The sequence below is a fragment of the Thalassophryne amazonica genome, chromosome 1 (assembly GCF_902500255.1).
Source record: "Thalassophryne amazonica chromosome 1, fThaAma1.1, whole genome shotgun sequence".
Taxonomy (NCBI): domain Eukaryota; kingdom Metazoa; phylum Chordata; class Actinopteri; order Batrachoidiformes; family Batrachoididae; genus Thalassophryne; species Thalassophryne amazonica.
In genome coordinates this window covers 169103187-169391544 of record NC_047103.1, presented here as the reverse complement: position 1 = coordinate 169391544, position 288358 = coordinate 169103187, and the positions used below count along the sequence as shown (strand labels likewise).

At 41.4% G+C, this 288358-nt stretch overlaps 1 protein-coding gene and 1 long non-coding RNA gene across 6 annotated transcripts; one reads left to right on the top strand and one right to left on the bottom strand.

Annotated features, from left to right (window-relative positions):
* Nucleotides 1-55627: 55627 nt before the first annotated feature.
* On the bottom strand, nucleotides 55628-257833 carry zeb2b (zinc finger E-box binding homeobox 2b). Of its 4 annotated transcripts, none has more exons than XM_034179059.1 (10): nucleotides 257290-257833; nucleotides 256281-256418; nucleotides 101459-101710; nucleotides 91076-91144; nucleotides 81910-82098; nucleotides 78476-78690; nucleotides 71611-71719; nucleotides 68011-70013; nucleotides 60646-60826; nucleotides 55628-57683 (listed from the first exon to the last, which is right to left on the bottom strand). In XM_034179059.1, exons 2-10 carry the CDS (start codon nucleotides 256351-256353, stop codon nucleotides 57118-57120), a joined length of 3657 nt encoding a protein of 1218 aa, XP_034034950.1. In that variant the 5' UTR covers nucleotides 256354-256418; nucleotides 257290-257833; the 3' UTR covers nucleotides 55628-57117. The 4 variants fall into 4 exon arrangements, with proteins under 4 accessions (XP_034034950.1, XP_034034935.1, XP_034034940.1 ...); XM_034179044.1 differs by lacking the exon at nucleotides 257290-257833 and adding an exon at nucleotides 256511-256695; XM_034179049.1 differs by lacking the exon at nucleotides 257290-257833 and adding an exon at nucleotides 256511-256695 and having other exon boundaries at nucleotides 101465-101710.
* On the top strand, nucleotides 60744-61528 carry LOC117517934. Of its 2 annotated transcripts, none has more exons than XR_004562884.1 (3): nucleotides 60744-61061; nucleotides 61167-61199; nucleotides 61237-61528. It is a non-coding gene; the product is annotated as an uncharacterized LOC117517934 (long non-coding RNA). The 2 variants fall into 2 exon arrangements; XR_004562883.1 differs by having other exon boundaries at nucleotides 60744-61088.
* Nucleotides 257834-288358: the final 30525 nt, after the last annotated feature.

The window sequence follows — 288358 nt, the reverse complement described above, 5'->3', positions numbered from 1 at the left end:
TGTCTACAGTCAATCGTTGGGGGTCAAGATCAGCGGGATTAAAGGTCAATATTGATGTTGTGACTGACTTGCACCACACTTGGCACATGTGGCAGTGAGTTCTGGAATTGCCCAGGAAAGGTCAAACTCTCATAGGTCAGTTACTGGGGTCAAAGTCATGTCTGTCTATGTGCTTGTTGGCCTACACCTCCTACATCCTTCTGCTGATTTCTGACAAATTTGGTATGTCAATGTTTAAAAAATAAATTTTGACAAAGTTATTTTGATAAAAAGTCAAGGAATCTGATTTTCAATCTAATTTGGACCAAATGTGGCCCACCCTCAGATGGATTCCAGAACTGTCCAGGCAAGATCAGCCTGAGGTCATGGAGTCAAATCAGCTTTCCAGTCTTCATACCCACTGGTATTATTACACAGGTTTAAGACATAAAGCTGTAAACATACAACAGAGATGTTAGGTCCAGTGCTAAATTCTGTAGCACGTTTGCATTTGAGTGCCCTCTTTCTTCTTTTTCAAGTTGAAATATTTCACACTTTACACGTTGGCGGTGGAATGCACCGCAGTGTGCGCCTTTTTAATTTAGAAAATGTGCGACTCTAGTTTGCTAAATGGCACTTTTATTGTTTCAAAAGCAATTTTTCAATCGACTAATAGAAACCGTTTCACTGAAACAAAACCGAATGAAATGAGATGAAAGAGGATTGGTTTCTGTTGGCGCCACTGAAAGTCCTGCGTGTTGAGTTTTGCAGATAAGAGCTGGAGAAACAGAGCATCATGGGAGAGAGGCGGATTGGTCTTAAGAAGAACTAAGTAGAGTTTGTTATTTCACCGCCTTTGACTAAGGTCATACCAAATTAACAGGCGACTGACTGAATAAAAATAGCATACCATTAATTCTTTTTTTCTCCTCTCTGCTCATAAATCTTAAAGGTTGACCTGATTTTTAACGTTAAACTATGTGAAGAAATTAAAAGCATAGAAGCAGGGGAAGGGGGGGGGATGGTGAGATATAAGCAGCGCAGACTAATTTTAACCGTGTAGTCGGCTCAGGTTTCATGTGGGACGTACAGACCTAAAAATACTTTAGTGAGAAAAACCTTTTAAAACCTCAAAACAACTGAAAACAATTACATTGTCGCAGACATTGAAACTTTGTGGTCAAGCAATGCTGAGAATTGTAATCAATTGTCAGGTGATAAAAAAAAAAAAAACAAAGTGCGGTGTGTGTGTGTGTGTGTGTGTGGCGGGGGGGGGGGGGGGGGGGATGAGCCATTTAATTGCCACCACATTTGTTAACAAGCTTAGCGCCATGCACCGCACTCGGCATTCAAATAGATTCTAATTATTTCTGCTTCTTAAGACTGTCAACTCTCGCGTTGGCTGATGATAAAACGCAACTCTTTCAAACTTAATCATTACAAGTACATTCAACAAGCATAAATGGCTCAGAGGTTAGAGCGGCATTAACTCTGGTGTCCGTTTGCTTGAATGGGCCGGCATCCGCAAAAGCAGATTACATCCTCAAATCAAACCCCAACTGATGATCGCGTTCCTAAACAGTCAATTATGGAATGTTTACTGTCACGTTGTTTCTGTTCACTTGATAACACGCTAGGCTGACTTTAGATTGACAAGGATTTATGGGAAAGCAGTGAACAGAGTAAAAGCCAATCACGTAAACAGCAATTACAAGTCCGCCGAGGAGAATAAAAGTGGCTGAATCGAGACTTTTCTAAAAGCAGACGGGGGGGGGGGGAGAAGAAGAGATACCGGATGTTTAATGAGGAGAAAGGATGATGGGCAGTACACGCATCAAAATATGCAAATCAGCCATCTCTGAAACTGTGTGGGGTTCACTTGTGTGCAGCTGAGGATGTGGATGCAGCCCGCTGCTGCTAAATGATGATGATGATGATGATATTTCAGAAGGATCTGCAGACAGAGACAAACTTATGTCGCAGAAACAGTTGCTCAAATCTGGCCATCAGAGGGTCGCTATAGTCATGATCCCACAATTATGACACATTTACACTGTTTAAAGGATGATGAGATGAAGAAGAACCAGCATGATCGCCTTAAAGCAAAAACATGAGTTTAATAGTAAATTTAGACATTTAAATGAGCCACAATGTGATTCACATTGAGACGAAAAGAGTAACTACAGAGATGCACCCTGAAGAGGGGCAGATGCACGACTGCATGCCCAGTATTACATCTGGTGGAGTGCCCAGCCCTCCATATATTTCAATATAATGTCTGATTTCATCACAAATACCTGTTTATTGCCAGATCAGGTCCCCCTTTTGCACAGTTCTCGTACTGCAAACTCTTCAACTGGCATCATCGTCATGCAACTTCTAACGATTAAAAAATAAATACATAAAATAAAAAAGCATGTATTGCATTGGTAAAGTAATATATTTTTTAAATTCCCCACTCAAAACAAACATTATTGTGGGTCATTCTGTATATTTACAGAACTCGGGACCAGCACACACCAATGACATCGTCAGAGGTAAGACGCAGAAGCAACAAGAAAAACTTGTCATTTTTTGCTTTTTATAATGTGTTGGGAATCACAAAATTAATTAATTTTTTAATCAACTTTAACAAGAGTCATCAGGAGATGACCTATCCCCCGGTCCCCACAAATCAGTAATCCCAAGTGTCAGGGGATCACCCAAGTACACGCTTAAGCTAAATATGAATGAAATTGGTCAACTAGTTCTTGAGATATCACACTAACAAGTGAAAATGGACAGACAGACAGACAGACATGCTGATTGCAATATAGCCCCATATTTCACACCACGAGGATTACAAAATGTATTGCACTTCAACAATTTTCATTAAAAAAAAACCTAAGTGCACGGATGTTTGTGCTGATACTGTATTTCGATACTTCTTGCAGTATTGAAAATACTTGCACAGAGTGACGTGAGGCCAGCTGCAGAGGATCCATTACTGCTAAAAAGTAATAAAACATGTTTTATTCACTACAAGTGTTAATTTGCTTACTTAATTATTTACAGCGCATCTGGAAAGTATTCACAGCCCCTCACGTTTTCCATATTTTGTTATGTTACAGCCTCATTCCAAAATGGAGTAAATTCTTCTTCTTTTTTTCTACTCACAGGGGAGGTGATGGTTTAGTGGTTAAGCGTTGGGCTCAAGACCAAAGGATCCTCGGTTAAATCCCAGCCTGACCGGAAAAGCACTAACAGCCCTTGGGCAAGGTCCTTAACCCCCTAGTTGCTCCAGGTGTGTAGTGAGTACCTTGTATGGCAGCAGCCTCACATCGGAGTGAATGTGGGGCATTATTGTAAAGCGCTTTGAGCATCTGATGCAGATAGAAAAGCACTATATAAATGTAGTCCATTTACCATTTACCACCCTATAATGACAACACATTTTTTTTTTTTTTTTGCAAATTTATTAAAAATAAAAAACTACGAAATCACGTGTACGTAAGTATTCACAGCCTTTGCTCAGTACTTTGTTGATGCTCCTTTGACAGCAGTTACAGCCTCAAGTCTTCTTGAATATGATGCCACCAGCTTGGTGCACCTATCTTTGGGCAGTTTGGTCCATTCCTCTTTGCAGCACCTCTCAAACTCCATCAGGTTGGATGGGAAGTGTCGGCGCACAGACATTTTCAGATCTCTCCAGAGATGTTCGATCGGATTCAGGTCTGGGCTCTGGCTGGACCACTCAAGGACATTCACAGAGTCTAGCCGAGTGTGGGATGGATGAGTGTTGCCAAGTTTCTGTAAAGACTAGTTCACAGCAGTCTCTGGTTGAGGCCGCTTGCAGCCTCAATTCGTCGATTTTATGACAGAGGGAGCTTCACTGTCGAGGGAGATGCTGGGAAGCGGTGATCTGCGTGGCCACTTCCATAGCTTGGCTAGCCTGCCGGCCCTGCAACCCCACTTTTGCTTGCGCTCCCTACACCTCCCTTCTGGTTGGGATGGTGAGCCACAGGATGTTGTATGAACACGAAGACTTCCACTGTAAAACTTCTCTTGTATGAAACTCCAATTTTTAAAACATCATGTCGACTGTAAGTGGTGTTAGCTTGACAGAAAGTGGTAAACAAAGCACTGAAAGTGCGAGCACAGATCCACTGCGTCCAAGCGTGCCGCCATCTTACTGCTTTGGAAAACTAATATTTACTTGTACATTTATATTAGAGCCCGACCGATACGGATTTTTTGAGGCCGATGCCGATAATGATATTTGAATGAAAAAATGCTGATAATTGATAAATCGGCTGATTTGCCGACAGTCGATAAATCAGCTGATATTATTATTTTTTTAATGAATAAAATGTTCTTTTTTAGACCCTTAACAAAAAAGGTATGAGCTAAAAGCTGAAGCTTTGTCCTCATATTGATTAACTTTATAACAGAGAAGAATTTTCAAGTTCAAAAAATGCAAAAATGCAACTGGAGCAGTTAGGGGGCTATTCAAACGGGCCAACTAGTAAGATATCACTCCTGAAAACGATCTTTGCCATATCACGTGAGGTAAATCTGCCCTACGATTGGATTTTGGAAAACCATGTGACGGAGAACCAATTCCGATTGGACACTCACATTGCGCATGTCACCACACATCTTCTATGAGGAGTACCAAGATGGTCAACGGTGAATCGAAAGTCCGCGGGGTTAACTTTTCATCAAAAAAAAAAAAGTAAGTTTCTATCTCATATCATTAAAAAGTTATTTACAATTTAGTAAAGCTTGGTCCCAGCCGTTGTATACGACGGAGTCAGCCCCAGAGGGTTAATGGCAAATGGCAGTAATTCCGAGAACCCTTCCGGACGACCAGTGAATCTGAATGTTTCAACCTCTTAGCAGTAAACAAAAGTTTTTCATGCTAGAAATAAGGTCTACACAACGTGGGCTTAATAAAAAGCGTGACTGACGCAATGAAGCACATTTGACACATTACTACATAAACTGAGTTAATCCTACGGAGGTGAACTGAAACGGGAAAAATGTGGGGTGAATGTAATCGCAAAGTTATTACAGATAACATCCTTATAAACTTACTTGTATGCTTTTGTCAGCTGATCAGTGCAGTGTGACGGCGAACTACGGGGGCCGGTGATGAACACTTAAGCAGGGATGTAAGCAGCTCTCAGTTGAATGGAGTCAGAGCTCCATCTACTGGACAACCGGTGCAAGGACATTTTACATTGCAGACACCAAATTATTTCAGTAACTGTTCTGTTCATGAGAAATTATCGGCATTCTATCAGCAAAATTTTGGCCGATAGTGAGCACTTTGAAAAGGGCTTATATCGGCCGATAATATCGGCCGGGCTCTAATTTATATGGTGGTGTGGATCAGCCTTCTGATGTCTTATTTATTTTCAAACCCATTCAGGAAATGTCTTGTTTGGCTCAGTGCAGCTTACTGGTGCTCTTCACAACAGCACTAAAAATAGTCAGTAGTCTACCTTTGTGCTACCGTAAGCGAGCGTGCATTGGTCACATATGGCAGATGCTCAACATATAAATTCATCTCAATTTTAGCAGTGCGTGTTTTTCTGTCAAGTGACACATGAGAACGTGTATGTCCACACATGGACATATTTCTTTTAAACAAGGTGACAAAGGATGTAAAACCTGACCAGCATCAAATGTCAAAGGTCACAAACACTGCATCTGTCAGCTGACTCCGCTCTAAGTAAATAAGGTGGAATTTAGACGCCAGCTTTGAAGCAGCTGTATTTGCGATAATTAGAACAGTGGATCATGTTGAGAGCAGAAACAAAAAGCTACGGTGACTTCCATTAACAAGAGACACATCTCATCACTCTCAACATGGCAGGCCAACCTAGCAGCCTTTGAAGTCCCGTCCGCTCGTTTAAACTTAACCCAGTCTCCACTCATCTCTTGCTCAAACTCGGCCTTTAATGTGGCGAGCCAGCCAGCCCCCTCACACCGTCCCAACAATCACGTCACTGGACGTCTTCAGAATCGGGATTATTTGCATTTCCTGGTCCGTTTGAGCTTCAATCACACAAAAGAGACCAAGGAAAAAAAAAGAAGAAGACGGGGAGGAAAAAACCCACCCCGAAAGTAATTCGGTGCCTCGGAACTCAAACCAGATGAATCTTCTCAATTTTTACCTTTCTGCTTGCCAAGGAAACATCAAGTACATCCTGTACGCTTCAGTGGAAACGGGCTTTCTGAAGAGCAGAGGGAACAAAGATGTTTCAGCCCCCCCGCCTGCATACATCCCCGCCCGCTTGATCCTGGTGTGTATAATCTTCGAGATGGAAGCATTGAAAGCGATACAACACAAACATGCATGCACATCATCTTCAAATCTCTTCAGGGATCTACCGCAAACTCTTTTCTCCCAGGATGAAAGCGATGCAACACAGGTGGAAGCAAAATCAAGACAACCTCAGTTAAAGGCCATTTGATGCCTCCCTGTCTGCACGAGCGCCAACAGCTACAGGTCTTTTCCACATCATAGCGGCTGGATATCAAATGGGGGCAGCGTCACGTTTAATGTACTAAAAAACACAGATATCCACAAAGACGAGGATGAGTTTCAGTCACAGAACTAACCCACTCATTTTCTGACATCTTTGTCAGTTCACTGTCTTGCTCTTAGGGGAACTCAATTAGTTCAATTAGTAGAACTCAGTTCACTCAAATATTTGCAGAATATTGTTCAAAGAAAGCTCATTTTGTTGTTTTTTTGTTGTTGTTGTTTTTTTGCCTCTCAGTCGTCTTTGTGGCAGCCTGGTGACCAAGTGGCCACCAGGCTGCCACAGATCCAGATAACTCCTTCAGAGTTATCCTGGGTGTCCTGGTGGCTTCTTCTTGCCCATTCACTCAGCTGTTGAGACCTGCCTCCACCAGACAGATTTATCATGTACTATCATAGTGTTTATATTCCTACGATAGATGTCAGTGAAGTGCAAGATGTATTCAGTGAACTTGGGAATGTGTTCATGTATTCATCCCCTTATGTGTCTGACAAAAACTGTCCTGAAAAATGATGATGTAGTTGTGTTAAATTTAAAAAAGTATGTATACTTATGTGCACCATTGTTTTGGATTTAAATATACATATATACATACATATATATATATATATACATATATATGTGTGTGTGTTCTCCACTCAGATTGCAATAGCCAATCACAGATTAGCCTTTCTGTCCATCATTTACCTGTATTTTGGCATTCCTGGCACCAGAAAGTTATGTTGGATCCAAAAGGATCCAAAAAGGCTAGGACCAAAAGTTATATTGGGTTGGTTCCCACTGACCAATAGCGTTAGAGCTTACTGCCAACAGCTAGCCAATCAGAGCACGGAATACGAAGGTCAGGAACTAGCTGACAGACGCTGGTTGAAAAAATGGCAACAAACATGTCAACAACAGCAGAAAATCATCTGCCAGCGAGGTTTGCTGAGTTCACAGAGGAGGAACTGGTGGAAATATTGAACTCCAAGGATGCCAAAAACACTAAGAAGGTAGACAAGCACGCTACTGACGTTTTAGAAGCATTCATATGCTGTTCACAACAAAATAAATTGATCTAATTTACTTGACTCTTTGTTGTTTGCGTAATTTGGGAGGGGGGTGGAGAACATAACAATTGATGGATGGCAAGTCGTCCAACATAGAGAAATATTGGATTCAGAAAAATGATGTTGGATAAGCTATGTTAGACTCCTTACCATCCATTATTTGTATAATTATATATATATATATATATATATATATATATATATATATATATATATAAAAAAGGATTATTAACTGACCTCTGTTTTTCGCACCTCGTACTAACACCTCGGTCTGATATTTCCCTGTACAGACGGAGCAAACGAGGTTAAAAATGAATTTATATGGCTATTTTGTATAAACATGCAAACTTCAAATATGCTGCTGACTGTGTTGGGCTTGTTGACTTTCTTCACCTCCATGAAGAACTTGCTGACAGATGATCCAGTCATTAGCTGGTGACCATGACCGACTGTCATGGTAACCGGCCCAGATATGAGAAAATATCCAACCGCTAATCAGCCAATCAGAGCGCGTGTCGCATTGCAGCCATATAACAAATATACATTTTCATCATGTTGTAGATATTTGTTTTCCCTATGAGTTTGAAGGGCATGATTTTAGGAATTTTACACACACAATTTTTCACACACACACGAACAAACCTTGTTTTTCTATGCAGATGACTTGAAACACTCCTGTGTGCACCCAATATACAATGTGCTCTACAATTTCATTACTTTTTTCCTCATTCAATTAATTTGTGCACTGTGCCAAGTTAAGCACACACAGAGCACATTAAATTGAGAGCGACACCGAGTGACAAACACTATTGACTTTATGTGGATAATAATCATGGTGACACTTACTGAGCATGAAATACATTTTGTTTTGCTCAGAAGAAAGATCATGTGAGCAGTATCACTTGCACACTGAGCAAACATCAGGTACGACCTATTGGCCATGTGGAGCCTTTCTCTGGGTATGACCCAGTGCACGGGTGTCTCATGTTGAGGAGCCCAGCACTGACCCATAAGGTCAAGGAGACGCATAGGTTCACCTGGCTGCAGCAGTTAAATTGACACCTTTGAGAAGGGGATATGGACCAGCTGAATTGCCTGGGTGGTTGCCATCCAGAACCCGTGGTAGGTACATGGTGTAAATACAGCAACACACAGCACCAGTACACCCAAACCTCACTTGATTTGTGTAGAAATATGAGTACAGATGCAGGATGTCAAAATTATTTCATTATTTAACTCATGCACGTGAAATAATCAAATCAATTCAAACTGTGGGAATGGACATACAATAGCAATTCTATTATTTTCCGCTCTATGGTCGCTCTGGGGCTTGGTGGGTGTAGAAAACATCACATGCACACCACGGAAGTCAGATTCTTTCACATCTCATATTTTTTTTTCCTGTTTGTTTTTTGTCTGCTCCCATTCGGGGTCTCAACAATGGATACGTGTGCATCTCCACCTCACAGAACATCTTTATGGAAGTCGAAATAGGCGGATTTGAACTTCTTGTTGGAAAGTAAGTGTACAAACCGTCACCATGCTACAACAACATAAATAAAGTCACGTGTAGTAAGAAAAATAAACTTTCCACATGTTGTAAATAACTACTGATTTTAATCTTATATTTTAAAAGGCACTCGTACTGTGTTTTAAATATCATGTTTGAGAGTATCAGTGGACCTGTCTCCTGGCACATGTTTATTTCCATATTTGCATTTTCATAATTTGCTTAACGGCAGCAGGAATTTCTCCAGAATGCACACAGACACTCACACAATCACTCTGACCCACAAAGCCAACGTGCAAATGAGAAACAGAGATTAATGTGTTGTGTTTAAAGCGAACCTTTTCTGTAAGTCAAGCGTGCTGCTGGCTTATTTCTAATTTAAAACGGGAGCTATAGAAGCCCTTGACATCCTCGTTCTTATTAAAGACATTTCAGGACACGGTGTAGCCAGGAGGCACAGTTCAAACATATATATGATTCAGTGTCATTTGCAAAGGAAGTCTGGGTTTTAGACAGTTAATTCTGTCTTTTGTGACAAACGACAGATGTAATCTGCAGTCCGAGCTTTTTCTTAAACTTTTTATTGTAACTCATCTTGAGTGACCCAGAAATAAATTACCAGTCTAATTTATTCATTATGTCTAGTTAAATACAAACCCAACTGGTATTCCTCAAACTGACAGGTGAAGAGTTTGTTTGTTTATTTATATGATTATAAATGGCATAATTTTATTTCCTGGAATTATATTGACTTGGTAGCGCACGTTTCTTTCGGCTGCTCCCATTTTATCGATCCTCGGGCTGAGTTTGTAATGTACTCTGGATTAATCACTTTAAGGCGTTCAAGAGTCCTTGACGACATCTACCAGACCAGAAAATGTCAACAACCGATAGAGGTAATCCCCATTAACTAGCACCTTAATGCCAAACTGCACCAGCATGATTGTTTATTACAATATTACTACGTTCGGCAAAGGGTGTCAAAATCTAACTCCTCATCTCTGTCGTGACACCTGGTTAACGGATCAAGTAGGGGACTGCATGTTTGGGTGAAATACAGCAGAGAACCTTGTGTGCACTGTGGCTGCAACAGAAGCCATGAAGGCCCAACATGAACCCTGAACAAAACGTCCTCAACGGCAGCTCAGACAGAGGAGGTGAAGGATTGTCATTCAATGTCTGAAGACGGATGAAGGCTGCAGATCGGGATTTCCCAGACATGTTTCCCATCAGACCAGGCTAAGAATCTGTCAAGGACTGTCTGACACTGTGCAACGACATCCAACATTAAACAAACCCAAGCACAGGCATCTCTAGACTGACCCTGGATGTAGGTTTTCCACAATCATCTACGTTCAGCAAAATGGTACTGTTTTGTTGTTTGGGAGCCCCTGTTGCTTATACACTGTTGTGTTTCTGTTACCTCCCAGGGAACATGGATTTTCTCAATTTATTTTCATTTATATAGCGCCAAATCACAATCGAGTTGCCTCAAGGCGCTTCACACAAGTAAGGTCTAACTTTACTAACCCCCAGGGCAACAGTGGTAAGGAAAAACTCCCTCTGAGGAAGAAACCTCAAGCAGACCAGACTCAAAGGGGTAACCCTCTGCTTGGGCCATGATACAAACATAAATTACAGAACAACTCACAGAAAACAGTTCACAAAATGAATATACAGGAGCTGAGTCAGAAGAAGCATCATAGGCACAGGGTGGTGGAGCCTCACCACCCACAAGGACAGATATAGGAGTCACACACACAACATTTTAGGTGGCAGGGTCATGGCCACGGTCATGTCTGGTTCCAAAAACTGGAACTGTGAACACCTTGCAACCCCCAGGAGGAGGAGAAGCTGGATAATGTGGCTGGGGGAAAGATGTCTGAACTACCTTAATACAACCATGATCCAGTCCCTGTAAACTGGTTGAAGCCAGACTAATAATTTGGTGAAAATGGCAAGTCTGACTTTACTTACTAGGATAAATATATAGATATTTTAAAATAATTTTCAAGGACATTTATCTGTGCCACATCCCACTCATGAGTTCCTCGTCACTTCTTCACAATAAAGCATTTCATGGTAGGGCTGCAACAAACGATTATTTGGATCATCGATGAATCTGATGGGGTTTTGACACGATTAATCGATTAATCGGATTAGCGTTGAATTTTTTAAAAATGTGTCAGGGAAACAATTTTTCTCTCCATCACTTTATTTAACAACAAAGAAATAAAGAATAAAACAGTTTATAATAAAGAACAAAAATAATTATTTCAAATGACATTGCTTTATCAAACTGCTGAGTTGCCATAAAACAACACTGAAACATATGTTATAAAATATATGGTGAAAAAGAGGTATTTTTGTTGTTGCAAATGAGCAATTAGCATAACCAGTTAACCATAAAACCTAAATCAAAAACTCTAGCCTGACTCATTATATGTGCAACATTCTCTGTATAACTTGTAAACTATGTGGTCATTTCACAATGACACATGTGACTCATGTGTCTTTCTCTAAAATTGTATTGTAGCATTATTAGTTATTATTACTATTATTGTTGTTGCTATTATTATTAATATATAAATAAAAATAAATTAAAAATTATAATTTGTAATACATCTGACTCTTTTACGACAACAAACACTGAGCCATTAATTATTATACAGAAAACAAATGCACAAACAAGCTGAAATGCCAGCAGCTTAATGCTAACTTTAACACTGAAAACGCCGTAGACATGCTAACGTGTTAGCATTGGCGTTAGCATAAAATACATCTATCAACTGTTTCAGAAGACTATAACAGGTCAGTTTAATATAAAAAAAAGGTCAATATTCCTCACAGACATATGCTCTTTAGGGTTTTAGTGGAGAAAAATTAAAATAAAGCAAAACAAAACAAATGAAACCAATGAAGCAGCAGCTTGAAGCACCACTTCATTCGTTCAAGATTCAAAGCACAGCTCGGTTGATTATACGGAAGAAATGAAACATTTGCAGTTAAAGTTATTTAGCAACTAATCGATGACTAAATCAGTTGACAACTATTTTAAAAATCGATTTTAATCAATTAACTCAGTTGTTTCAGCTCTATTTCATTGTGATGATATTGGGAGACCTTTACTCTGAAACAATAATGTCCAAATGGGCCACAGTCCAAACATTGGCTGGTAAAACCAACTATTTTGAGGAATTAGGATGAAATTTGATTTGCCACGCTCTAAAACCCAAGCATTCAAAGGTGAGCTGTAGAAGCTGCAGGGGTTCCTCGATACCAGCTGCCACCGGACAGAGGTGGGACAGAGGTTATGTGGTTGTCTTGCCAGTTTGTGTACAGAATCACTGAAAAATATACAAGACTGGTTTTGGCAAATCTTTTGTTTCGCAATAGGCAAACAATCCAGATTGGATTCAAAGACCTTTATCTTTTTGTAACACTGTGATATTTATTCCTTTAATTTCAATAATTACGCATGACACACACATCCTGGTGATAACCAAATGTGTTAATGTCATCTGCAGAGAGGTCCAAAAAATTGCAAAATCTCAAACCTGGAACATGAAGAACTGGTGTCAAAATCTGGAAACTCCACCTACCTGGCAGCCTGAGTGGTTTAAAGCAAACACTTTATAAATGTTCTGCAGCTTTTATTAGTCCCCGGTCTGGAACACATAGCCAGTGTGTTTATTTGAAGTGAACGGGTGTGGCAAAAGCTTGGTAATTCAGACCAGATGCAAGCCACAAACACACTGGATCTCTTCCCTGACAACATGGGCCAGAAAAGAAAAAAAAAAAAGACCGACCCGGAGCGTAACACAACAAGAAAATCAAAAATACAAACAGAACGAGTGATGGGCGCACAAAAGACAACTGAATCAAGCATGGCCCTTCTACTGGAGAGGGTTTCCTGTAAACAAGTGGCCGTGCTAAAACAATACAGCTGGATTTCTTCTCGGTAAGCAACGATAATCATCGCTCACTGTTTACCACAGCGGAGACAGGTTCCAGCCCCAAACAGCCTCAGGTTCACCAATAACCCAAACTAAGCCGGACTGACTGAGTCTATCTCTGTGGTGATGCATTTGTATGCTCTGATTTGGCACCACACACTCTGCTACTGTCCAAACACATCAGCAATGATGGGACTTCTCCTTCAAAGAAAAGAAAGTGTGTACTTTTTTACTTCTGCAAAGGACGTCCTGTGATAAATGTGTCCGATAACAGGATTTGTTTAATAAAAAAAAAAAAAAAGTAAATCTTAATGAAACTTGGTGGAATGGACAAACATCAGAAAAACGCATTTACTAAATTTCATTTGTATATACTAGTGAGACTGCGATATAACAGCATCAGTTCAAATGTTTTTCAGATCTCCACCAAACTTGACAAAATAAAATAGTCGAAGCAGCAAAATCCATTGAATTTGCTGTTGATCAGCTGCTGATTATTTTTAATAGGATTTGTTCCCAGTTGCTTGCGGCTCAGTCTGGCTTCACACCCAAGACAACAATCCAACCTGCGCCTACTTAAGGAACAGAAGAGTGAATATCAGCGGTGGTTCTTTGCAGATTCTGCTGATTTTCTCTAAGCACTTGGTTCTGTTGTCCAGGCTGTTCTGTGGGACGTCCTGAGAATTTGTGGGAGATCTTCAGCAGCCTCTGCCCAGATACTGGGAACACAGTGCAGAGCAGGAACAAAGTGTCTAACTTCTTCCAAGTGAATACTGGCATTCGTCAGCGAAGGTCCAAGTCTTTATGTTACTGTAGTTTCATGGGTTACTACATGGCTGTGTGTGAGAATTCAATACTGACCAGTAACCTAAGGCGGCGATGAGTATGTTCTTGGTATTAGGTCTCATTTGAAAATCCTTGTGCACAGCTGGAATGGCACTGTGTCAAAGAAACGGTTATGAAGAAAGACTCGGATGAGCAGCATCACTTGCACTCTAACTGAGAACAAGAGAATATCAGTGTTTCAACAGATAGATCATTACTTTGGAGAGGTGGGGATGAACCTGTTGTCTGCCCGGGTAGTTGCCATCCAGGACTAAAAATGGTTCGACAGTGTGGTGACACACACCATCAGTGTACGCTCCCAGACCTGACCTATTGATCAGGATCTGGATGCTGATTCTGGCTCATTACCTGATCAGTTTTCAACATTCAATTAATTTCTCCAAAATAAACAAACAACTAGATTTGCAAGCAAATAGTAAAGGTCCAAGCACCCCTGTGCCGCTGCAGGTCCAGGTCTGTGCCAACAGGGACGTAAGACTCTCAAGATCTACTGAATTTTGGAGCATGTTAGAGCTCTGAAATTCATAAATATGCGTATATGTGTTGCAGTGCAATCTATCTAAATTTAGCACTGTGGACCTAACAGAGGCTCTCCATACACCTTCCAAATTTCATGTCTACCGATTAACCTGTTAATGAGAAAACGCATCATAAACTAAATAGCTGTGCACATGGTCCAACTCAAAGTAAAGAACTTGTCAACAGAGCAAAATATATAAAATTGATACTGATGCAGAGAACATTTTGACACCAATCTGGCCTCTCTGTCTGATTGCAACAATATAAGGCTTTCCTATGTGTGACTGAAATTTCACGTTATTAGAAGTTGTTTTTTCAAACTTTATTATTCATAGCACCACCTAGCAGTGGTTAAGGGACATTGTCTGGATATGGGTAGGTTGTTCTGTGCTCTACCAAAATCCTAAAAGGGAATGTTTAGACACTAATCTGGCCTATCTGCATCAAAAATCCAGTGACGAGTTTGCACCGGCTTTACATATTTCACAAATTGCGAAAAACCTATCTTGGCACAAAGAGGCGTGGCCTATACCATTGTAAAGAACCTAATCCATTGATCACGATATATAGGATATAAAAATAAGCGATGTGTGACTGACAGATCAGAATTTGTTAGAAGTTTGTTTTTTCAGAGCGGTTTTATTATGTATAGCGCCACCTAGCATTTTTTACTGGCCATTTTTTACATAAACACAATACAGACAGTTTGTACTGTGCTCTACACAACAGAAACAGTATTCTGGTTGAAGCTGGCAAATATGGCAGCATTTGGTCCATCCAATAAAAAAAAAAAAAAGTACATTTTGAGTTGTTTCGGCTGTTCTAAAATGAATTAAAAAATATTAAATAATTATTTTTAAGAGGTGATTATCATCATCTTTGCAGCACCTTGTAGGACTCTCAAGGAAAAGCCGCATGAAATTTTGAGCAATTTTACCTTTGAAATTCAAAGAAAACATGCTTTACAGTGACATCTAGTGGCGCAGTTCCACCAAATTTGGCACTGCAACTCTAACAGAGGCCATGCATATACCTGACTGAGTTCATGTTGTTTGGTGATCTCATTAATGAAGTAAAGAGCATCATACATGGTCAAACTCAAGGCCATGAAAACCGCAAATAGAGCAACAAATTTTAACGTTTCCAATCCAATTATTGAGATTCGCGAACCAGAGAACATTTTCTATGTCAAAAATCCAGAGATGTGTTTGTTTAGGCCAAATTTGCATATTTCGCAATATTGCGAAAAGGTTTTCCAAAAGCAAACAGGTGTGGCCTACACAGTTAGAATAGGTATCAACTTTTCCTGTGGTTGACCCCAGGGTTCAAAAGTTATTAGTGTTAACACGTTTTTTATTATTTATAGCACCACCTAACATTTTTCACCAGCCATTTTTTGTATACAGCGAGCTTTTTCTGACGTCTACCAACCCTGTAAATTTTACATTTCAACTTCACCTGGTTTAGGTTGTCCAAACACATTTTTTGCCGAAAAAAAAAAAAAAAACAGAAAAAAGCTAAACAAAAACAACAGGGACCTTTGACGAGCTTCACTGGTGCTTCAACCCTTAAAAAAAACCAGTGTCAGTCCATGTGGGCATGTAACCCTGTGCACCGCTGGAAAAGTAGTGCACCAGACCCTCTACAGACTCACCATGTTTGGTGAGCCCACTTGGAGGTGACAACGTGTTGTTTATTTGGGCTGAACCTGACCGAGTTCTACAGTTGTAGACCCGACCATCAGGCACTCACCTGTGAGCTCCCCCTGCAGGCCTGGCACCAGGAGAAGGCTCTGGTGTCCCTAGCTGGGCAAGTTGAGTCCATCCCATTTTGTGTCTGTTATAGAGGGTCAAATGAATCACCCTTTGTCTGTCTCTTCACCTGGTACAAATTTGCCAAATGTGGCCTTACCAGGAGCTACTGCTCCAGACAACAGTTCCCAGGATCACACAAACCCCTCCATCAGGATAAGGTGGCAATCCAGGGAAGGGCGATCCATGCTACTTCACATCAAAAGGAGCCAGCTGAGGTGGTTCAGGCACCTGAGGAGGAGAGGATGCCACCTGGTCATCTCCCTAGGGAGGTCTTCCAGGCACATCCAACTGGGAGAAGGCCGCGGGGAAGACTCAAGGCAAACTGGAGGGATTATATTACCCAGCTGTCTTAGGAACACCTCAGGATCCCCCAGGAAGAGTTACAGGACTTGGACAAGGATAGGGAAGTATGGGGTGAGCTGCTTGGTGTACTGCCACTGCGACCTAGACCCAGATAGGCGGCAGACAATGAATAAATGAATGAACGAAAAATAATTCAGTCAGTTTACCTTAATGGCTGACAAAAATCAGGATCCTAATCTTGCGACAGTGGAAAAAAGTTGCACTGTAAGCAACAAGGTTATAACATGCAATCATTTTGCGGATGCCAATGGGAAAAAAGTCCAGATTGTTTGGTCTTTGTAGACTAAAGTGTTCTCTGTGTTCTTCTAGACAGAATATTTTTGCCATAATTTACCTCCTTTCCATGACGATATTTTAATGTATTTTAAATATCCTTAATAGCTGAGATCCTGGAACACTATTTCCCCAGCAAGGCTAACCCAACCATTCCAAAGCTAATCATGTCTCTTTATGGAAAAAGAGCTTATCATATGCAAAGTGCTCAACATCAGTGTCTTCATATTCTCGTTTGAGAAATTCATTGCGCGGTGAATTCCCCGGGGAATGCTGCAGCCAAGTTTCTGCTTAGCCAAAAGTTTTCCTTTTTTTAAAAAAAATTCTCTCACTTTAATTCAACTTGGCATGTTATTTCTCTGAAATACCGTTGGGCTCGGGGGAGAAACATAGACGTGGTCTCACTTGTTAGTGCGGGTTTTAGTGCTGAATAAGGATCAGACAATGGCTGAGGGGAGAGGGGCTGCAGTCTAGCGAGGTATTGACACAGGAGATATTGCCTGAACAAAGTGGATCCGTGAGAAAAAGGGAGCGAGCAAGCGAGTGAGCGAGAGTGAAAGAAGAAAAAAGAAAGATTATCTTAATTATCATTCAGAAGCTGCTTAGTGCAGCACCTGTGCATGAATAATGTCATTTATAGGCACATTGAGATGTGCATAATTCCCCCTTAAATCATACACATTAGCGGAATAACAAGGGATGAACAAGTCGGCCTCTCGCAGGCTCGACTCAGAGCGAGGGTGTTTGTCAGCCCTCACCTCCCCAATAACACTCTTTATTCAGAGTCACTTAAAGCTCCGCGTTCGAGCTGGGAGGTTACATATCCTCACTCATATTACTGAGCTGCACTTCATTTGTGCAACTTCGAAATAAAGGAGGTTTTAGAGCGCAGTGTGACGCCCCTGCAGAAGATCTGCACAGTCGTGACAGAGTTTATTTACACATCGCCTTGATGATCAAACAGATGAAGATAGTCTTTGCCCATCTTGTACCACCAACTCTTAAATAGAAATACTGCAACCATCAAGTTAGAGAGAGAGCTGCAAACTGTTTAATCAACCGATTTTCTAATTCAAGTAATGCTGTGAATCTAGAAAGTTTTCACAGCGCTTCACTTTTTCCACATTTTATTTTACAGCCTCATTCCAAAATAGAATCAATTCATTTCCCCCCCAAACTTCTACTCAACACCCCATAATGACAACATGAAAATGTTTTTTTTTTGTTTGTTTTTTTTTTTGCAAATTTATTAAAAACTAAGAAATCACATGTACATACATTGTATGCAAACGTTTGGGCACCCCTGATAATTTTCATGATTTTCCTTTATAAATCATTGGTTGTCTGGATGAGAAATTTACAGACAATTTCTTTGACTTCATGTTTGGTTTGTGCTCTGACTGTCAACTGTGGGACCTTATATGTAGACAGGTGTGCGTCTTTCCAAATCATGTCCAATCAACTGAATTTAGACAAAGTCTTAAGCTGTAGAAACATCTCAAGGATGGTCAGTGGAAACAGGAGGCACCCGAGTTCAATTTTGATCATTATGGCAAAGGCTGTGAATACTTATGTGATTTCTTAGTTTTATTTTTAATAAATCTGCAAATATATACACTGTGTATATACACATACATACATACATATATATATATATATATATATATATATATATATATACACACACACACAGTAGTGTTTAGAATAATAGTAGTGCTATGTGACTAAAAAGATTAATTCAGGTTTTACCAGTAGATTCAGTAGATTCTCACGAATCCAACAGGGCCAAGCATTCATGATATGCACACTCTTAAGGCTATGAAATTGGGCTATTAGTAAATAAAAAGTAGAAAAGGGGGTGTTTCATTCTGTGTCATTGATGTAGACCCTGGAGTAACATAGCAAGGTTCATTTTCGCGTGCTCCTCAGTTATACAGAAATAGGTACCATCATCTCAGACTAAACTATTAACAGGCTAAGTAGCCACAACTCTTCTATGAAGTTATACGGTGGTTACCAGACAGATACTTGCACTACTGCCACCATCTGGATTGGAGTGTGAAATGTCCATCCATTCCACTGTTCTTGCATTACGCTGAAATGGCTTGACTGTTTCGTTCTGTGTTGTCTATCTAGACACTGGGGTAACATGGGTGGAAGGGTAAATTTTGTGTATATGGCATTCGGTACTATCATCGCAGCTTAAAGTATTAGCAGGCTAACTAGCCACAACTCTTCTGTGAAGTTTTATGGGGGTTGGCAGAGAGACAGCTGCATTACTGCCATCATCTGGGCAGGAGTGTTAATAAACACTGAATCAGAACAGTATTTTTCACAGTGAACAGGCTGTTCGGCCTGGACCATGAGCATTTAAAAATCTTTGTCAAGAGCCACAAATACACATTCTTTTTTGCAGGAACAGAGTTCATAAAGTAAAAGACAAAAATTAAATAAAATTTCTCCCTTCATTGTTCTTCTTTTCTGTTTTTTTTTCTTAAATAGACAAAGTGTACAAAATCATCACTCCACAGCAAATGTTATAACGCAAGTAGAATTTCAAGTAGAATGTGTGTTCAGGAAATAAAATACAAAAAATAAAAATTTCTCCCCTTCATGCACAACTTTTCTGAATACAGCAGGAGAGAAATTGAAACTAAGCATCAATCTCATTACACCAGTATGGATCAATGCCGATACAAACATTGGTATCAATATTAGAATTGATCCTCCCACCACTACTGGTGATACTGATGCAGAAATAGCTGCGTCAAAATATATCACTTTTACGTCGCTGCAAAAAACATCAGTGTCCAATGTGATTGTGAAATAGTAAAACTCTTCGATCAGTCCCTATCACAACGATAAGCAGCAGGTAAAACACAAAACAAGAATTATAATTCCAATCCAGGATATACGATTTCAGCATTCAAAGTATTCACCTAGCAAAGCTCCTGCACGTAGGGCGGGTAGTTTGCTAGCATATTAAATTGCATTTTGTACCATTTTGCCCATACATATAATTATAAACGAGTGTAAAACCACTGATTTTACAACTCCAAACATTTTAAACCAGTTTAACCCAGTTATTTTATTAACAGTTTTTTGATGAATAAACTACTTAAAATATATTGTAAACTGATTCAACCCAGATATTTTATTGTTACTAATTTTAAACCAATGAATAAAAGACTTCAAACATGTTTTAAACCGATTCAACCCAGATTTTGATTGTTAACTAATTTTAAACCAATGAATAATCAACAGTAAATGTGTGTTAAACCAGTTCAACCCAGATATTTTATTGTTAACTAATTTTAACCGAATGGACAAACTGCTTTGAACGTGGTTCAAACTGGTTTTTGTAGACTGGTTTTAAACTAATGGTTAAACTACATCAAACATGTTTTAAACCAGTTGAACACAGATATTGTATTGGTAACTAATTAATAAACAACATCAAATGTGTTTTAAACCAGTTCAACTGAGATATTTTATTGGTAACTCATTTTAAACCAGGAATAAACAACATCAAATCTAGAAGACTCTACTTCTAGATATCGTGTGCTGTTGAATGTAACCGCTGTGAAACAACCATTAAATAATGTGTTACTGATGTAATTCACCGGCTTTCTTACGGTCACGGCTCCCTCTCTTCATTCACTTCCTACCGCACTCCACCGCAGCTCACACAACAGCACCGCGGTGAAGTCCAGAGCTTTTATACAGAACAGAGGAACAATAAATCAAATCAAATCAACTTTATTTATACAGCGCCAAATCACAACAAACAGCTGCCCCAAGGCGCTTTATATTGTAAGGCAAGGCCATACAATAATTACGGAAAAACCCCAACTGTCAAAACGACCCCCTGTGAGCAAGCACTTGGAGACAGTGGGAAGGAAAAACTCCCTTTTAACAGGAAGAAACCTCCAGCAGAACCAGGCTCAGGGAAGGGCAGTCTTCTGCTGGGACTGGTTGGGGCTGAGGGAGAGAACCAGGAAAAAGACATGCTGTGGAGGGGAGCAGAGATCAGTCACTAATGATTAAATGCAGAGTGGTGCATACAGAGCAAAAAGAGAAAGAAACACTCAGTGCATCATGGGAACCCCCCAGCAGTCTAAGTCTATAGCAGCATAACTAAGGGATGGTTCAGGGTCACCTGATCCAGCCCTAACTATAAGCTTTAGCAAAAAGGAAAGTTTTAAGCCTAATCTTAAAAGTAGAGAGGGTGTCTGTCTCCCTGATCTGAATTGGGAGCTGGTTCCACAGGAGAGGAGCCTGAAAGCTGAAGGCTCTGCCTCCCATTCTACTCTTACAAACCCTAGGAACTACAAGTAAGCCTGTAGTCTGAGAGCAAAGCGCTCTATTGGGGTGATATGGTACTACGAGGTCCCTAAGATAAGATGGGACCTGATTATTCAAAACCTTATAAGTAAGAAGAAGAATTTTAAATTCTATTCTAGAATTAACAGGAAGCCAATGAAGAGAGGCCAATATGGGTGAGATATGCTCTCTCCTTCTAGTCCCTGTTAGCACTCTAGCTGCAGCATTTTGAATTAACTGAAGGCTTTTCAGGGAACTTTTAGGACAACCTGATAATAATGAATTACAATAGTCCACCCTAGAGGAAATAAATGCATGAATTAGTTTTTCAGCATCACTCTGAGACAAGACCTTTCTAATTTTAGAGATATTGCGCAAATGCAAAAAAGCAGTCCTACATATTTGTTTAATATGCGCATTGAATGACATATCCTGATCAAAAATGACTCCAAGATTTCTCACAGTATTACTAGAGGTCAGGGTAATGCCATCCAGAGTAAGGATCTGGTTAGACACCATGTTTCTAAGATTTGTGGGGCCAAGTACAATAACTTCAGTTTTATCTGAGTTTAAAAGCAGGAAATTAGAGGTCATCCATGTCTTTATGTCTGTAAGACAATCCTGCAGTTTAGCTAATTGGTGTGTCCTCTGGCTTCATGGATAGATAAAGCTGGGTATCATCTGCGTAACAATGGAAATTTAAGCAATGCTGTCTAATAATACTGCCTAAGGGAAACATGTATAAAGTGAATAAAATTGGTCCTAGCACAGAACCTTGTGGAACTCCATAATTAACCTTAGTCTGAAGAAGATTCCCCATTTACATGAACAAATTGTAATCTATTAGATAAATATGATTCAAACCACTGCAGTGCAGTGCCTTTAATACCTATGGCATGCTCTAATCTCTGTAATAAAATTTTATGGTCAACAGTATCAAAAGCAGCACTGAGGTCTAACAGAACAAGCACAGAGATGAGTCCACTGTCTGAGGCCATAAGAAGATCATTTGTAACCTTCACTAATGCTGTTTCTGTACTATGATGGATTCTAAAACCTGACTGAAACTCTTCAAATAGACCATTCCTCTGCAGATGATCAGTTAGCTGTTTTACAACTACCCTTTCAAGAATTTTTGAGAGAAAAGGAAGGTTGGAGATTGGCCTATAATTAGCTAAGATAGCTGGGTCAAGTGATGGCTTTTTAAGTAATGGTTTAATTACTGCCACCTTAGAAGCCTGTGGTACATAGCCAACCAATAAAGATAGATTGATCATATTTAAGATCGAAGCATTAATTAATGGTAGGGCTTCCTTGAGCAGCCTGGTAGGAATGGGGTCTAATAGACATGTTGACGGTTTGGAGGAAGTAACTAATGAAAATAACTCAGACAGAACAATCGGAGAGAAAGAGTCTAACCAAATACCGGCATCACTGAAAGCAGCCAAAGATAACGATATGTCTTTGGGATGGTTATGAGTAATTTTTTCTCTAATAGCTAGAATTTTATTAGCAAAGAAAGTCATGAAGTCATTACTAGTTAAAGGAATACTCAGCTCAATAGAGCTCTGACTCTGTCAGCCTGGCTACAGTGCTGAAAAGAAACCTGGGGTTGTTCTTATTTTCTTCAATTAGTGATGAGTAGTAAGATGTCCTAGCTTTACGGAGGGCTTTTTTATAGAGCAACAGACTCTTTTTCCAGGCTAAGTGAAGATCTTCTAAATTAGTGAGACGCCATTTCCTCTCCAACGTACGGGTTATCTGCTTTAAGCTGCGAGTTTGTGAGTTATACCACGGAGTCAGGCACTTCTGATTTAAGGCTCTCTTTTTCAGAGGAGCTACAGCATCCAAAGTTGTTTTCAATGAGGATGTAAAACTATTGACGAGATACTAGATCTCACTCACAGAGTTTAGGTAGCTACTCTGCACTGTGTTGGTATATGGCATTAGAGAACATAAGGACGGAATCATATCCTTAAACCTAGTTACAGCGCTTTCTGAAAGACTTCTAGTGTAATGAAACTTATTCCCCACTGCTGGGTAGTCCATCAGAGTAAATGTAAATGTTATTAAGAAATGATCAGACAGAAGGGAGTTTTCAGGGAATACTGTTAAGTCTTCAATTTCCATACCATAAGTCAGAACAAGATCTAAGATATGATTAAAGTGGTGGGTGGACTCATTTACATTTTGAGCAATGCCAATTGAGTCTAATAATAGATTAAATGCAGTGGTGAGGCTGTCATTCTCAGCATCTGTGTGGATGTTAAAATCGCCCACTATAATTATCTTATCTGAGCTAAGCACTAAGTCAGACAAAAGGTCTGAAAATTCACAGAGAAACTCACAGTAACGACCAGGTGGACGATAGATAATAACAAATAAAACTGGTTTTTGGGACTTCCAATTTGGATGGACAAGACTAAGAGTCAAGCTTTCAAATGAATTAAAGCTCTGTCTGGGTTTTGAATTAATTAATAAGCTGGAATGGAAGATTGCTGCTAATCCTCCGCCTCGGCCCGTGCTACGAGTGTTCTGGCAGTTAGTGTGACTCGGGGGTGTTGACTCATTTAAACTAACATATTCATCCTGCTGTAACCAGGTTTCTGTAAGGCAGAATAAATCAATATGTTGATCAATTATTATATCATTTACTAACAGGGACTTAGAAGAGAGAGAGCTAATGTTTAATAGACCACATTTAACTGTTTTAGTCTGTGGTGCAGTTGAAGGTGCTATATTATTTTTTTCTTTTTGAATTTTTATGCTTAAATATATTTTTGCTGGTTATTGGTGGTCTGGGAGCAGGCACCGTCTCTACGGGGATGGGGTAATGAGGGGATAGCAGGGGGAGAGAAGCTGCAGAGAGGTGTGTAAGACTACAACTCTGCTTCCTGGTCCCAACCCTGGATAGTCACGGTTTGGAGGATTTAAGAAAATTGGCCAGATTTCTAGAAATGAGAGCTGCTCCATCCAAATTGGGATGGATGGCGTCTCTCCTAACAAGACCAGGTTTTCCCCAGAAGCTTTGCCAATTATCTATGAAGCCCACCTCATTTTTTTGGACACCACTCAAACAGCCAACAATTCAAGGAGAACATGCGGCTAAACATGTCACTCCCGGTCCGACTGGGGAGGGGCCCAGTGAAAACTACAGAGTCTGACATTGTTTTTGCAAAGTTACACACTGATTCAATGTTAATTTTAGTGACCTCCGATTGGCGTAACCGGGTGTCATTGCTGCTGACGTGAATTACAATCTTACCAAATTTACACTTAGCCACCAGTTTCAAATTTCCTTCAATGTCGCCTGCTCTGGCCCCCGGAAGACAATTGACTATGGTTGCTGGTGTCGCCAACTTCACATTTCTCAAAACATAGTCGCCAATAACCAGAGTTTGATCCTCGGCGGGTGTGTCGCCAAGTGGGGAAAAACGGTTAGAAATGTGAACGGGTTGGCGGTGTACACGGGGCTTCTGTTTAGGGCTACGCTTCCTCCTCATAGTCACCCAGTCGGCCTGCTTTCCCGGCTGCTCGGGATCTGCTGGAAGGGAACTAACAGCGGCTAAGCTACCTTGGTCCACACCGACTACAGGGGCCTGGCTAGCTGTAGAATTTTCCATGGTGCGGAGCCGAGTCTCCAATTCGCCCAGCCTGGCCCCCAAAGCTACGAATAAGCTACACTTATTACAAGTACATTACTGCTAAAGGAGGCCGAGGAATAACTAAACATTTCACACCCAGAGCAGAAAAGTGTGGGAGAGACAGGAGAAGCCGCCATGCTAAACCGGCTAAGAGCTAGTAGCTGCGCTAAGCTAGCGGATTCCTAAAAACACACAAAGTGAATAATGTGTAAATAATTTAGAGGTGATACAGCAGACGGAGTGCTTTAGTTAAGGCACGTGAAGATTACACTGTGAAACAAATCGTTATCTAGATCAATCTAACTGCGCAGATTAAACAGCTAACAGATACAGAAAAACACTGCTGTGCTCCGGAACAGGAAGTGATACAATACTGCAGTGAGAGCCAACCACCAGTAGAGGCAAGCAAGAGCCTATGAAGCCAATAAAGTAGCTCTATTTCGTTCAGCCTGAGGATCTTCACGCTACATTTCATATAAGCCAACAGAGCATGAATCAGCTAGCTGTCTGCAAGTTTCATTCATCTAAAATCACCAGAAAAACACAAATTCATTGCAACCCGAATAAAAGGAGAAATGGCACTTTTAACAACCTGGACCTCATTTCTGGTATAAAAATACAGTCATTTTCTCACTGATATAACTTTGGTGTCATTAGGAGTCTGTAGTTTGGATGACGTGAAGATTTTTGTTCTTCTGCTAAGATGGATTAGAACTGTTTGTGGTATACAGCGCCAACTACTGTACAAAAGGGACCTAGCACTCAATATGTGTCACCAATTTCAAAATGCAGCTGGCTTTTTTCAACCAGACATGCGATGCCGTGACATGTCAATCATCTGGGGTGGCACATGGGGTGTCAATCAGTTTTCAGTGGGTCCAGTGCCAACCCAACCTCCTCTCTAGCTCCGCCCATGGTATGTGTACTCGTACTACTGTAAATGAATACACTGCAGTAGCAGTACCAGGTGTAATGTGGGATAAGAAATTGTACCATAAGTTACACTGAAGCAGTACTACTCACAATAAGAGTTTAGTTTCTGTGTACACTGATCCACCATCTGATTAAAAAAAAAAAAAAGTATTCACATGATAATGATTCACAGTGCAACAAGTAACATTTATTCTCCAAGGTCCTATTGTCCAAGAGTTCCCTCACTGTCCTGAGGAAGAAGAATTTGTCATAAAAAAGGGGTTGTAAAAAAATTCCTCAGACTTCAGAACAACATGGACAACAAGGTCCACAATCAAGACCTGGAAAGTATTGGTCACTGAGCTGAGAGTCAGTGTTGCCGTTGAAGTCCGTACAGTAGAGATGTAGATGAGCACGATGCTGTCATCACTGAGAAATGTCAAATATTCCACCCCGCTACAGACTCCTCAGCAACCCACGCAGTCAAAAGTTCACAACAACAACAGAGGGCATTGTGGGTTCTCTCAAACCAGACTGGGTCTTCTTGTTAGAGCCAAGCAATGGCAGGAGAGGCGCGGAGTGAGATTAATGTACAAGTGTCTTCTCTGCCGGGGTCAAACACAGAGTGCTCGTGGTTATTCTGGGTGTGGGCCACAGTGGGTGGTTTTCCAAGATTCGTATATCAAATGTAAAGTCGATGCATGAATTCTTACATGGCTTTGTCATTCAAAAGAAAAAAAAGGAACTCCAAGCTGGTTCAGGAGCATCACGCCTCACTGTCACATAAATAAAGTCATTACCTCTTTATTTTCAGAAGAAAACTCAGAAACAAATCTGCTGAAGGTCAATATGTGCATCAGCATGCGTTTAAGTAAGCAAGTAAAGTTTATTTGTGTAGCACCTTTCAAGATAAAATCACAAAGTGTTTTACAGTGAAAAATAAAATAGAAACACAGAAATTAAAAACAGCAGTAATAAAAAACTAGTTAAAAGCCTCTACAAGTGGGTCTTGAGCTTCTCTTTAAAAGTTCCAACAGAGTCCACCGAACATAGGTGCAGTGGCAGTGCAGACCACAGTTTGGGAGCCACAACCTCAAACTCACACAATCTCCTTTGGTCTTCAGCCTTGATGGAGGTACAACCAACAGGTTCTGGTCCAAGGACCTCAGAAGTCTGCTCATTACATAAGGGTGCAAGAGTTCACGGATGTAGAGGCATTTGACCAGCATTGACTCTCAGAGAGAGAGCCAATGGAGCCAATGGAGAGCCAATGCAAAGAGGACAGAATGGGTGTTACATGAGACCTCTTAGAGGACCTTGTAAGAAGCCTTGCAGCCGCACTCTGGACTGTTTGCATGTGATCCGGAGAAGACTTAGTGAGGCTAGGGAGCATCGAATTACAATAATCAAGATGTGATGAAATAAAAGCATGGATGATCATTTCCAGCTCAGCTTGAGACACAATGCTTCTAAGATGGGCGATGTTCCATAAATGGAAGAAACAAGATTGCACAAGACGGGTAACCTGTCAAAATTGAGAGCCTGATCAAATGTAACACCCAGATTTCTGACTGCTGAGTGAACAGCAGAGGACAGAAAGCTAAGGTTCACTGAGGGAACAAACTCCTCAGGAGCACAAACAAGAACTTCAGTTTTTGCTGTAAGAAATGACAGTTAGTAGCCGTCCAGTTTATTTTTTTATGAAATTAACACAGTTTTGAAGGACAGGTACCTTAGGAACATTTTGTGGACTAAAGGAGATGTACAGCTATAGGTCATCTGCGTAACAATATGATACATCATCAAAAGAACGCAAGATGTGTCCAAATGGGGGCTAATACAATGCATAGAAAATAGGTTCCAGAATGGAACCTTGGTGCATGCCGCACAACAGAATGGCAGAGGAAGACATATATTTAGCTGCAGCAACTGAGAAACTTCTGTTAGAGAGACAGGATAAAAAAAAAAACAATCTAGGGCTGATCCAGAGATGCCAATCCATGTCTCTCAATTAAAACACCATGATCAACAGTGTCAAAAGCAGCAGATAGATCCAAAGGTACGAGCAAATATTCACCTGCATTGCTGCGCACTAAAATATCATTTGTTTCGGTAGAGTGCAAGTGACGGAACCCAGACTGAAATTTGTCAAGAAAATTGTGTTAAGCTAAACCCTTGTTTAGCTGTTTGGCTCAGATGTGTTGTGGGTAAGGGAAGCACTTTTCCTAAAATCTGTGTGTCTCGTTTTGTTTTTGTTTTTCTTTGGAGCGGGGGGGATTGCCAAAAAAATGTAAGAGTCTTACCCAAACAGTTAATGAAAGACCTGAGAGAGGCCAATCCATAGTTGGGAGTCCAGGAGGGACTCGGAGTAGAGCCGCTACTTCTTCGCATCGAAAGGACCGAGCTGAGGTGGTTCGGGCACCTGGTGAAAATGCCCCCTGGTCGTCTCCCTAGGAAGGTGTGCCAGGCACGTCCAACCAGGAGGAGACCCTGGGGAAGACCTACGACATGCTGGAGAGATTATATTTGCCAGCTAGCTTGGGGACTCCTTGGGATTCTCCAGAAAGAGTTAACAGGACTTGGCAGAGGACAGGGAAGTGTGGGATGAGCTGCTTGCTCTGCTGCCACTGCGACACAGACAAGCGGTTGAAAATGAATGAAATGAATGGATCCATACTTGCTGCCTGCACATAAATGGATTTGTCAGAGCACAGTGGCATAACTTTGTGATTTTTTTTTTTGTGATGTCAGCATGATGTCACTCATACCGCATCTTGATAAATGATTACATGATCGATATGAGCTTTAGGTCACTTCTCTCTTCCTACTGATTGCAGAGATATCCTGCATGCATGAGTATCTGAGCACCAGTTATGTGCACACCTAGTCATGTGCATCATTTACTTTTGGAATGCACTACAATCTGAGCACCAGTTATGTGCACACCTGGTCATGTCCAAGGACACAAGCAGGTTGCCTGCAGCACAAACCTGGAATTCAACCCCGGACTGAACCAGGAACCTTCTAGAATTAAAGTGTATGAACCACTCGTACCACATCAGCCCTAGTTCAGATCACCACCACATGTATTTTGGACACAATTCAGTCGAAGCAGCAACACTGCTTGTGAATGGGTGATGGTGTATATTTGTTTGTTAATGTGAAGCAGCCAACTGGAGCACTCCAGCCGACAGAAATAAATCTGCTCTTTGATCTCATTTCACCCCCCCACCCCCCCTCCAAAAAAAAAAACAAAAAAAAGATTTTCACTATCCTGAGCGGAAAAAGTAATATAACTCACATTCTGATCATGACTCTTAATACCTCTGAGTATTCTGGTAATATTTGATAATTGCGTTGGAGTGACCTTAGGACAAATGCCATTATGAGTTTAAAGGATGACAACTAATCTGAAAGCTGTAATTCCCTCTGAACATTGTCGACGCCCAGCTAGGCTCCGATCACATGTTTGAACTCAAGTTTTATTTATCCGTCACTATTTGATATCTTTAAGATACCATGTAACAAATGAATTATTCATGTCAATTAGCTTTTCATCTTCTGAAGATACAAACTTGTGTGATCCCTTTAACAACTATTCATTTCATGCTAAAACAGAGCTCTCCCTGGAAGCCCCCTGATATCGCCCGAGGACATGTCTTTTAAATAAAAGCATCGGAGCTTTGCATACCTACAATTTGCATATTAAAGGCACATAGAGACAGTTGATAGAAGAATTGAGTGAAGCAATCTAATCAACGCCCGACTGACTAGAATCCCAAAATCTTTAAGATTCGGCCTTCAGAGACATGGGGAAATTGGTGCATTCTGGATCATCAACAGAGTTTAATGGATTCCTCCTCTTATAGCGATTAATATTTTCAGCAGGTTTCAATAACACAGGGTCCATTAGTTTTCGAGTAATCCTGGCATGTGACAGACGAGCAGGGGCAAAAGAAAAACCCTTTTTTTGTTCTGGAAAATACATACTTCCGAAAACTGAGCAATTACAATTCTGCATTAGCTATATTACTGTTGTAGCTCCATCCGCTTTACTAAAGAGGCTACAGTGGGGAAAATAAGTATTTGACCCCCTGTCAGTTTTGCAGGTTTTCCCACCTACAAAGAATGGAGATGTCTGTAATATATAGAGACACTTCAACTGTGAGAGACAGAATCAAAAAAAAAAAAAAAAAATCTACTAAATCACCTTGTGTGATTTTTAAATAATTAATTTTCATTTTATTGCATAAAATAAGTATTTGACCCCCTAGAAAAACAGAGCTTAACAATTGGTACAGAAACATTTTTCTGCCATTACAGAGGTCAGACGTTTCCTGTAGTTTTTGACCAAGTTTTCACACACTGCAACAGGGATTTTGGTCCACTCCTCATACAGATCTTCTCCAGATCTTTCAGGTTTGGAGTTTCAGCTCCCTCCAAAGATTTTCTATTGAGTTCAGGTCTGGAGACTGGCCAGGCCACTCCAGGACATTGAAATGCTTCTTACGGAGCCCCTCCTTAGTTGCCCTGGCTGTGTGTTTGGGGTCATTGTCATGCTGGAAGACCCAGCCATGACCCATCTTCAATGCTCTTACTGAGGGAAGGAGGTTGTTTGCCAAAATCTCGCAATACATGACCCCATCCATCCTCCCTTCAATACGGTGCAGTCGTCCTGTCCCTTTGCAGAAGAGCACCCCCAGAGTATGAGGTTTCCACCCCCATGCTTCACGGTTGGGATGGTTTTCTTGGGGTTGTTCTCATCCTCTAAACATGGTAAGTGGAGTTGATTCCAAAAAGCTCTATTCTGGTCTCATCTGACCACATGACCTTCTCCCATGCCTCCTCTGGATCATCCAGATGGTCACTGGTGAACTTCAAACGGGCCTAGACATGTGCTGGCTTGAGCAGGGGGACCTTGCTGCCCTGCAGGATTTTAAACCATGACATCATCATGTGTGACTAATGTAATCTTGACTAATTTGACTGTGACTGTGGTCCCAGCTCTCTTCAGGTCATTGACCAGGTCCTCCTGTGTAGTTCTGAGCTTTCTCTGAATCATCCTTACCCCAAAAATTGAGATCTTGCATGGAATCCCAGACCGAGGGAGACTGACAGTCATCTTGTGTTTCTTCCACTTTCTAATAAATATTCATAACAGTTGTTGTCTTCTACCAAGCTGCTTGCCTGTTGTCCTGTAGTCCATCCCAGCCTTGTCCAGGTCTACAGTTTTGTCCCTGGTGTCCTTAGACAGCTCTTTGGTCTTGGCTATGGTGGACAGGCTGGAGTGTGATTGACTGAGTGTGTGAACAGGTGTCTTTTATACAGGTAACAAGTTCAAACAGGTGCAATTAATACAGGTAAAGAGTGCAGAATAAGAGGGCTTCTTAAAGAAAAATTAGGTCTGTGAGAGACAGAATTCTTTCTGGTTGGTAGGTGTTCAAATACTTATTTTATGCAATAAAATGCAAATTAATTATTTAAAAATCATACAATGTGATTTTCTGGATTTTTGTTTTTTTAGATTGTCTCTCATAGTTGAAGTGTACCTAAGATAAAAATTACAGACCTCTACATTCTTTGTAGGTGGGAAAACCTGCAAAACTGACACGGGATCAAATACTTATTTTCCCTACTGTAGATCAACATCCAGAGCTTCCAAATATAAAGGCCCCCTCAGTGCCCCTGTAATATTTTATTCTACAACCCCAATTTCAATGAAGTTGGGACGTTGTGTAAAATGTAAATGAAAACAATACAATGATTTGCAAATCCTCTTCAACCTATATTCAATTGAATACACCACAAATACAAGATATTTAATGTTCAAACTGATAGACTTTTTTGTTTTTGTGCAAATATTTGCTCATTTTGAAATGGATGCCTGCAACATGTTTCAAAAATGTTGGGACAGGGCAACAAAAGACTGGGAAAGTTGAATGCTCAAAGAACACCTAATTGGAAACAGGTGAGTGTCATGATTGGGTATAAAAGGAGCATCCCCAAAAGGCTCAGCCGTTCACAAGCAAAGATGGGGTGAGGATCACCACTTTGTGAACAACTGCGTGAAAAAAATAGTCCAACAGTTTAATAACAATATTTCTCAACGTTCAATTGCAAGGAATTTAGGGATTCCATCATCTACAGTCCATAATATAATCATAATCATAAGAGAACTTTCTACATGTAAGTGGCAAGACTGAAAACCAGCACTGAATGGCTGTGACCTTCGATCCCTCAGGGGGCAATGCATTAAAAACCAACATCATTGTGTAAAGGATCATCATCACTACATCTACAAGTGCAAGTTAAAACTCTACCATGCAAAGTGAAAGCCAAACATCAACAACATCCAGAAACGCCGCCACCTTCTCTGGGCCCGAGCTCATTTGAAATGGACAGACGCAAAGTGGAAAAGTGTGCTGTGGTCTGATGAGTCCACATTTCAAATTGTTTTTGGAAATCATGGACGTCGTGTCCTTCAGACAAAAGAGGAAAAAGACCCAGATTTTTACCAGCGCAAAGTTCAAAAGCCAGCATCTGTGATGGTATGGAGGTGTGTTAGTGCCATGGCATAGACAACTTACACATCTGTGATGGCACCATCAATGCTGAAAGGTACATCAAGGTTTTGGAGCAACACATGCTGCCATCCAAGCAACGTCTTTTTCAGGGACGTCCCTGCTTATTTCAGCAAGACAATGCCAAGACACAAGAACTAAGGTTGTCAGCTACAAATATTAAGCATTTTGTTATTCATTTAACATTGATATTTAGATAAATGCAGCATAAATTGTTCTGTGTAGCTGATTAATTTCATAATTTTTTTTTAACAGGTGGGCTTAAATGGTACATCCCATCAAAATGCAAGCAAATTACAGCAAGCACATGTTAATATTCATTGACAAAAACTTTATATTTCTGAATGTGTGCACAGGAGTAACTGCTGTAATGTTTGATGCAAACTATATTTAGGCTCCATGCATAGTTTTGTAAGCATATCTTATATTTTGAAAGGAAAGCATAGTCTTTAAGGATTCCTCACAGCGGAACCATTTAAGCCCTGTGTGCTCCATTTAAGACCACCTCAAGTATTTTAATAGAGAATTCCCTCTAGTACAAGTTAAATACATTTTTCTGTTCAAAAGTGTTTAAAAGTAACAGTTCACTGTGTGACTTTAAATTACTCATCTACTTTACTAGATAGATAGAGAGACAGACAAAAATGTAAATTTTAATATGCAAATATAAATGTAATTTTTTTTAAAAGACATGTTCACTGTTATCTAATAAATATATTGCTGTTTATGTTTAACTGCTTGAAGTGCCTGAAATGAAACTAAATTAACCAATTCATTGTTTTGTGTGCTGCACTGTCATGTATTTCATTTGTTTAGATGATGATCTTGTTTATTTTATCAATAAATGAAATAAATAAAATTTTATCAATAAATGATGTTATGGACTTATTTAGAACACACATGGACTTAAATGGTACCATGGTACCATTTAAGCCAATTCCAGACGTTTGACTTTTTCCCTAAAATTTCTTACTCACTTAGTCACTATGTCAATATATAGGAAAAATAGAAAAACTTTGGTGGACTTAAGGGTGGGCTTAAGGGCTATACTTACCCTACACCCAACAGAGTCATTCCCTAATTATATTGCAGCCTTTAGCTCTGTGCTTCAGAAAACACACAGCATGGTGTGAAAATCTTGCAATCGCAATTTAGCTTCTGCATAGGTGATTACATCACGCATGAACGTAACAGTTTGCCAGTTAAGATACGGGCTAGCATACGTGCCAACGTCAACAGTGTACAAGATGAACCACTGTTAATGGTGAAAAGCGTAACTTCAGTTTAGAAAAAAATGCAACAACAAGACAACATGGATGCGGGAAGCTAATTATCTTAAAGTCAGACATTCAAGTCAAAACAATCTAATCTTAGATTAGCGCCTGTAGCGCTAATCTAAATCACTGAATCTTGTTACCTCATGCATTCGCAGAGCCTGAGCCCTACTGGCAGCTCACCACAACGTGCAGAGCCAACAACTGGTAGCCACGACACACCGTTCTGACTAACAATGAATGAATGAATTGGTTTTTTCAGGACACAGATGAACAACAACAAAGACAATAACAAAACTGATAAAAAGAAAAAAACAAAACCTGTTACAGCAAGGTATTCAGTTAAAATTAGACTCATTTAAGTGTTGATGCTTCAATACTTGAAAAAGTCTTGCAGGAAACTGCTTCAACAAAAGCATATTTACTTAAAAACTAACTAAACTAAGAGACTATTGACATCTACTGGTCAAATTTAATACAGCATACTTACTGTGATATTGCAAGATGGAGGATTAAAAAAAAGCACAATTACTGTGGACATGTAAAAGCAAAATCAGATGAACAAGACAGTTAACTAGAACAACTCCAAATCAGCTATAGCACTTAATTCAATTGATCTCAATTCATCTTGTGTTATATGTTTTTACTGTATGTATTAGTAAATAATTCAAAAAGATACACAACCCCACAAATATCCTTTATAACTCTGTTCACACAGGCCCTTAAAAGTGGAATAAAGCAAAAACAAATAGCTTTCGAACACTCAGAAATGGGGAGAGCTGACATCAACTGACTACAGATCTGAGTGCAATAGATCCAGATCATCCCAGTTCAGATCCTCACCTGAATCTAGGGATGGGTATTGATAAGATTTTATCGATATCGATTCCCTTATCGATACCTCTGCTTATCGATCCGATTCCTTATCGATTCCCTTATCGATACCTCTGCTTATCGATCCGATTCCTTATCGATTCCCTTATCGATACCTCTTGTGAATTTTGTACTAAAAGTAGGCTTTACAGGTTTTCTATGTATTTCATTGAGTCTTAATGTAAATAAATATGAAATTGGTCACTGTACACTTGATCTCTGGACATAATAAAAAATAAACAAAACCTTGTTTCGCTTTGAAGTTATTAATTCAGACTGAATTCTATCGTTCTAACTTGACTCGTCAGAGCCGCGCAACATTTGGAGCTGTGTGAACAGAACGGAGGACGATTCTCGTTTCTTTCTCGCAACAAGACAGGAGTCCCAGTTAGTAACTTTAATCCGCACAAACGTGACTCACAATTTCACATATTCAGGGATGAAAGTGGTGAAAAATAAAAAAAGCTGAAACCCAAAATTACCCCCCAACACCACCTGCACGAAAATGTTTGAATTCTAGAAGCTCTGAAATGCAATCTGGGACTATTCCAGACAATAAACTGGAGTGAGTGCAGCATCCATTTAGTGAGAAAAACACCCAACTTTGCTTATTCAAATTCATTCCAGTAGTATTCTGCTCTTACAAGGATGAAGCAGTTTTCTAGTTTGGCAGATAGTTCTGGAGGAAATCACTGAAGAAATTAACACATTGAAAATATGGTTTGACCGAAACAAACTGTCATTAAACTTATGAGGTCTGTCCAAAAAGTTTCGGACCTTTTTATTTTTTTCAAAAACTATATGGATTTGAATCACGTGTGATTGCATCAGCCAAGCTTGAACCTTCGTGCGCATGCGTGAGTTTTTTCACGCCTGAAACAACCAGATAATTTCCAACGTGAAGGCTTTGTTGATCCGGGACGTCGTCTGACTTTCACAAAAAGGCAGAAGGCGTGGATAATAGCACTTTTTCAGCACATTCTACTGTTACAGGAGTTTTTTTCATGGAAAAAGAAGCGGAGGATTGCGCCACCATGCCGCGGGACAAAACCACCTCCGTGTTGGTCTCACAGGACGGCTTTCAGACGGCTTCTGGTTGCTTTTCAGTCGTGTGAATATCCGAGAAATTGAGCATGAGTTGGACATGCCCAAACATGTCCTGTGGGGCTTCATCACGGCGTTGCTTTGCGCCACGCGGCTCCGCCGCGACGTGCGGAATTCCTCCGCTCCTCTTTCCATGACAAAAACTCCTGTAACAGTGAAATGTGCCATTCATTTCTAAACTGGACGCTGTCTTGATCCGGTACGTCGTCTGACTAGCACAGGAATTGCGGAAGACGCGGACATCAGCACTTTTTCGGCACACTAAGACAGACTTGCGGAGGAATGCCGCGCGTCCGGACGGAGCCGCATGGCGCAAAGCAACGCTGTGATGAAGCCTCACAGGACATGTTCTGGCATGTCCAGCTCATGCTCAATTTCTCGGATATTCACACGACTGAAAAGCAACCGGAAGCCGTCTGAAAGCCGTCCTGTGAGACCAACACGGAGGTGGTTTTGTCCTGCGCCATGAGCGGCACGGTGGGGCAATCCTCCGCTTCTTTTTCCATGAAAAAAACTCCTGTAACAGTAGAATGTGCCGAAAAAGTGCTGATGTCCTCGCCTTCTGCCTTTTTGTGAAAGTCAGACGATGTCCCGGATCAACAAAGCCTTCACGTTGGAAATTATCTGGTTGTTTCAGCGGGGTTTCAGCCTGTCAATCGGCGCTCGGAGCGCGGCGCACTCTCAGACGCTGTGGGCGGTCTTTAAACCGTCTGGAGCACTCCTTAATCTGTGTAATCCCCATAAAATCGTCCCTGAAAGCCATATTAATTTTTCGAATGGTTACCACCTGGAGGTCTCACAGTTTCTGGAAAAAATTGATGCAGCAAAGCTCCAAATTGTCCAGACATTTATTCGCAATAAAAATCCAACGAGAGGGGTGGACCACTGCTCACCCAAAGCCTGCTCACAGGCAAATGACGCAACCGACAGCCGTGAAAAAACTCACGCATGCGCACGAAGGTTCAAGCTTGGCTGATGCAATCACACGTGATTTAAATCCATATGGTTTTTGCAAAAAAGAAAAAGGTCGGATACTTTTTGGACAGACCTCGTAAATAAGACAGGGATGAAATGGAGGTGTAAGAGTCACTAGGTGTTCACAGGAAACATTTATTTCTGTATGTATTTATTTATGTATGTTCATTGTTAGTTGCTTTTATATTTTCTATTGTGTTTCTATTCAGGTTCTTTGTCTCTTTCTCTAAAATTGTATATTAGATTATTAATATATAAACAAAAATAAATTTAAGAAATATTACAATTTGAAAACGTTGATTGATGATGCTTTGCAAGATTGTATTGTAAAAAAAGGGGCAGAATATATAAGACTTGTTCTTCCAAACTGCTCCTTTTCGTTCAGTGGTTTGTAATGTTTTGTTAATTTTGCTTTTCTGTTTTTCTTTTAAATGAATGAAATAAATCCTCAATAAAATAAAAAAAAACAAATGCACCCGAACATGATGACAGCTGCAACTGCTTAATGCTAACTTTTAACATTGAAAATGCCCATAGACATGCTAACGCGTTAGCATTGCTCCCGTTTTTAAGTTATAAAATACATCTATCAACTGTTTCAGAAGACCATAACAGGTCGGTTTAACATAGAAAAGGTAAATAATACTCAGACGTATGCTCTTTAGGGTATTTTAGCGGGGGAAAATTAAGCGAAAGAAAGAAAGAATAAACAAAGCAATAGATCGAAGTATTGCTTCAATCTGCGAACCACTGCTTCGATTGGTTCAAGGTTCAAAGCAAAGCCGCGCTGTAGAAAAGTTGATTACGGACCCGCTGCAGGGTCTGTAATCAATGTAGAGAAATGATCATTTTCCTGACATACACCCCACAAAGCAACGGCCACTCTGAAGGACCGATAACAGAATCGTTAAGCACAAAGCTTACTGATGTTGGTGGATCGAATCATTTCTTAAAGATACCCGAAAGGAACCGGTTCTCGATACCTATCCCTAACTGAATCTGCATGAAATTTCTCTCCTTGATATACATAATAGTCAAAAAATGTGTACTGTATTTTGCAGAGTATACTTGGATAAATAAATAATGCACTTGCAATGATGCAAGTTTTCAAATGTTTAATTGAGTTGCACATTCACTTTAAATATGAATGTTCAGTGGCTTAAAGAATTTGTTCACTCGCTTTTTATGCCTCGTATATAAACTTTAATTAGCTTGTTAGCTGTGCGCCTTAACACTGTGTGCCTTAACACTGTGTGCCTTAACACTGTGTGCCTTAACACTGTGTGCCTTACAAATAAATAATGCAGTAACTAAATTGATTTTGCTTCTTGTTGCATGAAGTGGTCAATGTGATTTATACTCTGGTGCAACTTATATACCTTTTTTCTCTCTTAAAGAGGCATTTTTGGGCAGGTGTGACTTCTAGAAAGTAGTATGCGTGCCTGACACACAAAGACCATGAATATATGCTCTGAGAAACTGATTGCAATAACACAACTGACTTTGTGAATTAAGGTGTTCTTTTGAAAGTTGTTCTTATTAAGATTGGTCATTTCAACAGAAACCACCAGAAAATAAGTGAATAAGTGATCACATAATGTTCTTAGAGAAGCCAAAAAACACACACACACACACACACACACACACACAAATTAGGCCAAAAGGCATATTTTTAGGCAGAAATGATCCAAACCCTGAATAACTCGCAGTCGGCCATGTTTGTGCAGTGCAGAGCAGTAAACTTCTCAGTCATGTCACTCTGGTCCGTTTGCCCCATGGCAACCAGCGTCCTGCATCAGCTCGGTCAGGACAACAGCAGCTAACGGGTCACATCACAGAGCCGTGTCACTAGCATATCCAGTCGCTTTGGAGCTGACCCACTTCACCCGGTCCAACCACCACCACTGCCATCATCACTATCCCCGGCACAGCTGATAGGCCCTGACACCATGACCACACAGCTCATTAAAACCTTCAGAAGTGATCAGCGGCGGCTCCTTCAGCAGACTGATGCTCGCCGAGATCACACAAATGAGGAACTGATCATCAGAAAACTTCCCAGGTCAGTCGCTGACAAACTTCTCCTTGCAATGTTTGGGTTGTGAATGCCAGCAACACTTTCGTTTGTGGAGGCTATGATTCATGTCTCCGAGTTCTTGCGGAATTTAAATGAGCAAGAAGTTGTCCTGAGAAGTCAAGAAATAAAGTTTGGGAATATTTTGACAGAAGCTGGGCTGAACACCTCGAACCACTCCATCTCATTGTCACGTCTCATGTGACATGTTGGCTCGGCGTCCTGGCTGTGTGGCATGAGTGCAGTCTGAGTGCCACGCCGACTTCCTCAGCACACATGGTGGTAGTGAGCCGGGCAGTGCCACCACCGGCGTCATCGATGCCGTCGCCGCCCTTCGTGGTTCCATTTAGAGCATGTTTCCTGGAAGAGCCCACCTCACTTTACCCCGGGGACAAATGTGAAGCATTAGTCAGACCGGCGTTGGTACAAACACAACAGTTGCACTGTTAGCATGCCGGCTGGGCCCCGCTGATAGCTAGGGCCACTGCCAAGGTGGGTCCATATACACCCACACAAACACGCGCGCCACAATCTCCACCAAGCTGCTTCAGAGCACACGGGCACCGAGTGAGGATGTGCACGAGGAGGCTAAGCACATGTCCAACCCAACACGGACATCATTATTTATGATCACATTTGAGTTTTCTAACTATACCCTGAATTAGTTCTGCATACTTATTTCCCATTAAGTGAGAAGAAAAGAAAACGTAGAGAAGAAGAGATAAATAAACCAGGTCACAAACCGTGCTCAAGTCTCAACTGGTGGGGGGGTGGGGGGCAGGGCAGGGGGCTGTTCACAGAAATGTAAATAACTTGGAAACAACTGAGACACTAGAGGAATATTAATCAGACAACTTTTATTTATTTTAATTTGAACTTTTAAAAGTACTGGATCCTCATTCAGTCCAAAATCTAAACTTTCTTTGATCTGAGAGTGACTGTACCCCTCCAACCAATGTCAGGTGAACTGTTCATACAGTCAACAACAGCAGCAAGGACGCCTCTATGTAATAAATGTCAAATGATTCATAACTGCATCATCTCTGTCTTTCTTATGAACAAAGAACAAAACTTTCACTGACTGCTATTGCATTGAATTTCTTACTTTGGGAACCATAATTTTAATATTGTATATTTGTTTACAATTGTTCATAACCAGGCACACACACAGTACTTACCAAGCTTGTCTTAATTAAGAGGCAATACATTTTTGAATAATTTCACGAGTGCGAAATATCTAACCAGAGAAAGTTTTGTAAAAACTAAAGTCCCACATACATCTGTTTATCCAGATCTATTACAAAATGTAGATATTTCATGAGTAATACAATATTTTTTCCAAAGTTCTGTGTCAATCTGTGATGTTAAATAGGGGTGAAACCATGCATCGTGAATCGTGACAGTTGTATCATGAAGTCTGTATCAAATTGTTTTTTAATTATTATCTTGATACATGAAAAGTCAACTACTTTCAAAAGAATCAAATGATGTATAAATATACAACTGGGAAACTGTTCTAGATTAATATGACCCCAATGAACAACTTGGGACATGTGCCAAGAACTCGTGTGGGAATGTTTTAAAGATTATCAGGGAACATTTAAAACAGAAAGTTTAAGTTACTAAATATGTGATGATTCTGGGCTGTATGTAGGTCGTTTGGCCTAACGTTTGAGTGGTTTTCTCTTAAAATATCAAAATTTGAAATTTTTCACTCTTCTATGACCCTTCTGAACATATCATATTGAATACCTTGGAAAATCTGTAGCTGCTGCAGTTTAGAAAATACAGCTGCATTTGAATTAACACTTGGGACATGAAAGGGCGGTCATTTTTGGGCTGTTCGTCCCAGATCGAGATTTCGGCACATATCCCAAGTTGTTCATTAGGGTCATATTAGTCTAGAACAATTGGGTTATCATCTCCTAAATGATGTGCATACATGTCTAAGCTAGGTCCCAGACATTACAATTTATAGTGCAAAATAATTTATTTCTTAAAACATTCACCACAGATTACTTTCTGCATAATTACTGGAAACAGTGATGTAGTTATACATTATGATACGTATTAAATGGTGACATGCATCGAGGCGTGGAGCTTAATTAATTTATTTCAATTATATAGCACCAAATCACAACAAAGTTGCCCCAAGGCGCTTCACACAAGTAAGGTCTAACCTTACCAGCCCCCAGAGCTGGTGTATCGTGATATGCATCCAGAAGTGGAGCTGGTGGATTGTTAAAAGTTTTGTTAAAAAGGTTTTTAAGTTGTAGAACATCCAGTTACAATGAGAAGCTGGCTGTCATTTTTTAATTATTTCAGTCAAAACCCAATGAACACAAATGGGAGAAATGCTTCTTGATGGGAAAACCTAAAATAAACACTGAAGGAAATGTAAAGATTATGTTTGAAATACTATAATCAGTGTTCCTTCCACTTATTTACTGCTTCCTAAAGCCCATCTTTCATTTTTATTTGAAAAAGCACAGGGAGAAAAATTATATATTTTCCATCTCTGTGTTTTGAAAGGCTTCAGAAGGTGATTTGGATCTCCGGCGTCACATATCGGAGGCAATCAGAAGCAGGTTTTGTCAGAGGAAAAGAGAAAAACTGAAAACACCCACACAAGTTCACATGGCTCTCCCCTTCCCCCTGCCTTCCTGTGCAAATTTGGACATGATTACAAGTGAGAAAAGCCAAGGGGGGTCTGGCTTCACCGCGAAGATAGATGATACCAGGAGTGCTTGTGCATGCATAGTTTTGCATGTGTGCACTTTAGCCCCACACACTGAACACAGTCTCAGCAACATGAAATTCCAAGTCCATTTAATATGCACAGTTGCACAAATGGCGTGACTCGGAAAGCCTCCAGAAGTCTTTTTCGAGGTGAAAAAGCTCCTGTAAGTACTTTAACAATGGCATTCTGCTGGTTTAACATACCGGTTACAAACGAATAATACTTTCTTGTGAGGCTTTGATGTGAAGAAAGGAGGAAAAAACTAAATTTTGAACAGATTAAGGCTTGTTCAAAGCATCACGTCAGAATGATGGGAGTTACTTTTTTCCTTCCCCTGCACCTTTTAAGTCGTCGGCGTGCAGAATCATTACACTTCAAAAGTGCTTGCCGTCAAAAAGACAATCATTAAATGAAATCCCAGGCAAGAAATACACCTAATTACAGGCAGACAAACGAACACAAGTCTCATGTTTAAAAAAGAAAAATAAAATACACGTCGTCAACCGTTTTGGGGATTAATACGTTCAACAGACAACCACTTTTCACTTTTACACATCAAGCCTTCACAGGAGTGAAGGAGGCGAACATAAATCCTCAGGAGGACAAGAGGTCGGGAAACCGGAGCGGTACGGCGGACTCATCTGCTCATGTTTTGATGAATGTGCTAGTGGACACAAAACCCATCTTATTAATACAAACTGGTTTTTAATTGACCTTTTAAAGTTAAATATGGGTGTGGGAGTCTTACACGCTGCACTCTTACACACACACAGGGAGTGTTTTTGTACAAAAGCACAGGTCACCTTACTTCATTTGTTCAATTTTCTTTTTAAGCTACAAGCAAAATACATTTGGTATGTGCATAAAATAGACATCTATTTTGGCCCCACCTAGCTGGCAGCATAGCGACCACGTCTCTTGTTGCTGTAAGTAAGAAGATGAATGGCAACTGGTCACTTTGTCTTGGGCTCTTGTAGCTAATGTGAACAAAGGGTGATGGGGTCCCAGCCATGCTTGACAGCATTGTCTACAATGCTGTCGGAGTGTAACGGAGGCCAGCAGGAGTCTGTGTGTGTGTGGTAGCTAATGGCCTCATTCCCCCAACAGCCAAAGGATACTCTGACCACTCAGGCCAGAGCGCTGGTTTTAGTCGACTGGTCAGAGCACCCGCCTCCCATGCAAGGCATCGTGAGTTTGTGCCCCGAGCAGAGTGAGTGGGAAAGTCAATCGTAACACAACGCAGAAGCAGAGAGAGTACTAGCTACTACAGGAGTGTCCCCTGCAAGACAAACTACGTAATACGTGACATAATGTCCAACAGTCAAAGTGTTTTTCGGCATTGTTTATTCTGTAAAATAAGTTTACATATCAGAAAAAAATAACGCAGATACCGATACATTCATGAAAGGTTCATATCAGCCAATACTATCAGTCAGCCAATACATCAGTTGAGCTTTAGCTACAATATCAATCACAGCAATTGCTGCACCAGACTCATGCAAACTTGGATAATCATGAATTTATTAGGAAGTCAGTGACCCGGTGTCACCAACCAAACGGTACCCCCTAAAAATCGGTCCGCCTTGCCTTCAATGCGCATGCATCATTAGCCCCGGTTCACCGATTATTACCTTGTTTCTGCTTCAAACTGCCTCCAGTCAACATCTATCTCAGTGACAGATATCTGAAGCTTTTGTAAAACAATCATTTCCACATAAATTCAGCCATTATTTCATCATAAAAGACAGAGGAAGCGATCAGAGTGCAGCAGCCAGAGGAGTTGCTGCTGCTGCGTTCGCTGCGCCTCCATCATTTCAAAGCGTCAGTAGCAACTCACTGATTATTGCCCTGTTTCTGTGTAAAACTGACTTTAGAATGATTTAAGAGGTTTTACCTTGTCATCTGATGGTTAATAATCACATTATTCCCTTTGATCGCTTTGAGTGTAGAGAGTCAGACTCAGACCAGCTGGTGTGATCCCAAATGACGCATGCGCAGTGGGGGCATGGCGGACCAATTTTTATGGGGGGACCGTTCAGTCTGTGACACCAGGATTGTCACGCTCAAGCAGCACAGGTTAATCAGAACTTTATACCCCCCATCAGAGTTTGAGGATTTCACAAAGCAAGAATGACATGGAAAGTAATGAGGGAAAGTTCTGAGCTACAAATGGTCTCCAATTCAAGGACTTTCTGTGAATATAATTCTATTCAAAAACAAGCTGCCTTTAGAAACAAGGAGGCATGACTGAGATAAAAATAAACCCTGCTCAATTCTACTGTACCTGGAAATTCAGACTTGGGAACAAAAACATTTGGCTACTCAATCAACTGGTGACAGACACTGGGTCCGAGCTTACAGCTTAAAAACAAAACAAAAAAAGTTTAGAACCAGTCCGTTTTTGTTAGCATAAGGACTAGCACACATCTTTATTAAATGTTAAGCCAATCAAAGTAGATTTTTATTTCATAAATGTAATGAATTAGGTGTTAACCGCTAAAGTCCTACAAAGTTCCTTTGAACCATCGCTCCTGTTCATTTTTCTGAAATATATTAGGCAATTTAATTACCGTTAAGAGCATTAAGGAGCAACATTAAGTATAATTTGCAGTTCATGAACTGTTTTTAAAAATTACTCTTAACATAATTAACTTCCATCATTAAGGCTTAATCCCTGCAGGCAACTCCTTTAAGAAATCACATATATGTAATGCTGCATTCGCTCCCTTTCAACAGGAAGGTTGAACTGCAAAGGTTCGACTCCTCTGTGGAGTAATTATCAATTTCCAGTAAGAGAGCACAAAACAGTGCTGAGTCCATTCACACCCAGGAGTCTCTCCCTGTGAATAATCTTCAACCAAACAGCTCCTCACCACCCACCCCACCCAAAAAAAAAAAAAAAACATGGCAAACACAATCATATTTGAAAACTCAGGGAAAAGCACCATAATTAAGGAGGGCAAAGGGCAGGAAATCATGGATATTTTATGACTGCATTAACCCTGCTTGAATCGCTCTGTCTGTTCATTCTCTGCTGAAGTATCCCGCTTAATTAGAGCAGATATTTCCTTGTCAAAAATAGTGGGGGCCAACATCTAATTAAATCAAGAGGACACTAGCATATTAGCAACGGCAACGCCCAGGCAGCCATCCACCATCAGCCATGATGCCTTCATAAAAAATGCATGTGGCTCCCAGAGAAAAAGAAAGCCTCGCTCTAATTTACAAAAAAAAAAAAGAATGAGAGAGAGCAGTTCACTCAGCCACTGTCGGTCTCAGCGGGACGAGCCTCGCACCTTGACGTGTAAGTGATGGTTTGCTTAACGTCTCCTCCGATGAGGTTAAGGACGTGTCACTTTGTCTTTGGCCAGGCTTTAATCAGGCTCCAGCCGGCCCTCTGGCATGAGGCAAAGCCTGGCTGCCTCATAACTGACCGCTGATTTAGAATGATATGATTACACCTACACCGGCATGCTGCGCGGCGGTGCGAATTAGCGTCACCCCCACCCTCGGAAAACGTGTAATGAGCGATGTTCCCTGTGCCCAGCTGGGGCCCCGCGGTCTCGGCCATGATCCGGCATCCTAATCAGCCGTCAGCCAAAAATCCGCTGTTGCTGGGCGCATTAGAATCTGTGTTTGTGCATATCAAAAGATTTCCACAAACACATAATCACTTACCCCCTCAGAGGGAGCGCGGACAGACGCTGGCTGGACACGCTGACGGCGATCTGCTCCTCTCGTTATTTGAGGAAATCGTTGCCTTTACGTGACATCCTTCCTGTCAAACACAGTGAAAACATGTAAATCACTGATGATTTGTAAAATGCAAATTAACTTCATGTTTATTTTAGCAGCATTTTCCGTCCTGATATGTATACAAGTGTTACCACTGCACACACAATTACCACTATATCACCACAATACCTGAAAGCTAGCAGGTGTGATGTTCTGTACTTTTACAAAAGATGTACTGCAGTTACTTAGTTAGTTAGTTAGCCAGATAAGTTAAAAGACCTTTGGAAATTTAGTAGCCAATGTGACTTTGGCCAAAAATCCATGTCACTGTACATTTTAAACATCTGGGCATATCAACATTTTCTAATTTTTTCAGGTTTTTACTCCTGTGCTGCTGCTGCATGTCAGCGGAGTCAGCGTTCACATACACTTTCATATCTGTTCTCCTTTTGTTTGCCACTAGAGGCAGCACCACAAATGGTATGAGAAAGCACAACACAGGAAAAATCCAGAAGAAGAAAAGAGGCGCAAAGCAACTTATTTCAATGTGTTGAATTTCATCAGCATTTCTTGTTGTTTTTCGTAAATGTCAAACACGTTCATTTTACGGTATTTCCTTGTCATACAGCAGAGATGATGGGGTTCATGTTACGGATTTTTTTTATTTTTTTTATCGTTTTTTGCAATGCCAGTGCCACACACCAATACTTTTAAAACGTGTGGGAATCTAAATGATGCTTGAACAGATTGACTACTTTACAATTTTTTTTTTTTTTTATTATTCCTAAGGTCAATTTGAATGTTAAATTTAACAATATACTTACTCTTTAAATGTATAGACAGAAATAAAGTTACAACAAAATTACACACAAACTTCACATAATAAAAATCTAAAATACTGGCAGCTAACAGCGAAACCACAGCAGTGAAACCTCTCAGTGACAGAATTCATTTTTGGCCTGTGACCTTAACATCAAGGTCAAGGTCATCCATTTTTGACCTTGCCCAAGATTCTGACCTGGTACTCCTTTCCTGTAGGTCTGGCGATCCTCGGACGCTAAACTTGGCGTTGCCCAAAGCCGCGGACACCTACTACCTTACAGGCTGAAGGAAAATAAAACCTAAACCAATTACAACAAATTTATACAAAGTACATTTTCTGTTGAAAAGGAAAAACCACATGTAAGCAAAGATTAGATCACGTACATTTTAACATTTGAAGCCAAAATATTTTGAGTTTATTTGGCCGAAAAACAGTGAAAAGCCACTTTATACAAATAAAGGATACAAAGTAGAGCCTAATAACTCACCTCCAAACCCGACTGATTTCTTTGTTTAATTTGACAGAATGTTCCAGAAGTTCCTTAATTATCGGCATCATGACTTCTACATTTATACTCAACACAATTTCAGAATCTTTCCTCTCTTTGTAAATAATGTGTGCTTTAAAAAAACACAAAGTTGACACAATCGTCTGAAGAAAAAAAAAGACTGAGTCACTTTCAAACCATCAGAACGTTGTAGAAACTGCATGCTAACACTGTTAGCATGAAGGCAAACCTGAGAGAAGCACCTGGCGTGATTGACAGTTGACAGACAAATCACCACCTTGTACTACAAAAGGGGCGGGACTCCAGTGGCCGTTGCCATGGCAGTTACACGGTGCATTTACTGGCCGCAGGAATTGTCATGTTTTTTACGTTTTTTAACATTTTGGTCAGCTGCAGGCTCCACCTCATGAGCACTAACTGGAACAGCCGGGTTTAGAACATGAATGGATGGATTTTGGTTTTGCTTCTGGTACCTCAAGACCTACAGGATCCAGATACCTCATCCATAGACCTGCTGTTGGATCCAGATGCTGCAGGATCCAAAGACCTGGGGCCTCGTGTACAAGGCTGCATATGCACAAAAATGTGGCATACGTTCTTCTCCATGCTAACATTCAGATGTATCAAAAGTGAAATGACCATGGAAATGTGCGTGCACCACGCCAAGTTCATGACTGGCGTATGCACGTTTCTACAGCTATTACACTGCCGACACAAAATCGTTAATAGCAATGTTGCCACAATTACTTTGAAAAAGTAATCCAATTACTGATTACTGATTACTCCTTGAAAAAGTAACTTAGTTACTTCACTGATTATTCAATTGGAAAAGTAACTAAGTTAGATTACTAGTTACTTTTTTAGTTACTTTCCCCAGCTGCCGACAACAACCCTCTGCCATCTCAACATGACAATGATACTTGTTTTGCCAAAACTCACTTTATAGTCACCCTTTCTTGACTTCAATGAAAATAAATACTTGTTTTATAAAAAGTAAAATAAAGACCTCTTTCTTGACCTCATATTTAACTGTTGACAGCACTGTAACAGTAAAACTTGCAATTTCTAACCTACATTGTTTATAAATGTAACTATTAAATTCTTTCTAACATTTTTCTAACATTTAAATTCTCTCTAAACATTTTACTTGTTGAAATTATTATTATTATAAGCAGTATTAGTAGTTGTAGTAAAAAACGGCTTCAAAACTGGACCTTTAATCTAGGGGTGTTGTGGGGGAGGGGGGCACATCCTGGCCCCACGCCCCCATTCCATCTGGATTCGCCCCTGCTTTGGCGTTTGAGCACAAAGAATGGATAACATTTATTTATGCAGAAAACATGACCAGATTTACAGGTAAGAAAGTTTTATTGTGTTTTCACATCATGTGGTCCTCAGAAAGAGAGTTTAGGTGCATTTGAGTGGAAAATAGTGTTAGTTGTTGACGCGTCGCGGAGGATCAGCTGTTTTTAACGAGCAGATACAGAGCGGCTCAGCTCAGAAACCTAAATAAAGGAGGAAAAAAGCATAAAAATGTCTTTGTAAAGCTCAGTGCAGGTGTGCTGTTGTCACTGTGCTTTAAGAGGTGAGGACGAGTCGTAGCTGCTGCAGAAAACCGTGAATGAAAAACTCACAGCTCACTTAAAGTGGGCAGTTCAGTCGAACCCCGACCCCCTGCCCACAGACCAAGTTTAATGCTGCTATCGACCCACAATGCAAAAATAATAGTAATGCACAGTGACTTGGAGAAGTAACTTTAATCTGATTACTGATTTGGAAAGATTACTTGTTACTAAAAAAAAGTGGTCAGATTAGAGTAACGCGTTACTATTACCGGCATCACTGGTTAGTAGTGTGTAAACAAGACGTCATCAGAGTGATGTGCATACCAGAGACACGCCTATGAACAATTAACACACCCACGTGTTTGCAGTTATATGGGTGGATTAGCAAGGTTGGGTTAGATTACTTTGAAATGTAATCCAAAAGTAATCAGATTACAAGTAATCCAAATGTATGTACATACATACATGTAATCCACATGTATTCTTTCAAAGTAATCCTACCCAACTTTGTGGATAAGTGATGAGGAAAATAACATTAACAATGGCTGCGTTAGCGTTGTTAGAGAACCTTACCAGTGGTGCAATCTGAGGCGAGTGTGTATTCAGGAAACGCGAGGATTTACTTAAAATGATGATAATTGGCTCATAAGTCAATTTCGATTACCAAGGTCACTGTTGCTAGAGTTGTGCGCAGAACTGCCGCTGGCCCGGAGTGCACAGGTGCTGACTACGCTGCGATTCCTGGCAACAAGGGCATTCCAGCGGGAGCTGGCCGATTGGTCAGGAGTGTGCCAGTCAACTCTGAGCTGAACCATGCCAGCTTTGTGGGATGCAACCATCCGAAAGTCATCCAGGTGCATCACATTCTAACATTAAAGCTCAATTTGCAGCGAGAGCCGGTTTCCTTAATGTAATTGGAGCACATATATTGCTATAAAGGCTCCATCACATGATGAATTTGTTTTTGTGAATAGGAAACATTTTCATTCCATCAATGGTCAAATCATATGTGATGCGCAAATGCATTGGGTCGGGTTGGGAACAGGCTGGAGGCTGGCATGGTGCACGATGGGTAGCTGCTTAGTGAGTAAAAGTTTGTTTGGGTAGTTCTTCTTCTTCTTCTAATTATTTTTGTAACTTAAGTGTGTGTATGCGCTGCTCTGAGCCCACAGCGTTAACGGCTTCACACACACGCTCCCACTCACCTTTTCCGTTTCATCTTTATTGTGTTTGACAGGGTACCAAATAAACTATCCCTGCATGTCTCCACTTCGTTTCCAGCATCTGTAGCTCATACTCGGTTTCCAGGTTCCTGCTGTGATATGACTTTCGTCCCTCTTGTCTTCAATGGATGGATTACTGAGACTCTTTGGAAGACTACTAAAGTCCTGGAGGGTACAAATGAACAAAGTTTGGTTTTCTATAGCTTAATCCACTTTGGTCTCCAGTGCTCCATGCTGAAGATGCTGTTGCCTGGCTTTGGATTGTTATAGTTTATATTGTGGTAACTTTATCTTCTTATTTCAAAAAGATCATGTCAGAGTAAATTTTTGAGGTCCAGACATGAATCCTGCAGTTCAGCAGCTCTCCTTAACACTGAGATAACTTGATTTTGTCAAAAACCAGAGCCCACATCTTAAATATTCAAGACCAAACAACAGAGTGTCACAAATCCACAACCACTCCATTCATTCATGCACACACAAATATTTGAGAACGATGTAAAGTGTTTAACTGCTACTTTTTCTTCCAGATCAACAAAATGTTCCCATAAATGTTCCATGTAGCTTCAGAAAAAATACAGATTAAACTTCAGCGTGTCATAAAAACACCTCAGACTGAGTACAGATCTGAGGATCAAACACGCCTGTGTGACTTTTACCTTCTTACCTTCTGTTAACGGCCATTCATTTGTTTCATGTTCTGGGAATTTTAGATTCCTGTGTTGAAACATGGCTCATAAATAAATTCAAAGCCGCTTCTTTCAAACATCCAGTGGCTGATTTTTGGAACAAACTCTTGCAGATTTTTCATGTTTCTGTGTAATATTTATGCAAGGCGAAGTGTTAAATGGTGAGCAGGGACGAAAAGGAAGAAAAGAGTTGAGAAGTGGAGCAGGAACGTTTCTTTTCCTCTGTAGCACCGCTGGCACGGCCTGGCACCACCTGCTCCAGGCTTCTTTTCTGCTGCAGCCAGAATGAACAGCTGGCTGCTCTTCTGACGCCCTGATTGGCTAATCCCTGCTGGTCACTTGTACTTTTCCTCCCTGCATGTCATTGAACTTCATCTCTCCAACTGCCAGGTCCAAGCGGCTCTCTGCTTCTCTCTCTCTCTCTCTCTCTCTCTCTCTCTCTCTCTCTCTCTCTCTCTCTCTCTCTCTCTCTCTCTCTCTCTCTCTCTCTCAGCCTTCATGTGCCACACGAACCGTCCGGGTGGCATATGGGGAAATGTAAATAATTTAATGAGGTCAAAAGTGTGACCTCACATCCACTTTTTCATCATCCAAGCTTCGGCCTTTCAGCAGACTCGACCCAAGAACATTTGCTGTCTCCCCTTCACCATATTGAACTCTGACTGGAATTTTTGAAACGCTGTCTGCAGACCAGCTCATGAAGGGATCCACATCACTGAAGTTACTCTTAAAGCAGGATTACACTGTTAACAAAAGCAATCCGAGATTTCTGACGTCAGCCAATCTAAAACTTAATGGAGTCTTCATGGTGTAATATGTATCTGTGGTGCCAATTTGGTGAGAATCTGTGAAGTAGTTTTGACGTAATCCTTCAAAGTCTATATAAAGTGAAATCTTGATCCAGAATCCAGATCTGGATCACCTCCAAAATTTAATGCAGTCTTCTATGACCTAATATCAGTCTGGGGTGAAAATTTTGTCCAAATCCGTGCAGTAGTTTTGACGTAATCCTGCTAACAGTCAGACAGACAAATAAATAAACACTGATGATTTTATTTTGTCCTTGGCAGACGTAAAAATCAGTTTGTGAAAGAAATGCAACCATTTCTGAACCTTTTTCAATAATACATCAACACGTCTCAGTTAAGAGTAAAAAAACCAGCGCCGTCATTTTTCAGACTATTTGTACCAAACAGGTCGCCACCATATTTCTTGTCCTTCACCATGTTTGTCTTGAAAGTCCTTGGCAGTACTGTCTGTGTTCAGGAAGGCAGGAAGAGTTCTGGCAATCTAACCTTTGACCCCAGTGACCTTGAACTCAGTGATTCACCTTTGGCAAATTTGATGTTGTCTGGTCAGCTCCAGAATCTACCTCTATAAGTGTGACTACTTTGGTTATTAAAAATAATCAAAGGGTGGGGGGGACTTAAATTTTGTCCTTTCACTGCAGTGATTGACCTTTGATATATTTGACCTTGCCTGGGCAATTCCAGAACACATCTCCATATGTATATCACGTTTGGTGGACATGGGAGAGAACAATCTAAGATCCCCTTCGCACATAGTGCGAAGGTTGGTCGAAGTGCGCACAAAGCAGGAATTGTTATCAAAATGTGTAGAATTGTCCCTGCCTCCAACACCTTGTGGTTAATGCGCTTGGTTTCGGTACAGAAGGTTCCGGGTTCAAATCTCACCCCTGCCACATTTCTCCATGTAATGTGGAGTTGTGTCAGGAAGGGCATCCAGTATAAAACCTGTGCCAATTCAACATGCAGATCCACCTTGGATTTGCTGTGGCGACCCTGAGTGCAAACAAGGGAGCAGCCGAAGGGACTTACTAGTGGCTGAAAGACAGAGTGTGCGCTGTGCGAACCCATCGCACCCTCTCACAGCAGGTGTCGGCCAAATTCCAGGTGACACGCACAAACATCACTTAGAAAATGTGTAGCCAGTCGCGCTGTTGGCACGACTAGCAACAGACTGCAGACAATCACTGTCGTACTCGCAGTGAAATTTGTCTAAGTTCCCCATGAGTGTGGCTTTGCAAACACACACTGACATGTGGGTGTGTGCGCTCCACTGACAGGAGCTGTGGCTTCCTCAGAAGCAGCTGTGGTGATCTGTCGTTCTGGACATTCCAGCTGGACAACACCTTCTGTGTTTGGACAGACATGGACTAACAACTGTCCACTGTGAGGCGCGTGTGTCTGATTGCTGTACTTATGTGGACATAAATAAAAACATATATTGCCGTGGCGACAAGCTATAGCGAGCGAACACGCACATGGAACGGTTGAAACCTGTTAGGTTGAAACGGACCATCAGATCAGATCAAGCAGGGGGTGATCTGACCGTCACATCACCCACGTGAGCTCTGTTCCACATGATGCGGTGTCTGTGCTGTGGTGCGCTGTCCCCAAGACATGCGTCTGGCAGACCATGCACACGGGGCAACTGGACGCATCGGACCAGTAGATGTGGACATGATCAGAGCACACTGCTTCTCATTCATGTCATTTCATGACTGTATGTCAGTGACCATGAGTCATCACCAGAGGAACAGACAGATCATATTTGTATTGATCGCTTGATAAATGCGGTGTTTTTATATGGTGTGTGATTTTATTTTATTTTTTTGTCATACTTTCATGTCCTTCCTGATATGAGGCAGAATCCTGCAGCTTTCAAAGGACAGCTTCACAGCTCTTAGTGGCAAGGTTTCTGACTGATAATCAGAGCTTTTGGAAGGCGTGGGTTCGAGTCCTGTAGGATGTTTTTTTTTATTCCACAAAAGCGACGTGATGTGGTCCCACAGGTACCGGCTGGTTTTTATATTTTATTTATGACACATAAGTGGTGCAATGTGGCGCGCCTCGCACTGTTCCTGCTCAAAGAACAGCGTCGGGTGGGCAAATTCTCGCACCGGGATCGTGCACGCTTGCCCGTCGGCGCAACGTTTTGTGGTGCGCTAATTCGAACTGTTTTGTGCTGTTTTGCCGTATTTGACCAAACTTTGCACTATGTGTGAAGGGGTGCTAAAGTTTGACCTTTTCCACTGTGGCCTTGACCTTAACCAAAAAATTAACACTCTAAAGTCAACTTTGGGGTTGACCATCAGCCACATATTAAGTGTGCTGAAAATCAACCAAAGCACCTGAGTTACCCTAATGATTGCCGACCTTTGACATATTTGACCTCACTTGGGCAATTCCAGAACTCAACTCCATATGTGTGCCAAGTGCGAAAACCTTTTTTTTTTTTTAAACCTTTGATTGCAAAGATTCCCATTTGGAATCAGTCCTGTACAGACCCAGAGGCTTGATGACGTCAGCACTTGTCTCCGGATTCTGTCGCGTGAAGCAAGTGAGACTCCAACTGGACAGGACGCCACCATACCTCTCCAGCCAAGACAGGTCCCCTTAAACAGCTGGATGGACTGAGACACTGCAGATTAAAGTGTCTGGTCCAAGGACACAGACAGGTAGCATGAGCGGGATTCGAACCCAGGTCTGCATATCCACTCAATCTGACCCCAGTGATTGACCTTTGGCACATTAAAGTCACCTGGGCAACCTCAGAACCCATCTCCATGTGTGTGCAGATGGGCAGAGTGAAACTCAAAATTCTGTCCTTTGACCCCGATGACCTTGACCTCTGCCAAAACAATCCCTTTGAGGGAAACCTTCACCCAGGTGCCACATTTGATGGAAGTTGAGCCATTGACCTGGGAGGAGTCGGTTTCTGCAGCGTAACTTCACTCAACATCGAAACTTCAGACTCTGAACCAAACCTCAGGCTGCCGCCGCTGCTCCTCATCTTCTGTCACGTCACTCTGTTTCAGGATTTTCCTGGTTATGTCTGTTTTTCCGCGGTGTAACGCCCCGTTTCTTTACACACATTCAGGTTTTGTGCAAGACTGGTGTGTAAACAAGGTTGTCATGACAACCAGCCGGTGCCACAGCATTTTATTGCAGGTAGAAGTCTGACAGAGGAGGTTCTCAGTGGCAGCTGAGGAGCCCAAAGCCAAATGTACGTTGAGGTTCAGAGTCTGACGTGAATCATCGGCGCTCAGCTGTCCAAAGTGCACCGTCTGGCCAGTGCATATGGGTGCATGACACGTGTATGAATGACTGCAACGCCATGATTTTGGTGGAGGTTTTATATTTTTCCTTTCCTGCCTCATAAATGTTCGGTCACCCTCCCAACACAGTTTTACACCAGAACATGTTAACATCATGAAACAGATTAAACCCACGAAGAAGAATTCGCATCCAGCAAAGGAACTTTGAGCATTACAGGAACTTTCATCACTTCCATCTTGACCTTTTGTCCTTCCTCCTCGTAGCCCATCAGGTTTAGCGGGTGATAAAAGAGATGAATGAATTAAAGGTGGACTGATGAGTTTCTGCCTAATTGTCCGTGGAGGTTCACGCCACATTATCACATAAGGCTGTCTCTTTAATCCGTGGAACCATCAACAGCAACAGGTTAGTAACTAATTAGAGCCAAAGCAGAATGATCCACCAGCGTGCCGATCAATAGGAAAATCAGAAAATGCAAAGCGCGTCCTCCTGATGCGTGACATCGCTCAACCTTTACTTGCTTTCATCTCGAGTCTTTGATGTAGTTTTTAATCTGCGTCAGGTGGTGGCGAGTCCAGGGCATCACCTGTTTCAACGCGAGGTGTAAGAGAAGAGGAACATCTTGAAGTTTGCCAAGTTCCTGTGGTCGTACAACTCCTCCCACAAAAAAGACTGATCAGGGCAACATCTGTTTGTTTAGAAACAAAGGCAATCTCGAGGAGACAGGCGCCTAAACACATCCAGACTGGTCTTAGTTCGGGTTGGTTGGGACTAGGCATGGGGGTGGGGGGAAGACCTGGATTTTAGCCTCATGCTCTTGGAAAATACCTCAGACTGATTTGAAAACTTGGAGCCATGCAAATACAGATTTGGACCCAGATTCCGTGTAAGGTGCCTTGAGACGGCCTTTGCTGTGATTTGGCGCATTATAAGCTAATTAAATTGAAATTAAATTGAATTGAAATTGAGATTCTTGAATTGACACATCGGGGCTATATTGGCTGACATTTTGGTCCCTGACTAATTTGATTATTTTACACAAGATGAACAAGGAATCAGCGGATACCAACTGCAGTACCTGAGAAGCTGAATGAGGAATGGGAGTGTTTGGGAGGATCCTGGTTCAAGACTGATCCAGCTTTAGCCTACACAGCTAACCACAGCAGCTACGTTCTCTCGCCTGCAAAAGTGCCTCGACACGTTTGATCTCCGGGTCATAAACAAACCACAACACGTCCACTTTCCACTGCATCATCACTTTTTCTTTGCATTTTCACTTTGCGTGTAATTTGCCCAAAAACCCATTGAAAATGCCATGTTTTTGTCCCCAGAAGTAAATAAATGACATCATATGTGTCATATTTTACCCCTTTAGCGCCCGCCCCCAAACGAGACTGCACTGCCCTATTAATGGTAGAAATAATAAAGATGAGAACTGATGCCTGGAAATATAAACAGGATGCTTAGACACAGATTAATATATTTACGACCACACGGGCGGATTGTTCGTGTTTGCGCTGGAAAAATAAAAGCGGATTAAATTTTGGTTTTTCAAAAAGAAAAAAAAAACCCAATCAGCAGCAGGTCAAAGGTCACCTCACTTTGATAATAACAGCAGCAGAATGTTTGGATGAATAAACATGAAGCACTGAAGGTTTTGGTACTCTGTAATTTGGCTACTTTTATTCGAGCAGGATCATTTTCCAGAGAAATTACAAATTCAATAATACTTTTACAAAGACATTTCAGGAAAGATTCTTCTTCAGTCAGGATATCATACATAGTATTCAACAGTCCCTCTTCAATTTTTTTCAGCTTAAAAAAAAAAAAAAAAACAAGATGAAGAAAGTGGAATTTTTTTTCAGTTGAAAATACAGTGTTTTCACAATTGTATAAAAGTTCCCAAATTTGGAATTTTCCAGTAACTGGAAAATAAAAGGAAATGAAATAAGATTAAACTTTCACAATGATTCAAAACACAATAAATGCTCTCTTTCCGTAAAATTTGCCCCATGATCGACAACATGTTTCTTTTTTACTAAAATATATCTATATACTGAAGAACTATAATACTGTACACAACAGTATGAAATAAATAAAATTAGGAAATATAAAATGGGCCACATAAATAATGATTCTTCAACCAACAAATGAAATTTGTTTTCTCTTTTAAAAAAAAGGGAAAAAAGAAAAAAAAAAGATGGTTTGGTGTAATACTGACAGAGTTAGAAAAAAAACTGAGAAAACATTGCACAACATAATGTAAACTAAAGAAACTGCTGCCGAGAGTCTTTAATACTGACAACGAGTGCTTCAAAGAACAATGGTGAACCATTTCATAGAATACTGAAGCTGGTGAACAAAAGTCCTTTAACACGATACTGGGGTGGCACTTGCAGAAAACACACAGGTTAAAAGGTTTGCATATAAGGCTTCTTCTTTTTCTTTTTTTTTTATCTCTTATCAAAAAACATTTCCTTCATTTTCCTCCAGACATTAAAGTGGATTTTCACTTCAAATGTGGTCCTGTACAGGTTGTTGGAGGAGCTCATTCATACAGCCACCGGTTTAAATTCCTTCATGTGGAGTTGATTGGAGAGGCCTATAACAAGAGTGGCGGTGGGCAGCGGTGGCCCAACGAAAAAGACAACACAGTAGGTAGGAAGGTGGAGCGCGCACACATGCACGCACGCACACACACACACGCACACACACACACACACACACACACATCACTGCTCTGGTTCCAACACTCTATAAATATATACATAGGCAATACTTTTTATTATTTTTCTTCATGATTACAGAAGCGGAGTGCAATTTGTACAAGTCACTAGTTGTGCTATAAATACTATGGAACACGGGGGGGTTTTATTGGAGGAGGTTAGCACCACACACATTTTTAGGCCGTAGTCCTGTACATCTTCTCGTTATTGTTAGGTTTGCATAATGCAGCTTATTTCACAAACCCCCTTCAGATTGATTTTTGTTGGGTAGACATTAACATCATCTGTCAAAAAAAGCTTCCCGGAAGCTTCAGGCACGTGCACATACAGCTTAAAAACGCGGCAGTGCATTTTTAAGCAGGTAAAAATACTGTTTTTTGTTGTTTGTTTTTTAAAGTGGGAAGCTTTTCAGCATCGTCCGCCATTACATGCCATCCTCCAGCACATCCTCATGATCCGATTTGGTTTCCGTTTTTCCATCCAGCGAGCTATCGTCCATCGAGTGCTCCCCGTTCTCCTCCTCATCCCTCAACGTATCCGGGTCCGTGTCCATGCTCTTGCTCTCCTCCTCCTCTTCCTCAAACATCTCGTCCCTCCGTCTGATCTTTGTGTACGCTTCATCCACTTCCTTCCGTCCTTCTCTGATCCCTCCGTTCACGGCCTCGTGCCTCAGGATGGGCTCCGGCAGCTCCGGGTAACCCTGAGGCGTTATGCCCTGCAAGTACGCCCGGCTCATCAGCAGCTCTGTGGGCTCCAGGTGTCCCTTCTCGCGGGCCTCCCTCTCGGCGGCCTCCCGCTCCTCGGCCTCCCGTTTGCAGTAGGAATAGCGGTGGTTCATGTGCTGCGAGTAGGAGCCCGAGTGGGAGAAGCGCTTGCCGCACTTGTCGCACTGGTACGGTTTCTCCCCTGAGTGCAGCCTGGAGTGCTCAATGAGATGGTGTTTGTGTTTGAAGGCCTTCTTGCAGATCTGGCACTGGTGCGGCCTCTTGCCTGCGGAGACACCAAACACAAAAAAGAAGGAGGACGTGAGTCGACTGCCGCGCTCAGTCCGCTGCTACAACAAATTACACAAAGTCAGAAGAAAGCAAACGTAGAGGAAAAACTCTGATGAGTTGGATGGCATGAAGTCAAATGACATCACTGGGCTTTAAATCCAACTGTGAGCAAATGTGCTCGCATTCACCAGTCCACATTATGGAAATTCCCTCCTGCGGTTTAAACACGGACACGCACAGCGACTTATTTTGGACCTGATGAATGCAATGTAAATAAAGTGGTGCAAAGCAAACAAACAGTCAACAAATCTGAGATGGGATGGTGGAGGGCGGCGCCGGGGTGTTACCCTGCTTATCTCTCAAAACAAGTCTTCTTCATGGCAACGCCTGTCGGTGCTTTAGACGCCTCCTGACTACCAAACCTGACGGGACGCATCGGATGCCCAGAATTCCAAGGTGGCCGCGCAGGCAGATCAAGATCATTTAACAAGGCGTAGGCCGTAAACTGTGGGCCAAAAGTTAGAATTTCTTCCCTGACTTAAATTCACCTTCAATTTCCCATTTCTAATATTTCAAACTGCAGCGTCGGATTGTTTCAGCTGCACTCAGCTCCACCGTTTAGCTAAAAGTGGCGCACGGCGTTTTCCAACATGAAAGAGATGCAGGGTTTCCCTTGAAAAAGAGCTCAGTGCGGCGCTGCGACGCCACGCCCCCCTTTCATGTCCGAGCAGATAACGGGCACGCTGCGTGAAGCACTGAGCGCTCTCTTGCAGATAGCGGATAAAATAAGTGATGCAACCTCGTGAAAGAGGATCTGTGTCGAACTATAATGAAAGACTTTGTTATCGGCGCTCAGAAGCTTCTGAGAGCTGCGCTGCTGATGGAATCTATCACCAATAATGGAGCCGATAACGGCATTAAGGCTTTCTGTATCAAGGTGAACTGATGTCTTTTAGACATATAAGAGGACAGCTGTGGGAAATGAAGTGTGCTTTCATTTCATTTCAAAGATGAAGCCTTGAGCTGCATTTCCATTGACCTGCCAATTCTAATATTTTGTTTATAATTAATCACTGTTCATCAAATGTCTGAAAATAACATCCATCACTTTGTCCTGGAGCTGAAACACACATTATCCAATCAGCCAAAATCATTTAACCTCATATGGAGCCATTTTGAATCAATTCTGAAGTAGTTTTCCACTGGTTTAAAAACACCTCTTTATTATATCCTTGAAAAACTGGTTTATGACAATTTGAGGCACATTTTAAATGTGTTTATTTTTGGTAGACATTTGTTTTAAATCAGGCAAAAGCGGTTTATCTCTAGTTTATTGTGTTCAAAATGCAGCTGGTCTCTGGTCTAATATATACAAACATCTCAAAAACAGACTAAAGCAGGAAAAGTGAAACTGGTGGAACTTTAAAACAGGTTAAATGCACTTTAAAATAGTTTTTCGTTGGTTTAAAAACACTTATTTGTTATATCAATGGAAAAAGTGGTTTAAGTTCATTTTAAGGCAATTTAAAGGAAATTTTTAAAAAAAATAATTTATTTGGTAGACATTTGTTTTAAATCAGACAAAACTCAGTTTCTCTCAAACTAAGCTTGTTTAAAATGTAATTACTCAGCAGCTAATATCTGGTTTAAGACACAAACATCTCTAAAACACAATATAGCAGTTTTAAGTAGTTTTACATCCAGTTTTAAAACAAATTTTAGTACAGCAAAGATAAACTGGTTTAAGTTTTACTGCAGTTTGAAAGAATTTAAGACATTTTAAATGCGTTTATCCTTGGTAGAAAAAAAAAATCTGTCAAAACATGTTTATCTCTAGTATAAGTGGTTTAAACCTCACTTAGACCAATTCAAAAACAGCCTATATCTGGTTTAAATCTTCTTACAAACATCTGTTTTAGAGGATTTAAATAGCTGGGTGTAACTGGTATAAAAACACTGTAATCAGTGTTAAAGTTTAAAGGTGATTTTTATACAATTTAAATCAATTTTCTACTTTTCCATTGGTTACAATCTATTTCTACCAGTTACACACAGATTTTTTTTAATCTGTTTAAAATATTTTATCATTGTTATTAAAGAACCATTAAGCCATTAAGTTCAAATATTACAACAAAGCAGATTACCTGTGGTATTCAACCAATTCAAATCCATCAAACTAATTCATTTAAAAAACATTTTCAAATCTAGTACAAGTCAAACTTTGTTAAATGATTGTCAAAGAAGTTACATTTTTCTGTCGATAGAATAACTGTTTGACATTTTCATTGCACTTTGAAATTTTGTAGTTTACAAACCTTAAAAGTAATTTTAAAAAGCATCAAATGTGACTAAAAGCAAACCATCTGAAAAATCTGCACATTATTAAATATTTCAGCTTCATGTTTTGCAGACTTTATAAGTGCCAAAAAAATGTCTGAATCTTTGTCAATACAAATGAAACCATGTGGTTGTTCAAATATTCCAAATAAAAATTCACAACAACATATCAGATAATCAGAGCAATTAAGACCCAGTCATTATTACAAACATGCAGAAAAAATTAAAAATCACTTAAAAGCTTCATTTGGTCAGTTGTGTTCTCAGCTCGAAACGGATCTGATGAATATCAACAAAGCAAAAGTCCATCATCATGCTGCAAAATGTTATTTCAATCATTTTCCACATCTGCTTCTCTTCATTATTTATTTACTGTGTGGAGCAGCGACGGAAAACAAGCACAAACATGCAGAAACAAGAATCGTGCTGCGTCACTTCCTGTCAATGAAGAAACACGTTAGATTCGGTTTACAGAAATAGCTAGAAGGGAACAAAGAAGGAAAGGATGAGGAAAAGGTGGAAAAAGGGGGTAACAAGAAATCTGGATACTGATTTGGCAACACAAACATTTCAACATAAAAAGCATGGGGTTTAAAGTAAGGGTCTAGAACAGTATATACCTGTGTGTTCATATTTGTGTCTGAGAAGGGAACTGCTCTTCTGGAATGTTTTGTCGCACAAGTCACACGCGTACATACCACTTTCAGTCTTCTTAATCTTCTTCCGCGACAGACAGGAATCGGGGTCTGTCATGTCGTCCAACCCTGACATGTAATCTGGTGTACCGTCGAGCAGCTCCCCCTATGGGTGCAAAACACAAAACACACAAACACGAAATAAGAACGAGAAAAACAAGTGTGATTCCTGACAGCTGAGATACTTCAGACTCTGCAGAGAGACGGAACAAAATCTTGTAGAAAATTAACAATTATGAAGGGTTAAAGAAAGAATGAAAGAAAAGTATGACAAAACTGGAGACTGAGTTATGGAAGAGGAAAAGAGGGACTGAGTTATGGAAGAGGAAAAGAGGGATTATGTTATGGAAGAGGAAAAGAGGGATTATGTTATGGAGGTGGAAAGATATAAAAGAGGAAAAGTGGAATGGAAAAAAAACTGCTATGGAGTACTGAGAGGTACTGAGTTATGGAAGAGGAAAAGATGGATTGAGCTGTGGGTGAAGAAAAAGGGGATCAACCTAAAAAACAGGAAAGGACAGACTGAGATATGGAAGAGGAAAAGAGGGATTGAGCTACGGAAGATGAAAACAGGTACTGAGTTATGGAACAGGAAAAGATGGATTGAGCTGTGGATGGAGAAAATAGGGATTGACCTGAGAAACAGGCAAAGACATTGAGATACAGAAGAGGAAAAGAGGGAATGTGATAAGGAATAGGAAAAGATGTATGGAAGAGGATAAGAGGGACTGAACTATGGAAGAGGAAAAGAGGGACTGAGTTATGGAAGAGGAAAGGATGCATTGAACTATGGAAGATGAAAAGATGGATTGAGTTATGGAAGAGGAAAAGCGTGATTGAGATAGTGATAAAGTGGGAGGAGCGGGATGAATTGATCCAAGAAGGAAAGGAGAAATTGAGATTGTAACGAGGAAATGAGGTATTGAGCTATGAAGGATGAAAGGAAGGAGGTGAGGGATTGTTATATTGACCTTGGTGGAAAAGGACAAATCGAGCTAGTGAGGAGGAAAAGAGGGACTGTGGTGCAGATGAAGGGGGGCAGGAAGACATCAAAGGAGGGAGAAAGAGAGGAAAGAGTTCTGGAAAATAGGGAGGAAAGCTGTAGGGAGAAATGAAGGAATGAGGGAAAAGGCACCTTGACACTTGCACGAACTTGATCCCTGCACTGCCGTGCAATTCGTCGTGCCAATGCGTCCTGCTTGATGGCATGCTTTGTCCAATTTGACGCTATGTTATATAAAATAATCATTTCGTAGCTGATGATGCTTTTGCTCTCAGAACTTGGCTGATGAAACCATCTCTCATCGCTCCCAGAATCACAGAGAAATTATTTTTCTATATGATTAGGTTGTCTTGTGCACATCGTGTGGCGGAGAACGGATTTGGAATCTTGTCTCAATGGATTGGAAAAACAGTTGTATTTTCATTCCTTCTTATGAGCTGGATAATGTGAAGTTATCCAGTGTGTAAAGTTATGTTTATCATGGACCTCGCCAATAATCGTTCAGATGCCCTGCGCGCAACGACACGCAACGACACGCGGTGTTTTCGAACAGGTTGTGCAATGTTCATGACTAGTTCACAAAATTAATGCGTGCCAAAAGTTTTGAACATTTCAAAATTTTCTTTGCACACCGGCACACAGCCGTGCATAGTTTATGAAGAGTTTACTCAATAGCACACCAGAGTGTGTGCCAGCGCAGGGTTCAAATTCAAAAGTGGGTTCAAAAAGGGTTCAAAGTGCAAAATCCCAGATTTCCCCTTAAAGGTCACAAAAGAATATCTGAATTAATGTGACATTAAGTTGTCCATAAGGACTGGAACACATCTGTAAGTTGAGTTTTGATCTTATTTTTGCCAAAAGTTAACTTCTCAAATGAATAAACAGTCGAGACCTTGCTACACCTTTCAGCATCATTTGTCACTATCCAGTTGGTGAAGTGAGCATTTTAGGGATTCTGTACACTTCCTACTTCAAACCCAAATTCAGTTCAAAAAATGCATTTGAAAATGTCAGAAATGCATGATTTTTTTGGCAGGCAGATTGTTGCACTCCCAGTATTAATGTATAAAATTTTGATTTTGAGAGTTTTAATGTTCTTGAGTTTTACGTTTTGCCATATTGATGGACGGATGGAAGAACAACAGTTGTGGGGTTATGGTTAGAGTTAGGGGAAGGGGAAGGGGTAGGAATAGCAAAAAAAAAAAAAAAAAAAGTGTCACAAAAATGTGACTCATTTCTTGACGGAAGCACAAAAAAAAAAAAAAAAGCATGAGACTGGGCTGAATCTAAAAAATACCAAAAAGAAAACAGAAAAATAACATGCAAAATTTTAAATGAATGAACTGATGTTGAATATCAAATTACAACATTCTTTCTTCACTCACAACATAAATTCCAAACAATAATTTTCTTCTCCAAGTTTTCATGTATTTTTAACAGCGAAGCTTCAGTTGTGGAGCGATATTACCCATCATGCTCGGCCCTTTGTGGTCTGATCTCAGGCCCATCCCTTTGAAACCAGCCTTTATAATGAAGATTCTTCTTAAACAATATGAGAACGTTAGAGGCGTTGTGATAGAGTGATGAGAATCAGAAGGTGCACGTTAATGATATTGAGCTTTGTTTAATGAAGACGTGAGAGATAATGTGTGGCCGGCGTGTTTTAAGAAGGGACCGCTATCACTCCGCTATCAATTTGACTAAACGCCTGTAGCTGTATTTTTAAAATCTAATTTAATAACTTAGAATAGGAAACATTATTAATACTTTTTTCATCAAAATGGTTCCTTCTATGTTAAACAGCCTTCAGCCTTCAGTGCTAATGAACATGGAGTCTGTGCATTATTAATACACATGTAGCGGCTCATTATAGCTTCAAAACGCAGCAAAGTTTCACAGAAATGCATTGCTCGGGGCTTCACCTTTGTCATTTAAAAAAAAAAAAAGCCTGAGCACCCAAACGTAATCAGAGAACGCCTGAGATCAGGACCAGATGACCCAGTCCAGAAAAATTAAAGTTGAATTTAACAATTACAGCTGATTCTTTAAAGAGCAATTTTAGAATTGTGCAAATCAAAGTTATCAAAAGATGCTGAAGGGTGAAAAAAGGATTCAAAACAGTGACGTAAACTGTGAGCGGACACAAAAACAGGAATCCACATGTGCAAACCTGCTGCGGTCACAACAGAGACTAATGAGGCAAAATATTATCCACATGGTGCACAAACAACCCCAGATCAGAAAGACTATGGAAAAGGCCAAAAACAGTGATTCTTACATTTGCTTTGACTTTTATTATGTCCACCAAGGATGTAATAAAATCACTGGCATGCGTTTATTTATTAGTATTTATTTATTTATCTGTCTGTTAGCAGGATTACCTCAAAACTACTTCACGGATCCTCATCAGATTTGCACCACAGATAGATATTAGGTCATGGAAGACCAGATTGTTCTTGTTTTCATTGCAGACAGTATGAACACAAGATATTTCATGTTTTGTTTCTGATCAACTTCATTTCATTTGTAAATTTTCATCCATTCCTGCTTTTCAGACGTGCAACACATTCCAAAATAAGTTGGGACACTCCAGCATTTACCACTTTGTAATGTTGCCATTCCTTCTCACAAACACTTCAAAGGTTTTTTTTTTTTTTAAATCATTGAGGATACCAAGAGATGAAATCTTCCAGATGTCATTTTGTTCCATTCTACCTGCAAACACGTCTTAAGGGGTGCAGCTGTACTTGATGTTGCATTTTTTGTTTCAAAATTCCCCACGTATTCACTGTTGAGGAGAGGTCAGGACTGCAGGCAGACCAGTCCACCTCCCGTAGCCTCTTCTTCAGCAGCCATACCTTTGTAATGTGTGCAAAATGTGGTTTTGTATTGTCTTGTTGAAAAGATGCCATCTTCAAGGCACATGCAGAAATGTGGCAGGGGTGGGGTTTGAACCAGGAACCTTCCGCAATGAAACCAAGCGCACTAATCACTTGGCCATCACCCCCGCCATTCTAAAATCTCAGTGTACTTTTCTGGATTAATGCTGCCATCACACAAAGGTAAAGGCACTGACACAACCCTGGCTTTTGGACTTGTTGCTGACACCAGTCTGATTGGTCCTGATTGGTACAGAGCACACACTTTCCATTTCTTTTAATAATACTGATTACACATATCCACTGTGTGATGCCTCTAAGGCCAGAGAAGTTAACACCACTTCAGGATAAAACTAACACAAGTCTTCTTTTATGCACAGTCAATTTTTAATGGGCATTTCTGCCTATAACTCTGTATTGTAGTGCTTGCCCATGTGGTTATATCAATTATTGATGAATGACGGTTCATGATGCAGTGCCGTCTGAGGGGTCTGAGATCACGGGTGTGAAGCTCAGGTTTGTGCCCTTGCCTTTATGCACTTCCTCCAGTTTGTTTGAATTGTTTAATGATATTTTGCACTGTACATAGATAAATATGCAAATCATTTCTCTCTTTGATGAACATATTTCAATCATTTTCTCACACATTTGATCCTCTGCCCATCTTTAATCCTCAAAGGCTGAACCTTTCGTGGATACTGCTTTTGTACCAAATCATGATGACAATCACCTGTTTGCAATCACACCATTATTTGTTTTATTTATTTGTTTATTCATTACATCATAACAAGCCCTAAATTGGATCCATTCTGAATTTGCTTTTTGCAATGTGTTACAGGCCTGAAATACAGGAATGGACGAAATGAAACTGACCTCACAAAACATAAAATAGGAGAACCATTTCTTCAAGTTTGTCCTGATCCGGTTGCGCCAGATTATTGTGCTTGGCAGAAGCGCTGAGAACTTTACCTTTTTTTGCTTGGACATTTTGTGGGCCATAAAATATCGTGAGTTCATACTGTCTTCAGTGAAATAGAAATAAAGTAAATGCAAGGTTCTTTGCAGTTTTTTTCCCCATTTTTCATACTGTCCCTTGTCTAGACTTTTTATGATTTGGGTTTGTAGAACTGAAGGGAGTAGTACCTTTGTGATATCCATGTGGAGCTAGTTATTCTGAATATTTCTTGTTAGAATTGGTTTACATGGAAATGTTATACCCGTAGGTTCCTTTAAATTTTGGGGTGGTCTCTCCTAAATATGTTTTTTTAACAGTGGATTTTTAAAACAATGGTTGCTGGTGGAACATTTTGGGTTTTGGCAGATTTATGGACTGAGGTTCCTTCATGTACAGTAGTGTTCAGAATAATAGTAGTGCTATGTGACTAAAAAGATTAATCCAGGTTTTGAGTATATTTCTTATTGTTACATGGCAAACAAGGTACCAGTAGATTCAGTAGATTCTCACAAATCCAACAAGACCAAGCATTCATGATATGCACACTCTTAAGGCTATGAAACTGGGCTATTAGTAAAAAAAGTAGAAAAGGGGGTGTTCACAATAATAGTAGCATCTGCTGTTGACGCTACAAACTCAAAACTATTATGTTGAAACTGCTTTTTTATCAATCCTGTGAATCACTAAACTAGTATTTAGTTGTATAACCACAGTTTTTCATGATTTCTTCACATCTGTGAGGCATTAATTTTGTTGGTTTGGAACCAAGATTTTGCTGGTTTACTAGTGTGCTTGGAGTCATTGTCTTGTTGAAACACCCATTTCAAGGGCATGTCCTCTTCGGCATAAGGCAACATGACCTCTTCAAGTATTCTGACATATCCAAACTGATCCATGATACCTGGTATGTGATATATAGGCCCAACACCATAGTAGGAGAAACATGCCCATATCATGATGCTTGCACCACCATGCTTCACTGTCTTCACTGTGAACTGTGGCTTGAATTCAGAGTTTGGGGGTCATCTCACAAGCTGTCTGCGGCCCTTGGACCCAAAAAGAACAATTTTACTCTCATCAGCCCACAAAATATTCCTCCATTTCTCTTTAGGCCAGTTGATGTGTTCTTTGGCAAATTATAACCTCTTCTGCATGTCTTTTATTTAACAGAGGGACTTTGGTTAAGGTGGTCTAGTGGTTAAGGTGTTGGGCTTGAGTCCAGAAGATCATGGGTTCAAATCCCCGCCTGACTGGAAAATCACTCAGGGCAATTGGGCAAGGCCTTTAATCACCTATTGCTCCCGGTGTGTAGTGAGCGCCTTGTATGGCAGCACCCTGACATCGGGGTGAAAGTGAGGCATAATTGTAAAGCGCTTTGAGCGTCTGATGCAGATGGAAAAGCGCTATATAAATTCAGTCCATTTACCATTTACTTTGCGGGGGATTCTTGCAAATAAATTAGCTTCACACAGGCATCTTTTAACTGTCACAGCACTTACAGGTAACTCCAGACTGTCTTTGATCATCCTGGAGCTGATCAATGGGTGAGCCTTTGCCATTCTGGTTATTCTTCTATCCATTTTGATGGTTGTTTTCCGTTTTCTTCCACGCGTCTCTGTTTTTTTTTTTTTTTGTCCATTTTAAAGCACTGGAGATCATTGTAGATGAACAGCCTATAATTTTTTGCACCTGTTTTTAATCAAACTACGCTGTTCTTCTGAACAATGTCTTGAACGTCCCATTTTCCTCAGGAAAAGCATGTTCAACAGGTGCTGGCTTCATCCTTAAACAGGGGACATCTGATTCACACCTGTTTGTTCCACAAAATTGACAAACTCACTGACTGAATGCCACACTACTATTATTGTGAACACCCCCTTTTCTACTTTTTTTTTGTTTTACTAATAGCCCAATTTCATAGCCTTAAGAGTGTGCATATCATGAATGCTTGGTCTTGTTGGATTTGTGAGAATCTACTGAATCTACTGGTACCTTGTTTCCCATGTAACAATAAGAAATATACTCAAAACCTGGATTAATCTTTTTAGTCACATAGCACTACTATTATTCTGAACACTACTGTATGTATAGTTTTATGAGACTCACACGGGGAACGTCAGACCCACACATGACATCAGTCCATCTGTCGCGAGCTCGTTGTCAGTAAGTTTTTAATAGACCTCCTTCTTATTTGTGATGATACGATCTCGTTGCCATAATATTTTGAAAGTGTGCCGTGTGAGATCTGAATCAGATTCGATTCATCATGTTCTTTTTTAAATTGCACTGTTTCTGCTGATTAATGTGCCACCTCGGGGTCATGTCACTGAGGTTTTATCGCTCCTTTTCCACTTGAGTCTACTTCAGGTGACTTTTTAATTAGTACAGAAATGAGTTCAGATCATTTTGTCAGTGAGCTCGGGGCTTCACAAAACCACAGGTGGCTTATTTACCTGGAAACCTGGTTTCCGCTGGTACTTTCTCCTCTGCTGCATCTCGGCAAACGTAGCTGCCCCTGCTGCGTAAGTGTAGGCCATGTGCGGTAGGAAGCCCATTTGGTCCATGCCTGGGTAGGGCCTAAGGCCTGGTATGCTGGCCTGCATCGGGGGCATAAATGTGGCTGGTGGAAAAGCGCTCTGAGGTGGAAGTGACGTGTACAAGGGCTTGGCAGCAAATGGGTTAATGCCAAAAATAGGGCTAGTGCTTTTTTCAAGGCTTCCATTGTTGGTGGAAGCTGAGAAATCCTTCTTGAGATAGGCCAAATTTAAAGGCTCTTCGAAGTGCTCGCGTGGAGAGGGTACACTATTATGGTCAACAGTGATGCTGTTGATTTTGGGTCTGCTTTTGACAGTCAGTGCATGTTTGGGTTCCTTCATGAGTCTGGGCAGCGACAGGTCCAGCGGCTCAGCCTGCAAGTCTTCTGACGTTAAGCTGTTTGGAGTGTAGGAGCTGCTGTGCGAGTTTTTGGAAGATGTTGAGGATAGATTTAAGGGCGAAGGAGTGTTACTGCGAGAGTGGTCCAATTTCTCGCCCATGGATTTGGCGCCGCTGCCACTAAACTGATGGTTTTTCAAATGTCTGAGTGCAGTGTCACAGTTGTTCACGTTGTTTTGGAGCTCCGCTATGGAGGGTGACGTGATGCGGTCAACAGGTTTGATAAGAGACACAGGTGACCTAGCTGCCATAGAGTCTTTTGGTGGGGTGTGGTGGTTATTTGTTCCGATCACCATGTCTGTGTTGTTCCTGTGCTCTAGGGGTGGGGTTCTAGTGCTGCCGTACTGGTACATTTTCCGCTGCTCAAACCACTCCCTGACAAATTCCTGAGGAAGGCCAACTGCTATGGAAATCTTGAGCAGCTCCTCTGAGTTAGGCTCCATGTTCATGGCGAAATAGGCCTTCAGCACGGACATGTGGTCCCTGTAGGGGTTTAGAGGAGCAGAGAGTCCCTTTTCGGACAACATGGAGGAGGTCAAGTGGGCAGTCTTTTCCATGAACATCCCTGGTTTGGTGGGTATCAGGTTCTCACTGGGCTGCAGTACGGCTTTGATCTCCTCATTCATTTTACAAAGGTAACGCTCGTGCTGATGCAAAGGGATGGGTCCGGGAAAGGTCTCTTTGCAGTATTGGCAAGCGTATGGTGTAAACATATTTTCCTGCACCTTCTCATCCACTCCTCCTTCAAGCATGTGGTTGGACTTCTCTCGTTTGATATTGCTAATCTGTCTCTTTGAATCTGTCGTCAAGCTCTGGAGGCAGGCTTTGGCTTCATTCACTTTTTCTAACGTGTAATCGATAATACTTTTGGTGGCGCCATTGTGGCTGACAAGTGGAAGACCAACCTGAGGGCCCCCAGGGGATGTCAACACTTGTTTCTGTTCTTCAACCTGAGAGCCCAGCTCCTTCATGTAGGCCTTGAGCTTGGAGAGCTCCTCTGGCTTGCAGTCCATTTTCTGCCTGCATACCGTGTTGTCCACAATCTGGAGGACCTTCTGCACCTCGCTCAGGTTGTTCGCCAGGGACCCTGGATAGCCCAGGAGCTGCGATTCAAGTCCTCCCATCCCCAGGTGTTGCAAGGGACTCTGGGCTGTGGAGTTGTGGTGTACCCCAAGCGGGCTGTTCCCGTTCATGAATGCTCCCGGAGTGCTGAAGCCGTGCGACGCCATCATCAGCTTGTAGTCATTGAAGTCGAGTGGCTCAGTCTTGATGTTCAGGTGGTTGTTGTGGTCGGGGAGACCTAGCGGCTTACCATTCTCCAACTTCTGCCGCAACTGCGTGATGGCGGTGTTGGTGGGCGACAAGGATGCCGAGGTCGGGGAGGAACCTGTTTTCATGTGGCTGCGCATCCTGCCGTTGACGGCGATCAGGCCGATGCACTTTTTGCTGCTGATATGCGAGCTGTAGGAGCCTGAGTGGGAAAATCGCTTCTTGCAGTTCGGACACTCATATGGTTTTTCACCTGAAAGACATAAAATTTGTCTGAGATGGCTGATGTGATTAAAAAAAAAAATCTGATTATCAATACAATAATTATTAGAAACATAAAATCAATATGAATTGTTTCAAAATTTAATTTATTCCTGTATTATCTTAAGAATGACAGAAATATTTGGAAATAAAGATGATTTTGTTTTTTCTTCTAGCATCTATTAAACCACTGCAGTAATGAAAATGTTGAAAGACTACAAAATAAATAGTTTGGGCCTTTGACAGAAGTATTAAATCTGATTAATGTTTGGATCACTGCATATACTAACTTTGGTTAGTATATATGTAAAACAAAAGCTTAACTGCATGTTACATTTACAACACAAATCCATCGATGTATTGAAAAAGTCAAAATATTCACAGTCATCTTGGATAATACAGAGGAAAGTTTAAGTTACACAAGTTCTACTCATCACACGACAATGTTCCTGCAAAAACTATAAAAAATAATTTTCCTTCAGAAATTGAAATCCACAAATGGATCTAAAAATTTTAAAATATTCATGGCAGTGTTTAACATCTGGTGGACAATACGGCTGAAAAATTGTGTTCTGTGTAAACTTTGAGCAATTTGCTGAAAACCAAAATGTGCCATTAACACATTTTTTTTAAAAGGCCAAGATCAAAGATCAAAACAACCCAAAAATTAAATGAAAAATGATCAAATCACCAGTTTAACATCCAGCGAATTGAATGCAGAACAAATGTAAATTAACTTTACATAACATTTTTTATCTTTTTTTTTCTTAGATGAATTTTTCAACTGGCACTTTTTTAAAACGAGCTGGAAGGTTGTGTGACTTATATCCATGTGCGACTTATATACCAAAAATATGTGTTTGTTATTCATAATAATAACCATAGTAACAATTTATGCCGGACTTTCACAGAAATCAAAGCACTGAACAAACTAAACTCCAATAATAAATAAATAAAAGGAAATAACAAGCAGAACACTACTACGAGGTGCAAAAATCCCAAATTAATGAGGTGATAATAATAATGACAAAAAGATGCGACTTATACTCCAGTGTGACCCGATATATGGGTTTTTGCTCTTCAAGGGGCTTTTTTACAGGTGCAACATATACAATAGAAAATATGGTCATATAAATTAATAAAAAACAGTAGTTTCTTAATATCTGGCCAGGAAGAGTACAACAGGACCATGTGACCCAGTGGGTTCACCACATTTCATAAAACTGACTCCTCCAATGGCACCACATCTCTCAATTTTACAACATCCTAGTTCCATCATGTTATTTGCTTTAACACCCAAAATTTGATGTTTATTATCCCAAATTGGTCATTTCTCATCAAGGTTTAATGAAAACAAATGAATTTATTTGTGTTTAACAACCCAAATAAACAGAAAACAGAACCTCCAAATAATAATCAGCCTGTTTCTGAGTGATCACTGTGGACCGCCCTTCAGAAATAAGTTATCATATTGGTTTATAGTTCCTATCATGCTGCCGTCATCGTTGATTGTGAATGAAACGGTCTATTAGCAGTAGGGAGCGAATTCTTGTGTTTTTGCTTCCGGCAGCATTCCTCTGGCGACTCACCGCTGTGAATCCGGAGGTGTTCCTTCAGATGGTGCTTGTATTTGAAGGCTTTTCCGCACTCGGTGCATTTGAATTTGCGGTTGCCGGCCGCTTGGTTGAGCAGTTGGTGCTGCAAAAAACACAAAGAGAGGCTCACATTGAAAAAAAAAAAACTAAAACAAAGACATCACAGAGGTGAAAGTTCAGAAAATAATCACAATCAGTTGGTGTGATAACAAGCAACAAGCCAAATGGGTCGCGTTGCCAAAGGAGCATTTTGGTTTTCTTGTCCCCACCTCCATCGGTTGACAACAATGACAACAGATGATCAGACACCTTATAATTTCCTGCCTCCTGAGCCAAAGGAGGCGTGTCTTCAGAATTTGGCAGCACAGAAAAACAGAAGAAATGAAAACAAAATTTTGAGAACATTTCCTTTCATTAGAACCTGGAATCTGATCAACTTTTCATTCATTTCAGCTGAATAGGCCCAAAAGATATTCAGGATCATCTGCTGTGCACCTGCATGGAAATTTTTTCGCAGAAATGTCTTAATTGGAGCTTTGGAAAGAAACACAACCGTGTCTTTAATAACCTGAGGATGAGGAGCGGAGCGGAGAGCGACTCCCAGGTTTGATGTTCAAAAGTAAACATCGGTTGCCATCCATCAAATTTGCAATTCAAACAGTTTCTCTGAGAAAAAGAGCAAAAAATAACAAAAAACCCCGGCCGTGTAAACCTGGCTCATCAGTCATCAGACAGTTAATTGTGAAAAACGTGGGAGGCGAGGACATTAAACGGAGAGTAAATAAAACGGAAAAAGACATTTCAGTAGCTCCCTCCTCCCACGTCAGCCTCGACAAATGCCGGGGTGTGTGCTGACGCTCCCCGCATTCCTGGGGAGACAGATGGTGACGCACAGGACACTGGGAGGAATTGTTCAAACAGCCCCAACCTTCAAAGATCAAGCAGAGAGAGTAGGGGGCCTCGCCAAGCGGCGGGGAGGGACCCCACCACTTGTATGTTGCTGAGTTGCATAAACAAACAGCAACAGCTGCTTCGGTGCCTGCCCCCCCAACCCCACCCCCCAGGAACCCTGCCCGGTAAAGTTTAGCCCCACCACTGCTACTAATAAGACACAATCGCTCTTTGCTGCTAATTGTGAATGGCATCAGCAAAACGCTCTAACTCGCCTTCATAGCTCGCTGTTGGTGGGAACGCCGGCGCTGCTGTTTGTGGGCGGGGGCCTGAGTGGATGTTTGCATATGTATAAACTCTAATTAGTCATATTTTGGCTAATTGCTTCAGAGGAGGAGGAGCATTAGGTCATGTAAACATACAGTACAAGCAGGCGCTACCTTTCCACGTGTTATTTCTTTATGTTAATCTGACATCACGCCAAGTGATGGGGGGGGGGGGGGTATATTTAAGATAAGACAGTATTTAAAATTCACATCTACAAACACTGGTTTCTTACAGTCACTGAGAAAGTGAACCAGAGGTGTCAAGAGAGATTGATTTATTCGCTGTATCAAACAGCTGATTTTGGGATTTTTTGGATAAATGTTCTGGAATAAAAATGAATTTATACAATGAGATAGTGAATGTAATGAGTGGAGTCAGTCTTTCTCATAACATGACCACAAACACAAGGAAGAAACCAAAGTTTTTGTTTAGTTTTTAAGACAAAAGTGAAAAACAAAGGTCTTAAAATATTTGTAAAACTAAAATAATAAATATCACTGATGAATTCAAATTCACACACACACACACACACACACACACACACACACACACACACACACACACACACACACACACACACACACACACACACACACACACAGACAGACACACATAACCAGGTCTTTAAGAAGTAAAATAATAAATCATCATCGTCATGCAGCTGGACTTCCACTAAATTATATTTTTTGTTGATTAATCTGTTAATTATTCATATTGTGTGGAAGCTGTTTTTTTGTGCTGGGAGTGTGTGCAGGAGACAACAGATAAATATGGAACAATATGAGGGTGGAAAACTCCCACGATTAACTCAGAATGATGAGCTATAAAGTAAAAATTTCTACTTCTGAAATCATAGTTATGAGGCAGGAATGATTCCACTCAGAATTCCATTCAGAATAAAGTTTTTCTTACAGATTGATGTGACACTTCTCACTGCAGCCTTTAAAAAGTCAAAAAGAGTTAAATTTAGTCAAAGTAACAGAAGGAGAAGAAATCCTCATGTATCAGGAGCTGACAGTCAAAGTTTGGGGTTTATAATGATAAATGATTTAAAGTCAGACCTGACTCTCGTGAGGAGCCTGGGGGCCACTTACATTCTGATTTTATTGGTATATAAATAAATTGAATTGAATCAAACGACAAACATGTGGACATGTTTTTACGTCAACATCTCAGTCCGCCTGACAGTGTAGAACAAAAATAAGGTAAAAAGAAACATGTTTCCTGCCAAACTAAAAATAGGTTCTTGTGCAGTTAAAAAGAAAAATGTCCCATAATTTTAGAAAAACCCTTCAAAGTACTTGAATTGTGTTGGAAAGAGGAATTTTGACTTAATTTAACAAATAACAATTTAAACAAAATTTTTTTCTTATACATCCACGTCATCAATAATCTGCAGTAGTAATTCATTTTCTGATTATTGTTTGTTTGGACATAAACTAGGTGAGGAAGGGCAAGAAATGAGCACCACCAACAGGAACAGTCTTAACAGGAGCGCCAAAGGTCTGATTAACCACCTCAAAAATCCACTGAAAAATCCAGATTGAGCAGCCGCCGCCGCAGCAGCCGCAGCAGGATTGTAATTCGAGGATCGGGATGGTGCATCACTGGACCTGCCCATCTGCTCACGTTTACACCCAGCTGGTAGATCAGGTGAAAGTGCCGGCTGCTGACATCTGATCAGATCAGCCCCAGTCTGAGCCTGTCATCCTCACTTCAGAGAGCACAACACAACGCCCAACAGCCGGAGCACCGCAGAGCAGCGTGCTGGTTTCCCCTGCACCAGGCAGGTATTCCTGTTCAGGAATCAGGTTTGTGTCCGTGTGAGGGAGCGACAGCGGTTATCTCTTCTTTTTACCTCAATCTCAAACACATTTTCACTTCAGTTTGTTCATAGCAGCAAATCAGAACATAAGTCATCTCAGGGTGCAAAAATTTGAACTTTACCCAGCCCACGAGCAAGCACAAGGAGTCTTAGAAGTTTAAAAAAAAAGTATATTCAAGCTGGCTTAAAATTTGAAATTGTCTGAACTTATAAAGATACGTTGGGGTGACGTTTGAAATGATGATCCGGTCTTTTTCATGTCACAGTCACCAATGACTGAGCTGTGGACGTATTGTGCATCCAGAAAGTTTTCACAGCGCTTCACTTTTCCCACATTTTGTTATGTTACAGCATCATTCCAAAATGGATGAAATTCATTTTTTTGAAACTTTTTTTCACTTGTGGTTTGAGGTTGTGTGAAGCCATTTATTGTCAACAACTGTGTTTAGTATTTGTAAATTAAAATGACAACAGAAATGACCCAAATGACCCCGTTCAAACGTTTAGTGGTACAGAGGAGGATTTTCTAAGAAAAAAAGATCTGAAAATTTAGCTACAAATTGCCAGAAGGTACATCTGAGATGCAAATCTAGATTTGATCTGTTTTGGTGAAAGAAAATCCTTCTCTGCTCGACTCCACTATGAAGCTCAGAGCAGTGATACAAAATGCCAAACTTGCACTGTGCACAATTTCTCCAATCACAGCCACAGAAACCTGTAACTTCTTCTGGGTTGTCTGGTTGTCTTGGTGGCTTTCCTCACTTGTCTCCTTGCACAGTAACTCGACCACAAACCACCAAAAAAGACTCCAAGCTGTCACTGATGTTAAAGGGGGCAACACACGGTATGAAGAACAGGGGGATGGAAACGTCTGATCACAACTGTATAAGATGCCACAATTGACAGTCAGAGCACAAACCAAGCATGAAGTCAAAGGTATTGTCTGTAGACCTCTGAGACAGGATTGTCTCAAGGCACAAATCTGGGGAAGGGTACAGAAACATTTCTGCTGCTTTGAAGGTTCCACTGAGCACAGTGGCCTCCATCATCTGTAAATAGAAGAAGTTCAGATCCACCAGGACTCTTCCTAGAGCTGGCCGCCCGTCTAAACTAAGCGATTGGGGGAGAAGGATCTTAGTCAGGAAGGTGACCAAGAACCTGATGGTCACTCTGTCAGAGCTCCAGCATTCCTCTGTGGAGAGAGGAGAACCTTCCAGAAGGACAACCATCTCTGCAGCAATCCACCAATCAGGCCTGTATGGTACAGTGTCCAGATGGAAGCCACTCCTAGTAAAAGGCACATGGCAGCCCACCTGGAGTTTGACAAAAGGCACCTGAAGGACTCTCAGACCAGGAGAAACAAAATGCTCTGGTCTGATGAGACAAAGATTGAACTCTTTGGCATCATGTTTGGAGGAAACCAGGCACCATCCCTACAGTGAAGCATGGTGGTGGCAGCATCATGCTGTGGGGATGTTTTGTGGCAGCAGGAACTGGGAGACTAGTCAGGATTGAGGGAAAGATGAATGCAGCAATGTACAGAGACATCCTGGATGAAAACCTGCTCCAGAGCGCTCTTGACCTCAAACTGGGGTGGTGGTTCATCTTTCAGCAGGACAATGACCCTAAGCACACAGCCAAGATATCAAAGGAGTGGCTTCAGGACAACTCTGTGAATGTCCTTGAGTGGCCCAGCCAGAGCCCAGACCTGAATCTGATTGAACATCTCTGGAGAGATCTGAAAATGTCTGTGCACCGACGCCCCACATCCAACCTGATGGAGCTTGAGAGGTGCTGCAAAGAGGAATGGACCAAACTTTCCAAAGATACGTGCACCAAGCTTGTGGCATCATATTCAAGAAGACTTGAGGCTGTGATTGCTGCCAAAGGTGCATCAACAAAGTATTTAGCAAAGGCTTCGAATACTTACATTACATACACCTTAGTTTTTTATTTTTAATAAATTTGCAAAAAATAAAAAAAACCTTTTTTGATGTCGTCATTATGGGGTGTTGTGAGTAGAATTTTGAAGGAACAAAAATTATTTAATTCCATTTCGGAATAAGGCTGTAACAAAATGAGGAAAAAGTGAAGCTCTGTGAATACTTTCTGGATGCACTGTATGCTGTCACGTATTTCAGAATTGAAAAAACTGAGGACTTTGTAGTTGTCACCATGGTGTCAACGACAACAAAGACAAGTTTTATTACCAACATGCAATATTGTTCAGGTTTTGTGCTTATTTGTGAACCCATCTGTGTGCACAAACAGCACACCTCTGTAACAAGAAAGTTTGTGGTTTCACAGTCTGAGTTGTTGCGGTTTGGATTACAGAGGCACAAAATTACCATTTTTAAAAAAAAAATTGGTTTGTGGTACATGCCTTTATTTATGAAATATTTGTTGCTTAGCATGAACGCAAATATCAATCAGTCATGACTATGAGATGAAAACCACAAACACAAACCTTTTATTATTTTATTTTATTATTATTATTATTATTTTTTACAGTGTACTAAAAAGTGAAAATTCTAATAAGCACAAAAGTTGTGAAAAATGTTAAACCTATTCAGGAACAGATTATATATATATATATATATATTTTTTTTTTTTTTTTTTTTTTTTCAACAACACCAACCTTGTCATATGGGGTTTTTGGACCCTGTTACACGTATGTTCTCCACAGAGTTCCCTTCAAGTTAAATTTCTTGAACTTTGCAAAATACAAACCAATGCATGGATTTTGATTGAAGCTTGAGGTCAGAAATGAAGTCAATTCCTATGAGTCCAGAACCACATTTTTTTTGACACTTTTGAACGTGTTTACCTTTAAATTCCCATTTTAAGCTACATTTTTTTCTATTAAACAAAAAAAATATAAAGAAACAAGGACATACTGAGCCCTTCACATGTTTCATGTATTTGGTCTGGATCAAGATCTGGCATATGTGGAGTGCACCGAGTGCTCCTTTACTTTAAGACACTGGGAGAAAAGTTTGTGGTTTTCACCTTAAATGACAAAACTGGATTTTTTTTTTTATTATTATCATCATCAAAAATTTCATTAAAAAAAAAACAGTTCTTCTATTCTAATCGTTCTTTAAAGCACAAACAATGACTCCATCGACTTTGAAATTTACTGCTACAATTTCACTTCAAGGAGAAGTTATAATTATCCCCCAATGTGCAAAAACTCCAAAAGCGTGCATTTTTTTTTTTGCCACAATCTATCTCCCCCCACATCTCAAAGTTGCAGCTGACAGCGAGTTAAACAGCCGTGACTGCTGGATGTGTTTTCACCTCGCAGGACTTTAAGGTGATTCATGCTAACTGCCAGCAGATTCACATTATATCTCAGACGTACAGGATATAACTCGCTGGAGAAAAACGCGAGTATACACAGATGTTTATGCAGTGCATGAAATTAGAAGTAGGGGGAAGGCGAGGTTTGATGGAGTGCTGCGACTGCAGGCGGCTCCAGAGGAACATTAAAGGCCAAGAGTGAAGTGAAGTTAAGGAGCTGATAAAAATTTCCAAATTGGAAATTAACACAATCATTCGATCGTGAACACGAGACTGGAAAATCATATCAGGGAGGGCCATCAAAAAACCATTTAGGGCCTCAATTAAAGTTATTACCATTAAAGGATCTGCATCTTCAAAATGCCATGAAAAATTAATAATGATTGCCAATCAGAAAAAATGATCTCTCTTCTCACAGGGATCAGAGCACATTAGAGATGGAATGAAAGAGTCGCTGGAGAGGAGGAGGAGGAGGGAAGAAGAAGAAGAAGAAACGGTAGCAGTCCTCCTCACCTGATCTCTCGCTGGCTTGTGTGTGGCCATGTGGCGCTCGAGCTGAGTGCGGTAAGCAAACATGTAGTTGCACAGCGGGCAGGCGAAGTTCTCCTCGTTCTTCTCATGGCGGTACTTGATGTGCTCCTTCAGCGATGTCAAACGCTTGTAGCCCCGGTCGCAGTAGGGGCAGGTCAACAGTTGGGCGAAGGCATCTGGCGTTCCAGGTGGCAGGTCTGCACAGGAGAGAGCAGGAGGAGGAGGAGGAGAAGGAGGAGGAGGAAGGGAAGGGAAAGCGGGCCAAAAGGTCAGTAAATCAATGGCAGCTAATGGGCGGACTGCCCAGAGTGGTATGGGAGTTATCTCTGCAATCTGCTCCACATGAGAGCCTGGCATCCGCCGCACTACGACCTCCTCCTCCTCCTCCCTGCTCCTCAGCTCCACAGTCACTCTTCTGTCTCCGTGTGTCCAACACATTTAAATCACAAACTTTATACAGCTGAAAAACTGCAATAATTTTCATCTACGTATCAATCTCTGGGCCATCTACCATAAAAACAAAACACTGACAATATTTGTCTTGTTCAGATGTTTGTTACCGCGGCCAAGGAGGTCAGGTCTTCTGTCTGTTTGACTTGTAACAGGATTACACAAAAACTACTGAACTGATTTTTGTGAAACTTGGCAGGAGGGTGGGGTGTGGACCAAAGGGGAAACCATTCATTTTTGGAGTGGATCCAATTAAGGGGGCAGAATCAGGATTTGTTGGGATTTCAGTTTCTGTAACATGGCCAGATAGGGCTTCTTTTTTTTTTTGACATATTCATAAATTTGTCAAGAAATGCACAAATCTTTCAGAACATTCTACTGACGTTTTTACATACAGTACATGCTCGAACCTATTCTCTTGCACATTTCTTTAAAGTTGGACCAAAATCTTGAATTAACCCCTCTATTTGGATCCCATCAAAATGTATTTTTGTGTATCTCTGAAATTATTGCTGATTTGTTTGCAGTTTGTTTAACATTAGTCATTTTTCAACATTTTTTTTGTGAATTTCTCAAGAGGTGATACACAGATCTTTCTGAAAAAGAATATGAATCTGTGGTGTGCTAAAGTCTAAGAACAGGTGAGATTTGGTGCAGATCTAGATTACAATCCAGATTTTGTGGATCTTAATCCAAAAATGGAATATAATAAACTTTTGTACATATAACTTCTATTACGCGATTGCTTTTGTGTATGCAGAAAACACTGCTTCCGTGTTTTGCCTCACACTTTTCCGAGGAAATGAAACAATTCTGTTAAAATCGTCTGCTGAAGAAGTCGACGTCATTTTCGCAGGTTTCGTGTTGTGGAGGAGGATCAGGAGGAGGCTTCTGCTCAGAGACCCGCCAGTCTGGATTACTGCGTATGATACCCGCTCGTCCACTTTCACCTACTCTTAGAAAAGAACACCACCAGGCTGCACCGCTTAAATTCTACCAGTTGTGTTTAGTGGATCACAAATTATAAAATATTTTTCAAACTTTCCCAAATGTTGACCACGTTCCACGACCCTACTTTTACCACCGGTTATGGTACACCCGTTTTCCAAATGGGTATTCGTCTTTTTCCACACCAACAGCGGACACAATCGGACATAAAAAATCTGCACTGGGCGACGTCCCCCAATCAGTAAAACATTGTGTTGTAGATTTAATATCGTATGCTGTTTTCTGTTTTTGACTAACATGTTGTGAATGTCCTCAAACTGCTTCATTACATCTGAGATATGAATCATGTCTCCATTCTAAATTTTTTTTTTGGAGGTGTGCGATTGGATTTCCAGCCCGGCACAGCTGTTGCTGAAGGCTGTAGGTAAACACTGAGGCATCCGCTGAATCTGTGGGACCAACAGCTGCCCCATCGTGTCAGCCGGAGGAGCTGCTGTTCACTTCTTTTTTTTAATGCCATTACTCATACGCAGAGGTTAGCCGAGCATGGAGGCCATTTTTCTGCCACACTCGGCGGGAGAAGGTCAAAATATTTACCGAAGCAAACCAAGAGGACCTTCAGAACCGTCACATTTTGGCTGCAGGATCCAGCAGCCAGCGTCAGTCATTTCAGATGAATATCTGTGTTGATATGATCTGTGCCTTGATGCTCAGATAGGCTAAATATTTAGATGAATGAAACCTGGTGCTGTTCTGCATGTTGATGAATGTAGCATTAATGCTAAAGGCTAGCCGCCTCACATAACTTCAATCCTGAACTGTTTCAGCAACAGATCAACAGACCGAGCACTCAGTTATAAGACGACCCTCAGTTCAAGTGATTTTTAACATATTACCGCATTAGCATGCTACCTAGCCTAGCATTGCCACTACAATGGCTCATCAACTCACAGGGTCGCTCACTCAGAAGTAAATTTGACTTCACAGTTTGTGAGCAAATAATTTTCGTATCACTAAAATGTTTGGACTTACAAAGTACTGAAATATTTAGTCATAAAGACTACGTATAAAACACTCGTGACAGAATTTGAAGTGTGCAAACAGGAGCGTGTTTAGATTTGTGACACAATTATTAACACAGTATTAATTTCACCAGTTTTGACTTTCAAACCAAAAAATTATTGCAATGAAATCAAGTAAAATTAGACTCAGGAATTCTCTAATATCAGAGATATTTTGCTCATTATTGCAAGGCTTCTGAAAATAAATAAATACAGTCTATCCCTTCCAGTGTGTTAACTCAAACACAATACATTCTGTCACCATGTATGTCTCCAAATTAAAAGTGATCATAACGAGGATGAGCTGATTAAAACGTGGCTAACCTCGATGAAGTACTACAAGTAAAAGTAAATCCTTTTGGCTTCTCCCTTGTTGCTCACTCAGTCTGGGTTGCCCCATAGATCCAAAGTGATCTGGATGCCCTTCCTGTCACAACTCCACATTACACAGAGAATGGGTAAGGGTGGGGTTTGAACCAGGAACCTTCTGCACTTGAAACAAGCATGCTAACCGCTTGGCTACCGCACACCTAACCTCGCTAACCTCAATGCACTACATCCACTCAAAAAGCAACTTTGTTTTGTCTGTATAATATGCCACCTGCTGGACATGTGTGGTATTGTTATAAGAAATAATGATATTATCAGACTTAATGGAAATTAGGAGCATGTGTGGCTGAAGTTACTGGTAGCTTGAAATGAGTTTGTTTATCTTCTTTCACAAGCAAAACAAATCTGACCTATGGGTGGGCCGTGTGTGTGTTCGTTTGTGTGTGTGAGATGGGGGCGGGGCAGGTGTGTGTGTGTGTGGGGGGGCCACCAAAGCTGAGGTCCGGTGGCCATCTCGGCTAATGGTGCATGTTTCAAAAATGACATAATATTGACGAAGACTTATTTTGAGTCATTTGGAAGCATTTAAATCATCTGACCCCGCCCACCCTGCAGCACAGTTCGTACCGTTCTCCTCGGGTCCGGTGGCCTCCGGAGTACCCAGGCGTGACAGCTCCTCTGGTGCTTCTGGGTAAATGATGGCGGTGTCGCCCCTTTGGAGGTACTCGGCAATGCTCGCCACATGGCTGTCGCTGTCATCCAGTTTCCGCTTAGCAAAAAACTCCTCGAACTCTGAAGTGCAATCGACGCTCTTGACTGAAGAGACACATGAAGAGGAGGAGGAGAGAAGAAGAAGAGATGGAGGATAAATTGGGTTTATTTCTTCCCCAGAGAAATGTCTTACAGGAGGATATTGGGAGCATGTTGGTGGAAATGCGATGAGGACAGCCGCCCTAAAACATTACCGCTGTGCTTTTGGGGAGAATACATCTAAATTACTGGGTTTGCTTGTCACGCCACGGCGGCTAAAATAAGGATTGTAACTTAATCCGAACCAAATGTCAGATCTAAACATGCTACCATGGAACCGCTGCAGAACAAGGTGCAAAAACACCCGACTGACCCAATTTCCTCATCGCGCTGAATCACATTTAGAGTTTGGGTTTGTAAAACGAAAGAGATAAAAACGTGGAGACACAAACCCAAGTGCGGCTTAATCAGCAGCAGAGCAGCTTCTCTGTATCGACTTTCACATATAAGGTCAATCAAGAGACTGTGGCTTTTGTTGATTCCATGTTGAACAGATTAACGGGGCCAAACCACAAGCCGGGGCACTGAATTAAAACACACGCGCGCACACACACACACACACACACACACTGAGCCACAGCTGAGCAGAGCATATCTTAAGCCAGCCAAAGTGCTGAGGCCACACAATATCTTTCTCAAATTATTTTCTCGTCCCTCCTCTTCAGGGAAAGTTTTAAGCCGCCGTGAGGACTGAGCCGCCTCCAAACATCGAGGTAAGAGAAATCAGTCACCTTCATACGCCAATGAGATGGTGTTCTGTCAAACAGACGACATGTGCAACCTGAAGAGATCTTTTCTGCAGACCGTCAAATGAAAACCCAGTGAGGTCTCATCAGAACCAATCCGGTTTCTCATAATTATCAAGTATGTTTCATTGTAACACCATCTAGAGATTATGACTTAAGCCCCGGTCACAACCCACCGTGTGTTTTTTTTTTCGCCGTACGTTTTCTGCGGATGCCACGGCCACTACGTTTTTGTGAAAATGTACGGAGGCAGTAGCAAGAGGAGGGGGGGAGTACGTTCAACGCATGTCTCTAGGAGTGTAACGATAAAGAGAGTTGACAATAAAGCAGTGTGTGTGTGTGTGTGGGGTCGCTTTTCTTTTTTATGAGCGGGACCGGAGCGGCAGGTGTTTTTTCGGCGTCAGCGATGGATGAGCATGTCCAGCCTGCAGCGGTCAGTTGTACGAGTGTTTACTTGCCTCGAAAAGTTACAGCTGAACAAAAAGTTACAGACTGAAGCTGTGGAGTGTCTGTGTTGCTGAAGTTTGGAAATAAAGTCCAACTTCAAGTGAGAAGCTGCGTCGTGGATGCATGTCTGTCAGCCTCCATAGTATGTGGTGAGTGCCGTAATCCGTACTGCCTACGTACGGATTTGGTTAATTCAATAGTAATTGAATGAAAATGTGCTGCTTTTAATCCGTACTGAGGCAGTACTCACAACATGCGTCATCTGTACTGCTGGTGAATCCGCAGCCTGACCGCAGCGAAAGTTCTACATGCACTAAAACCTCTACGGCGTGTCTGCGTGCTCCTAAATTCGTACTGAGGCAGTACTCACGACGTACGGATCTCCAAATTTAGCCCACGTTTTTGCAAGTAGACTGCACGCACGTGCAAGTACGGCGGGTTGTGACCTCGGCTTTACACACTCATACCTGTTATCTAGTATGACATAGATCCTCACTTATGAGAAAATCTCATACTTATCATCTAATAGAACTTAGAATCTCATACATATGACATGATTTAGAATCTCATACTTATGAGCTGATATGATGCAGAATGTCATACATATATAACATGAGATGTCATTTCTTATTTATGATCTGACTAGAATATATATAATATAACATGAGTTAGAATATTGCACTTATGACCTAATATGATGTAGAATCTCATACATATACAACATAAGTTAGAATCTCATACTTATCATCTAATATGACTGAATCTCATACATATATAAAGTGAGTTAGAATCTCATACATATATAACATCAGTTAGAATGTCATACATATGATCTAATATCACTTAGAATCTCATACTTATGATCTAATATGACTTAAAATCTCATACACATATAGCATCAGTTAAAATCTCATACATATGATCTAATATCACTTAGAATCTCATACTTATGATCTAATATGACTTAAAATCTCATACATATATAATATCAGTTAGAATCTCATACTTCCGATCTAATCTGACTCGCAATTGAATCTCTAATCTGAATCTCAATTAGAATCTCATCCTTATCACCTCATATGACTTTGAACCTCATACATATATAAAGTGAGTTACAATCTCATATGTATGCTGTAACTATCATACCTATGATTTCATATGACATAGAATATCATACCTATGATCTAATTTGACTTAGAGTCTCATATTGAAGTGGTGAACCCACCTACTATGACGGGCTGTTGGGCATGCTCAAATACACCCAAAAGAGCTTTTTCACGATGCACCCTGACATGTTTGTCCTGTAAGAGTGTGTCTTAATTAGGTGGCAGTGCGTCAAAATTTAAAACAAAGAGCACCACAACATGGTTCATGACAGAGCACTCTGCGGTGCCCAAGAGAACAGGTTTTTATCATATGGTAAGTTTCTTTGGCTTCCCCCTTTTTTTCACTCCAGGTCGCCACAGCAGATCTGACATGGATCTGCATGTTGATTTGCCAGAAGTTTACACTGGACGCCCTTAATGACACAACTCTACATTACATGGAGAATGGGCACGGGTGGTCTTAAACCAGGAACTTTGTGCTCTGGAAACAAACTCACTAACCGCTTGGCCACTGCGATGCCCAGGGGATTTTTAATCAGGTTTTTCTCCCACAGTAAAACTTTCAGCAATGCGGTCTGGACTGCACCGGAACACGTTATACATGCAAAGTCTGGTTAGTGTGTGAGCTTTAGGCTGTGGCTGGTGCCAGACTGCTGGCATGTCTGCCCCATCTTACATAGGAGTTACGTGGTGGGGTTGAGCTGGGACCGTGCACCAGACAGATAAAATACTGATGAGTGCATTTTCTTACTTGTTCTTTTTGTCCTGTAGAGCACTTGTTTCAAGGGAGTGTCTCTGTGGTGTGATCCATCTGACTGCTGCCTGCATGTGTGCACCAACACGCAGGAGCACCTGTCACTGACATTACTGTAAATGTAACAATTGTTTCTAATATTACTAATACTTCTTGGATAATACAGTCTTCAATACATCCAGCAACTTTAAAAATTAGTCTGGTTTCTCACTTTATTATGAATGTGAGTCATGGTCAGTGCACAAAGCTTCAATGAAAACCTGATGCATATTTTATATGGCTTTATATGACAGCATGCATTTCTGACTAAGTATCATCTATTTATGACTTATTGTTATGACTAAGCATCATGCGTTTCTGATGTACCATCATTGCTATGAATAAGTATCATGTATTTCTGATTTATCATCGTTATGACTTAGTATCATGAATTTCTGACTTATCATCATTGTCATGACTAAGTATCTTGTATTTCTGACTAAATATCATGTATTTATGACTTACCATCATTGTTATGACTAATTATCTTGTATTTCTGACTATCATCTATTTCTGACTTATTGTTATGACTAAGCATCATGTATTTAACATTATCGTTATGACTAAGTATCATGTATTTCTGACTAAGCATCATGCATTTCTGATTTATCATAATTGTTATGACTTAGTATCATGAATTTCTGTCATCATCATTGTTATAACTATGTATCTTGTATTTCTGACCATCATGTATTTCTAACTTAAAACTTGTGCCAATTCAACATGCAGATCCACCTTGGATTTGCTGTGGCGACCCCAAGTGCAAACAAGGGAGCAGCCGAAGGGACTTATTATGTATTTCTAACTTATCATCATTATGACAAAGCATCATGCATTTCTGATGTGTCTTCATTGTTATGACTAAGTATTATGCATTTCTGGCTTGTCATGATCGTTATGACTAATTATCTTGTATTTCTGAATATCATGTATTTATTACTTATTAACATTGTTTTGACTAAGCATCATGCACTTCTGACTCATCATTATCGTTATGACTAAGTATCATGCATTTCTGGCTTGTCATGATCGTTATGACTAAGTAGCTTGTATTTCTTTGTCTATCATGTATTTCTTACTTATTAACATTGTTAAGCCTACGTATGTATTTCTGACTTATTATTATGACTTAGTATCATATATTTCTGACTTATTATTCTTGTTATGACTAAGTGTCATCTGTTTCTAACTTAATATCATCTTTATGACTTAGTATCTTGGATTTTTGACTTGTCATTATGACTTAGTACAGGATCATGTATTTCTGACTTATCATTATTGCTATGACTAAGTATCATGAATTTCTGACTTATCATTGTTATGACTTAGTATCATGTATTTCTGAAGTATTATCATTGTTATCTCTATGTATCATGTATTTGTGACTTACCATCATTATGATTAAGTATCATGAATTAATGACTTATCCTTGATAAGTCAGTTAATTCAAAATGCTGCAGCTAGAGTACTGACAGGGACTAGAAGGAGAGAGCATATCTCACCCATATTGGCCTCTCTTCATTGGCTTCCTGTTAATTCTAGAATAGAATTTAAAATTCTTCTTCTTACTTATAAGGTTTTGAATAATCAGGTCCCATCTTATCTTAGGGACCTCGTAGTACCATATCACCCCAATAGAGCGCTTCGCTCTCAGACTGCAGGCTTACTTGTAGTTCCTAGGGTTTGTAAGAGTAGAATGGGAGGCAGAGCCTTCAGCTTTCAGGCTCCTCTCCTGTGGAACCAGCTCCCAATTCAGATCAGGGAGACAGACACCCTCTCTACTTTGAAGATTAAGCTTAAAACTTTCCTTTTTGCTAAAGCTTATAGTTAGGGCTGGATCAGGTGACCCTGAACCATCCCTTAGTTATGCTGCTATAGACGTAGACTGCTGGGGGGTTCCCATGATGCACTGAGTGTTTCTTTCTCTTTTTGCTCTGTATGCACCACTCTGCATTTAATCATTAGTGATTGATCTCTGCTCTCTTCCACAGCATGTCTTTTTCCTGGTTCTCTCCCTCAGCCCCAACCAGTCCCAGCAGAAGACTGCCCCTCCCTGAGCCTGGTTCTGCTGGAGGTTTCTTCCTGTTAAAAGGGAGTTTTTCCTTCCCACTGTCGCCAAGTGCTTGCTCACAGGGGGTCGTTTTGACCGTTGGGGTTTTTCTGTAATTATTGTATGGCCTTGCCTTACAATATAAAGCGCCTTGGGGCAACTGTTTGTTGTGATTTGGCGGTATATAAATAAAACTGATTTGATTTGATTTGATTTAGTTGATGAGTTGATGCATCACCCTAATGATATATAAGGTTGTTGTTCCACTAAACATGGCAGCGAAACTGTAAACTTAATAAGTGAGTGATCAGACCCCACTGATGTAAGAGGCATGATGTCAATATTCGTGACAGCAATACCACATGCGAGAACCAGATCCAGGGTATTTGCACTAATGTGCGTCGAATCCCGAATGCATTGCCGAAATCCTAAGTTTTTCCTTCCCACTGTCGCCAAGTGCTTGCTCACAGGGGGTCGTTTTGACCATTGGGGTTTTTACGTAATTATTGTATGGCCTTGCCTTAAAAAATAAAGCGCCTTGGGGCAACTGTTTGTTGTGATTTGGCGCTATATAAATAAAATTGATTGATTGATTGATCCTTATGAATTAATATCATGTATTTCTGAGTTATCATTATGATTAAGTATCATGTATTAATGACTTATCCTTATGACGTAATATCATGTATTTGAGTTATTATATCGTTATCTCTAAGTATCATGTATTTATGACTTACCATCATTATGACTAAGTATCATGTATTTCTGACTTATTATTATGACTTAATTATTATGACTTATCACATATTTCTAAATTATTATCATTGTTATGACTTAAGATCATGAATTTCTGACTGATCATCATTATGACTTAGCATCTTGTTTTCCTGACTTATTATGATTGTTATGACCTTGTAACATGTATTTCTGACTTATATTTGTGTTATGGTATTTTATTCTTTTATTATGACCTAGAATCTTCTAATTATGAGGAAGCAGTATTTACGAATGAGGAGAACGAGTAAAGTGAAGGATATGTATGTTTTCCTTTTTAACAGGCACAAACAGTTGTCGGTACAAAAGACTTCATCTGCAGCATTCTGCTGTTAATTAGTCGTTTAGACCATGAGCCAAGGTGAGGTTTAAAGAGCCATTTGTAAGGCTGTGATGACTTTGCCTTCCAATTTGCAAAAGGTCAAGGTAGTAGATATTTGGTTGTCAAAAATGGCACGGAAATGTCATCGGTGCCAATGGATGGCTTTTGATAATGCGATAGCATCGTTTACTGAATTCTCATTAGACCATTCTTCATGGACTGTGCCGCTAATTGTTACTGCACTGAAACCTGACAACATATCAGTGTTATTTATCTATTTTGGGGCTTTCCTGGCTTCTATTTCATGACTAAAATCATTCGACTGAAAAAGAAAGCTTTATTGTTCATGTCTGTTGCAAACTTTGAAGCTTTTTTGTGTGTGACTTTGGAGGAAAACTTTGTGTCGTTATGGAGAAATGTTGGACGTGCCTCTCAGTGGAAGAGGAAATCACCTGGATCAAAGTGCACTTTGGCACCGGGACGTGATCAAACTGCTCATGTCTTTAAATGAAATCACATGTGATGGAGTGGCGGCGCTTCCACAGCGGTGCCACATTATTGTTTCCAAAACTCCTTCAAGCGCTCAAAATGGAAAACATTTGCTGTGCTTGAATTTTCAGAAGAGACAAATGGAAAAAAGTAGAGAAGAAGAAGAAAACATCACAGCCACTCCAGAGTAATAATAATTAAAGTTGAAGGCAGGGTTTTGGGGTTGTGCAGCGTGAGTTTGGTTTACCAGGATGATATCATGGAGCGGAGAATTTTGGGACAGACACGACTATTCAGCTCGAAATCAGCATCCTTAAATTCATAACAAATGACAGATGAGGTTTGGATCCAGAAACAGTTATTACAAGTAAAAGCTGAAAAAAGCCGTAAAAATGTAATTAGTGGGAGTTGAGAGAAAAGACGACGGGTTTAATTGCGGGTCAGCTTGTGGATGTGGTTGGTGAGCCGGTGTGCCGGGCGGCACACAAACCGGGTCACACAATATCAACACAAACACTTAACGCTGCTCAGTTTCCCAGTTACTGATTACTGACACATCCACTTTAAAAGCATCACAAATCCAAATAAGGAACTTTAAAAACACATCTGCAGTGTTTTGTGGGTTTTTTGTTTGTGTGTTTTCATGGCGGTTTTTATCTTATTTTAATGCTGGAAGATTAATCCTTCTTTTTTACCGCCACGTATCCGGGCTGATTTGTGGTAGCAGCAGGTTCGTGTTTGCTCCTGGATGAAGGTGTTTGGAAAACCTCCAAAGTCAAGTTTCCAGGAGACACTTATTTTACCCCCATTAGTATTTTACACACATTTTAAACTGTTTTATGACATGAAATGAAAATAAATAAACTCACTTAAAAAAAAAAATCACTTCAACGTCAGAATGAAAATACATCTTTTACAACATGATACAAATTCAATAAAATTCAAAAATCATAAAAAATACACCATTTTTTATTATGAGATTTAAATTAATTTAAAATTTTAAATTAAACAGATACATCAGCTCTATTGACTAAGTGATGTTTCTGGATTCTCTGGTCTGACCAGACTAAAACTTTAGCCTTTCAGAATAAAAGTTACACTGAGTGAAAGTCAGACGCTGCACATTATCTGGAGTGTGCAGCCTTGTGGCTGCAGCGGCACGTCGTAGGCCTGTTTCTCTGCTGCAAGCTCTATGAGACTTCTTATGACTCACAGTAACACAAATGCAGCAAAATACACAACAATCCTGCAGGAAAACTGTTATGTATTCTGCAAGAATCACCACTTAAAAGATGTGTGCTTTTTTATTTTTATTTAAATCAGATTCAGATAATCCAATCATTTTCTAAACCTGCTTACTCCAATTAAAGGTCAATTAAGGGGGGGGGGGGGGGCTGGAGCCTATCCCACCCCAGACAGCATGCCAGTCTGTCACAGAGTCACATACAGACAAACAAACACATTCACACCTGCAGACAGTTTAAAGTTTCCAGTCCACCGAACCTGCATGTCTTTGGATGTGGGAGGAAGCCGGAGAGAACCCACACAAACACGGGGAGAACACGCAAACTCCACACAGAAAGGCCACAGGTGGGAGTCGAACCCTTGACCTTCTTGTTGTGAGGCAACAGTGCTAACCACTAAGCCACTGTGCCACCTAGATTTGGACAGTGCAGATGAAAAACCTGCAGAGGTGATTTTTGTTTTTATAAAACAACAGCTTAATTAAAAAACAAAGCAAAACAAACAGCTGACTGATTTTTGCAAAAAGTACTGGAAATATCTCTTAAGGTGTTCTCCCCCACTGCTGACCTTTTTGACATGAGATTCTCTACGTTTCAGTGCAAAAAAACCCAATCGGACACCCACTCAGGGCCTGGACCTGGTGTAATCTGTGGTAGAACACTGTGTGCGATCAGGACAGCGTGAGCAAAAACAATCCTAATGGGTATCATACGTACTCGGGTGCAGCAGGTAATATAATTTTTTTCAGCTATATTAACAAATAAATCCAGCCTGATGCTGTGAAGTTTGAAATCGGGGCGTTAACTGCGGCCAAAAACTGGCCACGGGAGGCCGCCCTTACAGGAGAAGGAATGTGGATGTGGTTTAAGATCTGGCAGCTTATTGGCCTTTGGCTCATGGCTGCCCTCTAGTGTAGCTTATGTTCACTGTTTTGTGCTTTTGTGCAGTTTATAAATACTAAGAGCAAAGGTGACAAAAACACATTCAACATGTCATCTTCAGTCAACTCACCTGTACCGTTTGCAACCGCCTGCAACGTGGCGTCAGGCCCCAGGGTGTCAAAATCATCTTTTATTTCATCTGCACAGAAAGACAGAGGAAGAAAGGATAGAGGGAGGAGGGTGAATACATCAGTGTACCGTGCAAAGACAACAATGAGGCCTGTAAGAAGAAGAAGGTGCGGAGCAAGCGATGGCGGCACTGCTGTGCATCGCAGCGTGCCGCAGTTTTGTTCGGCGCCCTTGATGAATGCTATCATCTGGGCCAGGCACTGACTTATTTACCTTTAACATGACAACAAGCGGCGGGGGAGATGAAGAAAGCCTCAATCGCCAAACACAGCGATTAAATACAACGCGGAGCACATCCACCTGAGCAATCATAGAGCTCCAGCCAACACACCGCCGGAGCTTATTACTCCCTGGCTGTGACGCCGCGGCAATCCTCTGCATGCAGGATCACGCTCGTTTTGTCATCAGTCATTTGGTGGATGCTTTTATTCAAAGCTCCAACTGCAAAGAATACGAACCCTGAACCACAAATTTTTGCTGCACAGACGTCTGCGCGGAGCCAGAAATAACCTAGTCGGTTTGGCTGAGTCACAGAGTCAGACTGAAGAGAAGTTCACATTTTAAAGTAGACGAGTAAGACAGGAAGTGTCATCCAACATGTTCCCACTGCAGGGAGGAACCATCACAATGCAAACGTAATAAATTCCTTTAGAACAGGCGTCAGCAACCCTGATCCTGGAAGTCGATGACCCTGATCCTGGAGGTCACCTGTCCTGCATGTTTTCCATGTGTACCTGTAAAAACCCCAGCTGATTAGTCAAGTCTGGTGTTTCCTGGTTCTTTAGCAGTGGGTGGAGCAGGGAGAGTTGAAAACACGGTCCAGGTCCAGGATCAGAGTTGGTGACCCCTGATTTACAGTCGAACAATGCTATGGATCCAGACGGGGAAATATTACAGCTGGGATCAAAATGCAGTCAATTAGGAACTGCCCATGTGCAGACTAACAGAATGAAGTGGTCCTGTTGATGGTTTTGCACCGTTAAGCTGCTACACATTATTTAATGGTACATGAGCCCATTTGTGATGCATATACATGCTAACCAGACAAGCTAACAGGTGCCTCTGTGTTGAGGACCCTGGCAGCGAGAGAACCTATGATGCCTACGTTTGACCTGACTGCAGTTGCTTCATGCAACTTCTTTTTGTTGTTGTTGTTTTGTGCGAAGGTTTCATCATTTTAAAAGCAGTACTTTCAGGTTTATCCAAAAAGCTAAAGAACACATCCAATCTTTGCAGAAAGTCATGAATGAATCCATGGAGTTGGGACACATGTCAGGATGGCAGATCTTCAATAATCCTTCATTCTGCCCAGCAGCATTATTTCAAGCAGAAATGGTTCCCAATCAGGATAATGGCGCTGAGCCAGTGCAGGCGGGCGGAGAGCGTCCTGGCACAGGTAAGCCGGCTGTAAATAAACACTGTGACAGACCCATAAAGAAACGGCCGAATCCTCCTCTGACAAATCCATGGCTCCGCGGTCGAGGCGAGGACACAGGCTGGACAATCATCTTAAGGAGTCCCCCGGACCTCCTTCCTGCCTTGTCTGTAAAAATTAAATCAAGGTGCTTCCGAGAACTCCGGGGAAGACAAGAAAACCCACATTGTGAGCTTCATCCACATCTGGTCCTGTTCTGCTGCTCCTACGAGGACGTCACAAATGTTGCATTGTCAAGATAGTTTTTTAATTTTTTAGCCGCCCGCTGCAGGATCTGATGTAACCGCCCCTCCAATGGAGAAATCTGGCACTTAAAAACCAGATGAGGTTTGTTTTTATTCTCAAAAACAAAGGACTTAATAGATATGGATGCTTGCTAAGACTCATAATTCTGGGTTTTCTTAAAATTAAAGATCTGGATTCTGTGGTAAAATGATAAATACAGCCGTCAATGGCTTCAGAGAGTAATAACAGAGTCTTTTAGAAGGATATGTCCTTGTTTAACTTTCCCCTGGTCGGGCCTTTTCTCAAGCATCAAAACCACAGGCAGAGCACGAGAAAATAAATGGGTTTTAAACGACATAAATTAAGCTACGACAAAACAAAACCGGCCAAAAAAAAAAAAAAAATCCTTCCACCACAGATTAAAATATACCCACAAGTATCGTATATCAGCGGGTGAAGTTTCAGGTTTATTCGTGCTCGTGAGTTGTTTGCTTTGGGTAATCAAATTTAGCTGCATTCTTTCAGGCTGACGCAAACAGAAGAGCCACTTCTTTACCTCAGAAAACTTTTATCTGCAGTGGAGACGGAGTGAAGGCTTCGTCCAGCATGAGGTGGACTCATACCGCTTAACGTCTCACCGCCGCCGGGCTTCACAAGACGCCTGCAACTGCCAGGGTTAATGGTCCAATTCCTGGTCCCTGTTATGCAAGCATTTCCTATGAATGGCAGCGTGGAGACCCTGTGTTATGTTGGCAGTGAGTCCACGTGGTCTACAGTACCGCATGGAGGTGTGAGTGGGCTCGAGACCCAGAGTGGGCTCGAGGTGTCCAGTATCCTGACCATATTCTGCCTATTTTCAAAGCAGCACTGATGCCATTTATTTTGAAAACATTCCTGTTTTAATCTGAGACCTGAGAACAAGTCTGTGATCTGAGGACCAATCAGAGACATGAGGACAAATCTGAGGTCTGAGCACAAATCGGAGAGATGAGCACAAATCTGAGACCCGAGAACAAATCTGTGGTCTGAGGACAAATCTGAGACATGAGTGCAAATCTGAAACCTGAGAGCAAATCTGAGACCTGAGAGCAAATCTGAGACCTGAGAGCAAATCTAAGACCAGAGAACAAATCTGAGACCAGAGAACAAATCTGAGACCTGAGAACAAATCTGAGACGTGAGGACAAATCTGAGACATGAGAACAAATCTGAGACATGAGTGCAAATCTGAAACCTGAGAGCAAATCTGAGACCTGAGAGCAAATCTAAGACCAGAGAACAAATCTGAGACCTGAGAACAAATCTGAGACCTGAGAACAAATCTGAGACGTGAGGACAAATCTGAGACCTGAGGACAAATCTGAGACCTGAGAACAAATCTGAGACCTGAGGACAAATCTGAGACCTGAGAACAAATCTGAGACGTGAGGACAAATCTGAGACCTGAGGACAAATCTGAGACGTGAGGACAAATCTGAAACCTGAGAGCAAATCTGAGACCTGAGAGCAAATCTAAGACAAGAGAACAAATCTGAGACCAGAGAACAAATCTGAGACCTGAGAACAAATCTGAGACCTGAGAACAAATCTGAGACGTGAGGACAAATCTGAGACCTGAGGACAAATCTGAGACCTGAGAACAAATCTGAGACCTGAGGACAAATCTGAGACCTGAGGACAAATCTGAGATCTGAGAACAAATCTGAGACATGAGGACAAATCTGAGACCTGAGTGCAGATCTGAGATCTGAGAACAGATCTGAGACTTGAGCACAAATCTGAGACCAGAGTAAAAAAGAAAGTACACTCTTATAATGTGACTCAGAGTGCACGTCTCGACACACAAAACGAGACAACAGCTGCCAGCAGCGTAAATGTGATGCGATGACGTTCTATGTGTCATATGCATCCATGAAGTCAACTAATGGCAACGTGATGTTTGACAGGATCGTGACGTTCTGGTGAAATGTCCTTCATGAGTCCATGTGTGACACCACCACAGTCTGTGGGCAAGATGTGTCTTCTGTTTAATTAAGAGGGGGTGTGGCTACTAACAGTTCCTTTCTATTTAAAGCAACAGGTCCAGAAGTTGAAGTTTCTACATGCAGTGTCTCATATACATATATACATATATAAATCCTTTGAACCCCATTTTGAAAGGTCTGATTTAAAAACAATAATAAAATACAATAATACTAAAAAAAAAAAACTATTTTCTTATCATATTACAAAAATTCTAAAAGCCCTTGAACAAAGCATGTTGGGAAAAAATAAACGTAAAATTATGATATTTCATCAAAATCACTTTATTCTCTCTATAATCTCATTTCAAATTTTTGCCAAAAATTAACCATTTGCATAAACTAAAATTCTGCCCTCTGTAATGCAACTGTGTGCCGCCCCTTTAATGACTCAGCTGAGCTCAACAGTCATGTGGAAAAAAAAAAACAGGGACTCTTCTTTGTCTTTGTCTTCCAGTTACCCGTCTCCTTCAATTAACTGAAGATTTTTATGAGGTGTGAGGGTGAACGTTCATGTTGTGCAATGCCCAAATCAAATAAAACCCTCAAATAAAAATAAGAATAAAGGGACTGAACTGGAGGCTCGAGCAGAGAGGAGGACAGAGATACACACACACACATACATACATACATGTGTGTGTGTGTGTGTGTGTGTGTGTATATATATATATATATATATATATATATATATATATATGTATGTGTGTATTTCCATAGAGGTGCAGGACTTGCAGGTGCAGTGAAAAAACAGTGAGTAACCTTGAGAGTCAGAAGCATCTGTCCGTGAGACACCTGGTCAGTTGTCTTCGTGAGCTGAAAATGTGTAAAATGTTACCCCTTGAAACGATTCCCGCCAGACACGGAACACAGTGCGCCAAAACAAGATGAACAAAGTATGTTTTTCAGTGACAAACTAGTCACTGAAAAGGGCAAAAGGAGAAGACGGGTGATTTATTTGAAAACGCCTGTCAGCATTAATGATGTCATGCTTTCCACCAAATCACGTGCGGCCTCGCTGTGGGACGCAGGAATGTCAAGGACAACACCAGACACAAGACACTGATGGAGGGCCTCGGACAGTCGATGAATTTGTTGCTTTCTGTCCTACATGCTGAAAATCCACTTTCCCCACTCTTTTTTTTCCCCTTAAATTCTCTTGTACCTCCCCGACCTGTGTCAAAGCTCCTGATAGGGGAGTGCACACCAAATCAGTGCGAGCGCACGGGGCGGGTAAGTTATCTCAGGGTTAAGTTATGTGCTGAGGTATCACTGTAGACACTTAGGCACCAAAGAAGAAAAACAGCCTGGGAAACATAGATTGGGAAAGAGACTCCCAAACGTTGTAATGAACTTGCTTTGCTCTCCAAAATATGTCAGACACTTTATCACACAAGAAGGATATTATCTGGGAATTGCAACATAGTTGAATTACAGACATTACGGCACCGTGGGTCTTTATCAAATAAACAATTACCATATGCAACGACAGCTTGTTTATCCTTTATCTTGATTTATTTACCCGACTATCTCCTCTCTCCTCCTTAAAGACTTGCACCTAACACCAACTCTTGTTTGGGAAAATTTACCCCCCCCACCTAATAAATGTGCAATTTTCCCCCATCTTAAAATTTAAGATTGCTGAATGTGAAGCGGTTTTTCGGTGCCGTGCACAGCTAGTTCATTAGCAGAAATGAATAGTGAAGCCCGGCTCATTTAAATGGGCTGTCTTACATGACTTCTCGCTGTACTCTGTTCCTGTCACATGCTTCCAAGAATCATTGACTCTTATTATACATGTAAATGGCTATCATAAAAATAAAAATTTCATTTAAGATTGTTAATGACTTTTTGCAGTAGTCTGGCTTCCTTTAATGATCATACCCTGCCCCCTAATTAAAAGTATTTATCTTTCAAGCATCCGCGACTGGCTCCCTGCAATCAGAGTTATTCAACAAAAAGGAGATAAATCCGTCAACTTGGGAAGGTATCACCTGCGGGGATTAAGGCGCGCTTTTTAGGGAGGAGGAGGAATTACACAGCATCGCTCACTGCTGATGCTGAAACGCCACGGCAGCTTTTTAAGGAGGAGGGATTACACGGCATCACTCATGGCTGATGTCAGAAAACCACAAACACTGATAAACCCGCTTCACAAACGCGGGCTGGAACACAGAAGCGTTGTTTTGTTGAACGTCTTCCTCACGGCTCGGTTCAAACCTGATAGGATCTGCAGGACTGATGATGGGTCAAACTCGCCCCCATGTGTTACAACGTGAATTCCACATACAGAAAAAAAGGTGCGACTTACACTACGAACAATACGGTAGATATCGAATAATGTTTGTGGCATCTCCATCAGTTGTCTACTATTTGCCTTTTTTCCTACCCACATCCTCCAACCAAATCGCAGTGAGCTCCAGACCACATTAGACCCTGACCGATAACTAGGTATGCCAGTGAAATTGGCCGATATGAGCTACTTGCAGATAAATTGTATCAGTGTTTATAACGGCCGATAAAAGACAAGGGAGTTCAGATGCTCTTGGTCTGGCCCTGGACCTCAGATCAACTGGCCCTGGACCTCAGATCTTAGTTTTCAAGTGGGAAGAAACCATCGGGTAGATCCACAACCCTCTGGAAGGGTTTTAGCTTCATCTGGACTGTGAAAGTCTCATGATCACCCCAGAGGAGCTGGTGCTAAGAAGAGGTCCTAGTTAAGTGTGTGTGTGTGTGTGTGTGTGGGGGGGGGTGTCTCGACAATGTGACAGAGAGTCAACCAACTGGAGGCGGAGCTCAGTGGTGTTTGTTTTCTGTTTTTTCTTCAAACTGTGAACTAGACAGTTTTTGGAACCTCAAATAAAGTTGAACAAGGAGATGTTCCTACTGGATCACAGCATGCGGTCTGTGGAGAGGACGGAGACCATTCCTGATGGGCTAACTCTTTGTGGGAGGGGCCAGCCCAGCATGCGGCGTTCAGTGAGCAGAGCTCATTGATTCATTTCTTTGTCCAGTGCTGCTTGCATTGGACAAAGAAATGGTTTTGGTGATCTTACATGCTGAAGGACTTCGTCAGACTCGGGTCAGATTAAGTGGATATCGGTGTTGATGAACACAAATGAACACGTTGTTTAATTTAGCCACTCCCACTGAAAGTAAACCTTTATCACCTGTGCTCATGCTCAGTAAAGCAGAAATGTTATTAGGTCTACCTGTAAAATATTTTGCTGACGATCACCTCAAACCTGACAGCGTGGCGTTGGTGTGGCGGCGTGAAGCAACATCCTCACCTCTTTTTGCTTTTAGGTTCTCTGAGCCGACAGGCTTTCGGCGCGGTTACACATGACTGCAAATACTTTCTGATGTTTGGATCAGAGCGGCGCTGCCTCTAAGTACCAACCAAATGGTCTCCGTCGCTCACAGAGAAACTGTTTATCATCAGGTTGCATCGCCATCAGACCTGGCTCAAGTACTGTTTGCATGACGCTCAGCGCCGTTTGCTGAAGTCTAACCGGGCACCAGATGGGCGGGACTTATGGCATAAAACAGGCAGCATGGGTACACAATTGTTGGAAAGTCAGCTGAACACTAGTTTTGGTGAGTGAAACCAGACACTACCTGAACACCGTCTACGTGGTTCAGTACCACATTTCCAAAATCAGCATGAATTCACCACATTATTACGAACAGTTTTGTCGGTTACATAATGCATAATCCAATTAATCATTTTAATTTACTCTCAAGGTTTCATATTTTTGTCTCATTCATTTTGCTACCAAAATTGACAAATTTTATAATTTACTAAAATTGATGAAATTATTTAATGGTACATTCATTTTTTTTAAGCAAAATGTTTTTTTTCTTTGAAGAATGAAGATTTGCTGTTTGTTGTGTTTTGGACCATTTTTGGGGCATCTGAAGGTACTGCCACTGAGGTCTTGGAGCCTGTGATTTGATATTTTTACAAAGTTTGTAAGATACAGTATATGAAACAAGAATTTACTCATATTTTCCAGAGTGTAAGTCACACCTGTCAAAAAATGTCTCTCGAATATATATATATATATATATATATATATATATATATATATATATATATATATATATATATATATATATATATATATATACACTCAACAAAAATATAAACGCAACACTTTTGGTTTTGCTCCCATTTTGTATGAGATGAACTCAAAGATCTAATTTTTTTCCACATACACAATATCACCATTTCCCTCAAATATTGTTCACAAACCAGTCTAAATCTGTGATAGTGAGCACTTCTCCTTTGCTGAGATAATCCATCCCACCTCACAGGTGTGCCATATCAAGATGCTGATTAGACACCATGATTAGTGCACAGGTGTGCCTTAGACTGCCCACAATAAAAGGCCACTCTGAAAGGTGCAGTTTTGTTTTATTGGGGGGGGATACCAGTCAGTATCTGGTGTGACCACCATTTGCCTCATGCAGTGCAACACATCTCCTTTGCATCATCCGTGAAAAGAACACCTCTCCAACGTGCCAAACACCAGCGAATGTGAGCATTTGCCCACTCAAGTCAGTTACGTCGACGAACTGGAGTCAGGTCGAGACGCCACTGAAGACGACGAGCATGCAGATGAGCTTCCCTGAGACAGTTTCTGACAGTTTGTGCAGAAATTCTTTGGTTATGCAAACTGATTGTTTCAGCAGCTGTCCGAGTGGCTGGTCTCAGACGATCTTGGAGGTGAAAATGCTGGATGTGGAGGTCCTGGGCTGGTGTGGTTACACGTGGTCTGCGGTTGTGAGGCTGGTTGGATGTACTGCCAGATTCTCTGAAACACCTTTGGAGACGGCTTATGGTAGAGACATGAACATTCAATACACGAGCAACAGGTCTGGTTGACATTCCTGCTGTCAGCATGCCAATTGCACGCTCCCTCAAATCTTGCGACATCTGTGGCATTGTGCTGTGTGATAAAACTGCACCTTTCAGAGTGGCCTTTTATTGTGGACAGTCTAAGGCACACCTGTGCACTAATCATGGTGTCTAATCAGCATCTTGATATGGCACACCTGTGAGGTGGGATGGATTATCTCAGCAAAGGAGAAGTGCTCACTATCACAGATTTCGACTGGTTTGTGAACAATATTTGAGGGAAATGGTGATATTGTGTATGTGGAAAAGTTTTAGATCTTTGAGTTCATCTCATACAAAATGGGAGCAAAACCAAAAGTGTTGCGTTTATATTTTTGTTGAGTATATATATATATGTGTGTGTGTGTGTGTGTGTGTGTGTGTGTGTGTGTGTGTGTGTGTGTGTGTGCGTTACTTTTTTTTCATTATCAGCTCCTTAACTTGGGATTTTTGTGTATTGTTGGCAGTGATGCTGGTACTCTAATCTGACCACTTTTTTTTTTAGTAATGAGTAATCTAACGCGTTAATCTTTCCAAATCAGTAATCACATTAAAGTTACTTCTCCAAGTCACTGTGCGTTACTATTATTTTTGCATTGTGGGTCGATAGCAGCATTAAACTTGGTCCGTGGGCAGGAGGTTGGGGTTCGACTGAACTGCCCACTTTAAGTGAGCTGTGAGCTTTTCATCTGCAGTTTTCTGCAGCAGCTACGACTCGTCCTCACCTCTTAAAGCGCGGTGACAACAGCACACCTGCACTGAGCTTTACAAAGACAGTTTATGCTTTTTTTCTCCTTTATTTACAATTCTGAGCTGAGCTGCTCTGTATCTGCTCGTTAAAAAAAGCTGATCCTCCGCGTCAACAACTAACACTATTTTCCACTCAAATGCACCTAAACTCTCTTTCTGAGGACCACATGATGTGAAAACGCAATAAAACATTCTTACCTGTAAATCTGGTCATGTTTTCTGCATAAATAAATGTTATCCATTCTTTGGGCTCAACCACCAAAGCAGGGGTGAATCCAGATTGAATGGGGGTGTGGGGCCAGGATGTGCCCCCCCCAACACCCCTAGATTAAAGGTCCAGTTTGGAAGCCTTTTTTTACTACAACTACTAATACTACTTATAATAATAATAATTTTGACAAGTAAAATGTTTAGAGAGAATTTAAATGTTAGAAAAATGTTAGAAAGAATTTAACAGTTACATTTATAAACAATGTAGGTTAGAAATTGCAAGTTTTACTGTTACAGTGCTGTCAACAGTTAAATATGAGGTCAAGAAAGAGGTCTTTATTTTACTTTTTATAAAACAAGTATTTATTTTCATTGAAGTCAAGAAAGGGTGACTATAAAGTGAGTTTTGGCAAAACAAGTATCATTGTCATGTTGACATGGGTTGTTGTCGGCAGCTGGGGAAAGTAACTAAAAAAGTAACTAGTAATCTAACTTAGTTACTTTTACAATTGAGTAATCAGTAAAGTAACTAAGTTACTTTTTCAAGGAGTCATCAGTAATCAGTAAGTGGAGTAACTGTGGCAACACTGATTGTTGGAGTGTATTTTTATTTTTTAGCATTTATTCTTTTATTACTGGAGTTTATTTTGTCAAGTGCTTTGATTCTGGGGAAAGTCTGATATAAATAACTGATAGCTGCTTAGAACCTCAGGAGGTGAAACCACACTGCTGTTCTCCAGCTTCTCCTGCTGAGGTTCAAAGCCAGCAATAAGAAGAACAACCCACCGGTACCATCGACTGATGCACTCAGCATGTCGTTGTCGGGCCAGATGTGCTCCACGCCGCTGTCTCGCATCTCGTCATCCTCCTCCTCCTTGGACAGCAGGCCGTGGCTCTCGGCTCGTGGCGAAGCATCTGGGTTGGTGAGGCTGGCGGGGCTGCCGGTGCCGTTGATCAGCGGGTCTTCCTCGGACACGGGCAGCTTGTCCTCCTCCTCCGTCTCTGATCCCGTCTCCACCACATTCTCGTAGTTGAGCGCTGGAATAAAGAACGAGAAGGTCAGAATCGAAAAATTGGGGAAAACATATAATGAGGCGTCACGTTTGAGCTCCAGCATCAGCTTACGGTCTGTTTCCTCATGATCAAACATTCATATTGCACCGGGTTTCACCCTCATTACAGCTTGTACTGTTGTGGACCAAAAGAAATTCAGCTTTGAAACTTGCGAACAAGTGTCAGCCGAAAGATTGGACTGAATGTAAATGGTGGAGCAACTCATTTTGGAAATTGAGGTTTATGCCTAGATTAAAAAGGTCACCCCACATCAGTGTGCCGTCCAAGGCGGAGGCGTTTTTGTGGGTTACACCCCAATTACAGCATCCGCGACTGGAATCTGTGACTGAACCACAGCGGTGGGCAGACAGCTGTCGAGGAGATGTGAGCCAAAATAGCTGCTAATTTTCAGTCATGCTCACATGACTCGGATGCCAATGAGCTGCACCTTTCAGGACGGCGTTGCTCTGAAGCACAGCCGTCACGTTTGAGATGCTCCACATAACACATACACTGTTACACATGTCGCCGCCGTGCACGCAACAAGACTTAACCTGCAGTCACTTAGATTTTTGTCCCCTTCGGGAAGGTTTCACATTTGCAAAATAAATGTTTCCTCACAAACAGGGAGAGCGGCCTTGAAACTGATGTTGTGCACAGCGGCGGCTGCACATTTTCAAACATGGGTGGGCAAGCAAACAGACAAGTGGAACCAATTTGGCTCCCAAATTTCAAAATTTAAATTCCTTTCTTTGCAATTCACTGTCATTCATGGATTCAACTTTATGGAGCGAAACAGTTGCTGGTGAACTTTACCCCAATATCCAATCACATGACAGCTCATAGTACTGATGTCTGATGATTTAAATAAACAGCATTATATTTTAATAGGATGAAATCCTGCACAATTTGTGTTTAAATAATTTGCCTTCATGCAATTGTTACTTTAATATCCAGGTGGTGATGAAGCTAGTTATCACAGTAGCTTGCCAGGTTAGGCAAACAACCCCCCCCCCCCACCCACACACACACACACACAACTCTCCACAGTATGTAATTTGGCTATTTAGCATGAAACTAGTTCAACAACAAGCCTTTTTTAAACTTGAGACATAGCAGATAAACTGTATCTCAAGGCTGACCTGTATGGATAATGGTAGTGGGGTAAATTTGGAGTGATAACAAAATAAACAAACAAAACTGCAGATCAACACATAATCAATGGTGATGATCAAACCCTTATGATAATGAAAAGGAATTAACACTTGAATTTAGACTTTTACAATTTAAACATAGACTTTATTACAAATAACAAAAAATATAACTAACAATCAACCTACGTTTGTATGCATTTGGCTAAAATATATGCATCTACTTTGGCCCTACCTAGCTGGTGGCATGGAGACCACTTTCCTGTTGTCACTGTAAAGTGTCCACTCTGATTGAAAATGATTGGCAGCTGTTCACTTTACCTCTTTCTCTTGTACCTAATGTGACCAAGGGGTGATGGGGTCCCAGCTACGCTAGACAGCACTGTAAACAATGCCATCAGAGGGTCCTCTGCTGGACACTTTACCTCTTTCTCTTGTACCTAATGTGACCAAGGGGTGATGGGGTCCCAGCTACGCTAGACAGCACTGTAAACAATGCCATCAGAGGGTCCTCTGCTGGACAAACACTGTTGTGACAACATTTCCAACAGACAAACTGTTTCTCTGCTTTGTTTATTAAGTAAAATAAAAGTTTTCATATATGTAAAAATAAGGGCAATACTGATATGTTCAGATAAAGGCTTATATCTGCCAACTGATATCGGCTGGGCTCTATCTATGTTTGTGTGAGTGTGTTCTTGTGGAACTCACCACATTGTCAATAATCCTGCCCTGCCCATTTTGCTAGACTGTGTGGACAAAATTTATCCTTGTGTAACAGAGGTATATGTCTTTACAATCATCGCATCACTGTGCATGCTATGATTGACATCTGACAGTTACCAGAATCAAAGTGGTTTAATGCATTCTGCTTACTGATTTAGTGTACAACCATTTTGGGGTGGCCATTCAGTTCCACGGGGCATCAGCTACCATAGCCCCCCTCTGGAGCCGCCTATGTACATGCAGATAAAAGCAGGTACAGACAGACGGACATACCAGCACACACACAATCAAAGCTCCCGAAGGCATCAGCAGGATGCGCCTGCTTCCACCACTCTCAAGTCCCAGACATATGCCTGCTTTTCTTAAAATAGACGGCCTGTAAATAAGGGCTGTGAACTCAATCAAAGGTGGCTGGCGTGCAAATTAGTCGCCGCCTTCGGCAGGTTCTCTGAGCAGATTCGCCACAGCGTAAATCGTGGCAGGGAAGACGTCAGAAGACGACTTATTGGAGGCGCACAGATGGAGCCAGAAATATGGCATTACATGGGGACACACCTCATTGGCAGCTCATACAGGAATGTTCTGCGGTGAAACAAATCATGGGAGGGGCCAGAGAGAGAGAGAGAGAGAGAGAGCAGTAATGACGGGATGGAGCCTGTTTTTTTTTGTTGTTTTTATGTTTCTGAGCAATAATAAAAAAAGCAGCGGCCTCATAACTCAGCAGATCTGAGATCACCTTCCTCAGCAGCAGAATCCAGGATCCTAATTCTGATTTTGTGCCCGAGCGTGGGGCTGCTTTCTGAAGTACACGGGCGTTCCCAGAATCCGAAGAAGTTCATGCGTGACATTTCTCAGGACATTACACATGTAAAAAAATAAGCTCCTCCACATGTCCTCCGAACACGGCTCCGAACCGCTGACTGGTCGGCACTTGCCTTCAGTGAACAACTGCACAACAGGTGCAAATTAAAATGAAAACAGGGCTTTCAGAGAGGGAGGGGGCGGGAGGGGAAGGCTGGGGCGGGTCAGGGGAGAGCGCGGTGACCTGCCTCGAATACCAATCGACAGAGGAAACAAAACCTTTTCAAGAGGTGTGATCAGAAGGGTTTAGGCAAGTTCAGACTCAGTAATGCTCCTCAGAGATCCCCACACCCCCAATAAAAAAAAAAAAACAACAGCGTGCGGGAGGTTTGTGGGTGGTCCACCGAGCTTCACCTGAAGCTCTGAATCAAAGCGCTCAAACTGTCAAACGTTTGACATCTGACACTAACGACAAAGTGGCTTTTCCAGCTGATAATCATCAACATGGAAAAGCGGATCGCGGAGGTCACGATGAAAAAACTCTGATGTGGGAACGCCGTCCAGTCAAACCAAACACACAGTGATGCTGACTGGCTGGTTGTAGGGTTCAGTAGCATCACCAGAAAATTAACATTTGTCCTTCAAAATCCTGTTTCCAGCATCAGTTCCTCATCGCCACTTTACTGATGCGGCTTCCATGGCGCCCACCATATCTCGTTTATGCACTGAGATCAGCTGAGCAAGTTCACACCACTCCCAAAAAGCACAATTACTTCTGTCTTCTGTACTTTCGTCATTATTCTGTTTGGTGATGCTTGTGGGATAAAAACCGCTCTGGTCAGGAAGCAGAATCTAGAGACACTGAGAAACGTGATGATGTCAGTCCGACATTCAGAACGAGTGAAGGAGAACAGCGCCACCTAACACGCCACCTTTTGCTTCATTGGCAACCAAGAATTTTGGGTGAAGAATTTAAAATGCATCCAGAAATGAATCAAAATTAACACTCAGACTATTGCAAAAATACTGAAACATACTGAAAAGAAAAAACAGAAATAAAATGCAGGCATTAATGTATGAAATAAATCACTTTTACAGCCAAGTCAGGAGATGAACACAAGAACATTTTCTTGGATTTCATTTACATCAATCTATTGGGATGCAAACAGCATGGTTACTGTATGGTAAATCTGTCTGAGGAGGCAGTTCTCAAAACCTGAGTGAACGTGCAAGAAGGAGGCTCGTGAGGGAAGCCACCAAGACATCCAAACAACACTGAAGGAGTTATAGGTTTATGTGGCTGTTACTGGAGAAACCACACAGTGCAGCTTTTGTCTGTTGCATCAGGAGAACATGCTCAACAGTGTTGCCAAACAGAGAAAAATTTACATGAAAACACGTGAAATCTCAGCTCGACTCTCCCGTGTGCATTCTGGCAAACTAGAGCTGAAATTTCACCTTTTCTTCTTCAGACACACAAATTACTCAGAAGGTCAGGGACACAACTGGATTTCCACCAAAAGTTATCTTCTCGAATAAAACAGCCGAAACCTCGCAGCACATTTGATCAGCTTTTTTTGCCATCTAGTGGCCGATGCGAGCATTTCAGAGCTTCTGTAAATATCCTACTTGAAACGCAAAATTCAGTAAAAATGGCATTTATAAATGTCAGAAAAGCACTTTTTTTTTTGCCAAGCAGCTCTTTGACCCCCCAGTACTAATGATTTTGAGAGCTTTTAAGTTTTAGGATGGTGAAGGTTTTGCTGGATGGATGGAAGGAAGGCAATTTCTCTGGACAAAGACAACATACAGTTGTGAAAAATCTGCCTTTTTAAGAAAAAAAAACTGCCCACTCTAGGCAGATTTACCACACAGTGCCATACTGTGTGTATTTCTTAATGATTAATGGAAATGAAGTCCAAGACATATTCAGTGACTTGGAAAATTTCATGTGTTCATCCTCTGACATGTCTCAAGAAAACTGACTGTAAAAGCGATGATTTAATGCTTATTTTTAGAATAAATTGCCTCCCTCCCAAAATTTTTCTGGAATGAGTTTCAGGCCTTAAATCCAGGAATGGATGTACACTGCTGTGCAAAAGTTTGAGACACCCCACAGTTATAATAAAAGCAGCGTTTGGTGCCCCTCTCCACAACCCCCCCTTTTTATTGGCAACAAGAGTGAATATGTGAGCTACATTTTTTTATCCCATAATGACGATGATGATAATAATAATAATAATAATAATAATAATAATAATAATAATGACTGCAAATAATCATGAAATATTAAAATAATTGCAAAACACACAATTACTGATACTTTAAGTTGCGTTATCCTTAAAACAGTTTTGAGGTCCTGCGACTTACATACCCGAAAAATCACATGTAAATAGAAACCAGTTATACTGATTTTCATTAGAGTTAAAATCCATCACACATTTCACTTATTTATGAAAATTTATCAGGTTTTCTGAATTTTAATGCTTTTATGATGCATTAAATATACATTAAACTTTTGCACAATAGTATACGAGGTCTGTCCGTAAAGTATAGGTCCTTTTTATTTTTTTCAAAAACTATATGGATTTCATTCATATGTTTTTACGTCAGACATGCTTGAACCCTCGTGCGCATGCGTGAGTTTTTCCACGCCTGTCGGTGACGTCATCCGACTGTGAGCACTCCTTGTGGGAGGAGTCGTCCAGCCCCTCGTCGGAATTCCTTTGTCTGAGAAGTTGCTGAGAGACTGGCGCTTTGTTTGATCAAAATTTTTTCTAAACCTGTGAGACACATCGAAGTGGACACGGTTCGAAAAATCAAGCTGGTTTTCAGTGAAAATTTTAACAGCTGATGAGAGATTTTGAGGTGATTCTGTCGCTTTAAGGACTTCCCACGGAGCGAGACGTCGCGCAGCGCTCTCAGCCGCCATCGTCAGCCTGTTTCAAGCTTAAAACCTCCACATTTCAGGCTCTGTTGATCCAGGACGTCGTGAGAGAACAGAGAAGTTTCAGAAGAAGTCGGTTTCAGCATTTTATCCGGATATTCCACTGTTAAAGGAGATTTTTTAATGAAAGACGTGCGGGCGGATTGCAGCGTCGGCTCGCAGCCGCCGCGACGCTCCGTCACAGGAAAAACACCTCTGTTGGAAGCCTAAGGGCAAGTTGGAACATCTCCAGCTGATAAACAATTTCTCATATACTCACTCCACTGAAAGCCATCAAAAGCCAACTGGATTTTACAAATGGTTATCAACACGGAGGTGTTTTTCCTGTGCCGCCGCGCCGCGTCGGCTGCGTCCCGACGCGCGGACCCGTCCGCACGTCTTTCATAAAAAAAATCTCCTTTAACAGTGGAATATCCGGATAAAATGCTGAAACCGACTTCTTCTGAAACTTCTCTGTTCTCTCACGACATCCTGGATACACAGAGCCTGAAATGTGGAGGTTTTAAGCTTGAAACAGGCTGATGACGCCGCCTGAGAGCGCTGCACGACGTCTCGCACCGTGAAAAGTCCTTAAGCGACAGAATCACCTCAAAATCTCTCATCAGCCGTTAAAATTTTCACTGAAAACCAGCTTAATTTTTCGAACCGTGTCCACTTCGATGTGTCTCACAGGTTTAGAAAAAATTCTGATCAAACAACGCGCCAGTCTCTCAGCAACTTCTCAGACAAAGGAATTCCGACGAGGGGCTGGACGACTCCTCCCACAAGGAGTGCTCACAGGCGAATGACGTCACCGACAGGCGTGGAAAAACTCACGCATGCGCACGAGGGTTCAAGCAAGTCTGACGTAAAAACATATGAATGAAATCCATATAGTTTTTGAAAAAAATAAAAAGGACCGTTACTTTACGGACAGCCCTCGTAAATTAACAAATGAAAAGAAGATGACCAGAAAAAAAGATGAAATATCTTTAGTTCATCCTGTCTGCAATGAAGCAGAACTCAAAGTAAATGTTACAATCACTGTCCTTCAGTTTTATTTGCATTTTCTATATCATTCCAAATTTTCCTGATTTGGGGTTGTATATGAAAGTGTGTTTTTTTGTTTGTTTTTTGGCATTGTTGCTGTTTAATAATTCAAATTTTTTGCTTAAATCTCATGTTGCCAATAATTCTCACAGCAGGTGCTTCAGATTGACTTTAAAACTGATTTTTGCACATTTACTACAAACTCTGTCCCCTTCTGAAGTTGGTGATCTCTGCTTTAAATTAGAGGCACTAAAAAGTCTGCAGAGTTTTAAGACTTTCCTGCAGCTATTCTGTGCGAGGATCTGAGCTTATTTTCTCAGCATCGACTCCTCCGGCGTCCAGCGGAGACAACACAGGGACTGAGGCGTCCCCGTGAACGTGCTCCCTGGACTCGGATTCAGAGTCCGGCTGAATGAGACAATCGCAGGATTTAAAGGCTCCATTCTTCCTCAGTAAAAGCAAAGAGGACACTCGTTTTTCTTCAGCCACACATCCATGGCGGTGCCGCCACCGCCGTCATGACGTCACCGAGGCCCCAGATAATACAGCAAACTCGGAATTTTGAACTGTTACACGCCATTGTAAAGTTTGTGCTGAAAATTTCGCGAGAGGCGTTGAAGTGTCTCCAAACGTCTGCTGTCAACGTTTTACCTCCATGAAGGCAAAAATGACAGCGGGGCGCTCGTCAAGTCAACTCGCAGCATTAACGCGAAGAAAGCCGCCATTGTTTCGGTGCCATCGTTGACAAGAACCTCTGTGTCTGCGAGCGCCAAGCATCTATTGGTATTGTGTCACGCAACAAAGTAATTCTAACCTCGGAACACGGCGCAGGCGGTTATTTCGTCCCCCTCAAACCTTGCTCTTTTGTGCGCACGCGGAGTGAGAAAGACAAAGAAAATGTTTACTTCTCTCTACCTTAAGTGTCATCGCCAACAAAAGCAATTACAGCTTCACAAACTGTTGCTACCTGCCTGCTTTTGTTGCTTTTCTTTTCTTTTTTCTCGCTCTCCGCACTCGTCGCTGAAGGTGAATAAAAGGCGCGTCTTTTACTGTGCAGATAATTAAAGTGACACATGTAACAGTGCAATTCTTGTTTAATATCTGGTTTTAAAGTATCTGACATAACCCTTTTCACAGGCCTGGCATTATTCTGTCACTCATTAAAAAAAAAAAAAATATTTGAGGAATATTGTATATTGATTAGGATGGCGAGATGTGTCATTTCTGTGATGAAGACGAAAAAAGGGCAACAGTTCTGTTCTGACAGTCGTCTTCTGCACAAACACTGAAGACTGTGTAATTAATTTAGTGCTGGGAAACAAACTCCAAATCTTAAATGACTGTATTTACGACGCATCGCGTTTGACAGCAAGCAAATAACAGCAGCGATTAAAAAAAACAACAAAAAAAAAACATCTGGGTTGCAATCAACTCCGCCGTACCCATGAAACAAATTGCTTCATGGACGCTTTGATGACAAACATCAGACACTTTCCACCAGTTTGTCAAACGCTGATGCGCCTTTGACTCATTTTGAGGTCAAAGTGCACGAAACAAGTAACGCCGTCTTCAGGATCAGAGGGAAGTTGTCATTTGTTGTCAACACAACATTCATTCAAGTTGATTAAACTCAAACTGAAACCTTGGTTGAAGCATCGATTAACTGACCAACAGAAGAAGAAGCACCAAACTGACAGTTTAATAATCAGTCGTCATTCTATAATTTGAGTGTTTGTTTGTTGGTCGAGTCCTTCTAGGTTTCCAGTAAACTTGGTGCTGTGTTTTCTGGAGTATCAGTCACGCTCTTCTCTCTGTGCTGAACTCACCAGCGTTTTCCTGGAGTTTAACAATGGTTAGGGATCTCTGTGTCGTTCATGTGCACGCCACAGCATGTGCTGTTACTTAACATAAGGACATTTAAATCTCCAAAATAAGCGAGATGTACAAATACATTTCTCAACACTCAAAATTCATATATTCTCAAGAAATGTTGATTCCTCAGAATGCAAAAAGATGGAGAACCACACTGCCCTATTTTTTCTGGACTTAGGCTCAAACTTCTGAGTTGCCCCTCGTAACATTAAATCAAGATGATTTATGTCTGAATCATGTCTTGAACTGGTTTTTAAATTGTTTTACGAACATGTTAAACTGGTTTAAAAGGAATCATTTTAAACCAGACCTTAACTGTTTTGTATAAACGTAAAACTGCCTCAAAGTCAGCTGTTTTAAATGTGTCGTAAACTGGATAAATACACAATGAAATGAAATTTTAAATTTGAACATGAAATGACGCCTTTAGAGTCTGTTACACTGTGACCAGCCTTCTCTTCCAAACAACACAATTAACCAATTAACAATGAAAAAGTAATTAACAGTTTGACTGATCATTTGTTGCATCCAGTAAATTTTAATTAAGTTACTGCATTAATGGAGTTTTTGTATTTGCTATAAAATTACAGAAGATCAAAAAAATCTACTGCCTGTGCAATCTGAAAACCAAAATATATTAATTTTATAAGAAGTGCAAACTTATGCAAAGTCCGAACAATCATCCAAAAAAATCAGTATCGTTAACAGAAATGACATCAGTTCAGTCCAAGTGTCACTGAGGATGAACCAGAATCAACATCTGAATCCCGATTCGCATCCAAGCTACCTGCTCTTTATGACAATGATCATAACGCCTTTGATTCAGACCAGCAAGCAGAGAAAAACAACAAAACAAAGAATACAGAGTAAGAAAGAAAGAAGAAAGAGGGTTCTGTTTTTTCTTTTATCAGTTACAGCCATTAAATGATTCAATCTGTTCATTCAATAATCAACTAAATATAGAAATGAAATGACATCATTCAAAACTGTAGTAGGCACAAAAGTTTGACAGACGAGCAGCTGAAGTGAGGGTCTTTTCTTTTTTGAGAAACTTTCATGTCTTTCGGCTTGCCGGCGTTCTGACCGAAAAATCTGGTGCAGCTGTGGAGTTCAAAGGTGCTGCGCTGATGCTCGGTGCAGGAAAAGCGTTTCACAACGCTAACAGGTATAATCGCATTTATTTAACATTCCTAAAGTAGCCGTCAGACAGAGAGAGAGAGTGGGGGGGCGATGGTGGAGGTGATGGCTGCGGGGAAAACCACGAACACCCACGTTTGCGCTTTCACGCTAACCCCGGCTGACTTTTTAGTGGAGAGCCGAGGCTTAGCTCCAGGTGACACGCTCGGCCTCCCACGCCGATAATGAGCCAGGACAGTCTCCCTATTGGACGATAACTGCTGGCGCTCGCTGGCTGTCTCATGAATGTGAGCTGAGCGGATCACCTGGATGGCTGCGAGGGAGGAGCAGGAGCGCCGTGCTAGTCAGCGTGAGTGTGGGAGGGCACTAAGGTGCAGGCGAGGTCGCTGCCTCGTGGCTACGGCCGGCGGAAACCGATTCTCATCCTGACCTTTGGTCTGCAGCAGTTTAAGCACTTCCCTCACACCTACAGGAAATTACCTCGTTTTCACACTCTGAACCAGCTCTCGTGCATTTTACCACAGTTCTGATCTGCACAAGTCCTGGAGACAGGCTCTTCTCTGTCCTGTGATAGATATCAGGGTCTGAAAATTGATTTTTACATATTTCGTAATCAACATAAACACTCTAATGTGTGCTGTTGTAGTTACAGCTGCAGGTCATGTGGTCACCGGTGCTACTCTTAGTTTGTTTTTTGCAGGATTATGCTGTACCTTTTCAGATGATCTCCATGAAAACTGCTGGAATGATCAATGTCATCAATAGGGAGGAGTCACGTCATTACACTGGACTGTGGGTGTGGGGGGGGCAACAGCAGGGGATCACTGTCACTGGTGTGTGTGTGTGACTGTGTGTGAGTGGACAAGATAACTCAAAAATGGCTGCACTGATATCCTTCAAACTTTGTGGGAATGTTACTTGGATAGATGTCTCGAGGTTATTTTGGAGTAGTTTGCTCCGGGGTCAAAGTTTAAGGTGAAGGAATACATGATAAAAATATAACGCAATGCTAAAATGCCCTCAACCGTATGAGCCTAAAACCTTGACCTCTTAAAATAGGTCAAGGTTAGCCATCTTTGACCTTGTCCAAGGTCTGTGTCTCAAGAATACTCCTTGTGAATTTGAAGACCCTGTCAGGAACAGGACTGGACTTATGCTGAAGACAGACAGACAGAGACACAGACAGACGGACGGAGAGACGTAAAAAAAACCCTTTTTTGTATATCTCAACAACCGAGACACCAAGATGGATGATGTAAAACATATACTGACCAGTGAAATATTAATGGTGGGTTGGTATCAGTGACTTCATAAAGAAGCTGCACTGGGGTCACATGATGAAGTCAAAGCCACAGTTACAGACAGATGTAGATTTACTTGTATATTTATATTGTGATGTGGTGAGCCTGCAGGTTGTGCACGAGTCCTGTGTTGTCTTTCATTTTGGTCTTAATCTGGATCCTAATTTGGGATCTGAATCATTTTTCCTTCTCTTACATACTCAGACTGGCATTCAGGACATTTTTGATGTTTTAAAATGACCAACGTTACCATGAGGAGGCCCTCATTAAGATCTGGTGCTGATGTGGATTCTTGATCCTTTCTCTCCCCCCTCTGTCATTTTGAGATAGGACTTTTTGTCAGTCAGTTTCTCAAACATGAATCCAAAGATCTTTATCAAACCTGTCAGTCATTTCATCATACATATTAAATATCAGAAGATGAACAAGTAAGATTTAATCCAGATCTGGATCCAGACCCCACAGGTCCAGTCTGCTGAGTGCTGCTGTAGCTGCTGTAGTTGTAGATGTTTTTTATGTTTTAAGGAAGGAAGTGGAGCATTTCTACATCCTTTCTTTGTGTTTTTTTTTTTCTTTTTAATGGCAGCTCTGTGTTGTGGGTCCAGTCGGGCTGCTGCAAATAAACTCAGAACCACAAAAGCAAAGCAGACATGTTTGGATATTCTGTGATATCTTGTCTCTGTATAATGGTGCGATGAAGCACACGGGGCAAATCGGGGCCAAGTCGGTGAAAAGACGGTGGCAGAGGGCAAACAAAAGCTCTGAAAGAAGAGCGAGCGGGCGGGCGAGGGAGGGGCTGCGAATGGTGAAAACTCACTCAAGTGGAAACCTGGATGCGGGGAGAGGAAAGTGGACATGAACATGTTAAAAGTTCTTTAAATCAGGAGGAGAAGATGCACAATTTGTGAGAATTCTGGAATCGGAAAATAACGTCAAGCTGCAGACTTCAAATTTAAACTAGACGACCTTTTGACCCTAAAACCATCAAGAACCTGCAGAAGCAGATTTTCTTTGCAAACTGCCGAAAACAAACAAGACTGATCTAAAGTGTATTTTTACTTCATGAATGACTGTCTGTGTGTTTCCGAAGTACTTTCTACTTAAATGACGTCACCTAAAGTAAAAGCTTATTACGCTTCCACATATAAGAAAAGTCATTTATTTGGGTCAAATGGCCAAAAAAGAAAGTAAGTCGATATCAGCTTTCTCAATTTCAACAATGAAAACAAAGAAACAAAAACGTCTGTCAAATATTTAACCTCACATGCAAATAGGTAATTTTGTTTGATTTTACAAAACGGTTATTTTAGAAACACAAAAAGCAGCTCCTCCGATGGACGTTTGCAATGCTGAAACCTCCGACAAGTCCACGTGTTCCCCACCACCAAAACACCCACGTTCACTCGCATTTAACATCAAACATTGAGTTGTGTTTCCTCAGAATTTATCTGTATGCTCATAAAATTTCATCAAGATCCACTCAGAACTTTTTTTTTGGATGATGCTATATCGCTAACGTTCTTCGAGATCTCACTTCCAGAATATATTCCGGATCACCTTAAAAACAGAATCAAAACTTATTTACTAGAACATTATCTATGTGGTAGCCAAATTTCACTGGAATCTGATCACTGCTCTCCGAGTTATCCTGCTCAGAAACAAATAAATGTCGGTGAAAGTATTAATTACCTCTGTAGCAGAGGTCAGGAACTGCAGACAGATGTGGAATTACTGAACAAACTGAATGAAGGTTATATGGCTTTCTGTGCCACTGTTATCGCTGATTTGTGCTAAAACTGATTTTTGTGCATCCCTCACCACTGCAAAGCAGGTACGATGAGTGTATTATTCTTATTTTTTAAAGCCCTTCTCTGGCATTAGTTTTGCATTTTTCTTGCCTGTCTACTGTGCTCTTTGTCCCTCTACGACACCCATCCTTTGCCAGATATTTCACATACAGGAAGCTGTGCCTGTGGCCACGGCTAAACAAAAGCTGACAGGTCAAGTTACAGTGAAGGACTTTAAAACTGAATGCCTCCCAGACCTGACATAACTGAGGGATTAAGGAAGATATGTTTTAGTCTGGAGGATATTTCTGGCTTTGCTGGATTGGACTCTGGATCGTAGCACTTGGGTACATTTTGTTCCAGAGAGGACAAATGTTACATCAACTTCCATTTTAGGGCCTACGCTGGTTTTAAAACTTTAAAGACCCACATTGGCCTAAATATTGTGTGCAATCAACACAAAATAAAGTCACTTTAAAAAAGTCTTTGAGGTGGTTGTTGGTGACGTGACACATCTGGTCTTAAAACGGTTTCCCAACAATGTTACTCCTGTCAAGTTGGACAAAAAGACCAAAACATGCAACACTTCAAATTTAGACACGGAGTCCAGAAGTGGCTGCTCCAACACGAGCTTATGCTTAATCTAATAAAACCCGAACCACAATTTTATGGATTATTTTCAAGATAAAGCTACAAGAACTCAAACGTGACACATGAAGCTGTGATCTGCTGGTGATCTTTCTGGGTGAAGAAGAAGAAGAAGAAGAAGAAGATTCTGCAGACTTCAAATCAATTAAACTCTGGTTTATTTCTGTAGGAGCAACAAGCTGAGAAAGAGAGACAGGGCGATCGAGATTTACTCCTCAGCTCAAAGGTCCACCTACACACCGAGTCCTGCACGGACTCACCATCTGTGCCCTCCGCCTCCCCCTCCTGCCTCCAACAAATGTTCCTCCTCGTCCTTGTCACACAAGCCAAAGAGGGGGGGCTGAGGAGGCACAAAAGCTTCCCCTGGCTGCCCTCAGGACTCCCAGGCCAGAAGAGAAGAAGAAGAGGAGGAAGAGGAGGGAGGTGGGGGTGAAGGAGAGGTTAGAGAATACAAATATATATAATTATTTTTTTAATGGCTCAGGTGAGTTCATCCTGACGCTCGTCAAGCAGCGGAAAGGAAGGAAGGAAGGGGTGAAAAACCGGTTAAAATTAGAAAATTTAATTTATTTGATAATTTCCCAGAATAATTAGAGTTAATATGGGTTAATTAATATGCAAATCTCTCAGCAGATGTTCGGCAGTGAGGAAAAACAGCCCCCTTCTACTTTCTCCTGCCTGCTTTTGGCTGTCACTTACTGGCTCATAATTATGGTTACGAAGCAAACACACAGACGCAGAAAGGAAACGTTTGGTGGCTCCACCACTTCACGCTCACCGCAGACAGAAACACAGGCCATCGCTACCTTCCCCTCCACTATAAAAGCCCATTTTGTGCCCTCTGTGTGGTTTGTTCCCGCCACAATAAGAGCACTGACAAGCATTTACATCTAGCAACACGAATACCCGCTTAATCATCGATTCATCATTTAAACACATTTCTCATCGGAAAAAAAATGCTAAATGTTTGTTCAAGTTTCTCAAATTTCATTCTTTTTTCAAATTAGATGAATTTATTTTTGGTAAATTGAAACATGTAAACTGCTTTTTTAAATCCAGTTTAATGCAGATACTATTTTCTTCTTTTAAATAACGCTAAACCAGTATCATAATCATTTAAAAAATTTAATGTTTGAATCCAGATTTATAAAGTTCCACATGAATGACAGAGTGGCTTAAAGTGTTCAGACATTTTTAATAACGGTTTTGAACCAGATATTACTTAATTATTGCTTGAAATTAGTGGTGGGAGTAGTTTAAATTCCATTTCAAAATGACAAATAGTTGGATTTTAATGGGATTTAAACAGGATTACACACAAACTGGTTTTTGAAGCTGCTTTGAATGGGTTTAAAGCCTTTTCTAAAGTAAATATAAAATAGTTTAAACTTTTACTATGGCAAAATTAAATGTAATTTTTTAATAGTTCGATACGAAGCACAGAGTGATTTAAATTGTTTTTACGTAACCTAAACCTTGATTAAAATTTGTTTTAAACTCAGATTGTTAAAATATTGTGTATATAAATATTTACAAGTCCTTAAATGTAAATGTTTATGACCAGAAGTGACAGTAAAGATATAGTAAGAGTATTTTCTGTTGTTGTTTATTTTAAATATTTTTGGAGCATCTATATCTTCAAATAGGAAGAAAGAAACCAGGTGGCTGCTCCATAAAACAGAAAAAGGTGAATTATTTGAGAATATACTTTAAATTTCTCCCCGGGTTGCCAGGTGTCTCTGATTTTGGCTGATTTTGTGTTGATGGTGATATTTTTGGTGATGTGTAACGTGTTGTTTGTCCACGTCTTTAATAAAAGCCTGTTTCTATTGTTGGTTCGAGTCTTGAGGGAGGAGGGAAGGTTTACCTTTAACAGAAAGATTTAATTCATGGATTCCTCCCTGGGGAAGGAGAAAAATATAAAAGCCTATCTCGGGGTTCTCCTGTGGTCAGCGCTCTCCAGTAATAATGTGTTTCCGATAGCAACTGCTGTGTGCGTGTGCCAAAAGCTGAGACTGTTATCTAAATCGTTCTTTCTCTGTGGCCCAGTGTCTCTTTTCCTTTCCTCCTCCTCTTCCTCCTCTGAGGGACACCGTGGCTCAGTGCCATGGCTCCACGCCCCAGCACATGCAAAAACGTGCACATGCAAAAACGTGCACATGCAAAAACGTGCACGCGCACGGAGGAGCAACATGCACGTCTAAAGAAGAATGCACTCATTTTTTTAGAAATGCATTTGTAAAATTACACGTTGTAAGCAGTGCACAACAAACAGACTCGGGTAGTCAGAATCAGCTCAGGGGGCGGGGCCAAGGACCGAGCTCCCAGGCGCCAATTTGATAACTAAAACGTTCTGTTATCAGGTCTCACAGTTTAAGATGGAACCTGGCTCCGGTGTGGCCTTGTAGAACTTTGTGCACAGCGCCGTCATGATAACACATCTGCTCTGGAGTCAGTCTGATCCACCAAGCTCCTTATTTAGAGGGGGGGGGGGGGGGGGGGGGGGCTGTGAGTGAAGGTATCAGAGTGTTTGCAACAAAGTAAGATGCACCTAAACTACAGTCCTTCAGTACTGAGTTCCTTCTATGCCACCCCAAGCCTGTAGTGGGCAGAGAATGAGCATGTGTCTCCATGAGGACAGCTGAAGGAGACATACATGCCTCTGGGTCCTCTGCTTTTAGGAAAAGCTTATGGAGTCATGAGGTCACTGGACAGAGATGTTTGGTGATGCTGCTCTATTTGCAGGAGAACAAAGACTTTTGGGTCCTGGTGCTTCTTGTCTTGCTGTGTGGTTGTGAGACTTGGACACATCCGAAGGTGATGACTGGATGACTTTGGCACGAGGTCTCTTTGGAGGATCCTTGGGTACCGCTGGAAAGACTTTGTGTCAAATGAGCGGTACTAGGAGAGACTAAGATGAGGAGGATCACCTGCATTGTGAGGGAGCATTGGCTTTGACATTTTGCCCTGTTTCTCTGTGCTCGATCAAGCACACAGGTGCATGAGTGTTGAGGACCCCAGTAGCTGAAGAAGGTCAAGGACACGCCCCCGTTTCAACTTGCTGTGGCAGAGATGTGGGAATGGACCAGTTGTCTGTCTGGGTGGTTGCCATCCAGTACCCAAGGTGGTTCTGTGGTTGTTGTGGATGCGGCAAAGCACAGTATTAATGCATCTTGCCAGACGTGACTTGACTTGGAATTGGGTCAGGTCTACTGCCTTGGGTCTTGGAACTGAATGTCACTGTGTCTGAAACAAGTGGATCTGAGAGAACCAGATATTTTATTTTTGTTCCTAGTTTGGTTTTTCTCCAGGTTGACTGCAGATTGACACTTTGATCTATTTTGGGTCGGTTTCAGTTTTCTTTGGGGTACAGCAGGTAGCTGAGTGGGTACCCACCATTGGACTGGTGTCCCATCCAGGGTTACAGTCGACTCTCATCTGTTCGACACAATGGAATCCAGAGATAAGCACCGGCACCAACGGACCTCGGGACCTACATAAGACTTCTTCAGTTATCCGTGGGTCCACAATTTAAGGGTTAAGGGTGAGGTTGAACTATTTGGACTCATGAAGACCATCAGAGATGTGAGCAAACAAGTCCCTCGTGCCTTTTAAGCAAAGGAATTACTGTATTTTTCAAAATATAAGTAACTTTTTTAAACTAGTTTGGGAGGTCCTGTGACTTATACTATGGAACTATGGTACTTATTAGTGAGGATGAGCATTTGTAGGTATGTTAACGTTCACAGACCTAACAGAAAATTGTTCTGGTAACCCAAAATCCCAGCCTCCTTGGGGTCAGATGCAAGATACTGGACTAGGTGCCAGTTCATCCTGGTTATTAACCTCCAGAGACCCCAAATGGAAATGTAGGAAAAAAATGGATGAATGGTTCAAGATCTCAAATAAATCTCTCAATATATGACTGAAATGATTTTATTTGGTAAAAATACCTTCATCATCGAGATCTACAGTAGAACAACCCTGAAGTGTTTGATAGCAAAGCACAACCGTTTTAATTGCAACCTCCCAAAAAACCTCATGAATGAATGAAATATCATCAATCAATCAATGTCTGATGACACCTTTCCTTCCACCTACGAGAAAACATCTTCCCTTGGAGCCCCAAAAAGCAAAAAACCCACTATTTTTCATCCCTGATGGCCCCAACATGCTTCATTTTAATAAAAAAAAAAAGAATATATAAAAATTAATTACTTGCATTAAGTATATGCAAATTCAAATGTAAGCAATCATTGCAATATTAATTTTGCCAGAACTGATTAAAAGCTTTAATAAATCTATATAGAGTATTGTGCCAATCTGATATAGTAAATGTATTACGCTGGCTGTAAGATTAATTAGAAAGTGAGGGTAACATATTGCACTGCCGGGCCAGATTACTGTACTTTTTTGTTAATAACAGTTAAGCAGAACCTAAGCTGTAATTACGGGCCAACGGAAGCTTTTGATGCCGATTTTCTTCACCGCAAGCGGAGAGAATGAAGCAATTTTGGAAATAAAATTAAATAACAACCACCCTGCTTGTTGTTTAATCTTTTAACATTTCTAAAAATCAAAGCATAATTTCACTTAGAGAAGGAGAGCATGGGGTTTGAGCAAGGCATGAGCCTGAGAGGGTTAAGGGTTCAATTCCCACAGAAACTAAAGAGATTAAAAGAGTCGGAAAGCTCTTTAAAGCAGTGAAGCACCTTGATTTGTCAGACATCAGGGACGGACATGCGTTTACACTCTTTCACCTCTTCCCCCGCCGCCAAAACTGTCGAGTAGGCGGTGAGATAACGCTGAAAACGACCGGTTTGATCTGGCCAAGGTTGTTTTGCATTCTTGTCCACAGAGACGGGGCCATGGCCACGTTTATCTCAGCAAAACAGCACCTGAGAGCTAAAACAAGTCTTTCTCACCGCTGCCACCGTGACTCTGAACTGATGACTCAGCAAAAACAGCAGCGCTCCGAGTGAAGGCGGAACCGATCCAGCAGAACGTCTTCTGTTATGTTTCATATTCAAGCCTTCATTAGGAAGAAGGAATGCCTGAAAAATCCCAGTCTGGTGATTGTAAACCAATAAAAACGTGGGAAGATGGCAGGTTTTTGTTAGTCACCATTATCAAGTCCAGGTTATAGGCTGATCATAGCATAGAATTATAGTTTATCTAGTTTCATAGCACCATAGGATGATAATATCATCAGCTCATAGTATCATAGGCTCAGTGCATCATAGGCTAACAATATTACAGGCTCATAGTGTCAAACATTCATATCATCGACTCATAGTATCATATTATATATTATTATTACATTCTAGTTTCATAGCACCATAGGATGATAATATCATCAGCTCATAGTATCATAGGCTCAGTGCATCATAGGCTAACAATATTACAGGCTCATAGTGTCAAACATTCATATCATCGACTCATAGTATCATATTATATATTATTATTACATTCTAGTTTCATAGCACCATAGGATGATAATATCATCAGCTCATAGTATCATAGGCTCAGTGCATCATAGGCTAACAATATTACAGGCTCGTAGTGTCAAACATTCATATCATCGACTCATAGTATCATATTATATATTATTATTACATTCTAGTTTCATAGCACCATAGGATGATAATATCATCAGCTCATAGTATCATAGGCTCAGTGCATCACAGCCTAACAATATCACAGGCTCGTAGTGTCAAACATTCATATCATCGACTCATAGTATCATATTATATATTATTATTACATTCTAGTTTCATAGCACCATAGGATGATAATATCATCAGCTCATAGTATCATAGGCTCAGTGCATCATAGGCTAACAATATTACAGGCTCATAGTATCAAACACATATCATCGACTCATAGTATCATATTATATATTATTATTACATTCTAGTTTCATAGCACCATAGGATGATAATATCATCAGCTCATAGTATCATAGGCTCAGTGCATCATAGGCTAACAATATCACAGGCTCATAGTATCAAACACATATCATCGACTCATAGTATCATATTATATATTATTATTATATTATAGTTTCATAGCACCATAGGATGATAATATCATCAGCTCACAGTATCATAGGCTCATAGTATCACTCATTTTATCATAAACGTATAGCATCAGATGGATAATATGATACTTTCAGAGCATCATAGGCTGATAATATCATCATTTCACAGTATCATAGGCTCGTATCACAAGCTGATAATATCATAGGATCATAGCATCAACAGCTATAAATATTATAGGCTTGTAGTATAATAAGATGATAATATAGGCTTGTAGCATCATAACCTGATAATATCATAGGCTCATGGTATCATAAGATGGTAATGTCAAAGGATCATAGGATCAGAATTTTGTGGTAAATGGACTGTATTTATATAGTGCTTTTTCCATCAGAATCACAAGTTCAAAGCGCTTTACAATGATGCCTGCATTCACCCATTCACACAAACACACTCACACATCAATGTCAGGGTGTTGCCATGCAAGGCGCCCACTACACACTGGGGGCAACTAGGGGATTAAGGACCTTGCCTAAGGGCACCTTAGCAAGTTTCCGGTCAGGCTGGGATTTGAACCGAGGATTTTCTGGTCTCATAGTATCAAAAGATAGCAATAAGAATGTTCATACTATCATAGGCTTATAGCATGATAAGCTGATAATATTATAGGTCTGTAGTATCGGAAGCTGACAACATCACAGGCTCACAGGATCATAATATCATAGACTCCTAATATCACTGACTCATAGCATCATGAGTCGGCTTTTCTTTGTATTCTGCACTGAAAGATGTTTGCTAATGCTAGCATTAGTGTGAGCAAACCCACTTTGTGCGTGGGTTTGCGCCCCCTGTCTGTGTGGAGGAGCATAAAAAACTCAGAACCAGTGGACTGTACTGCACGTATTTGTTAGCCTTTTATTATTTACGGTTTCTGATGTATTTAGTGGATGAGTGTGTGTATTGTCTTTAGTGTGGACAGTGGAGACGGGGACAGCTGGTACGGCTGACTTGACTTTGGCTACAGATGACACGTGACTGGACACATGTAGTGATTATCAACACTGGAGGGAGCAGATTGGATGGTGGTGAGTCGTTGTGCGTTGTTGCTGGTCGATGACACACAAGCGCCCGTCACCAGGCTCACGTCGAGCTGGATGAAGGTGCTTTCAGTGCCTGGAGTATAAATCTGACCTATTCTGCCCCCACAGTGACATCATTAAAATGTCACTAACTGTGACCAAACTCAAACCGTTGATGGAGGCCATACAAAAAAAACACTTAAAATGACACAACGTCAAGCTCGTGAAAGCCTGTGAATGAATGCTAACGTGTGCCTGAATGTGCAGTAATAAATGTAGCTTGACAAGAATTAAAAAAATGAGTGTATGGGGGGGGCTCGCTGTCATAAAACTCTACCTATCACCAGCTGTTTAAAGGTCGATCAGCGTCTGTGTGCTTTCTGGGGTCAGACAGGGACCTCAGATGGACTAGAGAGATCAGATGGGATGAACCGAGGGTGGGGAGTCCAGGTGAGGGACTGCAGGGGGGGCGGGTGGGGGGTTTTGGGTAAAGGGGGGGTGAGTTCTCCTCTTCCTCACTGGCGTGAGCCAATCTGGGGGCCCGGGGCCTCATTCAGATGGTAATGAGAGTGTAAAACCACATCTGTTACCCTCTCCAACACTGGAGAGGTGGTCTGGGCCCTCACAGAGAGGGAAAGCCCTCTGGAGAAAGGCGACCCTCTCTGACACTGTTACCAACTTCCCAATTAGCTACCCGCCAGCCACAGGGGGGAGGAGGAAGGGGAGGAGTTTGGACAGATAGAGGGGAGGGTGGGGTGGAGGTGGGGGGGGGGGTATTGTCACAGCAACGACCTCAGTGTCCAAAGATTCGCTTCGAAGCTTTGCCTCGACCCCCCACTGATCCTTCAGTCAAAGCTTTAGACCCACAGGGTGGTGCTCAGCAGCACTTCAGTAGAACTCATGGGGTTTGTACTTCTGCAGCAACTTCAAAGTAACATTAAAGCCCACAGAAGTCCAGCTGTGTCCATTAACAACTAGAAGGGCGCACACACACACACACACACACACACACACACACACACACACACACACACACACACACACACACACACACACACACACACACACACGTGTGTCAGACCTCCACCGCACTTGTTTTAGCTTCCCTTCACTGGCTGCCTGTTCATGTTTTTTTTTCACTTATCTTACAGAAATTATTGAGCCTTATGTGCCTTCTCGTGCACTGTGGTATCAAATTTTAACGGTGTCCACTGCAGGACCCTACTGGGTTTCAGGGTCCAACCTGTAGAGAAATTTATTCATTCAAGGACAAGCTCGATTATATCCATGAGTTTTGTATATATATATATAAAAAAATTCAGTCATCATAGAAACAAACAAACTGAAATAGCCAAAAACATAAACTCGGTGACAGTGAACACTTCAGCCTTCTGAAGGATAAATGTGCAACCCAGAATGAAAATGACGACATTGACACTTGTGATATGTGAGCAGTAATCAACAATAAAGCATGCTGACGGCCGTATTCCAAACTATAGGACCACATTTAGCCCTCGGGCTGCCAGTTTCAAACCTGTGGCCTCACGGAACAAGCAGTCGTAAAAGTTACATTCATATGGCCCCATTGGCCCCACAAATCTTAGAAACATGGTGTCTAACCAGATCCTTACTCTGGATGGCATTACCCTGACCTCTAGTAATACTGTGAGAAATCTTGGAGTCATTTTTGATCAGGATATGTCATTCAAAGCGCATATTAAACAAATATGTAGGACTGCTTTTTTGCATTTGCGCAATATCTCTAAAATCAGAAAGGTCTTGTCTCAGAGTGATGCTGAAAAACTAATTCATGCATTTATTTCCTCTAGGCTGGACTATTGTAATTCATTATTATCAGGTTGTCCTAAAAGTTCCCTGAAAAGCCTTCAGTTAATTCAAAATGCTGCAGCTAGAGTACTGACGGGGACTAGAAGGAGAGAGCATATCTCACCCATATTGGCCTCTCTTCATTGGCTTCCTGTTAATTCTAGAATAGAATTTAAAATTCTTCTTCTTACTTATAAGGTTTTGAATAATCAGGTCCCATCTTATCTTAGGGACCTCATAGTACCATATCACCCCAATAGAGCGCTTCGCTCTCAGACTGCAGGCTTACTTGTAGTTCCTAGGGTTTGTAAGAGTAGAATGGGAGGCAGAGCCTTCAGCTTTCAGGCTCCTCTCCTGTGGAACCAGCTCCCAATTCAGATCAGGGAGACAGACACCCTCTCTACTTTTAAGATTAGGCTTAAAACTTTCCTTTTTGCTAAAGCTTATAGTTAGGGCTGGATCAGGTGACCCTGAACCATCCCTTAGTTATGCTGCTATAGACTTAGACTGCTGGGGGGTTCCCATGATGCACTGTTTCTTTCTCTTTTTGCTCTGTATGCACCACTCTGCATTTAATCATTAGTGATCGATCTCTGCTCCCCTCCACAGCATGTCTTTTTCCTGGTTCTCTCCCTCAGCCCCAACCAGTCCCAGCAGAAGACTGCCCCTCCCTGAGCCTGGTTCTGCTGGAGGTTTCTTCCTGTTAAAAGGGAGTTTTTCCTTCCCACTGTAGCCAAGTGCTTGCTCACAGGGGGTCGTTTTGACCGTTGGGGTTTTTCATAATTATTGTATGGCCTTGCCTTACAATATAAAGCGCCTTGGGGCAACTGTTTGTTGTGATTTGGTGCTATATAAATAAAATTGATAAATAAAATTGATATGGTTCAAATTGTTTGCTTATATATAAACAAACACGTGTACGTGCTGAAAATGTAGCTACATGTTGTTGTGAATGGGTTTGTGTTGGTGTCCTGAGTGGGATCACACACTGGAGGTGACGTGTTACACGCCTCCACTACATGTTGGCAGCGAGGTGCGGCAGGTGTAAGACAGCAGCGAGATGACACAACTTAACCTTTCCCTCGATCTCAGTAAACGGCCCAAACGCGGTGCTGCAGTCGGAGGCCCCAGAGCCCATGACTTATACATGATGTGGGCGGGAGTAAACAGGAGCAGACCCCGGCAGTTTGTTTCCTTTTTTCTCTCTGTCTCTCGCCAGCTGCATTTTATTTTCTTGCTGTACCTGTCTTTCTTGTGCAGCCGTAGGAGGATGAAAACTGCACTTTTAATTACATGCTAGGATTTGAGGATGAGCGCAGGAGGAGGCGGGGGATCCTGAACCCTTCACGAAGTGAGCTGCAGCGAGAAACAAAAGGCGAGCAGATACTGGGAAAGTTTTTACAGCAGAAACCATGACTCTTTAAATGTCAAATTTATGATATAAAACCATCTCCACACTTCATTTTTTTTCTAGTTTAGATGAGGAAATTCCTGTCATACATAATGAGAGGAAAACAAGCTGCTTGAATTCCTGTGACACTGATGAAATCCACAATGAAAACAGACACTTTGACTTCATGTTGAGATGTTCATCAGACTTGGTGAAGTTGGGCCTATGTTGGAAAAGGATCCATTCCATTTGTGGGCGGTTCCAGATAAAGGACCAAAGACACTGTACCATGACAAGACAGACCTGTTTATCAATGAATGAAAACCAGTAAAAAATACTGGATATGGCTTGAAGGCCAAACTTTTTGGAGCAATTCTCAATAAAACAGGTTCAGTAGTGTTCAGAATAATAGTAGTGCTATGTGACTAAAAAGATTAATCCAGGTTTTGAGTATATTTCTTATTGTTAGATGGGAAACAAGGTACCAGTAGATTCAGTAGATTCTCACAAATCCAACAAGACCAAGCATTCATGATATGCACACTCTTAAGGCTATGAAATTGGGCTATTAGTAAAAAAAGTAGAAAAGGGGGTGTTCACAGTAATAGTAGTGTGACATTCAGTCAGTGAGTTCGTCAATTTTGTGGAACAAACAGGTGTGAACCAGGTGTCCCCTATTTAAGGATGAAGCCAGCACCTGTTGAACATGCTTTACTCTTTGAAAGCCTGAGGAAAATGGGACGTTCAAGACACTGTTCAGAAGAACAGCATAGTTTGATTAAAAAGTTGATTGGAGAGGGGAAAACTTATACGCAGGTGCAAAAAATTATAGGCTGTTCATCTACAATGATCTCCAATGCTTTAAAATAGACAAAAAAAAAAAAAAAAAAAAAAAACAGAGACGCGTGGAAGAAAACAGAAAACAACCATCAAAATGGATAGAAGAATAACCAAAATGGTAAAGGATCACCCACTGATCAGCTCAGGATGATCAAAGACAGTCTGGAGTTACCTGTAAGTGCTGTGACAGTTAGAAGACGCCCGTGTGAAGCTAATTTATTTGCAAGAATCCCCCGCAAAGTCCCTCTGTTAAATAAAAGACATGTGCAGAAGAGGTTACAATTTGCCAAAGAAAACATCAACTGGCCTAAAGAGAAATGGAGGAATATTTTGTGGACTGATGAGAGTAAAATTGTTCTTTTCGGGTCCAAGGGCCGCAGACAGTTTGTGAGACGACCCCCAAAATCTGAATTCAAGCCACAGTTCACAGTGAAGACAGTGAAGCATGGTGGTACAAGCATCATGATATGGGCATGTTTCTCCTACTATGGTGTTGGGCCTATATATCACATACCAGGTATCATGGATCAGTTTGGATATGTCAAAATACTTGAAGAGGTCATGTTGCCTTATGCTGAAGAGGACATGCCCTTGAAATGGGTGTTTCAACAAGACAATGACCCCAAGCACACTAGTAAACCAGCAAAATCTTGGTTCCAAACCAACAAAATTAATGCCTCGCAGATGTGAAGAAATCATGAAAAACTGTGGTTATACAACTAAATACTAGTTTAGTGATTCACAGGATTGCTAAAAAAGCAGTTTGAACATAATACTTTTGAGTTTGTAGCGTCAACAGCAGATGCTACTATTATTGTGAACACCCCCTTTTCTACTTTTTTTTTACTAATAGCCCAATTTCATAGCCTTAAGAGTGTGCATATCATGAATACTTGGTCTTGTTGGATTTGTGAGAATCTATTGAATCTACTGGTACCTTGTTTCCCATGTAACAATAAGAAATATACTCAAAACCTGGATTAATCTTTTTAGTCACATAGCACTACTATTATTCTGAACACTACTGTATGTCTCAAGAACCCATTTTGAATAAGTCTTGGGCCTGGATTTTTTTTCAGCTAACATTACATTTTTAGCGAAGATGTAAGTAAGGTGGTGGTGGGGAACTCTTGCGATGTCATCAGGTAAGAACATTACACAGACCCCCCCCCAGATAATCCAAGATGGAGATAGAAGAAGTCAAACCAGCCTCATCAAATTGTTCTTGACCTGAGTGGTTGTTTTGCTCCTCATCTTGTTGAATTTATTGAGCCCTATGTGCCGCCACCTGTCCAGACCTTGACTTGTTCTGTGCTCCGGTGGGTGAAGAACAAGTCGGCAGGTTGTACGGATCAGACAAGTTTGATGAAAGTTTTCAAATCACAGCTTAAAGCGTATCTTTCCCCCATCTTTATGTAACAGGATATTAGTTTATAGTCTTCCTCTGTAAATGTTTCTGATTTTATCATTGCTTCAAAAACTTCAGCAAAACATGTGTACGGTTCCGACAAACAGGCAGAGCAAAGACCTGTCCAGCGCCACTCTAGTGGTTAGCAACAATAATGAATGAGTAAATGTTTAACAAGAAAACATTACAACTGTGAGTATTAATGCTAAAAGAGGCCACGGAACCCTGCGGTCTAATGTATATCTGAACACTTTTTTTGCAGTGCTGTTGTGACAATGTTAGTAAAATGAAGTGTTCTTTTCAGACAACTGACCCAGTTGTGTACCGATAAAACCGGATCTCTTGCTGCCCACTGAGCGAGAACATCACATGTATCCATGACTTACATAATTGAGCAGCTTTGGCGTGATGTGAACGGCTCGTCGTGCTCACCGTCATCTCCACAAACTTAAGTAAAAAAGGAAATTTTGATCTAAGGCTTCACCCCCTCCCACCCCTTGGGCTCTGCCTCCCCGTGTTTCTGTCAATCCTGGGCTTTTTTTTTGATCAGCGGCTTGAAAGAGTTGAGCATGTGTGAGCGCTCAGGTACCCGGGGTACGCCGAGGTGCTAATTAGCTCGGCAGGATAATTGATGTGTAGATTACACCGTTGAACAAATGCTCTGACTTGTTTGTTCTTCGCACTTCTCTGACAAAAACCCCTCGGCTGCAGCGGCACCTCCCACTCCGCTTTTACCTCAGTGCTAATGAACAATTTACCTGGCTTGTAAAGGAGGTGGTTAAGCCTGCCAAGGCAGAGGCAAAACAAAGAGGGGGTTGCGCCAGAGTTCATTTCCCACAGGTGGAGCTGCCGTCTCCTGTGCTTCAAAACCCGCGTCTATTCCCTGGCGCTAGCTGTACGTGCGGATATGCGCTGCCAAACCCTGAAGGAGAGGATGGCGAGCATACATAATTCCAAAAGTAAAACAATTTTCAAAATGAAAGAGTATGCCATTAAGAGTGCCGGTAGGCTTCCATTGTTCTGCTCCCTTTTGCTATAATGCTATTTCCTCCATCTTTTGTCTTTGGAACATTATTATTAGCTGAGCACACATGTGAATAACCCCCCCCAAACGCAATGGCGTCCGTTCAATAGGGTTTGAATTTGCTCATTAACGGCTAAGAATCCGCAAACACATTCGCCGGAGCTTTTTGCTACTGCTAATAAACTAATCATGCCCTCGCGTCTAATTGGGAAATAGAATGAGAGGAGGAATGAGAGCTGTGCCGGAGGTTTTTTTTTTTTTTGGAGCTGGATTTCTAGTTTCACTGGAAGTGGAGCCCATTAGCAGGACAGATGTAGAGGCAAAAGGTGAACGGCTGAGATGTCGGCTCGTTGCTGCACTGCTGGACCGCCCATAATCTGTCACCCGCGCTAGTTTACAAGTTAAACACATTATTGTGCTTATTGAGTCTCATTCCGAGGATGCATAGGCTTAGACTGCTCCTTTTTTCTTTTTCCTTTTTTTCCTCCCCCTCTCGGGCAGAGTGCTTACAAACCTGCCAGCGCACTGTCACCGCGTGCAACCTATTACCATTTTTCTTAGCGGACAGAGAGAGAGAGAGAAAGAAAGGGAGAGGAGCTCAAAGAAAATGCAACGTCTCATTGTTACCTCCATCATGGAGGACACATGAGTGCAGTCATTTGCCAGAATTTGTCAAAAACCTATCAGTTGATCTCCTCCAAACCTGGTGAAGTGCACAACCTGACTAAGAAGGAGAACCCATTAAGTTTTGATCTTTGCTTTTAATCCCTCTGGATGGAATCTAAGGTATTACTGAACTTTTCAATCACCTTTTCAACACATTTTTCAGTTGATACCTATGAAACTTAAACTCTATCATCATCGAAATGCCACAACAGTCAACAGATTCAACTCAGGATCCCGATTTGTTGTTGATACATTCAAACAGTGGTGTTATTAATAGGTTGTCCAACTTGTCAGGTCATGACTGTGTGTTACCATATCTACCAGACTACAGAACCGCCTTGGTTAACTAGATGGTAACCCCCCCAGGTAGACAACCGCTCTACCTGGATATAAAATCCATCCATCTATAATCCAACAATCCCCAATCGTTTGGCCTTGAGGTACAATAGGTGCTCTCTTTATGGTTAATACTCTCTTCACATTCACAAGAAACCTCAACTCACAGATTGAAAAGGTTCTTGGTAATATTTCCAAAGGGGCATGATGGCCCAGTGGTTCAACCCCTACCGCCCAACAACGAGGTCTGGGGTTCAAATTCCACCTTTGCCTCCATCTCCCTGTACATCTGAAGTTGCATCAGAAAGGCATCTGGCATAAAGGTCAGGTCTGGGAGCATGCGCTGATGCCACATATTGCCTTGGTTATCTGGATGGTAACCACTCAGACAGATAACTGGTCCATCCTACTCCATAGTAGCATCTATAATACAACAATCCCCATGTGTTTATCCTTGAGGTACACTAGGTATTTTGGTCAATAGTCCCTTCTCATTCTCCAGAAACTTCAACTCACAGACTCAAAAGGTTCCTGTAGATCCTCGGTAGTTAATATTTCTCACAGAGGCATGATGACCCAGTGGCTCGACAGCCACCACCCAACAAGAAGGTCTGGGGTTCAAACTTTACCTTTGCCTCAATCTCCCTGTACATCTGAAGACATCTGTTGAAAAGGTCAGTCTGGGGACATGTGATGAAACCATGAACTGCCTTGTGTTCTGGATGGCAACCACCCAGGCACCCACCCATCCATCTCCACCTTTTGAAATTCAACATCTCTGTGTTGCAGCCTGATAAACCATTGGCCTTCAGGCTAACCAACAATGAGCCACCTGAGTAAAATGGAGGTCGCCAAAAGAATCCTGCAATTTTTACTATTTTTAATGTCTACGTGGAAAATGGTTTGCAGAGTGTAAACAGAAGAAGCTAAATTCCTCTACTTCGCCTTCCCATGAATTAAAGGCCACCAAGACATATGTCAGCTGTGAAAAATGCACTCAATTCAACCTCTGTCAAGAAGATCATTTTATTCTCTTGTTATTGGTGTCAGGGGCCTCAGGCACCTCGACTTTCCTACGACTGTGTGATAACAGAGAAAAAAATATGAGTCCTCTCTTTTAGATCAACTCTGAACTCTGTGGCGCAGATTACCGTGTCATCCAAAACCTGGAGCAGCGTGTTTGGAGTAAGTGGATTGGGAGCCTTGCTGACTAACTGGCAGTTTCCGTCGCCAACCTGATAACTCTCAGCCAACATCCCTCAGCCAGCGCAGGCAGGCACTTTCCTTTTTTGTTTTTCCTGTCTGACTTTTTCCTGTCGCCATCTCTGTATTTAATCTAACATCGGCAGGCGGCAAGATGGGTTTACTTTGCCCCCCCACCCCAAAGACAGCTCTGTGAGGCAGAGAAGGCAGAAGTGGAGCAAGAGAGTCAGGCACTCAGGCAGGGAGGGACAGGGGAGTCTAGGCAAAGCACAGGAAACCTGGGCCAAGCCTCACTTTTAACAAAAGCCTTTCATCTTCCTCGCCGCTTCCCCCCCAAGACACTGTGCTTCCAGCAATGGGATCCTTTTAAGTACATACCTGATAAGGAAACTTTTTTCCCCTTTCGAGAATGCATAAACGAAAAGTATCCCCCTCCCACACTCCAGCGTGGTTAAAACCCTCTCATCACTTTGAACGCGAGATACTGTTCCTTTTATCCCAGGCAAACGGGTTTCCTATGGCTATTAACTCATTCAAAACAGGTAATTACGGCGGGCAAACAGAGACGCCATGGATCAGAGCGAGCTGCTCGGGCCCACTCCACCTTTGCAATCAAACCCTGCAACGTCTTAGAAAGGCGAGTTAACAGGACAGAGGTAGTCGAGGATCCATTTGCGGATAACTGCACCTAATCCATTTTAGTCAGGAGTCACCGTGGCGGGGCTGGGGGGTATGTGTCAGGGGAGGACCCGAGGGATGTATCTGATGGAGGGGTCATAAATCACAGGGAAGAAGTGAACAAGTCTCACAGAGGAAGAGGGGTAGCACACACGAAGGAGAAAGAAATAGAACACCCATCAGAGCAAAACAACCAAAGCTATCATCACCTTAAATATCAGCAACCTCAATGCAGCAAGGGCGGCTTCGCCAAACAATGCCCTCTGCCCCTCGAGTGCACAAGAATGGGATTAATGCATGACCTCTTGTTATTGCAGCTCAATTCCCTGATGTATCGTTAACATAGCAGGAGCCCGTTGGTGGACACTTTCATCTGCATATATTTTTAGCATGAGTGATTCCACCGGGACCGCGGACTGCTAGCACAGCACCGCTAGCATCATGCTCTACCTGGTGAAAGTCCCCCAAATGGACTCAAACTGTTCACGAGAGTGTAAGTTAAATTTTTGACAATCCATGTCAAATTAAAAAGTTGTTTATGATAACTTCAAATTAGTGTTCAAAGTTCATCTATGAGAGTCAAGAGGACAGCCGTCCATACACTCTAAATAATATTGAAATAACTTTAACTTTTTTAATCATAATCACGTTAGTGATACAAAGGATCTTAAAAAATATGGCTGATGAGCTGTTTTTGTTGCTACTACTACTGTATTTTCTGCAGTGTAAGTCACACTTTTGGTATTTTGTGCATTTTTGTAAAACCTGTAAAAAAAAAACAAAAAAAAAAACTGTGACTTACAGTCTGGTAAATATGGTATATTAACTTGGATCTACCTTGCGTTGGGTCTTGGAAGACAGTTATGGTTGGTTAGTTTACGAAATACGGTGTATAGTAGTCATCCCATTAATTTAATATTACATGCAAATATAACAATATATAAGTAATCGTAAAATGTAATACGTGAAAAACTACCTGAAGCAAATTTTTCAGCAACTTGTTTTTTGTAAGTAGGATTTAGCTCAAAGATTGTTGTAAAAAGTTAACTTGCCCTTTAAAAACAATACATCCAATATTAAGATTTCCCACAAGGGTGAAATATATCTCCACGGGGGCAAAACAAAAGCCCTTCCAATTTATCGGCAGCTAAAAATTTTAATAAAAATCTTAGTGCTTGTAAGATGGTGCCCTTTAGGATATTCATCATGTCATCAAAACGGTATAGACACTATGTGGACATTTTGGGCATGTAAGAGTATAAACTGGCTATGGTGTAAGTATACATGTGTACCATATTGTTATTGGTTTATCATATTCATAAGAATAAAACCACATCCAGACAAACAGACACAAATATGAAATTGTTATGTCCCACAGACTGTGTTTATAGGGACAGAACAAAAAATCCTCCATGGTAACTTTGTGGTGCTTTGAGTTAAAGACTAGTTAATTTTGATCTATGAATTTGAAGTGTCAGGTCAGTTCAGGTCTGGGAGCCTGCGCTAGTGCAACACATTCCTACATCCACCACACTATGGAATTCTCTTGGGTCCTGGATGGTAACCACCCAGGCAGACAACCGGTCCATCCCCACCTCTGGAAAGTAATCACCTACCTGCTACAGCCAGGTGAAATATGGCTGTTGCCGTTAACATCACCACCCAATAATAGACTAGGCAGGATTTTGGAAAATGTGCTTATTTAAAGTCCCAAAGGCAAATCATGTTAATAATAGTTAAATAGTAAAAGTTAATAATAAAAGAGGTTATAGTTAAATAGTAATGCAGATAAGTAAATAAATAGTTAAAATATGGCAATCAACCTTGTTCCTTAACATGTTTCAAGTAAATTCTTCAGAATGCATCTACCTGTGTCATGGTCCACTTTTTTTCATGAATATTCATTATTCGAGACAACATTTTTAACCATGTACAATCATTTAAAGCATTTTCTTTAGTCTTGATCTTAAATCTGAGCATGGCATTGACTTCGTCATATGTGAAAACCTATGAAAGCACATTACATTCTGGTTTTTACCTTGCACAGTCAAAAAGATAAGTGATTAATTAGATTTTGACCTGGCGGCGGTGGCCATATTGGATTTCTCCATTTTGAGGCATTATGGGTAATTTTTGAGCCTGGCATACAGAAGATTTGAATTCAGCGCCCTTCAAAACCCCTACAAATGTTGTATGCCAAAAATTAACACGATTTGCCTTCAGGGTTTTTCTTTTTTGAAAATTGACCCTGACTATAACAAAGCATGTTGACATCACTGATTTTTGGGGTAGTAAGCGCAAACAGTGTGTAAAATTATGGCAGTTCTCAATGGCTAGCTGCGTTACATAACCCTGCCCTGCCAAAGTAAAACATTCCAAAAACAGACCTGTGGAGTTTAAAGTCAGCTTTTTGACAAAAGAGTAGATAGTACACATACAGGAGATTTCTGAAATGATTATCTAACTGATTATCTAATGATTATCAAACTAAGCTAGCTAGCCCAGCCCACTTGCTACAGTGACTCAGCACTCGCACAAGTGGGCTAAGCTAGCCCATTTCCTACAGTGACTCGGCACGTAAACTATCTTATGTGCTGAGTCAGTGTAGCACCTATAATGCCTCTAGCACCTGCAGCACTCAGGACTTAAACTAGCCTTAAGTGCTGAGTCACTGTAGCAAGTGGGCTAAGTAAGTTATCCTAGCTTAGATGCTACAGTAACTCAGCACTTAAGGTTAGCTTGTGAACAGTTTCCTTTAAAATGATCCTGTGCACCCAAAATTTCTAACAGCTTCTACTGTTTAATTTTCTGTTCTTAGTTAAAAAAAACAACAAAAAAACAACACAAATGTAATTTTCATTGTAAGGTATTTTTTAGGAGATATTCTATTATTCACTGCACAGTGACCAGTGTTTCCTTGCATTCCTAAAGAGCTCTGAAACAGCCGAGAGACGGTGAAAAAAATGGAAAGAAAGAATTCAAGAGAGAAAATCTGAAGTCAATCTCAGGAGTCAAGTGGTCATTTTCCACCTATCATGTCATCTACACAGGATGTAAATGGCGCCTCAGGGGAGCACTCACTCTTTCCTTCCTTGTCTCCTTTTTTTGTGGATGTTTGTTGTTTCAGGTAATGAAAACAGAGCGGCTGACAGAAACGTTTTCATGTTGTTTTCGTGACCCGGACGCCATGCCAGAGCCTCCTGCTATGCTTGTTCAAGCCAGAGGTGAAGTTTGACAAGAGCCTCTAACATTCGTCGCCGCCGTGACGCTTCTCCTCCCTACGCTCAGATTTCGAAGCAAGCTGTTTGAGAAGAAACTCTCTGAATCCGCGGTAATGGGCAGTTAATTGATCCCGAGAGGTTTGTCTGGTATGGGGAGCACATATTTACTCTAGCGACAGAGGGATACTTCAGCTCAGACATTTTTCTCCTGCAGCTAACATGACAATAAAGCTCACATTCTCACGGCAAACCAAAGTGCAAAAGGGGCTGATGTCGACACATTGTATCATTTGAGAAGCATGTGTTTGTTAGACGACCATCAGGTGTTAACACCTTGACTTGCCCGTAGCTTTCTCTGTCAACGTGCAGCTTCGATGTCAGCAGGCTTCCAACAGGAATCCAAGGTGCCAAAGAGCCATTAGACAGACAAAGGCTTGAAATGTAGCGAGGGATTAATGTGTCAGAATCCTTCCGAGGAATCAGCCCTCTTTATTAGAGGAAATCGCTCTCTCCTCTCACAGCAGCACATCGTCAGTTTGGACTGAAGACAGACCTTCTGGATCAGAGGTCTCAAAGTGGAAGCTCCAGGGCTGGATGAGGCCCGCTAGCAAGACAACTGTGGCCGTTGGTAAGACTTATCAACAAATATAAGTTAGAGCCCAAGTGATAAACACATTTTTACCTCCTGCAAGGAATCCAATGGTAAGATCTCAATTAGCTGTTGGATTTGGACAAAAGTTTGAGGTGAGATGGGACTTGGATCCCTGAAGAATTCGTAGGATTTGGGCATTGATCCCAACTAGTCTCAAGATTTCTTTTCTTTTATTGATTTCTTCCATTTCTTTAACATTTTCATTTGTCCACTTTCTTTATGATTCCACGATGACAATGAGTCCGAATTGTGGTCGTGTAAGACTCAGAGTTTCTTCACGTTATTGTAGCAAAGTTTGGGTACATGATGCAATGTTACATTCTTGCACTAAAGAAAGCGATGCACTATGGAGATCCGCGTGAGTCTGGGAGTGTATGCTGGTGTTATGAATCACTACATCCACCACACACCAGAACCACGATGGATCCTGGATGGCAAGTACCTAGGCAGACAACCACTTCATCCCCACATTTCTAAAATTACCTTCTATCTGCCACAGCCAGGAGAAACGTGGGTGTCCATTTGGCTTCTCAAGCTCCTGGAGTCCTTAACACTTTTACCTAGATGCTGGATCATACCCAGAGTTTTGACAGTGCAAGTAACACTCATCTTAATCCCTATAAGTAACCATTTGTTTGACACAAAGTCATTCCAGTAGTACCCAAGGAGCCTCCAAAGAGACCTAGTACTGAAGACATCCAAGCATCGCCTTAGGTCACTGGTTAGCATCCAAATCTGACAGCCATACAGCAAGACATGAAGCACCTAAAGACTTGGACCTTAATTCTCCTGCATCACCAAACACCTCTGTCCAGTGATCTCATGTCTCCATAAGCTCCTTCAAGGTGCCTCTTGATCTCAAAGGCTGAGGACCCAAAGACATGACTGTCATGGTTGAGATAAGTGAATGTCTCTACAAGGTCAACACTTTCACAAGAGTCCTAGTAAAAAAAAAACATAGTCGACTCCTTAAGCCCCTTTCTCACTGGGTCTGCGTAGAGTTGCATTGTGTTGCATCTAATACGTAGGAATGACTGTGTATGTTGCGCGCAGGGGGAAGCTTGGCCTGCCCCTTCTTCTTCTGTGGTTTTGAAGTTTCACTACCAGCAAAGTTCAGCAAAGTCCAGCGGGATGAATAAAATCTAGCAATATAGGTATGTACTGATAAAAAAACCTAAAATAATTTTTTCGCTGAACTGTAGGGTAGCGTACAATTGCGGAGGCATGGTGTACAGTAGCACAGTGTTGCATAGACTTGTGCAGAGCACTGCGTCCAGTGCTCTATGCCGAGTGTCCGTGAAAAAAATGAAACGTTTAATTTTTTGTGTCCATTTCGCGGACCCCTTTGCGTACCTCAGTGTGTTGCCACGTAGGTTCTGCATAAGCTTGGAGTAGCTGGTACACTGCATTACGCGTATCTACGTCCGCCCGGTGTGAAAGGGGCTTTAGGTCATTGGTTAGCATTGAAGTGTTACAACTGGACAGTAAAACAGGACGACTAGTACCCTAAAGACTTGGAACTTTATTATTTTGCAAAAGTATCACCATCACCAACCAACACATTGAAAGTTCTAATTTGTTGACCTTTGACGAACAGAAGCAATGACCTTCGTACGCACAGCCAGTGAGCGTAGAACAGAGCAGTGACTGCGCTTGTAAGAGAGGAGAGACTAATGGTAATTCCAGAACTGAGCAACAATAAGTTCATTTTCTGTCCAGATCCTGCGTGAGGAAATGCCTTCACATTCTCACTTCAACATGCCACAAATTTGATGCAAAACCATTATTTTTGACCCGTGGAGAAACGCGAACCCTAAATATAACACAAACATAGCTGAATGTTCTCTGATTCCAAAAAAGTCAAGCAGATATTTACAGATACAGATTTTTATTGTCATTGTAACAAGTACACTGAAAGGAAAGGTGCAGCCGTTCAGTGCAAATATAAAGTTTCTGTGTGTTATCACTGAGAAATGGTGCTGCTGTTAAAAAAATTTTTTAAAAAGTGTTTCCCAGCGTGGCGCTAAATGATGCAAAGGGGCACTGACCTATTTTAAATACGATATGAGAAGTAAATATTTGTTTTCAAATATAACCACGCTGGAGGGACTACATCTCTCGGCTGGCTTGGGAACGCCTCGGGGTTCCCCCGGAGGAGCTGGGGGAGGTGTGTGTAGATCGGGAGGTCTGGGCGGCTTTGCTTGAGCTGCTGCCCCCGCGACCCGACTCCGGATAAAGCAGAAGAAAATGGATGGATGGATGGATGGATGGATGGTTGGTTTGACCTTTGAAATTAGTAAATGTAACGCAGACAAGCTAAGAAGAAAGTATTGCGCCACCAACACTTCAGGTGTTTAGAATAATGTAGTATGCAGAACACCTTCATGATTAAAGTTGGACTTTGTTACATTCCTTGATGGAGACAGATTTCCTTTTGCCTCTCTTTGGATGTCTCCTTTTTGAGGAAGATCACTCCAGGAGTTTTCAGTCGATATTGACAAGGAAGAATCCTAAAATTTCGGGATGACCTTTCTGACTCATTTCCACGGTGAGACGAGAAGTTTCCCTACAGTTCGATAAACGTGATGGACCTTCAAACAGACACGTCGCTGATCACACACAATAAAAAGAAAAGATATACACTGAGCTTTTATTCTTGAAATTCCACACATTCTATTACTATTCTTCTATATTCCCTATAAGACTAATTCTCTTCCGTGTCTGCTGGGTGAAGCGGCGCTTCAGGAGAACCACCAAGGTGTCCGTTTGCTCACGGTTCCGGCCCTTCAACCTGTCAGACACACTTATGATGCCAAATCCCTCTATTCATGTCTCTCCTCCTCGGCACAAATATATATATATTTTCCCTTCTTTTATCAAGGGCGAACCGTAACTTCATGGAAAACGCGGACATCCAGGGCAGGCAGATCTCAAAGGCCTGTCATTTTACATTTACATTTCAGCCATTTAGCTGAAGCTGTGATCCGCAGTGACTCGCAAAGAGTCCAATAGCCGCCTGAACCTGAATCTTCAAATGTAGGTGAAGAAACACACTCCTGTTTTTATCGCTCCTGCCATTTGTAAAGTGCATTTTGTCACGTATTGCTGCCTTAAATCCGTTTAAAATGAACATTTTGGGCAAACACCATGCATCATGTTGTTTATGCAACACATCCTCATAACTTTATGCTTGTGTTAATGTTTCATGATGTTCTCTTGCGTTCTGGAAAACGGATAGCGTGGCGGCAGCGGCGTCGGCGGGGAGCATTCGGAGATGCTCCACCTGCTCACCTGAATTATTCAGATGTAGGATGTGAAGCTTGCTGCTGCTCTCGCAGGTTGTAAAGGCCAAAATTGCTTCATCGTGCCCAAATGAAAGTATGCATACATTATTCAGTTCAACCTCAGAAAAATGAGACGTCTCCCTTGGTGTTTGTGCAAAAAAAAAAAAAAAACTCCTCTTGAATTTCCAAGAGGTGGGCAGTTTTCTACTCACTGACCCCTCCCACCCCCATGAGCAAGAATCCCAATACTGCCGAAAAATGTGAAAGTGATTTTAAGCATTTACTTTTCAAATTAAAAGCTCAGTCAATCGTTTGTAACTTCATTTTACTCCTTTTTTTTTTTAGCACATTTCTTGTCAGTTGCAGGGCAATTCCATGAATTAGAGGGAAGTACACTGACAGCAAAATCTGGTCGTATTTTAGTTTACCACGAAACATGTGATTGTAATTCCGTTACTGCAGAATTACCCTGCAACAGTGGAAGAGTCGCGGTGCTGTTACCATGGTAATTTAATGGGCAAAAATATTGAAATTGCATCAACATTCTTCAGAAACAGCAGAACTGTGACTCATAAGCCCCCCCCCCCCCCCCCCCCACCACCAAAGAATTCTCTCTGCAATATTGCGAAAGTTGCTCATGTTTTGAAAAAAACTGTTTCCACCAAAACAGGTTTGAGATCATCCGACTGTCGCCGGGGCTGCATCACGCAGGAAAAAGTTCCCAACTTTCAAAGTAACATTTTGCTCCCACAATCCTAAACTTTAACAGGCAATAAAAGAAATGTTGTTTCCCCTTCAAAGTAAAAGCACAAACATTTGCAAACAAGCACGCCTCCAAATCGATGGTCCTGGATGCTTTTCTTTTATTGTTCCTCTCTTCTCCCCCCCCACAATGACAGATAAGTCACGCCGCGAAGCACCTTTCTTATTTGTGTTGCGCTCTCACATCTATCTGTGTACAAACACGCTTCCTCCCCCCGCTTTGTGACACATAAGAGGCACGCAGCTTTGGGCCCGGGGCCGAGCGTGCACCACTCTTATCTTCAACGTGCAGACTGAGCATTATGCCATCAACACGCCGTCTCACAGATGCCACCGTCTCCTTGGGCTCCTCTCAGGTTGGACTTCTTTCCCCTCTTCCTAAACTGTTTGTTAATTTAGCATTGCTAATCTAATAGGACGCTCCCCTTTTTAAATAAATCACTGAATTTGTTGGATGTCAGAGGTCCTTTTCCACACTGGCAATACTGTCTCTTTCTCCTTTTAATTTGCTGCTCATATACTCTGAATATGCCGCCGCTGTGCATAATGTAATTAAGTAGAGGCGATGCGGCGCGGGCACCCGTCCCAGAGCCAGTCGCTGCGCTGACACACAATAGGAAACCTTATGAACTGCTGCTGCCGGAACAATATTTGAAGGCGCCGGCTGCAGATTGTGGTGCAGCTGCTTAAAAGCAATCAGGCTTATGCAATGCAAATCTCAATGTTATGACCAAAAAAAAAACAAAAAAAAACAAACACAAACAAAAACATGTATTTGTTTTGGTTTAGAAAAATGTAAAAACTTCCCTCAGCTTCTTTATTTGATTAGATTTAATATTAACTTATATTTGATGATGAATCTTATAATCTCTCAACTATCTATATCATAAATTAAAATCCACCAACTTCATTTGAACTCAAATAACATCTAAGCAACTCAAAATTTGGCTTTTTCCTCTTGACTCGCTTATTAAAGTGGGTGATTAACAACTAATCGATACATTGATTAATTGTTTGCCCTTTGAAGCAGCGGTTGGCCGCATCTGCTGTTCTGGGGATCCAGCCGAGGCTCGGTGCAGATTTGGGGGCGGGAGTCGAGGGGAAAACGTGGCCGAATGTAATTTCTTGCCATCCTGACAGTGCCGAGGAATAAAGAGGCGCTCTCTTTCCGGGTGATTGGAGGGAATTGCTTCCCGGTGTGACAAATGATTAGCTGTTATCTTGGACAGGATTTGATTCCTACAAGCAGACGAGTCAGCCTCCCGGCCCGCCGCGCTGACTCAGGTATCCATGGGAGGAGACATGGGCGTATTCACAGGAAATGAAGTCTCCAGCCGTGGCAAAAAAAAAAACCCCCACCTTCCCCCACCATTTTGAGACCCCCCCCCGCCAAAATAAAACATAATCCTCTCTGTCAGGGGCAGATTACAGTTTTGTTTAATTGGAGGTGGGCTGACAGTCTGTCTGGATGATGCACAAAGATGCAGGTGCTTTATTGATGCATCAACCAAAATATCACCATTTTCTGGACATTCAGACCCATTTTTTAAATAAACTGCAGAGCAACACTGTTTTAAGAAATAATACAACTGCAGAGTCATGAAAGTCAATATGAATATCAATATTTCAATTGTTGAATGTGAAAGAAAATGACATCAGAGGGCTAATGCATGTACTGCACGCTCCACACACCACAATATAAATGTACAACTAAATATACATCTGTCTGTTATGGTGTTTCTGACTATGTATGACCTTTGTTTGACCTTGACGTTTGATCAAACTCCTCCAGAATCTAATCAGCTATCTAGATATCTATCCAAGTAATGTTCCCACCAGGTTTGAAGGAAACCCATCAAGTTGTGTGTGAGTTATCTTGTCCACAGACACACACACATACACACACACAAAACAAAGTTGCTATCCCCGCTCCACCGTACTGCATGGGAACCATCCAGAATCCATACTCTGATGTGCATTGACTCCCAAATTTAAGGGTTTCTTCCTTTTCGTGAGATCGATTCTTCCCCCGTGTTTTGTTGAGATGTGCAGAAATGTTTTATATGAAGCTGCGAAACAAAAGAAGAACAAATGCTGCAGAAAACCTTCTTGTTGACTGTAAAAAGCTAAAAGGACTTGATTTTTTGCCCAGTAATAAGCTTTTAAAAGCTGCTCTATATTTAATATATTTGGAAATATGGTGTGTATTTATTGTGTGGTATCTGGTTGCTGATACTTAACTTTCCCTCTGGGATAAACAGACTCCACAGAGTGGAGTTTCTGACGTTTCCACGCACAGACCTGTCTGCAGAAAACCACAGGTACTGCTCCCTGCAGAACCTTCAAATTACTTCCAATCGAAGCAGTGAAATAAAGTAAAATGCATAATAATGCAGCAGCTCTCTGGTGGGACTGGAGGCGGATAAAGAGGCAAAGGTTTCACAGGCCAGGAAAGCGCTGTCAGTTCCTCGTATACTCTCAAACTCCAAACACCCCACGCTGCTCGCTCCGCTCACTGCACTCGCTGGCCAAACACAGACGATGTTTGTCGGAAAAGTAACAGAAATCAATAAAAGCCGGACCCCACCGCCAACCGCCAACCACCTGGCCAAAGGCTGGCGGCGTTCACGCACACACACACATACACACACACACACACACCATTAGAGGGTTCCTTCCTACGCTAGCTCAAGCAGTGAGGAGCAGGGCGGAGGGAGGAGGCCGCAGGGCCACGAAGGAGGCTCAACCAGCAGCTGGGCTCCGCCCACAGTCATGCCCGTGGGCGGGATGTTTCGGGGGCAGAAGGGCATGGAGGCCACGGCAGCACCTCTGGACCGGACACCATTGCCGGGGCCGCCGCCACTACCAACACTGAGAATTCAGGCATTTAAACCACGGTCGTTGCTGTTAAAGTGAGCCGAGGTATTTTCACATTTGCATGAGATCATTTGGCAATCAGAGGGTGTGGGCGGAATTCTGTGAACGCTCTTCTGCAGATGAAAGGTGGGTGAAGTGAGCGAGAGTTGAATAAGGTTTGCTCAAATCCAAAAAATTTAACTTTTCTTTTTCTGCACAAAACTGGTGCTTGTAGTGAAAATGAAGACTTCCAATTTGTGGTTTGAATAAAATATAATCCTCAAACTTTTTGCTCATTTTTATTTTATTTTATTTTATTTTTTAAGGAAAACCACCTCCACTTGTTTTCCAATCAAACAATCCGCCGCCTGCACAGAATAAACCCTCCAGCTCCTCACAGTCTGACCGATTCATTATTTGTGTCAAAAACCTACGAGCAGGCCGCTCTGTGGGATCGGGGTTGGACTACCAATTTGCAGACTGGGGTTCGATTCCAGGTTTGTCTTTCAGGCTACCTGTCTGTGTCCTCAGACAAGACAATCGGCATTGTCTCTATCCACCCACCTGGAAGTGGGTGCTGACTTATGGTGGAGAGCTTTTGATGGATCGTCATCCCGAGCAGGGGGAGTCGGACACTTGCATCCATGTCACCTTACAGAATGTGGGAATAAGCACCAGCCTGATGGACCTCAGTGCCTGTGTAGGACTAATTCCTTTTTCTTTTAAAATCACAGGCAGCTTGGACAGAAGAGTCCAAATACAACAACTGAACCACTGAACCACTGAATCTCTTGGTCCTGACAGCATTAAATGATCCTCCTCTCAGATGGACTACATATATAAAGATTTTGTGTCTTTTTTTCCCGTCACTTGCTGGTCACATGACGAGTCCAGGCAAACACACGTTGTCAGATCGAGTTCTTCTCCAGCACTATTTATGAGCTCCTGTGGATAACAGCATCAGCTGAGCTGAAAACTATGAGTCACTGCTCCGTTGCTCTGTCACTCACTCGCTCACTCGCTCTGATGCTGTTCTGGCAACATATGGCAAAAACCACGTTAAAAAAACCTGCTTCCTCCCACACAACATGAGAGCGACTTCATCCGAGTTCCACCCGTCGGTGAACGCTGTTTCACGTCCCCACCTGAGAGACAGGTGAGCTGAACCCTGGTGAGTGACACGTTGCTGTGCTACGTGAGAAAGCAGCGTCACGTTTTTCAGTTGCGATCAGAAGGAACGGCGTCTGAAGCTTCACGAGCTGTGTGACAGTGATTTTTAGGGAGTATTTATCTTTTTTCCCAGGCTTGAGAGGACCTCTTGGACGCTGCCGTTTTGCAGGAGATGCTCGTTCACGCTGAGACCTCATCACGACCACCTACTGAAGGGGTCACAGCCACTGCCTTCTGTGAGCAGGTGGAGACCATGCTGGAGATGTCAACGTGAACCTTCTTGCTCTTGTATATTTGAAGATGAAGGCTGAAGATGTTTAATTTATGAGATTTTTGGTGTCTGTTCATCCATACCTGGTTCAGACTATTTTCCACACAGTTCTGAGTGTTTATCCTCCCAAAAGGATTCACATGTAAACCTCATAATCATCCTAGTCTCCTGTTACCTGAAGTGACTTTTGAGCATGCAGTAGAAAGAGCTGGACCTTCTGTCATACCCAATACAGTTTTTTGTTTTTTTTTAACTGTTTCCACTTCAGAAAGTCTACTGTCATTGAACCATCTACTAAGATTAACTCTGGACACAGAGTCTAAACTAAACCCATGTGAAGAAGAAGAAGAAGAAGAAGACCATGCATGGGTGCTGTTTCTTGCTGCATCCTCCACACCACAGAATCATTTTGGGTCCTGGATGGCAACCACCCAGGCAGACCATGTCTCTGCTGCAGGAAATGTGAAATGTGAGTGTGTCCCTGACCTCCACCAGCCCCTGGGGTTCTGAAGGCTGAGGCACATGGGTGCTGGATCCTGAATTTTGCATTTTGGCTGATTTCATCCAAAGTAACTTAGGGTCACACTGGATAATTTTAGAAACTTGTTTCACTGCAGGTCTGCAGGAAATGTGCCTTGTTGAGTGTCTGCTGTGGGCAATTTTTCAAAGAGGAAAGTCAATCATGCAGAATCCAGGTCCAGATCCTGTGAGACTAAAGTTTAACAGGTTCCTCCTCTTGGTTGGACTGATGAGTCCTTCAGGTTTTGCAGAAATCAGCGGAGAACTGCAGCAATCCTGCTCAGAAGCAAACCAACAATTCATGACTGATGAAGATAAAAAAGTACAGAAACAATCTTGAAATGTACAGAGACTTACAACACATGAATATATCCAGTTTCATGCATCTATCAAGTGCACTGCGAAAAAGTAGAGCGCAAAATACTGAATCTACCACAAAGAAAATAAATGTAGCCCACATTGTAGTGCTGCAATTTCAACCTGAATATACAATAAAAAAAATATAAATGAAAAATATTATGTCAGCCTCATGACCTGATCCTGGATAAGCAGTTGAAGATGTATGTATGTGTGATTATTGTGCCAGAACCATGCATTTAGGATTAATATTTTGTAGTCTGGTGTAAAAAGTTTATGAATATTTTACTTTATTCCTGAAACAAACAAACTGTTCAAACAAGAACTTTCATTCTCATAATAAAAAAGTTACATATTATTACATCTGCCATAAAATCATCAGCGTTTATTTATTTGTCTGTCTGTCTCTTAGCAGGATTACATCAAAACTACTGCACCGATTTTGAAGGAATTTGCACCACAGATGGATATTAGGCCATGAAAGACTCAGTTGTGGAGGTGATCTGGATCTGGATCCAGATTTTGGATCAAGATTTCACTTTATATAGGCTGTGAAGTATTACGTTAAAAAAAGAAAAAGAAAGAAAACTACTTCACAGATTCTCACCAAATTTGCACCACAGATAAATATTAGGACATGGAAGACCACTGAATTATGGAGGTGATTCGGATCCGGATTGGCGGACGTCAGAAATCTCAGATTGCTCTTGTTATTATTATTATTATTATTATTATTATTATTATTGCCATTTTTATTTTTAAAAATAATATTTATAATTCTATTCAAACTAATAACAATATGAAATGTATTATTATTATTATTATTTTGTAAAAATAATTATAATAATAATTGTAATAATAATAGTTCTAATAATAACATGTACTTTATTGCTATTATTATTATAAAAATACTACTACTACTACTACTACTATTAATATGTAATTCATGACTACTACTGCTAATTATTATAATAATATGCAGAATTATGCACAGATCTCCAAAAATCTCACCTCAGACTGCCCAGAGTGTACCGATGGTGTAAGTGTCACGTGTGAGTTATGATAGTTAAACACAAAGATAAAAACCTTCCACAGACTGAGGTCACATCACGGAGAAACATAATAAAAACATGTTTTCAGAGGCTACGTTGGTGAAGATGAAGTTTAAAGTGCAGCAGGAGAATAACAGTTTGAGTTGTATATAATTCACACTGGACGGGAAACTCTGAGTCTGAACTCATGTTACTCTTGTTACTCATGTTACCGAAAAGCAGAGACAGAAACGTATCTAATCACACACCCACCCCCACCCCCCCGGCCACACCCTCATCTACCTCCCCCATCAGCAGGAGAGAGACAGAGATAAGGAGGGGGGACTATTTTTGAGGACAAGGACAGGCGTGTGTTTTCTTTCTTTCTTTTTTTTGTATTTTAAGTAAACATGACCCTTATGGTTTCTCAAGGCGAGACTTAAAAAGAGAGAGAAAGGAAAAGAGCTCTCAGCATCTCCCAGGACAAAACGACGGCACACCAGTTATCGCTGAGGAGACACGAGTGTCTTTCATCACCACGCAGACCTGCACCTCCTCTTTGTGCAGGATTCAAAGTAGCAAAACGTTCACCTCATGACCCTCGAGTGGGAAGCGGCTTTAACAAAAAATTTAATTGTGGATGCACAAAAATGTTGCCCGTAGTTCTTCAGATGTGAGGATGCAGAGAGCTGCAGAGAATCAGAGTCAACAGGTGAAATAAAAACAAAGAGAGTTATCAGGGACGTGTGGTGCATTTGTACGAGCAACAAGGACTTTTGACAAGGTTTAAAAGTTCTTGGATCCACCGCTGTTTTTCTCCAAATCTTATGGTTTCAAGACAGATCGTTCCAACAAAAAGAAGAATTAAGTCCTTCATAGGCTCCTGGGTGGGACACAGGCACATCACAGGTTACTTCTCCAGCCAAGACCAGGACTTGCTCCCAGCTGGGTGGACTGAGACAATGTCATGTCCAAAGACAGAGACGCAGCGTGACCTCTAACACTTCACCAAGTCTCAAAATCATCTTATAGGTAGATCAACTCAAACACCACCTGTCCTAAAATGAAGACTACCCACCAGGTTATCCTGCAACCACTAAGAAGCATCCTACCACTTGTCCTTTCCCACATGGGGAAGATTCAGGCTACCAATATGTATGAGGGGCAATTGAGAAGTTCTGAGTCTAACCCAGAAAAGGTAGGGCCTGGTTTTCTGTTTTTTTGCATTCTGAGGAACCAACATGTCTCAACATTACACCCGGTGAGACAAAACTTCACACATTCTCAAGAGATGTTGGTTTCTCCGAATACAACAGGTGGAGAACCACGCCAAACTTTTTCTGAGTCAGGTTCAAAACTTCTCAATCGCCCCTTGTAGATGTAGATTTGATACCGAGTCACCAGTCTCGCTCCCTGTCTGTATCCTTGGACAAGACACTTTATTTACATTGTCCCAGTCCATCTGGGTGTAATTAGGCACCAGCGTTGGCTGGGGAAGTAACCTGCAATGGACTGGTGTCCTGTCCAGGGGGAGTCATAGAGTTCAAGGATGAGCACCGGCATCAACATGTTTTCTTCTTCTCTCACGGTATTCCAGTGTCACTGTCAACAACCAATCACAAGTAGCCCCCATACTGTTGAAATTTACAGCAACAGAAAGAAAATAAAGGGTGGTAACAAAGTTAGCTGGCTGTATGACATCATAAAGTCCAACTATAAAGTCCACAAACACATACATGTAGTTTGTAGTCACTTGCACAAGGACACTGGGCAGAAGGAATAACTCTGTTTAGGAGAACATTTGATTTGATTTGGAAATTTGATTTGTTTTCACAATAGCAACTGAACTGCTAGTTAGCATTGTAGGTGGCTTGAAAATTAGAGCAAATATATAAGAAGCCACCCAGTTAGTGGTTTTAGTTACAACATTACACCTGATAATTGACGCCATAATCCTGAGCACAAGAACTTTCCTGGTCCAGAACCTTCTGTTACACCATGAATTAACTAACTTTCAGCAATGGTGAAAGTTAGTTGATTTAATGACATGTAAAAGTGTAGAGCACAGAGGTTGTGGGGGGTTTGAGTTGAAAGCGGTGAGTGGGGTCTGGTTAGTAAAACCTCGTCTGAAATCTTCCACTAAGGGATGATGACACAGATCATAAATATACTCCAGCTTATAAATATTTGAGCTTGGCTACTCCCCTTGCTTAATGTGCTGTACAGGCCCTAATTAAGGTTGTATCTGATAGATGCCACGGCGTAATGATGTGCTCCTGTCTGAGGGCGGGGATGGAGGCGGGAAGAGCGCCGGCTGGGGACAGAAGTATCACCCCAACAGCTCGCTTTGTAATAATGATAGTAATATTAATGATGGCACTGCTACTTCAATTAAAACTACTTAGTCAGTGTAGCTGCCGCTGCACTGATCAGCTGACGCGCACACGGAGGGAAGATGAGCTCGCGCTCGCTCGCCGCTCATGGATTCCCTTCTTATTAAGTCACCTGTCCGATACTGAGCTGCAAAAGTCTGAATTTTCGTTCAGTTTAAATAGAAAGTCCAGACCTGGTTCCCAGATGACAGTCCAGTGACTGAAGATATTTGGTTTACAACAAAAGATGGTGTTGGTCCAAATGTGTGAAGAGAATTCTTCTCAATATTTGACAGAAATCTACCAACGTCTTCCACCTGGATCACATGGTGTGTTTATTCTAGGTCCTCTTACAGTTTACATGCACTCATGTCATGGTAATATTGGTGTTTCAGTTAATGATTTCAGCAACATCTGCAGTGTCCAGTAGTCTTCACATAAAAAGGATGTGATTGACAGCACTCCACGGATTGACCAACACCCAGTACAACGGCAAAGTCCAAGGAACTCGGAGCAGATCAGGAGAAAGAGGATCACACATTTCATCAGGATCGTCTGTTAGAGCCGTTTCTAATCAAGTGCAGATTCCAACACCATCAACTCAAACTAGACCCAAACTATGACCCACAGCTGAGAGGAACCTGGTTCAGATGGTTAGGAACCACCAAAAAGGTACATGCCTGCTACTCCCTGCCCACAGTCAGAGCTGGTGGACCAGGAGGCTGCCAACTAATGTCAAGTGTGAAAAAGGTTTGCAGCAGAGAACATGGACATGGTCGTATGGTGTAGAAGGTATGTTTGGAGGAGTAAAAGTGAGATGTTCAACCCCAAGAACAGCGGACCACATGTGAGTAATGGCGGTGGTACAATCACAGTCCAGGCCTGATTTGCAGCTAGTGGAACTGGTGATTTACACAAAGTGGACAGAAAAAGGAAAGAGGAGGACAAGCTCAGAATTCCTCAGCAAAACCTAAAACCATCAGCTAGTTCAGACCTCAGCCTCATCAAGACAGTGCTAAAGCTCAAGTCTGCACCAGTAAACCAAGTAATTTAACTGAACTGGTTCAATTCTACCAAGACGAACCAAAGAATACCAACCAGAATTCTACCAGAACCTTGTTGATTCCACAACTAGCATGTGTTCAAAGATAAACCTGCTAAAGGACCTTCTGTGTTATGTGGGCCGCTGAAGAGGAGGTACTGCTGGCCCACCACCACCAGATGGCGCCCTGCTTGGAGTGCAGGCTTCAGAGAGGGCGTCGGAACTACTGGGAGTGACAGCTGTCACACATCATCAACACCAGCTGTCACTCATCAACCACATCCTCCATAAAAGCCGGACTGCAACTCCACCTCCCCGCCGAGAAATCAGCTACCATTCAGGTAACTTCTCTGCTGCATCCTAAACAAACAAAGTCTGATCTCATTTACAGCCGTTTTCCTGCGACGTGTCCTTGTCTGCTGCATTGGCGTTTGGTGTAGACTGCGACGGCTTCGCCTCACACCCCAACCAGATAAGTGGTTTTCCAGGAGCTGTACGAGTGTGTTACTGGAGGTGGAGGTTTTCCCTCCTGGAGGACTTAAGCACTGACTGACAGCATTAACTGTTTCCGTTTCTGCCAGCAGTACCGGGTCTGACTGCTGAAGACAGTGGCCACCTGGGGTGCAGGACTTGGCGGCTCTGGTGTTCTTCAGATCCGTTGGCGGTGGAAGCAGACGTCTTCTATCTTCGAGCCTGCCCACACGTCACCTTGTGTATGATTGACGATCCACATTCTGTCATTGTATTTCGTTGTGCGATTCACAACATTAAATTGTTACTTTTTGGCTTATCCATTGTCCGTTCCTTAACGCCCCCTGTTGTGGTTCCGTGTCACGACACCTTCCCAACATTCTGTCTGGTATCTACACATTTGACTCTGTATGTATATTTTTGACCTGGTGTGGATTTCAGAATTCTATTTTCAAATTTCATGTTCCAAAATAATCTAAATGTATAAACACAGAAAATGTTATTATAATTATTTATAACAAGTTCTAACTGTGCTGCAGCTTCCAAACTTACTGACCCCAAAGTGACGGATTTTGAACATCAGCCAGTTTGAATAACACTTCCTGTAAATGGCTTCTTTTCAACCTCTTCAAAGTAAAACAGGTTAAAGTAACTTCTCTGACAAAACAAAACAAACAACCACAACAACAAATCCCTGCAATCTGTCAGGAATTAGTTTTACAATTTAAAAAAAGCAGTGCTTTCCTCCTATTCCAGAATATCGGTCACACCTGTCAAAAAATGACAGAGAGAGAGAGAGAGAGAGAGAGAGAGAGAGAGAGTGGCATACAGTGGGGAAAATAAGTATTTGACCCCCTGTCAGTTTTGCAGGTTTTCCCACCTACAAAGAATGTAGAGGTCTGTAATTTTTATCGTTAGGTTCACTTCAACTGTGAGAGACAGAATCTAAAAAAGAAAAATCCAATCACATTGTATGATTTTTTTAAATAATTAATTTGCATTTTATTGCATAAAATAAGTATTTGAACACCTAGAAAAACAGACCTTAACAATTGGTACAGAAACATTTGTCTGCCCTTACAGAGGTCAAACGTTTCCTGTAGTTTTTCACCAGGTTTTCACACACTGCAGCAGGGATTTTGGTCCACTCCTCCATACAGATCTTCTCCAGATCTTTCAGGTTTGGAGTTTCAGTTCCCTCCAAAGATTTTCTATTGAGTTCAGGTCTGGAGACTGGCCAGGTCACTCCAGGACATTGAAATGCTTCTTACGGAGCCCCTCCTTAGTTGCCCTGGCTGTGTGTTTGGGGTCATTGTCATGCTGAAGACCCAGCCATGACCCATCTTCAATGCTCTTACTGAGGGAAGGAGGTTGTTTGCCAAAATCTCGCAATACATGACCCCATCCATCCTCCCTTCAACACGGTGCAGTCGTCCTGTCCCCTTTGCAGAAGAGCACCCCCAGAGTATGATGTTGCCACCCCCATGCTTCACGGTTGGGATGGTTTTCTTGGGGTTGTTCTCATCCTCTAAACATGGTAAGTGGAGTTGATTCCAAAAAGCTCTATTCTGGTCTCATCTGACCCATGACCTTCTCCCATGTCTCCTCTGGATCATCCCTATGGTCACTGGTGAACTTCAAACGGGCCTGGACATGTGCTGGCTTGAGCAGGGGGACCTTGCTGCCCTGCAGGATTTTAAACCATGACATCATCATGTGTTACTAATGTAATCTTTGTGACTGTGGTCCCAGCTCCCCTCAGGTCATTGACCAGGTCCTCCTGTGTAGTTCTGAGCTTTCTCAGAATCATTCTTACCCCACAAAGTGAGATCTTGCATGGAATCCCAGACCGATGGAGATTGACAATCATCTTGTGTTTCTTCCACTTTCTAATAAATAATCAGAACAGTTGTTGTCTTCTACCAAGCTGCTTGCCTGTTGTCCTGTAGTCCATCCCAGCCTTGTGCAGGTCTACAGTTTTGTCCCTGGTGTCCTTACACAGCTCTTTGGTCTTGGCTATGGTGGACAGGTTGGAGTGTGATTGATTGAGTGTGTGAACAGGTGTCTTTTATACAGATAACAAGTTCAAACAGGTGCAATTAATACAGGTAAAGAGTGCAGAATAAGAGGGCTTCTTAAAGAAAAATTAACAGGTCTGTGAGAGACAGAATTCTTGCTGGTTGGTAGGGGGTCAAATACTTATTTCATGCAATAAAATGCAAATTAATTATTTAAAAATCATACAATGTGATTTTCTGGATTTTTTTTTTTTTTTAGATTTTGTCTCTCACAGTTGAAGTGTACCTACAATAAAATTTACAGACCTCTACATTCTTTGTAGTTGGGAAAACCTGCAAAACTGACAGGGGGTCAAATACTTATTTTCCCCACTGTATATACTGTAAGTGGCACCTTTTTTCCTTTATTACCAGCTCTTTAATTTGAGATTTTTGTGTATTGTTGTGGTGAACTTTTCATTATACCTATATAAAGCCCTATATAAATATTTATTACAATTATTACTTTCAGAATATGTCAGAGGATCAGTAGCAGAACTTCCCAAAGTAGTTACAATACAATCATATAGTGCAAAAACTCTTAATTGTATTTTGCAACTTGTGTCTATTTTTAATTAATGTCTTAATCCCTTAAGGAAAAACTCTTTGACTTTTGCATCAGTTTGTGAATAATTGCAAAAAAAAAAAAAAAAAAATTCTGACTGCAGCATCTATTAAATGCATAAAAAGACCATTTTTTCAAGGACTTTGTGAATTAAGAGTTTGCATCTTGAATGAAGACAAAAAATTACCTGATATTAGAAAGAGCTGATATTAGTAAATTTGTTAAACATTTATTAAAAATGCAAGTTTTAGATATTTATATATGTGAGACAGCCCAGACCTGGACTGACATGCACGTCTCACTTTCATTCCTTTGGTCTTTGATTAGACAGAACCACCATTTTTTTTTCATGTTCAGTAAAAGATCCCGTTGGTAGATTTCCTGCTCGGGTTTGAGTCAGTGAACGCAGCTCTGGTTTTCTGCTGATGAGGTCCGTTCGCCAGCGTGGGACTTGCTTTGCCAAGCACTGTCCGAGCTGGAACATGTGATCCAGCCTCAACCCGAGTGACGCGCAGGGAAAATTTATCACTCTTGACCTCATGTTCTAAATGACTTTAATAAAACTTGTGATAAAATGCTGCCAGACAATATCTGCTTCTGTTTTTAGCCCGTTTCTGAGCACTGAACCTTTTATTGCGCATGTTGAAAGCTCCTAACAATCAAAATAAAGAGAGGAAACCTGGTCTTGTTCTCGTAGGGGTCTTGAGACAATTTGTAAAAAGAAAACAGAAGCAGAAAAGTCAAAGCTTTAAGGTGCTCTGGGGAGCAGTCCGGCCCGGCCCAAACTGATTCTTCTCAGCTTCCCCTAATTTTACAAAACTCCAGTCGTAACCTCATTAAAACCCGAGACTGACTTCTCACCTTGGGTTCAAAATGTTAAACTATTGTCTGGTGAACTCGTGTCGCCATAGGTCCATGTTTAACCACCGACGGAGCGAGACGCGACCCCAAAACTTCATGACTCAATTATTCTGCGATTTGATTCATGTGCTAACCGGGTGATCAATGTAAATTAATTATGTAATTGTCGTTTTGGCGGTGCGCCACATGCAGCAGAGGAGGAAAAAAGCCGCCGTATAGACTGCTGGCTTGAAGAGGAGGGTAAAAGCCGCCGGAGTGGAGCTCTCGCTCAGGTACTCTTCTGGACTTATTCAATTACAGCGTGGCAGAGCTGCATGGGAAGCATAATTTCTGGGTTTTATCCTCCATTTGCACTCCCCCGCTGCACTGCGCTGACCTGCCTACTTCTGACAAGCTCTTATTACTGAGCAAACACGCCTGCCAAGTAGCCATAAAGCAGAGCCTAATGAGCACATTACTGTATTTACCTTAGATAAGGTGAGCTGCACCAGGCGATAAGAGGCGGATAAGGCTGTGTTTGAACAGCAAATATGAACACACAAAGGCTCTTTGGGCATTTGTATCAAAACACGGCGAGGTATCTGATACTCCGAGTGTCGGACAGCAGCGCGCCGCCGCCGCCGCCGCCACAGAGGAGAGGAACCGTCAGGAGTCAGAGCATAGGTCAGCGGGCTGTATTTTCTTTGAATCGCTTCGCTGCTATTCTAATTGCAAACTGATCTCTCAGTGAGGGCGCTGCAGCAGGATGGGGATCAGACATCTGGGGTCAAAGGTTGCAGGATCATTCTTTAAGGGCATTTCTTGTTTGTTTTTGTTTTTAACATTCTTGAGTTGCCGTCCAGGACCCAAAGCAGTTCTGTACTGTGATGATGTATGGCACCAACACATGCCCCCCCCCCCCCCCCCCCCACACACACATACTTTTTAAAAAACATTCATATCTCTGCATTTGTTCTTGTGAAACTGACCAAAATTTTAGAGGAAAAAAAAAATGTTTGTCTACTCTCTTAAAATTAAACGTTTTCAGTGCTCCCCAATCCAGGTGCAGTTTTCACTCATGCCCAAGTTTAAGTTTAGGTGAAATTAGTTTTTCAGTTTTTGAGAAATCCTCCTAAAACCTACTAAATCTCCAGGATGAAGGCAACAACATGTGTGGTCTCAAATCTCACGTGTGCACATGAACATAATAAAAAGCCCCCCCCCCCCCCCCCCCCATCAGTAAAATCCTGAAGCTGACTCAGTGTCAGATGTCCAGCTGGACATTAAGACGTTTGGCCACACGTCCACGTGACGTCTTCTGGAGTCACATCAATCAACAATCACTCATTCATTTCGCTCCTCTCACCTCAAACTCATCTCTGTGGAGCACAACATCACACTGGGGTGCACGTGCACAACATAACGAATAACAACAACTTGCACTGAGAAAGTGCACGTCTCTGCACCATAAGTCACCTGTGCGAGCACCTGATCATGACCTACAGTCACAGTTTAAACCAGCGTCCTCCAGCAGCCATGCAGACAAAGTGCTCCACAGCGCCCCTTCAGGTTATTTGATGTCTCTCTCACACTTTATCATGTTCACTTCATTTTTCATGTTGCTCGTGTTCTGCTGTTTGTTCCAAACCTCAGCCACTCATGACTTTGGACCATAGACTTCATTGTTGCAAACCAGGTGCATTTAGCGCAGCATCGACTGGCCCCGCCCCAAATGCATTTATGAAAAATGCTGTCATGGGACGTATCTGAGAGCATGAACAAAGAACCTTTAGGGTCATATAGATTGGAGGGCGGCTGTCAGAATTTGACTTATGCTCAACAGGTCTTTGTGATGTCACGAAAGGACAACATCAAAGAGAAACATCAAAGGGAAACGTAACTCGCAATCTTCCAGCCAGTTCAGATCCTCGTCACAAGGGACTCAAGTCTTCACCGACTGTAACACTTCGTAAGCACACACAGAGAAGATGAGGACTGTTGCTTGGTCTGAAGCATTTTAAAGCGCTGCCTTGTTCCAGAATAAGAACCGTGCAAATTTTTCATCTATTGACTCGAGGTCACAGCAAGGTCAATGCTCCGTCGGCTCCATCAGAAGAGGAACAAAGCCCAAACGCGCCGTTGTGTGAAAAGGTATCCACCGCTGTCAATCCCGTGTAGTCACAGTTTCCTGATTCCAAGTATTTTGTCCCCCGGTGGCACCTATAGTGTGCCAGATGTGTGTTCCCTCCCCTCAACTCCCATCCTCCTGCATGTGACCTGAGACAGGCCCGGGGCAGGATTCTGGGTAATTTCTCGCTCACATTCTACACCGTCGATCGCGGCGCCTTTTTGAGGTGAGAGAAAGTGACAGCGCTGACTCTCCAGGGCAGAGCTTACCAGTCGAGTGGATCAGCGGACTGAAAATCACTTATGAATAGTCATTAGGCCTTCATTACAAAGCCCCTCACTACCCACTTCTTCCTCAGCAACCAAATGCCTCTTGTCATCTTCACAAGGTGTATCATTTAATTGCCAATTGATTTTTTTCCCCGTATATGACAACGTGTCAGTGAGCAAAATGCAGCCTCCACCAGCCCAAGGCGCACGCGTATTCTTGGCATCCCCAACTGCCTCTGCATATTCTTCAAAAAGAGACAAGACGAGCGCTTAAGCGCCTCGTACAATAATTAAACTCAATGCATTCTTTGTGCGAAGGTTTAGAATTGTTGCTTTGTGACCCATTTCAGAGGCCTCAAAGCTGCGCGAGTGGCTTTTAACGGAAAAGGACGTCGAGTTTTCGCTTTTTTTCCTTCCTACGTGGCGAGCACAGTCCCTTGTCAGTGCCATTAGCAGAAGTGACACACCTATTTTGTCTCAAAGTAAATGTAGGACGACGGCAAACGCCTGATTAAAAAGACAAAAACATAAAATCAGCTCAACGACGGCTCGACACGCGTCCGCCCACATCTGCCGTTTTTAGGTTTGAGGCCGCAAACTGTGCAGCGTTTGCCAACCGTAAAAGGGCACAAAGGGCAAGGTCGTGTCACACGCTGTTGGTTTTGTTCCCAAACAGCTGCCTGTTTTGTGGGCGCACGTGTTTTTCCCCCCGCTGTCGGATGGCGCAGCGCGTTCCCATCCTGTTGTAATGACATCCAAATCGGCGGGGTTATCTGTCAGGTGCACTTCGCCTTGGGTTTGACTCGTGGGACGAGCACGCATTGTGAGAAGCGTTACACATCGCCACAGCAATTTCATCCCGCCTGCACGACTGCTGGAGGATAGAGCGCCGAGCCTCGTCTAGCCTTCAAATGTGGCAAATCAGCACAGTCGCCCCCTTTGACACAAAATGCGCCGCGATTATGGAGTTGGTGCAGCCTTAATAAGCTGAATAATGAGGGAATTTCAGAAATGCCCTAGCACCATTATACCCCAACAATAAGAGCTAGGAGTGAGTAAACCAGCGCGGGGCAGAAGGTAGGCGTCGCGGATATAATGAGGCTACTGTGTCAGTAATGTAGTCTCTATTGTATGCCCATGTAAATGCCAGTTTCTTCACATGCACACCAACCACGGCATTACGCCAGTCAGAGATTTCTGGAAGAATGGCACACACAGTGGTGCTCTTCTTTTTTTTTTTTCTACTTCACCCCGGTCTCTGCCTTTTTTTCTTTCTGTTCTCGTCTCGGTGATACTCGGCGACGGAGGCTGGCAGCCGTTTGGCTTCTTGAAGGCAAACATTACAGCGAAAGATGAGCTGCAGGTGTGCCAGACTTGTAAACACGCGTTAATTACACATTTTTCCAGCGGATGACAATGAGGTCACCGAAATCATTGCTGCTATTTTGTGTGTTTTTTTGTTGTTTTTTTTTTACTCCACACTTTACACTCAGTGGGAGTGACGGGAACGAGGACTCGACTCTGCAGATGCTGTTTGCCAAAAAGAACTCAGCTAAAAGCAGTTAACAATGCTACAATTATTCAGAAACACCATCAGAACCTGGTGGCTGCAGGTCCTTGTTTATCCTCAAAACATTGGATTTTCAGAATAAAATGCCATCAAGCTTTTTATTATCTCCATTCTTTCTGAATTTGAAAACATATCAGCCCTTTTTGGGATATTTGAGTCTCAAAAGGCCTCATGATGTTTTACACAGTTCATCTAAAATGCTCACATATGAGCACAGTTTGAAATTTCAAACCTGGATACTGCGGAGGCTGGTCCTTGATTAGATTGTAAACCAGTGTTAAATAAAGAAACAGCAGCGTGGACCGTGAGATTTAACAGAGCTCTCACATCTAAAGAGGTTCAAACAAGAATAATTTTAAAGTGGTACAATCTGATTTATGCTTAAAAGATGGAGTGATGATGCTAATCTCCACAGCTTTACAAAAAGTAGGCCTGAAAGAGGAGGAGTAAGACCTTGAGCTTCATCTGCATCCTAACTTATCGCAAAATAAAACAGGAGCTCGACTTTTTTTAAAAACATTAAGCAGCTTTTTAATGACTGGAAATTATGGACAGACAGTACAACATTACAAAAACGTAAGCGCAACATTCCTACGAATTTCAGCGTGCGCGCAAGTGCGTTTCACATTTAATTTTCATAAAGGCATGTTTGCGTTTTGGTTAGGGTTAAGGGGTCGGGCTCGGGCTCGAATAACAACAGTGGTAAGTAAAAGATGAGGCACCGCGTTTTATTTTCACTCAGATGATCCGCTGGGAGGCAGACGAAAATATGTTGGATATGTACAAATTCCGCATCAAAAATGCAAACAAGTCAAGTCAAATCATGTCTGGGAGCATGCACTGGTGTCCGGATGGCAACCACTCAGACAGACAACCAGTCCAACCCCAAATCTCTAAACTAACCATCTTCTGCAGCCATCTGAAAATAGGTAGAAAAATTTGTTTGTTTGCATTGCTTTTTGTATATTTTGTGCTTAATTTTATTCATGAGAACAGACCCAGACACGACACACAAACCGCCACGCTGCACTCTCACAAACTGACAATTCTCAGAAATTCTGTAAAATTAAACTTTAAGAGCTCAATCACTGTCAATCTATTTTAGTAAGATGGACATTTTGCTCAGCTTTAAAAACCTGTCATCATGTGAAACATAAAAGGAGGAAACATCCAAACTATTTCCGCACCATCATCATCATCATCATCAACATCATTGTCATTAATTATACTGGCGGGTGTTTCAAGAGCGTTTTCTGAAATATGACTCGCTCAAACAGTAAATTATGTCAGGTAGCTCACAAATCAGGCCTGGGGCCGGCCGAGGTGCCTCTCGGTGGAGGATGGTGGAGGAGGAGGTCCGTTTCAGGAAAACAATCTCTCTCCTGCTTTGTCAGACCGGGGGGTTCCGTGGTGAATAGGCACATACATCAAAAGAACTGCCAAACAATTGTCTGTTTTTTATTAATAAGCTCCGAGCACTGCTGCCGGACAAGGCCAGGAGAAGTGCCAGGCTTGCACTTTTTTTCTGCAACACAATACAGGTGCAGAATTTAACAGCTCTGTGCTCGGCCCCTTGTATTTTCCAATTTCCAGGAGCACAAAGAGACTCGTAGCATCCGAATCTGTCAGGATGCAGTCAGACTTTCTCAGTCTGCCTGTTACTCTTCAGGTTTCAAAGGTGTCAAAAAACTGGTGGAATGTGTACAGGAACTCAGATCCACTTGATTCCATGAACACCTTTTAGGTAGCAAGATTTCCGATGATCTTATTGACTCTTCAACGTTGTGTCATCAACATGAGTTAATTCTGTCAGCCTAACTATGAATATTTCTTAAATACTATATTTCCTGTAGTATCAGTTGTTGTTTTTTTTCCTACTAGTTTTGAAGGCCCTGTGACTCATACTCAGCTGTGATTTATATACAGAAAAATCATGCGATATCAGACTTCACAGGAAACCAAAGCATGAAACAAAATACGCTCCTATAATGAAAGAAGAACCACAGTAGCCAGTAAACCAGTAGGAATCAGTATGTCTGCCTTCATATTTGTGGATCTATATTTCTATTTGCAACTGTTTTTTTTACTTTCACTTTTGATGCTCTGTGTGCTTCTTACCCTATGTGCTGCTATACAATGCTGCTGGAACCTCAATTTCCCTGAGGGAGTTTCCCAAGGGATCAATAAAGTTCATTTAATCTATCTAATCTAATCTAAGAAATGCCAATAATAAGAATTACATAAAGCAATGGACAAAAATATCAGGTTTATGAGCTGATAAAGCGAAGAAAAAAAAAACTGCGACTATACTCCAGTGTGACTTATACTCTGGAAAACATGGTATTTAACAATATATGTAAAAGTATTTTAGTGTTTTGTCTTTTTTTTTTACTTTACACAAAGGACTATAACTGCTGCTCTTTATGCACCATACACACATCATAACTGCACTATTTGCATAATCACATTTGTTTTGCCTTTCAAATTTCACAAAACTGAGAAAGTTTCTACTGAAATCCAAGCATTACATTGTAGGTTTATTTTGGTAACATGTTGCAAAATTACAGCTCATTTTAATGAGGAGGACATATTTATTTAGGGCAAAACTCCATAGTGAATATTGTCTTTTTCTTCATCATCGTCATGCAGACTGACTACAGGAGGAAGTGCATGTGTGCATACGTGAGGTTTTGAGATTACCGGTGCATTACCATCCATAAGATTTCTTGTAAATCACTTCCAAATCTGCCAAATGTTGGTCATAGCACCTGATCCCTTGAATTTCTCCCCCTCAGGGGTTGAAATTCTAAATAGTTTCCAGACAGTATGAATTTTGATCATATTCTCAACATCATATTATCAAATCAAATCAATCAATTTTATTTATATAGCACCAAATCACAACAAACAGTTGCCCCAAGGCGCTTTATATTGTAAGGCAAGGCCATACAACGGTCAAACGACCCCCTGTGAGCAGCACTTGGCGACAGTGGGAAGGAAAAACTCCCTTTTAACAGGAAGAAACCTCCAGCAGAACCAGGCTCAGGGAGGGGCAGTCTTCTGCTGGGACTGGTTGGGGCTGAGGGAGAGAACCAGGAAAAAGACATGCTGTGGAGGGGAGCAGAGATCAATCACTAATGATTAAATGCAGAGTGGTGCATACAGAGAAAAAAGAGAAAGAAACACTCAGTGCATCATGGGAACCCCCCAGCAGTCTAAGTCTATAGCAGCATAACTAAGGGATGGTTCAGGGTCACCTGATCCAGCCCTAACTATAAGCTTTAGCAAAAAGGAAAGTTTTAAGCCTTAATCTTAAAGTAGAGAGGGTGTCTGTCTCCCTGATCTGAATTGGGAGCTGGTTCCACAGGAGAGGAGCCTGAAAGCTGAAGGCTCTGCCTCCCATTCTACTCTTACAAACCCTAGGAACTACAAGTAAGCCTGCAGTCTGAGAGCGAAGCGCTCTACTGGGGTGATATGGTACTATGAGGTCCCTAAGATAAGATGGGACCTGATTATTCAAAACCTTATAAGTAGAAGAAGAATTTTAAATTCTATTCTAGAATTAACAGGAAGCCAATGAAGAGAGGCCAATATGGGTGAGATATGCTCTCTCCTTCTAGTCACCGTCAGTACTCTAGCTGCAGCATTTTGAATTAACTGAAGGCTTTTAAGGGAACTTTTAGGACAACCTGATAATAATGAATTACAATAGTCCAGCCTAGAGGAAATAAATGCATGAATTAGTTTTTCAGCATCACTCTGAGACAAGACCTTTCTAATTTAGAGATATTGCGCAAATGCAAAAAAAGCAGTCCTACATATTTGTTTAATATGCGCATTGAATGACATATCCTGATCAAAATGACTTTCAAGATTTCTCACAGTATTACTAGAGGTCAGAGTAATGCCATCCAGAGTAAGGATCTGGTTAGACACCATGTTTCTAAGATTTGTGGGGCCAAGTACAATAACTCAGTTTATCTGAGTTTAAAAGCAGGAAATTGAGGTCATCCATGTCTTTAGTCTGTAAGACAATCCTGCAGTTTAGCTAATTGGTGTGTGTCCTCTGGCTTCATGGATAGATAAAGCTGGGTATCATCTGCGTAACACTGAAAATTTAAAGCACTGCCGTCTAATAATACTGCCTAAGGGAAACATGTATAAAGTGAATAAAACTGGTCCTAGCACAGAACCTTGTGGAATCCATAATTAACCTTAGGTCTGTGAAGAAGATTCCCCATTTACATGAACAAATTGTAATCTATTAGATAAATATGATTCAAACCACGGTAGCGCAGTGCCTTTAATAACTATGGCATGCTCTAATCTCTGTAATAAAATTTATGGTCAACAGTATCAAAGCAGCACTGAGGTCTACAGAACAAGCACAGGAGATGAGTCCACTATCTGAGGCCATAAGAGATCAGTTGCAACCTTCCACTAATGCTGTTTTCTGTACTATGATGGTATTCTGAAGCCTGACTGAAATTCTTAAAATAGACCATTCCTCTGCAGATGATCAGTTAGCTGTTTTACAACTACCCTTTCAAGAATTTTTGAGAGAAAAGAAAGGTTGGAGATTGGCCTATAATTAGCTAAGATAGCTGGGTCAAGTGATGGCTTTTAAGTAATGGTTTAATTACTGCCACCTAAAAGCCTGTGGTACATAGCCAACTAACAAAGAAGATTGATCATATTTAAGACGAAAGTATTAAATAATGGTAGGGCTTCCTTGAGCAGCCTGGTAGGAATGGGGTTCTAATAGACATGTTGATGGTTTGGAGGAAAGTACCTAATGAAAATAACTCAGACAGAACAATCGGAGGAGAAAGAGTCTAACCAAATACCGGCATCACTGAAAGCAGCCAAGATAACTATACGTCTTTGGGATGGTTATGAGTAATTTTTTCTCTAATAGTTAAAATTTATTAGCAAAGAAAGTCATGAAGTCATTACTAGTTAAAGTTAAAGGAATACTCGGCTCAACAGAGCTCTGACTCTGAAGATCTTCTAAATTAGTGTGAGACGCCATTTCCTCTCCAACATTACGGGTTATCTGCTTTAAGCTGCGAGTTTGTGAGTTATACACAGAGTCAGGCACTTCTGATTTTAAAGCTCTCTTTTTCAGAGGAGCTACAGCATCCAAAAGGTGGTCTTCAGTGAGGATGTAAAACTACTGACGAGATACTCTATCTCACTTACAGAGTTAGGTAGCTACTCTGCACTGTGTTGTATATGGCATTAGAGAAACATAAAGAAGGAATCATATCCTTAAACCTAGTTACAGCGCTTTCTGAAAGACTTCTAGTGTAATGAAACTTATTCCCACTGCCTGGGTAGTCCATCAGGGTAAATGTAAATGTTATTAAGAAATGATCAGACAGAAGGGAGTTTTCAGGGAATACTGATTAAGTCTTCTATTTCCATACCATAAGTCAGAACAAGATCTAAGATATGATTAAAGTGGTGGGTGGACTCATTTACTTTTTGAGCAAAGCCAATAGAGTCTAATAATAGATTAAATGCAGTGTTGAGGCTGTCATTCTCAGCATCTGTGTGGATGTTAAAATCGCTCACTATAATTATCTTATCTGAGCAAAGCACTAAGTCAGACAAAAGGTCTGAAAATTCACAGAGAAACTCACAGTAACGACCAGGTGGACGATAGATAATAACATTATTATTAACATAACATATTATGAATCCCTTATCAAATGCTAAGGAATAAAATTATAGTGATGCTAAAGAAAATTCTTTTTATGACTTAAATCTTAAAAAAAACAAATGGCACTATACCTTTAAAGTATCCAACTTAACTTCATTTCAACACCTGCAAACATCTCAAATCAAATCTACATTGAGTTGTTACATTAAGTTTTTTAAATCATCCTTCCATCAGATATTTCACTCTTTTCATACAAACTACTTTTTGTAGCATAATAGTCGACAGAAATGCGTACAAATAGTTGAATTTTCGTTGAACAGTAAAATAATTCATCCACTGTTTTGAGTGCAGGTTTTGGGTCAGCTGAGGTGTCTGCCTGCTGATGGAGGTGATTTCCCAACTGATACAAGTAATTCCGGCTGCACGCTGAACGCCTGTTATGTGCAGACGTCTGGAGCCAAGAACAGCTGCGGGTGCCACGTAGATCGCCGTGCTTCCGGGAGATAAATGCTGCCGACCGGACTCGCGGGTTTCTTGGCGAAGCCCTGAACTGCTGCACTTTGTTTAAGCATCTCTGTCCATTTGTTGGAGAGGCTTCGGCGTACTTTTTACAAGCTGTTAATATTGATCGCTGCTGTAGATGAGAGTCGTTCGGCTCAATCTCAATAACAGCATTCCATTATAGGGCAGACGACAGCCGTGCCGAGTGAGCATCTTCCATGCAGCCACGCATTTAGGGTATTATCAAATTGATAGTGACTCAAATTGATTTGGATAATGAAGGTCACTGCACCTTGAAATATAATGGCCACTTATTGTAATTACCAAGACAATTATCAAGGTCACTGCATCAAAAACAAAGGGCTGACACTGTGACCGTAGAGTCAGACGGTGCTTCACTCTGGACCTCATCCACGCTCTTCAACACCATTGTCACGCGTGCAAAAGGTCCATTTGGACTACTGTGACATTCTGAAGCAGAAACCAATAAATCCGAGGAGGCCACGTGATCGGATCTCTCAGAAAGAACCGAACGACATCTGGTGAGATTTCTTGGAGGTTCGGGCTTTGACAGAAGGAAAATGGTTGAGATTGTCAAGTGATGCCAAATCCGGACAACCCGATCTCACGCCACGTTCATCACGAAAAGTGATTTAATGATGTATTATTTTGTGATACCATCATGAAATGTGTTAAACTTTCATGACAATATCATGATATTATTTTGTAATGATATCACAAAATGTAGGGTAACATGGGGCGGGCGGGGGGGCACTGGAGTTATGGTTAGGGTTTGGGTTAACAATGGTGACTGAAACTTAAAAAAACAAAACAAAATGTGAAACCGGGCTGTGTGGTTTATATTACTGACATTTATTCTTTTATTATTAGAGTTTATTGTGTTTAGTGCTTTGATTCCTGGGAGCAGCCCAACATAAATTGTTATTATCGTTACTAATATTAATAAAGAACAGACGATCAATTTTTCCGTATATACACTATGTGTCAAAAGTTTGGACACAGTGGGAAAGTGTGTCTAAACATAAATAAATAAATACGGAAAATATCATACTTATTCCAAATCAGACTCAAGATTTTGAACAACTATTGTAAGAATCTGTTATTCAGCAAAGTGGAACACATTGTAATGTCAAGAAATTCTTTTGAAAATTCTTTTCTCAGCCCCATTCTGCAGAGCCCCCCTCCCACAAAAAACATCACTTCCCCCAACCAAAAATACAAACCCGCTCCCCAAACAACAACAAAAACCCCTAAACAAAACAAAAACATTTCTGTCCCAGCTTAGACCCAAAATTTTCATCATGCTTTATTAAAATTGATTCATTTATAAACCCCCCAATCACGTGATGTTGTATTTATTATGGTTGGTCATCACTAGGCTCCGCCCCTTTGTACCGATCCGCCTCAAAACTTAACAGTATCCACTCCAGGACGGACACGACATGTTCACCAATTTTCTTTATATCTGTTCATCTGCAAAGTTATCATGAATTATCTTTATCATGAGTGAATATCATGAATATATGAAATATACCAAAAGCGCGTCTAAACATTATTATTTTTTTTAATTCATGGATTCAGATCTGTGGATAGCAGACATCCAGGACCCAAGGTGGTTTGGTGGTGAAGTGGATCCAGACCTGACTGGATCCAGACCCACCTCAAAATTTAGACATTTGATAATGAGCCAAAAGTTTTTCCACCACGTTTTCTGAAAATCTGACAGAAAATTGGTTTTGTAAAATATGTTTCCTTGCTCAACTCGTTTTTGCAGATCTGTTGGAAACATGAATGGTGTCTACTGCAAACTTCTCAATAAAATCTGTTTATTAGTGTTTGACATGTGGATGAAAGAAGAAGAAGAGGAAAAACTAGTTTGATGACTAAACTTTGATGATTTTTGTCAGATGGCCCTTCACTCCGCCTCCTGCTCTGCTTTTATTTTCTCGCCACCTCTGATGCGTGTCAACTTGTCAGGAAAAACGAAGCTGACATTCAAACACGAGAGAACTGTCACCTCGGCTGGAGCTCTCCGAGGCACAAAACTCAACTTAAATATATATATATTATTAAAAAAAAGTCTTCAGTTCAGATGGAATCCAAACAAATCTGCTCCAGAATCTGATGTTTTCAGACCATCCAAAGGAAACAAAGTGTCTGCTCTATCGCCGAGAATCGGTGGAGCATCAAACAATGCTGCAGTGGGTTTCCTTTCACACAGTTGAGCTCGCAATAAACCCTCAGCCTTTGTTTCGACTGCGCCGCCGCACACATGGATGACCTCAGCTCTGAAACAATAAAAGGCCTGTAATGGTCTCTCCAGAGGCCCAACTTTGTTTCTCCTCAACATGTGAGAAGAAGGGAAGATGAAAAAAATTACATCAGGTTAGAAACTTTTCCTGCTGCTGTAATCGATGGCATGAAGAGCGCCACCTAGGCACAGATTTTTTTTTCACGTTCCTGTTGCCTGTTTGGTGTATTTTCTCGACAACGAGTGTTTAGGCTTTGTTTGTTTGTTTGTTTTTTGTGTGAAATCATGAGAGACGTCAGGGAAAAGTTGTGGTTCAGAAGGTGAAGAACAGCTTTAAATTTTCTGTGATGCAAAACTTAGAAATTTCTTTAATTAGAAAAGCTGGAAAATAAGCTAATGATGGCGGCGTCACTCGATAAACACCAACAACTTAACAGAATTGTTGCTGAAGTCTCCTCTTATTGTCAAACCCCCAAAAACTGACAAACACAAAGTTCAGGTAGATTTTTTGAGATTAATTCATTGGGCATTTCCATAATTTAAAAGCGTTTGCAGCATTTCAACAAAAATCAAAGGCGTCAACTGGCTGATGGAAGCTCTGAACAAACATGACTTGTTTTGATGACTTCCAGGTGACACCACTTATACCAATCAATCAAATAATTTACACATCCATATAAACTTCAGATCATCTCTCGAGGCGCAGTGGTTGCAGAAATCCAGCAGAAAACATTTTCACACCATGTTTTTGTCGACCTTGACTGTTGGTCTGAGCCTCTCCAAAATTAATCATCTTGTGATATCGGAATATTCCCACCAAGTTTGGTTAAAATCCGTCAAGCCTTTTTTTTTTAAGTTACAGTAGTGTTCAGAATAATAGTAGTGCTATGTGACTAAAAAGATTAATCCAGGTTTTGAGTATATTTCTTATTGTTACATGGGAAACAAGGTACCAGTAGATTCAGTAGATTCTCACAAATCCAACAAGACCAAACATTCATAATATGCACACTCTTAAGACTATGAAATTGGGCTATTAGTAAAAAAAAGTAGAAAAGGGGGTGTTCACAATAATAGTAACATCTGCTGTTGACGCTACAAACTCAAAACTATTATGTTCAAACTGCTTTTTTTTTATCAACCCTGTGAATCACTAAACTAGTATTTAGTTGTATAACCACAGTTTTTCATGATTTCTTCACATCTGCGAGGCATTAATTTTGTTGGTTTGGAACCAAGATTTTGCTCGTTTACTAGTGTGCTTGGGGTCATTGTCTTGTTGAAACACCCATTTCAAGGGCATGTCCTCTTCAGCATAAGGCAACATGACCTCTTCAAGTATTCTGACATATCCAAACTGATCCATGATACCTGGTATGTGATATATAGGCCCAACACCATAGTAGGAGAAACATGCCCATATCATGATGCTTGCACCACCATGCTTCACTGTTCACTGTGAACTGTGGCTTGAATTCAGAGTTTGGGGTCATCTCACAAACTGTCTGCGGCCCTTGGACCCACTAAACTAAACCCATGTGAAGAAGAAGAAGAAGAAGACCATGCATGGGTGCTGTTTCTTGCTGCATCCTCCACACCACAGAATCATTTTGGGTCCTGGATGGCAACCACCCAGGCAGACCATGTCTCTGCTGCAGGAAATGTGAAATGTGAGTGTGTCCCTGACCTCCACCAGCCCCTGGGGTTCTGAAGGCTGAGGCACATGGGTGCTGGATCCTGAATTTTGCATTTTGGCTGATTTCATCCAAAGTAACTTAGGGTCACACTGGATAATTTTAGAAACTTGTTTCACTGCAGGTCTGCAGGAAATGTGCCTTGTTGAGTGTCTGCTGTGGGCAATTTTTCAAAGAGGAAAGTCAATCATGCAGAATCCAGGTCCAGATCCTGTGAGACTAAAGTTTAACAGGTTCCTCCTCTTGGTTGGACTGATGAGTCCTTCAGGTTTTGCAGAAATCAGCGGAGAACTGCAGCAATCCTGCTCAGAAGCAAACCAACAATTCATGACTGATGAAGATAAAAAGTACAGAAACAATCTTGAAATGTACAGAGACTTACAACACATGAATATATCCAGTTTCATGCATCTATCAAGTGCACTGCGAAAAAGTAGAGCGCAAAATACTGAATCTACCACAAAGAAAATAAATGTAGCCCACATTGTAGTGCTGCAATTTCAACCTGAATATACAATAAAAAAAATATAAATGAAAAATATTATGTCAGCCTCATGACCTGATCCTGGATAAGCAGTTGAAGATGTATGTATGTGTGATTATTGTGCCAGAACCATGCATTTAGGATTAATATTTTGTAGTCTGGTGTAAAAAGTTTATGAATATTTTACTTTATTCCTGAAACAAACAAACTGTTCAAACAAGAACTTTCATTCATAATAAAAAAGTTACATATTATTACATCTGCCAAAATCATCAGCGTTTATTTATTTGTCTGTCTGTCTCTTAGCAGGATTACATCAAAACTACTGCACCGATTTTGAAGGAATTTGCACCACAGATGGATATTAGGCCATGAAAGACTCAGTTGTGGAGGTGATCTGGATCTGGATCCAGATTTTGGATCAAGATTTCACTTTATATAGGCTGTGAAGTATTACGTTAAAAAAAGAAAAAGAAAGAAAACTACTTCACAGATTCTCACCAAATTTGCACCACAGATAAATATTAGGACATGGAAGACCACTGAATTATGGAGGTGATTCGGATCCGGATTGGCGGACGTCAGAAATCTCAGATTGCTCTTGTTATTATATATTATTATTATTATTATTATTATTGCCATTTTTATTTTTAAAAATAATTTATAATTCTATTCAAACTAATAACAATATGAAATGTATTATTATATTATTATTTGTAAAAATAATTATAATAATAATTGTAATAATAATAGTTCTAATAATAACATGTACTTTATTGCTATTATTATTATAAAAATACTACTACTACTACTACTACTATTAATATGTAATTCATGACTACTACTGCTAATTATTATAATAATATGCAGAATTATGCACAGATCTCCAAAAATCTCACCTCAGACTGCCCAGAGTGTACCGATGGTGTAAGTGTCACGTGTGAGTTATGATAGTTAAACACAAAGATAAAAACCTTCCACAGACTGAGGTCACATCACGGAGAAACATAATAAAAACATGTTTTCAGAGGCTACGTTGGTGAAGATGAAGTTTAAAGTGCAGCAGGAGAATAACAGTTTGAGTTGTATATAATTCACACTGGACGGGAAACTCTGAGTCTGAACTCATGTTACTCTTGTTACTCATGTTACCGAAAAGCAGAGACAGAAACGTATCTAATCACACACCCACCCCCACCCCCCCGGCCACACCCTCATCTACCTCCCCCATCAGCAGGAGAGAGACAGATAAGGAGGGGGGACTATTTTTGAGGACAAGGACAGGCGTGTGTTTCTTTCTTTTTTTTTTTGTATTTTAAGTAAACATGACCCTTATGGTTTCTCAAGGCGAGACTTAAAAAGAGAGAGAAAGGAAAAGAGCTCTCAGCATCTCCCAGGACAAAACGACGGCACACCAGTTATCGCTGAGGAGACACGAGTGTCTTTCATCACCACGCAGACCTGCACCTCCTCTTTGTGCAGGATTCAAAGTAGCAAACGTTCACCTCATGACCCTCGAGTGGGAAGCGGCTTTAACAAAAAATTTAATTGTGGATGCACAAAAATGTTGCCCGTAGTTCTTCAGATGTGAGGATGCAGAGAGCTGCAGAGAATCAGAGTCAACAGGTGAAATAAAAACAAAGAGAGTTATCAGGGACGTGTGGTGCATTTGTACGAGCAACAAGGACTTTTGACAAGGTTTAAAAGTTCTTGGATCCACCGCTGTTTTTCTCCAAATCTTATGGTTTCAAGACAGATCGTTCCAACAAAAAGAAGAATTAAGTCCTTCATAGGCTCCTGGGTGGGACACAGGCACATCACAGGTTACTTCTCCAGCCAAGACCAGGACTTGCTCCCAGCTGGGTGGACTGAGACAATGTCATGTCCAAAGACAGAGACGCAGCGTGACCTCTAACACTTCACCAAGTCTCAAAATCATTATAGGTAGATCAACTCAAACACCACCTGTCCTAAAATGAAGACTACCCACCAGGTTATCCTGCAACCACTAAGAAGCATCCTACCACTTGTCCTTTCCCACATGGGGAAGATTCAGGCTACCAATATGTATGAGGGGCAATTGAGAAGTTCTGAGTCTAACCCAGAAAAGGTAGGGCCTGGTTTTCTTTTTTTTGCATTCTGAGGAACCAACATGTCTCAACATTACACCCGGTGAGACAAAACTTCACACATTCTCAAGAGATGTTGGTTTCTCCGAATACAACAGGTGGAGAACCACGCCAAACTTTTTCTGAGTCAGGTTCAAAACTTCTCAATCGCCCCTTGTAGATGTAGATTTGATACCGAGTCACCAGTCTCGCTCCCTGTCTGTATCCTTGGACAAGACACTTTATTTACATTGTCCCAGTCCATCTGGGTGTAATTAGGCACCAGCGTTGGCTGGGGAAGTAACCTGCAATGGACTGGTGTCCTGTCCAGGGGGAGTCATAGAGTTCAAGGATGAGCACCGGCATCAACATGTTTTCTTCTTCTCTCACGGTATTCCAGTGTCACTGTCAACAACCAATCACAAGTAGCCCCCATACTGTTGAAATTTACAGCAACAGAAAGAAAATAAAGGGTGGTAACAAAGTTAGCTGGCTGTATGACATCATAAAGTCCAACTATAAAGTCCACAAACACATACATGTAGTTTGTAGTCACTTGCACAAGGACACTGGGCAGAAGGAATAACTCTGTTTAGGAGAACATTTGATTTGATTTGGAAATTTGATTTGTTTTCACAATAGCAACTGAACTGCTAGTTAGCATTGTAGGTGGCTTGAAAATTAGAGCAAATATATAAGAAGCCACCCAGTTAGTGGTTTTAGTTACAACATTACACCTGATAATTGACGCCATAATCCTGAGCACAAGAACTTTCCTGGTCCAGAACCTTCTGTTACACCATGAATTAACTAACTTTCAGCAATGGTGAAAGTTAGTTGATTTAATGACATGTAAAAGTGTAGAGCACAGAGGTTGTGGGGGGTTTGAGTTGAAAGCGGTGAGTGGGGTCTGGTTAGTAAAACCTCGTCTGAATCTTCCACTAAGGGATGATGACACAGATCATAAATATACTCCAGCTTATAATATTTGAGCTTGGCTCCCCTTGCTTAATGTGCTGTACAGGCCCTAATTAAGGTTGTATCTGATAGATGCCACGGCGTAATGATGTGCTCCTGTCTGAGGGCGGGGATGGAGGCGGGAAGAGCGCCGGCTGGGGACAGAAGTATCACCCCAACAGCTCGCTTTGTAATAATGATAGTAATATTAATGATGGCACTGCTACTTCATTAAAACTACTTAGTCAGTGTAGCTGCCGCTGCACTGATCAGCTGACGCGCACACGGAGGGAAGATGAGCTCGCGCTCGCTCGCCGCTCATGGATTCCCTTCTTATTAAGTCACCTGTCCGATACTGAGCTGCAAAAGTCTGAATTTTCGTTCAGTTTAAATAGAAAGTCCAGACCTGGTTCCCAGATGACAGTCCAGTGACTGAAGATATTTGGTTTACAACAAAAGATGGTGTTGGTCCAAATGTGTGAAGAGAATTCTTCTCAATATTTGACAGAAATCTACCAACGTCTTCCACCTGGATCACATGGTGTGTTTTATTCTAGGTCCTCTTACAGTTTACATGCACTCATGTCATGGTAATATTGGTGTTTCAGTTAATGATTTCAGCAACATCTGCAGTGTCCAGTAGTCTTCACATAAAAAGGATGTGATTGACAGCACTCCACGGATTGACCAACACCCAGTACAACGGCAAAGTCCAAGGAACTCGGAGCAGATCAGGAGAAAGAGGATCACACATTTCATCAGGATCGTCTGTTAGAGCCGTTTCTAATCAAGTGCAGATTCCAACACCATCAACTCAAACTAGACCCAAACTATGACCCACAGCTGAGAGGAACCTGGTTCAGATGGTTAGGAACCACCAAAAAGGTACATGCCTGCTACTCCCTGCCCACAGTCAGAGCTGGTGGACCAGGAGGCTGCCAACTAATGTCAAGTGTGAAAAAGGTTTGCAGCAGAGAACATGGACATGGTCGTATGGTGTAGAAGGTATGTTTGGAGGAGTAAAAGTGAGATGTTCAACCCCAAGAACAGCGGACCACATGTGAGTAATGGCGGTGGTACAATCACAGTCCAGGCCTGATTTGCAGCTAGTGGAACTGGTGATTTACACAAAGTGGACAGAAAAAGGAAAGAGGAGGACAAGCTCAGAATTCCTCAGCAAAACCTAAAACCATCAGCTAGTTCAGACCTCAGCCTCATCAAGACAGTGCTAAAGCTCAAGTCTGCACCAGTAAACCAAGTAATTTAACTGAACTGGTTCAATTCTACCAAGACGAACCAAGAATACCAACCAGAATTCTACCAGAACCTTGTTGATTCCACAACTAGCATGTGTTCAAAGATAAACCTGCTAAAGGACCTTCTGTGTTATGTGGGCCGCTGAAGAGGAGGTACTGCTGGCCCACCACCACCAGATGGCGCCCTGCTTGGAGTGCAGGCTTCAGAGGGGCGTCGGAACTACGGGAGTGACAGCTGTCACACATCATCAACACCAGCTGTCACTCATCAACCACATCCTCCATAAAAGCCGGACTGCAACTCCACCTCCCCGCCGAGAAATCAGCTACCATTCAGGTAACTTCTCTGCTGCATCCTAAACAAACAAAGTCTGATCTCATTTACAGCCGTTTTCCTGCGACGTGTCCTTGTCTGCTGCATTGGCGTTTGGTGTAGACTGCGACGGCTTCGCCTCACACCCCAACCAGATAAGTGGTTTTCCAGGAGCTGTACGAGTGTGTTACTGGAGGTGGAGGTTTTCCCTCCTGGAGGACTTAAGCACTGACTGACAGCATTAACTGTTTCCGTTTCTGCCAGCAGTACCGGGTCTGACTGCTGAAGACAGTGGCCACCTGGGGTGCAGGACTTGGCGGCTCTGGTGTTCTTCAGATCCGTTGGCGGTGGAAGCAGACGTCTTCTATCTTCGAGCCTGCCCACACGTCACCTTGTGTATGATTGACGATCCACATTCTGTCATTGTATTTCGTTGTGCGATTCACAACATTAAATTGTTACTTTTTGGCTTATCCATTGTCCGTTCCTTAACGCCCCCTGTTGTGGTTCCGTGTCACGACACCTTCCCAACATTCTGTCTGGTATCTACACATTTGACTCTGTATGTATATTTTTGACCTGGTGTGGATTTCAGAATTCTATTTTCAAATTTCATGTTCCAAAATAATCTAAATGTATAAACACAGAAAATGTTATAATTATTTATAACAAGTTCTAACTGTGCTGCAGCTTCCAAACTTACTGACCCCAAAGTGACGGATTTTGAACATCAGCCAGTTTGAATAACACTTCCTGTAAATGGCTTCTTTTCAACCTCTTCAAAGTAAAACAGGTTAAAGTAACTTCTCTGACAAAACAAAACAACAACCACAACAACAATCCCTGCAATCTGTCAGGAATTAGTTTTACAATTTAAAAAAAGCAGTGCTTTCCTCCTATTCCAGAATATCGGTCACACCTGTCAAAAATGACAGAGAGGAGAGAGAGAGAAGGAGAGAGAGAGAGAGTGGCATACAGTGGGGAAAATAAGTATTTGACCCCCTGTCAGTTTTGCAGGTTTTCCCACCTACAAAGAATGTAGAGGTCTGTAATTTTTATCGTTAGGTTCACTTCAACTGTGAGAGACAGAATCTAAAAAAAAAAATCCAATCACATTGTATGATTTTTTTAAATAATTAATTTGCATTTTATTGCATAAAATAAGTATTTGAACACCTAGAAAACAGACCTTAACAATTGGTACAGAACATTTGTCTGCCCTTACAGAGGTCAAACGTTTCCTGTAGTTTTTCACCAGGTTTTCACACACTGCAGCAGGGATTTTGGTCCACTCCTCCATACAGATCTTCTCCAGATCTTTCAGGTTTGGAGTTTCAGTTCCCTCCAAAGATTTTCTATTGAGTTCAGGTCTGGAGACTGGCCAGGTCACTCCAGGACATTGAAATGCTCTTACGGAGCCCCTCCTTAGTTGCCCTGGCTGTGTGTTTGGGGTCATTGTCATGCTGAAGACCCAGCCATGACCCATCTTCAATGCTCTTACTGAGGGAAGGAGGTTGTTTGCCAAAATCTCGCAATACATGACCCCATCCATCCTCCCTTCAACACGGTGCAGTCGTCCTGTCCCCTTTGCAGAAGAGCACCCCCAGAGTATGATGTTGCCACCCCCATGCTTCACGGTTGGGATGGTTTTCTTGGGGTTGTTCTCATCCTCTAAACATGGTAAGTGGAGTTGATTCCAAAAAGCTCTATTCTGGTCTCATCTGACCCATGACCTTCTCCCATGTCTCCTCTGGATCATCCCTATGGTCACTGGTGAACTTCAAACGGGCCTGGACATGTGCTGGCTTGAGCAGGGGGACCTTGCTGCCCTGCAGGATTTTAAACCATGACATCATCATGTGTTACTAATGTAATCTTTGTGACTGTGGTCCCAGCTCCCCTCAGGTCATTGACCAGGTCCTCCTGTGTAGTTCTGAGCTTTCTCAGAATCATTCTTACCCCACAAAGTGAGATCTTGCATGGAATCCCAGACCGATGGAGATTGACAATCATCTTGTGTTTCTTCCACTTTCTAATAAATAATCAGAACAGTTGTTGTCTTCTACCAAGCTGCTTGCCTGTTGTCCTGTAGTCCATCCCAGCCTTGTGCAGGTCTACAGTTTTGTCCCTGGTGGTCCTTACACAGCTCTTTGGTCTTGGCTATGGTGGACAGGTTGGAGTGTGATTGATTGGTGTGTGAACAGGTGTCTTTTATACAGGTAACAAGTTCAAACAGGTGCAATTAATACAGGTAAAGAGTGCAGAATAAGAGGGCTTCTTAAAGAAAAATTAACAGGTCTGTGAGAGACAGAATTCTTGCTGGTTGGTAGGGGGTCAAATACTTATTTCATGCAATAAAATGCAAATTAATTATTTAAAAATCATACAATGTGATTTTCTGGATTTTTTTTTTTTTTTTAGATTTTGTCTCTCACAGTTGAAGTGTACCTACAATAAAATTTACAGACCTCTACATTCTTTGTAGTTGGGAAAACCTGCAAAACTGACAGGGGGTCAAATACTTATTTTCCCCACTGTATATACTGTAAGTGGCACCTTTTTTCCTTTATTACCAGCTCTTTAATTTGAGATTTTTGTGTATTGTTGTGGTGAACTTTTCATTATACCTATATAAAGCCCTATATAAATATTATTACAATTATTACTTTCAGAATATGTCAGAGGATCAGTAGCAGAACTTCCCAAAGTAGTTACAATACATCCATATAGTGCAAAAACTCTTAATTGTATTTTGCAACTTGTGTCTATTTTAATTAATGTCTTAATCCCTTAAGGAAAAACTCTTTGACTTTTGCATCAGTTTGTGAATAATTGCAAAAAAAAAAAAAAAAAATTCTGACTGCAGCATCTATTAAATGCATAAAAAAGAACCATTTTTTCAAGGACTTTGTGAATTAAGAGTTTGCAATCTTGAATGAAGACAAAAATTACCTGATATTAGAAGAGCTGATATTAGTAAATTGTTAAACATTTATTAAAAATGCAAGTTTTAGATATTATATATGTGAGACAGCCCAGACCTGACTGACATGCACGTCTCACTTTCATTCCTTTGGTCTTTGATTAGACAGAACCAACCATTTTTTTTCATGTTCGTAAAAAGATCCCGTTGGTAGATTTCCTGCTCGGGGTTGAGTCAGTGAACGCAGCGTCTGGTTTTCTGCTGATGAGGTACGTTCGCCAGCGTGGGACTGCTTTGCCAAGCACTGTCCAGCTGGAACATGTGATCCAGCCTCAACCCGAGTGACGCAGCAGGAAAAATTTATCACTCTTGACCTCATGTTCTAAATGACTTTAATAAAACTTGTGATAAAATGCTGCCAGACAATATCTGCTTCTGTTTTTAGCCCGTTTCTGAGCACTGAACCTTTTATTGCGCATGTTGAAAGCTCCTAACAATCAAAATAAAGAGGAAACCTGGTCTTGTTCTCGTAGGGGTCTTGAGACAATTTGTAAAAAGAAAACAGAAGCAGAAAAGTCAAAGCTTTAAGGTGCTCTGGGGAGCAGTCCGGCCCCCCAAACTGATTCTTCTCAGCTTCCCCTAATTTTACAAAACTCCAGTCGTAACCTCATTAAAACCCGAGACTGACTTCTCACCTTGGGTTCAAAATGTTAAACTATTGTCTGGTGAACTCGTGTCGCCATAGGTCCATGTTTAACCACCGACGGAGCGAGACGCGACCCCAAAACTTCATGACTCAATTATTCTGCGATTTGATTCATGTGCTAACCGGTGATCAATGTAAATTAATTATGTAATTGTCGTTTTGGCGGTGCGCCACATGCAGCAGAGGAGGAAAAAAGCCGCCGTATAGACTGCTGGCTTGAAGAGGAGGGTAAAAGCCGCCGGAGTGGAGCTCTCGCTCAGGTACTCTTCTGGACTTATTCAATTACAGCGTGGCAGAGCTGCATGGGAAGCATAATTTCTGGGTTTTATCCTCCATTTGCACTCCCCCGCTGCACTGCGCTGACCTGCCTACTTCTGACAAGCTCTTATTACTGAGCAAACACGCCTGCCAAGTAGCCATAAAGCAGAGCCTAATGAGCACATTACTGTATTTACCTTAGATAAGGTGAGCTGCACCAGGCGATAAGAGGCGGATAAGGCTGTGTTTGAACAGCAAATATGAACACACAAAGGCTCTTTGGGCATTTGTATCAAAACACGGCGAGGTATCTGATACTCCGAGTGTCGGACAGCAGCGCGCCGCCGCCGCCGCCGCCACAGAGGAGAGGAACCGTCAGGAGTCAGAGCATAGGTCAGCGGCTGTATTTTCTTTGAATCGCTTCGCTGCTATTCTAATTGCAAACTGATCTCTCAGTGAGGGCGCTGCAGCAGGATGGGGGAGCAGACATCTGGGGTCACAAGGTTGCAGGATCATCTTTAAGGGCATTTCTTGTTTGTTTTTGTTTTATTACATTCTTGAGTTGCCGTCCCGGACCCAAAGCAGTTCGGTACTGTGATGATGTATGGCACCAACACATGCCCCCCCCCCCCCCCCACCAAACACACATACTTTTTAAAAAACATTCATATCTCTGCATTTGTTCTTGTGAAACTGACCAAAAATTTTAGAGGAAAAAAAAAATGTTTTGTCTACTCTCTTAAAATTAAACGTTTTCAGTGCTCCCCCAATCCAGGTGCAGTTTTCACTCATGCCCAAGTTTAAGTTTAGGTGAAATTAGTTTTTCAGTTTTTGAGAAATCCTCCTAAAACCTACTAAATCTCCAGGATGAAGGCAACAACATGTGTGGTCTCAAATCTCACTGTGCACATGAACATAATAAAAGCCCCCCCCCCCCCCCCCATCAGTAAATCCTGAAGCTGACTCAGTGTCAGATGTCCAGCTGGACATTAAGACGTTTGGCCCACACGTCCACGTGACGTCTTCTGGAGTCACATCAATCAACAATCACTCATTCATTTCGCTCCTCTCACCTCAACTCATCTCTGTGGAGCACAACATCACACTGGGGTGCACGTGCACAACATAACGAATAACAACAACTTGCACTGAGAAAGTGCACGTCTCTGCACCATAAGTCACCTGTGCGAGCACCTGATCATGACCTACAGTCACAGTTTAAAACCAGCGTCCTCCAGCAGCCATGCAGACAAAGTGCTCCACAGCGCCCCTTCAGGTTATTTGTGTCTCTCTCACACTTTATCATGTTCACTTCATTTTCATGTTGCTCGTGTTCTGCTGTTTGTTCCAACCTCAGCCACTCATGACTTGGACATAGACTTCATTGTGCAAAACCAGGTGCATTTAGCGCAGCATCGACTGCCCCGCCCCAAATGGCATTTATGAAAAATGCTGTCATGGGACGTATTGAGAGCATGAACAAAGAACCTTTAGGGTCATATAGATTGGAGGGCGGCTGTCAGAATGTTGACTTATGCTCAACAGGTCTTTGTGTGTCACGAAAGGACAACATCAAAGAGAAACATCAAGGGAAACGTAACTGCAATCTTCCAGCCAGTTTCAGATCCTCGTCACAAGGGGACTCAAGTCTTCACCGACTGTAACACTCGTAAGCACACACAGAGAAGATGAGTGACTGTTGCTTGGTCTGAAGCATTTAAAGCGCTGCCTTGTTCCAGAATAAGAACCGTGCAAATTTTTCATCTATTGACTCGAGGTCACAGGCAAGGTCAATGCTCCGTCGGCTCCATCATAAGAGGAACAAAGCCCAAACGCGCCGTTGTGTGAAAAGGTATCCACCGCTGTCAATCCCGTGTAGTCACAGTTTCCTGATTCCAAGTATTTTGTCCCCCGGTGGCACCTATAGTGTGCCAGATGTGTGTTCCCTCCCCTCAACTCCCAGCCTCCTGCTGTGACCTGAGACAGGCCCGGGGCAGGATTCTGGGTAATTTCTCGCTCACATTCTAACAACCGTCGATCGCGGCGCCTTTTTTGAGGTGAGAGAAAGTGACAGCGCTGACTCTCCAGGGCAGAGCTTACCAGTCGAGTGGATCAGCGGACTGAAAATCACTTATGAATAGTCATTAGGCCTTCATTACAAAGCCCCTCACTACCCACTTCTTCCTCAGCAACCAAATGCCTCTTGTCATCTTCACAAGGTGTATCATTTAATTGCCAATTGATTTTTTTCCCCGTATATGACAACGTGTCAGTGAGCAAAATGCAGCCTCCACCAGCCCAAGGCGCACGCGTATTCTTGGCATCCCCAACTGCCTCTGCATATTCTTCAAAAAGAGACAAGACGAGCGCTTAAGCGCCTCGTACAATAATTAAACTCAATGCATTCTTTGTGCGAAGGTTTAGAATTGTTGCTTTGTGACCCATTTTCAGAGGCCTCAAAGCTGCGCGAGTGGCTTTTAACGGAAAAGGACGTCGAGTTTTCGCTTTTTTTCCTTCCTACGTGGCGAGCACAGTCCCTTGTCAGTGCCATTAGCAGAAGTGACACACCTATTTTGTCTCAAAGTAAATGTAGGACGACGGCAAACGCCTGATTAAAAAGACAAAAACATAAAATCGCTCAACGACGGCTCGACACGCGTCCGCCCACATCTGCCGTTTTTAGGTTGAGGCCGCAAACTGTGCAGCGTTTGCCAACCGTAAAAGGGCACAAAGGGCAAGGTCGTGTCACACGCTGTTGGTTTTGTTCCCAAACAGCTGCCTGTTTTGTGGGCGCACGTGTTTTTCCCCCCCGCTGTCGGATGGCGCAGCGCGTTCCCATCCTGTTGTAATGACATCCAAATCGGCGGGTTATCTGTCAGGTGCACTTCGCCTTGGGTTTGACTCGTGGGACGAGCAACGCATTGTGAGAAGCGTTACACATCGCCACAGCAATTTCATCCCGCCTGCACGACTGCTGGAGGATAGAGCGCCGAGCCTCGTCTAGCCTTCAAATGTGGCAAATCAGCACAGTCGCCCCCTTTGACACAAAATGCGCCGCGATTATGGAGTTGGTGCAGCCTTAATAAGCTGAATAATGAGGGAATTTCAGAAATGCCCTAGCACCATTATACCCCAACAATAAGAGCTAGGAGGAGTAAACCAGCGCGGGGCAGAAGGTAGGCGTCGCGGATATAATGAGGCTACTGTGTCAGTAAGGTAGTCTCTATTGTATGCCCATGTAAATGCCAGTTTCTTCACATGCAACACCAACCACGGCATTACGCCAGTCAGAGATTTCTGGAAGAATGGCACACACAGTGGTGCTCTTCTTTTTTTTTTTTCTACTTCACCCCGGTCTCTGCCTTTTTTTTCTTTCTGTTCTCGTCTCGGTGATACTCGGCGACGGAGGCTGGCAGCCGTTTGGCTTCTTGAAGGCAAACTTACAGCGAAAGATGAGCTGCAGGTGTGCCAGACTTGTAAACACGCGTTAATTACACATTTTTCCAGCGGATGACAATGAGGGTCACCGAAATCATTGCTGCTATTTGTGTGTTTTTTGTTGTTTTTTTTTTACTCACACTTTACACTCAGTGGGAGTGACGGGAACGAGGACTCGACTCTGCAGATGCTGTTTGCCAAAAAGAACTCAGCTAAAAGCAGTTAACAATGCTACAATTATTCAGAAACACCATCAGAACCTGGTGGCTGCAGGTCCTTGTTTATCCTCAAAACATTGGATTTTCAGAATAAAATGCCATCAAGCTTTTTATTATCTCCATTCTTTCTGAATTTGAAAACATATCAGCCCTTTTTGGGATATTTGAGTCTCAAAAGGCCTCATGATGTTTTACACAGTTCATCTAAAATGCTCACATATGAGCACAGTTTGAAATTTCAAACCTGGATACTGCGGAGGCTGGTCCTTGATTAGATGTAAACCAGTGTTAAATAAAGAAACAGCAGCGTGACCGTGAGATTTAACAGAGCTCTCACATCTAAAGAGGTTCAAACAAGAATAATTTTAAAGTGGTACAATCTGATTTATGCTTAAAAGATGGAGTGATGATGCTAATCTCCACAGCTTTACAAAAAGTAGGCCTGAAAGAGGAGGAGTAAGACCTTGAGCTTCATCTGCATCCTAACTTATCGCAAAATAAAACAGGAGCTCGACTTTTTTAAAAACATTAAGCAGCTTTTTAATGACTGGAAATTATGGACAGACAGTACAACATTACAAAAACGTAAGCGCAACATTCCTACGAATTTCAGCGTGCGCGCAAGTGCGTTTCACATTTAATTTTCATAAAGGCATGTTTGCGTTTTGGTTAGGGTTAAGGGGTCGGGCTCGGGCTCGAATAACAACAGTGGTAAGTAAAAGATGAGGCACCGCGTTTTATTTTCACTCAGATGATCCGCTGGGAGGCAGACGAAAATATGTTGGATATGTACAAATTCCGCATCAAAAATGCAAACAAGTCAAGTCAAATCATGTCTGGGAGCATGCACTGGTGTCCGGATGGCAACCACTCAGACAGACAACCAGTCCAACCCAAATCTCTAAACTAACCATCTTCTGCAGCCATCTGAAAATAGGTAGAAAAAATTTGTTTGTTTGCATTGCTTTTGTATATTTTGTGCTTAATTTTATTCATGAGAACAGACCCAGACACGACACACAAACCGCCACGCTGCACTCTCACAACTGACAATTCTCAGAAATTCTGTAAAATTAAACTTTAAGAGCTCAATCACTGTCAATCTATTTTAGTAAGATGGACATTTTGCTCAGCTTTAAAAACCTGTCATCATGTGAAACATAAAAGGAGGAAACATCCAAACTATTTCCGCACCATCATCATCATCATCATCAACATCATTGTCATTAATTATACTGGCGGGTGTTTCAAGAGCGTTTTCTGAAATATGACTCGCTCAAACAGTAAATTATGTCAGGTAGCTCACAAATCAGGCCTGGGGCCGGCCGAGGTGCCTCTCGGTGGAGGATGGTGGAGGAGGAGGTCCGTTTCAGGAAAACAATCTCTCTCCTGCTTTGTCAGACCGGGGGGTTCCGTGGTGAATAGGCACATACATCAAAAGAACTGCCAAACAATTGTCTGTTTTTTATTAATAAGCTCCGAGCACTGCTGCCGGACAAGGCCAGGAGAAGTGCCAGGCTTGCACTTTTTTTCTGCAACACAATACAGGTGCAGAATTTAACAGCTCTGTGCTCGGCCCCTTGTATTTTCCAATTTCCAGGAGCACAAAGAGACTCGTAGCATCCGAATCTGTCAGGATGCAGTCAGACTTCTCAGTCTGCCTGTTACTCTTCAGGTTCAAAGGTGTCAAAAAACTGGTGGAATGTGTACAGGAACTCAGATCCACTTTGATTCCATGAACACCTTTTAGGTAGCAAAGATTTCCGATGATCTTATTGACTCTTCAACGTTGTGTCATCAACATGAGTTAATTCTGTCAGCCTAACTATGAATATTTCTTAAATACTATATTTCCTGTAGTATCAGTTGTTGTTTTTTTTCCTACTAGTTTTGAAGGCCCTGTGACTCATACTCAGCTGTGATTTATATACAGAAAAATCATGCGATATCAGACTTTCACAGGAACCAAAGCATGAAACAAAATACGCTCCTATAATGAAAGAAGAACAACAGTAGCCAGTAAACCAGTAGGAATCAGTATGTCTGGCCTTCATATTTGTGGATCTATATTTATATTTGCAAACTGTTTTTTTTACTTTCACTTTTGATGCTCTGTGTGCTTCTTACCCTATGTGCTGCTATACAATGCTGCTGGAACCTCAATTTCCCTGAGGGAGTTTTCCCAAGGGATCAATAAGTTCTATTTAATCTATCTAATCTAATCTAAGAAATGCCAATAATAAGAATTACATAAAGCAATGGACAAAAATATCAGGTTTATGAGCTGATAAAGCGAAGAAAAAAAAAACTGCGACTATACTCCAGTGTGACTTATACTCTGGAAAACATGGTATTTAACAATATGTAAAAGTATTTAGTGTTTTGTCTTTTTTTTTTACTTTACACAAAGGACTATAACTGCTGCTCTTTATGCACCATACACACATCATAACTGCACTATTTGCATAATCACATTTGTTTTGCCTTTCAAATTTCACAAAACTGAGAAGTTTCTACTGAAATCCAAGCATTACATTGTAGGTTTATTTTGGTAACATGTTGCAAAATTACAGCTCATTTTAATGAGGAGGACATATTTATTTAGGGCAAAACTCCATAGTGAATATTGTCTTTTTCTTCATCATCGTCATGCAGACTGACTACAGGAGGAAGTGCATGTGTGCATACGTGAGGTTTTGAGATTACCGGTGCATTACCATCCATAAGATTTCTTGTAAATCACTTCCAAATCTGCCAAATGTTGGTCATAGCACCTGATCCCTTGAATTTCTCCCCCTCAGGGGTTGAAATTCTAAATAGTTTCCAGACAGTATGAATTTTGATCATATTCTCAACATCATATTATCAAATCAAATCAAATCAATTTTATTTATATAGCACCAAATCACAACAAACAGTTGCCCCAAGGCGCTTTATATTGTAAGGCAAGGCCATACAACGGTCAAAACGACCCCCTGTGAGCAAGCACTTGGCGACAGTGGGAAGGAAAAACTCCCTTTTAACAGGAAGAAACCTCCAGCAGAACCAGGCTCAGGGAGGGGCAGTCTTCTGCTGGGACTGTTGGGGCTGAGGGAGAGAACCAGGAAAAAGACATGCTGTGGAGGGGAGCAGAGATCAATCACTAATGATTAAATGCAGAGTGGTGCATACAGAGAAAAAAGAGAAAGAAACACTCAGTGCATCATGGGAACCCCCCAGCAGTCTAAGTCTATAGCAGCATAACTAAGGGATGGTTCAGGGTCACCTGATCCAGCCCTAACTATAAGCTTTAGCAAAAAGGAAAGTTTTAAGCCTAATCTTAAAAGTAGAGAGGGTGTCTGTCTCCCTGATCTGAATTGGGAGCTGGTTCCACAGGAGAGGAGCCTGAAAGCTGAAGGCTCTGCCTCCCATTCTACTCTTACAAACCCTAGGAACTACAAGTAAGCCTGCAGTCTGAGAGCGAAGCGCTCTACTGGGGTGATATGGTACTATGAGGTCCCTAAGATAAGATGGGACCTGATTATTCAAAACCTTATAAGTAAGAAGAAGAATTTTAAATTCTATTCTAGAATTAACAGGAAGCCAATGAAGAGAGGCCAATATGGGTGAGATATGCTCTCTCCTTCTAGTCCCCGTCAGTACTCTAGCTGCAGCATTTTGAATTAACTGAAGGCTTTTAAGGGAACTTTTAGGACAACCTGATAATAATGAATTACAATAGTCCAGCCTAGAGGAAATAAATGCATGAATTAGTTTTTCAGCATCACTCTGAGACAAGACCTTTCTAATTTTAGAGATATTGCGCAAATGCAAAAAAGCAGTCCTACATATTTGTTTAATATGCGCATTGAATGACATATCCTGATCAAAAATGACTTCAAGATTTCTCACAGTATTACTAGAGGTCAGGGTAATGCCATCCAGAGTAAGGATCTGGTTAGACACCATGTTTCTAAGATTTGTGGGGCCAAGTACAATAACTTCAGTTTTATCTGAGTTTAAAAGCAGGAAATTGAGGTCATCCATGTCTTTATGTCTGTAAGACAATCCTGCAGTTTAGCTAATTGGTGTGTGTCCTCTGGCTTCATGGATAGATAAAGCTGGGTATCATCTGCGTAACAATGAAAATTTAAGCAATGCCGTCTAATAATACTGCCTAAGGGAAACATGTATAAAGTGAATAAAACTGGTCCTAGCACAGAACCTTGTGGAACTCCATAATTAACCTTAGTCTGTGAAGAAGATTCCCCATTTACATGAACAAATTGTAATCTATTAGATAAATATGATTCAAACCACGGTAGCGCAGTGCCTTTAATACCTATGGCATGCTCTAATCTCTGTAATAAAATTTTATGGTCAACAGTATCAAAAGCAGCACTGAGGTCTAACAGAACAAGCACAGAGATGAGTCCACTATCTGAGGCCATAAGAAGATCATTTGCAACCTTCACTAATGCTGTTTCTGTACTATGATGGATTCTGAAGCCTGACTGAAATTCTTAAAATAGACCATTCCTCTGCAGATGATCAGTTAGCTGTTTTACAACTACCCTTTCAAGAATTTTTGAGAGAAAAGAAAGGTTGGAGATTGGCCTATAATTAGCTAAGATAGCTGGGTCAAGTGATGGCTTTTTAAGTAATGGTTTAATTACTGCCACCTTAAAAGCCTGTGGTACATAGCCAACTAACAAAGATAGATTGATCATATTTAAGATCGAAGTATTAAATAATGGTAGGGCTTCCTTGAGCAGCCTGGTAGGAATGGGGTCTAATAGACATGTTGATGGTTTGGAGGAAGTAACTAATGAAAATAACTCAGACAGAACAATCGGAGAGAAAGAGTCTAACCAAATACCGGCATCACTGAAAGCAGCCAAAGATAACGATACGTCTTTGGGATGGTTATGAGTAATTTTTTCTCTAATAGTTAAAATTTTATTAGCAAAGAAAGTCATGAAGTCATTACTAGTTAAAGTTAAAGGAATACTCGGCTCAACAGAGCTCTGACTCTGAAGATCTTCTAAATTAGTGAGACGCCATTTCCTCTCCAACTTACGGGTTATCTGCTTTAAGCTGCGAGTTTGTGAGTTATACCACAGAGTCAGGCACTTCTGATTTAAAGCTCTCTTTTTCAGAGGAGCTACAGCATCCAAAGGTGTCTTCAGTGAGGATGTAAAACTACTGACGAGATACTCTATCTCACTTACAGAGTTTAGGTAGCTACTCTGCACTGTGTTGGTATATGGCATTAGAGAACATAAAGAAGGAATCATATCCTTAAACCTAGTTACAGCGCTTTCTGAAAGACTTCTAGTGTAATGAAACTTATTCCCCACTGCTGGGTAGTCCATCAGGGTAAATGTAAATGTTATTAAGAAATGATCAGACAGAAGGGAGTTTTCAGGGAATACTGTTAAGTCTTCTATTTCCATACCATAAGTCAGAACAAGATCTAAGATATGATTAAAGTGGTGGGTGGACTCATTTACTTTTGAGCAAGCCAATAGAGTCTAATAATAGATTAAATGCAGTGTTGAGGCTGTCATTCTCAGCATCTGTGTGGATGTTAAAATCGCTCACTATAATTATCTTATCTGAGCAAAGCACTAAGTCAGACAAAAGGTCTGAAAATTCACAGAGAAACTCACAGTAACGACCAGGTGGACGATAGATAATAACATTATTATTAACATAACATATTATGAATCCCTTATCAAATGCTAAGGAATAAAATTATAGTGATGCTAAAGAAAATTCTTTTTATGACTTAAATCTTAAAAAAAACAAATGGCACTATACCTTTAAAGTATCCAACTTAACTTCATTTCAACACTGCAAACATCTCAAATCAAATCTACATTTGAGTTGTTACATTAAGTTTTTTAATCATCTTCCATCAGATATTTTCACTCTTTTCATACAAACTACTTTTTGTAGCATAATAGTCGACAGAAATGAGTACAAATAGTTGAATTTTCGTTGAACAGTAAAATAATTCCATCCATCTGTTTTGAGTGGCAGGTTTTCGGGTCAGCTGAGGGTCTGCCTGCTGATGGAGGTGATTTCCCACCCTGATACAAAGTAAATCCTGGCTGCACGCTGAACGCCTGGTTATGTGCAGACGTCTGGAGCCAAGAACAGCTGCGGGTGCACGTAGATCCGCCGTGCTTCCTGGGAGATAAATGCTGCCGACCGGACTCGCGGGTTTCTTGGCGAAGCCCTTGAACTGCTTGCACTTTGTTTAAGCATCTCTGTCCATTTGTTGGAGAGGCTTCGGCGTACTTTTACAAGCTGTTATATTGATCGCTGCTGTAGATGAGAGTCGTTCGGCTCACTCTCCATAACAGCATTCCCATTATAGGGCAGACGACAGCCGGGCCGAGTGAGCATCTTCCATGCAGCCACGCATTTAGGGTATATCAAATTTAGTAGTGACTCAAATTGATTTGGATAATGAAAGGTCACTGCACCTTGAAATATAAATGGCCACTTATTGTAATTACCAAGACAATTATCAAGGTCACTGCATCAAAACAAAGGGCTGACACTGTGACCGTAGAGTCAGACGGTGCTTCACTCTGGACCCTCATCCACGCTCTTCAACACCATTGTCAAGCGTGCAAAAGGTCCATTTGGACTACTGTGACATTCTGAAGCGAAACCAATAATCCGAGGAGGCCACGTGATCGGATCTCTCAGAAAGAACCGAACGACATCTGGTGAGATTTCTGGAGGTTCGGGCTTTGACAGAAGGAAAATGGTTGAGATTGTCAAGTGATGCCAAATCCGGACAACCCGATCTCACGCCACGTTCATCACGAAAAGTGATTTAATGATGTATTATTTTGTGATCCCATCATGAAAGTGTTAAACTTTCATGACAATATCATGATATTATTTTGTAATGATATCACAAAATGTAGGTAACATGGGGCGGGCGGGGGGCACTGGAGTTATGGTTAGGGTTTGGGTTAACATGGTGACTGAACTTAAAAAAACAAAACAAAATGTGAAACCGGTGCTGTGTGGTTTATATTACTGACATTTATTCTTTTATTATTAGAGTTTATTGTGTTTAGTGCTTTGATTCCTGGGAGCAGCCCAACATAAATTGTTATTATCGTTACTAATATTAATAAAGAACAGACGATCAATTTTTCCGTATATACACTATGTGTCAAAAGTTTGGACACAGTGGGAAAGTGTGTCTAAACATAAATAAATAAATACGGAAAATATCATACTTATTCCAAATCAGACTCAAGATTTTGAACAACTATTGTAAGAATCTGTTATTCAGCAAAGTGGAACACATTGTAATGTCAAGAAATTCTTTTGAAAATTCTTTTCTCAGCCCCATTCTGCAGAGCCCCCCTCCCACAAAAAACATCACTTCCCCCAACCAAAAATACAAACCCGCTCCCAAACAACAACAAAAACCCCTAAACAAAACAAAACATTTCTGTCCCAGCTTAGACCCAAATTTTCATCATGCTTTATTAAAATTGATTCATTTATAAACCCCCCAATCACGTGATGTTGTATTTATTATGGTTGGTCATCACTAGGCTCCGCCCCTTTGTACCGATCCGCCTCAAAACTTAACAGTATCCACTCCAGGACGGACACGACATGTTCACCAATTTTCTTTATATCTGTTCATCTGCAAAGTTATCATGAATTATCTTTATCATGAGTGAATATCATGAATATATGAAATATACCAAAAGCGCGTCTAAACATTATTATTTTTTTTAATTCATGGATTCAGATCTGTGGATAGCAGACATCCAGGACCCAAGGTGGTTTGGTGGTGAAGTGGATCCAGACCTGACCTGACGGATCCAGACCCACCTCAAAATTTAGACATTTGATAATGAGCCAAAAGTTTTTTCCACCACGTTTTCTGAAAATCTGACAGAAAATTGGTTTTGTAAAATATGTTTCCTTGCTCAACTCGTTTTTGCAGATCTGTTGGAAACATGAATGGTGTCTACTGCAAACTTCTCAATAAAATCTGTTTATTAGTGTTTGACATGTGGATGAAAGAAGAAGAAGAGGAAAAAACTAGTTTGATGACTAAACTTTGATGATTTTGTCAGATGGCCCTTCACTCCGCCTCCTGCTCTGCTTTTATTTTCTCGCCACCTCTGATGCGTGTCAACTTGTCATGAAAAACGAAGCTGACATTCAAACACGAGAGAACTGTCACCTCGGCTGGAGCTCTCCGAGGCACAAAACTCAACTTAAATATATATATATTATTAAAAAAAAAGTCTTCAGTTCAGATGGAATCCAAACAAATCTGCTCCAGAATCTGATGTTTCAGACCATCCAAAGGAACAAAGTGTCTGCTCTATCGCCGAGAATCGGTTGGAGCATCAAACATGCTGCAGTGGGTTTCCTTTCACACAGTTGAGCTCGCAATAAACCCTCAGCCTTTGTTTCGACTGCGCCGCCGCACACATGGATGACCTCAGCTCTGAAACAATAAAAGGCCTGTAATGGTCTCTCCAGAGGCCCAACTTTGTTTCTCCTCAACATGTGAGAAGAAGGGAAGATGAAAAAAATTACATCAGGTTAGAAACTTTTCCTGCTGCTGTAATCGATGGCATGAAGAGCGCCACCTAGGCACAGATTTTTTTTTCACGTTCCTGTTGCCTGTTTGGTGTATTTTCTCGACAACGAGTGTTTAGGCTTTGTTTGTTTGTTTGTTTTTTGTGTGAAATCATGAGAGACGTCAGGGAAAAGTTGTGGTTCAGAAGGTGAAGAACAGCTTTAAATTTTCTGTGATGCAAAACTTAGAAATTTCTTTAATTAGAAAAGCTGGAAAATAAGCTAATGATGGCGGCGTCACTCGATAAACACCAACAACTTAACAGAATTGTTGCTGAAGTCTCCTCTTATTGTCAAACCCCCAAAAAACTGACAAACACAAAGTTCAGGTAGATTTTTTGAGATTAATTCATTGGGCATTTCCATAATTTAAAAGCGTTTGCAGCATTTCAACAAAAATCAAAGGCGTCAACTGGCTGATGGAAGCTCTGAACAAACATGACTTGTTTTGATGACTTCCAGGGTGACACCACTTATACCAATCAATCACAAATAATTTACACATCCATATAAACTTCAGATCATCTCTCGAGGCGCAGTGGTTGCAGAAATCCAGCAGAAAACATTTTTCACACCATGTTTTTGTCGACCTTGACTGTTGGTCTGAGCCTCTCCAAAATTAATCATCTTGTGATATCGGAATATTCCCACCAAGTTTGGTTAAAATCCGTCAAGCCTTTTTTTTTTAAGTTACAGTAGTGTTCAGAATAATAGTAGTGCTATGTGACTAAAAAGATTAATCCAGGTTCTGAGTATATTTCTTATTGTTACATGGGAAACAAGGTACCAGTAGATTCAGTAGATTCTCACAAATCCAACAAGACCAAACATTCATAATATGCACACTCTTAAGACTATGAAATTGGGCTATTAGTAAAAAAAAGTAGAAAAGGGGGTGTTCACAATAATAGTAACATCTGCTGTTGACGCTACAAACTCAAAACTATTATGTTCAAACTGCTTTTTTTTTATCAACCCTGTGAATCACTAAACTAGTATTTAGTTGTATAACCACAGTTTTTCATGATTTCTTCACATCTGCGAGGCATTAATTTTGTTGGTTTGGAACCAAGATTTTGCTCGTTTACTAGTGTGCTTGGGGTCATTGTCTTGTTGAAACACCCATTTCAAGGGCATGTCCTCTTCAGCATAAGGCAACATGACCTCTTCAAGTATTTTGACATATCCAAACTGATCCATGATACCTGGTATGCGATATATAGGCCCAACACCATAGTAGGAGAAACATGCCCATATCATGATGCTTGCACCACCATGCTTCACTGTCTTCACTGTGAACTGTGGCTTGAATTCAGAGTTTGGGGGTCGTCTCACAAACTGTCTGCGGCCCTTGGACCCAAAAAGAACAATTTTACTCTCATCAGTCCACAAATATTCCTCCATTCCTCTTTAGGCCAGTTGATGTTTTCTTTGGCAAATTTTAACCTCTTCTGCACGTCTTTTATTTAACAGAGGGACTTTGCGGGGGATTCTTGCAAATAAATTAGCTTCACACAGGCGTCTTCTAACTGTCACAACACTTACAGGTAACTCCAGACTGTCTGTGATCATCCTGGAGCTGATCAATGGGTGAGCCTTTGAAATTCTGGTTATTCTTCTATCCATTTTGATGGTTGTTTTCTGTTTTCTTCCACGAGTCTCTGATTTTTTTTTTTTTTTTTGTCCATTTTAAAGCATTGGAGATCATTGTAGATGAACAGCCTATAATGTTTTGCACCTGTGTATAAGTTTTCCCCTCTCCAATCAACTTTTTAATCAAACTATGCTGTTCTTCTGAACAATGTCTTGAACGTCCCATTTTCCTCAGGCTTTCAAAGAGAAAAGCATGTTCAACAGGTGCTGGCTTCATCCTTAAATAGGGGACACCTGGTTCACACCTGTTTGTTCCACAAAATTGACGAACTCACTGACTGAATGCCACACTACTATTATTGTGAACACCCCCTTTTCTACTTTTTTTTTTTTTTTTACTAATAGCCCAGTTTCATAGCCTTAAGAGTGTGCATATCATGAATGCTTGGTCTTGTTGGATTTGAGAGAATCTACTGAATCTACTGGTACCTTGTTTCCCATGTAACAATAAGAAATATTACTATTATTCTGATCACTACTGTACTTGGCTAAAATAACCCCACCCATTGGTACTTCAGCTAACTACAGATGAAGAGAACCGTTCTGCCCTCTATCTCAATAACGCACTTTGTTTTTAGTCCTGTTTCAGTTTTTCTGTTAAATGTTTCTTCAGCTTAGTAAAAAATTGTAAAAACCTTGTAACTGCTAGAATGGCCAAGCAGAGGGTCACCCCTCTGAGTCTGGTCTGCTTGAGGTTTCTTCCTCAAATCATCAGAGGGAGTTTTTCCTTCCCACTGTCGCCTGTGTGCTTGCTCTGGGGGTTGGTGAGGTTCGATCTTACTCGTGTGAAGTGCCTTGAGGCAGCTTTGTTGTGATGTTGCACTATATAAATGAAATAAACTGAAATTGAAGAATTGAGCTGTGCCTGGTACAATGGTTCCATTACCATTTGCTGGGAATGCACACTGTTTTGCAAGATCACACCTTGGTTCCGGAACCAGGTGAAGAACCAAGACTTTTTCTGTTTGAAAGAGGACTATACCCCACCCACCCTGCAGGTCAGGAAGCATTAAACAAACACTCTGGATTATGTGCAAGCAGAGACAGAGGTGGACAAAGTGGTTGGAATAGTGGTGGTGGTGGTGGTGGTATTGGGTCCTGAGGGGGCGGAGGCATGGCAAACTGCTAAGAGGATCAAATATTGAAGCACAACAAAAGCTGTGTCACAGGGGCGTTGGAGTCACAAGCCTCCCTTCAACAACAGGCCACCCCTCCTCTGCCACCCACCTCCCCGTACCTCTAACCTCCTGTTACCACGACAGCGCCCTTCCACAAAGACAGCCCCTAATACAACAAAGAACAAAACGCCAGACAGATGTAGGTATTGTCATGCAGAGTGTTCCCCCTCCTTCATCCTCCTCCTCCTCTCTGGCTCACAACCTGCCCCTGATGCCCCGACACCTCTGAAAAAGAGCAATCGAGTCGCCGCTGTCGAGTCGCCGGTGCTGCAAACTTGAAAACAGCCATGACGGTCAGCAAGCAGGTCAGCTCTCGGCTCACATCTTTGTGCTCATGATGGCAGGACGGGTTGTTGGAGAGACACTGGAGATTTGGAAGCTGCCCGCTTTTCTGTGCATATAAATTTGAAAGCTGAAGTGTGACAGTTTAACTCCATCATCACTAAAACTCCCCATTGAAAACAATCGAGCAGCTCCTTAAACCAGGAGGAGACCAGCTGATCTCGTTTCAACATCAAACACTTTTTATTTTTAGCTTGTTGGTAAACTGGGTGAGACCGGATGCTCTCATTTCCATCTGAAATCACTGTCACAGCTATTCTGGCTGATTCTGAAGTGTTTCTTTTTTCTTTTCTGAGAAGCTGCACCAGATGAACACAATCTGGACAGGATTCCATCCAAAACTGAAGATGGAATCCAAGGTGGATCTTTGAGAGGTTATAAGAGTTTTTTGACCATGACGGCGTGCTGGCGTTGTTCTCCTCAGGTCGTCTGAACAGGCCTGACTCGTGTCCGAGATGGGCTCACGATGAAACCGAGCCTTATTATTACAGCTGGAAGACCCGGTGAGACGCTGGCGCAGGGACGAGGCTGATTGATTCAGACCAGATGGGCGTCCCAACACGTTGCAGCCCTGCGACCAGAATAGCTCCACGCCATGTCGCTGCTTTGCTCAGGAACACATTGTGCACTTCATAGCAGAGACGGGTGATCTACGACTTCCCTTACGTGGAACCTCAAATCCAGTGTTTAATACTCACATCATGTGGTTGTCAGAACAATTCAGAGACAAAAATGTCCACCAGTGCACAATGTGGTGCTCAGCTTTAGCTTTGGTGTGGATGCTATGATTTTAAATGGACTGCATTTATATAGCACTTTTCCATCTGCATCAGACGCTCAAAGCGCTTTACAATAATGCCTTACATTCACCCCAATGCCAGGGTGCTGCCATGCAAGGCGCTCAGTACACACCGGGAGCAACTAGGGGATTAAGGACCTTGCCCAAGGGCCCTTAGTGATTTTCCAGTCAGGTTGGGATTTGAACCAAGGATCCTCTGGTCTCAACCCCAAGGCTTAACCATAAGACCATCACCTCCCCTACCTTGTTTTTACCTTGTTTTACTCACAGGATTAACAAAAAAGCTAGTCTGGGACCATGAACTGGTGCTGCACTTCGCCACATCCACAACACCACTGATCCGCCTTGGCTTCTGGATGGCAACCACCCAGGCAGAAAACTGGTCCATCCCCGCATCTCCTCTGCCGCAGCAGGTGGAACGTGAGCATACCCCTGGCCTTCTGTTATTACTGAGGCCCTCAACAGTTAGGTACCTGTGCGGTGGATCATGCACAGAGATGTGCACCACATGGCCAAAATGCCAGTGCTGATGCTCCCGAAGTAACCACTCTTTTCACAGGACATCTTTCCAGCACTATCCAACAATCCTCCAAAGAGTCACAGCACTAAAGACATCACCTATGGTCACTGGTTGGCTTCCACGTAGAGCCCGACTGATATGGATTTTTTGAGGCCGATGCCGATAACGATATTTGGATGAAAAAAATGCAGATAATTGATAAATCAGCTGATTTGCCGATAGCCGATAAATCAGACGATAGTGAATCTGAATGTTTCAACCTCTTAGCAGTAAACAAAAGTTTTTCATGCTAGAAATAAGGTCTACACAACGTGGGCTTATTAATAGCTTGACATTTGACACATTACTACATAAACTGAGTTAATCAAACTGAGTTGAACTGAAACGGGAGAAATGTCGGGTGAATGTAATCGCAAAGTTATTACAAACATCCTTATAAACTTACTTGTATGCTTTTGTCAGCCGATCAGTGCAGTTTGACGGCGAACTATGGGGGCCGGTGAGGAACACATTTAAGCAGGGGTGTAAGCAGCTCTCAGTTGAATGGCGTCAAAGCTCCATCTACTGGAGAAACGGTGCAAGGACATTTTACATTGCCGACACAAACATTATTTCAGTAACTGTGCTGTTTATGAGAAATTATCGGCGTTCAATCGGCAAAATTTCGACCGATAGTGAGTACTTTGAATAGGGCTTCTATCGGCCGATAATATCGGCCGGGCGATATATATCGGTCAGGCTCTACTTCCAAGTCTCACAACCACACATATAGACAAGTAGCACTGGGACAGTAAATACTCCTTCTGGCAAGATATCAGCATCGCCGGGCACCCCTGTCCAGCAACCTTGGTACTCTGTAAGATCTTCCCAGGTGACGCTCGATCACCTTCAGCAGAACTGATTGGGATCAAAGTGTTCTATGTTACGTTTTTGTGCTCTTGGTTTTAACTCAGCACAAATGATACAATGACAAATGCTCGCTGGCATGCACGATTCCAAAACACGAACCACTCCACCAGGATCCCCAAACAGCAACAACAAATTCTCAGCTAATCATTGCACGTGGTTTAAAAGAACAAAATACTTAACACCTGGGGTTGAGATGGTCAGAAGTACCTTAAATTAGTCAGGGATTTAGTCTAATTGCTGAGCATCGTCTGTTCCAGGATGCTAAGTCCTTCCCCCCTGCACACTCTCCAGTCTAGACTGAATTCTTGACGGTCCTGCGCTCATGTCCCAGGCCGGCAGCGGTGGGACAAATGCAGAGCAGCAGCCCAATCTGTCATGAGGCTCATCTCTGGGGTCTTAATACGAGGTGGCAGCTCAGGCCTCTTTTTAGGGGAATCAATTAAGGTTTAAAAAGGTGATTCTTGGACACAGCGTCTGGTTTTATTCCTGTGAGGGAAAAGGGAAAGGACGAGGCTGGGAGGGACGGACGGTCCCACAGGGGTTAAACACAAAGCGCACACACATAATCACACACCTCAATGGCACCATTGTCATATAAGTAAAGCATAAACCTGTGAATTTATTCTCGCCGTCTTCTCCGATTTAAACGTTTACATGATTGTTTTAGTGTCGAGTGACACTGGGACTCATGAAACCTGTTCAAATATAATTTCATGGCATCTTATCTGTCTTCATCCCTCAGTATATTCTCTTATTATGGTGATGACTTTAATCAGCAGTTTATGTATTAGAATAAGTATTCTGAATTAGGCAAGAAAACCAGATCCAAAAGACTTGTAGACTGATTTTTCAGACAACCTTAGACAATTTTAAAAAGTCATCCATCAATACAAACTGGTGTGCAAAACACAGATACAATATTTCTGAATGCGTACTATTGATATCAGATATTATACTGTATCTATGACTGAATGAGAAAAAACAAAAACAAAACCCAGTATCCACTGTTGTAATCTGCGGAGGTCTTGTTCGTGGAGGTGTGGCTCCCACTAATCACTAACCACTTCAACCACGCTTTGGTGGATCACAAACACTAACGATGGTTATCATTTTTTAATAACACGGCTCATAATCAGGTAAACACGCCATGTCTACATATCGACGCCCAGTAAAAGTGGCAATATGTTCGAGAAGGATCTGGCTGCAGAAAGTGGATAAAGTGGAGTTCAACTCTAGACCAGAAAGACGTGACCACCACAGACCTGACATACTACGTCCTATATAGTCTCTGAGGTGGAGAGTGACTCCTCCTGGACAAGGTGCCAGTTCAACGTAGGTTACTTCCTCATCCAAGGCTGGTCCCCAATCCCATCTGGTTGGACTGGGATGATGAAGATGAAGTCAGACCCTCCAGAAATTTGCAATGTCAGGATTCAACCAGTATATATCTACATCTAAAGAGAGATAGATGGATAGAACTCAATATATAGAGAGATAATTAGATATATTGGCTGAATTAATCATTGAAATCCTGCCATTGCACATTTCTGGAGGGACTATGAAGTTTCTTGTCCAAGAACACAAACAGGCAGTGTGACCAGGAATCGAACTCAGGTCTACATATTAGTAGCCCAACTCCTTACCAACGTCTTACCCTAACCCAAGCAATTAGGAAAATAAACAAATAAAAACACACTTTTAATTTGGTTTTTAGTTGTGCTGGAGTGGAGAGTACATGTTTCCAGTCTCAAGTGGAACTCCACCTTCCCAACTGGAGCTCCACACTCTGCTTCCAGGCCCTCTTGGTATGTTCCACATCTGGAAATCCGGTCATTCCTGGAAAAGTTTCATTTCTGGTTGAGACTTTGTTCAAGTGGTTTGAGCCAGGAAGGACAAAACGTTCAGCCTGGAGACTCTCACTCTGAACATTCTACACTTTTAAAGTTAATGGAGAATAACTCTGCCACCATCTGGTCCACATACATGATCCTGAATTCAACAGGAACCAGCAGCTTTGGGACGACGTGTCAGGTGTAAGGAACTTTGCACAATAAGGATAAAATGTACTCACACACTTTTGTTTTAATTGTGCCATGACACCGAGTTAAAATAAGTGTATTTATGTAATAATTCTGTTCTTTCATTTCAAAGTGAAACCAAATGTCTTGTGCCATCTGGCGAACTTGAGTCGAGCGTTTCAGATGCTTTCTTTGCTTTTGATTTGAGCCGCTGGGTGGGTATTTTTCTCTGCGCTGGCTAAGAAAACAAAGCTGGAACATTGGGGATAAAGGATCGTGAACATGCCACAGCGTAACGTAACGACCTCCTTAAAGGTAAAATGTGATGCCATTTTTCCACCCTGACAGACGCAGACCCTGAAAACAAAAAAATCGTTTTTGTTGTTTGACCTCAACGACATCAGGTAAGATAAAACAACATGTTTGTCACCATTTGAGGAAAAAGTGGTTCTGGGAGGTTTGGTAAAATCTAAACCAGCTGAGTTGATTTGACTCGACCTTTGTGTCATTTAAACGGCTGTTTTACACTTTGGAGCTCAATTCCCAAATCCAGACGAACTCCAGTTCACCTTGTCACCCGCCATTTAAAACCACTTTCCAAATTGCCCTGTGGTCTTTCCTGGCTGGGCTGCGTTCATTAGGCACACCAACAAAACTCCCAAACCTGTGGGAAAGGATGGGATTCTCCATGTGCAGGCGCGCTCCGCGCCGTTCAGCGGCAAGCTTGTTGGATTTCACTTGGTTACACCATGTATCAAAGGGATGGAGTCTTTACACTCACAAAGGTGCTGCTTCACCTAGAATCGACTTTAATCTGTGCCCCGAGGCACCAGACAAACTGTTCTCTCCTCGGAGACGCACCTTGCATAAGACGCTGAAATCAGCTTACAACGTGATCTTTGCAGGGTGCCCGTGTAGCGGACTGCAGGTGAGAGGCGAGAGAATGGAATAAAGAGTCATTGTGGTCGATGAAAGATCTCCGGATCACAACACAGATACACAAATCCAAAGGGCGAGGCTTAGCGCATAACTCTTATTTATGTCATTTAATTTAGCCTGAGCGCTTGGCAATTCATTCTCATGATCAATTACCAAACCTGAAGGCGTCGGGCTGCACACGGCGCACCTACACACGCTGTTCGCTGTAAAATATTCACCGCAGTGCCTTTGTGAATTATGTTGAATTGGCCCATTTTGCTGCTTTTCCATGTGTATTTATTCAGATTCAGCCCTGGGGAGTAAACACTTACCTACACCTTAGATGCTAAACGACCTTGTAGAGTTGTGCGAGACGTTTTTGTGCAGCTGGTCTCATGTTTTACAGGAAACAGGCTGCAAAGAGTCGACTGCTGCTGCTGCTACGGAGGAGTAAGTTCAGATAAAAGTCGAGAAGAAAGACTCCACTAACACGCCGTAATAATTAGTTTCTTCTATTTGGGAAGCATTTGATGCACGTACAAAGGTCAACACCTGTTTAACAACTGGAAATCTTAACCCGGTTATTAATGAAAAACAAAAATAAAAACTCTAACAACTCTAGACCTTTAACTGTGACTTTTATTTGATTAGGACATACAGCTTCTGTCACTGTGGGTTTGTTGGAATTACTCATAAACTAATCAACAGATTTTCACCAAACTTTGTGAGAATGTTGACAGACATTAAACAGACACTCCAAAACAGTCAGTCAACCAGTTATCGTGAAATTCTGTGGCAGTGTGTAATAAAGAGGTGGAGCAGGCAGATTTTCGTATTATTATAATAACAAGAAGCTATACAGGTGGTTATGTAAAAGTGCAGATTATCAAAAAGAGAAAGTGCACAGCTTGAAGAAAAACTCTGCATGAAAAATAAAAATATTGTTTTATGCAAAGTTTAAACTACTGTGAGTGTTTACAGACTCTCAGAACTCTTCTGGTACAGTTATATCATTATACCTTCAGTTGGCTCAGATTAAAGAGGCGGACGCAGAAAATTGATTATTTATTTATTGAGAATTACCGTGTGGTACTACACCAGGCACGATTCAGATTTTGATGTTGATCAAGTCCGTAGGACTGCAACTAATTTGGAACAGACTTGCAAAAATGGGTGGAGTCAAGAATTTCTGGACTTTTAGTAACATCACAAGTTGGAGTGTTTTGAGCTGTGGCAAAGTTATCGAGTCTGATGAGTTTCCGAATAGTTTATAGACTATTACATATCAATCTGTCAACGTACAAAGATATGTAGCATCAGAAAACAATCCACTGAAAAAAAAAATTGCACACTGTAAAAAATAAACTGATCAACTCCAAAATTTAAGCTTACAATTTGCATGGATTTTTTTTTTTTAAGTAATTCCAACTCAGGCATGACTGAGTACACGCCATGGAACATGTACCTCAGACTAACTTAAATTTAGCAAAGAAATCAGTTTAGTTTAGCAAGCTGTTTAGTACACGTGATTTGTCCTCTACAAGGTTAATTAAGTTGAGCCAACTTAATTGAAAGGATTTGGTTTTACTAGGAGCCAACATATTGTATTTAATTAATTCTAATATCTTTATTTTACTGCAATTCTACTCAGAAATTGTTAACTTAATTTTGTGGTCAAATTTTTGTTAGTTTTTTAAACTTATTTCATTAAATTCTAAATAAAATACATGTTGCAATTTTAGTTTTTCAGACTGTTTATGTTAAAACCATGGACAACCTATGTCCAACTGTTTTTTTTTAAACTAAATATAACTTTGTCCCGACATCTTGTAAGTTATCAACTTACGAAAATGTGAACATGTAATTTTTTTCATAAAAATACTCCTAAATTTAAATTATACCAACTAACCAACTTAATGAAAATGTTTTGGTTTTACCAAAGCCAACTCAATGTATTTAAGTTATTGTAACGTCTTTGTTTTACCATGATACTACTCACAAATTATCTTAGTTTTGTGAAGTTATTTTTTTAATTTATTTTACTTATTTCACTTAAGTCACAACAAATTACCTGCTGCAATGTCAGTTTTACAAGTTTTTTTTTCTCAAACATTTTATTTTTAAACCACTGTCAACTTATATCCAACTATTTTCTAAACTGTGAATAATTGTGGACCAACATCTGGTAAGTTATCAACTTATGAAAATGTGGAGATGCAAAAATGTTGTTTTTTTTCCGTGCTGAAAATACTCAATTTAAGTTATAGAAACTAACCACCTTAATGAAAAGGTTTTGGTGTTCTTGGGTCGCCAAATTCTTATAACATCTTTATTTTACCTTTTCATACTTTTATATTTTTATTTTTAACTTATTTAGTTATAGACACTAACCCCATGAAGCTTTTTTTTTTTTTTTTGCAGTGCCCATACTGTTTGCAGACGTTACATGATGGTTGAAATGACCTTTCAGAGGATTCGTCTTTCCAGAAATAGGAATATCTGCCATGTGTGAGAGTAAACGGCAGAAGCGTAATTCAGTGACGCCTTCAGTCAGAGTGGAAACAGTTTGAATTCTTGGTTGAAGAGGACGAAAGCCACAGCAGTGCCAAGATGTTCAAAACAAACACACAAACAAACATGAGAAGCAAAAGTTTGTCGGACGTTATGCTGCGGTTTCTCTTTTCTCTGCCTCAAACAGGTTGGATTTTATGAATTGCTGCTCTCTCCTCCAGGGAATGCGCTGTGCGTTCCCGGAGCCGTGGCCATACGGGGAAAAGTCATTTCAATATTTATCTACAAATATTATTTATTTATTTATTATTTTCTGGGTCGAAAAATAATGTGTAAATCACAAAACGGGTTTGGGGGATGCGCGCCCGGCTGCAGCGTGGAGATCATCAGAAAGGGAAATTGTGCACAGCGGGAAGAAAAATCATTGCGTTACCCCAGGTGAAAAATATTGTTGCTTTGCTAAAAAGTGCATGCAAGGCGAGCTACATTATTAGAATGTTTAAATATTAATTCTTCTGCTGGGTAGTAAAGATGATGGAGCCGCAGATTCAACTACTTTGTTTTCCCTCCCCCCGTACAGGCCACAGCTGCATTATTTTTCCCATCTACCCTTGCTTTGTTCCATATTCCTCCACAGAAACGCGCTTTCCTCGATGCACTGCAGGTCAGCGTCAGCGGCGGGTGTTTAACATGTTGATGTTTAAAGAAAATGCTGCACAGTATGTGATATTACAGGAAGGATATGAAGGGTACAATGTGTCATCTGACCAGCTCTGATGTGAGAATCGATATCACTCGTCTTTGTCCAGACTCTAGATGAGGTCAGATTTCAAACGCTTTGAGCGGCTGACACTTAAAGGTAAAACACCATCTGAAAGCACTCAGGGAAAACTTAAGATGCACAGAGGTGATCTTTGTTAACCACCACCAACCAGTAGACCACAATGCACTTCCAAGTGAGGAGCACGAGTTCTGGCATCGTCTTCTATGCCTGTGTGTCTTTCTTTGCAACCCCGCCCCCACCCAAAAAAAAAAAAAAACACCTTTTGTGGTGAGATTTTGTCAAAAATGATAAAATTCTTGCAGGGAATCGGCTCACTCTCAAAATACTCATCTCTTCCTTCAGCACTGTGATAAAACCAAGAGATAAAAGGAATACATGACATTATTGCTTTATGACATCATTTAAAAAAAATCCTGTCTCAGAAGTCTGGTGTCATAAAGGAAAGCCAGTTTTGTAAGAAATCAAAGATCTGTCCTCAACATATATACACACAGACATCATAAGAAGAATGTAACACTTTTGCCTTATGACATCACAACAAAGATGCCATCTCTAACACAAGAAAATAAACTTCTTCTGTATGACATCATGAATCGCCACATGTCCGGATGTGGGTGCACACGCACACAAAACCTTCCTGTGTCAGCACATCTACTTAATTTTGACAAACTTAATTCATCTGAGGGATTGAAGGGATTTATTTATGTTTACTCTTTGTTTTCAGTGTAGATGTGATCCAGAGGACACCTGCTGTTTGAATCCAAAATCTTTCAACATTTCTATGATACTGCAATTTTGCATTTGCAGTAAAGCTACTTTAAAAATCCATATTTAAAAGTAGACTGGATAATTCTAATAAAAATAATAATAACAATAATCAGAAGTATATGGTATCTGAGTGCTCAGCTATTTAATGAGATCACATGCACTTATGGTTTAGTCCAATTTACTTTGAGAACAATTCTTTAATGTAAAATGCTCATGTTTGAAATATGTAAATTGTTGAAGATTTCCAATAGCCTTTCAGTGAATATCGTTATATATTGTTTATGGTGATTGATTGGTGAACAAAGCCAGGTGTGATTACGGAGGATCTTCAGCTCTCAGGTAAAGTGCGTAAAGCTCTGCTCTTTTGTTAAGAGATTTGAAAGCTGCCACTTAAAGGTGAACATCAGACTCCCGACATCTGAAACACTTTAAGACTCTTCAGACTGAAATGGATAAAGACACAAAGAGTGCAGAGAGGCGACGGTGGAGAACACATTCAGACTCAACAGGTTTCTCTTCTGATGGTTTCAATGAGTGTGAACAACAGAAAGAAAACAGGAAAACGTCCCTGACAAGGGAGCAAAACCAGATCGAGGACTCGTGACGCCAACGTGGCACAATAAAGTCCTGATCAGACCGGGAATGTGCAACACAAATTACTTTTCCTGAATTATGTCGTCAGTATGAAGCAAACTGTCGCAAATAAATACCTGATATCACAATGGAAAAGTTAAGTTATATAAATAAAAAATAAAAAAAATCAAGAAGTTGAAAGCAAAAGATGATTTGGTTGTTTAAAAAAAAAAAAAGAAAAAAAAAATATATATATATATTAAAAATGCAGAATTTTTATATATAATATAAAAATATAATATTTAAACTAGCTATATGCTAATAGTGTGAACCTGAAAAGCTATTGCACTGGATGGAATCGGCTAGCTAGCTCGCTAGCTAGCTTGTTCGCCACTTAGTTACTACATAAAGGGGTATTTGTACCATTCCTGTCTAAGAAGTGACTGCAAAACTATTTGTGAAACAGCTGACACTGACAGAGCAGGATTTTATAAAACTGAATTTTGTGAGATGGGTGGCTAACGTGATGCTAGCTTAATTTTGGCCACTATTTGTCTAATTGAGCATTGGTGCGAATTCACATTAGTATTCACAAGTTAATCTCAAAGAGAATTATCTACACAAATTACTCAAGCAAATATTGCGAATCTAAGAATTATATCAAATAATGTAAAGTCACATCTGTAATTTTACAAAAGGTTTAAACTGCTAACTGTGAAACAGACAAATGTTCAACAATGAATACAACAGAGTCACAAACTCATTCAATAAGCTTGCTTTTGACATGCTAACTCAGCATGCTAGCCGGCTTGGTAATCCACTGCGTTATCTGGGCTAGCCTCGCCAGCAGCTGCTAGCCAGATGAGCTAACTGTAGGAAGGCAAAGTATTTGTGCCATCTGGTGTTACAAACAACATAAAACTGTTTCTGGAACAGTTCATAGTCTCGTTAAACTGGATTATGTGACAAGTTGACATGATGACAGTCTTCATTTTTAACAGCACTGTGGACTAAATGGGCATCAGCGCAAGTCAGCATGCTAATGTTTCCTGGAGATGACCTCAATGAGAAATACTTGCACAAAATATGTCACATTTAACTGAACTCACATTACCCTCTCAATATGCTCCTACATTATGCAATTCACAGTATAATTAAAGATGTACGCCCTTTCAGATTTTTAAGTCATAAAAGAATATTCTTTGGCACCACTATAATTTTATTTATTAGCCTTTAAATAGGGGATTCATAGTATGACATTGAACAATACAACCCCTGGCAAAAATGATGGAATCACCGGCCTCAGAGGATGTTCATTCAGTTGTTTAATTTTGTAGAAAAAAAAGCAGATCACAGACATGACACAAAACTAAAGTCATTTCAAATGGCAACTTTCTGGCTTTAAGAAACACTATAAGAAATCAAGAAAAAAAAAATTGTGGCAGTCAGTAATGGTTACTTTTTTTAGACCAAGCAGAGGGAAAAAAAATATGGAATCACTCAATTCTGAGGAAAAAATGATGGAATCATGAAAAACAAAAGAACACTCCAACACATCACTAGTATTTTGTTGCACCACCTCTGGCTTTTATAACAGTTTGCAGTCTCTGAGGCATGGACTTAATGGGCCTCATGTATCAATGTTGCGCACTTGTGGCGTAAATTTACAGTGTAAACTTGAAATACACTAAAGTCGCCGTGACATGTATCAAGCAGTGTGCACCTGCCCATTTCTGGCGTACGCCTGACGTGATCTTGATAAATGCGGCGGGTGGAAACGATCGTAATTATAATAAACACGCCCATAAATATTCAGACTCCGCTTCAGACACACCCTTCAGACGGCAATGAAAATGAAAAAGAACTCCACCAATCACGACGCGTGCCAATAGAGCGTCAAAAGCGGCTGTCGTATCAATTGTTTTGTAGTATATAATCAGTAAAGTGTTACAGTGGTCCCTCATTAATCGCTGGAGTTACGTTCTAAAAAATAGCCCGTAATGCGTGAAACCGCGACGTAGTCAGCGTTATTTTTTACAATTATTATAGACGTTTTAAGGCTGTAAAACCCCTCACTACACAGTTTATACACTTTTCTCAATCAGGCATGAACATTTTCTCACTTTTCTCTCATGTGTAAACACTCTCAAAGTTCAAACCTTAGTAGGAAAATAAGACCAAACTGTTTTCAGGCCCAAACATTTGTTTGAGAAATAAAAATAGAATGTTTTCCTATAAATAATTATGATGGCATTTAGAACTAACAAATTAATTTTAACGATCAACGAACGAGGTCGGACACATAAGAAATTATTAATAGTGACTGACCAGTATGTCACAGATCGGGCCTCTGCGTCCTGACGCCGCGCCTTTTTCCACTCACACCTGGCTGCAGCAGGTGTCTGTGTCCATGTGACAAACACAGTTAAGAGTAGTTGTTGGTGCTCTTTTCTCTTCTGGGCAGCAAGATTCTTATAAACAGATACGCAGAAGACAGAACACTGTAAAAAAAAAAGGCATGCAAAATTGGACTAAAAACTCCGCGAGACTCCGAGGCCACGACAGGTGAACGGCGTTATAGTGAGGGACCACTGTGTTCTCTTTTCACGTCAATAATTCTTGACATGTGGATATTTGCTCGCTCAATTAATAAGACACGCCTAATCTGTCAGATTTCTTTATTTGTTAAATGTATTTCTGTATTTATTTTATTGTGACAACCGAATGGAGACGACAAAACCTGGCTGCAGCACGGGCGAATTAAGGGAATGACGAAGCTACAGTTGTTATTATCAATTTCATAGTCTACAAAGATCACACCACATAAAGTTAAGCTCAGCGCTGTTCTGGCTCCAGGCTCGAAGTCTGGAGAAAAAGGCGAGCAGCGCTGTCTTTGCAGTAACGCTGTAGCCACGGATCGTGCTCCATAACAATCCCGCAACAGCGGGATTTGTATTGATTATTATGTAGTATAATCAGGAAAGTGTTATTTATGTAACATATGCATTGATTTGTATAATGGCACTGTTTATCATGTTGATCATCTTTATTTTTATGTGGATTCCAGCGCTGGTTCATTTTGGTGTATAATTTACGCCACCTCTCGACCTGGTGTATATTTTCAGCGCAGCGTACGCCAACGACCACATTGATAAATGCCAAGTAGCGCAGCCGTTTTGGTGTACACCCCATATACGCTCAAATATCGCCATACGCAACGTTGATACATGAGGCCCAATGAGTGACAAACAGTACTCTTCATCAATCTGGCTCCAACTTTCTCTGATTGCTGTTGCCAGATCAGCTTTGCAGGTTGGAGCCTTGTCATGGACCATTTTCTTCAACTTCCACCAAAGATTTTCAATTGGATTAAGCTCTGGACTATTTGCAGGCCATGACATTGACCCTATGTGTCTTTTTGCAAGGAATGTTTTCACAGTTTTTGCTCTATGGCAAGATGCATTATCATCTTGAAAAATGATTTCATCATCCCCAAACATCCTTTCAATTGATGGGATAAGAAAAGTGTCCAAAATATCAACGTAAACTTGTGCATTTATTGATGATGTAATGACAGCCATCTCCCCAGTGCCTTTACCTGACATGCAGCCCCATATCATCAATGACTGTGGAAATTTACATGTTCTCTTCAGGCAGTCATCTTTATAAATCTCATTGGAACAGCACCAAACAAAAGTTCCAGCATCATCACCTTGCCCAATGCAGATTTGAGATTCATCACTGAATATGACTTTCATCCAGTCATCCACAGTCCACGATTGCTTTTCCTTAACCCATTGTAACCTTGTTTTTTTCTGTTTAGGTGTTAATGATGGCTTTCGTTTAGCTTTTCTGTATGTAAATCCCATTTCCTTTAGGCGGTTACAGTTCGGTCAGTTGACTCCAGTTTCCTCCCATTCGTTCCTTATTTGTTTTGTTGTGCATTTTTGAGACATACTGCTTTAACTTTTCTGTCTTGACGCTTTGATGTCTTCCTTGGTCTACCAGTATGCTTGCCTTTAACAACCTTCCCATGTTGTTTGTATTTGGTCCAGAGTTTAGACACAGCTGATTGTGAACAACCAACATCTTTTGCAACATTGCGTGATGATTTACCATCTTTTAAGAGTTTGATAATCCTCTCCTTTGTTTCAATTGACATCTCTCGTGTTGGAGCCATGATTCATGTCAGTCCACTTGGTGCAACAGCTCTCCGAGGTGTGATCACTTCTTTTTAGATGCAGACTAACGAGCAGATCTGATTTGATGCAGGTGTTAGTTTTGGGGATGAAAATTTACAGGGTGATTCCATAATTAATTCCTCAGAATTGAGTGAGTCCATATTTTTTTCCCCTCTGCTTGGTCTAAAAAAGTAACCGTTACTGACTGCCACAATTTTTTTTCCTGATTTCTTATAGTGTTTCTTAAAGCCAGAAAGTTGCCATTTGAAATGACTTTAGTTTTGTGTCACGTCTGTGATCTGCTTTTTTTCTACAAAATTAAACAACTGAATGAACATCCTCCGAGGCCAGTGATTCCATAATTTTTGCCAGGGGTTGTATGATCAAAATTCATGTTGTCTGGAAAAAAAAAATAGTTCCACTGAAGGGGAAAATTTCAAGTGATCAGACGGCCTGGAGCTACTTACGGTAACAACTTGTACAGCGTATGATAGCGACGTGGCAGCTTTCCCCAACTCGCGCAAGAGATGCTGGGAAGCACATGGTGACAGCCAATTACAGTAGAGAGGTACATGATGTAATCTGGCTGTTCGCTTGAAAAAAAATAATCCAACATGGCTGAAAACGCCCCAAAACAGCCTATTTCTGTAAAAATCTAATACGCTTCTCATGTATTGTGTAAAGGGTGGCACAAATTAAACACTTCTCAATCTAAAGACTCTGTTTCTGAAACCAGAAAACATCTTGCGGATGTTCGCGTGCACGCCCCGTGGACGCACATCACGTGAGATCAAATGTAATTTCAGGAAATTTCAAAATGTCATGCATGTGCACACGCACGTCTTCCTGCAGATACTCTTTAAAGGAAAAATAGAGAATTCATTAAGGATTTCCCCACAGATAAATATGTTCTCTTCATTAAAATGAGCTCAGGTGTGTTTGTGGTGCTGCACTTTGGCAATTTTTGTGAATTCCTGCAGTTGTCACAAATGGATTAAAATAAGGACGAGCTTAAAAAAGAATGTTCAGTGAAAGTCACATTTAACCCACTTATTGCCACTAAAGTCTCGACTTCAGCTGCAAACAGGCTGAAATGTGTCTGACGACCATCAGGCTGGTGTGGACTCTATTAAAAGCTTGAACGAGATAAGAGAATTTCTGCAGCGTGTGAATGTGTGCAGACAGGAAGCAGAAAGACGAAAGGATGGAGGATGACTGTGAGACAAAGGAGACGATGGATAGAGACTCTAAGACCCCCAGTGCATGAAAGTGAGAGTGCTGTCACTCTCCGCTGCCCCTGTCAGCTCCAAATCCCCCCTCCCCACCTGAGAGCGATTGCGATGCATGTTGGAGTCGCTCATGCAGGAGAAGCAATACACAAGTTGGGTGTAGAGCCACTTTAAAAGCTCATCAGGCTTGTAGGAAATACCTTATTCATGACGGGGCCAGCCGGAGCCTAGGTAATTACTTGAATCAAGGTGGCCTCGGAAATGTTTAAATCTACAAGGACTGGGAGAATGCATGAATAATGCAAAATAATTTGCATCTACATTTTTTAAGTGTGCTTTATTTGAAAAAAAAGGAAAAAAGAAGAAGAGAAGAAGCCAAAACGCAGGCGTGGATTAAACTTTGATGAGTGAAAGCTGAGCGCTGCGCGCATGCGGGCGCACGTTTGCAGCAGAGAAAAACTCCTCATTTGTAGAAATTATTTAGAAAGGCGATAAAAGGGACAGAGGAGAGGCGCAAAGAGCCAGAGGTAGTGCCAATAAATAATAATTAAGAGAAAGAGGTATTACAGCGGCTGGCTGTCTGCGGGGACGGCGCGAAGAGCTGCAGCGCTGTCAAACAGGTTGCTAAAAACTGCATGCTTACATTTACGCCGCTGCCGCTGCCGCCGCCGCCGCTGAGCATCTTGTTTTTCCTCTTACACACGTTTTTACAGCTACACTTCTCGTGTGTAACTGAATATTTATGAGGCCGTGTTGTTCACAAAGCAATATTTTCCTCTTCGTTATGGCTTCGCAATACACGGTGAGATGGCCAGGTTTGAATGTGAGCTGCCATCCACACGAGTATAATGTGAAATGATGCACAAGTGCTGTTTACACAATGTTGCATGCATGAAGAGCTGGATTTTAAGTGCTTACCTGCTTTGGAGAGAAGACACAGCACAGTTGGAGAGGAATCAGCACCAAGAAGAAAAAAAAAGAGGAGAAAAGAAACACGGATTAATAAATAAACAGATTTAGACAAATGCATGTTGTGCGTATTGGCCACAGATGCTAGATTCCTGCAGCTGCCATCCATCACTCTGAAGGCATGTGTTTTTGCAAATAAACTGTCACTTTTAGCGAAAAGATTTGGCCCCCCCCCCCACACACACACACACACACACCATCTTATACCCACCTCAAAGCAGTGTAAAGTCTACCAGGGGTGGGCAACAGCTCAGCTGATTGGTAGCAAGGAAAACCTGCAGTGTCTTGGCCCTTCATGGCACATGATTGCGCACCGCGAGCAAAAGTATCATTGCAAGTTTCTACCCAACACAGTTGTCATTTTTAGTTCTTTAAATTATTGTGGTCATGTGGGCGTGTTGATTCTAAAAACGAGGTGTGGTCAGGTATAAAGCTGACATGTTCACCAAAACACATACGCATCATAGACCACCAAATGATGCTGGTCTAAAGTCAGGCACTGTTTTGCAATGTATAAATTGTACAACATGTAGAAATGCCTTACACAAGCAGATTCAATGTACGTACACTCTGCCTGCACATATCAATGCCAGGCACCTGAAAAGATGTAACACTCCAGACAGTGTATTATAGCCACTGTAGGAAAAGAAAAACAGAGCTGCAGGAGAGAGGAATTAAAACTATTTTATGAACTCTCTCTGTCCCTCACACACACACACGGAACAGTATATGCCTATTGTGTTGTCTTTAATTTTGATGTGTGCGATTATTACGGTAAACAAGTAATAATTGTGGATTAATTGTTGTATCTTGTCTGAGGTAATTGGAGTGTAAGCGTAATTGCCCTTTTAGGGATCAATAAAGTTGTCTGAAGTTGAACTTGATCAAGCAACTATTATTCAAATGAGTAAACACTCATGGAATAATATTTCACCACTTCACCTCAGGGAGCTTTGGTGGCTGCTGTCCACTATGCACACTGACGGGTCGATGCTAGTCCATTAACACTCCATAAATACTTTCTCTTATGCTGCATTCACACCGGGCGTGACGTGAGCGACAGCGGCGACAGGTTGCCATGTAATCCCTATAAAAGGACATGTTGTAGCGCCAAGCCACGTAACGCAACGTGATGGACGCGAATGAAGCGATTTTGAGTGATTGGCACATTTGTGGAGCGATGTCGCATCGCGTTGCCCTCCTCCCCAAGTTGAAAAATTGGAACTTTTTCATCTTGTCACGCTGCGATGACCAATCAGGGACTGGATATGTAGTGACGTGGAGATGTCTGGAGTTTGACTGAGTTGGATTTGAACATGTCCTGTCTCTGGTAGCCAGCCTGTGAGCAGGACTTATGTCCCTTTTGTCCTTTATTTCACAATTATGACAGAGTTTGGGGGAAGAGCGACCAGCAGCCCCACAGCAGCGGCGAGCGAATCGTCCGTGAAGATTATTTTATTTATTAACTACACAGATGTATAATAAAACAAATGGTGACTGGTTTATAAACACAATTATGACAGAGAGCGAGCAGCAGCAGCAGCGGCAGCGGGCAGTTTTTTTTTTTTATTGTTCACATGTGCGCGTGTGAATGGGACAGGAGGTCCTCAAACTGTGTCCTGCAGAAACGGAAGGACTGCTGAAAGCGGCTGTCATCCAGACGCAGCTCCTACAGCAAATAATGAAATTCCCCGAATTGGGAACGTCTCATGAGGATGTTGTGAACCCAGGGACGGCACCGCTGGCGACGTTTGTCAGCTTTCCACAACAATTAAGAGCACGGCACCTCGATCCGTGTAATCAAGGTCCGGCATGTTGATTTGACTCACAACCGGAGTTGCCGAGCGGAATGGAAGCTCCTCCTATATGATGATGCATTGGGGCAAATTTTCACAGCGAAAGCAGAGCGACACACCGGTTGATGGTGGCGTCGCATCGCGCCCGGTGTGAATGCGGCATTACAACTGCTTCCCTGATATCACAGCACAGTGTAGTTTAAAGTAAAGAGCAGGTGCTACTCTGATCATTTGCAGACAACAATACGTGCTGCATATGCAGTCATGCTAACTGCAGTGGAGGCTAACAATAAGGTCAATGACAAACATGGTTAGTTAGATGGTCCCCAGTAGACTGTGTCAATCACAATGAACATTAACCGTGCTGAACGCAACAACATAGTATGCTAAGACCGGTGACGGTTAGCATTTTCTTTAGTAGTCTGTCAGTAGTTGAATGCACCATGTCAACGTAACAACATGGAAGTATGAACAGAGCAGTGAGAACCAGAGTAATTCCTGAAAAACTTTAATCTTTGCAAAATGTAATGGCACTGATTCCAAATCAAAGCAAATATTTTCAAGTTCTGAGAAAATAAGTTTTTCAAATGTTCAGTGTTTTTTGCTTCACTTCATTCATGTAGCTTGTACGTAGCAAAATTCTGAGCAGCAAAACCTATTTCACAGCTACAAATAATGCTAAATCCTTGGCTCCGCCCCTTTGAGAATCCAGTCCAAAACCAGTGTTTTCAACAACTTCTGGAAAAAAACATCAGCCTAAAATACTGTGATTAGCAAATTTTAAAGAAATATTACCTGATTCTGCCCCTTTATGCAGCTTCTCTTCAAAGTAAAGCTGTTCCATACCAGGCTCAGCGTTTTCATCGTGTCCCCCTGAACATACTTTTATGCCTAGAATAATTAATTTCTCTTTCAGTGTTATTTTTTCCCCCAAATGTTTTGTGTGTCTTTCACTGGAACAACCCCAAAAATGTACAGAAAGTTGACTGTTGCAGGCCAGAGCCAACAACTTCAGGAGCTTTTAGGACGCACTACATTTCCCTTCAAAAAATAATTCCTGGCACATCAATGTTTGTAGATTCACTCCAAAATACAGATATTCCAAACTGTCCTGATGTTGTATGACATTTCTTTGAAAATTGTACAATAATTTAGTTCAATCTTTGCTTCTTTAATCTGATCTCCACCAACACAGAATCATATTATTCCAAAGACACGCTCAAGCTTTTCTCGGGATTTCGTGAACACCGGTTCATGAGTTTCTGAGTGAATCTGCAACAACCCAGCAGACAAAATCTCCTCCTGCATCAGTCTGATGAGTAAAAACTGGGAATATCTGTAATCTGATTGCGTATCTGTGGAATCTGGTTCAGTCTGTCTGAACATGATAAATCTGTCAGCTTCGTCTTTGTTAAACAAACCACATATCACCGCTTCTCTCTCTGCACTGGGCCCGAACTGGGAGGGCTGGGAAGGTGAAAGAGGAGTGGGGGAGGAGGTGCAGTGCATGCTGGGTATTTTTAAATAGATGCTGGAAACAAAGGCCCCTCCTGAGGCCGGCCCCCTGCCCAGAGGATCACCTAGTCCCAGGCTCGCCTGCTCCACTTTTCCCACGCTAACCTCCGGCCTCATTTGCATCCGCTGCTGCCCCTCGTAGCCATTACTTTCAGGTGAGCTGCTCCATATAGACGGCGGCCCAGCTTCAGTACGTGTGCGTGTCTCTGCGACTGTCGCGTGTGTGTGTCTTGTGTACGTTTGCGTACCCCCGCCCCCCGATCCTGCTCTTAATTACAGCTGACTGGCACCAGACACAATCGGCCCCTTGATTCGTCCAATCGCCTCCTCAGCAGCCCGCGGTGACCCTGTGCACGAGGCGAATCGTCGCCCAGCAGCTGGAGAAAGACAACATCACCCAAAGACGAGGACACTGTGGACACTGTCTGTGTTATAGAGTTGTAGTTGTACACTGCAGGGAACAGGATCATTGAAAGACAAGCATGGATGAAGCAGAAAAAAAGTAAAAAAAAAACAAGATATCACAAGATAAATCTGAGGGGTTAGCAGACCTTAACAGGTCAGTTCCAGTACATTTAATTTCTCAAAATTCATAGAAATACTAACTACAAAAGATACAAACAGAAAACATCACTTGAGGCTCCGTCATCTGCAGTTCAAGACAACCACTGAGTTAACCTTTCATTACATGCCATGTTGATGTCACAGTGTCCAGTATAAGTAGCTTCTAATCTGAATACCTGAGAATATCTGGAATTCCTGGAGTGCCATATAAGTATGTGAGTGTGGTGCAGGATAAGTGTGACTGCAGTGATATGTGCAGTAGGTGGAGGTGGGATTAACTTTAGGGATCGATCCTGAGATTTTTCTTGCTTACAAAAGTGATTAACAGGTTGACAGATGAGATCACACAGGATAATTGTGGATGACATTGTGATCTGTTGTTAAAGAGCAGGTAGAAAGAGGTGGAGATATGCTCTGGAGAGAAGGGGAATGAAAGTCAGTCAGAGCAAGACTGAGTCCATGTGAGTGAATGAGAGGGAGCCCAGTGGAATAGTGTGGATACAAGGAGTAGAAGTGGTGAAAGTAGATGAGTTTAAATACTTGGGGTCAACTGTCCAAAGTAATGGAGAATGTGGTTGAGAGGAGAAAGTCTAAGAGACAGTAGTGAGAACAGCTATGTTGGACGGCTTAGAGACGGTGGCACTAACAAAAAAACGGGAGATGGAGCTGAAGATGTTACAATTTTCTTTAGGAGTGACGAGAGTGGACAAGATTAGGAATGAACATATCAGAGAGACAGCTCAGGTGGGAAGGTTTGGAGACAAAGTCAGAGAGGTGAGATTGAGATGGTTTGGACATGTGCAGAGGAGGGACCCAGGACATATAGGGAGAAGGATGCTGAGGATGGAGCCACTAGGCAGGAGGAGAAGAGGGAGGACAAAGAGGAGGTTTATGGATGTGTTGAGGGAGGACATGTGATGTGGTTGGTGTGACAGAGGAAGATACAGGAGGACAGGAGCACCTGACTGAAGAAGAAGAAGAAGATGACTATATTACTATGCAATATCAGAAATAACTGTACTCTCAACAACCTAAATGAGTGAATATAAAATAAAATGCTACAATTCAGCTCAGTAACTTCATGATACTATACTTTGAACAATATTACAATGTGTCATAAAGGGATACAGTGTGACGCAACATGATAATATACTATTTTATCAAACCCCAGAGGCATCAAGTCAGTCCGAATCAAAGTTCAAAAGGCTTGATGGTGACATGGATGATTTATGTCTCAGATAGTTCTGGAAAGTGTTTTAATGTGATGATAAAAATATACAACAAAAATATAAACGCAACACTTTTGGTTTTGCTCCATTTTGTATGAGATTGAACTCAAAGATCTAAAACTTTTCCACATACAAATATCACCATTTCCCTCAAATATTGTTCACAAACCAGTCTAAATCTGTGATAGTGAGCACTTCTCCTTTGCTGAGATAATCCATCCCACCTCACAGGTGTGCCATACCAAGATGCTGATTAGACACCATGATTAGTGCACAAGTGTGCCTTAGACTGCCCACAATAAAAGGCCACTCTGAAAGGTGCAGTTTTATCACACAGCACAATGCCACAGATGTCGCAAGATTTGAGGGAGCGTGCAATTGGCATGCTGACAGCAGGAATGTCAACCAGAGCTGTTGCTCGTGTATTGAATGTTCATTTCTCTACCATAAGCCGTCTCCAAAGGTGTTTCAGAGAATTTGGCAGTACATCCAACCAGCCTCACAACCGCAGACCACGTGTAACCACACCAGCCCAGGACCTCCACATCCAGCATGTTCACCTCCAAGATCGTCTGAGACCAGCCACTCGGACAGCTGCTGAAACCATCGGTTTGCATAACCAAAGAATTTCTGCACAAACTGTCAGAAACCATCTCAGGGAAGCTCATCTGCATGCTCGTCGTCCTCATCGGGGTCTCAACCTGACTCCAGTTCGTCGTCGTAACCGACTTGAGTGGGCAAATGCTCACATTCGCTGGTGTTTGGCACGTTGGAGAGGTGTTCTCTTCACGGATGAATCCCGGTTCACACACTGTCCAGGGCAGATGGCAGACAGCGTGTGTGGCGTCGTGTGGATGAGCGGTTTTCTGATGTCAATGTTGTGGATCGAGTGGTCCATGGTGGTGTGGGGTTATGGTATGGGCAGGCGTCTGTTATGGATGAAGAACACAGGTGCATTTTATTGATGGCATTTTGAATGCACAGAGATACCGTGACGAGATCCTGAGGCCCATTGTTGTGCCATACATCCAAGAACATCACCTCATGTTGCAGCAGGATAATGCACGGCCCCATATTGCAAGGATCTGTACACAATTCTTGGAAGCTGAAAATGTCCCAGTTCTTGCATGGCCAGCATACTCACCGGACATGTCACCCATTGAGCATGTTTGGGATGCTCTGGACCGGCGTATACGACAGCGTGTACCAGTTCCTGCCAATATCCAGCAACTTCGCACAGCCATTGAAGAGGAGTGGACCAACATTCCACAGGCCACAATTGACAACCTGATCAACTCTATGCGAAGGAGATGTGTTGCACTGCATGAGGCAAATGGTGGTCACACCAGATACTGACTGGTATCCCCCCAATAAAACAAAACTGCACCTTTCAGAGTGGCCTTTTTTTTGTGGGCAGTCTAAGGCACACCTGTGCACTAATCATGGTGTCTAATCAGCATCTTGATATGGCACACCTGTGAGGTGGGATGGATTATCTCAGCAAAGGAGAAGTGCTCACTATCACAGATTTAGACTGGTTTGTGAACAATATTTGAGGGAAATGGTGATATTGTGTATGTGGAAAAAGTTTTAGATCTTTGAGTTCATCTCATACAAATTGGGAGCAAAACCAAAAGTGTTGCGTTTATATTTTTGTTGAGTGTATAAAATCTTCATCTTCAAATGTCTTACCCTTTTCAACTACATCAATTTGTCTATTCTGCTGCAAGTCAACAGTCCTGCTAACACTTGCTGCAAACTTCAGGAAAAGACTGTGAATCTCTATGATCTGTCTTTGCTGTTAAAAAAAGAAAGTTTGACCGGCCATTATGAATAAATTGAAATGGAGTGACTGTCACACTCATGGGCTCTGATAAACTCCAGGTCACAAGGTATTTTGGAGCAATTTTTGAAAATAAATTTCTGAACAATCCACGTATTTGTGAGAATCTGACCTTTTCAGTTTGTCTTGTGAGTCTCAGGCTGGGTGTGGCTGACCTGATGGCTTCCCACAGCCGCAATCAATCATCTACTCCAGTGCAGTTAAAAAGACCGGCTCATTCATCCACTCCCTACTAGTTTGTTGATGCACCTCCTGTACCGACTGTGCCCAGCCTTGCCACCTATTTTATTCACACCTGTTGAACACTTTGGACTGTTTGGCCACATCCCTAGGTTTTGGACTCTGACTCTTGTCTTTTGGTAAATAAAATCACTTTTTTCACTTAATCACTTTGTGTTTGTCTGCATTTTGAGGTCCAGTTCATTCAACTGTATAACAGGAATTGCCTGGGTTGGCCCAAAAAAGCAAAAATATTTGCTTGATTAATCTGTAAACATCCTTGTAGAACCAATCACAGGCAACTGCGTTAATGCTTGACCAACACGGACAACGGGGTATAGCCTACCCTGCATGCAACTGAAGCGGTGAGCAAAACTTTAACTATAAACACATCCAAAATTACAGCTGTGTAATTTGTGTTCATAAATGTTGAGTCATTTATTTGTGCAGTGATCACATCACACTAGGCTTTGAGTTAGCTAGCCTAGCTCAACATGTGCAATGGCTTACCAAGCCAGCTAGCTTTAGTTGCGGGAACTGGGCTGAAAATGAATAAAAAAGAAAAGACTGCTGTCTGAGACTGTGTTAGCTGAGTGACTAAATAATTTGTAGTGTGGGTATTTTTTTTTTAGCTGCAGACCTGCCAGAGACGTGAACCCTCCGATCTGCAAACTCCACTCTGAGCGACACATTGGGCGCTGATCTCAGCCGCGGAGCTCGCAAACAGACAAAAACAATATTTGTCCTGCTGCAGCCGGGAGCCGCACACATAACTGCACCCTTATTATTTCATATCATGAGCTCACACTCCTTCAGCTGTGGCAAGGGGAAAGGTAGCTACGAGGCAGTGATTTACAGAGAGAAACAAACGCCCGTCCCTAATATAATTGTCAGCGTCTGTCCCTCCCCGTCTCAGGGTGAAGCCCCGGCGCTCACGGAGAAGGCTAATTATCCCGTATCCGAAAGGGAGGATGCAGCCATCTCTGGCTCTGATTAGAGAGGACAGGAGGGCAGCGGCTACAAAGAGGTGCACCTTTTCCTGTCAGCCGCCATCAACGGCTGCCGCGGGAGGAAACAGGAGCTCAGACTGAAAGATGGACAGAAATTGGGTGAAAAGTGAATTACGGAGGTTTGGTAACTGCAAACATCCCCGATGTTCGACCCTGCGTGTTCACAGCAGGTCCACTTTCTTCTGTCGCATTTCAGGCAAAAGAAAAATCACCTGGCAGTTTGAGTGATGATGATGTTTGGAAAGACGTAACAGAAATAATCTTCTCTGCCTCATGAGGACAAAAAAAAATTTGTTCTTGTTACGGCTTTGTAGTTTATTTGTGTCACACACACGCACGTGCACACACACACACACACACACACACACACACACACACACACACACACACACACACTGCGGTTTCTATTCACACCTCTTCACATTTAGAATTTCTTCATTTAATAAATTTGATTTGTTTATATTTTATTTATTTTAGTTTTTTTAAGACTTTTGTTACTTTACTCAAATAAATAAATCAAATAAAAACCTAATTTCTTCAAAATTGAGACATCACTGAGCTTGATGTAGAAGAGAAACCGGGAACTTTGGGGGCTGATCGACACAAGAGGAGAGTCTGCATTTTGATATTGGAAGAAGTCCCTATTTTTTGAAGTATAAGTCGCTTTTTTCTTTGTTTTTTTTACTAGATTGGGAAGTCTTGTGACTTGTACACCAACGCGACTTATAAATCAAACATCATACATTCGTTAGTAATAATAATAATTATTTATGTTGTAATTTCTCAGGAATCAAAACACAAAACATAATAAACTCCAGTAACAAATGATAAATGCCAAAGTAAAAGTACACAACAACAAAACACAACAATCCCCAATTTAAAAAAGATGTAACTTCTATTCTGGTAGGACTTGTATATTTTTCTCTTTAGGCAGCATTTCTTGCCAGGCGCGACTTATACTCTGGTGCAGTTTATATGGTGAATCCTATATCAGCTCTACGTCCCACAGCTTCTTGGTGATAAATCCGGATTACAAAGCGTGAAGCGGATGAAAGTCTACACCTCTCCCCTGGACGGGATGCCAAGTTACTTCTACAGCCAAGGCTGGTTCCTGTTTACAGCTGGGAGGACTGGGACAGTCTGGATTAAGTGTCTTGTCCAATACACAGATGGGTAGCGGGACCTGGACTCAAACCCTCGTATTCACACAGATTGGTAGCCCTACTCCTTATCCCACTCATCTACCTGGGTCAATGAATTCCGTTACCATAAAATCACCCACCTGATTTAGGAAATGTTATATAAGCAATTTTTATGCTACTTGGTGAAAATAGTTGGGTTTATCCTGGAAGTTGTTTAACTAATCAACAAATTTTAACAAACCTCGTTGCAAATATTGGGTTTGTTCTGCCACAGATTAGGGTTATATTTTACAGTGAACCAAGAAAATGGGATTTTTGTTAAAATGGTGAGATGCTGTATTGAGTCAAACCAGTTTACACAAAACCTGCTAAAAACAGCGGATGAACCCTGGAAAAAGGTCAAATAACATTTTAGGGAAGACACTGATGAAGAGGGTGGAGCTCAAACTTTTTTGAATTTTACACAGCATGACTCAGCAGTTTACTACTTGTCCATGTTCTGGTATCAGTGTACAGTGTAGAGTCTGTACACTAAAACGTGTATCAGAGTCGGTGAATTAGTCCATTCCAGCCAGCTTGTGTCAACAATAACCCAAAAACTATAAATGCTATTATCTTATACGTCTCCACCTTAAATATCCCATCGACGTGTCTGCTACCTGCTGGATTCAGCGCCAACCTTCACAGGGCATGCATGGGAGAAAACATGATGCCCACTATGTGGCCAAAAACCAAAAGAAATATACAAAAGAAAGGGAACGCAAAACCCGAATGAAACAACGGGCAGACAGCCGTCACCGGAGATTATGTCAAAAATTTTAATCAGTACTGCAAACGGCTTGTGGCAAACTCAAAGCACTGTTCTGACATGTTTCAAAACCTTTGAAACACTCATGTTTCGATCATTGTTCCAGACCCCACGTGCTGAACGCTGACACCTGCTGGAGAATCCAGAAATGTGCTTCCAATCATGAATTTAGTATAAGAGTAGGTGTGAGGTCTGTTACAGGACGTATGATGCTTGCACTTCATTTTGTCCAAACTAGCACAGATTCAGTTTAATCTGGGCTTTAACATTTGATGATCTGCCATTTTGGGCCTCGGCTAAAGTTAATACTCTGAGTGTCGCTGCTGTTTCTAAATGTGTGTGAGTGTGTGCGTTTTTAAACTCTCCGCACTTCTTCCTTCCCAATTTGAAGGAAAATCCTAAAACTCTAAAAGGAAGAAAGTGCAACCTTAATGTGCTGAGTGCCTTTGAAGTTCCACAGAAACAAAGTTAGCTGCACACGTGAGACGTCGCAGTTGCAACGGCGCGTATGATCGTGTAGCAAAGTGAGAGCAGCTAACGACAAACCGGAGCGAGGAAACATCAAGGCCTCATTTAGGAAATAAATGAGCTCAAAAGAAAGTCAGCAAAAGTAAGAAAAGAAGAGAAAGGAATCAGTCTTCCCCGCTTTCCCTAACGCATCATGGAAGATGATCGCCGAGACTCAATTTCTGAAAACTGCCACTAAAAAAAAAAGAAAAAAAAAAGGAAAAGACTTATCAGCGGTTACTCCTCCTTCATTTTATTTCATTTATGAATTACAAGGAAAGATGCCATTATATATTAATAATTCTCTGCTGTTGCTTCGGCTCTGGCTGCTGCAGCGGTGAGCTGCGGATGTTGGCGGCGGTGTAATTACGTTCTAGCCGGGCAGCCATCCGTTTCCTTTCAAAAATTTACAGGATTCTTAATCACGTTGCTCATTTGGGTGCACGGTGGCGGGGATGGCGAAACACAAACAGGGGCACGTCTGTTTGTGCGGGAACACCTGCTTAGCATTGATAGCAGATGTCAGTCAGTGAACTGAACAAAATAAAAAAAAAAGAAGAAAAAAGAAAGTACAAGCAAGGAGGGGGCGGAATTAAAAATGCAAGCATCACCAACTTCTTATTATTTACTTACTCCAAAAATGAACTGGAAGAGGATGGGGGGGGGGGTGCTGGCAAACGGTGAGGAAGCAAGCAAGGCCTCGTAATTGTGCCTCCTTTCCTAACTCCTCCTTCTTCTTCTTGGTTTTCTGTCCATCTCTTCATCCTCCCATCACAGAACAACAAACAGCAGGACGCTGCCTGAGATTTGACTCTTTACATTTTTTAACCTTTTCCCTTCATCATTGTCGCCCCCCCCCCCACCCCCACCGATGTATCACCTCTTACATTTCTATCCGTTTGCATCAGTCTTTGCTGCATTATTCATTTGCATTATAGCTCAGGATGGTAATTAAATCTTGCCTGGGATGCCGTTGTATTTAAATGAAACGTGAATATTTTAGCAAGGGAAATGCAGAATGCTTAATCCCCCATCCACCCCCGTCTCTCTCTCTCTCTCTCTCTCTCTCCCCTTTGGCTTTTAAATGCTATTGGACGAGCTCTGAAACAGTTTATTGTGCTCGCTGCTCTTTGCAAACGTCTTCTTAAGAATAATAGTGTTGAGTCAACAGCTGCATTGACAAACATATTTCAGCTGATGCATTTGCTTGGCCTGGGATATTTGATACTTCTGAGACGTGTGTGTGTGCGTGTGTGTGCACGTGCACAGACACACATGTGCACACACTAAGTCTTGCTGACAAAATGGCCACTGAGGACCTTTGCCACACAAACAGCGACTGAGTGAGTGAGAGACATTTATAATGACGTGAGAGAGAGAGAGAGAGAGAGTGGAGGGGAGGGGGGGTGAGAGACCTTTGTTATACATGTGTGTGCCAACTGAGAGAGAGAGAGAGAGAGAGAGAAGAAATGAGTCAGAGAAAGACTGAAAGAGAAAGGAAGAAGATGACAGGATCTGAGAGAGATCTGCAGAAAACGAGGTTTAAAACGAAGGGTCGGGTGGTGGTGGTGGGAGTTTCATCATCATACGTACGTTTGTCGCGGGTGGGAGAGAAAGAGGAAGTGCGGTGATGGAGAGACCCTGGGGTGACGGAGAGAGCGGTTGGAAAGCAGAGGGATGAGCTGTGCCTTTAACACCCATCTGGCCCGCAGACGTAATAAAATTGACATATTGATTCCTTTGAATTACGAATGCCTGTTTCATAAACTCCATTTCCAAAGCCGAGGGCCTCTTTAGAGCGCTGTCATTTTTCCCCCAAATGGATCAATTATGTGCCCACGTAATCCTGTTACCTGAGAAACCCACGCATACTTCTCCCATTTGCGGCGCTTCACCGGGCGCACACAGTCACATTATGTGCACATAAACAAACTCAAGGGTTTTTTTTTTTTTCTTCCTCTCCCTCCCTTCCCCTGTTTGTGTGTCTCCCCCCCTCCTCCTAATATTAGAGATTGTTTCTCCCCCGGTGTCGTCGTCGTTGTACCCATTTCTCCCTCAGGGCTTCAGGCTTTTCCTCTTGCTGCTTTCCGACTTGTAGAAATCCTTCTTACATCTGCACGCTGCAGTTCTCAACACGAGCATCAGTGTCACTTTAAAAGCCTCGTAAACACACGCTTCAAACCCCGCAGACAGCAGGCCGACGTGGTGAGACGTCAAACACACGTCCTCCTTAAAAAACAGACACACACACACATACAACTGCACAGCAGACAGAAGCTGGGAAAAGGAGCATTCTGTGGGTTGAGCAAGGCATCAGGAGTTAAAGGTTCACTTTCCTGAAGGTTAGTGATGCTAAAAGTGTGCGTAACTCCTCTCTTAGCCATCTGCACCCCGAGCGGTTTCAGCACATTTTTTGTTGTTTTCTCCGCTGTTGCATTTTACTCACTGTGGGCTCGTTTTTCACTGCACCTGCAAGTTCAGCACCTCTACAGACAAACAGCACATTCACAGCTCAAAGCCTGGAGGAGGCAAAACACATCTTCTGTGCAGAATGACAGCTGTAATCTCCTAAATCAACAAAAAAAAAAACCTAAGCTGAGTTTCTTTGATAATTTATTTGACAAAAGCTTTTAAAATGTCTTTAAATCTATATACGTTTTTCCAAATGACCACAAGTGCTTCTGACACCAGTTCTATTTTTTCTACCTCAGCTATTGCTCTCTCTCTCTCTCTCTCTCTCTCTCATCTCTGCTCAAGTCTGGATTTCATTGGGAGATTTGTTGAATTTTTGTCTCACAACTGTTCATCTCAGCCACCTTGTTCAAACTGTCTCTGCTGCGTGGAGGAGCACAGAATTTTTATTTTTAAAAGTATCTGGATCAATCAACTGGTTCATTTTTTGGCAAATTTTTAAATAAGAGATGTAGATACATCAGCATTTTCATCTTAGATTTGGATATTTTTACTTATGGGGGGAAAAAAAACAAACAGCACAAATCTGACCATTTCCATTTTTACAGTCTTGATCTTGGCTTTTACAAAAAGAAAATGAGAACATGTTTTTCAAAGCCGCCACTGGATTTTGTGGTTTAACAGCTTAAAGGAAATTAGTTCAGAAAAGAACTGATAAAAAATTTCTTCATTAATTCTTAAAAAAAAAAAAAAAAAAAAAATCAACTTTCAAATGTATCATTATGACACAAATATTTCTACACAAAATGACTCATTTGTTTATGTTTTGAAAGATGGAATAAGATTCTGCTGGATAATCTACAAATGCTTTAAAAACAAGGTGTTTCCTCCTGGACTCGCAAAGCACAAAATAATCCATTCATTCATTCATTCATCTACCGCATCTATCTATCTACTGCTTAGTCCAATTAAGGGTCACGGGGGGCTGGAGCTTATCCCAGCAGTCACAGAGCGCGAGGTGGTGTACACCCAGGACAGGATGCCAGTCTGTCGCAGGGCCACAAGCAGGCAAAGAAACACAGACACACCCATTCGCATACCTACGGACAATTTAAAGACCCCAATACACCTAACCCACATGTCTTTGGATGTGGGAGGAAAACCGGAGCACTCGGAGGAAACCCACGCAAACACGGGGAGAACATGCAAACTCCACACAGAAAGGCCACGGGAATTGAACCCACGACCTTCTCGCTGTGAGGCAACAGTGCTAACCACTAAGCCACCGTGCTGCCCCAAAATAGTCAATTACACACATAAAAAAACTCCTTAATATTTTTACTTTTCAGTTAACTCCAGAACACAAAACACTCTCATTTTTTTCTGTTAATGACAAATAAGTATTAAAATTTCTGTTTAATTCAAAAAAAAAAAAAAAAAATTTTGCAGAAACTTCATTACTGACTTTAGACAAACTGTGAGCTCTAACAGCCGTAGGTATAGCAGCCTGTTGAGGAGCACATTATTTAGATATTTAAGAAATCACAAATCTTATTTTAAGCTCGGAACAGTGTTGTGTGCTAGCTGGCTTGGCAGCTAGGCTAGGCTAACTCACTACCCATCTGCCTCGGTTGCTATAAAACAGCAATGAGCTGAAGTGATTTAATTCATACGGTCCAGTCTTCTCTGACAAATGTTCTGTTTTGGACACAGTTTGGTGAGAGCCATCTGCATTTTGGACGCCGTTGGCTTTTGTTGCTAAAAAAAGATGGGCAGCGTTGCGTTATGGTGCAAATTTTTATTACACACAAATGAATAATTCACTTGTTTAAAAGAAATCCACTGATGACAGGGAATCACAATCAAAAGAGAGAGAAAAAAAGTATTTATTTATGGATTAAAATGGACTGACGGACACCGAGTCCAGAGCTGAGAGACGTCCAAACCAACGTGAAACAAATCATTGCAATCAACAGTAAAACTGGATAAAAATGAGAGAATAAAGAAAGTGAACAACAGAACTATTGAGAAACATGGAAGAAGTGGCAGATACAATTTTTTTTTATATATATATATATATATATTTATGCAGCGTGGAGGAATTTGTCTTGGTGTCACCGATGCAGAAACGTGCCAACCCGTAGCGGCAGTACAGGGATGCCTCCCATTGATAACCCGGCTGAGAATAAGGTGTCAGGACGGTGAGTGCTCAGACGATAATAGCATAATAGGTGGCTACAAGTGGTCACGGGTCAAACCGGAGCGAGTGTAAATGTTGGAGCAATACAGCGGGCTGTCAGGTGGAACGGAAATGTATGAAGAGCGACAGCGATGGCGGCGCACAGGAGCTCTCAGCGAGCCACTCGATATCTATTTTACTATCTCACATCTTGTAAAACCAACAGCAAGAGCCAGCGAGCGAGAGGCCAGAGAGGAGAGAGAGAAAAATCAGTCCTCGATCTTATTTTCCACACTCTGCTGAGCTACAAGCGGCTCAGTTACACTACACTTACACTGAACAATCTGGCGAGGGTTCACAAAAATGACAAAACACCTTGTCACTTACTGCCTGACCTGTTCAGCCGACTGACTCCCCCAACGATAAAAAAAGAAGAAGCTAAAGTGAAATAACGAAGAGCTGTGGATGAGCTGAGCGAAAGGAAGAGATGAAATTCCTCGTCACAGTCTCGTTTGTTTCTGTAAACAAGTGACATGTTGGTCATTCAATTATGTCGACATCGAAGCACGAAGAAGGCGTGGCCGAAAATTTAAGGGTGTGGCCAAAATTCAGGGGAAAATGGGGGGGGAAGACATTCTCCTTAACGTTCTGTTTTACGATGGAAACTGATTCCAGGTTTCTCAAATGCGGAAACAATAAAACTAAAAGTTTGTGAGAAAAAGAACGAAAGCGGAGGAAAGCTAACGTGGCCTCACCAACACAGCAAAGTGTCACATGACTGCAGTTATTTTGCGTGCGTCTCTTTGATTAGTGCATGTGTTCTCTTGCAACAAGGCAATTCAACAGTAACAGAACTACAAGTACAATGGCAGCAAAATCTGGTCATATTTTGACTTACTGTTAAAATTCGCACTGAAGGTAATTCTGTTAACGTAGAATTACCCGTCATATGTGGCGGGATGTGGCAAAAAAAAAAAAAAAAAACGTGAACAAGAACAGCATCAAGACTGTTCTCCCTCTCCAAAAATCCACTTTCATTGGTTGTTTCTGATTTATTACGAAAGTTTGCTGCATTTTTAAATTAAGTGACCTCTAGTGGCCGTGTAAAATAATAAGCTCTACAGCCCAAAAACAAACAAACTCCAAAACAAGTCACTTCATTTTGCTTTCTTTGTTTTAATGCAAACTAGCCTCAAAATCACCCGCTAACTTTCATGTCGCAAAACAGGTGGATGAACAGCGCGTCACTGTGTGGTTACCGGTGACACATTTATAATTACAAATAAGAGCACATTACCAAAGTGGAACTTGCCTTTGATACATTTAACGTCACATTGGTGAACTGGTAGCGCACCTGCTTTGTAACAATGAAGTCTTCAGCTCTAAGCTGCCCGTGTGCCTGGTTTATAGTTTGTGCTTTCATAGCCCAAACTTTTTTTTACTTTTTTTCTGAACTATGTTTCAGAAGTGCTCCTGTTGTTTGTATTTCAGAGTGTGAACAAACAACATGTCTTGGACGACCTATGCACGCGCAGCCAATGAGTCGAGTTAACGACATGATTTTTTTTTTACACTTTTACACTTTTTTTTTTTTACAAATTTACACTTGCCCATGTCATCGCGTAAGTTACACCGAGCTACTTGAAAGTGTCTCTTCTCTGAACATTCCAACAACCAAAGAAAAGAGACTTCTTGATTCTGCTATTTCGCTTTGGGGAGGGTTGGATTTCACAGAAATTTATATATATATATATATATATATATATATATATATATATATATATATATATATAGTCATTGATTTAGAAGATGTCTAATTTCAATGTCAAAGAAAACGTGAATGAACTCCCATGTCTGGACATTTTTAAGACTTTTGAAAGAATGACTGCAAACACTTTAATACCAACTAAGTTATTACTTGTCAATCAATCAATCAATTTTTTTTTTTTATATAGCGCCAAATCACAACAAACAGTTGCCCCAAGGCGCTTTATATTGTAAGGCAAGGCCATACAATAATGATGTAAAACCCCAACGGTCAAAACGACCCCCTGTGAGCAAGCACTTGGCTACAGTAGGAAGGAAAACTCCCTTTTAACAGGAAGAAACCTCCAGCAGAACCAGGCTCAGGGAGGGCAGTCTTCTGCTGGGACTGGTTGGGGCTGAGGGAGAGAACCAGGAAAAAGACATGCTGTGGAGGGGAGCAGAGATCGATCACTAATGATTAAATGCAGAGTGGTGCATACAGAGCAAAAAGAGAAAGAAACAGTGCATCATGGGAACCCCCCAGCAGTCTACGTCTATAGCAGCATAACTAAGGGATGGTTCAGGGTCACCTGATCCAGCCCTAACTATAAGCTTTAGCAAAAAGGAAAGTTTTAAGCCTAATCTTAAAAGTAGAGAGGGTGTCTGTCTCCCTGATCTGAATTGGGAGCTGGTTCCACAGGAGAGGAGCCTGAAAGCTGAAGGCTCTGCCTCCCATTCTACTCTTACAAACCCTAGGAACTACAAGTAAGCCTGCAGTCTGAGAGCGAAGCGCTCTATTGGGGTGATATGGTACTATGAGGTCCCTAAGATAAGATGGGACCTGATTATTCAAAACCTTATAAGTAAGAAGAAGAATTTTAAATTCTATTCTAGAATTAACAGGAAGCCAATGAAGAGAGGCCAATATGGGTGAGATATGCTCTCTCCTTCTAGTCCCCGTCAGCACTCTAGCTGCAGCATTTTGAATTAACTGAAGGCTTTTTAGGGAACTTTTAGGACAACCTGATAATAATGAATTACAATAGTCCAGCCTAGAGGAAATAAATGCATGAATTAGTTTTCAGCATCACTCTGAGACAAGACCTTTCTGATTTTAGAGATATTGCGTAAATGCAAAAAAGCAGTCCTACATATTTGTTTAATATGCGCTTTGAATGACATATCCTGATCAAAAATGACTCCAAGATTTCTCACAGTATTACTAGAGGTCAGGGTAATGCCATCCAGAGTAAGGATCTGGTTAGACACCATGTTTCTAAGATTTGTGGGGCCAAGAACAATAACTTCAGTTTTATCTGAGTTTAAAAGCAGGAAATTAGAGGTCATCCATGTCTTTATGTCTGTAAGACAATCCTGCAGTTTAGCTAATTGGTGTGTGTCCTCTGGCTTCATGGATAGATAAAGCTGGGTATCATCTGCGTAACAATGAAAATTTAAGCAATACCGTCTAATAATACTGCCTAAGGGAAGCATATATAAAGTGAATAAAATTGGTCCTAGCACAGAACCTTGTGGAACTCCATAATTAACTTTAGTCTGTGAAGAAGATTCCCCATTTACATGAACAAATTGTAATCTATTAGACAAATATGATTCAAACCACCGCAGCGCAGTGCCTTTAATACCTACGGCATGCTCTAATCTCTGTAATAAAATTTTATGGTCAACAGTATCAAAAGCAGCACTGAGGTCTAACAGAACAAGCACAGAGATGAGTCCACTGTCCGAGGCCATAAGAAGATCATTTGTAACCTTCACTAATGCTGTTTCTGTACTATGATGAATTCTAAAACCTGACTGAAACTCTTCAAATAGACCATTCCTCTGCAGATGATCAGTTAGCTGTTTTACAACTACCCTTTCAAGAATTTTTGAGAGAAAAGGAAGGTTGGAGATTGGCCTATAATTAGCTAAGATAGCTGGGTCAAGTGATGGCTTTTTAAGTAATGGTTAATTACTGCCACCTTAAAAGCCTGTGGTACATAGCCAACTAACAAAGATAGATTGATCATATTTAAGATCGAAGCATTAAATAATGGTAGGGCTTCCTTGAGCAGCCTGGTAGGAATGGGGTCTAATAACATGTTGATGGTTTGGATGAAGTAACTAATGAAAATAACTCAGACAGAACAATCGGAGAGAAAGAGTCTAACCAAATACCGGCATCACTGAAAGCAGCCACAGATAACGATACGTCTTTGGGATGGTTATGAGTAATTTTTTCTCTAATAGTTAAAATTTTGTTAGCAAAGAAAGTCATGAACTCATTACTAGTTAAAGATAATGGAATACTCAGCTCAATAGAGCTCTGACTCTTTGTCAGCCTGGCTACAGTGCGAAAAGAAACCTGGGGTTGTTCTTATTTTCTTCAATTAGTGATGAGTAGAAAGATGTCCTAGCTTTACGGAGGGCTTTTTATAGAGCAACAGACTCTTTTTCCAGGCTAAGTGAAGATCTTCTAAATTAGTGAGACGCCATTTCCTCTCCAACTTACGGGTTATCTGCTTTAAGCTACGAGTTTGAGAGTTATACCATGGAGTCAGACACTTCTGATTTAAAGCTCTCTTTTTCAGAGGAGCTACAGCATCCAAAGTTGTCTTCAATGAGGATGTAAAAACTATTGACGAGATACTCTATCTCCCTTACAGAGTTTAGGTAGCTACTCTGCACTGTGTTGTTATATGGCATTAGAGAACATAAAGAAGGAATCATATCCTTAAACCTAGTTACAGCGCTTTCTGAAAGACTTCTAGTGTAATGAAACCTATTCCCTACTGCTGGGTAGTCCATCAGAGTAAATGTAAATGTTATTAAAAATGATCAGACAGAAGGGAGTTTTCAGGGAATACTGTTAAGTCTTCTATTTCCATACCATAAGTCAGAACAAGATCTAAGATATGATTAAAGTGGTGGGTGGACTCATTTACTTTTTGAGCAAAGCCAATAAGTCTAATAATAGATTAAATGCAGTGTTGAGGCTGTCATTCTCAGCATCTGTGTGGATGTTAAAATCGCCCACTATAATTATCTTATCTGAGCTAAGCACTAAGTCAGACAAAAGGTCTGAAAATTCACAGAGAAACTCACAGTAACGACCAGGTGGACGATAGATAATAACAAATAAAACTGGTTTTTGGGACTTCCAATTTGGATGGACAAGACTAAGAGACAAGCTTTCAAATGAATTAAAGCTCTGTCTGGGTTTTTGATTAATTAATAAGCTGGAATGGAAGATTGCTGCTAATCCACCGCCCCGGCCCGTGCTACGAGCATTCTGACAGTTAGTGTGACTCGGGGGTGTTGACTCATTTAAACTAACATATTCATCCTGCTGTAACCAGGTTTCTGTTAGGCAGAATAAATCAATATGTTGATCAATTATTATATCATTTACCAACAGGGACTTAGAAGAGAGAGACCTAATGTTTAATAGACCACATTTAACTGTTTTAGTCTGTGGTGCAGTAGAAGGTGCTATATTATTTTTTCTTTTTGAATTTTTATGCTTAAATAGATTTTTGCTGGTTATTGGTAGTCTGGGAGCAGGCACCGTCTCTACGGGGATGGGGTAATGAGGGGATGGCAGGGGGAGAGAAGCTGCAGAGAGGTGTGTAAGACTACAACTCTGCTTCCTGGTCCCAACCCTGGATAGTCACGGTTTGGAGGATTTAAGAAAATTAGCCAGATTATCAGATTATCAGATTATTGTAGATTATCAAACCAAATACTTTTTAAGGATCTGCAGGAACCCTGCATAGAGAAATGGCATAAAATAGAAAATCTGGTCAAAGACATTCTGGAACTATGGTTTGAGCTTCTTGGAGATACACGTTCTTGCACGTGATTTGGAACTTGGTGCAAGTTGTGAACAACAAGAGGCTTTAAAGTGGTCCAACAGGAGGCAGAACGTGACGACAGCAGGAACGATGATACGCGATTTGTCACACAGCAGCTGGAGAAAAGTTGTTGGAGTTTTGAGTCTGAGTGAGAGACACGATTGTTAAAAGTGAAGAGGAGGAGGAAGTGACAAGCTCCTGGTTCTGCTCGCTGGACTTAATCTCAGAGAAAAAGGCAGAAGCCACGACAAAAGTCTCACCAAACCGCCTTCACTCGTTTCAATTGCTCTAACTTCATACAGGTGGACGCTCGCTGACCTGACTAACCTGTGACCTCCTCGGTGCCGACCTCTCACCTGTCCAACCTTCACACACAGACCTCAACAGCCCCATTACTCAGAATGGTTTGTAATCCCATTTAATCCCAGTATATTTAAGGGAATTTAGCATTATTACCCCGATCAAATAAATGCCAGAAAACAAAGGTGCTCTTATCCAGATTCTGATTCATCGTTAAACCACCACCGCCTGCGTTCAGCAGCAACGTGGTGCCAGCAACAAACGCTGTCATTTCTCTGTTCTGCTTTGTCAACATTCTGAAAACATCAATAAACGTTTGTGCAAAAAATGTAATGGAAACCCAGCTATCGTTACATCTCCACCAAAAAACACCAAGATATTTCAAGAAGAACACGTCATTTTAAGAAGGACAATGTAAAACTAAAACAAGTCATTGAAAAACTGATTAACTGAGAGCAAACTATGGTTATCTACTTTGATATGTTACTGAAACCATTTATGAAGAAAAAGTATAAAATTTTTAACTTTCTCCAGCTTCCAAAATATTGACACTTCTACATTTTTTAGTTTAGAAAAGGTTTTTTAGAATGATTTAAACTGTTTTCAAACTGATTTTAGCACCTTTGATGATTGGCAATAAATGATAAACCAGTAGTTTAATAACTTAATGTGGATTTAAACTGTAATGCACAAGGACATATTGGTTACTGCGGGTTCGAAACAGGAAAAAAACTGTTTTTAAACTGTTTTAAACCAGGAATAGACTTGTAGTTCTAAGTGCTTTTTAGTCTATTAAAATGCATTTTAAATGTCTAACTGTAAAACATCATAGTGGTTTTAAAAATGGACAAAGTAAATGTGGTTTAAACAAACTGTCCTGCACAAAGGAAAAACACCTTTTTTATCTCACTTAAAATCACTTAAAATTGTATTTACATGGCTCTAATGGCCACAAAAAGTGGTTGTGAGTGATTATTTAAAAAAAAAAAATAACTGGCATAGATTCTGCATTTGTGGATTTTGGTTGGAAAAAAAATCTATTTCAAATGTCTGGTAGCTCAAAAAGTTTTCTTAACTCATCTTTCCAAAACAACTTGTGTACAAAACGTCAGAAAAAAAGTCACTATCTTGATAAAAGACAAACAAATCTGACTGAAAATCCTGAAATAAAATATAATTTTATTTCAGAGAACACTTTGGATAAACTGATATCATTTGCATAAAATGATGTTCCTTCAAATTTTCCAGTTCTTTTACAAAAAAAAAAAGAGTTTTAATGCTCAGTAATATTGAGAAAGGTCTTGAAAACATTCAGATTTTCTAACACATGAATAGTTTGTAATGTTTTGAGGGAAAGCAGAGTGAGTTGTGGCCAACATCAAAACATTACAGAATAGTCTGTAGACCTGACATTTCTCAAAAGCCAACTGTAATGATGGACAAAGACAACTAATTACTGGGGGAGCTGGAGATCAGCAGAATCTGTGAAGGTCCTGGAAACTTTGAGTGGCCTTGAGGATCGTCGCCAACATTCTGAGTCCAAAAAGGGGGGGAAAAACCCACGCTCCCAGTTCTGATGCTGTGTTTCGCTTAACTCAAAGTGAAGAGTTTACAACCGCCGGGCTGATCGACTTCCACAGCAACACTCAACATCGTGGCAACAAAACCTACGTAGCTTTCAGCAATAACTGCTTCTCCTAGCACTTTTTTTTAACAAAATGTTTAAGTGTTTTTATTGTTTGGATGCTTAGAATCTGTGCAAAGTTTTCCAATAACTGCATTCTTTGAAAGAACAACAACTGAAATCTAATTAAACAACTGACTGTTTAAAAGTCTTTTATCAAGACCAAGAAGGCTGAATGTTGACAGTTTCACACTTTCAAATACTTGGATTTGTTTAAGGTGATGGGTTGGTCATCCGCTATTGTCCAAGAAAGACAGCTGCTACAAATTTAAACCGGAATAAACCACACTAAACAGGACTTAAACCAGGTATTACCTGCTTATAAACAACTATCCAGTCTACCCAAAATGAGTGACTGTTTAAAAGTCATTTATCAAGACAAGAAGGCTGAATTTTGACAGTTCCACACTTTCAAATACTTGGACTTGTTTAAACTGATGGGCTGTTCGTCCACTATTGTCCATGAAAGACAACCGCAACAAATTTAAACCGGAATAAACCACACTAAACAGGATTTAAACCAGGTATTATCTGCTTTTAAACAACTATAAAAACTACCCAAAATGTACTTTAAAAATATTTCATACAGCAAATCTAAACATTAATCTGGTTTTAAGTGGTTTGAAGTTTGAACACCTTTGGTAGACTGGTTTAAAGACTATTTAAAGTCATTTAAACGGGATCTAAACAGCTAAAACCACCTGTTGGTTGTTTTTGAATCATTTTAAAAGCTGTAATCTAAAATGTAAAGTAGTTCAATGACATTTAATCTTTCTAATTGAAATATTTAATCTTTCTAATTGAAAAACAATTGCAGTTTGATGCAGTTCAAAGTGTTCTACACCTTTAATATACTGGTTTAAAGTTGATTTAGAGTAATTTAATATGGATCTAAACAGTTAAAACCAGCTGTTAGGTGATTTTGACATTTTTTAAACAGCTCAAATCCAAAATGTAAAGTAGTTTATTGATATTTAATCTAGCTAGTTTAAAATCTAATGTGGTTTGAAGTCTTTACACTTTTGATATAGTGGATTAAAGTTTATTTAAAGTAACATGGTGCAAAACAGAGTGCCTCCGCAGGTCATTTATTCCAACTGTAGTCAGACTGTATAATACCTCAAAATGTTTTAGCACCAGAACCACCTGCAGATTGTGCATTATAAACTACATCTCCCGCCACAAACTACATCTCCCGCCACCTTTTGTGCTTATTACATGTATAACCATGCAATTGATCGTGTGCAATAATTTTACCATATCTATACATACTTATACACATACATACTTATTTTCTATTTTTCACATAATCTATTCACATCAGTATTTATGCACCCACCAGCAAACATCACAATATACTTTAGTTACCTTTCTTTAATGTAAATATTTTTCTTTTCTTTACTGCTGTACAACTCTTGCTGCTGCTGCAACAAATGATTTTACCCAATGTGTGATCAATAAAGTTGATCTTATCTTTGACATAGTGGATTAAAGTCTATTTAAAGTAACACTACCTGTTTGTTTCTGAATTGTTTTAGACAGCCCTAATCCAAAATGTAAAGTAATTTAACAATATTTAATCTAGCTAATTTAAAAATCATCTGATTTAGAGTGATTTAAAGTCTTCTACACCTTTGAAATACTGAATTAAAGTGGATTTAAAATAATTTCAACTGTATCTAAACAGTTAACACCATTTCTGAACTGTCTGAAACCATTCAGAACCAAGAGATAACTGGCTAAAACAGGTTATGTTAGAGAAACTGGCTTCTAAAATATTGTTTTTGTCTGCCAATTTGGTCATGAAATCTCAAGCTGTGCCTTTGGATTGGGGGGGGGGGGGGGGCATTGTGGTTACTGTCCTTTTAAAAGTAAAGATTCCTGAGTTTTTCTCTTTTCACCGTTATTGAAAGGAGCGTCGTGTTATCTGCGTCTGCGACACATTTTTTATGTCATTATCTCGTCTTCGCTGTTGATTCTGGCTGTTACGAGGGCACAGATGAAACCCGAATGTGACACTAACGAAGACAGAATACCAAGCAGCTTCAATATTTTGCAAACAGATTCACCTGCACGCTGGGAAAGCGGGGGCTGGAGTGGGGGGAGAATCGGCGACGCTGCACAGACTCCCCCTTTATAAATTACCTCATCAGTGACTGAAATTAACACTGATTCTTGCAGGCAATTTCTCAATTTCCAATGCTAATTAGCTTTTTCTCTTTACTTTTAAATTCTATAGCACCTGTTTAGGGGGAAGACATCTTAGGCAGAGCAGGCGCATTTAATCACAATTTTAATTAACCATCCCTGTAGATGTGAAAGAGAAGCAATTATAATGCAGATGAATGATGATTTTTCCACATTAAATTGTTTTGTTTCTTCATTATGTTGATTGCATAAATACTGGTGCCGCTCAGTTTTTATCTACTGTAATTTTGTAATTGTTTTGCAACAAAAATTGGGTTTGCATAGACAGAGTTTGTCAGTTGACAAATTGTTTCATTTACTTAACCCTGTAATCGCCAGAGCAGCTCCAGGAGGATTCGGATGGAATTTGCTGCTGATTTCTTTCCCTTCCTTCCTTCTTCCCTTCCTTCCTTAAAAAAAAAAAAAGACTGTCACCACCTTCCCTACTTGTCAATCATTGGGGAGTCGGAAGGAGGGAGGGGGTCGATATCAATCTCCCGTGACCTTAAACTATTTAACCAAATGAAAGTCATCCCTTCCCTTTAACTTGAGTCCCAAATGAAAGCACAGATGGGTGCCACTGTGACAGACTCATAATCTTTATGTGCTCGTGAAAATATCATTGGAATCGATGACGGCGCTTCCCGCTGTCTTTATTGCCTCTTGTTTTATGAAACTTTAGTTTTATGTTTATGTCAGAGTGGCTGACACCATCCTGGCACTTTCCCTTAAAACAGCGCCACCTTTTTGTTGGCTTATAACAGCTGCCGTGTTTCCCGTAAAGACGCTACGTTAACTTTCAGCCACTACCTTTTATCTGGAATACGAGCTTGATAAAATCTGCAAAGGATCCATCGAAACATTTGCCAATCTGTAAAAAGTGTCAGAAAAAAAAAAATCAAGGCTAGTATTGAGACATCAACAAATCCAATAAGGACCCAGATTTAAGGATCAGCATCAGAGGGATCGTCCACGTAAATATCACAACAATATTATTATTGTCTATTCCAGTATTCCAACAGCTTCTGACCAAACAAAGTGATCCACATGTCTAACAGTAACACTGTGGCAACAGCAGGTTGTCCATTAGCTAAAGGGCAGATGGTTGGATCTCTGATGAGACTGAAATGGTTTGGACATGTGCAGAGGAGGGACGTGGGGTATATAGGGAGAAGGATGCTGAGGATGGAGAGACGTGCAGAGGGAGTACATGCAGTGTTCAGTGTGACAGAAGAAGATGAAGAGGACAGGGTGACAGAGATGGATGATCTGCTGCGGCGCCCCCTAACGGGAGCGGCTGCAGATGGAAGAAGCAGGGGAACAAGAGGAGGACGACGAGGAGGAAACAGTAGAAGCAGGATTCACAAAGGCAGAAGGAGAAAAAGAAGATGATGATGATTCCACTATAGAAATTAGGGTTAGAAATGATGGACATTTCCGCCCAGTGAAGAACACAGAGTTTGCATTTTAAAGAAGAACTGGTTCTGGATCAGCCAAAAACCTGAGTTCTGGCGTCAGAAACTGCAGCAGTAACAAAAAGTTGGATTAGTGCATCACTGATCTGATCTGACCAATGATCTGCTTCTGTCCTCCCAGGAGGGACACTTAAGCAAAAAATAAGAAGAAAAAATAACCGAAAAACAACATCATCTGCTAACGTTTTCACTGGAAAAGCATAAAACTGGCGGTGCTGTAATCCGTAATCCGGTCAGTTCACTATGACTGATTTAACACTTTAAACATGTCTACTTCTGCATGTGTCAGAATTAAACAGCGCTGACGGTTTCTAGTCACAGCGCTTTGGAAACGCTGAGAGAATCGTGACTGAAAAATCACAGCTGTTAGCAACCACATTTGTACCATGTTTTTAAAAACTGCACCAGCTGCAGCGACCGTACAAGTGCAGCATGCACAACATAGATGGGAAATTATGATTTAAATAATCAGATGTGCTGTTGGCCTTAATGTTCTGTCTCCTGGGCTGCATCCAACCCTCATGGCACGACTTTGAGAACATTCAGTCTTTTGAGGTGATTTGCAGTCTTCAAACTGTTCTGGTAAGATTCAAACATGACGGAATAAAACTGCTGACAGACGCTGAGAAGATACTAATTTTTTAAAATTGTCAGAAATGTTCTTCAGGACCGACCCAGATGCCAGAACTTTGTTGTTCCTCCACAGCAAACCTGCACAGATGACCACTGAGGTCCAGCTATGATCGACTAACAACCTCCCAGAATCCTGGTCTGCTCTCCTCCCCCAGCGGCGCTCGGCCTGTAATCCCACTGAGCGCCGCTTTCAGTTTGTCCAGAGAGCGTGCAGGGGGACACTCACACTTTCACACACTCGCTTTCTATCTCTCTCACTCTCGTCCATCTCAGCCAACACAGCCACAGATAAAACCCGTCCAGTTCTTCTGTTACAAACGTCAGCTGTTTACCGTTTTATACTGAAGGACTTGGATCCACACAAGGCAACAAAATAAAATACGCAACAAAAATGTTGCTCTACACACAAGAGACCTGAAATGCTTCACATGACTTCTGGGGGAATTTTATGTCAAACTGAAGCAACGTCCCACCGGCGACAATAAACACACGAAGCCAAATAAAGAAACAACAGTAAAGCGTGATGTCAGCGGGTGACACAGTTTGACCTTAACGCACACTTCCTTATTACCACCACAGAGGAAGAAGAAAAGTTAGCCGTCATATTTTATTCCCATGCTGCTTTACTGATATCGAAGGCGAGGACACAGAGAGCTCTGTCAGATTAAACCGACTTAGGTTACGTCAACATACATGAAAAGACATTTTGCTCCTTTGTATCAAACACAAACCAAGAGTCTTCAATGCCAGTCTATCAACGGATATAAAAGTGGTATGTCTACCTACGACTGGCCTATTGCTTAGTAACATTAACAGTAGAATGACCAAACAAACAAACACAACCCTTCCCTCCACACACATAACCCACCAACTCTCTCTCTCACTCACACACACACACACACACACACACACACACAAACACACGCACACCTTGAGTATGGATCCACATCGCTAACATGCTAACCGCTTGCACCACCATGCTGCCCATGTAGCTTCATAAAATATCCTTCAAAAATAACATAGAAGATTCGACTGTTGTACCTTTCATTAATAGTGGTTAAGCAGTGGGCTTAGGACTAGAGAATCCTCGGTTCAAAACCCCATCAGGCCAGAAAGTGACTAAGGTTCCTTAATCCCCAAGTTGCTCCAGGTGTGTAGTCAGCGCCTTGCATGGCAGCACCCTGACATCTGTGTGTGTGTGTGTGTGTGTGTGCGTGTGTGTGTAAATGTGAGGCATCAATGTAAAGCACTTGAGCTTCTGAATGAGATGGAAAAGCATCATGTGAATGCAGTCCATTCTTTATTGAAATGCTGCAAATTGTGTACACTGACATGATTTGATTTCGATCAAACCTAATCAATCATGTTAGCACTTTGCACTCACTCATATACTTACAGCTAATGTTCACTTTAGAGCGACTGTTATTACGGGTCCAAACCCCAAAGGAGTGAAGTCCCCTGTTGAAATCATACAGATTTTTTCTTAATATTATTATTAGTCATTTAATTAATTAATCAATTATTTATTTATTTATTTTGAAATGATCAGAAATTAATGTTTAGAATAGAAGGAACAAAATTCCTGATTTGCCTTTTAAGGCAGAAATAATTCTAAAATATTTTATATATTTTTCTTAAGAAACAAAACAGCCATTATTGTCCGTTCTGCAGGTTTTAACATGAATCATTCTGAGGAACATCTAAAAGGAGGAACATCTCCTTGCTGAATATTCGTGGTGATTGGCTGGAGGTAAGCAGAGCATTAAATCCTGGAAAACGGTGGCAGGGCCAAACGGGCTCGGGACAATGGCTCGGCCCGGCATCTTCAAGCCTTTGTTCTCGGCTTAACAAAACTCTGCCGTCACACCGTTTTACCTCAATGCTGCCCTGAAACGGCCATCAGCCCATCAGAGCGCGTGCAAACCCCAGCCAGCAACCCCCCCCCCCCCCCCCCCCCCCAAAAAAAGCACGTAAAGAAAATTTACAAGATGGCAAAAAAAAAAAAAGGTGTGACACGCTGGAGAAAAGAGAGAGGAGCATCAAAATCATGCAGGATTTTAGACAAAGTGAGAATAAAGCATTAACAGACAACAAAAACACAATCAGCACTTTAATAAGGACATACATCAGCCAGGACGACGGGCCGGCGGGAGGACGTGGCAGCGACACAAGTAGAAAATTCACAAGAAAGTTTGCGTTGAGCGCCGTGGCGACGGAAAGCAAAAGGAAAAAATACACCGTTTCTGCTGTGACCCGTCTGCTGAACACATGTGACTGTTAGCAGCCGTTTTCCAATCAATAACCCATAAACACTTAACTGTGCCCCTCCCCCACCCAAAGCTCACTGACAATACAAATTTAAAAAGAAAAAAACTGTCTGGCAGCTCCAAAATAAGAGCAGAATAAACCCTTTCACTCACATTTGATCTGTTGCTGATCAAAACATTTTTTCATAAAAAAAAAAAAAAAGCTCATCAAATTCTGAAAAAATTATGTAAGAGGCAGAACAGAAAGTGTGGCTAACAAACACCCCCAACCCAACAAAATCCACAAAACAATGTCTTTATAGGTCAGAATTTAGGAAGATTTCAGTTTATGCAGTCTGTAATATAATGAAAATGTACAAAGATTGCAAAGATTATATGAAATTAATTTTAAAGGAACTGCTTGAAATGTTATGTCATTTCAGCTGGACAAATTTAATAGAACATTTGTATGTTTAAAAGTTAAAAAGTGGAAAAAAAAAAAAATAAAACAAATCATAACAAAATGCACTGCACTTCTACTTGTGGTGTAGATGATCTGAGTCTAATGGAAAATTCATGTTTAAAAGTTGAAAGAAGTAAAAACAAATAACTAAATAAACATAGTCAATAAATGAATAAAAAAGAAAAATGATAAAAAAAAAAACACTTAAAATCCATATAAATAAATAAAATGTGCACCTTACCCTGTTGCATAGATTATATCAAATGAATTCCTTTGCTATCTCACTTGCAAAAAAAAACAAAAACTAAACTAAAATAAAAAATAAATAAAGCCAGAGGGAACTTGTGCATTAGTTTAAACCCCGCCCCTTTCACTCAGAGGTATATTAAACAACCAAAACTCCCACTCGGTGCTGCTACAGAAAACTGTATCAGAAAATAGAGGAAAAATGTGAGGAAATGCAAAGACAGTCAAATCACCGTGCCCCCCCCCCCCCCCCACCCAAAAAAAAAATTGATTTCAGGTGTATTTTCATGAATTGTGATTAGAAACTGATCAGTATTTGCTTTAATTGATGGAGGACAGCTGACGGAGCCCTGAACCCTGGAATGGGACCTGATTCTTTTTCCTAGCAGCACCTCTCGCTCCTCGCTGTCAGTTGCCAATTTCCACTTGAAGCTCGACTGACCATGATTTGATGCAAACTACCCCGGGGAGTGGAGGAAGGGGCGGGGCCACTAAAACTGATGAACAGCGATGTCAAGACAATTTCGCACCATTGGGAAAAGGTAACCTCTCCATGGGGGGAGGAGCAGGAGTATCCCGCTCCCCCTACCCCCTAAAAAAGAAGGGGGTGGGGGCCGGGAAAAGACACTATCGAGACAGGAAGGTGGGTGACTCAAGTGGAGGAAGAGGCGTGTAATCTCACTGGGGTGCATCCACCCTCCGCCGCCGCCTCACCTCACCTCGCTCTGCTTAGCGCCCCGTAGAAAACGCTAACTGTCAGTGCGAGTGCTAATTGCAGATGTGCCTGTCTGCCATCATAATAAAATCAGAGGCAGGGCGGACATTAAGCACGGCTGGCTCATTTGTGAGACTGCTGAAAAGGTAGCATAAATGAATATTTCATTACCTTAATTACTAAGGAATACTCCTTTCCGCCAGTCATGGAATGAGTGTTGCTGTAACTAATTATGAAAAGTAATAACATTAGGGATACTGTGATTGCCAGTTTAGAAGGCGGCGTCTGCTTGCTCTTCAAACTACGCCTGCAAATAACCATTATTTTCATTCTTAAGTAATCTTTACCTAAGTCATCGTGGCCCAAAGCGCAAACACACACGCTCCCGCTGCAAATTCCAAACAGAATCCCTTTATCATAGTCTAAACCAGATTGTCTCAAGTTTTAATCCAATGTCTTACTGGTTCAGAGCTGTTTAAAGTCAAAAATAAAACTAATAATCACTTTAACCCATTCCATCCTCTTATGGCTAAAGCCTGTTTTAAACTGTTTATTTAAAATGCACTTTAAACCTCAGTGTAAAATACTTTGAACTCACTTCTAACACTGTTTTTAACAGAGTAAACCCAACTAAATCATTCTATCTGTGGTTTGGAGCTGTTTAAACCCAGCACAATGATGGGTCACAATCCTGCTTAAAATCATATTTTAAATACATTTTTAAACCGGTCTATCTGTGCGTGAAATTCTTTAAATCCATTTTTTTGTTGGCTTAGATCTGTTTAAAGGGAAACAAACATAAGATAAAATTGGGTTTAATTCAGTTTCACCATTCCATTGTCTTATGGCTGAAACCTGTTTTAAACTCATCTTTTAAAAAGCACTTTCCATTCATCTATCCTTGGAGTAAAACATTTTAAAGTTATACCATCTACTTTTTAAGAGATTAAATCCAAATAAACCATTTTACCAGTGGTTTTGAGCCATTTAAACAACCAATATCAAAAACACGTTAAAATCCTGTTTAAAACTGACACTTTAAATATATTTTTAAACTGGTCTATCTGTGGTGTAGAACATTTAGACTTCAGACAACTTTATTGATCCCAAAAAAAGGGCAATTACGTTTACACTCCAATTACCTCAGACAAGATACAGCAATTAATACACAATTATTACTTGTTTACCGTAATAATGGCACACATCAAAATTAAAGACAACACATATACATTTGACATTGTTTATGTGCACTGAACCTGAAGCAGTCCGTCACCCGAATTGAGGCAAAGCAAGTGAAGGCCGCAGCAGGAGGGGCCCGCACCGCCCAGCCTGGGGTTTGAAGGCTACAGCAGTAAAAACCGCACTGCCAGTAAAAACTGTGCTATTTAAATCCAGATCATTTTTAATTTAGTAAATGTGTATCAAATTTAAACCACCAAACCCCTTGTTTGGAGCCATTTATGCATCTATTTCTAACTAAAAAAGTAAGATTTTGTTTTAAAACCGTTTAAGTCATTCTGTCAGTCTCGGTAAACAGAAATGTAAAATCAAGCAAAATCATTTACAGTTATTTACTAAATGTAGTATTTTTCCTTGAAAAAGTGACTTCAAACTACAAATAAAGTCTAAAAATCAGTGATCCCTTTGTGTGGAAGGACCGGGTAAAATCCTACGTGGAGCAGGCCTGACGTCACGCGTTTGCAGAGACGAATGAATCAGTTGTGAGGAGGTTTTAGCAGCTATCATAGGGCTAAAATGTTGTGAAACTCTCGGTGGACAGGGGAGCTTTTTGGAACTCTTAATTCACCGTTTTGGATGATGAAAGGACACCTGGACTGCAGAGCACGATCTGATGAATCCTTTTCCACAGCAGCCCGAAGTACCTGAACATGTGAGGACAGCAGACTGCAGCGAGCGCCGCGAGCGCCACATTAGCATGGCTTCATCATCCCTCAGAGTCTTTGATGTCAGACACATGGCTCCGTACCTTTGTCCGTTATTCACCTCTGCAGCCCGCCGGCTCGTCCCATGCCCGGCTGTAATATATGACCACTGATAAGGTCATGAGGAGGGGGTGTGAGAAAAAAGCCACAGTACAAAGTCTGCTTTGATGGCCACGCTAATTCCAAAACCCCTAAGTATAGGAATAACAAAGTGGTGCAGAATTTATCTCAGGAATGCCGGAGCAAGACGGCAGCGCGATAAGAAATTAGCTTCCCTTGGGTGGGGGAGAAGTAATTAGAACAAGCTGAGTGGTTAGATGACGGACTGGATGGATGGATGGATGAAATAATGGAGGTAGAGGTGAGGGGAAGTGGGTTGGAGGGCCAAGATTTAAGGCAGACTGGATCAACTTCACCACCATCATGAATCTGGTCACTCTCGCTTTTTAACAGAAACAAGACTTCCCTCACACTCAGGAGGTGAACTATTTGCTTGAGAAACTGACCACATATGGGCAAGATAAGCTTTTTGTCAACTTTGACACCAGAATTTAGGTGTCAAAGTCGACCAAATTAATTTAGCAGAACGCCTTCTCTCAAGGCATCCTGCTACTGCTGACGACTGAGATGGTGGAAGTCAAGAAGTTACCCAAACATGGAACTGAGCCATGTCCACTCATACCCACTCATCTTTTGCTCCTACTCTTGCCCAGAGTCACCACATTTGGCACAAGTTTTCCACTGGATGACCTTCCAAATGTACACTGAGAATGGAGCAGAAGCAATGTTGAACCAGAGACCTTCTGTTCATCAGGCAAGTGCAACAGCTACAATAACACGGTATAAACATAAAAAAACAGGCCTATATAGTTTGTAGGCCACTGTAAGAAAAGCCTAGCTAGCAACAGACACTAATTTCACATAATTCAAACTTAAGAAACAATAATAGTGAGCTAGTTAGTGAGCCTGAGCCATTTACAAGACTGGTTTAGTTAGGCTTAGTTAGTTAGTAAGGCTAGCTTGGCAAAATAAGTTAAGGCACCTTGGCACTTGCACGCATTTAACCCCCCGCACTGCAGCGCAATTCGTTGTGCCAATGTGACCCGCTGTGTTCCACTGGACGCTACGTTATACAAAATTATTATTTCGTAGAAGATTAATCATTTGCTCTCAGAGTTTGGCTGATGAAACCACTTGTAACTGCTCCGGAATCACAGAGGTATTTTCCACAGCTGCAGCTGTTCATGTGCGCTTCATGACATGGAGAACGCATTTGCAATCATCTCAAACATAATTATTTGTAATATTGATGTTGTAATGGCTTTGTAAAACAGTTGCATGTTCATTCCCTCTCATGGGTCTCTGTAAAATTATGTTTATGATAGATTTATTTATTTTTTTTTTGATATGGCCCCGGTGAGGATGGCTGCCGTCGTACCTGCTTCTGAAATCTTGAAAATCTTGATTTAACATCTCGTCATAAACGTTCAGATGAGCTGCGCTGATGTGGTGACTCGCACTGACACTCTGTGTTTTTGAATTGTTTGTGCAATGTTCACGTGTAGTTCATAAATGAATGTGCAACAGATTCTGAACATTTGAATACAAAATTTTCTTTGTGCACTTGCAAACAGTTTACGACGAGTTCGCTCTCTGGCACGGCAGATTCTGCGCCAGTGCACGGATCAAATTTGTGAAAGTGTCAAGATACTTTTAGGTATCTACAGTTTGCAATCTTACAACAAAACTAATGTTGCATTTGTGGTGTTAGATGACTGCACACGAGGATTAGCTTCACAGCTGTTGAGAAGCCCTTTGAAGCCCCGCCCCTTCCACGTTACTTCTATTTTGTTTGGTCATAGTTTTATATACGCTCTTGGTTATTTATGTCTTAGACGTCTGTGTGAAAGAAGCAAGTTATCACAACTTGGTCAGCATTATGCAAAACACTCAAAACGAGACCAAACCTTAGCCCAGGCTGACTGAGGCCCAGACGGGTCTCAGGTTCCCCTCACTGACACACACTGGGAGTCTCCGATCTCATCAGCTTTGTAGGTCAGGAAACACCCAACCACCCTCTGCCGTCTGCGGCAGGACACCAACCAACACTGATTGTTTAATCACAAATTATTTTTTATAATTACGCCGCCTTCCACAAATGGGATGTTGGAATTTCCCAGCTGAAAAACCCGAGATCCGACCTAAAAAAATCTGTTACAGGCAGTCAAACAAGACAGCAAACAGGAAACCAGGCCGAACGCGCAGAATCACTGCTGACATCAAACTAAACCGTTTGTGCTGAAGAGTTAACGCTCTGAAGTTATTAACACATATGCAGATTTGATGGACACATCATAGGTCATTAAAGTTAAAAGTTCACCTATTAAATGAAGTTATAATGACACACATGACAGATCATTTTATCTGGATGAACCCAACATAGAATTTTTTTTCCCAATAATACATAAATAAATAAAACCAAATGAAATAAAAAAAAATTATAATAAATCCACAAATTTTCTGTCTTATATAACTTTAGATTTTTTATGAGACATTCAGGAGAAGACAATCAACATGAATGAATATATACACATATTTTGCGCATTAATTACTTTGTGTAGTAACAGGTTTGCTCACTGTACTGACTTGTGGTTTCTGATCTACATTAACAAATGGCTAAAATACAGAATACCTGCCCCCACCACCACCACCACCACCAAAAAAGCTTCTAAATGCATCATTTAACTTTCCGTTTCCCCCAATGTGCCAGATCATTCCTTGTGCTCTGCCCCACCCAGGTCAAATTTCCTCATGCCACCCATGCAAAAGTGTACTTTGTGCTAATGTACAGTTGGGCTGCACATGGACAGCAACACTTTAACTTCAGCCTGCACCTGCAACAGGTTTTCTTCTTAGTTAGAGTACTTTTAATTTCGGTGTTATGTTGGCAAAAGTTCACATCAGCAACTGCAGCTGAGCTGAGTGACGTCAAACCAACATCTTGTCAAAGATGTTGGACTCAATTTGAGTAGACGAAGACTTGAGTGTCTTTTTCAGGTAACATTTCAGAAATCACAGAGTTCTGCTTCATTCAGAACGCTGCATGAGTTTAAAAAAAAGAAGATTTTAATTCTACTAAAACATCAAATTCTTACATGAGAATGTGAATCCTGCAGATGTTTTTCATACTTCCTTGGTACACAGCAATTATTTTCAAATCAATCTACTAATTGATTAATCTGCCTCAAGTCTTTTCCTGCAGATTTAACCCCAATCAGCCACAACTGAGCTCCCATTAAGTCACACTTTGGACTAAAAATAAAGCGTTAATGAAATAACACAGCCTCCGCCACAGAAACCTCACCCATCAACATCCTCCACTGTGAGTCCCCAAATCGTCTCCAAACCAAACTGCAACCCTGGAAGAGTCAAACCAAAAGTGCAGCCGCGACCACACGAAGCTCAGCTCCAGCAAACAAAGTGCTCCCAAATCAAAGCTGTGTTCATTTACTGTCACACTTCCCCTACATGCTCTGCCACCTCGACCCCCCCCCCCCCCCCCCCCAAAAAAAAAAAAAAAAAAAACAGAAGCCAAAGTGCGGCCTGGAACCCAGAACCAGCTGAGCTCCAGCCCGCATGGCAGCAGCGGCGTGCTGGCCGTCAGAAAGGCTGAGGACAGGCCTGTCGGTGTGATTATCCTCCCGCTACCTGAGGAGGTGTTTGTTTGACATTGGCGTTTGACAGCGGCGGGACACGAGGCGTCCAGGGGCGGAGGCTCCCTCCGCAGTCAAAACCCATTAAGACGTGAATTCACCTCTCAGAGTTTTCAGCGTGCTGCCATACATGTCCACCACGCGGAGGATGACATTTAAAAGGGGAAGATGTGCTTCCTCCTCCTCCTCTTTTCGTCTCCTTGACTCACTCTTGCCAAAGGTTAAATGTATGTTTGAATAACAAGGAGAGCGAGTCACCCTGACCGCTTCCTCTTTTGGCTGCAGCCTCTGCTTAAGAAGGTGCTTGATCAATGCCAAGATGAAAGTGAGCAACATTTGTGCAACCGCAAAATGACCTAATTTTGTTCTCATCTTGCTCAGCAATCGACTGCAATTAAAGCGAGATAGCACATCTGAATTTTCTTCCACCAGAGACGGGAAATCCAGAAAGAAAGCCAAGTCCTCGTTAAACAAAAAAAGGTAACGAGAGGGGTGCGAGCGAGACACCTTCTGAATAATGAACTGCAGCGGGGAAAGCGAGCCCTGATCAAATAGCATGTTCTATTATCCGGCATTAAAGGTAAAACGAGGCGTTGCCAAAGCCACGGCGTCGTCATGTGTGAGAAAGATTTTCAGATGTCACCGAGCCTTAATCTGCCGATCTGTTATTGATTGTTCCGCGCGGCCGTGACCTTGCCAGAAGAGCTCTTCCACACTACAATCAAACACACATCAAAGCTTCTGTGTGTGTGTGTGTGTGTGTGTGTGTGTGTGGGCACCAGAGAATCAGCAACGCCAACAACCATCCAGCCATTTTCTGTACTCACTTACTCCAATTAAGGGTCATGGGGGCTGGAGCCTATCCCAGCAGTTGTAGGGCGTGAGGCGGTGGGGGGGGGGGCAGTCTGTCGTAGGGTCACATACCGACAAACAAACACATTCACACCTACGGACAATTTAAAGTTTCCAGTCCATCTAACCTGTGTGTCTCTGGATGTGGGAGGAAGCCGGAGCACCCGGAGGGAACCCACACAAACACGGGGAAAAGAAAGGGCACAGGCGGGAATCGATCCCATGACCTTCTTGCTGTAAGGCAACCGTGCTAATCACTAAGCCACTTTGCTGCCCCACCGCCAACATCAGAGCCCAAAACTGGAAGATGCGTTCAACACTTGTTTACACAAAGACGTTGCCTCCAAAATAGCTGCTGAACAAAGAAACCTGGGAAAAGTCTTTTTCATCTCCAGTTCAGGTGATTACATCTTTTTTTTCCTTCTGTTGTTTCCACAGAAAAGCCATGAAGCGGCGCCCTGGTTCCTGACTGACAGTGATAATAAGTCACATTCCCACAAGCTCCAACCAGCTGTGGTGCATTTTTTTTTCTTTTCATTTAATCTGGATTTGTTGCTTTGTTAAAACACGATTCCGAGTCTCAAGTACATTTTAGAAATAAGTTTCACTCAATAAGCCGTCCGCGGCCGTGATCAATATTAACCACGTTTCCAAAGTAGGCAGGCAGCAAGGCATCCTGGGACCGACTATCCAAACTCCTGCAGCACACCGAGATGAAGACAGATTCAACAGAAGCCAGCGGGAAGAAAGTCTGATAAAGTCAAAAACAAATCCCAGCTGTAAGTCAAAATTAGACCATAACACTAAGTCAGAAATCTGACATTTTAAGTCATAACAAGAGTCGTAACTGAGATAGTAAACTAAACTATACTAAACGATACTAAACTAAACTATGATATTTCAATTTGGAGCTGCAATTTCCTTCAGCTTCTGCCTTTTTTCACCCGGGGTCACCACAGCACAGACAAGCTGGATCTGCATTTTGATTTGGCACAAGTTTGACACTGGATGCCCTTCCCTGAGGCAACTTCACAGGAATTGGAGAATGGGCAGGGGTTCCCTTGAACCAGGAAACATGCACACTCACCGCTTCTCCACCAAGCCTGCCCGGAGTTACAAGAAACAAAGCCAAAGTGATGATTTTCTAAATCACAGTGACGACAAACTAAGTCAAGATGTCAACATGCTAAGTCACATTGTAATTACAGTATAATAAGTCTAAGCTTATACACTCTAGGCTACAGTTATGAGAAACTAAGTCAAAATGTCAACATACAAAGTCATATTGTAATTACATTATAGTAAGTCTAAGCTTAGACACACTAAGTCACACATGTAAGAAAATAAGTCAAAATGTCAACATACTAAGTCATATTGTAATTACATTATAGTAAGTCTAAAGTTAGACACACTAAGTCACACATGTAAGAAACTAAGTCAAAATGTCAACATACTAAGTCATATTGTAATTACAGTATAATAAGTCTAAGCTTAGACACACTAAGTCACACGTGAGAAAATAAGTCAAAATGTCAACATACTAAGTCATATTGTAATTACAGTATAATAAGTCTAAGCTTAGACACACTAAGTCACACATGTAAGAAAATAAGTGAAAATGTCAACATACTAAGTCATATTGTAATTACATTATAGTAAGTCTAAACGTAGACACACTAAGTCACACGTGAGAAAATAAGTCAAAATGTCAACATACAAAGTTATATTGTAATTACATTATAATAAGTCTAAACTTAGACACACTAAGTCACACATGTGAGAAAATAAGTCAAAATGTCAACATACTAAGTCATATTGTAATTACATTATAGTAAGTCTAAACTTTACAGTTAGGTCATATTGTAATTACAACACAGTACCTACAACTTCAACTCACAAATGTTTGAAACTAAGTCAAAATGTCAACACACTGTCATATTGTAATTACAACACAGTAGCTTCAACTTTAAACTAAGTCACAAATATCTGAAAGTAAGTCAAAATGTCAACATACTAAGTCATATTGTAATTACATTATAGTAAGTCTAAGCTTACACGCTCTAAATTACAGTTAGGTCATATTGTAATTACAACACAGTAACTACAACTTTAACTCACAAATGTTTGAAACAAATTCAAAATGTCAACATACTAAGTCGTATTGTAACTACATTATAGTAAGTCTACGCTTAGACACTCTAGGTTACAGTTATGACAAACTAAGTCAAAATGCCAACATACTAAGTGATACCATAATAACAATATAAATTTAGACAATCTAAGTCACATTTATAAGAAACTAAGTCAAAATATCAACATTTGAAGTCAAACTGCAATTATAACTTCATACATTCCAAATTTAAACGCAATGAATAATGATTATGAGATAAGTCAAAATGCAAATATACTAATTTACCGTACATCCGGAAAGTATTCACAGCGCTTCAGTTTTCCACATTTTATGTTACAGCCTTACTCCAAAATGGATGAAATTCTTTTCTCAAAATTTGACACACAATACCCCATAATGACAATGTGAATTTTTTTCAGATTTTTGCAAATTCATTAAAAAATAAACTAAGAAATCACATGTACATAAGTATTCAAATCCTTTGCCATGAAGCTCAAAATTGACCTCAGGTGCCTCCTGTTTCCAACGATTATCCTTGAGATGTTTCTACAGCTTAACGGGTGTCCACCTGGGGTCAATTCAGTTGACTGGTCATTGGAAAGGAACACACCTGTCTTCATATAAGGTCCCACAGTTGACAGTCAGAGCACAAACCAAGCATGAAGTCAAAGGAATTGTCTGTAGACCTTAGAGACAGGATTGTCTTGAGGCACATATCTGGGGAAGGGTACAGAAACATTTCTGCTGCTTTGAAGGTCCCACTGAGCACAATAGACTCCATCATCTGTAAATGGAAGAAGTTCAGATCCATCCTCCGTCTAAACTGAGCGATCGGGGGAGAAGGACCTTAGTTAGGGAGGTGACCAAGAACCTGATGGTCACTCTGTCAAAGCTCCAGCATTCCTCTGTGGAGAGAGGAAAACCTTCCAGAAGGACAACCATCTCTGCAGTAATCCACCAATCAGGCCTGTATGGTAGAGTGGCCAGACGGAAGCCACTCCTTAGTAAAAGGCACATGGCAGCCCACCTGGAGTTTGACAAAAGGCACCTGAAGGACTCTCCTATCAGAAGAAACAAAATTCTCTTGTCTAATGAGACAAAGATTGAACTCTTTAGCATCATGTTTGGAGGAAACCAGGCACCATCCCTACAGTGAAGCATGGTGGTGGCAGCATCATGCTGTGGGGATGTTTTTCAGAAGCAGGAACTGGGAGACTAATCAGGATTGATGGAAAGATGACTGCAGCAATGTACAGAGACATCCTGGATGAAAACCTGCTCCAGAGCGCCCTTGACCTCATTCTGGGGCGACTGTTCATCTTTCAGCAGGACAATGACCCTAAACACACAGCCAAGATATCAAAGGAGTGGCTTCAGGACATATCTGTGAATGTCCTTGAGTGGCCCAGCCAGAGCCCAGACCTGAATCTGATCGAACATCTCTGGAGAGATCTGAAAATGTCTGTGCGCCGACGCTCCCCATCCAACCTGATGGAGCTTGAGAGGTGCTGCAAAGAGGAATGGACCAAACTGCCTGTTTTTTATTATTATTATTATTTTTACTGTGTAGGCTCTCAGTTGTCCAGGTGGTTTCCATAGTACAGAAGCTTGAATCCAGTCCAGTCAAAGATTCAAGCTTCTCTACTATTGTTATTTTTAATAAATTTTCAAAAATTTCAATAAACATTTTTTCTTGTTGTCATTATGGGGTATTATGAGTAGAATTTTGAGTGAAAAATTAATTTACTCCATTTTGTAATAAGGCTGTAACAACAAAATGTGGAAAAAAGTGAAGTGCTGTGAATACTTTCCAGAAGTACTGTAGGCAACCAAAGTCACAACTATGAAACATCAAGTCAAATATGGCAACATACTAAGTCATTGCTGTAATTACAAGATGAGAAGTCAAAAATGAGACAATCTAAGTCAGAATTATGAGACTAAGTAAAAACACCAGTGTAGTAGGTCATACTGCAGTTATAACATGACAAGTCTAAAATTAGACAATCAAAGTCAGAATTATGAGAAACTAAGTCAAAGCATCAATCTGCAAAGTCATGCTGTAACTATATCATAGTAAGTCCAAAGTTAGACTATATGAGTAATAACTATGAAAAACTAAGGCAAAATTAAAATCAGAATAAATCATACTCTAATTACAACTTAGTATGTCCAAATTCAGACAATTAAATCATGAGAATCTAAGTCAATATATCAACGTGTTCAGTCGTATTGTAATTATAACATAATAAGTGCAAAGTTGGAATACATGAATAACTGAGATGCTAAGTCAAAATGAAAACGCACTAAGTCATGATATAATTTTAACATATTACATGTTGTTCACTGTTTGCTGTCACTCTTTCGGTACTCTGGCAAAATAATTTCCTTCAGGATAAATAAAGTTGGTCTTATTGTTATCATTATTCTTACACTAAGTCCAAATTTAGACAATTCATGTCATACTTGAGAGATGTTCAGTCAAAATGCCAACGTACTAAGTCCTACTATAATGGCAAAATAGTAAATACAAATTTAGTTGTAATTGTGCAAATATGTTGAAACTGTGCATCTCATTATGACTTCAAAGCATTTTTGTCCTGTAATTTGTCTTGCTATTGGGATTTCTTTCCTCTCAGAATCATTCCAGACTTTACCACCTTTTTTTTTTTTTTTTTTTTTTTTTTTGGAGATGTGTTTCCGTGCACAGATCCAAACCTTCTATTGTTTGGGAGAAGAAAAATGTGTTTTTGAAGTTGTTTTTGCCCCCTGCGTGTTAATTATGAAACCCGAATGTTAGTTTACACCTGCTCAGTAACCCGTCGTCTGTCGCGCCCAGATTCCCTCGCAAATGGGAAAAAGTTGATGCGTGGAAAATGTTGAAAATCACAGGCGAGACGCGGCGCTGCAACTGAATAAGTGCAAACAGCAGGACGAGTCGGAACGGATGGGCCAAATAAAGACTTTACATTTTCACATGAGAAAAACTCAAATGAGGCATGATGTTACCAAATGTATTTGCCTCCTACGCCGATGCATAAAACATGCCGGCTTAGAGCGTCAGGAGTGTACACACGTAAAATGAAAAGTCCAAATGCATACAATTATTTGCCGGACCAGTGAAGTTTCAATTTCTCTGTTTGCTTTTCTGTCAAAGACGCAAAGCAGGAGAGTGAGAAAAAAAAAACACATAAAAGAAAACAAAGTCAGGAGGAAAACATCCAAGAGCGACATGACGCAGAGTGCGCAGAAAGAGGGGGCGGAGCCTCAGCTTCTCAAATCCTGTGAGTGAGAAATGGGAAACACGTTTCTGTGGCACCATCTAGAAGTGGCCCGGACTGCTGTCCAGTGCCGGGTCACACAGGTGGACCTGAGCAGAGAGCAGAGAGCTCCGCCGCGCCTTCACAGCATGCAGATAGAAGACATTTCTCTAAAAATGCACTGACTAGAGCGTGCTCAAATACTGGTTCTCAAAACAGGGGTCGGCCCCTTTGGAAGGACGCAGGGTCACAACAGAGGGGCCACGATATGATTTACGTATATTGGAAATGGTGGGAAAATCAAACCAATTAATGATTTGTGGCAGAAAAAGCTCTGACGTTTGGACGAAAAACAAATGTGATCATTTTGTGTTGCGGATCCGATTTAGACCCCTCCCACCTACAGTCCAGTCCAGTCTGGATCTGACCTCTATGAGAACAGGCAAATCAGATTCAGGTCAGCAGAATTCAGCCAAAAAACACATTAACAATAATAATTCAGGTTTTTGTGATTCTGGTGTCACATTAAGAAGTAAGCAGCAGTGTTTTAGGAACAGTTGGTTCTTAACGGAAAGCAGCTCAAACATGATTTTCCTTTTCTGGCGTAGAGGTGACCCCGGGTGAAACGGGGTCTTCTGCTGTCTCCGTTTTTATGACGCTGAAGCATGTCAGGAACGCTGCGTTGTTGACGGCATCGCCACATTGTTTCTGGGACTGCATGTCATTCCTGGCGTACAAACACGAAGCCAGCGGCGGCTCTGTGGCCTCGCTGTTCATCGAATCCCAGCCGCCATTTCTGGCAGTTGAACTGTGCAACTGAGCGTCGGCCAGATAACTTCTGCAGCTTCGAGTTTTCCGAACCGAAATGTGCCGTCAGTAAATCAAATCCAAATCGCCACCACTTGCACATGTAGTGCACTTTTTGTGTGTGTGTGTGTGTGTGTGTGTGTGTGTGTGATGTCATAGATCTGCAAAGAGAAAGGAGCTCTCCTACAAAGCGTTAACCCCACCTCCCTCCACCATAGCACGGGTTAATATCACGGCTGCCTCGGAACAAAAGGCCCCTTTTGCAAACAGACTCCTATTTTCCCCCGCAGTGTCCAAAGGTGTTTGCTGAAGTAAATCTGCCTAAATCCTGCGCAGCTTGGCCAGGAGGAGGAGGGAGGGAAGGTGTACTGATAATCCTTCTTCTTAAGCAAAGAGAGAGAGAGAGAGAGAGAGAGAGAGAGAGAGAGAGAGAGAGAGAGAGAGAGAGATATGGGTGAGGAAAAGAAAGTGAAAACTGGAATCCATATCACATGATGCCCCCCCCCACCCACATCTTTACTTAAGATTTGCATGCATGCAGCCTGCAAGCGGGATGATGGCAATTGTGTTGCTAAAGCAACAAATAACTAGACAAGACGCTGTCAGAGCGCATGCATCCACCATCAACACGGAGATGAACAACATCGCCGGAACGTAATGGCACCAAACGCCACCTGTTGATGATCACGTGGCTGTTTGATTGACAGGTTTTTCGTCAACATCATGAGATTAGATGGTAAACAAAGCGACTGAAATGTTGAAAAATGCTTCAAAGTTTTTTTTTTTTTTTTAAGCACACTGGGATCCAAATCTCGAGAAAAATGTCACGAAATCTTCCAGAAATCCTGATGGAGATCAGCTGCAAATGTTTGGAGTAATCCCAAGGGACACGGCACTCAGAGAGCACACAGACCTCTGGCAAATATAAATCCACAAATACATCTTCAAAAAATGATACATTTTTTAAATTCAGATTAAGATCAGAAATTTCAAGGAATTAATAAAAAAAAAAAAAATAAATACACAAAATTCCAATTAAAATCCAAGTCCAGACTGAAGCACCTGTTCTCTGACCCCGGGTCCACCTCTCCACTTATCGTTCTCACAAAGATGATGAAAACATTAATAATAACTCACGCGGGGTGCAATTACTGAGCTCAGTTTTAAAACAGCTCATCTGAATCACACCTGCTTGTTATAAAACTAACCTCCGGTTCCACATCCAGAACTACACCTGCTCCTTTCTTATTGTCGTCTTTAAACACAATCCGTCTCGGAGTTGATCTGGATTATTTTTTTTTTTTTTCCTTAAGTGTGGGTGACGAGTGTGCCGTCTCGTAACACTATCTGTGTGTCAGGAGGGGTCTGGGTCCCCATTACAGTACGGTGGCTATAAAAGGCTCGTAACCAGGGGACGACCAACAAACAACCACAAACAGCCCAGATATTTCTCTCCACCACCCTCTCACTATTTTCCCCTTCCTCCTCTTCTTTTTTTCACCCCCCCAACCCTTTTCATCTCAGGCCCTTTTTTCTGATGCTGAATGCAAATGTGTAGCCCTGCTGCTGGCGGCGAAAGGGGCTGAATTGTGATTAAGAGAGAGAAGTAGAAGAAGAAGCAGAAGAAGAAGCAGAAGAGGAGCTCCTTTCTTTGTTCTCCCCCCGGGGGATGTTTACCAGGAGAGACACGGCGGATCAGATATGAAAGGCATTCAGGTCAGCATTGATGTGAGCGAAAGTGAAATTGTACCTAAGGCATTCCAAAGACCCGCGGTGTCAGGGGTCCGGGCTCGCCGAGCCTCTGCGAGTGTGTGTTCTCTGGCCGCCAGGCGAAAAATATCTTCACACAAGCAGGGCGGTCGAGGAAGGAAGAATGAAAAAAAAGGGGGGGGGGGGGGAGAGGGAATAAATAAAAATGTGTCAAAAATGTTTTTGGGCTGTGAGAAAGTTTCCTGTCCAGTGTCCAGGCCGGAGGAGCCGAGATGATTAGTTGTGTTTTTCTGCTTTTATCTGTTTTATCAAAGAACAACTCGGAAAGGATTTGTAAAAAAATGTATAAAAAATTAAAAAATACTCAGCAAGACTGCAGTGAGTGTTACAGACACACAAAATAAACTGAAGACACTCCGGGTCATCTGACACACTTGTGCAGAAACACGGCGAGCGACGCCGAAACCGAGCGGCGTGAGGGAAGTCCGCTCGTTTTTAGACACGCTGCGAGGAGACGGATAAATTTAGCTCCCAACGACGGCAGCTTACAGGCACAAAAAACAAAAACAATACATAAATGATGCAAAGGCACCAAAGTGCAGTTGTGACAAGATAAGCATGGCTACTTAGCCGCTAGCCATTTTTTACACGTGATAACTGCCTGTGTTTTGATTTCGACTGCATCATTTTAAATATATTTTCAGCACAATGAGCTCTAATATAATATTTCACACTTTTTTCACTCTTCCTTCAAATTTAATCCGCGAGGAGACACTTGCTAACCCGCATGGGAACGGCGGGAGCGAGCAGCGCCATGGATAGCCGCTGAAGCTATCAACTGTATAAACATGTAAATGAAACACACAAACACTGACAGACTCCCCTCAATTTTTTTTAATCCTCCTGCCCAATGATGGAGGCAAAAAAAAAAAAAAAAAATCTTCCCCTAATTTAAGGAGGGAGACGAAGGAAACAGAAGGGAGGGAGGACGTTGGGACATGAGAGGAAAGCAGAAGAAGAAAGGCCTGTCGTCCTCCCCGAAAACAGGCAAAGGAAGAATAGAGATGGACAAATTGTTGAGAGATGTCCGCTGCCCCCTCCCATGTCATTTTGCCTGTTTTTCCACCACCTTCAGCATGAAACTACGGCCGCTTCGGAGAACGCACGGCCGGCGTCGACCTCCAGAGAGGAAAGCAGCCTGAATGCTGCACGTTATGTAATCAGCCACTTTGCCTTCTCGCACCCAAACCTCAACAAAAAGCTTCCAAATATTCAGGGAAAAAAGGAGGGAAAAAAGAGGAAAAACCTCTGGCAGAATAATTTTCACTGATATTCAGTGTTTGTTCGAATGTCCACAGACACTCGTGTGTCTTCACTTCAATCCAAAACACAAAGATGTCAAGTTGCAACAATAAAAACAGACAAAAGGAGGAAATGTTTCAGCCGATAAATGACAGTTATTGACGAAGCTGATTATTTTTCTGTGGATTGAACATCTGCATTTGAGGAGCTGCCACAGAGCAACGCCATGACCAAACGTAAAAAAAAAATCTTCAAAAGTCGTTTTTGATGCACGGTTGAGTAATGCATAAATAAAGACAGGTGTGCACGTGCTGTTGTGTTGGGCGCTCACAGCTGGATGTGACAAGCAGCACCTGGCGAGGGCCAAACTCTCAGACGCTCCACGCTGCTGAGATCAAGTTTCACTCCAGGAGAGGAGGAGAGGCGCTTTGGCGGCAGCGGCGGCGGCTAAGAGGCAAAAAAGAAAAAAAAAACCTGGGCTTTTGGCTGGTTTTGAATATTGTAGCTGTGAGACGGAGGACGATTTAAGTCATGAGTGAGTAAAGCTGCTGCAGCATCGACAATGCTGAAGGCCAACTGTCATCTGGAGGAGAATGTCAGCTTCAGACAGCTTAGGGAACAAAAATCCCATCAAGGCTAATTGCTACAAATGCTGAATGGCCTTTTACATATTTAAATAAATCGAAGAATTCCAAAACACAAAAAGAACAGCAGATGTAAGACACTCTGAGAGTGACAGGTGGCACACAAATTAGAATTTACATTGAAACATGCTTGCATCGCCTCCAAGAGCCAATCAGAGAAATTAGCTGTAACTGTGCACGTACAGTAACATCTGATTTGTTTGTTAAAGGCGAGCATGGCTGCAGCCATCTCTATCTGCTGGGGCTTTTTTTTTTTTTTTAACAAAAACTCCACATCTGTGCCGATTTTATTTCTGCATTTGAAGGGAAGAGTCAGTGTTTGTGGGGCCGGACGCTTGTCCACAGGGCTGGACAGAAAGAGGACAGGAGAGGCCGAGAGAGACACCCAGAGACAGGGAGTGAGAGAGAGGGATAGAACATGGGGGGGGGGGGGGGGGGGGGGGCAAGCCTCAATAAGCCCCGCATTCCCAGGAGGGGGAGGACTGGAGGGGAGGGAGTGGGGAGAGGAGGAGGGGGAGTTCAGACAGAAAGAGGATGCAAAATTTAAATAATTGGAAAAAATAAAAACAATACAATTCAGTCATGTTTTATAGGTGTGAAAGTATTTAATTTGCCACGGTCCGTTGTAAAAACAGGTGTGACACACGCGGTTAGAAATGTTCACATTATTCCTTCTCCAAATGAAAATCTCCAGCTGCACTCTGACGCTCTCCTCTTATTTAGTGTGGAACAAAATGCTCGTCTGCTATCGACTGCAAGAAATCAATAAATGAAATCTGATCCAGATAAATTACCTGTGGGGGCACAGATTTAAAAACTGTTGTAGAGGAGCAAATAAAAACATATATATTTTACATTCAGATCAGATTTCTCCCCTTCTCTCACAATCAGGAATAAGAAGCAGCATCACCTCTGCACCCCAAACACATGTAATGTCCCACAAATAAAATCACTGCAGCAGCAGCAGCACACTAATAATGAATTCTTTCTCCTCTCTGTCTGGAAAGCAGCGACTTAAAAACGCGGACAAATTGATCCAAATTGAGACTTAAAGCACAGGATTTGGGGGTTTGACGCGGAGCTGCTTGGTCACCCCAAAGCGGTTCCAACTTTCAAAAATCCACCACAAGTTTCCAGCGAACCTCTTCGGAACCGGATCACAGATTTCACCAAATTTATTATTTTAAGAATCCACAAGGCTCGAGCGGAGCACATTTACGCACATCTCTGCGCCGGATGGCGGAGCCGTTATCTCTGCGTAAAAATAGGTTGGAAGCGGAATGCGCATCGCATCCAAAAGATCTGTGCGCCTTTGGTGGCTTTCTTACCGTTTTTCCGTCTCGGGTTGGCTTGTTTTCGCCTCTTACACCTGGGGCCATCCGCCATGATCTCCTGCTTCATTGATAAGTGTTTGTGGATCAGATGGCACCTCGCATGGACTCGATCCCTTGATTCCAGCCTGAGATCTGACGGGAGAAAAACACAGAACAGCACCGACAACGTGAGACCGCGCGCAAAAAAAAAAAAAAGATCCGCTCGCTGCAAGAAAAGTGCAAACTTGTGTGGACGGAAACATTTGAAGGCGAAAGCGGTGGATCCGGGTCCATCCAATTCCGATTTTCAGATGATCGGCTCAGCCGTAGCAGGAGGCGCACGGTGCCAATTTCTTCTGTTTTCATTCAGAAAAGTTTCTATTGTTTGTGCACTTTTAATAGAAATAAATAAATCAATGAAGTAGCAGGTTCGGTTCGTATTTTTGCGCTTTCGGTTCGCGTGTTGCACCGGATGCACAACATATTTAATATAAAAATTGGTGGAAACATTTTAGGTTAAAAAGCGCGTCAGTCGGCGATAATCCTCCAGTGTTTGTTTCTGCCTTAAAGTCAAGAAACTGAGATCTAGAACACGAGAAAAACCACAATTCCAAAGACACTTACGGTGGAGATGTTAAAATACGCAAAAAAATCTTTAAGGCGCAAAAGGCGCATTGTGGAGCTCGCAAAAACGCAAACGGCGTGTTAGGTTAAAAGCGCAGACGAGGACGTTGTTGGCCATCTGATGGATGATACGAGCCGAAGAGGTTCCGATATTTAGGGAAAAAAGCGGGCTGTACAGCGACAAAAGCCCCGCAAAAGCGACCTTTCTTCGGCCGCCAGCAGCTACAGGACGCCTGTCCATCACCGAGCTTTAAAACGAAGGAAAAAAATAAATAAATAAAGCAAAAACAAAAATAAAAAATCAAACGCACCTGTGCAGGTGAGTCGAAGTTGAGCTCCAACTCTGACGCAAGTTCCAAAATTGAGACTTAAAGTAAGTAAAAACGGGGGAGGCACGTACCTGTTTTTTTGGGGGGGGTGTGAGGATGTGTCTTGTGGATGATACCGGAGCGCGGTGGTGCGCGGATCCTGGTCCACCGGTGATAATAAAGCCTTAGAAATAGTTTGGAGGAGGGAGGGACCGCTATTCCTGCTCGGGCAGGTTTACAACTGATGTCTTACACCCACTCCAGGAAACAAACCTGGCTCTGGACTGACGTGTTACGCCTCTTCTAATGACATTTTTTTCTTTCCACCTCCTTTTCTTTGCCGTGCAACACAGAGGAGAAGCCCCCTGAAACGCACGCCACCTATCTTCACGGGAGGGGATAATTGAGGAGAGCCAAACGTGAGCATCTTCTGGGTTCACGGGTTTTTTTTTCCTCCCCTCCTCTCTCTCTGTCTCTTCTTTCTTCCCCCTCTCACTCTCCTCTCTCCTCTTTCTCCATCTCTTCTCTTGCGGACTGTCGGGCTTCGACGCGGAGCGAAAGAACGAGCCACAGTGTGCGCGTAAGGCGTGAGTGCGGATGGGGCAGAAACTTGGAGCGCGTCCACGCCGGACACAATATGTAAGGACTCCTTAAATATTATTCATACCGGTTTAATTTGCAAAAATGCAGATTTACGCACGGTGGCACGTCGGAATTTGTCATTTTGTGTGCTAAAAATTGGATTTTGGCTTAAATTCAACTGACAAATCGCATTTGTTCTGTCGTGTTTTCATTAATTAAACATCAATTCTGCTTGATTTTTTTAAAGGAATTATTGCAACAAGAATGGAAGCATGTTGGGGCATTTATGACTCGTTTAAGTCTGAAAGTAAGAATTAATAATTGTTGCCTGTGGTTTGAACTCCAGTTATCTGGACTTGCATGTGACATTTTCGCATTTGCGCAGGCTTATTTTCTGCCTGGGGATAAAAATGAATACAAAATTAACACCAGATCAGCGCTCAATTAGAATCCAAAGCGACTGTTGCAGCAGAAAATGTGACAAAGTTCATTTCAAGTGATGGCTGAGAATTGTTCATCCCGACAGGAATTCTGCAGGAATCGACAACAGTATTCCAGGATTTTTATTTCTTCTGTTCGACACAACAGGATGAATCTGACATGTGTGAAAGTCTGCCTTCTCCAAGCATGAGAGAGAGAGAGAGAGAGAGAGAGAGAGAGAGAGAGAGAGAGAGAGAGAGAGAGAGAGAGAGAAAGAGAGAAAGAGAGAGAGAGAAGCTCCACCTTTGCAGCGCACTGATTGGTTATGTAAATAAAGCATTATTTTGTGTGCTGTCCTGCAGTTCGCTACAGTGACTAATTAAATCATCAATCAAGAGGCTGAACAGGATCACCCCCCCCCCACCCACCCCGCAAAAAAAAAAAAAAAGTCGGTAAAAAGAAAATACTTAAATGCATCTTAATTTCTCGGTGCAACTGTGGATACATGTTTCTCTTTTGTGCAAAAATAACGTCATATTGTTATAATTATTACTGTTGTTATATCACCCTGACTACACACACACACACACACACACACGTGTGTGTGATGTGTGTGTGTCCTAGTAGTCAGGAGGATATTAATGAATTCATTAATTTTTTCATTTAGATTTCTTTCTTGCTGAACTTTCTTTTGTGCACCAGATGAATCGAACTTTCAACCTGCTTTGCGCGCGCTTTCTTTTATTCTCAACACCATTTTGCGTTCTTTCCCGTCATGCATCAGGCCTTCCTCCTCTCCACGCCCGAAGAGGGGCACACGCGGGTCCATACGTGCGGGTGACGCCGCTCTGTGGACGGTGGATCCTTTCATGAGTGAGTTATTGTCGTGCGTAATTTGCCGTGCCACAGTGCGCGCGGGTGTAAATCCAACAGTCTCGCCCTCTTTGCTGATCACTTTGCCTCCCGTCTATCCACGCGCGCCCCGGAGTGGCACGTCTGTCTTCACGCACGCGCTCTCACAGTAAAAACGGATTACAGGGCCATCTGATGCTTCATGAATACGTCGATTCCACTGAGGGGGCGGGACTTCAACACACACACACACACACACACACACACACACACACACACACACACACACACACACACACACACACACACACACACACACACAGAGACAATTCATTTCAGATTAAAAACTGCAAAAGCAACCGGATATTGCGCAATCTTCACCGCGCTTAATACATTATTATTATTGTAACATTATCAACAAAAGTTATGTTTAAAGCACAAAAATTAAAATGTTTTGAAACAAATTTGTCAAACTTTCTGAAGAATACTGGTCATTTTTAAAATGTTCTCTATGGATGTATTTTCTGTGTCTTTCAATAAAAAAAAAAAACGATTTTTTAAAATTCATTTTTTGCTGCATTTTATTCCAGTGTGTCTTATTTTCTGAAGTTTAAATAAAATAAATGTGCATATTCACTGGGGAATTTGATTATATATATATATATATATATATATATATATAATCAAATTGGAGCTTCAGCAAACTGCATCACTGATGACTGAAATGATCAGTTTTCTCTGATTTTACATTTACTGAAAACCAAAACTTCAGTGGCTACAAAACTCATTAATACACAGTCAGGACTATAATGTAGATACAGTCATAGTATTTGTTTTTTAAATAATCAAACTGTCAGTCTTTATCATGTTGATATTGTGTATATATTTGGACCACTGCCTAAATTTACTGGATGTTTCCTTTGCCAAAGGACCAACTGTTGACATGATTTGACCACAGAGTGACCACATGACCTCACTAACCTCTGTCCTCCTCTGCAGGTTGGTGCAAGTAACTGCTTGTTACATTTACAAACACTTGCAAATATGCATGCATACATTTTGTGTGTGTGTGTGTGTGTGTGTGTGTGTGTGTATAAACATGTACACTACTTACATATAAATAAAGGTGCATCACATCTGAGAAGTCAGAATTTATCAGGATTCTTTTTTTTTTTTTTTACTTTTAATAAATGACAGAGGATTAGTCACATATCAAGTTCATTTTTCTGTCAACTAATTGATGTAAGTTTTTAATTTTACATTAGATAGGAGAAACCGAGAAGACAAATTGATCAGGATCTGTTCAGGCCTGAAACACAGAAAGCCAAATGTGAAAAGGTCAGAGGTCAACGGCTGAATGTTAATTTGTTAAGTGATCTGCTGCCTGAAGTGGATCCATGTTTTAGAGACTTGTAAGCGCTGGTGTCAGCCTGAAAGGTTTTCGGAAAAACATCGTGTTTGGCTGCCAGTTTGGAAATAAATGACAGACCACGAGATGCCGTTCCTGCAGACCAGGACCAGGACTACGAGAATCCGAGGTGTGACAGGAATCCAAAAAGTGAACTCAGAGGGAGGAGAGAGTGTGAGACTGTAAACACAATAATGCATCTGTCACCAAAAAAAAAAAAGTGTCATGGAGCACTGTGATGGTTTCATCACTGTAACAGAAATAACACAACTGACACACAAGGAAAAATTAAATTAGAAAAACAAGTGTTTTCTGACATTTTATCTGCCCCTCCATCAAAGAAGCTGATGTTGTCCCTGATGTACAGGGTGTCCCAAAAAAAAGTGCCACAAAAATAAAGCCATAGAAAATCTTTACACTTTTGGATATTGATATCTGTCATATGTCATCTTGAAGCATATCCCAGGGAATTTAATCTCTGCTTTTCATCTCTAATTTCACCTCAGCATGTAATATATTCCATTTTTCTATACTGAAAACACCACTCAAGTCCTAAGACAAAACGGAAATGCCTCTTTTGTAAAAGTGGGTGGGGCTGAATAAGGAATACAGGTGCAGGATCTCACATTTCCTGCCTTAGTGGATGCACCTACAAAAAAAAAATGTTTCAAATCTTTTGCCTCCCCTGAAAGTTAGTTTTTGGGGTGGATGCAGAAACGAGCCTATGAGCTGCTGGAGAAATGGGCACCTGACTGTTCTGCAGGGAAATTACAAATTCATAATTATTAACATAAAAATCCAGTCTGCAAGTATGTTTCTCCATTTAGTTTATTCAATTCCTAATTGGTACGTTTGTAGGTTTACAACTTCTTTCTTGGTAGATTTGATAATAACTGGTCAGAAAAGATTTAAGTCACATTTTATTTGCAGGAAAATCAAAATTCAAGGGCGGAGCCAGGAAATTAAAAGAGCAAATTTATAGACCTCTAAGATAAGTGGTGTTACTTTGTTTTTGTTTGTTTGTTTTTACAAATTAACCATTTTGCACTAAACCAGTTGAAAGACTTTAGTCTGGTCTGAATGATACCATTAAATTTTAGGGAGGCAGTGCCATGAAATAATAAAAAATTGATGAAAATGTGAGGGTTCACACTTCTGCCTTTCTGCCTCACAGTGAGAAGGTTCCAGGTTCTCTTCCCACATGGTCCTTCCCATGTGCAGTTTGCATGTTGTCCCGGTGTATCCGCAGCCCTGTCTCAGGGTTTTTGTTGTTGTTGTTGTTGTTGTTGTTGTTGTTTTTTTTTGTGCTCCCGTGATGAAATTAGTCAAATTTTCGTGACTGGGTTTTTTTTAACTCACTATTACTAACCCTACTCCTACCCCCCACCCCAACCCCTGCCCCCCGGTTCACTTTTAATTTCATGCAGCCATCACGGAATGAATTAGAATGAATTTGTGCTGCCGTGACAAAAATAAGGCACTTTTCTTCACAATATCACAAACCAATAGATTAATGTATATTTAGCGCTGCTGAATCAAGACTTGAGGTTGATCCGGGTGCTCCAGCTTCCTCCCACTTCCTAAAGCACGCAAGTTTGGTGAAGTGGTGACTCTAAAGTGATTGTAGGGGTGAATGTGTTTGCATTTGTGTGTGTGTGTGTGTGTGTGTGTGTGTGTGTGAGACCTGTGTGATAGTCTGACTTCCTGTCCAGGGTGAACCCGGCTCCCACCCAATGACTGCTGGGACAGGCTCCAGTCTCCCCGTGACCCTGAACTGGAATAAACGGGTTCAGAATTGATGGATGGGTGAAAATGTTAGATATAGATAAGAATAAATTATACCATTTTGGGATTTTTTAATTTTTTGTCCATGGTGGTGAATTTAAAATATACAAAACTGTACCTTTGCATGAATGTTTTGTGACAAACTGTCCTACTTTATTGTGCACAAACCCTAATATTAACAATAATAATAATAATAATCATAATAATAATGAACCTTTAGCACTACAGGAAGTGGCACCAGTTCATCCCCACGTGAGCCTGAAACACTCAGAACCAGATCAGGCGTCTCAGTGAAACAGCCTCCAGGAAAAAGTAAATCCTGGAGCAGAAACAGGTTTTCTTCTTTAAATCATCTTTGGCAGGCTGCAGCGCCGACCAGCTGATGTCAGATATTTATTAAAAAGAACATCCTCCCACAGATAACGCTGTTCAAAACACACGCTGCTCTCACTGGCTGGAATTAATGCTGTTCTTCATCAAATCTCTCCTTATTTCAGCTGCTAAAAAATAAAAGCTGCGCCCCTGCAGAACATGCCTCAGGATTTAGACGCAGTCACAGGCATCCCTGATTATTGGCCTCATTTAGATCCATCAGAGTCACGTGACATCACACATCTGGCGATGAAGGAAAAAAAAAAGCCCATGGTGCAACTCATCCTAAGATGTTACAGCATAAAATTACACTGGTCAAAAATAAATAAATAAATTCATGCATGGATTTTGAGAACTGATTTTGGGGTAATTTTGAGGTGCTGAATCCGAATCTAAGCTCAGATTTCCTCTATCACATCATGTTTTTTTGCAATCTGCATGTTCCGTATTGATGGATTACACAAAAGTTGCTGCACAAAATGCACATGTACAAAAATATCTCCAAAAGCATAGTTTTAAACCAGGTTGCGAAATGTTAACAAGAGCCATAATAATGTTTATGGTGCCGAAGAGGTGTGCCAGACTGCAGCTTTTGCTTCAATGCTTGATAAATATGTTTTCATATTTCAAAAAAGTGATGTCATTGGCAAAAACTAACAGCAGATTCAGATTCAGAGTCCCCAAATGACCCATTGAAAAACTCCATGCAAGAAAACTCATGTTGACCAGAGTAACCAACAAATGATGGTCAGGAGGACTGACGCACTCAGCCGGACAAAGGAAAAACCAGAATGGCACTCGGCGTGCACTCTTCAGCCGAGCGCAAGGAATCCTGGAATTTTGGATGAAGAGGAGGGTTCCATTACCGACTCTAATGCTGAGGCTCGCTCAAAGGTCCTACAGAATGTAAAGGTCAAATGAAGGTCAAAGTTAAAAGTTAAGTATGTATTTTTCTACAAGAGATCAAAGCTACAAGATGCTTGTGGTTACTTTCATTTAGAGCTTTGTGAGGTCTCACAGTGGACAGATTGAAATTCATCAAAAAAAAAATATTATGCTGCTGGAAGACAGGAGAAAGGACGCAGCAGAAAGAGAGACCTAACTCATCATCCTACCATTTTTTGTTTGTTTTTTAAATGGAGGCTGGCAATCAGGAGTCACATTACAACTGAATAAACAACTTTCTATCACTTTTTCCTCAAATTTGTCCTTGACCTCAGGTGGCTACATGTAAAGTACATGTAGCCACCTGAGCTCTTAATTTGGGTTCTTAACATAATTAGTTACATCTTAAAAAGGCCAAAATAAAGATGATGAACAAAGGTCATTTATTGTAATTGCCAATGAACTGAAGTACATTCAGCCCAGTCTCAAGGTTTTTTTCATGATACCTTCACAAAAAGCTGCTATATTTAGTGACAGTATCACGCACTAATAAGATTAAATCACTTTTCATGATGACATCACAAACTCTGCATATGATTGGGTTGAGTACACTATACGTTTCATTATAGCATCTCTTAAGGTTTCAGAGAAATTTTTGACAACTACCTTTGTTTTTGTTCTTTGACCTTGATGTCAGAGAAGGAAGGTACAACTGGAAAGTTTGGGTTTTGTTCGCCTCATAGATCAATTAAGAGTTGAGTTTTGCTAATGAAATGGCTTTTTTTTCCAATTTTAGAGGGGCACTAAGAAAGCGCACACTTCTGCATGTGTGAAAACAGACAGCTGATATTACAGCCATAAACTGAAGACAATCATCACATCTCTGATGTCATAATGGAAGAGTGAGAAAGAACATGAAAAGGCAGGCCTTTGTGATGTCATAAAGGGAGAGTGCTAAAGAAAGCAGAAACATAAGAGTGTTTAACGAACTGAAGAAAGAGATAGGGTGAAACATTCTGAGCCCCTTTTGGACAACCACAACATTTAAAGTCTTCCTTTATCTGAGGACAAGCTTGATCATTTTCTTTTTGGAGGTAATCTGCATGCAGACAGATGGACAGAGAGACATGTTAGGGACTGAACATACCAAAATACTTTTATATTCATGTGGATATCTTTTAAAGTTTTGAGACAAGATTATGGACAACTGTTTCATCAGATTTGGCCTTGACCTTGGAGAATGTAGGTCAATGTCAAAGCATTTCTTTTTTTTCTTTTTTTTACAGGAAATACCAATAGATTTATTTAATTTTATTCTAGTTTAGCTGCTGATGCTTGATATTGGGCACAAAAACATACATATTTTACAGGATTTTTTTTAAATGAATGGCAAAAGCGGTCAGCATCTTGCACTTTTTTGAGACACAAAGTAAAAGAGACAATATTCTCTCGTGGCACTCAGACCAGCTATCACGCGACTGTAGCGTCTGGAGTGTGAAACTCTCAGTACATGCTTTAGCTCTGAAACCAACTTTTCACTCTTTAATTAAAACGAGGGTTGTTGTTGGCGTTCGCAGTGAATGCCCGACAGAAACGGCATCGTATCCGAGATCAGATCTTATCTCGGAGCTAGTTTGTGGCTCTTCAAGCTCTGCAACATCAAACCCGACATCTCTCGATGGGCTTTGGCTCTGTGATGGCCGGAGCTGCAACACCAACAACAACTCCGCAGATTGACGGACAATTAAAGAGCGAGAGGCGAAGGCGCGAGCATGTGATCTGCAAGAAATCCTCAAACATGCAAAATGAATTTAGTTTACATTCACCATGAGTGAGTGAAAGAAGGGGAGGGGAAAAAAAACATTTCTCTTCTCAGCATTTCTGATCTCTCGGGGTTGGACAAGAAAGCTCACAGAGAGAACAAGATTGCTGCAGAAACAAACGCTTACACCAAAAACTTATTGATTTTTTTATGTTGTTCTTGTTAGCTGAAAACTGAGCAGAGGCTTCTGCAAATGACCACTTATTCGCCTGAGACACTTAGAAGAAAAAGAAGAAAAAAAAACAATAAAACATCTGTGAGCCTCTTCTTTTGGAAAGAAGTCAAACACTTTCAGGGGACTGATGAGAAAATCAAACTTTTATTCTTTTATACACTCTAAGAAATGAAAAACAGGGGTTGTAAATGTAATTAATACTATTATTTTCAATATACTTGCAATTGTTAATTTTAGGGATTTAAGTAATAATGTTTTATTTGATTGCATTAATTTCAACTACAATTTTGTTTTGCACTTAACTGACAATGTTATGTGGAAAAAGTTACCTTAACTTTATCAATTAAATTCAACATTTTATTTCTTAAAGTGTACACTTAGAAGTATCACCAACACACAGATGATGCCTTAGTTTAGGATCATTCTGTCACATATTTGAGCTGCGGCACATTTGCCTAGTATAAGAAGTTAAATATTGAAAATTCTATCATTTGGGATGAGGCTCCTCTGTATAATGATCGTCATTAATTAACTCACCCTATCAGGATGTTTGTGATTATGTTTGCTCATTTTAAGTCTCTGGGTCCATGAACTTGCCGGTACAGACACATCATTTTGCCATACATTCAGAAATTCCCTTTTTAAAGTATATGTCTGCTGCATAATGCTCATGTGTTGCATGTCAATATGTTCAGAACAAGCTCAGCTTTCTGGATGTGAGACGTAGTATATTCACACACTGTGCAAATGATATATTATAGCTCTAATTCTACAAATATGAAATGTGCTTTTGGAAAGTCTTCAAATTTTTAGCAAATATAAATCTTTAGTCATGTGGGTGAACTGTTTAGGTGTTAGAAATGGGTTAAGCAAAAGCCTTTGGATCACAAATGCAGTGTAATCTGTGAAAAACATTTTAGATCAATGTATAATAAATGTACAAAAACAAAATATGTGCTGTGCAGTGCAGCAGCGCCAACTGCTGGGAGCTGCATAACAGGGAACTGGTACAATACAATACATTTCTGGATCAAAAGGAACAGAAGAACACATTTGTGAAATAAAATCACTCAATATTGTCAGCTGGATGTCTTATTTTCAAATAAATCCTTATGTTACAAATAAAATCCTTCACTGATGAAAATTCCAATATCCACGTCAGAAAAATATCCATAATTTCTGTGTTAGAAAAATATATAAATACTGTGCCAATTCTGTTTTTCCCATGACAATTTTCTTTGTGTGAAAGAGTCAAAACTAAATAGATTTCAGGCCAGTGGGAAAGTTCGTTTTGATTTTCTGAGTTATTGGCATGTTTCAGTGGGCCTAATGCAACAACATTTTTGTATTCTTAAGACCATTTTATGCTACTCTGCATCTGTATCTCTGTAGCCACACAGAGCCCTTTGGAGTGTTGCCAACCCCCTCCTCTGGAGCTTGACACATCGAGATGACGGAAACCACACGGGATGTGACTGGTCCACTAACTACTTCATTTCTGGAATCTCACTTTTCCAGTTTCACAATCAACAAATTCATGACTGTAGACTTCATGGGATAGTAGGCATGTCTTCACAAAAAACATCCCACCCCCTATTGTTCCGGCAGTGAATTTCACTGTGACACCCACCAACGCATTAACCCTGAGTTACAGAGTAGTAGTAGTACACAGTAAATTTTGCAGAGTAAAATATACTCTGTCAGGATAACATTTAGTCCCAGTCAAATAGAGTTAAATACACTCTATTATAGAGTGAAATCAGCTCTACCGTCTTGTCAAATCACATTTTTCAACTCCAATAAGAGTCATTCACAGCATGGTATAGTTGATTTTTACCCTGTGATAGAGTTGATTTAGCACTGTGATAGAGTATATTTAACACTATTTGGACTGGGACCAAATCCTGTCCTGGCAGAGTAAATTTTACTCTGCAAAATTTACTGTGCAGAAGCATAAAAGGACCTTTACTTTAAATTCCTCATATGTTTTTGTGTATGTTGGGTTTGTACAAGTGCAACACGTCAGATTCAGCAAAAACTCGTACTTCACATAACCTGTGCAAACTGAGTGTAAATCAGAGTGTGTCCATGAGGACTGCCAATTAGCAAAAATGACGTACCAATAGTATCGCACAAGGCTACACACTAATATGTCAAAAGTGTTCAGTCAGTTTAGAGATTTAACTCACAAATCCTCATTGTTTGGACCATAAACACTCAAATTAAGAGATCTGGGAAAACCAGGAAATGAGGAAAAAATGAGTTCTGTTAATGCCATGTAATGTCACACCATCCGTAATGAAAAAAAGAAATGATCTGACATGAAAAGGAAAGTTTTGCCACAGCAAGGGTAAGTCAAGGAGGTCAAGAGGTCAAGCTGAAGGACAAATGAGTGTACGTCATGGAACTATTTGAAATCATTAGGGTATCTGAATCCGTTCAGAATTACATTACTATTTAAACAGTGGACATCGTGTCAATGTTATTAACTGTGAATTAGAATTTGTAATGTATGCAGGTACTTCAAAGTAAAACAGCTTCATAGTTATGACAAACAGACTCACCCCCTGAAAAATGTAGGTATTGATTACACCGGAGTCAGTGTAGAAGATTCCTGACAGGTCTGGACCACTCGGGCAAAAAGAAAAGAAAAACAACAAAAAATAAAAAAAAATAACAATAAAAAAGCCACCTCCTTAAAAACACAAGAAAAAATGCAAATACAGGAACTTCTATTAAATCACTTAAACAGACAATTATGAACAACAAAGGGCCCATTGTTTCTCCTGTGAAAGCACACGAGGAAATCACAAAGGATCATAAGGACAAGGAAAAGGCTTCAGATTTCTCGTGTAATATGAGACAAAACGTTTCACGTTTAAAGTGTTATTGTCAACAAATGAACTAACAGAAATATGAGCATGTCAAAATCAAACTGAGGATGACCCCTTTCATAAAACATGTAAACGCACATTCACCCCAAGCACCACTGATGGGTCAAAGGTCACGTGAAGCAAATTAAACTGAGGCTTTGTTTTTCACCCGTCAAAATATAAATGATAAATCTCAGAAAGTACAGTTACTCCTGAGTGCCGGATGTGTAACACAATCTCTGACGTCTCACTGACAAATCCTGCACATTTACTGTAGTCGGCAAGTAAAACGGTTTTGATCGGAATTGTGATAGATCCCAAAAGAAAACTTTTTTACTCTGAAGGAAGGGGGGGGGGGGGGGGGGGGGCGTCTTATCGTGAGCTGAAATGAATAATTGACAATGTCTCCAATGAATAATTAATCAAACATTTGAATAATTGTTGCGGCTCTAATCTCGACAGATATTTGCATATCATCTTGGCCTTAATATCTCCGTCTGTGTGTGAGTTTACGTCCTGTCAGGACACAAAGAATGAAAAGATTCCACTTCTCCAGATCTGGATCTCAGAGATTTTGAACTGTGCTTCAACCAGACTGACATGCTGAGGATGAAAAAGTCAAATCAATTCATTTTGATCAGCAGTGGTGCAGTGCTGTACACGGGGGGGGGGGGGGGGGGGGGGGGGGTGTCCACAGCAAAAACAAACAGTTTTCAAAGGGAAATTAACAAAGAACAAATCCCATCTGGAAATTAAAAAACTGGTTTCTGACTGATTTTAAGACAATCTGCACGTAGAAGAGAATTCTTCTTTTTTCTCTACATCATTTTTCATGTTCATATTGGGTCCATGTGGGCTTCGGTGTTTCGCTCAGGGACACTTTGACACTCAGCAGCATCAAGGGATCAAACCCACCACATAATGGTTAATGAATATGTGACTTCCTGAGTGAACTTTCAACCAAAGAAATAAACAGATTTAATCGATATATGAGGGCTGTCAATACAGTATAGGTCCTTTTTATTTTTTTCAAAAACTATATGGATTTCATTCATATGTTTTTACATCAGACATGCTTGAACCCTCGTGCGCATGCGTGAGTTTTTCCACGCCTGTCGGTTGCGTCATTCGCCTGTGAGCACTCCTTGTGGGAGGAGTCGTCCAGCCCCTCATCAGAATTCCTTTGTCTGAGAAGTTGCTGAGAGACTGGCGCTTTGTTTGATCAAAATTTTTTCTAAACCTGTGAGACACATCGAAGTGGACATGGTTCGAAAAATGAAGCTGGTTTTCGGTGAAAATTTTAACGGCTGATGAGAGATTTTGAGGTGATACTGTCGCTTTAAGGACTTCCCACGGTGCAAGATGTCGCGCAGCACTCCCAGGTGCCATCGTCATCCTGTTTCAAGCTGAAAACCTCTACATTTCAGGCTCTATTGATCCAGGACGTCGTGAGAGAACAGAGAAGTTTCAGAAGAAGTCGGTTTCAGCATTTTATCCGGATATTCCACTGTTAAAGGAGATTTTTTTAATGAAAGACGTGTGGACGGGTCCGCGTGTCGGGACGCAGCCGGCACGGTGCGGCGGCACAGGAAAAACACCTCCGTGTTGATAACCATGTCTTGTCCTTAAGGCTTCCAACGGAGGTGTTTTTCCTGTGGCGGAGCATCGCGGCGGCTGTGAGCCGACGCTGCAATCCGTCCGCACGTCTTTCATTTAAAAAATCTCCTTTAACAGTGGAATATCCGGATAAAATGCTGAAACCGACTTCTTCTGAAACTTCTCTGTTCTCTCACGACGTCCTGGATCAATAGAGCCTGAAATGTGGAGGTTTTCAGCTTGAAACAGGCTGACGACAGCGCCTGAGAGCGCTGCGCGACGTCTCGCTCCGTGGGAAGTCCTTAAAGCGACAGTATCACCTCAAAATCTCTCATCAGCCGTTAAAATTTTCACCGAAAACCATCTTAATTTTTTGAACCGTGTCCACTTCGATGTGTCTCACAGGTTTAGAAAAAATTTTGATCAAACAAAGCGCCAGTCTCTCAGCAACTTCTCAGACAAAGGAATTCCGACGAGGGGCTGGACGACTCCTCCCACAAGGAGTGCTCACAGGCAAATGACGTCACCGACAGGCATGGAAAAACTCACGCATGCGCACGAGGGTTCAAGCATGTCTGACGTAAAAACATATGAATGAAATCCATATAGTTTTTGAAAAAAATAAAAAGGACCTATACTTTATTGACAGACCTCGTAGAAATTATTGTTTCATGTGGCTCTGTAGTGCAGCAGTGCAAGGACCAACCTACAGACCTGGGTTCCATTCCAGGTCAGGCTGCGGTTCTTCTGCATAGTCCCAGTCCATCCAGCTGTAAATGGGAACCAGTCTTGGTTGCAGAAGTATCCTTTGACTGACCGACGTTCCACCCAAGGGGAGTCGTAGACGCTCATCGGTGACGAGTTTTCCTGAGCGGCACCTCGGCATGGCTCCTGTGTGTGTGTCGCAGTGGGAGGTCGGCATGTTAAAATATGTTCAAAACTGGCACAACTTAAAGTTTTCTGGAACCCAGTTGGACTCCTGGTCAACTCGGTCCCTTTGTCTTTAGCTCGATTCCTGCTCACAGCACGTTGTCCAGTTTTATAAATAAATAATTAGTCCAAGATATCGGGAGTTGAGGGTGGAGTGTGCGTTGTGCCTTACCTGAGTGTGATCTGGGTTGAGGCAGCTCGGAGTCCACAGACTTCAGAATAAAACCCCTCCTGACTTGTGCCAAGTGGTGTGCCTGAAGGGGAGAACTCTGTGCCAAACACAACCAGGTGGGACATGATCCGGGACAATCAGACGAGGCTCACCGAGGTGTAGCTTAGTCTGCTTTTTCTCTTTCCACCACCACCACGGCTCTTTAGCTGAGCCATAAGCTAACGCTTCAGCCTGTAATAACAACTATACAAAAGGCGACTTGAGAATTCACAGCACTGTCTATGGAATCTCGATCTAAAACTTTAAAATCTGAATTTTATTGGAGGGGTTCACATCGAAAATCTCTAGATAATCATGGTAAAAAAGTTTCTCTTGCCCTACGACACAGATGTAGATATTTAAATCAAGTTCCTAACCTTTCCAGAAGCAACAATATGTAAAAAAAAAACAAGAACAAAAAAAACAAAAAAAAAAAAACAAAACTGAAATGGCAGCCATTTTGGATGCCATCTTGGATTTTGAAAAGCCACAAAGAGGATTTTCTGGGACTTTTGAAGTGTAATTCAACACATTTTTTGATCCATCCTTAAAATATCAGTTTATTGTGTAATATTTCCATTCTCTGGCTATTTTTGAGCTCATGCTGTTGGACGATTATCTCTGATCACTTTCAAGCAGAATTTATAAAAGAAGAGAAACGGAAAAGAACAGGAGCAAGTAACAGCAACAAATTTACCATAAAATGCACCAGAACCACATGCAACTGGTATTAATATACGTGAGATATGACTGGTTTCAGTCATAAGCCGTAATAAAAGCTTTATACATTATAAAAGTTGTTACCAGTGGACTTGGTTGGGAAACATCCCACTTGATCCACGCCCAATTTTGTCTACTTTGGCATTTACAAAGTTACTGAAACAACACACAAAGATGCTGTCGGCCATCATTGTTACCCATCAGCCTCCATGGCAGTGAAATCTCTGGGTGGCAGAATTCCTGTGATGTTAGCAAGACCTTTTGGCCTGTGACCTTGACTTCAAGGTAAAGGTCATCCATTTTAAAGCTTGACCGAGGTCCTGGCTTGAAACGCCGTGATGAAGCCTCACGGGACATGTTCTGGCATGTCCAGCTCATGCACAATCACAATCGGATATTCACATGACTGGAAAGCAACCGGAATCCGTCTGAAATCCACCTTTAAGCCGTCCTGTGAGACCAACACTGAGATGGTTTTGTCCCGCGTAATGAATGGAGCCGTGGCGCATCCCTCCGCTTTTCTTTCCATGAAAAAAACTCCTGTAACGGTGGAATGTGCCGGAAAAAGTGCTGATGTCCACATCTTCTGCCTTTTTGTGAAAGTCAGACGAGGTCCCGGATCAACAAAGCCTTCATGTTGGAAATGATCTGGTTGTTCCAGCGGGGTGTCAGCCTGTCGATGGGGGCTGGGAGCGCGCCGCGCTCTCAGCAGTTGTGGGCCGTCCTTAAAGCGGCAGTAACACCCCATAATCTGTTTAATCCCCATAAAATCGTCCCTGAAAGCCATATTAATTTTTCGAACGGTGTCCACCTGGAGGTCTCTCACAGTTTCTGGAAAAAAATTGATGCAGCAAAGCTTCAAATCGTTGAGACATTTATTCGCAATAAAAAATAGACGAGAGGGGTGGACCACACCTCACTCAAAGCCTGCTCACAGGTGAATGACGCAACCGACAGGCATGAAAAAAGGCACGCATGCGCATGAGGGTTCAAGCTTGTCTGACGCAATCACATGTGATTCAAATCCATATGGTTTTTTTTTAAATAATAAGGTCGGATACTTTTCTAACAGACCTCGTATGTTCGGTGACCCTCCACCTCTCCATTCTAGAGTAACTGCACCAAAAAGAAAATGCAAGAATTTGTCATGTGACCTTGACCTCAAGGTCAAGAGCATCCATTTTCAAACTTGACCGAGGTCTTGATCTGATACACCTTTTCTGTAAGAGTGGTGACCCTTGGCCTCTCCATTACAGAGCAACTGTGCTAGTGAGCCAGTTGTTGGCGCTGTCCAACATGCGCTCGCCGGGGTGACGACACCTTCAGCCTCTTAGCCTTCAGCCAAACCCTGAGAACTGTGATCATTTTTTTTTTTTTCCCAATCGACTTCAAACGAAAAAGAGAAAAAGTCACATTTTATAAGTGAACTTGGCAACTCTGCCAAAAAGATCCCTAACGGCAAAAGAAAAACACTTTTTTCTTTTTTTGGACTTTGGCAGAACCTTTCCTGAAACATCAGCTTTGAACCTTTTGTCCTTGTTCGTCAAATTCTGTCATTACGTCTCGCACCGCCTGGGTCAAATATGTCGCCCGGTGATGTTGGTTAGCACGTGGGATCTGGACACTCTGCAGGACGCGCGCTCATTTCAGACGCTCCGGTTCTGGCCCGTATTGTCTGGGGTGCTCGTTTGATTTGCTGACCCCTTAAAGCAGCCGCTCTCAGCTTGTGGTTTTTACATTTTTTAAAAAATGTTATTCTTTTTAAACCTTAGCCGAAACACAAACGTGAGCAGAGTTCACGTCGGGACGGGGGTGGATGCGTCGTCTTTTGATCGCGTTGCGCTTGTTGTCAAAAGCTGCCCAGATTGAAGAGACTGTTGTCCACAATTGACTGTGACAATTAGGGCATGATCACGGCCCCCGAGTGCAGCACTTAAACGCTCATTTACATGTCACTTTGGTGAATTAATATAAAGAAAAAATAAACAGCCAGAGAAAAGATATTCTGCTTCCACCCCCCACCCCCCCCCCCCCCACCTCCCGCCCGCTGCCTTTTCTTTCAGCGGCTCCTCTTTTTATACTCCTCCGTGCCTTGTATAAACTGTAATTTGTACACTGCTTATAGGCGAACCTGGCAGAAGAGAGGCGAGCTGCATTTCCATTTGAAAAGAGGCAATCACCAGGTCACCGCTGAGCCTATTGTCAGCTGGAGGTGGTGGGGGGGGGCCAGCGGCAATTTACAGCCAGTCAAGTTAACCTTCTGCCGAGGTACATTACACCCGAGGTTTGCTCCCATAGATATGTAGATGCTCTCCTGTTTGCTGATACGGTGGCCCAGACGTTAGCCTTTTGTCCGGACCTGGATGGCGTCTTGCAGCACGTTAATTGGTCCTGACCAGATTTTTATGAAACGTACTTGATATTTTCCTCTTCAAGTTTGAGCTTCTCAATGTTCATGCTGGAAATCGTGAACGTCTGAGTACGACCTGACCACAAACACAGCTTCATGCAAAGACAATTTCTCACACCTACGATCTGAACGTCAGTACTTTAGCAAAAAAACAAAGTCTGAATTGCAAACTTGCACAGTAAATTTTGCTGAGTAAAATCTCATGGCAATCCCGCCCTCACAGCCGCTGGGCTACAAAGCCATCAGCTCCTTCACTTGATCCGCAGTTGAGGACTTCTTGTTTCACCAGAGTCCCGTTAGCTGTCTCATGGTCAGGGTTCCTGGTGGGCCCTCACGGTCACTCTACTGGTTCCCACCATATTTCACCCCAACAGGCAATCAATCCCGTTCTTGATCCATTACCCAGGTGTCATGAGGAGTTGGATTTTTGAGAAACATTTTCTGTGCTGGGAATATATTTTGTCCAATTGCAAACAACGCAGCATTATATCGTCAAAAGATGTAAAATTCATACCAACATCAACACAGAAACAGAAGCATTTACAGTGTGGAAAGTTTTCACCGCACTTCACTTTTTCCACATTTTGTTATGTTACAGCCTCATTCCAAAATGGAGTAAATTCATTTTCCCCCAAAATTCTACTCACAACACCCTATAATGACAACATGAATTTTTTTTATTCATTTTTGCAAATATATTAAAAGTGAAAAACTAAGTAATCACATGTACATACGTATTTACACTCTTTGCTCAATACTTTGTTGATGCACCTTTGGCAGCAATTACAGCCTCAAGTCTTCTTGAATATGATGCCACAAGCTTGATGCATCTATCTTTGGGCAGTTTGGTCCATTCCTCTTTGCAGCATCTCTCAAGCTCCATCAGGTTGGATGGGGAGCGTCGGTGCACAGACATTTTCAGATCTCTCCAGAGATGCTCAGTCAGATTCAGGTCTGGGCTCTGGCTGGGCCACTCAAGGACATTCACAGAGTTGTCCTGAAGCCACTTCTTTGATATCTTGGCTGTGTGTTTAGGGTCACTGTCCTGATGAAAGATGAACCGTCATCCTAGTCTGAGGTCAAGGGCGCTCTGGAGCAGGTTTTCATCCAGGATGTCTCTGTACATTGCTGCATTCATCTTTCCCTCAATCCTGACTAGTCTCTCAGTTCCTGCTGCTGAAAAACATCCCCACAGCATGATGCTGCCACCACCATGCTTCACTGTAGGGATGGTGCCTGGTTTCTTAAAAGCATGACACCAAAGAGTTCAATCTTTGTCTCATCAGACCAGAGAATTTTGTTTCTCCTGGTCTGAGAGTCCTTCAGGTGCCTTTTGTCAAACTCCAGGTGGGCCTTCATGTGCTTTTTACTAAGAAGTGGCTTCTGTCTGGACACTCTATCATACAGGCCTGACTGGTGGATTGTTGCAGAGATGGTTGTCCTTCTGGAAGGTTCTCCTTTCTCCACAGAGGAATGCTGGAGCTCTGACAGAGTGACCATCAGGTTCTTGGTCACCTCCCTAAGGTCCTTCTCCTCCGATCGCTCAGTTTGGTCAGCTCTAGGAGTCCTGGTGGATCTGAACTTCTTCCATTTACAGACGATGGAGGCCACTGTGCTCAGTGGGACCTTCAAAGCAGCAAAAATGTTTCTGTACCCTTCCCCAGATTTGTGTCTCCAGACGATCCTGTCTCAGAGGTCTACAGACAATTCCTTTGACTTCATGCTTGGTTTGTGCTCTGACTGTCAACTGTGGGACCTTATATGTAGACAGGTGTGTGTCTTTATAAATCACGTCCAATCAACTGAATTTACCCCAGGTGGACTCCAATTAAGCTGTAGAAACATCTCAAGGATGATCAGTGGAAACAGGAGGCACCTGAGCTCAATTTTGAGCTTCATGGCAAAGACTGTGAATACTTATGTACATGTGATTTCTTAGTTTATTTTTCAATAAATTTTCAAAAATCTAAAAAAAAAAAAAAATTCACATTGTCGTTACTGGGAAAAAAAAATCATTTGATCTATTTTGGAATAAGATTGTGACATAAAAAAATGGAAAAAGTGAAGTGCTGTGAATACTTTCTAGGCGCACTGCAGTAACTTTGAATCAACATAACAGCGCAAAAATAGATACTTGTCCTTTCACTTCCAAAAATATGTTGGGTTTTTCTCCCTGATCAAGTGTTAGTGCTGAAATAATCTTCAAACATCCAAAAATGTCCAATGAGCAGTGGCGGCGCCAGGAAAGTTTTGTTGGGGGGGCTGAGGTAAAAGTTGGAGGGGCTCCACAAAATGCCATTGAAATGAACAATATATAGTAAATTGCTTTATAAATACCAAGGTATATGTTTTAGTCACCTGTGCTCCTCTAAAATGTGGTATCAATGCACACACACATCACTTAGAATGATTGCCGAACAACGATATAGAGCTTCTGTATATTCTGTGTTAGTGCGCGGCTGCGGCCGACGTGCGTGATGAATCCCTGCGCAAAAAGTAGTTCCCAGATAACTGTGATATATTCCTGGGCGATAATAAGTATATCTCATCTAAATCAATTCTAAAATTTACCAATAATAAAATTATAAAGTGAAGTTTTAAGAGTGGCCATAATAAATATTTAGGAAACCTAAATTTCTGGAGTATGGAGTTAAATTTGTCTCATTAATACTTGCAAATGCACAGAGGGTGATTTATAAATATCCTTTGATTTGTACACGTGCTTTGTGATCCACAAACACAAATTTCTGATTTGTAACTTGTGTGTGGGTTTTTACAAATAAATGGTTATTTGCAAAACTGAAAATTCTGTTTGTGAAGGTTGATTCATCATTGGTGGATCACCGAACACACATTCATCACTTTGCTCAGTTACACAATATTGAGACATTCTCAGCGCAAAACTGCAGTTGAGATCCACAAATATGTCAGTCACTATTCATTGGCGCCGCCACTGCCAATGAGGTCAGGATTCAATGCTAAATTTGAATAAAACATACAGAAATCTTCAGCAAACTATGCTTTTTTGTTCAAACTATGCTGGATATTTGATCATAACCAGTCTCCTAATTGAGCGAGAACCTCCATGAAGGTGATTTGTTGCACACAACACAGTGTTAAATATAAAAAAAAGTCATTTTGTGTAATCAAGTTAATATCCAGTCATGGCTTTAAACCCCCAAATGGTCTGAAGACTGGACTGTGCCGGAGCTCTCTTCTTTGGCTCTGACGGGCTGTTTGTGACAGGTGCACGGTCCGTGTGCCTGTTTGGCTATGTGAGCGCACCCCCACTCCGCCCCCACCCCTGGCACACATGCACTCCTGCTGTCCTTCCAAAGAGAAGACAGAAAAGACACAGCGTGCAGACAAACAGCAGGCTGATGGGATAATACCCATCATCTGTTGCACCGTGTCATTTGTGCGCCGTCCTAACCCACTTCTATAACAGACGCGTGTGACATGAACACGTTACATTACTAAAATTACACCTAAATACGTTCTCCACTCATAACAACTCAGCTGGTCGCACATGGTGATAATCTGAAGTTATTACCAAAGAAACGTCTTCAAAAATCCAGACATTCAGTTTATGACAAACAGTTAAATACCGTTTTTCTCAAATTTAAGTGGTTTAAATCTACTTTAAACCAGTTTTCAATTCCTTTAGGGTAGTGGTTCCAAAACCTTTCCCACTGAACTGAATGGGAAAGTTTGTCCAAACCTTTGACTTGTAGTGTACACATACGCATCTTTTGCTTCCAAATTCCACTGGAATTTATGTTAAACACTGTAATTTCAACTCTTTATAATGGCATTACTAAAGGTGCCATGCAACATGTGTCTTTTTTAAAATTTATTGCGTGCTCTGCTCAAGCATGATCCTGATCCGTGTTGCCAGATACAGCTGATGCTTTCCAGTCCATTTCTGCACCGATGCTTCTGGTCTCTCTGCGTGTTTCGACATGTGATTAGAATCCGAGAGATTTCAATCTAAGACAACTAAGAGTTTTAGTGTTTTAAAATACATCAAACATGTTGAACTCTCCATGGGAGAGCACGTGTCCATGAGGCATTCATGTGCACATTATTCAGTACGTCACCCAGAGTGGAATTGTGGTGCAGCTCAGCCAAAAATAATCATTGAGCTAAATTCCCTTCTCTGCTGTGAATGACCTAATCCAGATTTGATGGTCATTATATCAGGCCTGTAAACATACAACACAGATAATCTTAATCTCTATAATTCCACTGTAAATGAGAACAACACTGCTGCCACCTTTCTCCATTAAAGAGTGGTTTTCCCCTCCTGGCATGAAGTCAAAGTTGATCATTGTAAAATAAATAAATAAATTAAGGAATTTTCCCAAGACACAAACAGTATCTCTCTTAAATCCAGAAATTCCACATTATGAGGTACTGATACGAGTATCAGATTGAATGTGGGTTACTAATCCTAGCCATTGAGCTTTTAATTAATTGCACAGTTTTTGTAATAAGGCTGCACGGATTAGTGTGTGGACAGGTGGACAGATTTAAACCTCCCTGGACTGGACACATGTTGAGACTAAAGGGAAGTCTCATCATCCACAAACAAAGGGGGATTTTTTTTTCCTTTTAATTCCAAATCCACGTTACACCACAATCGTCATTCTGCACAGTGGTGCAAAACGTTGATTGTAAAACAATAACAGAATTCACGAGGTTCTGTAAGCACGATGTCCACAAGACATTTGTGACATTTCCTGGACTTTAATATTTCCAACTGCCATGAATGAAATCATAAATAAATTCAAGTCGGTGAACTCTCAGCCCATCTCATGGTCAAAATATTAGTCCAAATATCCAAATATTGCCTCCATCAAACATTTGTCTCTGAGAGACGCCTGCAACACAAAGAAGAAGCTTGAATGCAATTTTCTTTCACGCCAGTTGTCACTTTATAAGAAGAGGTGTTACTTTTGTTAAAGAGTGGATGTCTCATTTTAGGCTGAAACTCCTAATTTATCTCCAAATGTCAATTAAATTCAAATGTAATCAAATTAATCTCGATGAATAAAACATTGCAAGTAGCACGTTGGACGAGTCTGTCTCTGCAGTATTTTCGGTTCTCGCTTGTTATGAGCAGCCTGGAGCTCCCTGTGCATGGATCTGTGCTTCGCTCAGACACTTCCACAGCAGTTTTTGTTTTATGACGGCCGAGCGTCCCGCTGCACGCCGTCAATACGAACACAAGTCCACTGAAAGCTGCCCAGAACCTCAGAGTGAAGTTACTGTCATCTAATTTTTGTCTTCATATGGAAAATGTGAAAATAAAGGCAAAATTAAAAACCAGATTTATGTTTGAGTTTGCAAAATTGTGAGGAAAAAAAAAATTCCAATTTTATATGAGTGGTCCAAAAAGTTATTCTCCATTCCAGCAGATATTTCAAGTTGCCACATGTGGTGTGATTCCATTACATTCTGAGTGTTGGTCCCAAGCCCGGATAAATAAGTCGGGTTGCGTCAGGAAGGGCATCCGGCGTAAAACAAGCCAAAATAAAGATACAGAGTACAAATCAAATTTCCATACCGGTTCAGTTGAAGCAGGGGTTAACAACAACGGCCACTGGTGCCATTGCCCATCAGCATGCTGGCGGAAATTGGGCTAATGCTGGGTGAGGAAGAAGAAGATGAGGAGAATGTGTCACAGACAGCGGGAGAAGAGGAAAACTAGAAGGGTGGAAGTGAGAGTCGGGACTTTGAATGTTGGCAGTGTGACTGGTAAAGGGAAAGAGCTGGCTGACATGATGGAGATGAGAAAGGTAGACATACTGTGTGTGCAAGAGACCAAGTGGAAGGAAGTAAGAGCAGGAGCATAGGAGGTGGGTTCAAATAGTTGTGTCATGGTGACGACAGGAAGAGAAATGGCGTTGGAGTCATTTTAAAGGAAGAGTGATGTTAAGAGTGTGTTGGAGGTTAAGCGTGTGTCTGACAGGGTGATGAGTGTGAAATTGCAAATTGAAGGGGTGATGATGAATATCATCAGTGCATATACCCCACAGGTAGGTTGTGAGATGAAGGAGGAAGAAGATTTCTGGAGTGGGTTAGATGAGGTGGTGGAGAGTGAACCCAAGCGTGAAATAGTGGTGAGGAAGTAATTGGTAGATATGGTATCAAGGACAGGAATGTGGAAAGACAGATGGTGGTAGATTTTGCAAAAAGGATGATGATGGCTGTGGTGAACACCTACTTTAAGAAAAGAGGGGAGAACAGGGTGACATATATGAGTGGAGGAAGGTGCACACAGGTGGACTACATTCTGTGTAGGAAATGCAAGCTAAAAGAAATTAGAGACTATAAGGTGGTGACAGGAGAGAGTGTAGCTAGACAACATAGGATGGTTGTTTGTAGGATGACTTTAGAGGTGAAGAAGAAGAGAGTGAGAGCTCAACAAAAGATCAGATGGTAGAAGCTGAAGGAGGAAGACTGTTGTGTGAAATTCAGTGAGCAGATGAGAGAGGCACTGGATGGAGGAGAAGCAGTTTTGGACAACAGGTACTGCAGATGTGGTGATGGAGACAGACAGGAAGGTACTGGGTGTGACGTTTGGACAGCGGAAGGAAGACAAGGAGACTTGGTGGTGGAATGAAGATGTCCAGGAAAGCACAAGGAGAAAAAAGTTGGCAAAAAATAATTGGGATCGTCTAAGAGACAGGAGTACAAGGAGATGTGGCATAAGGGGAAATGAGAAGTGGCAAAAGTGAAGGAAAAGGCAAACAGTGAGCTGTACAAGACGTTGAACAGCAAGGAAGGAGAAAAGGACTTGTACAGTTTGGCCAGACAAAGGGACAGAGCAGCAGGTTAGGGTGGTAAAAGATGCAGATGGTAAAGTGAGGAGAGTGTGTTGAGAAGGTGGAGGGAATATTTTGAGGAGCTGATGAATGAAGAAAATGAGTGAGAGAAAAGGCTGGATGATGTGGAGAGAGTAAATTAGGAAGTGCAAGAGATTAGTAAGGATGAAGTGAGGGCTGCTATGAAGAGGTTGAAGAGCGGAAAGGCAGTCGGCCCAGAAGACATTCCAGTGGAGGCATGGAAATGTCTGGGAGAGATGGCAGTGGAGTTTCTAACCAGATTGTTTAAAAAAATCTTGGAAAGTGACAGGATGCATGAAGAGTGGAGATGAAGTGTGCTGGTTCCTATTTTTAAGAACAAGGGTGAAATGTGGAACTGCAGTAACTACAGAGGCATTAAGCTAATCAGCCACAGCATGATGTTATGGGAAAGAGTAGTAGAAGCTAGGCTTAGAAAACAGGTGAAGATCCATGAGCATCAATATGGTTTCATGCTGAGAAACAGCACTACAGATGCAATGTTTGCTCTGAGAATACTGATAAAGTATAGAGAAGGCCAGAAGGAGTTAGGTTTTGTGTTGATGACAGGGTGCCAAGAGAAGAGTTGCGGTATTGTATGAGGAAGTCCGGAGGGGCAGAGAAGTATGTGAGGGTGGTGCAGGACATGCACAAGGATAGTGTGAGAGTGGTGAGGAATGTTTACAAGACAGTAGTGAGACCAGCTACGTTGGACGGCTTAGAGACGGTGGCACTAACAAAAAGACAGGAGGCAGAGCTGAAGATGTTGTGATTCTCTTTGGGAATGTTGAGAATGAAAAGGATTAGGATTGAACATATCAGAGGGACAGCTCAGGTGGGACAGTTTGGAGACAAAGTCAGAGAGGTAAGACTGAGATGGTTTGGACATGTGCAGAGGAGGGACCCAGGGTGTATAGGGAGAAGGATGCTGAGGATGGAGCCACCAGGCAGGAGAAGAGGGAGGACAAAGAGGAGGTTTATGGAAGTGTTAAGGGAGGACATGCAGGTGGTTGGTGAGACAGAGGAAGACACAGAGGACAGAGTGAGATGGAAATGATTGTTCTGCTGTGGTGCCCCCTAACGGGAGCAGCCGTAAAGAGAAAGAGGAGATATTTTAAGCCTGAGGAACCTTTTCAAGACTTCAGAAATTTCAGCTCACAACAAAGAACCACAAACTATTTGAGTTCCAGCTCCTGGTTGGATTTTTAGTCCTCATTCCTGAAAATTCTTCAATGAAACAGGAAGTAAAGTGAGGTCAGCGAGAAACACAATCTTAAAAATTGTGTTTATCAAGTGTCTTATTGGACAATTTTTTTTAAGAACAGTGTCGACGACAAGATGCCAAGCTTCCGATAAATAGAGGCTGAGTTTCATAAGTTTAGCCAAAAAAAAAAAAAAATGCTTTTAGACTTATTTTCAAATGATAAGATTGGCAGAATCTGTGACCTTGATTCTATCAACTCAAATTTCAGAAATATGAGCATGACTATGAGCTTCACTGGTGTCATAATTTCTCAAAAGGTGCTAAAATGCTGATTTGGAAAGTTTGGGTTAATTTTTTCCCACCACACACACGATAGAGTGTTAAGACTCATTAGAATATTTCCTAATGTATAACATGTCACGACAAGTACGACTGACGTTCAAACGTATAATTTTTTTAAAACCATGCAAAGTTGTTTGAAACGGGGTTTGTTTTTCATAAGAGTATTTATGTTCCTCTGACCTTCAAAATATCCAGTAGAAACATCTCTCACTGTGACGACTGGAGAAAATAAAATGTCATACACAGCAGCTTCATTTTTGTCCTGATTTATCAAAAGATTCACGTTCGTTCAGGGGTGAAACACTCGTGACCCTGAGATACCTGCTAAAGATGCACGTATAGACCACTTCACAGAGGAGCACCACCAAGAGCAAAAGTGCAGCTATGGTTGTTATTCAAAAGATAAACTGAAAAAATCCTTCCAAGTGATGCTGCACTGAAGAGGATAAATAGGTCAAAACCAGCAGTGTGACCTGGAGCTTTAGTCCAGTCTTAATTTATCCACAGCTGCACAGATTCACAGCAGCAGTAAGACCTTGAGTTCAACAATGTAAAATTTCTCTCAGGGGAGAGTATCTGCCCCAGGTGAAGGAGTTCAAGTATCTTGGAGTCTTGTTCATCTCTTGGGGAAAAATGAAGCGTGAGTTTGAGAGACAGACTGGAGCTGTGTCTGACTTCCTGTGGACGCTCTCCCGGACCGTTGCGGTAAAGACGGAGCTGAGCCAGAAGGTGAGCGGTTTATGCTCCTACCTATCTATGGTCATGAACTTTGGGCAATATGACCGAAAGATCAAGGTCATGGATACAAGCAGTGGAAATGAGACTCCTCTGTTGAGTATCTGAGCTTTTAGTCCCAGACAGAATGAGAAGCTTGAATACTTGTGAATGACTCTGAGTAGAGCTGCTGCTTCTTCGAATTGAAAGGAACCAGCTGAGGTGGTTCAGGCACCTGGTGAGGATGCCCCCTGCAAGTCTTCCAGGTGCATCCAACGGGGGCCCCGAGGAGGACCCAGGACATACTGGAGGGATTACATCTCCCACCCGGGAATGCCTGGGGATCTCCCAGGAAGATTTACAGGAGTTGGCTGAGAATAGGTAAGTGTGGGATGAGCTGCTTTGTTTGCTGCCACAGTGACTTGCACAGCAGAAAATAAATGAGTTCTGATTTACCTGAAGTCTGTTCTGTGTCTTCCAAATGTTCTTCTGTTAATTTGTGTTTTAGATAATTTAAAATTTTATATAAATATTGCAGAGTCAGCCCTCACGTCCAATGGCTGCTGGGACAGACGTCGGCCCCCTGTGACCTCCAAATGGAACAAGCGGGTTTACAACATGAATGAAAGAATGAATGAATGGATGGATGGATGATGTAGAAGACATCTGCTTTCACTTTTAATTCAAAGAATATTATTTTTAATCTATTTTAAAAATGCAAAACAATAAAACAGTGAATCCTTTTTGTCACTTTGGAATTACAGCCATTTTTATCCACAGTCCCCATGTTTTCAGAGCCCATAAGTAATTGGACAATCTAAATGAGGATTATTTTTAAATCCAAATCATGACTTTTACAGTCGGTTTTCTTTGAACAAGTCGGGAGATGGATGCAGTCTTGGACATTGAGACATAAAAGCAGTATGTCACTGTATGTTAAATCTGTCTGGAGCAGACAGTTCTCAGAAAATCAGTGTCTGTGTAAAAAGGAGACAAGTGAGAGAAGCCACCAAGACATGCAGACAATCTGAAGGACTTACAGACTCCTGTGGCTGTGACTGGAGAAACTGTGCAACTTCTCTCCGTTGCATTTTCATACAAGAAAACAGTTCAAATCTACACTCAAATGTGCCCAAAAACGGGAATTTTGTGTTTTTAACAAAATACAAATACTGAACTCCTAAATGGTTAATGTGTTATTTTTGTATCTAAAAGTGACAGACACACACACATGCACAGTGTCACTGTCCAAATATTTATGGACCTGACTGTGTATTGAGAAAATACAATAAAATGCTGCTGAAGTCAAAGATGGAACCAAACCCTGGCTCAGTGGAGGCAGAGAGGTTTTCAAGCAAAACTCCAACCAAACTTATGTTTTGGGGAGCAGATCAGAAAAGGAGTGGGGGGGGGGGGGGGGTTCTTGGGGTCTGTGTCTGTCAGTAGGTGCACTCAGCGTCAGTGGTCCCTATTGTCAAAGCGGCGCTGACAAAGAGGCGGCGGTGCATGGGAAAGGGGCAGCAAGGTGAAACTAATGCCATGGATGTTTGACTCATCAGGGCCTCATTGTTGGCGGCCTCGACTGATTGTGAAGGTTCAGTCAAGCAAAAGGGGTGCGCAGTAATCAGTCGGATTTATGGTGTGGAGGGTCTCGGACAGAGGAAAAAACAGCAGCACGTACAAGCTGTTTGCAGGTCTGAGTCTGAGGCGGGCAGCAGGAGGAGAACACGCCGAGAACATGCCGAGAACACACTGAGAACACGCCGAGAACACGGATCCCGAACACAAAACCTGTGTTTTTTTATTCCCACATTAACTGCTCACAAGGAAAAACTGCTCTGAACATCCTGAAAAAGAGGCAGGAATTGAAGAAAAAAAAAAATCAATCCAAAATGGCGTCCAGGGAACATCTGAAGCAGCTGTTTAGTGATATATGATGATATACTTCACTGTCCCACAAGAGACAGTTTGGTTTTTTTGGTCTTGAACCACCAGCTGTTGTACAAAAATCCACTGAATGTACACAGACTGACATCATACAGTTAAACGTGCTGTTGTACATTCAAGGGTACACTAACGAGAGATCTGCAAATGAGCTCGCAACCACCCCCCCGCTCCAAACATACATGCACGCGTGCACGCACATACACTTCTAGTTAGGTCCCCTTGAGGATGTTGGATCACAAGTAATTTCCCTCCATGGATCTCAGAAGAGGAGTGTCGTTTGCATTGTGAAGGAACATCAACTTCAACATTCTGGACATGTGGCGCGTTTCTTTGTGCACGATCCAGCACGCAGGAGAAGAGAGAGGACACGGCCACATTTCACCAGGCTGCAGCAGATAGATGGATACATTCAGGAGTTGGGGAAGGACCGCTGGCCTGCCTGGGTGGTTGCCATCCAGGACCCAAGCTGGTGCCATGGTGGGGTGGATGTGATGATATACAGCACCAGTGCAAGCTCCCACATGCACATCTGGACATGGCGCACTGGCACTATGTTAAACGGTTTGAGAGGAATTGCACTGACAAAGTTTCTGGACAGACAGACAGACAGTGTGATTCCTATAAACCCCTGAACCCCCCCTCCCACCACCACCACCACCACCACACACACACACACACACACACACAAATTCTTTGCAAAGGCCATAAATATCCAGTGCACAGAAATTCCTATAACATACGTCACAGAACAACACGAGCAAGTTTTAGGTGCATTTACAACCCCAATTCCAATGAAGTTGGGACGTTGTGTAAAATGTAAATAAAAACAGAATACAATGATTTGCAAATCCTCTTCAACCTATATTCAATTGAAAACACCACAAAGACACGATATTTAATGATCAAACTGATAAACTTTATTGTTTTTCAAAAAAAGTTTCAAAAAAGCTGAGATGTTGTATAGGTAAGAATTTTACCTGTATTTTATTCTGCCAATCAATGCATTAATGGACGTACTGTATTTCAGTTGTTTAAGTCTCAGAGTTCAAAGCGTGTGAAAAAAGTAGCAGCTTTTAGCTCGTAAATGATGGTGTATATAACAGGGAGATAAACTGTGACTTCTAATACTGTGTTTTACTGCTTTTGAAAAATGATGACAGTGTTTGGGGTTTTATTTTTCATTCATTTTTCGTGTGTTCTTTTTGTGTTTGTGATCTTTGAATTTACCCAGCAGCCCCTGCGGTGCTTAAAGTGAAACTGGTTTATCAGAAGCCGACAGCGTAATCTGATGTGGCCGCATCCAAATCAATACTAAAAGTTATCAGTTATCTGTAATAAAGATACATTTTTTAGCAGTTTATCAGTTTAATGTCATAAAAGATACATTTTCAGTCGAAGCCAACTTTCTGGTTAGCTGTGCCCACCGCTGCCATCAGACACCTTCATGTTCTGGTCTGAGCCCAAAGTCTCCACCTGTACCATTAACAGGCAGAAACGTCCAGCAAAAATACACAAAAAGATATAAAAATCCTCAGAGGAAACTTGGTGGGCACAAAGCCAGCAGCGCACCCCGTTCCTTCCCATCATCCCCTTCTTCCCCTCCACAGCGAGAAGCCACTTCCCAACAGGTGCAGAATGAGCTCGAGTTGCAGCACTTTATTCCTCCCCCGCCGCCTCCCTCCGTCTCAAATTAATGCCAGCCAGAGCGGCTTTAAGACATTTCTGACGTGTGTGGGTGAGGCCGCTAATAACCAGGCAAGGTACACTAATCTCCGATGGCAACATTTGGTTTACCTTAAGCTGGAGGGACAGCTGTATTAGAGGCAGGAATTATCCTAATCAGTTCAAACTCCTTCCTCCTCCTCCCTCCATCCCTCCCTTCCTCCTGTCTTTCGCATACAGAACTTCCACATTAGGCTTAAGAGTACGACAGCTTAGCTGCTGTTCGCCCGACATCTGTGACGACCAATCATGTTCTGCAAGGCGGATGGATGGATAAAGGGAGGGGACAGTGATGAAGAAGGGAAAGGAGATCAGAGGAAAAGATGGGGAAGGAAAGGAAACAACTGAGGAAGGATGGAGGGAAAAGTAGGAAGAGAAAATCCAAAAGGGAGAGAGGGGGAGAAGTCCTCAAGAATGGAATTCCCAGTGAGATTCCAGTTTGTTTCCAGTGTGATTGTTTTCATTCATCTTCTTAGACATAAATTATTTTTAGGAAACTAAATGAACGTGCACCTTTTCCACTCTGGTGTCAGTTTCGACGGGAAATAATTGATTCTCACTGACGGTGTTTTGCTGCAACACTGCACCACTGACGACAGGATAATTGTCACACCTGCAACTGTACATCCCACATGATTTCATGCAACATATCTGATGACATAAAGCTACACATCACACTCAGATGGCAAAAAATGTTGAGACACTGTTCATAAAATTCTTGACCTTTAGTTTTTTTAGTATTTACACTCTTGTGTAAACACACTTTGACAGAAACCTGCAACACCAGGACATCAAACACTGACAGCAGTGTGTAAACTGTGTCTGTCTGAGGACAAAAATTTACACACGACTTTAAATATTTTTGCTGGTTGTTCAGGTTCTCAGTTCCAAAATTTTTGCAACAATGTGTAATTTTTTTTTTTTTTTATGTTGTCTTATTCATTCAATCATTTCCATTTTCAGCAAATCCGGGTCCAGATTGCGGTGGCAGTCGACCAAGCAGCTAATCCCACACATCCCTATCCTGGTGCAAGTCCTCTAACTCTGCCTGGGGGATCTCAATGCATTCTCAAGTCGGCTGTGAAATATAATCCCTCCAGTGTGTCCTGGGTCTTTCTCCGGCCTCTTCCCAGTTGAGGACCTTCTTTAGGGAGACGACCAAGCGGCGTCCTCACCAGATGTTCAAACCACCTTAACAGGCTCCTTCCGTTGGGAAGGAGCAGCAGCTCTACTCCAAGTCCCTGCTGGATATTCTAGCTTCGAAACCCCGTCCTTGAGAGGAAACCCAGATACCCAACCACTTGGACCTGAGTCCTCATTCTTTCCGTCATTAACCACAGTTC

Bases quoted from the DNA above. Each gene is read 5' to 3' on its own strand.
- zeb2b (XM_034179044.1), bottom strand. From the start codon at position 256,631: ATGAAAACAGAAGAAATTGGCACCGTGCGCCTCCTGCTACGGCTGAGC. The intron at 71,720-78,475 runs GTGAGGAGGACT...TGTTTTTTGCAG, and splicing joins ACAAGCCAGCGAGAGATCAG to CACCAACTGCTCAACCAAGC. The intron at 70,014-71,610 runs GTGAGTCGCCAG...TATGTCTTTCAG, and splicing joins ACACCTCCGGATTCACAGCG to GTGAAAAACCATATGAGTGT.